The following is a 288,358-nucleotide window of genomic DNA, read 5'->3' as shown; positions in this document are numbered from 1 at the left end:
TAAACAAGCAATGTTTTCAATAGTTTGGACAATATAATAAAGAGACATTAATTTTAAAACCTTTTGATGTGTCAGGTTAATAATCTGTTCCTTGTTAGCACAGAGATGCTTCAGGGGGTGTGTTAGTAAGCTATTGATTTATTTTCTTCAGGTTGTCAAAAGCATTGCCATTCTGGCCTCTTGTCTCCCACCTCAGGTGTGCTCCCATAGTGTACTACAGCAGCCAGCCACTTTAGGGCTGGAAGCAGGCTGGCTTCGTACGACACTGCGTGGGACTTTGAAGGTGATCCTTCACAGAACGCTGTTAAAGGAAACCAGCTACCGAATGTCTGGAGGAAATGTGGGTCAGTCAAAGATTATACCATCCTATCAAGCAAATCAGGTGGGTCAGTAATCACACTTTCCTCTTCAAGACGAAAGGATATTTGTCTTGTTTTCTTTCTTAATTTTTTTTTAAATACTAAAGTATAAAGGAAAAGTATCTGCCGTCCAGTAGAATGACAGTAAGTTGTCCAACTGAAACAGGGCTGAGAGGAAGGAGGGCAGGCTTGGAAAGCTTTCTTCCAGTACAGGGCATAAAATTAACACAGCAAGCAAATTATGTCACTTCTATGCAAATTCAAATCTAAAGCAGCCAGGTCATATACACAAAATCTTGATCTTGATAACTAATTCCTGTTACAACAGTATTGCTGTAAGGAGGTTCTACCATGGTCAGTTGAGGCAGAAAGGTGCACAAGAGTACGCTGTTGCTTTGGCTGGAGAGTACATCTCCTGCAACAGTACCAAATATTGCACGGTTTCAAGATGGCACTGTTCTGCAGTTTCTCATGCCTCTTCTAAAATAAAATCTGCATTTACATGACTAGGAACAGAAAGGATTCTAAAAAAAAAATATCCCTTCACCAACTACTACAGGGTGGAGGAATCCCAAAGCAACTCATTCTCCTTTCTTTTATCCACTCCTGAGCTACTAAGTACTGCAATGATGTTTATCTAATAACTCCATTCTCCTTGAGGCATATTTTCTATTAATAGTAATTAAGTATGACTTATAATTTGTCTTGAATTCTCCTTACTAGTACAGCACTTGAACTGATTATGTACTCCCACTATTAGAATAAAAAATGATGTGACTGCATTCTTAATAACAGCTGCATATAAGTGTGTGCATAAAAATATCATATCTTCTGAAAGTGAGAGGTGTTTCTACCCACAGTGAGGTGGATGAATGTTCATCAATTGCAGAATAAGCGGATGAAGAGGCTCCTGACATTCTCTTTAACAAGATAGAATGTCTCCTGACATTGACTTGCATGATTTGGAATACTCAAATTATTCTTAGTGTATTTATATATTGTGGTAACTCAGAGAACAATGATCGGTTTGGTACTTAATTGGGGATTTTTGCTGTAATAAACATGTAATAAAGCAGACCCTGATTTGAAGAGTTTACAATATATACAGAAAAGACAGAAATCATTATTGTGTAGAGTCCCAGATGTGATACTTTTGACAGAATCAGGAAACAAATTTAAATACCCTCAATCTTGGTTTAGTGCATGTACTGTAATGTTCTATATCTTACTGAAAACTGGGTCCAGATTGTTATACCTGTATGTGGACTGTGGTTGAAAACTGTATGTTAGCTCTTCACTACTTCGAATGTTTGAGCAAATCCTCCTATCGGGTAGGTGAGTGCTATCCTTTGCCGCTTTAAAATAGGAATTCAGGTTTTGCGGAATACACAGAAGTAGGTTGGAAAATTCCAGTTAACAGAAGAGCAGGTGGACTTTATCCCTCTGCAAGATGTATTACTTTGCAGTTGTACAGCACTTAAGAGTTCCTTGTATGGTTATTGCTAGTCTATCAGTAATTATAAAACATGCCACAGAGGAGGAAACATGAATTTTCATTTTTGTTCTGTCTTGACTCATCTGACCTTGGAAAGTTGCACTGAGGTCTTTAAAAGCAGTTTGTAATTTTGAATGTCTTATGTCAGCTAAGTTGTACATACAACCTTAAATGAAATTAATGAGAGTTAGAATTTTCTGGTGCATCTGGTGCTGAATGTCATATTGAGCTGGTGACCCTGCCATCTTTGTTTTCTCATCAATTTAAAAAAAAATCAAACCAAACCAAAAAACCCCCAACACATCTGCATTCACCTCACAGGAATGATGTAAAATCAAGTAGTCTACCTTGAAAAGTCTTCTGAAAAATCTATTATTAAAAATAATTACTGTTGTAAAAAAGGACAACTGCTCTAATTTTAAGCATTCTGTAAAGATACATATTAGGAAAAAGTGTCAGGCAATTTGGAACTAAATCTTTCAAGTTTTACATTTGTAAAGCCCCTTGTTTCCAAAATAGATACTAATTTGCATTCCTACATCTGATTTATAGACACAGTCAATGCTATATTTACAAAGGGCATTGCTTATTCTCATTCATTGCAGCTACAGGTGTGGTAGTGGTTGAAGAAAACTCTCAATATTTGGATATGCTGAATGAGGTGAGGGGTGAACAATACAAGCCTGTTTGAATACCAATAGGTATAGTATTCTCATGGGGAGAGAATTCAGTGATGTTGAGCCCACCCAGCAAATTAAATAAAGAACATGAATTTGCATAAAACTGTCTTGAACAGATGTTCATCAACACACTGCAGGCGTAGCTTTTTTTAATCAATAAGTATAGTACAAACATTAGTTTATTGGCTTGGGGGAGGGGGGGACGTAACTCCATACCAAGACTTACACCCACTAAAAAGGTAGAGACAGAAAAATCAGAGAACACTTCTTTTTCTTTTGAAACAAGCGACCAGTAGAATCTGGACTGCAACAAACAAAATTACATTTTATTTTGTTAAAGTAAATAGATAATTCATAACTGAAAATGAACTAGTAATACTACTTATAACTGCACCATCTGGTGCTACCTGTCATTACAATATGTTCAAATTACTATTATATTTAATACATGTATAATCTTGCATGGAACATTGTATTCTCATTGATAGTCTCATCTTAAAAAAGGTTTAACAGAAATGCAGGCTTTCAGAATTACATAACAAAAGCTATGTCAGGTGGAGAAAGAAACAGAAAGACTAGAGCCTATTACAAGAGAGATCATAATTACTTAAAAATAATTCAATAGCATGCAGAATTTAGGTTTGAAAACTTCCACAATTTTCTCTTGTGCCACTGGAAACAAGATGGTGATCTATACAGCCAGCTTCCTCCAACTCATACGGAGTTCTTATGCTCTAGGTAAATGAGTGAACAGGACTTGACATTGCTGAAGTCTTTGGAAAATCCCTCTTAAATATACAGTGAAAGTGGCCTATGTTACGTTAGAATTTATTGATGAATATACAAAATAATTTTTTTTTCTTCTAACTCTTGAAAAATTTATCAGTTAAATCTCAGAACTGCTGAATAGAACTAGCAGATAGGTGCTCACCTTAGTCTTTGCACCTCTTTACTAACAATAGTGGTACCTAATGTTTTAATAAGGCCACAAAGTGAATTTTTTTCTGCAAGATATGTTTATATATGAGTTTCCATAATTATCTTCTCAAGTTAACAAGCACCTCTGACAATTTTTTATATTTAGCAAAATGAGTGAAGCCCCCTGAGCTCTGTGAACATTGTTTTCTGTTAATTAAAGTAGGACTTTCATACCAGATTTTAGCTTTCAGTAGGCAACTGCAAATTTTGCACAGCTTGCAAGGAAGTAATGAGATGGAAATATAAGACCAACAAGCCTAAAGCAGGAACACTATTCTCTTTACAGAACTGTGTAAAGTGTAGTAACCTGAGTTGCTTAGAATCCTTGGGAATTGCTTGAGAATTATTTTCCCAGATAGTTTTTGTTTTTTGTTGGTTTGATTTGGAAATTTTGAATACAGGCTGCTTTCCTTAGAAATACTGGATTTTGTACCCTCTTTGTCTCATTCCACATGGCAAAACAATACTGCCAAGAGGGTCTCCACAGTTAGTTTAGGATTCCCATACAGCTCATTGCCTGCTCCATTCCTGCAATGGTGGGGAAAGTCACCCTTCAGAAGCATTATGTGAGATGGTAAAGTATGAAGTAATTCTGCAATGCTATTGATCCTCAGATCAGACTTTTATGAACTTGGCCTGTTTGGTTTTGGTGGTTTTGTTTGGGGTTTTTTTTCATGTTGTGTGTGTGATGATGCTCACATCCTCCCTCCATTTCCTGCCCCCCAACCCACTACTCAAGTAAGACTTCAGGAATTAATGTGAAAATACTGCATTTTCACTGTCCTTGTGTCCTCAAATTGGGAACGAAATGTCCCATGTTTAATTTCTGCTTAAAGACGTAGAATTAGAAGATGAAGGCTGAAGAAAATTGATTTTCTGCCACTTTGTTAGCACAATGGAGACATTTTAGGTGTACCTAAACAGAAGCAGGAAAAATGTGTGTCCAGTTAAGTTTTGCAATTCAAGTGGATTGATTATAAATATGCTTATATTTAGAAAGTATCCCATCACATAAAGGCTATAGCAATTTAACAGGTTTAGAAAGGAAAAGAAACACATGATATTTTTAAGAAATTAGACAGGCTTACTTGCTAGAACTGGTTTTGGTTAGTGATGAACTGCAGGGTTAAGCTGTCACAGTACTCATAACTAGAATAATAAGTTCAACTTAAAAAGTGCTGATAAACTGTAGACACAGAAGTGCTTTCTCTAGAATGACAATTACACATAAAGTATCAAGCAGTTTGGTTAAGAAATGTGCAAAATGTATGCCAAGTAGACCAAAATAAGGTATAAAAGATATGTTTAAGGAAATGTTTCCTTAGACCTTCCTCAAAGTGACCTTTGCAGCCAGTAAGTTACCCAAGGCTCTTTCTGAAGAAAGACATTTTGCTTTTAGCAATAGAAAATGACAATTCCATTTTGAAATTTCTCTAAATATTTCCAGTGAGAATATACTGGTCGTAAAGAGACCAAGTAAAGTTAATGAGTGTTATTTAGACCCAATTTATCTCAGTCTAATCTGATGGCTAACTGGGAGCTCAACAAGACTGAAAATCAGGTGATATCTTAGTGCTGAACTTTGACTCACTGGTGTTTCATGATGGACTTGAATACACTTTTATATCTTGCATTATATATATAACATACAATCACAGTAGTAGAACTAGATAGCCTTGGTATATTTAAAATTTACAAATACATTTCTGACAATCTTGCAACCAATCAGTTATTTTTTACAGTAAATATGTATTAAAATTTTTGCTCTTTGTTGAAAAGTACTCTTTTTTCTACCAGCTCTCTTCTCCTCAACCTGTTCATCACAGATTAGTCTACACTTTTTATATACACAGTATTTAGATAAACAGTATTGGAGAGTTTAAATACAATTGTTAATCCAGCTGTAGCATGATGAGGCATATTTGCCTGTGCAACTGTTCTGACTGGAACATCTCCTTAAATACTATATTTTCTGCTTAATTACTTTGTTATGAGGTTAATTAATCTGTGTATTTGCCTGGCACACACAGTACAGAAAACAACTCTAGCATCATTTTATTACTTAAGTGCACCAACTCTTATTGACCTGAAAGACTGTCTGGGTTCCAGCAAACAACTGACATTTTAGTCAATAAACCATGCATGATGGGTGCTTAATTGTGTACACTGAAACAACAGATAAAGAGTGTGTCTATAAGGTAAATAAAAGTTCTATAAATTACAGGGACATCATAAGCATTTTAATCAAGACATTTAAAAATGAAAAGGTAGAAATGAACTCTTGAAGAAACTGTTGTAGGAAAGTATCTTTAAGCCATTTGTACTGTATTGCAAGACAAAGTGACAACATCCACCTGATCTGAGACATGTACAAGGTTATGTAATAGTGAATGTACTATAAATGTCAGTATTTGGAGCTGATCACTAAGTGACTTTCACAGATTTCTCGTTTTCTGTAATAGATATGCATTCAATTGGCACTTGTTTATAATCTTGGGATTTATAAGTGGCCTCTTCCTATTTTATGAAATCTTGAAATATCTTTACCTACTATCTTCTTTTAAGTTGTCTATCTCCTATTTAGAACTTGCTATGAGATTGAGTAAAGGTAAGAGCTGAAACCCTGTGAAAACTGGGGGTGTACGGTGCTAAGGGAGAAAGTTCATTGGCAGTATCACAGGTACCATATGATAGAGTTTCTAGTAGCAGATAATGCGTGTTTTAACAGTTAATATAGTGACAGAGATTAAATAAATGATGCAGCGCTTTTTTTTTCTATACTGTATGTGCCATAAAAAGTTAAGGACTCACCTCACTCTCCCAGGGAAAATAGCACTGTATTTAAATAATACCAAAGAGGTAAATTCTCTTTTCCAAAGGTGTGCAGTCTAAGGTGGACATAAACCACTGTTTATGTGTTTTATGTCCTATTGTACTATTAAAACCATGTTAATAACCTTGGATGCAAATTGTAATTGCATTAGTAGTAAGATGATAAAAGGCCTGTTTAAGATCTCAAAGTAATTGTTGTTAATTTAGCTTATGCCCGTATTATGTACCATCATGCTTTTGCAAAAACATGTGTCCATAGTACTTACAGTAAATTAATGGTTTGACTGAATTGTGTGCCCAAAAAGGACCGTAGGATTTAGGCCCAGGGTGATCACTTGCCTGCCCTTAGCTACATGGATGGCATTATATTCTTGAATACTTTCTACCTTTAGAATAGCTGTCAGGAGGTATGCTAGTCTTCCAGCCTCCTCATGGGAATGCATTTATGAAAGTGCTTTGTAACAAGAGTATACTGCTCCTAAAATGAACACAGCATATTGGATGAAAAAAGTAATACACTCCCAAATTATTTTGTTTTAGAAAAATAAAAGGCACAATAAAACTACTTAGTGCACCTTGTTTCACTATTTGTAGAGCTGGTTCAGCAGTAATAAATATGTATTCATGAATAATATATTCAGCAGTTGACAAAAATGTCATAAAGTAGTGATTTGTATTTCTCAGCCACGTGTAGAAAGACTTTTTAATGTGAAAAAATAGGTAAAGTAATTGTATAGAGCAAGTTTAGGTTTTTGGCATTATGAAAGAAAATAGCCTTGATATTTTGGAAGAAAATTCTGTGAGTGCTCTTTGAAATAATGAGAACAAGATTGTGGGAACCACACTTCACAGAAATGAGAAAGAAATACAGAGACTTACTGCCACGGGCTTGAGTGGATGGTAGTGGGTGATGGCTACAGTCTTGTCATAAAAGCCAGCAATATCTCCTACAACTCAATGAGTTACAAGTGGAGTTTGCTATTCTTTTTATCATTTCTATTTGTATGAACCAGAAAAACAAAAAATAACCAACTACTGTGATCTTCAGCAACCAAAGAATCTGTGAACCAGCTCGTTTCCCAGGACTGGGACTTTCCTGGACACCTTCTAAGAACAAACTTTTCGGCAGACTCAGCAAGATAATTTGACGACTGAAATAGTCGAGGCTGTTTCTTTCACAGCTGTGCGAGAGATGCAGAGCCCTGCCCCTCTTGTCCCAGCTAGCAGCAGCTCATCACCTATAATGGAGCATCCTGGGAGTGTCTGGAACAGAAGACCTTTGGTTGTGTAAGTCAGGCTATAACCATTCTCTGAAATTAGGTCGTAATTCCCTACTGTTGTGCATGAATATCTGCCCTGCTTCTTTTTATCCTTGGACCAACCAGATTACATTGCTGGCACGTTCATGGTATTTTGTTCACTCAGTCTGTCCCCTTCCTGAAAGTCTCCTGACAGTCTCGATTGTATTTTGTATCTGTATCTTGGGCAGTATCTGGTATGGCTGCCATGGTCCTCTAAGTGTACACTCTTCTTTTGGAGACCACGTGCATTTTTGCATTGTAGTTGGTGCACTAAGTCTGGTATGTGGGGACTGTATTTAATGTTGAGAGTGCTGTTAATTTTCTTTGTTTCTTCTTCAAACGTACAGAGGGAACTGTTGCATTCTCACAAGTGAGAGTGAAAACATCTCCTCCCAAAGTAAAGGAGTTCCTACCCTCTGAAGTTCTCATAATAAAAGGCGTGTCATCTAAGGGATAGTATTCTGGAGTTGTGTCCTGCAGTTTAACACTAATTCCACTGTGAACTGATCTTTGTACAATTAGGAAAGAAGTAACTTCCTTGAATGTCACTTCTTTTACTTTCCCAACTCTTTTCCATCTGGGATACATTATAGACAACTAAATTCTGATGAATTTCTGTTGAGACTATTTTTCAATGGAAAATTGGTTTCTTCAACAAACAACACTAGAGAATGTTTGGGGTTTGGGTTTTTTTTCAGTGGAAAATCATCCACCTTCTTTAGGGAAGGTGCGGTGGGGATGGGGATACAGTTTAGACCCAAGCCTAAAACATTTTAGCGAGAAGGATTAAAATGTAGAAAAAAGGTAATTTGGAAGACTAATGTTCTGATTCTAATAAAACCGCAAAATAACTTATATGAATGTTCTGGTTTGATCTGTGATGATCAAAATCTCACAGGGAGGGAAGGCAGGATCATTTTTCTGTCCAGTTTTCTACACTTAAGCTTCCTAGTACAAGAATCACTTTGCTATGAGTCTGATCCATAGCCTTCTTCTACTGGAGAATCCATCCAGCAGCCTTTGTGCAGTCCCTTCATACAGATGTAAACTGAGCCTTGGCATGGGACACACTGTACTTCACAGAAATAAAAACTTTACTCAGAATTTCTCCTAGACAGAAAAACCTGCTTTCCATCCAAAAAGTTCTTCTATTAATAATAGCCTAAGTGGGGATGACACATCAGTGATGTCACTACTGGTGGCTATATATTGATCTAACCTATCAAGTTTTTAGCTATCTAGAAATGTATGCAGAACTGACAGAGGAAAACCATTCCCTGACAATTTCTGAGGAAATTTTCTACTGTCTCTAGAGTGAAACTTTTTTTTCCCCTGAAAACAGTGTAAAGCTGTTGTTCTGCTTACCAACGTTGTTGGTGCTAATTTTCATGTGCCATTTTGGCTTTCATGAACATGTCAGCTAAAGTACATTTAGCAGCAAGTGTTTGGATTGCACCCAAGTCCAAGTATTACTCAATTTTTGCTGATCTGAAGGAACCAGAAGGCCCACTGTCCTTCAACATCATAAAAAAAAAATTGCTCTTTGATCCGTATTTTCTCTTAATCATGCCAACACCTTTACCATCTCTTCAGCCTTTAAGGCAATGTTAGTAGTGTGGCCAATAAGGAATATGGCCCAAATGGTGAATGTGGGTCTTAATTTGTCTGTTATTGTCAGTGTGCCTTCTCAGAGACCATTACAAATGACATTTATTTGAATAATCTTAATGGCCAAACTGTCCCTTGCAGAAATATGTAAGCAACAAAATCCAGTTTTGCCTTCTCCTTTTAGTACTAAAATCAGAACAGTTTCCAATTACTTTTTTCAATTTAGTGTCTCCAGGAATTATTTTTTCCTTGTGAGGGTGTCATGGGAGATGTTTTGAGATTGCTGCACCTTTAAATGGAGCTTGTAGAAAGAAAAAGTGTTAGTTTGCACATCAGTGACCTGAATATTTTCTGGTGATTTCAGAACATTAAGGTGCTCACTTATAAAAGTCATGATTCCTTGATCAGTCCCCAATGAAACGATACCTTGTGAGTGATGAATAAATTACTTTCCAATCTTAAAATAAAGGTAGGATGTTGGAGTCATGTGGATCTTAACTTCTAGTACAGCTGGAATTAGAGTTTTAAACTCGCTTAGCTTTGTTTGCTGCTTATTGGTCCTTAATAGCGCACATTTACCCAGTGGTTTTAATTTATTTCAAGCACACAATAATACTCCTGTGACTGCTCTGTAAAGAGCTCCTGTGACTGCTCTGTGAAGAGCTGTTAATGAACAGATCTCAAACATAGAAAGTGATTTTCTGATACAGAATTTTTGTACGCCTGCAGAATAGCAATACAAATAGGTACACTGTATATAGAGCTTCTTATAAAGACATCAGTGGTCTTTCTGGCTTCGAAGTTCTTGCACCCCTGAGGGTTTTGTCCCTTATTCACTGTTATAATCTCCTCATGTTGCCTTCACAGGGCGCATAAAGCATGGTTTGGTTTTTGTTTTCATTCTTTTAAAAAAGTATTATAATAGCCATTCCTAAATATAACATTTAAGGATACATTTGCCTTAATTCATGTAATTACTGAAAGTTGTAGACACTCTACTTTTCTTTAGCTGGTCTTTTTAAGGCATCTCAATATATGGTAAATGGATTTATGTAATTTTTTGTGATAGTTGGTCCATATTGAATCTAAGTAATATAGTACTATTACAACTGAGCTATCACATAGGCTTAAAACCTGGTATTTAAAACATCTTCTTAAATATGGCACCAGTCTCAGTTATTTCCTTTCACTTTGGACTTATTCAATTCTGTTTCAGTAGAATTACTCCACTTCTATGGTGTTGGAAGTAACATCAGAATAGAGCCCTTAAAGTAGTAAGGGCAAAACTTACTGATTTGTCATACTGACTTAAAAATCTACCTGAAAACTCCTCTAGTTACTATTAAAAGCATGAAGTCTGACTCCAGCTGTCAGACATGTTCACTGACTTCTGTCAGCAAAGGCTCTGTCTGCCTTATCAGAAAAGGACATTTCTGGGGGGAGACAGATGTATAAATGTCCAAAGCATTTCAAATCCAAGACTAGACAGGTGATGTGCTTGTTATGTCTTAAATTGGGAAGTAATAATTTGAAAACAGGAATACTATGGTTTCTGCACTGTGTTTTGAACTATTTGAGAGACCATATTCAGTGTTATTAAGGCCTGTGACTGATTCAGCAGTTTACTCCTTAAAACAAAACCTGCCTAGAAATGTAACTAAAAAAAGTAAGATTCAGAAAAATCCAAAAGTAACATTAAATGTACTGATTCTCCATGCTAGGTCTGCATTTTACAGGTATGAAGATGAGGGAATTTCTTGCCCTCAGTCCATGTTTTGAGCCCTGGCTGCCATTAGTGGAATCCGTTTCAATCATGAAAGACACCATATACCAATCACATAGTGCTCTGCTCATAAGCTTTTGTTCACATTGAGAGATTTAATGCCATTTTTTTCTTTTCTTTGCTTTACTGTTGTAATAATGTTTTCTTTTTTCTGTTTTGAATTAAATTACTTAACAAAAGAAATGGTGCTCTTGGCAGCATGTAGTACAGGAATCAATTCAGTAGATCATAAGTAATTCAGAGGCTGCACTCTGAGTTTCTCGTGTATATATTCATAATATTAAAATGACTCTTTATCAATACTTATTCAGCTACTCCTTCAGGGCTGTGTAGCTGATCTGGTGTAACTCAGTAACACCTTACAAACTTTAGTTATTCAGATAGTTTACTGCTCGGTTCTAAAAGGCCCCTGTCCAAGTAGATTCATTTAGTTCACAAAAATCTGTAAGAAAACAAGTGAGAAGGCTGAAAGGGTGTGTCAAAATAAAGTGTGCTTGGGTAAAACCTAAAACTGATGAAGCTTAAAAAAAACCCCTTATTTTTAATTTTGAATAATTTGAGTTGCAAGCAGGTATTTCATACTGAGCAATTAATGTTGGTTTTTATGTGGAGACTGGATCAGAAAGGAAATATAAGCTTTTACTCATCTAAAATGGGGGGGGGGGGGGGGGGGGAAGAAGTATACCAAGTTTTAGCCCATAAGGAATGTATAACTTACTAAAACTTGAGAGTGCACATTGAATACATTTATTGACCCAAACCCACCTTTTTGTTCATACAAAGCTTTTTAAAATAAGTTCAATCCAGTGAAAGTCAAATCTTTAGATAAACTAGTCTATTTCTGATCATTTCTAGTCTGTCTCACCATCACAATCCAATCTTTACCACAGACTCATCTATGGAGCTAACAATTCTTTAATATAATTTCCTGATGAGATTGCAAATGTTATGCATTGACTTAAATAATAGTTGAGTCGGATCACTTGGTAGACACAAAGAGGATGAAAGCAAACAATAAAGCATAGTTTGAGCTTTAGTATTTGTCTTTTACTATGATTTGTTTCACATGCAGATAGAACCTGTGATGACTTTGGTGAAAACCCACTTTTAAATCTCACTTTTAAAGCCCCCATCTCCCACTGGGAACACCATGTCTCCATGGAGTTTAAATCAGCACACTGAGTTTAAAGACCTTAGAAAAGTCAGCTTCTAACATTTGCTGTTTCCAAAGTCAGCTTCCAACAGTTGATATTTCCTAACTTAAACCAAAGCAAAGCTGGCATTGTTATAGTAATTAAGTTTTTTTAATGTACAGGAATAGCAGACATAAGTATTCTAGTAAAGAGTTTTAAATTGTTTGTTTTAATTTAAAACTAAATAATACTTATTTCTATCTGCTCTATGAAAGCATTATTATAAAGAAAGCAGGTGTGATGTGGGGAGAAAAATCTTTGCAGTATTGCTTGAATATGTAACCATCTATGGCCTAAAGAAGGCTTACTTGCTCCTTGAGGCATGTAAAGAATTTAGTATCTTAGAATTATTAGAGATTACTCTTATTTATGCAGTAAAAAATAGTCTAGTCATAATTGAGGTCACATCATGCTTTCATGAACTAATGATCTCTTCATTAACGACCCAAATGTGTTGCAAAGTGATTTAGCAAAAATCCATGTTACATGGTTTATGAAGTTCTGCAATGACTTGTGTTGTCTTACTTTTATATAACTACATTAAATACACAAGTAAGGGTTTTTTTCCTCATGTGTGTTTGAGAGATCACACATATTTTGGTTTTGGACAGCATTAAGAATAGTTTGGTTTGTTGGTTTGTTGGTTGTTTTTTTTTTAAAGGACTCTTAAGATGCATGGAATTCTGTTTCCTACTTTACAATTGTGTGGATGCTTTTGGTTTCTTTGGATTACTTCATTTCTCTTGGGCAAACTTTGTTTTAAGACTTGCATCTCAGAAAGCGCGGCTGAGTCTCATTCATGTTCTGTCACTAACTTCTGCTTCCAATATACTTTGCTGACACTCAATTGCTATCACTTGCATCAAACTGCTGTCTGGAAATGAACTGTGGATCTTTATTCTTTGTACACAAGCACCACTCCAGCCGTGGCTGACTGATGATTTTCTTGAAGTAGAGATGCAGAACAGAACAGTTTACTCCCCAAGTCTCTACCCATTCTGCCTGTGGATAAGGACTTTTTTCTTCACAGGTTTCTCCACAAAGCCAGGTGACAGACAACATTTATGTGGAGAGTTGAAAGGCTTTGATTGCTTACTGATTAGAGGAAAATCCTGCAAGAATGACTTCTGTAAAGAAGGCAGATGAGGAATGATGCTCTTGTCATGAACTGGAAGACGAACAAGAATGTAATGAATTAAGCAATGATGAAGTCACCTCTGAATTTTGCTTGCATGTGTACAAGAGAAAGGCCTTGCGTCAGTAACATGACAGGATGCATCAAAATATCAAAACACTGGACAGCGCGCTATATCAAAAGAGTGGAGGACTTTGATCTTCACATTTCTGGGGTTTATTCAACTCTTGCTTTAGCTTCTGGTGAGAACTATTCTTTGAACACAGTAGCAGATGATCTCAGGGCTGATCTAGTGTGCCATCGCATAGTTTCTGTATCTTAAAACTGTTCAATTTTTATTTGGTTTAGAAATTATGAAAAAACAATGTAGGGGGAGTAGAAAAACCCAGATCAATAATAATAAAGACTAATATGTAATTGAGGTCTCTATTGTACTTTGAGATAATTCTGTAATTGTGTTCTTAGTTCTATTTCTTGCACCTCTGATCAAGCAGAACACGCTAAAGATGAATTTAAGCTACACTCTGTCCCTTTGAGGGGTTTGTGGGCTAAAACCAGAGCATCCTTTCTACTGGAATACACAGAAAGTTAGGTCAGTGTTGAATAATGTATTACCAGAGTACGATAGCTCAAGGTAACTGCCTGTCTTCTCCCCCACAGTATCCTGTTTTGCATGTACAAATTCTCATTTTACAGCAACTTTAGCTCCTACTCTTCCTATTGCATTACAGTCAGAAATACTGGAAGAAACCCATATCCCCTAATTTCCTTTAAATTTGTATTAAGTAGAGAAATATTTATATTTTCTACAGAGATACATATGTATATATGCATACATAAATATATACATATAAAGGAACCTTTTCTATTTATCTGTTCTTTTTACTGTATTGTTTGTTTGGTTAGTGTTTGACCGTAACCAGGATTGTTAAGAACTGATGTTAATTGTAAGTAATTACATTTATCCTAAGATATAACTTACCATTATTAACATTATTATTGATTACACCTGTGTCTCTACAAAGCAGATAATAGGAAAAAATACATATTCCCTTCCTACCATTCAAACAGATGTGGAGAACCAACCCTTATCTTCTCTACAAGAAAAGCTCCTTTAAAAAAAGATAAGCAGTCTTTGTGGTCATGTTGAAATACGCTGCTGAATACCAAGAGCTGCTAAGTAAATTTTTAAGGTGCTGATATAGCTTCCTAATCACTATTTTATACATGGAAATACTACACTCCAAGGAAATAGTGACTATTTAGTAACTCTCTGCATCTGCTATAAAATGCATGTTTAGATTTCTTTTAAACAAAGATCAGATACAAAATTTAGCTTCTTCAGTGTTGTTTACCCATAGCTTTTAAACATTTTCATTTTGTGCATAAACCAATTTTAAAGTACTCTGAAAACTACAGATATTAACATACTCAAAATAGAAAATTAGTCAGTGAAGCAAGAATGAGCCTAGTTATACTGAAAAACAACCTCTGGATCCCTACAGCACAATTTTTTTTGCAAAATAAGATGTATTTACAAATTATAAAATACTTGCCCAGTGTTCATATTTTAATTTGAAAAAAATAGTATATAAAAGCTGAAAATGGGAAAAATTGTCACAATTTTAGTTTCAAAGCAAAATGAAGAAAGAATTCAGTGCACTTACAAATACATCCAAGTGTGCCAGCCTGCATCCAGTCAGGAAAAGCAAACTGCAAACATGACATTTCTGTGCAAACAATAGTTATTACTGACTTGAATCTACTTAAATTGTCCCCATCTAAGCACTTCAGAGTTAAAGAACAGAGAGTTCAATCCAGCTACCACACTAGTAAAAGCTATATACTCCTCTTGAAATAGGAGGAAAACAACTGCACGTAGGTCATCACATAGTTAAAACTGTTATAGTGCCAATAAAGCAGCTGACAACTTGCTGGAGTCAATTAGTTAGTCCCTAAATGTTTTCTCAGAGTGACTAAGATGGTTTTTTAGACAAAGCAAAAGACCCTGAATTTCCTGAATCAATGCAGCATTTAATGTTTCTGTTAAAACTAATTTCATTTTAATGTAGTAAAAGTAATTTCAAGATAGGTGTCCTTAATTTTTATTTGGCTGCATCTAAAACTTCTTTGTGTGCTTTTGATTCCCACCCATGTCCATTACACCTGCAACAAAGCTGGCTTAGGTTTGATTTGATTAGGCATATCTTTTCTAATTACATTCTTAAGAAGGATGATGGAGATGAAGAATGTATATACAATAGTTTAAATAATAGATGACCATGAAATATGAGAAAGAAATCCTGTGACTGTTTCTGTTGAGAGTGACAAATAAATTAAAATATTACTTTTAAACTCTGAATATGCTGACAGTACTTTGTCTCTGGAAAAAAGTTCTAGGGAGTTTGCTATGGGCAGCTCAGTAGAATCAGCTTGTTCCCTAACTATCAAGACTTGCTTTCAGGAAGTTCCTAGAGCTGGAAGTTTGCATTTAGCTTGATGGGGAGCTGCAGCTTTCTGTCTATTCATCTTTAGACCTTAAAAACACCCTGACATCTCAGTCCCGCATTTCTAGATCCTGCCAAGAAATCGCTTATTATTAGTCTGGTTGTACTTCCATGGTCATTCTCAACAGACAAAGTTACACTATCATAACTAACTAGCTAAAGTACATTAACAATAGTTTCTATTTCCTTTTTTCTTATATCTTGTTCTTTATAAATGTTATCTCAAAAGAGATGAAAATGAAATTAAAGAAAATCAGAATTCATCACATCTTTTCTACGAAAGGGTTATGAAAATATGATGGGATTGTGGCTCCCTTTCACAGGATTTCTTAACATTATTTTGGGTCAATTTCAAGTGCTGCAAATCAGTGCAGCTCCTAACCTTGCAGTGAAAGCATGACAAGTTATACCAGTTCAGAATCAGGCTTATTTTAGCAATCCTTATTGTATTTTAAAAAAATAATCCTGTTATTGATGTTTTATATCAATGTAAACATTCAGTTATTTATAACAGAATTAGAACAAATGCACATTCTTTTCTTTGACAATTGAACAAAATAATTTAACAAGAACTTTTATAGTAGAGTCAATGTAAGAAATCTTAACAAAAGTATTGTTAGAACCTTGTGCAATTTCTATCTTTTTGATTTCTCCAGAGTTTGTTTCCAGGTGATGTCCAATATAAATATTTCCTGTTTTAAAATTGAGAGCACCTGTGGATAGACAAATCCTGTGAAGTCCCTTCAGCCCTACATGACCTTCAGTGATTTCTTTGAAACCTTGAGCTGCTCTTCAGTTGGACTGATGGGCATTTCGAAGATGCATTGCAGTAGGTTCAAAAAACTGGAAGAAAAGTTTAGACAGAAGTTTAAGCTATGTGTTGTTATGAAGTTAACCAACAAAATCATCTGATTTCTAACTTTCTCAGCAGACTTAAATAGAACTGTATCACAAGGGAGAACCCTCTTAGAATTTGATGTTCATTACCTGGATCATCAAAGCTCAACTGTAAGTGTGTATGGTAATGACTGTTTTCTCCTGAACTTTATTTTTCCAGTGTTTAAACTTGTACATGATGTAACAATAATATGCACTGCAAACTTTATGAATATTAGCATACTGAAGTTAAATACTTTTCCAGTTCTTCTTTCTTTCTCTGTTTTTGTTTCTTCCCACTTGACATCATTAGCATCTCATCTTCTCCTTCAACCTGTTATGTAACTCTTTTTCTGCCATCATACTATGTTCTCTGTGTCCAAATAATATCCACGACTCAGCACATTTAATACATTCAGTGACTTTGTACCTTTCTCTGCTCCCAGACATAAAAGCTGGCCTCTGCTTGTTTTTCTGCTGTTTATCATCAAAACTTTAACATCATATCCTTCTTTAGTTTGATTCACTCCATCATTCTGTGTTTCATTACATTAAAAACTGTAATACAACATTACATATAAAAATTTAAGACAGGTTACTTTACTAAGAAGATGCGATAACAGCATATTATTGTGAATGATATGGCAAAGGAGGACTTGTATTCTTCTCATTATAAGGGCACTCTTCACATTCTAAATCAAGCAAATTTTAAAATAAACTAAGCATGCAATTCACCTACCAAGGTCACTGTCATAAATTGGTATTCAGCTCAAGGACTTAGCAAGATTTAAAAACAAAAACAAAGCCAAAGAATGCTGTATGACAAAATATAAAGCTGGAACAACTTTTTTTCATTCATCAGATAGGTTTGTTCTTCTTTCAAGAATTTGTCTATTTGGCTAATCTAGACAAATGTGTCTTGTTTGTTACTGTATAGAGCTTTTTGTGGATGGCCAATATTACTGTACTCTACAGAGTAACACACACCATAGAAACATTCCTGTTTCATTTTGCATGTGTAAATCACAGGGATGTCACATCTTCAAACCTTCCATCTAAATTAATTACAAACTGACCTTACGTAGTGAGGGAGTAACTCCTCTTACAAGTAACTTTAATGATCTTTTTTTCATATTATAAATGGCACAGTGATATTGCTTTAGTTAAGCATCTGTCAGCATTACAGTTATAAAACCTTTTGAGAGAAAGTAGGGCTTATCATACAAGTATCAGCATTTTCTGTGGTCTAAAAACTGGCGTCTGTTATTTCAACTGGGAGTTCCTTCATATACATATGTTCAAGTACTTCATTTTTTCTACTTTTATGTTGTCCTTTGGTTATATTAGGTTCTAACAACATGCTGTCTAGCAAAATGCAGGCGGAGAACTATATTAGCTTCCTTTCTATACTTTTACTAATACAACTGTTGTCCTGCAACACTACTGCTACTGCACAATGCAAACCAGTTTACATTGAAATATCTTTTATGTTTTGGGTTGCATGGTGGATGACTGCTACTGAATAAGAATGTTTTCCCACTTGTTCCAATGAATAATAGAACTATTTATTTAAATAGTAAGGCCAGAAGATAACTTTATCCCCATCCATGTATAAAAAGCATTCAATTGAAGCACTTAATTTCATACTGGATTTTTTTTTTTTCATTTTTTCATTCAGAGAATGCTGCTATTTTGCTTTAAAATGTAACAAAGATTAATTTTACAATGAAAGTTTGCTACTAAATTTCCTGGTTTGCTGAGCTGGACTTGATTCATTATATATAGAAGTACAAATACAGAGTTCAGTCTAAGATGTTTTTCCTATCTGCCCAATCCTGGCTTCTCTGAAAAATAATATTCAAATATTTAAAGGCATACACTTTATTAGAAACACCTTCTTCATTATACAAATTTCCAAATCCTAAAAATTCTGTGTAAGTAACATACTCTGAATTTACATGTATAGTAAGAGAAAGGGTGATTAACCTGAAGTCTTCCAAAAAGAAAATGATTAAATGGAGGGGGAAGAAAAAGGTACTCCAAGGAGCACTTTGAAAAGTACTCAAGCCTCAAGATTCTTATAAATATTATCAGATACAATCCACAAGAATGACTTCCTCATTCCTGTAACATATGGCCCATTACTTAAGCCATAAGAAAACTGCTTAGTAGTGCACAGAAATACTACCGAATAGCTTAGGAGAGAGCTCCTCATTGCATGCAACTCTGTGTCAGTCTAGTTGATACTCTGAATCCAGAACATGAAATAAAAAACAATTCTTGCACTTCCTTCAAGGTCAAAGGATGGGTCTGGCCAGAAAATAGTAAGTAATATGAGTTGAAAATTACCTTTGATTCCAGTGCTAATAGCCTGCTTTTACAAACAGATTCATGAAATGCTTCCTGATTTATTCTGTATGCACTGTCCAAAGACAGGAGGTGGCTGTTCAGTTTAGGAGTCTCCACAACGACAGACTTTGGTGAACGATGTTCTGTACTCCAAACTACACTAATCAAAATCCTAGAAAGCTGCACTACATGAACTTGTACACAGGAAATTTGGTTATTTCAGTGAACTGATTAGATTTTTTTTTTCCATTTTGTTTTTCAAACAAAAGCCAAATGAACTCAAAGAAGTAACTCAAAAAAGAAAAGCTAATATACCTGAAATACTGCATAAAATACACTTTCTAAATGAAATTAAATTTCTTAACTGAATAATACTGTATCAATATTTAATCTTTTGGGCTTGAGCCTGTGATTGAGTTGAACTGGCCTTGAAGCACGCCATGCTTTTTCACCTAACTTTTGTATATCCTCTGCTTGAATGGAAAGGCTTACATATATTTAAAACATTCTTAAAGCAAAACCAATGCTGGTTTTCCTTGAAAGTAACAACTGGTAAAGTGACAACATATTGAATTAGAAACCTAGCAATGTATATCACAGTCATTATTAGTTACAACCGAGTACACAAACGGGAAAATGTAATTTATGAAGAAAAGCCTGATCAACACATTACATAATTGTTTACATTCTTCACAATTCAAAACACCCCGGCTGTCCATACAGTTCTGTTTTCTGAATCTTGCTGCTGGATTTCTGTCATTTTATAAGGCTACCACAGAACATAATTTCTGAGTTTGTAAGCATGCTTATGAGCTTGCAGAAGTGGCATTTTAAAAAGTTTGCACTATGTTCTAGACTTCAGAAGTATTTTAAAAGCCTAGTTCTATTATAACTATTAATATACAAGGTTCAGTGTAAATATTTCATCACTACCAAGGGAAATGGCAACTATGTTTCAAACATCACTAGATCCAAAATGTGAATGGTTCAATGAAATCACTGGAGTTACGGCAAGCTACACAAGCGGAGGAACTGGCCTCTAAACAGAAGCTGTAATATTTATCCGTGAGTTTTTTTGATACTTCCCTCCTCTGATTGAGATAAGTAATTTGCACACATAGTCAATATTTTAATAGCAGGATCAGTAACTCTGGCACAAATGCTAAATTTAGCACTGGGCAGATTTTGAGTGGCCAGGAGTTAGCAGCTGTGACCTCTTGAGAGAGACATCTGCAGGAACATTTGTAAGAGGTAGTGCCTCCTATCTTCCTGCCCTCCTGCTTTTGTATAAGCTGCTTGGCAGCACACTCCATCTTTGAGAGACAGCATTTTCCAGATCATATGAGTAGCAAAAATCAGCAAAATTAGAGGCTAGTAGCCTCTGCTTCAAGCGGAGGCAAGATGCCACCAATCAGCTGATCAGCACTGTCTTGTTACTTTGAACTGCAACATCTCTTGGCTGTCCATGAGATTTCCCTTGGCCTGCTTTACCTCTCATCTAGGAAATAAAGGTACAATCTGCTCACCACTCACACCAGATTGCCAGCCTCTGTTTTTATTGATGTAGGGACTTTGTGCATTCAGTACTATCTAAATACCATCATTATCTCTCTAGCTGTCCTAAATAAAGCTAAATGTACCAATCATATTGACTGCAATGTACAGTGAGATTCAAAAACTCTATGGCAACGAGGCAAATGAATGTATTTTTTACCAAGGAAATGGGACACCATTAGCTGTATTTAGGCAAAAGGGAAAAATTAGAGAATTAAAGCATTGAAGACTTAAAGTTTAATGACTAATCACTGCCTGATTATTCTAGACAGGCTCAATTTGCAGGGCACATATCTCTTCTGGACCTCATGGATATCTAAAGACATGATCACTCTCTGCTCGATTCAAACAAACTTAAGCAAAGAATTTAGCAGCTTGATCTGCATAAAACAGTTCAGCTATATGAAGAAACAGGAAAAATCAGCGTTAAAATTTATAGAAACAGGGACTCCTGATTCACAAACTGTATACTGCAGTTCTCCGTTCTTCACAATATGGATAAATGTTTAGAATGAATAACAAACTTTTCTGGGGAGACTGTTATCTTATTATCTCACTGGGCAAACCTTAGGAGATATTAAAGTTCTTATCTCCTTCACTGTGTTGCTTCAACAGATAATTCTACCATTCTGTACTGAAGACAGGAAGATTAAGAAATGGAAGATTTAAGATTAGCTTGTTTGCTGAGAATGGCGTCATACGCTGTCTTACACAATGTGTTCTGCTCAGTGCAACATGGCATAGAGATAAGTGTTTACATTTCTCCTCTTCAAATAGCCTTTTTGCATTGTACTGAGTGCTGCTACTACTGGAAGCCACAGCTGATTTTTTAGAGAAATCTATTATCAGTAACTTTCCTCAGAAAGGACTGATTAACTGCAGTTACAAGAGTAAATGAACAACTAAAATAATATTAATCAAGTAAGCACATTACATATTGTGAGCAAGTATTCAGAAATTCTACTACTCACTTCCATTGTGTCTTTTGAAAGATAAATGACCCAGTATACGAGGTTGAATCCTGCAAATGCCACTGGAAAGAGGATCCTAGAATACTGGTCTATTTTACTTGTGCCTCCAATGGGAGGTGGTGGTGGTGGGGCTGGTGGAGGAACAGACAGTGGTTGACACTGGGATGCACTATTTGATATTATGCTGGCTTCAGGAGACAGATCTGCCTGAGATGTTATGGTGTTTACTCGCTTCTTCAGGTTACAGTTGGAGTCAGAATGCTGGGGAAGAAAAAAGAAAAAAAAGGAAAAAAAGGGTGATTTTTGGATACAGAGTCTTAGGTTTTTGATCATTAAGCTTCTCTCCACCTTTTTACTCAACTTTCTGATTTTATTGCTGCTTCTCTGCTATAGAGCCACCTAAGGAAATCACAAAAATAATGCAAATATACAGAGGTACATTTGTGTCCTAAAGCTTTGCTATAAAAACATAAAAGAATATTGCTTTCCATATTTTTAACATGGTAACAAAAAGAAGCTGTAAGAGAGAAAGAAAAAGAAAAGATGGAGCTAGAAGGAAAAGAAGGTAATGGTGTATCTAAATTGCAATATATTGGGATGGCTGAAGTTTATGTAGCTATGAATCAAGTTTAAACAAAGTAGGACATATGGGCTGGCTCAAGTGCAGTCTTCACTGTGTGATCCCATTGATGAATTCTAGTAAACACACACTGAATACAGTCAAGCTGTCATGCTGTTATTAGTCCCCAAACTAGCTCCTGATGAACTAGAAAACTGCTGCACAAACGGAAATGGACTAACTTTACAGGTGCTGAAGACATGAGTGCTAAATTGTCCTGTAGTTTTTTCTAGGATGAGATTTCATTTTCATATATATCTCATTATTTCCACAGCAGTTTCATGCATACCACTGAAGACAAAAACTCATCCTAACTGTAATGGGACTATTTTAATTTTCATTTATAGTAAAATGAAACCAAAATTTTTTGTGCAATATTCATAGCCAGCTCCAATTATTCTTCAGAAACCTCTATGAAAACTCCTAAAAATTTAGCCAGACCTCAGAAACATTTAGAGTTCACCCCTTAGGTGCTAGGCTGACATGTATATTCATTATGTACACCTATTTTATTTGTGGCCAAGTTGACATTATTTTTACTATCACAAGAGTAGAATGGATTTCTTCCTTGCAGAAATGGCATAGGAACAGGATCTACCACACACTCTAAGCCTGCTCTAACGGATATCAGTTACCCACTTTCACAGTAGTATCGAATGGGAGGAAATTTTCAAAAACCTTGCTGCTACTGCCACAGCCCAGGACTATCATTAGTAATGTGGATGAATGGTAGCAGCCATTAGATTCATCTGATGGCTGAGAAAATACAGAAGAATGCCTACAGTGTCAAGTTGGTTTTTATTGTCTTGATATGAAGTACTCAAGTTCTCTGTTAATAGGGAACAACAGCAATACCTTAGACTCTAAAAAGCAATGCTAACTTAACAACATTTTAGCTTCACTACTTAACAACACTTTAGCTTCCACTTTGCCATCTATGCATTAAATGATTAGTATCATGTTTTGAATGGATATTAAATGGCATTCATGTTCTGCAGCTGTGCCTACCTGGAACACAGATGTTTGCTTTTGTATTTTCCAGTAACACAGCAAGCAACAGACAGATCCAAATGGAGGACTATCTACTGGTGTGTCACAGAAACAGTGTCATCCGTGTCCACTTGCACTAGTCATAATAATAATTCCACTCTATAAACAGACTGACTGACAGAGCCTGGGCTGCTGCTTTCATTCAAGTTGCTATTCCATTCTGCTTGTATGCCCTGCTTTGAACTGAACTGTAGAAGTCATAAGGTAGCTTGGTTTTCACTTTACTTCAAGATAGTTTGACCTTTTGTGGAGAATGAGTGGTTCCTAAAAATATAAGTGCTAAGGTGAATCTTAGGGCTTTTTATCTATAATATGTTATCAGGTGGGTCAAATTCTGCTCTGGATCATTCAAGCATGAATCAGGAGTTATTGTACTGAGGTGATGGAGTTAATAGTAGGCAGAACAGATGTAGCATATGGTCTGCTGATGATGTTCAGTACTGAACATATTTGGAATGTAGAGGTAGTAAAATCATTGTGATCATCTGAATAGGCACTTGAAAAAGTGTAATGCTTGTCATTATTTTATTTATAATATTTATTAAATCTCATTCCTATAGAAGGAGGATTGCTATAGGAGAAGGATTATCTCGATGTGATTTCATCTCAAGTTGGAGACAGGAAGATCTGGAGTCAGTGTTAGTGCACTCCCTCAGAGCTTGGGGAGCGCACTAACTAACTTTGGGGCCAGTTTAGGTCCATTTCTATCAATGAAGTGATATTAGTAACTTCTCATTACCTAAAATAGCCCATTCCAATATTCAGGAAGGACCAGTGAATTTTACTGTCTTAGTAAAGCCAGTTTTTGTCATGCTCTTCACCTGCTGAGGAGATGGTTTAGAGTTAATATAAGTCATTAAGAAAGTCCCTGAATAGTTCTTTACACTGTCTTCAACACCCTCGTGTGCCAATCCAGCAAGTCAGGCTTGAGACTATTTTCTTGTATACTAACCAGGATATGGAATTCTAAGTCCAAATTTATCTCAGATGTGTAACAAAGATGTTTCTCAGTGTGGTAGCTGACTGTAGACCAGACTTGCTGCCCCAGAACCACAACTCCTATTTTTCATTGAAATTCATTGTTAAACCAAGAGGAGGAGGCAGTGAGAGAAAAACCATATAGTTTCTTATTACAGTTGAGTTCTGAACAGCAAGCACAATAATTTGTGTTCTATATTTAGATTTAACTTTTGACAAAGATTACCTACAATGACATCATGAAACTTTAGCAAAACACAGAGAGAAAACAGGAATGAATAGCCTATTTTGCATAGTTCATACAGCCAATCACTCAAATAGTAAGGACTGTTTTACAAGCAGCAAGAGCAACAAGAAGCCTGAGGCATGGCACGCTGTCATAATGAAATAAGGTATTTTGTTAAGTTATTGAATCCTGATTCAGAGGAGTACTCTTGCACTCATGTGGAATGTTAGTCCCATCAGGCAATTAAACTTGTCACTGTGTATGACTAAACAGTGTCACAGAACAGATTGCAAGATCACTGTTTAATGTGAGATGTAATAAAACTGGACTAGACAAAGACTGGTATGTACACGGGCTAGTAAGGTATAGTCCGGCTTCTGTTAAGCTGTTGCAGCTCAGCTATCTGATCCCCTAGAAAGCTCCCAAAGCAGTCTTGTCTTGTCTATAAAGGTGCTGCTCTCTCACAACTCTCATCAATATCACCAGAATTTGCTTATGCTCAGAATATCTCAGGAGACTCTCAGCAAATTGCTTGGCTTCCAGATTTTAAAAAATACAGCATATATAACCTTGGAGTAAACGGAGTTCTTTCTCCGCTGTCTCTGATTTTTATATGGATGCTAACTGTGATTTATGAATGTGCTTTGTTCTTATGTTTCATTTCCTCAAGAGATTTCTGTAATTCGTACTTGTAAAATTCTCCACTGTTCTCTGTTCCTTTGTACTGCAAATACATATTCTCACTATCAGTTTAGTTAATGACCTAGCAGTAACATGAGTATCTCATGTATGCACTCAGATACTGGCTAACTTTAAACAAATGAATATCTGTCTGTCCTTACTTATCTCTCTTTTACTCACTTATGTCTCTTTTTCCTGCGGGCGATGCAGTAAAAAGAGGTTCGTGAGAATTAACTCTGAAAGTTTAGACAAAAAAATGCGTAATTCCTCTTTTTCTTTATAATTTATTGGATTAAGGATATTGAACTTTGCTGACATCACAAAACGCACACAAAAAAATAAACAGAAACAAAAAACCACCTAGGACCAAAGCTCAATGTCTGTACAAGGCAGAATACTAAATTAAATATATAACATTGTTTTTTCCTGCCCATCTCATTAGTAGGTACAGTTTGAGTAATTTCAACCATTCGTGTTATATACACATAAAATCACATACTAGTGACTTAGCTCCCAAAGAGGGAGCTAAGCATTGTTTAGCCCCTACATTCAACAGAGTGATCTGTAAAAACCCTGCTTAGCTACTGAACAATCTATATGCAGCATCGTGCAGCAGGAAAGTTCAACACATTATGTAAGAGCTCCTTTTGGGCATGCAGTAAGGTACCTCAATCTTTACAGTCCCGTGCAGTTTATGTATCCATCTCATGCCAAAGATTCATTAAAACCTATAATTTAGACATGTCTTTGCCTATCTCATCTGTGGGATCTGATTCAAAAAATGTGTATTGCAAACATCTATAAACAGTGTTCTGCATAATTAAAAGCTGAATATAGTTTAAAGTCATTAATAGTCCTAGCTTTAGGCATCTCTTGAGGAATTCTAAGTTTCCTTTCCTAGAAATATTATGAGGAATAGCATGCAAATGTGTTTTCTTTGTTCTTTACCCTAGTAAAAAGGTTAAATCACGTTAAATTACTCACTTGGAGCATACGAAAGCCATGTTCAAATTCTTTCTTAACCTTCAGGGATTGAAATTCACCTCTCTCATCATCAGGTGAAGGTGGTTAGGGGGAGAGGCTGTTACCTTATTACTTCAAAGCTGTTTTACTTTGCATGGAAAATCTAAAAAGCCATTAGAGGCAGAAAGCATAACTTTGAAAAATATACCATGCCCCTTGTATTAAAATTGCTGTCATATAAAACAGGAAGCACTAAGGAGAGCAGAGACTGGAACCCTAGTCATTCACTTTTCAATGTGAATGTACTGTGGTACAGTCTCTTCCTAACATTTATATGTAGCGTATCAGAAAAATCATATAATTAGCACAGAGCCTCTGTCAAAATATATGCTTGGTAAACAGATTTAAAAGTTCAAAGTCACATGTGGCTCTGAAATTTATCATTGTCAATCCAGAGCAATCCCTGTCTCTACACTTACTTTTGCTGGATTTCTGCAGCATACAGAAACTACTTTGGGTGTCTAAATGAGACAGAATTACACAAACAGCAATAGAGGGGCTTGTTTGGGTTTTTTTTCTATAATTTAGCTTACTTTATTTTGTCCTCACTGTCCCCCTGCAAAAAAGGTACTGAGATTAAACTTCAATGTTGAACTAAAAATTGTCTAGATCCAATTCATCTTGATTTTTTCCTATTTTGGTGTATGATATCAGCTATTTCTAAACCTTCCTTACTGCCCTGCATTGACTTTGTCAATCAGACAAATATTTAACTCGGGCAGAACCAAATAATCAGCATCTACTTTTCTTGTTGGGCTGACAAAAAGTCAATATAATTGAAAGTTGTTGTTTGTTTTTAATAGTCTACTTGATAATCTGCAATCGTGGAGGAGCAGGAAGGTCTCCCTAATTCGATTGAAAGTGCCATGTTCTCAGGCAAGACTTTAATGCATGTAGCTCTTTCTAGGATGATCTCATAAAGGGTTTTTGATAATCCAAATAGAAGTGCTCTCCTTTCAGTTACACTAGGATGCTCATTAAACATACTCAATATATTCTGACATAATTATAGAAAACTAAAACCTGTATACCGACATGACATACGGCTGCTCTGCAGTTGGGCATGGTTGTTAAAGAGAATCCTTTTCTGCCCAAGCCATGTTATTTTGAAACACAGGGACAAGGCTGTTTGTAGGGAGAAGGAAGCTCTCCCAGCAGTGTTTCACTGCTCTGTGCTGTTTCTGTTAAAACAACGGGTCTTCTAGACCATAACTGTAATCAAGCTACCACCCTGTAACAATCTTTTGTCTTTTACATATAGTGTCTCACATGGAAAGGATGTATTTTTATCCATGGTGTGTACTCCCTGACCATCTCACAGAGTGTTACTTCAAATGCTGCACTCTAGACAGTATCACCAATTCCCCTTCCCCTGCAACTTCCATTATTGGGATATTCCTGGATAAAGGAAGCCATAATGATGAAACAATATGATTGATATAGAAAATACACATTTGAAATGGATTAAAAAGCTAAATGCCATAATGTTTTTTATATGTATGTATATATATAATGTTTGGTTTTGACATGCTAGAACAAGCTTGGTCACCACATGAATAAAAACAGGTTTCTTTTAGGGTCCAGATGACCACTCAGCTTGTTGTCATCATATTTTGGAGTGGAACACCCATCGTTTTGTATTTCACACAGGGATTGCCTGCAGCTGACAAAGACAGCAAGCCAAATTCTGCTCTCAGTCAACTGAGGTAAATAGAGTGACTTTCCTGGAACCTGAACAGGCATGCTGGGCTGTCATCAGTTAACTGAGCACATAGTCGGACCATTGTCTCTCTTACAGAAAACAGTGTAGTCCAATGACTTGAGCAGAGTTTCTCCTACTTCCATTAGTACGGTAGAGCAGAATTTGGTCTTCTGCCATCTTTCTTTTCTGGGTATACAGGTTTTTCAGCTACAGTATAAAAACCCATGAGAAAAAGTTTTGTTCATTTGAATAAAGCAAGATTTTAAATAACATTAACTAGATTGAAGGGGGAAGAAGGCTTTCTGATCGTATTTTGGATTGTTGATTTTTTTTTCAGGAAATATAGTTAATTTGGAATTAAAAAACCTGAATATATTCTATAAATATGTTTATCTTGACATGTTTCGGCCCTCATTCAAGCATCAAAAGCTTCTAACTGGCTGTTTTGTAACTCCTTTGAATTTTCATTTATACCAAAACTGTCTCCCTTATGCAAAGCAGGAGAATAGGTCTCCTGGCATACAGAAAGTACTAGTTCAGACAGCCTAAGACTATTCCCACCATAATGTTCTGTAGCCACTCTTCAGCCAATTTAAAATAATCCATTATTAAAAATATATAGTCTATGTTGTTACTCTTAATGTTGCTACTGGTAGCACAGTTTCATTGGCAGTTGTACAGCCATGAAAATTTTCAAGTACATCTCACTTTTTCACTTTTGTTTTTACAAATGGACTCCCCAAAACTGAGTAAACCTTTATAATCTTAAGAAATTTTCTCAATGTAAAAATACCATCTGACTTGGATAAATGTAGAAGACAGTAAGCATTTTTGACACACTGTTCGCTACTCTTCATCCTTTCATATAGCTAAAATACTGACAACTTTTGTGCACTTAAAAATCACAAATAAAAATACTAGCATTACAAGTGGATGAAAAACTTTAATATCCTATCTAAAAGATCAAAAAGAAATTAAAAAAACCCCACATATTAGAAAAGACAAGGTACCAAAGTGCAGGGTACGAGAGAAGGGAAAGATGTTAATTATTTTTTTTTTAAATCAAATAACATAGTTAAAAAAACATTTTATAATGTATGACATGGATTCTAATAGATTTTTTTTTCCTAGTGAATTAGAAAGCAACATTTTAAGAAAAGAGGTGGAGTAAATAAGGAGAAAAGACAAAAAGAAGAGCGGGAGAGGTAAGATAAAATACTCAAAGGGTAAAGGATATGAATTGGGCATTGTAACAACCAAAAAAAAAGAAAAATCTGGAAGGTAAAGTGATGGAATAATTTAGAGGCAAATAAATGGAACAAGTTGGGAGTATGGGGTAACAAAGAGGAAATCAGGACCTCAGAAACAGTTCCTAAATTTACATTAGGAAAGAAACTAAGTATTATGCTGTGTGCCTTATTTAAACATAATTGCCCTGAGACTGGTAATGTAGCTATAGAAGTACAAAACTCAGTAGAGGATGATAATCCTGTGGAAACGGTCATATACTCATGCAATAAGCCTGTGCTAACTATACTGTTAGCATTCAAATTAGGTAGTTCAGGTCTGTTTCAGCTGAAATTGTATCACTGACTGCAGTACATCCATCTATGTGACAACATACAAACGTTCTTTCCCCCTTACCTTCACCACACAAAAAAAGAAAGAAAAGGAAAAAAAAAAAAAAGCTTCTTAAAATCTGTTATCCTATAATAACTCCTTTTTCCCAGCATGCCTTTCTGGAATGGGACCTTGTAAGTCCAATAGTTAATTCTTCTAGAAGCCATTTTGACTACACCATCTTTACTTCAATGGTAAGTACCCTTCATTTTTATGGTATCATTGATTTTGCTTTTTCTATTACTGCAGAGGTGCAGTCTCATAGAGAACTGGTCCTAGAAAGGTGCTGGACTTACAGGGCTTGAAAACTACTGTCTTGGATAACATGAGTTTTGAGCAAGATCAGGACTGTAGAATTCTGTGGACACTGTGAGCTGTTTTAGAGACTGAGTTTATCTTGGGACCTTGGTGTTACAGGGTTTACTACTCTTCTAAATCTGTATGTTGTTAGCTAGTAAATCATTTCTTGAGGAAATGGTTGCAGTGTGCTTCCTAGATGTTTATTTTATTCCTAGATGCTTATTTTTTGCTTGCTTTTACTTGGAAAAGCTAACAAGTAAGTATTTACAAAATGAGGAAGGTATGTCTTCAGTTTGGCTCTGTGCTTGTTTGTGGCCGAAGCCCTTGGAAGTCTTTTAATTTATTTTTCTTTTATTAATTTGTTCAACAGCAATTTTGTGGTTTGTGTTTAGCTTGGTCTGCAATGATCATGACCATGTAAATCTCACCCACAAGTACTGGAGGAGCCACAATCATCAGGAGTATGTTCTAGGATATCTGGGCATATGCAGAGGGTTATTTTTTGAAACAGTTGTCTTCTAGAGATTGGGGAGGGGAGGGAAGTGGTGACGGTGGCTTTGTAGCACCTGCTGTGAATTCACTAGCAGTAGCACATGCAAAGTAGACCAAACTGTTTTCATATCACTCAGTGGGGACTTCAATGAAAAAAAAGTAGCTTTTCTTTTTCCCCCTTTGAAACCTCCCTATGATTAACTCAAACTTGAATAAGGAAGTGTGTGTAGGGAAGATCAGAGCTATTGTTCCTCTTCATTATGTAGCAGCTATCAATATTTTCCTCATGCTCCATAAAGCCAAGTGATCTCTTTAGCTTTTTTTCTGATAGCTTGCCCTCAAAAAGAAGACAACAAAAGAATAACAACGAAGCTTTAGTACATTTTAAAGTTCCTTCAGTCTTAACAATATTTTCTTATTTTACACTATTTTACTGTTGCAATGTTCTGCTCATTCAGTCCAGAGTACTTCTCAAATATCATGACGTTGGGGGCGGGGGGGGAAGTATGTCCTAAATATTGGCAAGCACATATTCTCTTTTCCTCTCATTGTTTTTTGTAAGGTTTAAATATAATTATAAAAGTTTACTAGTTAAAATAAATGTAGGCAAGAACATTGCAAATATTGCCAAAATTAAATCAACCTTTCTGCTGTGACTTCAAAATCAGTGCAAGATTCTGCAAACATTTGGTTCCAAGCTCCTTTTAAATTTTTTGGATGGACTTTCTTTTGTATTTTCATTACATAACTGTGGTTCAAAAAACAAACAAAAACTCTGTGGATCTGAGTTAAAATGTATAAAGGTTTGTTCCTTTTTCATTTATATATTTAGTGAAAATAAAATGCATTTATTTTATTATAACTTACAATGTCTTCAGGTTTTTTCAATATTAATAAAATTGTAAGCAAAACACAATGTGGCTTACAAGCACAATGCTTCCCAGTTGAAGTGAAGAACATTTGTTGATTAGCTCCAAGAGGACCAGTAGCAAGATGCTGTCGAGCTTTTATTTCGCTATTATATGGAATTTATCAATTAGGATTTTGAATGTACCTAATGTTGTAACTTTAACTGCTGTTTATAAGCAAATGTGAAAAATTACTATATGGTGGGTAAGGTGTGGCCCTGATATTCAATAGCTCTTAGGTTGACTTCCTAATTCAACTACAGAGTCAAAAGTTTTGCAGAAGGTCATTCAAATGCTGTTATTCCTCTCAGAATGGGAAATGTGGTGGTAGTAAAACTGATTTTGAAAACAGGAGGGCTATAGTGATAAATATATTAACATATGTTGTGAGACAGCATTCATTACTTAGCCCAAGATGCAAGGAATAATATTTACAAGCAATTCTGACATACTTTTTTTGATACTGGAAAGCCTTCCTATCTTTTGCATGTAGTAAAATTTATCCTTAATCTTTACATTTATGTTTTTTTCCCCAAGCTTCCACCAACACAGATTTTTATGAAAGTAACAGATGTGAAGTTTATGTAAAGGCTAATTCCTCTTCTTCCAGATGACCCACTTATGGTATGTACCAGTGTACTACAGTGATCCCATCATCATCTGGCCAATGCACATGTTCATTCCATTGTACAGTGTCCTACAGATCCTGCAAACTTACTGAGAGAACCCCAGCTGCCTGACCACGCTGCCTACAGCATTGCTCAAGAGAAGTACTATGGGTAACAGTCTAATGGCTTTCCTTAAATATCTTACCAAATAAACACCTCTCTAGTAAATCATATCTGAATTTAAATATGAATAAATGAAGTCTTTTCATTTTCTGAAATAAGAACAATGTCTTTGATAAACAGACATGACCTGGTTACATAATCTGTTTCAGGTTAAGATCACTTTAATATTGTTTTGCATTCGCTAGTTCAGCTGCCTCTTCCTATATGATACTTATTATCAGAAAAGCAAGCAATTACCGAGACAATCTCGTCCTCTGCCGGTACAGTTGCTGCTGATAGTGCTGCTGCCAGTGCTGCTGCCCTGGCTGCCTTCCTCATTGCTCTCTGAGTCTGAAGATTGGTAAAGTAGTTGACAGCTGCAAACTCAATAAGTGCAGAGAAGACAAAAGCAAAGCACACAGCTATGAACCAATCCATGGCGGTAGCATAGGACACCTTGGGCAAAGAATGGCGTGCGCTGATGCTTAAAGTGGTCATTGTTAGAACTGTAGTGATTCCTTGAAAATAAAGAGAAAGAAAATGGGGGCATTAGAACTTTGCTTCAACCCTGCTACTCTTAAATTCATATATATTAAAAAAAACTCACCTCCTTTTTGGTTTTAGCTGTCATCCTACGTACCAGCTAACCAACAAGACTGCTCAGTATTTTGTATTCTTAAATAATTCACGCATACTGGCTTCAGTAACTAAAGGCTCTGAACAAAACTCCTTAATACATTGAACACACTGAAGGTTAAGATTACTACATACTACATGGTGCAGCTGCTTAGAATTGTGATAAATATGGGTGTAACACAATGCAGGCTCAAACTATGAAAGACGCTTTACTTGAGGGGTTAGTAAGTGGAATGTTTGGCAGAAATCCAGATTAACACACTGTCATTTCTCAACAGCGATCCTCTCTTTCTCCTGTTGTTGCACAAGACAGATCATGACTTACAGAACCCTCACTGAATCAAATTCTGCATTAAAATCAGCGGTAGGCTACGATCCAAATATTTCAAGTAATAAGAGTTTGGTCCTCTCTGGTGTTGTCTTTAATCACTGGATACATTAAGATTCACTAACTGTATCTTAATTTGAAAGTGCCCATAGTTACAAATATGGAAGGACAGAAAAGCTACTTCTCTAGAGCTGCTCATCTATTTTCACACAACAAATCTGGTCGTGTAGCTCACGGGCACCATAGTGTTTTTTACATCAATTCATGAATTTATTCTTTCTGTTTTGGAGTGTACAGCATTAATAATGTAGGAAATATACTTACTTCCCACTGCTGCCCGATACAAGCAAAGACTGCAAGAACGAACTCATTCATTAACATATAAGCCTCTGTGACTCACGTTTACTTATAATTATGCCTGCTAGAATGTGAAAACTGCAGGTATTTAAAGACAGTAAGGTGGAGAATACCTTCTTCTGCTCTTTTCTGCAGTTGGGAAAGGGTAGGTGGGAAAGTAAAAGATGTTATAATGTCATGTTGTGATGATGAATCAATATGCTCTGAATGATGCTCAGTGGAAAGGATGCAGTGTCATTGCATACTGCAGCATCAAGACAGGGTGACTTGGTTATTTTCAGATTTTTTTTGCAACTCTTTCACATGATGTAGCTTGCCAGCTGTCTGAGGTTAACTACGTCCCAATGTCATTATTTAACATGTTTTAATGAAATGCAAATAGGAAATGGTATAAAACTATGTAGGATCTCTACTTCTCCCAAATCTGCCAGATTCATTTTATAATATGAATACAAGTAGGCTGAGATATATTTCAATTTCAAAGGTCCAGAATGAACTTTTCAATATGATGTGTATTAGATTAGAATCTGTCCATGTGCTAGTTAGTAATAAAAATGATATATTCTGTGTCTGAATAAAAACTTACTGCAGCAGGAATTTAAACTTAGGAATAGGACTCCTATTCTATTACAGATACAGATAAGACTTCTCTCAATGTGGAGTGAATATTGATGAAATGCTCTGCAATGTGGAAAACTACTTTATCAAACTGAATGCCAAATTACAGTTGGTAAACTGTGTAACTGATGATTGTTTACCCTTGTCTTTCCACTTTGAACACTTCTTGGTAAGTTTTGAAGAATCTGTAACATAATACAAATACTGAAATATATTATCTTTTCTTATTAAAAATGAAACAACAAAAAAACCCAAGCACCCTTCCTTATCTGAGACTTTATAATAAAGTTTAATGACTAGATATTAATTTAAAATTCCCAGGGTGACCTGCTGGGAAGGTAGAAGCTGACTACTATCTTTCTGCAAAATAACAGATGAACTTTTTGCCGGGAATAAAATAGACTAGATAAAAGCACATAAAAATGTGAAATAATAGCCATTGCTATATGGATACAGAGCATACGTAAAATTAGGCCTCTGATAACCATGTTTCTTATTCTAAGTAATTTCAGATAATGCCATGCTTCATAAAACTTCACATTTATATATATATATGCATAGTGATGTACATAACGCACATAAAATAAGGAATTTCATACTAGCAATCTGCTGTTCTTTCCAATGACACAATTATAAAGAATGCAGAAGTGCCTCTTCACGTATTTCTGTCTCCCATTTTTCACTTGCACCTCTGTAAAGAGTAGGTGCTTATGACCATTAATTTTATCTTTGCAAATTTTCAGAGTATTTATTGTAATATTACCTGCAAATGATAACTGGCATCTATTTTGGAGGTAAACAGAGTTGCTAAATGAATTTGTTCTGAGAAACTGGTTTGGGCATACCATTGTTATTCTTCTACTATTAATTTCTCTTCTCTCAAACTTACAGTTTGGAAACTTAGAAGTAAAACTGAAAAATTATAATTAAATTATTGCAATATGATGCAGAAAGGAGACTTACTTCTCCATTTTAAACCTTCTCCATTTTAAACCTTTTCTTTTTTAGTAGGGCCTGGAAGTCTTTTATGTTATAAGGAATTTGCCCTCTTTTCCTTAGATGACAGTATTCAGAACCCATGGGATTTTGAATTAGTAAGGACTATAAATTCAGACTGTGCCTGGGAGAAATAAGAACAGAGTAAGGATTGAAATATTCTTTTAAAATGCCAACATGTCTGATTTTCCACAATACTGAGAAAGATGATTATTTTACTATTTTTATAAAATATTTTCTGTTTCTAATTCTGTATGACATTTAAGAGTTGTTATTCCAGGGTTTGGGGTGTCTGTGTAATTATTACTGAATCAGCTAAAGACTTACTCGCACATTACTTCAAGCATATAGAACTGAATTCCACTGCCCACTACATAGCAAATAAGTCTTACTCAAAATGTCGAGGATGTAACTGTATAGTCCAGAGATGCAATATAAAGCCAAATCAGGTAGCATCATATTTGGTGTACAGACCTCTTATATATATTATATCCTTCAATTGCAATAAACATCCCTGAAAATCTATTGCCTCATACTTTAATATTTTTAAGCACTTAAAAGAAATCCCCATTGCCAGAAAATAATACTTTTAAGTGCTTAATGATGCCAAACTGCATCCCAAATCCCAATGGGGATTTCAAGAACAAAAGTGTTGATCTTCCTTCAGAGGCACATGAGGAAGCTGTATTCACTTAGCATTCCTGAAAGTTTGTAATGCTTTTATGAAAACCACTCCATGCAGGTAGGAAATGCCAATTGACTGAAATCAAATTATACAAATTCTGTAGCCTGCTAACTACAATTACAGACTCATTTTGAGTTATGAGACTTGCATCATTTATGCTTAGGGAACATATAGCTGCCTTTTTGCTAGTGAAGACAAGTCTCACAAAGGGAATGTTCTGTATAGAAATACTGGGTTAAGAGAAAACACGGCTGCAAAACGGATATGTATGGGCAATGGATTCATGAAGTTTTTGACAAGTTTTATTATTTTTCCTTAGTATTTTAATGATTGTTTTTCTAGAAACAATTCAGTCAGTGAAAGTTTACCCCTTAACGAGTGCAGTTACAGAGCTTATCAATATTGAAGTGGGAGGTGTGTGTCAAATTTAATAGCAAAGCACGCACTAAAAATTAAGGAGACAAAACTCACAGCTTTGGGAGCATTAATTCAAAGCACTGGAAAGAAAAAAGAGTCCTGCTGTGCAATATGGACACACCTTTCACATTACAACTCCAACCTGTTCTAGTGACAGGATTCATCTCATCTAACTCTATCCATCTAAAGTCCTTGCTAGCTGTTTAGATACCTTTGTAGACTAGGGGAAGAGAGCACTTCAGAATGAGTGCTAGATGAGGTACCTTATGTCAGAGATTAATTCCATCCCATGTGATTTTTTTCTTTTAAAGCTTTAACTCAGATTAGTTTCACAAGACAATAAATCAATAGAAAAATTCCTCTTTAAAAAATGGAGAGGTTGACATTTACTCTGAAATTGTCCCTTCCTGCATATGAAAAAATAATGAGGGGAAGAAAAACGTCACAAACAAGTCTGGCTAACCAAACATTCTAAGTAAAGAATTTTGACCCTTGTGAGAGGATTGAATATTATTTGGTTTAATTTTAGTATTTACTTTTGTTCACTGAAACCTACTAGCTGTCTTTTCCAGTCCCCACTGGATTACAGTAGCTGTTTGATACAGTGGATTCAATACAGTGAATGAAGTGAATGATAAAAGAACAAAACATGAATACCAGCCACGGTTCTTGCTGGAACAGATTCTTTGTTGATCCAAAACACAACTTGAGACAGGACTACAGTCATGATGCATGGAATGTATGTCTGAATGACATAGTAGCCTATTTTCCTTTGAAGATGGAAATAGAGCAGCTGAAGTGAATATTCGCCTAAAACAAACAAGTAATAAAGTAATGAATGAATGGTATATGTGATGCTGAGCTGTTCAAAGACCTTAATGCAGCATACCAAAAACTGTTCTGGCTGGAACAGACTCCTTGTTAATCCAGAAAGACACCTGAGAAAGAATGACTGTCATAATGCATGGAGTATATATCTGTATCATGAAGTAGCCCATCTTCCTTTGCAAGTGGAAATAAACGGTCATGATTACATATTCACCTGTTAAGAGACAAGTATGTCAGCACATTTTGGCAACATATGAGTAAACATTATTGGCTTAAATCCAACATACTATGTTCTGAGGAAAGCACTTAACAGGCCTCCTAGTGCATAATAAAAATAAGCTGATTAAAAAAAGGTAAAGTGACCACATGGAAACGGAGGAGAATAATATTCCTTTCATATATTGCTTTTAGTGGGGCAGGGAGACAGGGGGAATTCTTAAGAATTGCACGAAAAATTGTATGCTTGAAGGGACTGTATTGAAAAGCTATCTTCTAAGAGACAACGGTTGGATTATTTCCAAGGACTTTAGTTTTTAAAATGGCAAAAGATAATTAAACTAATTTGGTTCTATATGAAAAAAACATACAATTTATTTTCAAGATATGTTTTATAACGTCAATAGTTTCTACACGGCTACATCTTACCTGTGTTAGATTTAATTGTTTCACTAGATACAGTTTGTCCTATGAGGTCATACTGGAGGAGACTGGAAGATTCCTGTGGTACTTCTACTGAATGCAGGGGTCCTTTTTTCCACGTGTAAATTATTTCACTTTTTGGATAAGCATCTGAGTTACAGAGGGAAAAAATACTACTATTAATTATGTAATAATATTAACTATGTATAAGCAATTGAAAAAATAAGTAGCATGATCCATTTTGTGGCTCAAATACCCATAGAAACATGCATCCTGCTCCAGCAAGTTCCTAACCTCATTAATGACAAAATGCAAAAAAATCAACAAGAGAATGGTTGAGGTGGGACCTGATAGGCACTAACTTTTGTTTCTTAATTTGCTATAAAACACATACATTGATTACCACAGACCAATTAAATGTTTTCAAAATTGACTACCACAGATTGACTAAATATTTGCAAAACTAGAAGTAATATAGTAAATGTACCACAGCTTTTATGACTTGTTGAAGGACGCACTTTGACTACTAGATGTGAAAGAATAATAAACAATAAAATATGCTCCAACAGTCACTCTTCAGCAAATAAATCCATGTTCTTATGAATGGTCTGAGTCTCAGCAGAGAAAGTAAGATTCTAGTATAAAAAATATAATAAAAAATTTCAGCTATGTCATTAAGTAGTATCCTAGGATCCCAATTCTGATCTCACATACATGTAGACCAAATGTACTACTATAAAAAACTGAAAGATACAGAAAAACTTACAGCTTCCAAACTTCAATGGACAAGCATGTCCATCCATAGGGAAGTTCACCAACCGCATAGGACAATCAGCATTAATGGTTAGTCTAGAATACATTATAGTAGATGACAATGAAAAAAAATGATATATGCAGGAATACTGCTGAAAGAATCACAAATAAAGGTCAACAAAAAGCAGAATAGGTTCTCACCTCATTGTGTAAAGAATAGTTCCATTCTGCATAATTCTGAAAAGTTTGTTAGGAGTTGTCATATTATGAGCAATTGATTTTTTTCCATTTCTAAAAAATGTGTCTGGTGTCCAAATTTTACTGACCATTAAATTGTTCAATTTCAAAATTTCAGTTGGCCCACTAAACTTCAACCTCTCATCAGTCCATGTCTGCCGAAAGAAGACATCCATTGTGTATTCCTATGGAAAATAAATACGTGGTTGACTTAAGTGCGGGAGCCAGCAGTCCCAAGTTACTGCATATACAGTAACTCCACGAAAGAACCTAACACACGTCAGTGGCATTTCATTTACTGCTTAAACACTTAATCCTATTACCATTAAGTAGTTACTAAAAAAAAAAAAGAGTCTATGAAAACATATCCTATTTTCCTATTATTTAAAGAGTAGTTACAAATTAATCAGTGAACATATAATTTGATATGAGTAAGGAAAAAAAAAACCTCATTGTCCTCTCAGAGATAATAAATTAATTCAAAGTGATTGAGGTCTAGGAAATACAAATGTCTAATTTAGTATCCTTTCAAACTGCAAAATCAAACTATCAATGTTTAATTGCCAGGAACAAAAAGACATGCTCAGTGCCTCTTCGGCAGCTTACTTTGGATATTCACAAAGAAAGGACTGATGTGAGTGAGTCACATCACAGTAGGATTATGGTGTCAAGTCAATATTAATCTAAATTATTTTTGTTGAAGATTCTTTGTAATATTCTCGCAAGACTTCAGAAAGGAGTTCTCTACAGAAGTTGCTTAGGAAATGGAACTAACCCTTGGCCAGAGGCAAATTTTGTAAGAAGGCAAGGTTATACATTCTCTTAGATTGACTGATGCAGAAAGGTGGAAAAACTTTTGGTTGTAACTTGGGGCCCAGAGCTCCTTGTCTGCAAACTGGGCTGCAGGGTCAGGTGAGCAGGTATTGGAGGAAGTGTACAAGGGCAAAAATCGCAATCAAAGTAAATTTCCAGAATGAGAACGGAAATACCATCCTGACTCCGATGGCATAACGTTTTCCTGGGGCTGCTGCTGTTATTGACAGAGTTCACCCAAGCCTGCAGCTACCTGAATTTGGGGGCACTCTGCATGGCAAGGGGCGGCTGTCTCAGAAATGGCATCATTCCCCCGCAGCTGCTCATGAGGTTATCTTCTACTCGCAGCCTTCCTGCAAATGTGTGTTGGGCCACAGGTGCTTACAGTCTTGTCACCGAGGTTAAAGAGGCTCCCGTGACCATCCATGCCCCCACCCGAGGCTAGCAGGCCTGGGCCACCAGTTGCCCAGGCTGGCTCTGCTGGGAAAATAGCTATATGCGGCTGCAGCCAAAACTGCTCTGCGGGGCCCTAGAGATTGTCAAGAAGATTAAGCCTCATAATCTGCTTTAATGACGATCGACTCGGATGTCACCGTAATGAATCCGGGAAATGGAGAGCAGGGGTGGCAAGCGGGGCCCTTACCATCTCCACGTCGGACACCGGCCCAAAGCTGGTCACGTAGATGTCCGTTTTGACTTCGGTCACAGCGCCTGCGGGACACGGAGACGAGCTGGGAGCGGTGCGGGGAAACTTCCCTCCTTCGCCGCCTCCCTCCGGCCGGGTCCGGGACGGGGCCCTCCCCCTCCCGCGCCCGCCCGGGCCACCCCCTCCACCGGCAGCCGGAGAGCTCGCCCGCCCGCACCGAGCCGCGTCCCCTCCGGCTCCCCGAGAGACGGGAGTTTACCTCCAAAGCCCGGTCGGAGCCTGTTGTCGTAGCCGTCCAACAGCTTGTCGAGGGTCCGAGTGATGTTTTCCGAGTAGCGGTCCGCCCCGTCGCCCTGGCCCCCCAGCGCCCGCGCTGCGCTGCGAGGAGAGGCCAGGCCCGCCGTCAGCCCCCTCGCCGCAGCCCTCCCGCCAAACCCGCGCCTGTCGAGGACCCGGCCCCAGGGGAGAACGGGGGAGGGCAGCGGGCCCGGGCCCCCTCGCCTGCTCCTCCGGGCTGCGGCCGGGCTGGAGGGCGCCTCCGGGGGCCGGGCGGGAGCTCACTCACCTCACGGCGACGCACACCCAGGCGATGAGCAGAGCCATGCCTCGGCTGCGCGCGGGGACGCGCGGGTGCCCTCAGACCCGTCACCTGGAGCAAGTGTGGGCGCTCATCGCTCCGTCCCCGCCTGGCCGGGGGCTCCGCCGGGTGAGGCTGTCGGAGGGCCCGGCCGGCTCGCCGCCCTTCCCCGTGGCCCTCGGCCGCCCGCTGCCCGGGCTGGGGCGGTGGGGGGTGCCTGTGGCCGTGTGTGCCCTTGGCATTCGCCACCGCCGCTCAGCCGCGTCTGCCCGCTCCAGGGCGGGAATTAGGGTTTGAAGGGACGGTGCGCGGTCGGAGAGCAGTGACAATAATCGAATAAGGCATTAGCGGAGATTAAAAGGAAGAAATCCACGGCTAGTTTTGGCATGGAATTAGCAGGGACCTGTTAGGAAATCTGGAAAAGCACTGGCATCTTGCTGATAGAGATTATGTTAGAAATGGCCTCAGCTCTTACTATGTTTATGGTTCACAGGGAGATTATTATGCAGCTTCTGCATCATTAGAACTTTGAACAAAACCCCAAAACCCTACAGTTTCCAATTTACTGGGGTTTTTTTGACCTTTCTCAACAGATTTCCTCATGATCAATCCTTCCTAACTGTACAAAGGGCTTGAATATCTAAACATACTCATATATGAACATTGAACAGTAAAAGTTGGTTCTGGTTCAGGTTTGGGGATTTATTTTTTTTTTCAATACTAAACTGTTTTGGAGGGTTACATACACAGATTTCACTCGGACTTTAAACCAGGGCATTACTAGAACTTTTGTTAAATTTGAGCTCCTTTAAACCACTGGGATTGTATGTTTTACTAATTTTGTCCTGATAAGTACTGAATGGATCATTACTGTCCCCTCCTTCAGTAAGTGTGTTAATGTAGTCAGCCCTAATGGAAAATAAGTTAAGGCTGCTCCAGCTATTTCTGTGACCTTATTACTTCTTATAAAGCCAATGAATGATGTAGCACCTGCATCACTTAGCTACACTGTAAACAAAGCAATCAGGTCCGTTTTCTTTCTTCATCATAATACACAGGAACAAACAACTAGACCAAAGCAAATTAACTGTTTTCATAAAATTTTGTTGCATAAACCACATTTGCATTACCAGCTTCTAAGCAAATATATTTAATTATCAAGGAATGGAAAGTAAGTATTTGCATGAAACTAGGAGAACAATGTATTTATTCAGCAGTAAGACTAGATGAAGTCCAACACTGGGGTTCTGTGCTCAAGTTTTGTGTTTAAGAGAAACTGTGCTCTACGAAACCCAGAGAACATAAGAATTTGCTTAAAAATACAGGCTATCCTCTGTCATCGAGTCCCTTTCCTTGTTGTCGTGGGCAGTAGTGTCATATAATCCACATAGGTGGGCTGGTTGCACGCAGCCAGAGCTCTGGCTCTGCCTTTGAACAGTTGTCAACCCAAATTTCTATGAATATACCTAAGATGTGATCTCTGTGAATTTGTCATGAGCTAGTACAGCTCAGTGGTTTTGTTGATACTCAGATCCATTGATCTGCATGAATTTATTCACAGACAATACCACTGCATCTGTGAAAACTCAAAGGCTTATACCAACTACTAGGTAGAAAAAGGAAAAATCAGCAAATCGGAACCTTCTGGGGGTTATGTTCTTCTATCTGGTCCTGATTTAAAACCTACCAGTTTGGAACTTCACCCCATTTTTCAAATACGTTTGATCTTACTGAGACATTTGAGGCCTTTGTGTGCAACACTCTGCACAGAACATTAAAACTGCATTTAGCACATAAACACCACTAATACCCATTTTTGCAAATATGCTTTCGTTAATATTAAATATGTAAACACATTTTAAAATCTTTTTCTTTTTCTGGCTCCGTTGGATGACTTTATTCACTGCTAAGAGATCTATGTTCTGTGGCCTACCTCATGTCTCCTCTTGGAATAATGTCCTTTTCCTTTTTGAATGAAAGGAAAAAGAAGTCTTGGCAAAATATTAGCAAGACTATTCTAATTTAATTCACAAAATGTGCAAGAGGAGCAAACTTTTTAAAATTAAGCACATGCCTTGTCCAATCAGCATCCCCTAGTTTAATTACACACACCCAATTTGTCTTCTTTTAACAGGTTTGTTTCAGCAGCTTCTTTTAATATGCATCTCCTGGGCATTAAAAACCCAGTCCTACATTGGGCCACCAAACAGTCCTTATTTCCTTTATTTCACTTTGCTTTGTTGTGAATTAGACAAGAACACATTTTCTGTTAATCATATAATTTACAACTGCCTTTTGTTCAATAGCACCCTGTTCCAAATTAGACTCCTATTGCGTAAAAAGACATTTTGTCTCATTCACTAAGAGCTGACTAGGATGTGAGTCAGAGAAATGGAATATTTGGTTTTTTTCCCTGGAAATTGGGGGAGATTAATACATGTACTTTTTGGACCAGGTTGGACCTACAGCGCAGCAGCTGTTCTGGGACATCTGTGATGGTCTTATAGATAAAGCATCTATGTAAGTGCAGGGTCTAAGAAATTTGGGGTTAGATATATGCCTATCCATGGAAGCCTACTTCGTAACTTATTTAGACTGAAAAATAGGTGCTTTGTGGAGAAAACAAAGAAAACAGAGAACAGAAACACTATGAATTTAAATGTTTTAGGAGTTCGCTGTGGTCTCTTTATCTTTTTTACTTAAGGTAAGGCGAGCTAAAGGGACGATTCAGACAGATAAACAATCCAGTATTTGCCTTCAAAATAAAAATATAGATCATGACACTTGCCTCAAACAGGACTGTTGTGTTGAATCCCAGCCAATAGCTAAGTGAGGTCTAGCAGTGGCCTGTTCAGTTATCCAAGCTTAGTATTGCTACTGTAAGGAGTGTAGCGCACCTCTCCATGCCAGCTTGCTCTGCTGAAAAGGATAATTTACAGGAGTAAAACAGTAAATTATCATTTACGTTGCATAAATTCTGTGCTACACAGCTATTCCCTTTTCAGTCCCTGAGCTAGCTTTCGTACTGCTACGCAGCGCTGGGCTTTGCTCTGTTGTTATACTACTGTTGAAATTAATTAATGAATGCTGTAAATAAAGGAATGCAAATTGCAAGTTGGGACCTGAATGTGAGTCCAAGTGCAGTGAATCAATGAGAGTTTAAAGCAGATCTAGCTGACTGTAATATGTGTATTGAAGAAGCTAGAGGAAAGCATAGATCTGCATCGGCTTGAACACTCTCTGGACTCTCTTAGTTGTCTATTATTATCTCACTTCTGAGTTGAGCCTAGCAATTCTTGCATGCCAGCATGGATCTCTGATGGCAAGGCAGATAACTTGAGCAAGTGGACTGCAGTGTTTGAATGAGTCATACAATTTCAGTCTGGGATTTCCCTGCAGGAAAATGACAGGATAATATTCTTTGTAAGGAATTCGCAGAGAAGAGTCAGAGGCAGGAAAAAAAAAGTCTCAAAGCCATTCAAAATATTCCAGCCTGCCTTCTAAAATGCTGAAAACAATCTTTGCATGGTAAAGGCAGTAGAAGAGTCTTTACTGTCTATTGCAGAGCTAGATGGTTGCATGAGCTGAAATAGGCTTTGGGTAGATTTTTTAATCCAATCTTGAACTTTCAGTTAATGTTTTCTTTTTTTGGATTTGGAATTTTCAATAATGAAACATATATTCCCTTTCTCAGCAGTTTTCAAATTCTTTGCACCAAGAAGTTATGTACTCTTGTGTTTGTTTTCTAATTATGAAGAGAAATGCTCACAGTGTCAAATGCACAAATTCCTTTATTAGAGAAGATCAAACCACCAGCAAATTTTAATGAGACTGTGGCTATCAAGCCAGCTTGAGAATAAACATAGCTGAGAAATTTATTTGGAAATCATAATTTTATAAGTGATCTGAGAAAGCTTTAAAAAGGAACAGCGATCACGGAGACAAGAGAAGTTTTTTAGGAGACAGAGCTCTCGTGAGAATAATGAAAATGTTTATCTTATAAAAGGCTTGTCAGCAACATATGCTTCAGGCATTTAAGCAAACAAACTATTTGGAAATTTGTTGAGAAAGTGGCATGAACTGGACAACAGCTTGGAAGACATGAATGGCACATTGAGAAGTGTGGTGGCAAGATTACACTTTCCAGCTGCTAATTTTGTCACCTTGCAGGATGTCATTAGCACTGTGAATGAAAGATGATATTTCTGATTCATTTGGGAATACTATTACTGAAAATTAGATGAGTTTTGCAACAGCTGAAAACTCCGTGAGAAATGTGTTTGTTTTCTTCTTGAAACTGAGGAATTTTGAAATGAAAATAGATAAGTTTCTGTGGCAACTAGCAAGTTAAAATATGACAGATTTGGCACAAAAGCTACAAGACTGCAGTTAAGTCTCTGGTATTTGCAATTAATCTGATACGTGCTAGCTGTTCAGCCCCTGACAGAGATGTGTTGTCCCACTCTCCATTTCTTTTTCCTCAGCGTCTATGTACTAGATAAGATGAAATAAACTTCTATGATGTGGATATGATTACTAGATTAATTGAAGATATAGGGAAAATTTCTTTTAAAAGTACCCTTACTTTGTGGAAAAAACATGGATTTCAAGCTTTTGGGGGTTTTTTTACTAGCTCTATTTATTTCCCAGGGAAGAAATTAATTTTGTAGATAATATACAGTGGAGATATAGGTAAAATAGTTTCATCCTTGTACAATTCTGTCTAAATGAGTTACATACCGGATTGCTATTCCTTCATGGTCATCTTCCTGTCAAAGGACAGTGTTTACTCTGTTTACCCTTTCAGTATATTTCCTCTGCCTTCAAAAATCTTCAGGGAGAATGTATTCACATATTGCTACCTGTGCTGCTCACCCCATCCTGCCACTGGTAATATTGAGTGTGGATGAGTCATTAGTGCACAGATTGCCTTGTTGGTACCTTGCAACACGGGGAGCTGGCACAGGATGGAGCAGCTCTCAGAACTGAGGGAGCACACTCTGGTAAAGGTGCCTTTGTCTTACTCATTATTGTCCTGTACAAAGCTCGACCACAGTGAAAAACTGTTTTCTAATTGATACGTACAAATTTGAGTTATGCACCTGCAAACACATATACAAACATACATTCTTATTTTTACATATTAAATGCTTAACTATTTGAGCCTGTATGCATAGGAGATTGAACTTTAGTTTCCTTTTATATCCAGGAAAATCAAAGGTCCAAACAGACAGAAACCATAACATATCATTCCAAATCTCAGGTTGATTCTTAGACATTATTCAATATGCAGTCTAGCATAAACACTTCAGTAAAGGAAGGGAGCTTGCTTTTGGCAAATCTACTGGGCAGCAAATTAAACAAATTCTTCATTAAACATTTTTGAAGGATATGGGACAGACTGCTGTTCAGTTAGTGTTTGTTCCAGCTACCATGCAGGTATATATAAATGACATTTCAAAGTACAGGTGGAACTGGCTGTGTAGTATTTAAATGGATACAAGTACTGTGTGGTTTCTTGGTTTTTTAGAGATTTCTATCAGTCATAATAATGATTAAAGCTTTCTGGGAAATGTGAAGCTATGGAAGCCGATGGCTCTCTCTAGATGCCTCATACATGTGCCATCTACAGATAACCTAAACCAAACCGAAGCCCATAGGCTCCTTCTCTGCTGTATAGAGGTGGAACACTACAAAACAGACATGGTAGGAACCACATAAGGGTAAGCAGTGTAGTTCTCCCTTGCCTCCGTTTTTGAAAGACCTTTTGTTGGCATTTTTGCCATCTGCCAACTAGCTGCCTTTCCGTATCGACTGAGAAGAGGGCTCTTAGTTAATGGGAGCAACTGTTTCCTATTCTCCGTTGCAGAGGGAAAGGAATCGGGGAGCGATAGCAATGCTGTTTAACAGTCTGTGTCATCCTGGGCTTCTACATGTTTCAGTCACCTTTTTTTAAGCACCATCACCAACAGTAGAGCTGATGGCTGAGTGACCATTCTGAAGGGAATAAGGGAAGGAATGCTTTACTTTTTGAAACCTTGCTGGTTCTCCAGATGATCTCATCTATGTAGTCAGGTTCCCAATTTTTTTATGCTATTTCAGTAGTGTGTGTTCAGAAGACAGCCCTGTTTTAAAAGAGGATGTTCTGTAGAGTACCTCAGAGATACTATATGGAAAGCAAAAATCTGATTCACTAGGTTATGTTAACTGTACTTGGTGTTAATCATCCATTATTATTTCAATATAGGTAATCTTTACAGAGCCATTCACAACTAAAGAATGAAGCTTAGTGTTAATTTATGAGGAAGAGAATAGTATCCTTTGTCTCAGGACAGGTGGTTATAGTAGGGAAAAGCAGGTTCTACTGTATATTCTCTATTTTTCTGAATTTTACATAAACTTTGCCGTCTTGACTGCATTGGCAAGTGTCCCAGTCCTAATCTAGAAGTACTCTGTATGTGACTGTCAACTCAGCACACATTGGTCCTATGATTGTTTGGGGGTGTTTCCAGCACAGGTGTAAGGTGCAAGCTCCAGGTGAGAAGGAAGCCCTTCTTCAGCAGCAGCACCTGGGGCAGGAGGCTCTGGCAACTGCAGGTTCACTGCACCTGAATTGGTGTGAAGCTTAGTGAATTCAGCAGTCTTAACTAATAGTCATCCCTGTCATTATATAACAGTAATAATGGTGGTGATTCTGTTTTTACAGTGAACAGGAACTGTTTGACAAGAGAGGTATGGTGTCTAGCCTGACATCATTCTCCACATTTCAAGAATCAGTGAACACAGATTCTTAAGTCTCAAGATTTCTGCTTTTTCACAGGTTAGTCCTTTTCTATATTGTCTAGAGAGAATGCTAATCCTAAATGCACAGTGAAAAAAAGCCCAGTAAGTCTGTGCTGGCCTTCTATTAGTTGTGTGGTGGTAGATAAATGGGTTGCTATTCAGTCACGTAGATGGTAAACTATCAAGGACTTACAGACAGAGCATAGTCACATTATTGTTGTCTTTGATATAAAGCTGCCTGGGTAAAAATATGCAAGACTGCACAAAATACAAAGACAAGTGATTCAAGAGATTGTAATATGCTGGTTAATATTCTCTCCTTGAGCATATTTCCTTAGGAGTACACATTTAGAAATGAACCTAAAGGAACAAACCTACTTTTCAGGTGTGTATTTAATGAATCTGTTACCTAATGAGGTATATTTTATTGTAGGGATTTAGGATTAATTTTAATTTGTTTTCACATAATTTTTAGATAAAGGTAATTTTCTTATAAATTTACTTCTCAGATGTGGCTATTTCTACACTTGATTTTTCTTCCAAAAGTACGATTAAAAACCTTCAACTCAATTTAGACCTGAAGGAAGGTGAAATAATGAACTTCCTATTTAATCTTTCAGGGGGTTTGTTTGTTTGCTTTTACACAAGAGTGAAATACAACAAAAGGGGGAGAGGGAGCTTGTTTGCCTCCTACTCAGTCACCTAAACCCTGTATTGCCTGCATGACTTCTTATGTGTCTAGAGAATCCATATTTTTCTCTCAGAATCCTAGAGTTCACTGTTTTTTGGGGTGTATGTTAGCTAACAAACTAATGTAGAAGTGTTAATTTATTGCAGTAGCTCTGAATAGGATGAATACATGATAGATCCAGAATGCTTTAAATATATATTTTATTACACTGAACACATTAATATTTCACTCTGGAGTAACTGTGGAATACACTGATAACCAGTATTATCCCCTCTAGCTCACGCTCCTTGGCTGTGATCAGCGACTGGATTTATGTCATTTCCCTGTAGATACTCACCTAAGCACTTTAGTAAAATTAATTCACCTATATTTGTCTCTGTTTTATATATTCTCTCAGAAAGTTATAGAATTGAAATACGTAATTTAAATACACGAGTTCCAAAGTCATGCTCTTGTATCTTTGTACATTTAAGAAGGTGCTGTTAGTTGCCTGCTCAGGTAAACAGAAAGCAGACACCTCATGTAAATTGTTTGGCAGTCACAAGTTAAACCATCTTTTAAATATTGCAAACTACAGAACACCATTTATAAGAACTCTGTTAAGATAAATATATGAAGTGAAAATTTTTAATTGTCCCTTTTAGTGCTGCAAATAATTTTAATGTATTTATAGCAGTCAGTCTTTCCCGTCCTTCCCCACTCCCTCCCAGGAAAAAAAAAGAGGGGAGGGGGGGAGAAGGAAGATTTCTCAAATTGTTACTTGTGGATTATTTGGTAATCCTTGAAGGTTTCTCCTTATTTTCCTTTGTTTCACAATATTGAAATTTCTTTTACCTCCCATGTTGGAGATTACTGTATGTTTGCATAAAACACCCCTTCTGACATGTGAATCTTTCCCTCTTGTTGACTGCTTAGACAGAGTTAAGCCGGTTAAGTGTTCCTTAATTAGATTAATTCTCAACTGTTGCTTGAAGTTATTAAGAAAGATTATATGGTTGCATTATGGAAACCAGTAAGATGTATGTTTAATGCTCTGTATTAGTAAAAATAATAAGAAAAATGTTTCATTCTCAACTTTGCCAACATATTAAGAAAAATACAAATTACAGTTATGACAGATTTCACCTGTGGAGCTGGCAGCTTCTGCTCTCCCTCAACCTTTGATTCACCTAACCTGCATATTAATCATAATAGTATTGAAAAGTACTTGTTATTTTACATCAATCTTATATTGGAGCATCATCAAAGTTACAGTATTGTAAAAGATTAACCTTCCAAACGTCTTGAAAAATGTAGTCTGTCTTTGTAAATCTCCTTCTGAGGTATTTTATACTCAAATATTTTGTGTACTTGGTGCAGACGCTTCAGACTATCAAATGAATGCACCAAACTATTAATTGCTCCTACTGCAAAAATCTATATGCCCTTTCTTGCAGTTAAATCACTATATGTTTACATCCAAGGTGCTGCATTTATTTCTTTTCTAACAAATGCTGTTAGGCCTCTTAGAGAACACAAAATTTTTAGTTACTTTGCCGTATGCTTCTGTAATGGTTGTCTCTAAATGCCTTACTACAAACAGGAGCTAGCTAGCTCAGTCCGTTGACACATGTATTTGAAGGCTTCAAATGAAGCCTAATATAATACAGTTTTAGGACACAAATTTATATCTGTTTTTTGCACTCTCTCCTAGTATAAAAAGTAAGCATTATTTACATGTAAATATTTTTAAAAAACACAACCAAAACAACAGCATGAGCTGGGGGAAAAAAAAAAAAAACAAACACCACACCACAACAGAAATGTGTAAATTTTTTTCAATAAATATAGTAAGTAACCTCTTCCGATGAAATCCTGAATAAGAAGATAATTTAAAGATGCAGGTTTATTTAAAAAAATTAATGCAGAATTATTTATATAGAAAATTACGTGACTCAAAAAGATTATTAGCTTGCTCATGTATTTGCTAAATATTTAATCTAAAATAATTTATGATGCATTTCACAGAAAAGCCATATAGCTATTAATATTTTAATCATTTGCTATTTAACACTCTCACAAGAATTTTTAATCATCTGCCCCTCTTTTGCAACAGCATTCAAAATTGCAATTTATTGCAGATTTGTTTCTATCTTCAAAGATTTATGGTACTGCATATACTATTCTTTACTAGTATTTTTACAGTATACACAATCATACTTCTCAGATGAGCGTCTTGGAATCAGTAATTTGTCACTGGTTATAAAATACAGAAACACTAATTAGAATAAGTGCTTTCTAGATATTTATAGCCTTTACTAGAAAGGGGATCTGGCAGGGGCTGAAATGAAAGACACAGAGAGAGAGAAAATAGGGAAATTGTTTGCTTCAAATACTTGCCAGATGTTCTTTGACATGATATATGGTGAAAGAATGAAATATATTCTAGAATATTTCTATTATAATATAATACTCAGAGGCTTCTCAAGTTGCTAACGCTTCTATCTTAATGAAAAATTGTTCCTTTCAGTCTTGAAATAGAAAGATATGTAAATAAACACAGTGTGAAGAGCTGGATTAAAGTGAATATTTGATAGTTCTTCATATATAGATGATGTTCCAAACAAATACTCCAGCCCTGTTCATATTACTTGGTGAACGCTCCCATTTTCTATTATAATCATCAGAACTCTTGTAAATAAAGAAACATGGACAAGGATTATGAAATCTGATCCTAAACATTGGTTCTTATGTATAGACTTACAGAGGGAGAGACATAATACAGAATTCTTGTTTTTGCTGAACATGAAGAGATGGCAGTGAACTCTTCTATGCAGAAAAGCTCTAGACCTGAGGTACAGTGACTGAAAGAGTTGGCTTGCTGCTTTGAGCCTTGGAGAAAGAAAGTCTTAAGTCAGCAGTTGCATTATGTCACAAACAGACAAATTTAACAGGTATGTCTACTTGCAACAACAACAGAAAAAAAAACATGTGCTTTTTATCCAAAGGCTGCACAGTGTTAATTTGTACAGGGAGTGGCTGTAGCATAAGCATGGACATTGTATTTGCCAATCAAGTGAGGCTGTAGATTAGCAGATTTATTAGAATGCTTGCTACAGTTTCATGGGACGGTGCCTGTCTGTTCCCCGTACATTCAACTCCTTCCACCTCACATTGGTAATTTACTTTCCTTAGCCTCATTAAAATTTAATAGTGAAATAACTTATTAACTTAAATCCATCTGAAAGTATATAATTGGTTCACCTAAAAGGTTTCCATTTCCTCCACTATTTTGGCAGCTTTATGTTTATTAGTTCTTATATATAGTAAGTAATATCTTTATATATATCCACAGAAATATGTATTCTTAATCAGCTCTGCCATCTCTTCATATATGTGTTAATACATGTAATGTATGAGACAAAATAGTTTAGGCAGTGGACAAAAAACATTATGTTACAGGACAACTGGAGGAAAAATAACAGTTTAATGGCAGCTATTTTTATCCTCTTTATCCTATTTCCCAATATAATTATTTCTGGATCAGTGTCCTCCTTTCTGCATGCAGGCTTCTGTGAATACACTAGTTTTTTTTTTCCTGTGCTGTAATTTGCTGTAATTTTGTTTTTCCCAATTTTTATAGCTACCCTTTCTCCATTCCTCACAAAAGCATTCATACCATTTTAAAAAAAATCTTGCTTAATGCTTATATTATTTTGTAAGCACATTAGTTCCATTTAGACATGTCAGTCCTTTCTGACAGTATTGGTACTTCTAACTGAATCTTAAACATGATTTCTCTATGCAAACATTACAGTTGTAGATAATAAGGTGCAGATGCTATTCCTCTCAGTTTAATCAGTGTGTTGGGTCATAGTGGCCTTAAGGTCCTAACAAATTAAGCTTTCTAAAGTCTGAGTGCTTGAGTATATGGGAAGAAGGATACTGACTCCCTTTGAAATGCCCTGAGATCAATGATGAAACTGATGATCAGTGGATGAAAACTGTTGCATATAATTTCTGAACTGATGAGACTGTAATATTGTGTTTGCTATGTGACATATATGGGAGCTAGATTGGATAAAGAACAGCTTCTGCCCAATATATTTTCAACAGAGAAGGCAATTCTGCTATTTCTACAATGTATTACTGTGCTTATTTTTTGTGTAATTGTTACCCAGAGTTTAAGTGAATAGATTTCTGTCACCAAACTCTAATTTTTTTCCCAGTAGCCTTTGCTTTAAAAATAGCATTCGAAAAATGCTACAGCAGTAATTTTAGATTATCTGACTTAACTTTTGCCAGCTTTCTTTGTGTCCAATGAGTTCTGTACACATTTATATGCCAGCCAAACGCAGTGGCTCTCTGAAGGCTCATCATTTTATATCTTTGAAGCCTCAGCTACTTCTGGTTTATCTTAGCTACCCCAAAATCCTAAATTATTAGTAGTGTCCTTACTCATGTGTACTATTCTAATGATATGTTTAAGATCACATAAATGCAAGAATACTGATACATGAGAGAGAACAAGCATATATAAACCTTGCCTCATGAGAAGACTACAGCTTACAAGAAGATGGGATAGTCTCATAAAGGCCCAGTTCTTATTAACATTTGTTTCTGTGTACAACTTTCTATAAAAGTCCACACTTGTGATGAAGGACAAATTATAGTAATAACCAGATGGAAAAATTCTGACAATAATAGAATTTCATATTGAAATCTGTTTGTCAAAATAAATATGCTGAGGGAAGTCTTTAAGTTTTGTCTCAGCTGCAGAGAACTTCGTGATTCTTCCTACGAGGAATGTCTGTAGGGTTCTGGAGTTTTTCTGACCCAGGTCCTCAGCAGTCACACTGTCTGTTAAATAGAGGAGCACGATCTAAGCCTTTGGGCTTCTGTCCTTCCAACAGCAGCTCTGGAGAGGGTGGCCACTTGCCATGTCTTATTATCTGGGCTTCGGTTATCCACAGATCAGGAAAGCCCTCTTGGAAGCCTGCAATAAAGTGGAAGTTTTGCAGAGAACGTTTCTATATTTTGCTGTCCATCATAAATTCAAATGTCAAAATCCATTGCAAAAAACCTTTGCCTTTTCCTAGTCAAGGGTAATGATGATACTGCCTTCCTCATCCTTCCTTTCTCTTATGTGTTTGTTTTACTAATGTAGATTATTTAGCTTGCAGAAGTCTGTTGATAATCTTAGTTTCTACAGTACCTAGTACAGTTGGATCTTGTGGTGTTACTGCATGACAGCCTTTACTGACGGGGTAACAGTTATCTACTGAAGCTTTGAAAATTATTGATCACATACCTCATGGGAATTGCCAGCTTTCCTCAATGATGTATTTCTTTAAATCAATGGCAGTTTTAACAGCTAAATTCCAGTCAAAAAATCTTTCTGTGGGAGTATTGCTGAATGTCTGTCAGTTTCAGCAACCAAAGACTACCAAGTAATTCCTGTTATCGTTGTCTGACAAGTAGCATTTTATCAACAGACAAAAATACTAGTTGTAAAATATCTGTGAGTAAGATATCTTCAGACCTTGGTCCTCTTTCTTCTGATTATTTCCAATTATGTCCTAAAAAATTTAAAAAATACTAAGTCACTTTACTTTTTCCTTTTGCTAATATCATGATATTTATACCTTTTGGTATATCTGAGATAAGAAAAGGAGCAATGTACTTTCATGAAATCATAAAATAATTTAAGTTGGAAGGGACCTCTGGAGATCATCTGTTCTAGCACCCTGCTCAGAGATTGGATCCAGCTCCAAAGTCAAATCAATTTGCTTAAATTTAAATCCACATCAGTTTTGAGTGTTTACAAGGATGGAGTTTCACAGCCTTTCTGGGTAGTCTGTTCCAATATTTGAACTATTTTCCTGTGAGATTTTATTACTGTATCTAGCTGGAATTCCCATTCTTGCAGTTTGTATCTGTTTTCTTCATGTTAGTATATTAATACTGTTTACCAGAAGTAAAGAAACAAATGAAATCTTCTTAATGTATAACACAAAATGTATCTAGAAGTGGAAGTGTGTGATTTGAATTCAGTCTTCCTGTACTGCGTCAAAGATTAGTCCTGTCATCAGTGAAACTCTTATTATGAAAGAGTACTTACTAAGTGAAACTTAACCTTCCTTCTCACCTGCTCCGATCTACCTCGTGCATATTGCTGCTGCCAGTCTGCCCAAGTTAGCTGAAATGACAGAAAGTAATACAAATACATAATCAGCATTTGACACTGTTTGTGAACAACAGGAAATAATAATAGTCTATGTCAGAGTATAACAGAGAATGTGAAATTGTAGATAAAAATGGGAAAGGAGGGGAATGGGGTGTAATAATGACAGAGTAGCAATAAGCCTTCTTTAGCCCACAGTGCTCTATCACAACGCAATTTCAAAAGTACTCCTATTGAATGTACTCGGAGTACCTGAGGGAGAGAAAGTATTCTTAGAAACAGCATTAATAAAAGAAAACCCTGATCTTGGTAGGTTTTGCAATGGTTTTGACAAATGGAGATACTTAACAAAACAATGAAAGTTCAACAAAATTTGAACAGAAGTTGATTGCTATGCATCAGTTTCATTTGTTTTCCTATCCCCATCTACTGGGAGGAGGCTATATTACACAGTTGCTTGCAACAACATGTGTGGTTACCTAGACTTTAAGACTACTTTAGCACTCAGCTAAATTTTTGTTATGCATCATATTAAATGACTGCAATAACCAATTAAAATAACATGCATAAGAATCAGATTTTTTTTTTCTTGAAAATATTGTTAGTAATCCTATTTTCAGATTCCTCTGCCCTATAATTCATAGGCATAAGGTTTTGGAGAGTAGCGATAGAAATGAAATATATTGATGATGAGTATTAAGGCATCAATTCTTATTCATTTGGGTTTTGTTCATAGCACTAATTAATTGCATAGGTAGTAATATGCACCTATTAAAGCATTTACAAAAATAGTTCATTGTAATAGCAGTCTGCAAAGTTTAACAGTTCAGTTATGACTACAGCAGCAGATCTTGTGGAATTCCGCTGGTAAATTTTCTAAAAGTAGAGGCATTAGTGCTTTAAAATTGCCTTAATAAAATGTGTATTATTTTTCATACCCTTCTCAAAGTTACTTTACCTTTTATGGCCATTATGTATTTCCACAGCTGTGGAAATTTTGGTCATATCTCTCATTTCTTTATCCACAATGTGCTAAAATCCTTTTTTGTAAGTAAAGAAAGTAGGGTTTGACATCTTTAGCTCATTGGACCAATTGAGATTTACATGACTATTCTGCATGGTTACTGCTGGTCACATGTTCTGGAGGCACTAGAAATTCCTAGCAGGGCAGCTGCTGCTCTTGAAGTTTTCTTTTTCATGGTACACCAGAAGCCCAATTTCACTAAGTGTAGTGTATTATTCAAGAAAAATATCTTTACACCCAGCCTTTACTCTGTGCCATATTTTACTAAAATATTTTTATCTGAGCAGAAACTATGTATACAGATGTTCAGTCAACTGAGTGTGAATCCAGCCAGTTATTTGACTCAACTCTTGCTTGAGCTTCCCAGCTTATTTTTGCTTTTATCTGAACATGGTTACATGAGTAACTTTTGCTCATTATGAGGCCTGATCCTGATATTTATTTTTTAAAATTGGAGTAGTCTGAAAATGTTACTACTTATTTTAAGAGAATGATCAGTCTACTATTTATGTGTTTTCTTCTATCTGAACTATGATCAAACTGAAGTTTTGATGTGCATTCAATATATACAAACTTGTTAATTTTGATCCAAATTCAGTAACAATAATATAAAGATGGTTATGATATGTAGAAAATTATATTGGTCTCTAATTGCCTTGTGCTGAATTCTGCAGTTTATTTTTATTTCAACAATCAAGAAGGATGGATGTTATATAACCAACTGAAATGCAGATTGTCTTAATGTATAATTGTTTCTTGACATACTTGGCAATAAAGCCTTGGTTTCAAGGCCAGAAAACTTCATGTGCATCAAAATTGTGTTTAGAATTCTATTGTATTTCAAGAATTCATGCCAAATATTACAACTTATCTTAGCTGGCCCTAGCCAGATACAAAAATCTGGCTACATATGGAAGGGCTATGAAGTCTGCAGATATTGCTCTCTGAAGTATGGAATACATTTTCCTAAGGAAAGGAAATCCATGCCTTTTAAATTTAGAATTACGTATCTACTGACTGAGCAGGAGGCTTAAAATGAGGCTTTCCTTTGAAAGGACAATGACATAAGGTATGACGGATTATTTTTTTCTATATGAAAGAAATCACCTATAAGCAATAAGACAAGAGGTAATGGCCTCAAATTGTGCCAGGGAAAGTTTAGACTAGATACTAGGAAGCATTTCTTTACAGAAGGGGTTGTTAGGCGTTAGAATGGGCTGCCCAGGGGGGTGGTGGAGTCCCCATCCCTGGAGGGGTTTAGGAGTCGGGTTGACCCAGCGCTGAGGGATATGGTGTAGGTGGGAACTGTTAATGTTAGGTTAATGGCTGGACTGGATGATCTTCAAGGTATTTTCCAACCTAGATAATTCTGTGATTCTGATTCTATGTTAGAGATTCTCACTTATGCAAATATAGAAGACAACAAAAGATTAAAATGACCAACCAGTATTCAAAAAGCAACTATTCATAGTATAATACACAATAACTGGTCTTCAACAGCTGAGAAATATATGATTGAAGTATAAAAGCTTTTCTAGAACTGTGGGTTTTGTTCAGGAATTCATTAATGAAGGACAGCTCATACCTTCTTTAATGCAAAGCATGAAATGTGTTTTGAAGTCTAGTTATTATCTCTGTTATATAATTTATATTTTATTTGCAAAATTTATGATAACCCTCTTGAGATCTGACCCCTGTCAAATCAGCAAGGTATGAAAGGATAACGCCTGTGTAGTACTCCTGTTCTCAGAGGTACTTTTTATAGATTGATTTTTAGTTTTGCAGAGTGTAATTCATGCATGTTATGTTGAAAGTCGTACTTGAAATTGTCGACGGCTTGAAATTCTGAGTCAGTCAACAGCAGCATCTATGCACGTAACTGAGTTGTATACACTGAGGAAAGTAATTGAATTTTAGTAGATACCTGTCTTTATGGAGAAGTCTCAAAACAGAATCTGAATAAAAATCTGTTGTATATTCCCCATTTCTAGGAGCTATTCGGTGTATACGACAGGTATGGGCAATTTTCTCCCTCTCGGCAAAACTTGCCCCATCTAAACCTGAAACTGTGTAATTCCTAAAATCCTGTAATGTCATTCAGCACGCAAATTCTCAATTCTGTGATTACCTTGCTAGCAACATTTAAATAATGAAACAAAAATGGTTTTAGTAAGCTTTTCTGATCTGTCCATTTCTTCTAAATCTTATTACCATCCCTAATTTTTCCAATAAGAAATGGGTCTTTAAAATTTTTCCAGGATCATAGCACGAATAAATCATCCAATTTAATGAAACATTAAACACAGAGCTTAAATGCGGTTCAGTAAAACCATTAGCTGATCTACACTAGAGAGATGAAATGATAATGATTTAACTTGGCATCTGTGGACTCCTTTTAGGAACTACCTTGTCTTTTTCAGTACAACTCTACCAAAAGAACTGGGGTGGTGATGTTTGTTTGGTTTGTTTTCCCCTAATCTTTCCGGTTATTCAGATTATGATTAGGGCATAAAATGCCTACATTTCTTGAATAATGCCAGTGATGACTGAGGAAGAAAATCAGATATTTTTGAATAGATCTGATAGTGCATGAAACTATGATTAAAACTAAAAGAAGGTTACAGGTGGACTGAAATAAAAATGTATGACCTTTTTGGTATATATTTAATAGTTGTTTTCTACAGTTACACCTATGTAACATGCGTACTTTGGTCCCTATAAAGACAGTTATTTCTTTCAGAACACTGATATTTATGCTCAATACAGGTGAATGAGCATACTTGTATGTATTCAAGTTAACTGATTTTTCTCAGCTTCAGTATCTCAGGCTTAGTGTATTTTCTTGCTTCTCGCAAGTGATAAATTAGTCAGCTTTGTCAGAACATAGTGTTTAGGTACTGAAATTTCATTCTTGAGGGAAATGAGAAAGCTTTTAACTTCTAAAACTGTGTTAATGGGACAAAAGGAGACTTGAAAATTCAGATTAGCTTTTCCTTATTTAAAGAACACCTCCATTACTTGAAAATGGTTATAATTCAGGAGCCTTTGCAACATAAGCAAATTCTCCTAACAAATCTCTTCCTCATTCCTAAAACAATGACTAGACCACCTATGAGAGAACTCATTAGGGTAAGATAGCAAGTATTGTATGTTAGCATTGCTTTTCTTTTGGAACTCAGTAATATAATCACCAGAATTATCAAAATTGTCTCCTGCTTTGAAATGTCCAAACTGAAAGCTAAAATGGTCTGTTTTTTTTAGAGAACATGCAGTCACTTTCAGAAAAGTGTTCTAGCTTGACTCAGTATCTTCAGAAACTCAGTCATAATGTGAAGATGTTGAAGCAAACCGTTTCAAGAGGTCAGTGTACACAAGTTCAGCACTCCTGAATTTTTCAAACAATGGGTGCAAGGTTTGAAAATCTGTCTACAGCTTTTCTGTGGTTATAAGCAAACTTATAAACTATTATGAAATACTTATCAAGTAATGAATCCTTTAATATATCTTATTCAAGAGAAAGCAGGAAGCTGGCAAGAGGTTTTAAGCAAGGTTTTGGATTTTGCATTTTAGAAAAGGTAATTGGCAAGCCAAAATCCAAATAAGAGACTATAATTCTGCTTAATAAATAAGGAATTACATAGGATCTGATATGTGACCTGATTCTCACTTTTTCTTTAGAGTAACTGCAGAGGGTGGTAAGGTAAATACATATTGTTTACTGTTATATAGAAAGTTTAATCCCAAATTCTTGAGGGGAGGGAAGGAGAAAGGAGGGAGAGAAGAAGAAATCCAGATAGGTAGTGGAGAATTTTCTTTAATTTTTTTTGTTTTTAAATGCCATGTATTTTTAAACTAAGAATTTAGTCTCCAAAGAAAAGAAGGATTTCTATAATGCATCACAAAGAAATTAATTACTGAAAAATTATAAGTTTAGGCTTATAGAAAATTTCCTCCATTTCTCAATGTTCTCATTTCCAACAGAGTGTAGTAGAGGAACTCACTTGCAAACTTATTAGCACAGTAATTCAAGTAACTTCCCAGGAAATAAGGTTATTAGGAAGTTCAGTAGCTTATGGCCTGATTTGAAGCCTGTTGAAATGTTTCCCTTTTGAGAATATGGATCAACCCTTAATATATCTTATGGAAGTCAATTCCCCAAATTCCCATTTTCTTTTACTGCAAACAAGCTTAAAGCCTTCTGCTTTGTTCCCAGACAAAACAAAACAGCTTTGTTGAGCTTAAGTACCTAGTGAAATGGGAATTTAAGTAAATATTGTACATAAACTTATTTATCAATGTGATAAATATCCAGGGTTTTTGCCCTCCAGATTGCATACATAGTGCTACTACATTAAAGGAACTAAAACCCATTAGAATATTTTACATGTAAGATGTGCTGTCCTGAACACAGGAGTCTTTCACTCTGAAATCTAGAACACTTTGAGTGCTTTCAGGTTTCAAAATTATTTTAATTAATACATGTTTCTAAATGTTTAAGGGTATTTGGATGTGGAAATTAAAATTAAATATCACCCATCTCTTAGATGCCAGTTAACTGTTTATTCACATTAAGTGCTACCACATACTTTGGCCTAAGAGAAGAAAATATTTTTTCTTGTTTAAGATTTTTTACCCCAATTAAAATTGCTATACATCTGCTAACATGGGATAAGTTCCATAAATCGTAACTCAACGAAAAACTACCCTTACAGTAATTAAACTGTAATTCTCAACTCTATCATTTTACGAAGGTTTTGTTTGAGATTCCAGTTTGATTCTTCTGATCATTACAAACCTCTAAACCTGTTGCTTAGAAAAAATGAGGTAATGCTTCCCCTACTGGTTTATTTTCTTACTTTAGTAATAGGAAAGGTTAAGCTACAGATTTTTTGTGCATGTAGTTATCCTGCCATTATACTTATGATTTGAATGTTTTTTTTAAAAAAACCCAACAACCTGAAGTTCCAGGGTTCCAGGAGTACAATTCCAATCCTTGTATCAATCAGATGGATTGCTGACGCATTATCATCCTTCCCTTCCCCAGATTGTGGTAGCTTGAAAGTGTCCAATTCCAAGTGTTACTTTTCTCCCTGGCATGAGCAGAATAGAGCACACTTGTAAGTTGCTAAAGGTGCGACGTTACTACAAAGCTCATTAATGGGCTTAAGATGAGCATTACGCAGATTTACTAAATTCTCGCTGCAATTATGTCATCACAAGAGTATTTGAGGTAAATAACAAGACTGTTTATCAGTAGACAGGGTCATGGAATGTGAGTATGTGGAGACTTCTCCAGTGCTCTGGTGCATAATAGGTTGTTGTTTTAAGATCTTTTATTTGAAACATTCTCATGACTCACATTTTTACAGCAAATATCTTTTTCTTGATATTGGGAAAGTTTGATAGCAGAGATTCACCTATGACAGCAAAACTTAATCAGATTTGGTTTTATAAACTGTAATAGAATCACCACTTCCTGGCAGTATTTTTTTGTTGGAATTACTTAATTTAGGCACTGTGCAAAACCTGCAGACACTTCCTTAGATCTATATAGTCATTCTTTTCTCAGATGATGGCCAGCAACTCACTTGGAAGCAGAAATTCCATTCGTTGCTGCCAGAAGTATCTATGGTTGAGAAAGATGAGTGGAAAAACCTGGGCTTTTTGGATGAATGTGTAGGACCAGAACTTAACTTTGAATGGTTAACACTTTCTTCTGGAGTTTCAGAGAGTGTTAGAAATGACTCTCCACCTTTCTCCAAGCAAGAATAAGAAAACCCTTGGAAGGGAAAGCGATAAATTATAACTAGGGTACCTGAAGGGTATGCATTTTAGAATCTGCTTTTATAAAACTAAAACATCTTTTAAAAAAGATTTTTTTAAAAAATTAAAAATACACCTGACTGAGTTTTGAACAGTTTTCTGCTGCCTTTTGCTCTTGTCTTTAACTCCCTATAGCAAATTTGATCTCTTTTATCAAAACTTGATGGGCAGGTGACTTTGAAAAGTAGTAAGCTTGTTAATCACAACTCATTGCTAAGTGGTTATTTTATCTATCTTGCAAGTAGTCCTTTCTCTGGGTAACACACTTGATTCTTTTTTACACCATTTTAGTATGAAGTGTTGACTCTGGGTGACCACAGGCTGATGCTGCTTTAGCAGCATTTGCCCTAGCTTTAGATCTGAAGCTCTCAAACAAGTTTTTGGTGGCTGGAGACAGAAAGTCCCAGTGTAATTGGCCACAGCTGAGTCATGTAACACAAGGTGGAGGGTACTGTTAATAGGGAAAATAAAGTCTCTTCTGTTGCATCAAATTTGCCTGATAGGAGCATGTGTCCTTACATGTTTCCCATTTTACAGTATAATTTTCTGATTTGAAGGAGACTTTGAAGTGGGAAGTAAAGAGAGGAGTGATGGGTATCTAGCTCTTGTAGCAGGGAGGGAGGAGTGCCAAAGCCATTCTCCTTGCACATGTCCTATCAGCAAGTCAGAGCTCCCAGGGCAGAGCCTGACAAGAAAGATGCCTTAATACATATTTTTCTCTCAAGAAAACATGTCCAATATAACAAAACAGCTTATTAGATTGTAAATTGAATCTGAATTAAGAAATCGGAAGTAAACTGTCCTCTCAGATATGTGTTATGATAGTCTCACCTCTTCCATTTATTTTTTTTTTCTTTTCCCCTGGGGACATCACTTGGTGTTACATGATCACAGGAAAGTGATGATGAAATGAATGTAATCAAATAATTGTGAAAGATATTTTATTTTGTAAGTAGTGAAACTAAAGGAAGACTTCATTTTGTACAATGTAGGCTATATATTCAAAATTTGAAAAGATTCTGGGTTTGAATTTGAGAGACTTCAATGGAATATGACTTCTAGGTTACAAGACACTGTACTTTTTAGTTACTTCAAACAGTGTTTCCAGACGACCCGTTGCTTCTTAACATCTCAAAGCTGGTGTGATTGCTAGACAAAAAGAAAAGATCTATAACAACTAGGCACATTGTCCAGCAATGCTGAAGACCAAAAGATGGGTTTACTAAGGGAAGATCTATTTAGGTTCTTTGACGATACAGTCATATGTTTAACAGAATTATTTAAAGGCAATTTAGACAGCAGTATGTACTTCCCACTGAATTTCACTTAGTCACTTCTGTAAATCCCATATGTATCTTCTACATCTTTAGGCACTTTAAATATCTGGCCCAAAGACAGTTGTATAGCTGAAATCTGTTAAAACTATGGGCAGACTTCTGTTTTCCACTACTGGAGGAGAATCACATTTTTCAGGCTAGTCCTCATAATAAGAGTTTCAACCTTGGAGAGTGTTGTTCAATGGGGATATTAAAATTGTTTGTAACATTTGGTCAGTGTGACCTGTTAGAAACATCTGTATATATTACTTTTCACTAACATGATTAATTTTGTAAGAAATGAAACCACAACTGCAGTAGTTTCATCAGCTTTCCTTTTTCTCCTTTCTTCCTCTCATTCAGAAATTAAACTATGAGACATTCCTGGCTGAATACCAATTCTAATATTTTGTAAAATTAACAAATCATAAATCAAAGTAAGTGTAGCTGTTTGTAGGAACAGAATTTTGTTAATTTTTAAAGTAACAAGCTCCTAGAGAATAGGAGACATAAATTATAGGGCTTGGTGGTGTTGTTTGGTTTGTTTTTTTTAAATATATATACTAAGCTTTTCTACTTTTTTAAGCTTATACAGTAGTATGGACCAGGGAATAGTAAAGCCCCCACTGCCAAAGTTTCAATTCTAAAACAAGTATCCGAATCCTTTGATGGGTTTATTTAACAGATGACTCATATCACCAACACAATGGGAAATATATCTTCATATACAACTGTCTGTTATGATTCCATGCCAGAGTACAGAAGGGGAGAATGTACAGTTTTTCTAGTCTCAGTTGGTATTACCATTTGTTTTTCTTGATATTATCTGACTGAATGCATGGAAGAGGGTTCCAAATGCATCATATAATATGTTAAATCTGTGCACAAAATATGCATGGCTTCATAATAAATATAAGTCTTCACTCTAAAAAAGGTAGATATGACTGAAGAATAAGATTAGTGAGAGTGCTAATATGGTCTCAGGCCAATACTATTATTCTTTTTTTAAACACCTATTGTAATGAATCAATTCATATAAAGACCAGAAGCTTATAGCCTACAAAAACATATTCATTCTTTAATGTTGAGTTTTCAGACTAGAGAATTTTTTCGTTATTAATTAAGGGTGTCTGAATGACTTTCATATAAAACACAGAACATTTCTGCAACATTATCCATGGCTTGTTGGTACTTGCATTTTAGTAAGGAAATGCTGTTTGCAAGGTTATTAATGAAAAGGTAGGAAAGAAATTTGCAAAGAAGTGAGTATGTCCGGTGCTTCCGACTTGCATGCTTCCCAGTAGGTTTTAGGATAATCTACACAGGAAGTGAAAGAAATATCAGGTAACTTGAGTGATGTAGCTGAATTAACTGAAAGGTGTAAAGGGTGAACACATAAAATAGCACTTACCAGTTTATAAGTGAGCCGGTGGCATTTTTTTTGCATACAAATATATAAAACAATTAAAAGGTGATTAAATAGTTGTGACTTGCAAAAAGATTTTATTAGAAGGGAATAACAATACATTGAACACTTGCACAAAAAAATTGAGTTTAAATGGTATGAGTTGCAAACAAAAGTATGGAGGAGATTCTAATGAGAGAAATAGCTTACACATGAGATAGTGAGGGGCCTTATTAACTCTGTAAACTGCTATTGGATTCTTATGCCCCTAAGAGGTTCTTTTTGTTTTGTTTCTTCCTCTGCTATAATTTCTAACATGAATTGAATGACCTTTTACTGGGTTACCAAATGATTCTGTGGCACTATGAAACATTCTGGAGATCATTATTAATAAGATGACACTCAACTCTACAGTAACTTTTTTTTCTAACCCAGATCTTACAGCTTTGCTGCACTTGTGTTAGCTAATTATTAGAAGACTGTGGATAAAAGTAAAAAAGCTGTAACTTATTGAGACTAAAATAGGCCTTTCTCTCCCCTATGTGCCCTTATAGAGATACATTTAAATGAAAACCTAAATGACAAATGGTTAAGAAAAAAATTAAAGCAGCATACAGCAAGTTTGCACCCTCTTTGTTAGAGGAGATTGCAGTATGTTTCAGGTTTGACATCTTCATAGACCTAAATGGTTTGGCATCTTTGGTACCCAGGGGTTCCTTCTGATATGCAAGATGAAATGTGAGAACTGCAATGGTTTTCAGAGCAAAAGACTTGTCCTATCCTTTGCAATCTACAGCACAACTATATATTATCCTAAATCTACAAGAATGAGCCGCTGTACTCTTATGATCAGTGGTGATTCGACCAGATGCAAAGGAGCTCTGGACTGGCCTGTCAGAGGACACTATTGATCATAGCAACTGTCTATCTGCTAATCTCAGTGATTAATGACTTGAGAGGACTGTCTGAAACTGGTTGGTTTATTTTGGTAGTCTACCAAGAATGATAAATAAAACTCAGCGTTGAAAGAAACTGATTGCAAGAATAGTATTTCTAGGAGGGTTACATTCTGTGCTCATAGTACGAAGCACAGTATTTCTAATGTGCTTATTTTACAGACTTGAAAAAGAATTTGACTTATCCTGCATCAGAATATATATATAAGAGTTGACATTTTCATAAGGCTGTTGCTGATTGCATGGAAGCAACACACTCCATTCTAGCTAATATAATCTATTTTGGTAACAGACATTTGGGTCAATCTGTTCTCATACAAATTCTTAATAAACACACACTTCCCCCCTCATGCAGTCTGAATAGATGGGAAAATATAAAGTAAATGGGCAAGCTAGAAGAATTGCATCTTTACATTTCCAAGAAATGTTGTTATTGTTTACTACTATATAGTATGAGGACTATAAAAATAAATCTTACTTTTTATTGTATTCTATGAAGTTTCAGGGTACAATTTCAAAACTGTATTTTCTGAGTCAAAGAATAAAAGCTGGTATTTCTGCAGACAGATGGCTAAGCATGTAGTTATCCTGTCTGCATGTGCAAACAAAGGTTATTGCAGTCTCATTGCCTGCACCTTGCTTTCAAAATTTGGCCTTCATTTTATTTACAGAGCTGTTTATTAAATAATGTATGAAGTTGATTCCCCTGTGCCTCTTTTTCAGAAGGGTTGTAGAATATAAATGAATTAGGGTTATGTTCTGAAACCATTTTATCTTACAGCAAGATTTAATACGAAGTACATGTAATTAAAATTAGAACTTGATTGCCAACTTCTGATCTCCTCTAATGCTTATATATTTGGTTATCTTAGAGTGCTAGTGTTAAATTTCTCAATAATTGAAAAGTATTATTGCATTTAAAAATATTTAGCAGCTACTGCACAGTTGTTAAATTTAATAACCTAACCAGTTTGACTAAAATAATTAAAAATCATTTGAGTCTGTAGTACATTTCAAACCACTCAGACCAATCTGTGAGCTTGAAGAGTCAGTTTCACAAGCATCACCAAACAGCTTGTGTCATTCAGCCCTTTATAAAATAAAAGATAATTAAATGCCTTCATGAGGATTTGTCTTCGTGAACAAGAAATATTCCTTTCTAACCACCAAAGAATTGCCCTGTAAGATATGATAATCAAAGGGCAGAGAGAAATAGTTCCAGTGACTGGAGTCTGTTGTGTGTGTTGATATTGGTTTGGGTTCTTCAGGGTGGGGTTTTTTTTGTTGTTGTTGTTGTTTCTTGGGTGTGAGGGGTTTTTTGGTTGGTTGTTTTTTTTTGTAGAAGGCAGCCTCATAGACAAAGCAGCTTTTTCCTGATGCAGAAAGCATTCCTCTTTTCTGGAGATCAAAGATTCCGTTTTTGATGAATTCACAAGAAAAACCAAGCCTCGGGATCATATTAGATTCTGGGAAATCTGAGGTGTATCCACTATGTGGCTTTGTACTAAGAAACATGACTGTCAATCTCTGATCAGGAAAACTTCAAAATTAGAGAAACTGTGTCAAGATGCCGCTCAAGAAAACCTTCCTGTATCAGAGCCTATTATCAGGTTACAAGCACTTTATTCTTATTATTAACCATTGAAAAAGGTCCTAATATATGTATGCACAATGCCCAGTGCTATTGTCATAGAACCTGTGTATTGATAAATCCCAATTTTAAGTCTTTAACTAATAGAAATTCAGTTTGGGTCTCGGAGATTCATTTTGCGAGGATCATGATTTTCTTATATATTTTAATTAAAAGAAACTAGGACCTGAAATTCTAGTGTCAGCATGAAGGAAAAAACAATAACCAAACAAACCAAACAAACAAAACCCCAAAACAAACAAAAAAACCCAACATTTTTTTTCCTCTGCATGTTTTGCTTTGAATGACAGGACAGCATGAGAGAAGAGAGGGGAGGGAGAGCTTTTCTGATGAGTAATTTGATGACTCCTCCTTTACCCTGAAGTACTATTGATCTTTTTTGCTTGGGGTGGGGTTTTTTTTTGGCTGACAACTTAAAGTTCTAGCATAAATCTATGTAAGAATCTGTTTTATACTGCACCATGACAAAGGCAGTTCACTTCTGCATGGATCACTGACAAAGAAATATCAATTTAATAAAGTATTTACAGGGACAAAACAGAGAAGGTGTCCTAATTGTGATAATGAGCTGCCACTCTCATTTTCCATGGTTCACCAGTGAAGGGAGGGATCCATACTCTAGCTTATGAGAAGCAGAGCTTCAAGAAGGCTCTGTAGCCCTTCTGAGTCACTGAAGACAGAAGTGCTTCATCACTGCCTTTTAATGCTGCTTTGTTTTTTGCTACTGGTTTTGTCAATACTGATTTAGTTTTTGTAGCATTTTATAATATACAATCCAAAGTACTGAAAAAAGTGGAAATGCGGCAGCGTTTTTTGTGCATTTTTTCCACTGCGTGCAGTCCATGTCGGTATCTTTGTTGGTTACCTTGGAAACTATCATAGGGTGAAATTTGATTGGCTGCGTTCTCCAATTGATTATTAAAGTCGTGGGCAGTTTCAAGTGGCAGACTTCTCATAGGTTGTGCAAAGTAAGTAGCACTGAATGATTCACAATTTAAGATTCTTTTATTTTGAAGTAAGCCACATGAAGTATGTCTCTAATGCCTTGAAAGTTTGATTGGAATGAGTAATGGGTAGAAAATTTAATCTTTTTTGAAGCTATAGTGTTTTTTAGGTTTTCTTTTTTCTCCCCATAGACATTTCTAACTCTTCATTTTCTGTCTAGAGCTATTCCTTGATTTTTTTTTTTTTTTTTTTTTTTTTCTGGTGATATCTGCTATGGGACATGTTTCTGGCAGTAAGAGGGAGGAACAAAAAAACCCCAAAAACCCCAAACAAAAAAAGCCCCCAAACAATCCCAAAACCACATACTGAAAACAGGACAGATCTTTGTAAGAAACTATTTACTGTCACAAAATATATTCTTAGATTTTACATCATCAGAGGAATAGGAGCAATTGACATCCTTTGATCTGCTTATATTCTTCCCCTTTCTTATGTCTTAAGAATTTATGTCAAAATTATTTAATAGCCTGTCCTGCTCACATTGCTGACTTCATGAATACTGATAGGCTACAGAGTGATGCATTCAGTATCCTTGACTGTGCTTTGCTTACATTTTTTTTCAACAGTATAGGAACACATTTTTTATTTTCGACCAAAAATTCACTGGTGACTAAGGCCTGCCTTATGTCAAATTGTCTCAGGGACTTTTGAAAAGACAAATTGTATGGCATAAAGCAAAAAACATTGTCTCAAGGAATTCTGTAGAAAATCATGGATTATAATGTAGTTCCCCTACACTTTAGTGTTGTCTTCAGTATCTAATGTTACTTGATCATCACTGTCAAAAAACTTGAATATCTGATCCTAGGGAACAGTTTGTATCCCATTGTAAACAGCTAATGTCCCAGACTACTCTAGGATGCTTATATGATTACATTAGGAGGAAAGAATGAGTGTAAAGTAAGATTAGTATACCATTTAGAGATATACTTACCATCTTTATTTTTCAGCTGCTACTTTCTTAGGAGTAGCATTTCATTTTCATTCTTGAACTACTCCAATACTTTTCTTCATAATTGTGGTCATTTTTTTCAATTCAGAAAATAATGTACAGAGAAAGTACATCTTCATCTCTATATTCAACCCTGATAGTAATTAATAGCAATGGAACAGGTGGCCCAAGGAGGCTTTTCAGTCTCCACCTTTATAAGTTTTCAAGACCTGACTGGATAAAGCCCTGAGTGATCCTCTCTGACATCACAGCTGACCCAGCTTTTAGCAGGAGATTGGGCTAAATGACCACTGAGGTCTCTTCCAGCCTGAATTATCCTATGCTATGAACCAGCTCTACAATAACTGTCTTATTTCCAGGTAGTGTTTATCTGGCTGTAGCTCTTAGCTATTGGTTTCCACTACTCCTTGTCCTGTTAAAGAACTCTTGTACTTAGTGCTTCTCTCATTGTGAGTGAATACTTAAATACTTCAAGCCAGCTACTTCTCAGTCTATTTCAAGGCAAGCAGCTAATCAGACACTTAATTTGACTACCCTGTAAGTCATTTGCTCCACTTCACCCTGGACAGGATCAGGCAAAAGTATTGAAACTTTTTTATAATGCATATATTGAAGCTGAATGCAGAATTCCCCTTTCGGAGTTTTCAGTGGTGCCTGCAGAAGTCACCTATTCCTTCCTGTTTCAAGTTGGTTAAAAGTATTCTGAGCAAAGTTATGAATCAGAAATATTCTGATCAAATCATTTTCTATTCTTTTTATTATTATTATTTTGTGAAAAAGTGATCTGAAGCAAACTCCTGTCTTATTTCTTACAAGTTTGCTCACCAGTTGGACAGTCGGATGTTAAGCATAGACAGCCAGACACAGATATCTGCAGGGCTGCTCCAATTTCTCTGCTCCACTGTAGCTATGTCACTCATTGTTTCAAAACAGGAAACCCCAGGAATTCAAGGGCTAACCCTCCAGAGCAATCCGCTACCTTTTTCTGCATGGATGGAGTACAATACCGAATTGTACTCATTTTTGATGTCCCGCAAAAATTAAGTTTATTACATATAGGCAATTACCTTCATCAACCAAATTTGTAATTTTTGAAAGAATAAAATCAAGCTTTTTGTCTAGACCAATTGTCTCTAAAATCATGTAGCCGGGAATTAAGTATTTTTTTATACTTTAATTTGTCAGACTCTTGCAGCAGCTTTCTGTTATTTTGCCAAGAACTGAAGTCAGGCATCTGGCCTGTGGTTACCTGATTCATCCCTCTTGGCATTTTTAGGATGGGCACAACATTGGCTCTCTTCTAATCTTCTGGAGTTTCTCCAGTTTTCCATGATTTATTAGAAAATTAACACTAGTGGACAAGATATTTCCTCTGTTCTTCTCCTTTAGTACTCTTTGGGGTTTTCTGTTTGTTTGTGATTTTGTTTTTTTCTTCTAGGCTTTCTGATTTTTATAATGTTATCCTTGGTAAGCTTTCCTTAGCATCCTTCCTAATAATTCATTGCCAATACATTCTTTTGTCATCTTCCTCTGCAACAACTTATCCTGGGTTTTAGGTTTTGTATTAGGTTGGGGTTTTTTTTATATAAAACATTACAGGTTTTGTATTTTTTATTGTATCCCTAATTATTATGCTATGAGTTATATAATTTGGTATTTTATATATACTACATCTATTTTTTTTTTCTCCTTTATATGGGGTTCCTCCTTTTCACAAAATCACACTAAATTATTTAGAACAGCACGCTAAGGCTGATTTTGCCTGGGAGGAAAAAACCTCTCCAAAATTTATACCAAATTAAAAATGACAGAATTGACTTAATCTTAGCAGTCCAACTGTCTGGGAGAGGATCCTATATTCAATCTGAGACAGAATGGATTGAAATAGCTATATTTCTTATTGAAACATGAAGAACATAACTTATTAAAGGTTTTCTGTGTCACTAATCCTAAAATCAAAGTTGAAAAATAAGAATATGCTTAAATATCTTAAGGTTTGCTGGACTAAAGACACTATCTCTATTGTATCTGATCAATTTTCCATACTTCATAACTTTTAACTTATATGACTTACTATCTCCTTTGCTTTTTTTTATTAATCCAATTTCCACCTTCACCTGATCACTGAAATGAAATTGTGTCTTTCTAGTACTATCATGAATTTGGAACTTTTAATATTCGGCAAGTTTTTCTTGCAGGACAATGGATTTCTTATTTTGAGGGAAAGAGACTCTTCTTAAGCACTGAAGATGGGGAGTGCTGGCCGTTTGTTCACGTTTGCTCAGGATGATTAGTCTCTAAATGACAACCAAAGTCCAGAATAGCATCAATTGCAGTGTTTTCTGTGTTTTGAAAACTTAATAACATTTTATTACTCTGGTTGTATGAGATCATTGACCAGTCTTCCATAACGAAGTTCTCCTAAAATGCTTGCTGAGCCCATACACTCCAGATGTGTGTTGAAGAAATGGTTCTTCCTGTTCTGTAGGCTGATCCAGGGATGAGCCTTCCTGGGCTCCTTAGAGCATGAAATATGCATTTATAACTATGATTTTGAGGTTCTTGGACCTCTGAAACAAGTTATGAATTTCCATCTGCTTACTAATTTAAATTAATTATAATCAGTGATTTCAATTCCAGTAACTACCAGCATCAATAATATCAATTATATATATATTTGTGAGACTTTCCAACTTATCTTTCATGCTAGCCGGTCTTCATCGTGGACATATAAACAAATTAAATGTTATTTCTCTTGTTATTTATATTTGATACCTTAGTATCTCAGTTACTGTTATGTTACATAATACTTTATGGATGATTTTCTAGCTCTCTATTCAGAAATTAGCCTCTTTATAAAGATTCAGACTGCTCCATTCAGTCTTTCCTTCTCGTGGAAACTTTATTCAATATTATACAAATTAATAGCATTAGCATTATACCAACCATCCAACAAATGGTTTCCTTCAATTGTAAGAGCTATAAAAGTACTATTTGCACTGACCACCACCACTCTTAAGATCTGCTTGGGAATAGTCTTCTTATTTGTTAAATTTACCAAACGGAACAAATATTTAATTTTCCTTGGTTTGCCAAGTAAAATCTTTGTTTTCTAAATCTCTAATTTGACGAAGTCCTGATGCTTGTGGAGAATTCCCTAATGGTATCTCAAAGACCTGGAATGTTGCTTAGTACTTTCTCCGACGGATATTTAAATGTTTAAAGTCAGATTCTGACACAGAGTAGCACCCTCAGGTATCATTAGTTTGACAGGAAATCCTGACATACTGCATTATGGCAGGAACTGCAGCTGGCTGGTTCACTTGTATGGAGCTATTTCATTTATTCCGTTTCCTGGACAGTCTCTAGACTTGCCTTCTCCACTGGTTCTTGCTCTCCTGCTTCAGCTTTTCTTCATAAAATTATGTTCCTATTGTTCTCTGTTTCTAAGGTTTTGTGGTGCCACCAACTGTGCCCCTGTTGCAGATAGGACTGGGCATACCCTAGTTGAACTGCCTGATCTATATATTCTGTGGCAACTCACTTGAGGCCAATTTGTAAAGATGTTTAGGCTCTTAACTCATTTTGAAATCAATGGGATTCGGACGTCAGGAAGTTTTTTTTTTAAAAAAACAGTTATATGCCTAAACAGTTAAAAACACTTTTCCTTTGTTTCAGTACCTTATTCACACCTCAAAGATTTACTTGTGAAGGTTAAGCACTAGAGATTTGTGAGGCACTGAAACATATACCCCAGATAAAAATCTGCAGTGCCATGCAGCTCTCAAACAGCATGCTTGTTTACCAAGTGATTCCACAGGATATTAGTTGCTGCTTGTAGTAACAAGTCACTATGGCTATATGTGAAGCAGTGAGGATGCAACAATACTTAATAGATAGTGTTTTGAATATACAGTTGTCTCCTGTACCATCTCACCAGTTTGCAAAAATGAGCTGATTTAGGAATGTTGCTAACTGGCAGGTTATACCTGACTTCAGTTGTCATGTCCCCATTAAATCTGTTGTAAAATTCTCAGCCTGATCATACTTGCATCAGTTCATATTTGCATCCCAGGAAACATCACTGTGACGAACTGGTAGATACAGAGCAGCTGTAACAGCTGGTGGTGGTTACAAAAAACAAACAACAACAAAAACCCAAAACAAAAAACCACTGTTGAACCAATGAACGTCTATCCGTGTTTTGATTGTGTTTAGACTGCTTACAGGCAAAATTCAATGAAACTAAATCTTTGCCTGACTGGATTTACATAAGAAAGGGCAGGGTTGCTTCTTGTAGTCCAAACTTGATGATAGGCATTATTAGAATGCAAATATATGGTGACTGGCTTCATATAGCAATATTTTTTCCAAGAGGAAATAGGTGAATCAAATAAGAAATACCATGTCTTTTCTATGGGGATTGTGAGGTGAAGCACAGTTTTATCTACCTTTTACCTGAAATTAGACAAGTTCATTTACTGTGTTGTACTAACTAAAATATATTTCAGATACTGAAATAGTTCAGTAGCTGCTTGCTACTCATTTCTTACCTTTCTGTTAAGTAAGCCACTCTGAAGCCTGCTTTCCGATAATTGTATCTGTGCTATATATATTGTTCTGCACAGTGTGTTATATTTGCACTTCAAGAAAAATGCAGCCCGCTAGACTTTCTAGAAGTAGCTTTTTGTTTGGTACTGTTTTGTCTAATTACTATTATTCATGCTGCCAGGCAAGCAATATTGGTCAGGCTGTTGTGTGTGGTTCTTCCTTTTTGTTTGTTGTTGGTTTGTGGCTTTTTATTTCCTTGAAAACACACACGCTTGATTGCTAGATTGATGTTCAGAAGAATATTTGATTCAAATTGTATAAATACTTCTTGAATATATTATTAAAATCTATTAAAATAAATGCAGAAACTTGCTAATAGAAGAGACAAAAGATACCTGCCTCCTCCCCCTTTTCTTTCCAAAGTTAGACTAGTAATAATCTACAGTGGCTTAAAATTCATAGAACTACATGTGCTTAAGAAATGTCATTAGATATTTTAATTTGAAACTCATAACTTAGAGTAATGAGCAGGCATTGTTTTGTAGGAAGAAGGAAGGCTACACAATTCAAACTTCTCTAAGTTCTTATGGCTGTTCTGACTGAAATTGGTCTGATGCTGGGTGCTGAGGTCTGCCTTGAGGATGTCTCTGCTGAGTCGGGCATGGTCAAGCAGTACACTGAGGGAATTCAGAATCTTCCTTCAGTGCATGTTCCTGGAGCTCACTGAAAGATCCCATCTGCAGATACTGTATCATACCTTGGTCTTTTACTGCCCTTTAGGAAGGAGGCAACACAATAGTGTGGATAGGTAATGACCAGTTATTCAAATTTTAATTTCTTGCCCCCTTTATAAGTTTAACGAAATTTACTGCCAAAAGGTCTCTTGTTTGCCTGCCAAATCTTCTATCTCATCTGGCTAATATAGGTTTTTCTAAAGCAAAAGCTAACTTGGCCATCTAGATTTGACACACTGACTTTTTGCTGGGGTCAGCTGAAGACAAGAAATTCAGAGCAAGTACTTCAGAATTTTATTAAGTTTGGGTTTTGTGGTATGCCTATTGTTTTAATGTGGAAATGGTTATAACTTTGCTACTGTGTTGAAGAATAGTTAATGTCTTCTTTAAACTGAACCCAACATTAACCCTATTTGGAATTTCAGATTATCACTACTCTTGAATCTGTTCATTCCCCTAAGCATTGGATAGTCTTTGTCACAAAAAAAAAATATTGAAGTGCAGAGTTCCAATGGAAGATGGAATTGTTCACTTTTTTTTTGGTCTTTTGTTTAATAAGAAACTGTTAGTATATTTAACCTTGGATGCTGGAGATTAAGCCTGATATACTGAATTGTTGAAATATCCTCAAAGAATTTAACCAAAACAATACTAATTTAAATTTGAAGATGTCAGTTAACACAACTATAGTGCTCATTCTACGATAGACTATAGCACAAAGATGATAATGGGCAGATGAGCCACTGCTTTTTTCGACTGGCTCACTCGGCAATCATAGGAGACTTCCCACTTCAGATTGCTTTTCCAATGCCCTAACAAGGCAGATTACCTAATGTTATAGTTCTACTTTAGGATCAGGAGAAGAAACAGAGATAAAAATAGGTATGCAGATGGAAACTGCTTCACTTTTCCATATGCTAATAGCAAACTACTAGGCCTCTTAATCATCCCTTTCATTAGTGGCTGCATTTTCAAAATGGTCTCAAAAGGATCTTTAAATGTGAATAGCCAGAAAGAGATCTGCACAGATAAAATTGCGCAAAAATTTTGAGGAAGAAAAAATGAGATGCGAAGTGTTAATGTTGTCATGGAATAACTGGAAGGCAATTTTGAGTGTCTTTAGATACCAATCTCTTTGAACAGTGTAATGGGAAATCTTTTACGGTGTTGTCTATTCTTAAAGGTGATAACTTTCTTAAAATGAGAATTTTTGTTACTTAAGAAATTTTGAGTATTGAAGAAGGGACCTGTCTTAAGGCCAGGGACCCACTAATGTCAAAACCAGCAAGTTAAAACAGTGTTGGTAATATAAAATGTGATCTTAGCATATCAGTGAATATATGTGACAAAAATAAATGTGATGCATCTTCAGACCCTGAGTATAGGTGGAGAGTTATTGAAAGGAGTGTAATACTCAGCAGATTTATCTGTATAGGTACATTAAAAGTCTCAGATTCAAATATCCAACTGTGTGTTTTTCTGAACAGAAAGCTATTCCTCAAAGATGGAAAAAAAATTTAAAATAACTCTCCAGCAACACACTATATTGTTGATGCTATCAGTGGTCACTGCATAGTTTGTTATTATACATTATTTTAGAACAACTAAAGCCTTGTTTGTTTAGAATTTAAGTCAAGATAAACAAAATCTGTTGCATATTATGTGAGGTGTTATGAATATACAATAAGACAGCTCCATTTATCTGTGATTTATAACATGGTTGAATTTCTTAAAATGGACATGATGAATTTCTCAGACTTATTATGGCAGGAATCACTGTCAAGATTTAGCTGAAATTTTCCTTAGAGTCCCTTTACTGTAACATGCAATGTCTTAGCTTTTGATTTACTTTGCAAAAAGATTTATACTGAGCCTTCTAAACACTAAAATCTTCTTAACATAGATCCCATCTTTTCTACATTGTATGTGATGGGTTTTGATGGATTCTGTTGAACACAGTGAAAATAAATTGTATCTACCCAGCGAATATTCACTAGTACCCTGATTTATCTATCTTATTTGCAGATGGACTTTTCTGCTCATATTTTGAAACAGCCATTTGTAAAAAGGTTCTGTATTAAAAATGAATTGTTTCATATTGTAAAAAATATTTATTATATCACATAATACACAGTCGTATGAGTGTGTCTATTTCCAAGTCTGTCTCTTGTATAATACAGAACATTTATACACGCTCTTTTTTTTTCTTTATTATTTCTGCCCATTGGACTCAATGAAACTTTGTCAATTTATAGACCTGGTTTTAAGAGTACTTTTCAGAACAGTTAGTAATTAAGATGTTACTGACAGCAAAAGTTCAGATAAAACAGAACAAAGTATTCTGGGATTCATGGCTGGGCAGAGCAATACTAAGCACTAGAACATTTTATTTTCTCCAAATCCAAGCAGTTCTTAGGAGATCCACGGGCTGCGTAGTTAGAAAATCAGGTTCTCCGAGTTGTTGGGAAAAGCATTCCTACTCATTTTAAGTTTAGGAAGCTAATAGACAACACACAAACTGAAATTTGTGTTTCTAAAGCCCACAGTAAAGATATTCAGAACTTGCAGATGTGTATCTATTTCAAAGAAAGCTATTCCAAGTACTGAAACAAATCACTGGTTTCCAATCAACTGATACCTCTTCAGTTATCAAAGAGTTTCTAATAGTGATTGCTAATGTTTCAACCCTTGAATTTCTAATCTCAGTTAGCACCTGTAGATGCTTATTTATTGCTAATTTTACCTTTATCCAACCTTACTTCACCTCAGTTCATCTTTTTTTTTTTATAACACCCCCCCCTTTAAAATGTGTTATTTATATAAAATTCAAACTATTTTCTCCCCATCCTCTACCTCCCCATCTCCTCTTCATTAATAGTTCCTTATTCTGTGGCTATTTGGAGGGCCTTTAAAAGTCTCTTTTTAGGAACAAAGTTTTCTATGCAATTTGTTGCACAACTTTATATAAACAGCATTGAAGACTTACACTGTAGATATCAGGTTTAGCATATGATTTAAAATCTGTAACTTACCAGCAGCTTATTAATTATTTGAACTCTTTAGCGTTCCTCTAGCCTTATACAAAACAAAGGGCAATATATTACAGTTTTCTTGAAAAATCACTACTTTTTTTTTTAAATCCACATTTAGGCTAACCTCAAAACAGTTTATGGTTTCCCTGAATTTATATCATGCTCTCCTTAAAGTTATAACTCTTGTCTATAGTACATCCAAATAAATACTGCTAATAAGTTTCATGCATCATGGAGTATCTGTCGAGGTTTTCAAGCTTTGGCTTTCAGAACCCTGTTGAGGCCATAGCTTGGAAAGGAATGGGTCATTAGATGGAATTACTTCAGAAAGTAATGGACAGCACTGCAATTTTGAAAGCATACATCTGTTGCCAGAATTCACTGGTCACTTCTGTAAAGGTGTTTTTTGTTGCTTTTTGGTTTGGGGTGGTTTGGTTTTTTTTGATTTTGTGGTTTTGGGTTTTTTTGGGTTTGGTGTCTTTTTTTGGTTTTTTTAGGCAAAGCCTATCCTTTAGGAATTAAATGTTTTTAATGTATCAGAATCAATTTGCCAAGAATTATCAAGTTGTCTTGTGAGTATAGTGACACGGAGGAACATATTTAGAAGGCATATGGTAGAGAAAGCAGGGTGTGCTGCACCCTGGGAGATCTCTTCCTATTTTCCTGCAGCACTTCACTGACTAGAGCACATGCATATGGGGCTGTCTTGAATGTGTATTAATTGAATAAGAGACCATTTCCTAATGATGAATTCTATGCTCATTTCATTTCTTTCTTGTTTACAAAAATAACACCCTTGAACAGTCAGTATATAAAAACTGCTGGTTTCCACTAAGAGAATTAAATAACATGCCTTTATTATTCATGAATCAGTTGTTTTGTGCATAACATACAACTTTCAGCCGAAGCAAAGCAAAAAAAAAAAGTGTATAAAATATTATACATGATATAGGTATATGTTCTCTCTATATGCATATATATATAGAAAACATAATTAATATACGACATAACATAATATATGTGTACATCTTATCTTCTTTCTCAACTGCCTGATGTCTTGTTCTCAAGCACATTGACACTTGCAGTCAAGGGCAGAATGCATCTTTTTACAGGGTCTCCTACCCTGCAGTTACAAGACTAAGCTAACTTTTAGGCTAACGTGTATTTCAAACACCAGCAGTAAGCTGCAGCATCACAGAGCTCAGTGTGGCCTGCAAGTGCTTTGAGAAGCTTGACTAATTAGTGCATGCTGAGTTTCATGCTGCTATAGCTGAGCTCCTGATACCTGGGCTAAATATAGTTCCACAGGAAGCCCCTCCAAAGATACAGTAGTGTAGATGTGTTTTTTGAAAGGTACAAATTCAGAGGCAATGCACTACTTCAGTCTTTCTCGAAGGATCAAAACAGGGCTTCAGTGGGATAGGTGTAACAGACATTTTTGTAGCCCACTCTAAACATTTTATTTTCCCTATTACTCAACAGAAATCTGTCCTGAATTATACAGCATGAGGAAAAGTAAGCCATGGACTGACTCCAAAGCTAGCAGGAACTAAAACCAGCATGAGTACTCTGCATATTGCATCTAGACATGAGTGACCCAAACCAATGGTTTTATCATATGTATTCTATTTGTAACTTGCAACAGTAGTCTATACACTTTAACGGTCAACAACAGAACTTAAACGGAAGGTGTGAAACCACATGAGGCAACTAATTTGGAGGTCTTACCCTATGATCATATATGAATTGCAGTCCAGAATTCATAGCAGGAAAGAAGGCAATAGCTATTTCCATTTCTACTTTTGACTAGCTATTTATTCTTGAGAAGGTCTCAGCCTTTCTCATATGCTTCATCTGACTGATGGGGATACTTTGAAGTGGTAACATATATTATTTTTTATTTATTTTACTAATCTTGGCATGAGATTTTTACTATAATTTTAACATACCTATGAGACCATATATGTCTCAGTTCAGACTTAACCTGAAAGAACATTCTTATTCTTTGAGCAGTTCTACAGATATTAGCTATCAGTTTTCCAAAGAACTCTGAGAAGTTAGAGAAATACAGGTCTTTCAAAACCTAGTCTGGTGTATACACATCATGAAGGTATTAACTGAGTTTCATAGATTGTCTGATAGTGCTTGTACCGCATTTGTCAGTTCTTTCAAAACTCTTTGATAAAGTCATGTAATTATTCTAACAATTTGATTTCTCCTCTTATTTTATCCACTGTTTTTACACCTTTTGATATCTGTGTCTTTGGGAATGCCTCAAAAGCTGCTTTCTACCTCACTTCTGTATATAGGTATCTCTTATTCACTATGCCTAAAGAATTAAGCAAAAAAGATTGTCTTATTGCAAGATCTCTGGGGGTATTGACATCCCACATGCATTCTGCTAAGCTTCTCAAGTTTGTTTTTTACTGTATTTTGTTCTTTTTTTGGCAGTCATATTGGAACTGCAACCTCCTAGCCAGCCATTGTTTAGAAACTTACTTGCTGCTGTAATTTGAGTTCCATTCAGAAAAAGTAGCTTTGAAGGGCTACAAACTTTATACTTAAACCTGTACCTGCCCTGTTCACTTCATTTTTGTTGTTTTGGTATACAAGAGTTTTCAGATCTCTCCCCTGAGTGTCTGACAGGATGGTGTCCAGGCTGCTTTCCATGGATTTTATTTTTCTTTTTTTTTTTTACTTCATAGTCTTTCAAACTGCTGTAGTCTGCTCATTTAAAGAGAATCTGGCTCCTGAATTTCAGTGTCACAAACTACCACTTAGTTTGATCTCACAAAACATGCTAAATTTAATTATATTATGTTTTTTCTTTAACAGTTCAATCCTACTTATTTATAGGAATTATTTCAGAAAGTTACTTAAGGCAAAGTCAAGAATAGCCTATGCTCTTGTATGCTTCAGAATGAGCTGTTTCACGATGAAATTGTTTATTACTTTCAAAATTGTCTTTCCAATTTATGTTGTGATGTGACATCCAACTCATTTATATTTGGTATGATAATTGTCCTACCAGACTTTGTTACAGATTGTCCTAATCTCTCTGAAGATCATCACTCTGAACTGTAAGAGTATTCTACAATCTGGATCATGCTGTAGTGTGGACCTATCTAGATTCTGACATATGACCTACATATACAACATTGTTTACTTAAAAATATCTCTAAATTGGCCCAGGAAAGACCAACTTAGAATAAGAGTTATCTCTCAGGTGCACAGAACCATATGTTTCATGTACCAGTCCTGTGCCCATCTAGCAGAGGAAAGACAAGGCAGTAGTGTTGGGGTGGGGAGGACAGACATGACACACTTCTTGTGTCACACTGATACTGAATCGCATGTTCAGTGCCGTGTGAAAAGACGATATAAATTGATGTGACCTTCAAAATATTGTAGTGCTGGATTGGATGTATATAGTCATCAACAGAGTCATTATCATCAGGGCAATGAAAAGAGATGCAGGTAGCATTAATAAACAACCTTTGACTTGTAATTTGTATTTTTCTTTTCAGGATACATGGTGTAGGCACGTCCAACTGTATATACAATGTAAACACACTGCATATTCCCAAATGTTTATACAGACCCTGATTTCATACCTAGACATGTTTATGTATTTGTGTCTTTTGTCACTGGCTGAAAATATTTATCTTGTCATGTTTCACAAGTACAAAATTTCTCCCAGACCCTGTGAAACTTACCTTAAATCTTCTCATGTTTGCAGATTGTGTTATTTATTTATTTATAGTACTAATGCATTTATTTCAAAAGGATTTATTATTCTATTCACCATTTTTCTGTTCTGATATAGGCTGTAGGAATGAGAACTTTAAAATCCTTTTCTTAAAAGAAAGGCAGGGTTACTAATGAGGATATTCAAAACAATGACACTAGAGTGCTTGCATTCCTTGCAAGGGATAAGCTCGTTGTTGCAAATAAATTTATTATGAGAATGTTTGAAGGTGATGAAATAGGAGAAGGAAATGGAAAGTGGTAGTTTATTTTTTTTCCTCAAAACAAAGTCTGAAGTGAAGGAATGGTGAAAGAATCACTTTGATTGTAGAGGCAGTATAAATTAGAATCATAATGAACCTTCACATTGTAATAACCTTAAGAAAAAAGAGGTTATTCATGCAGAATTATATGTGGCAGTAATGGACAAATCTCCTGTGCATATGGCATGTTCCCTTGTGGGGTTATGGACTCATACAATGTTGTCAGAAAACTGATGGGTTCAGGAAAAAAAATTGCAAGTGAATGACAGCAACATCCATCAGCCTTGCCCTGAAAAGATAAGAACTTTTATCCATAGCCTCAACAATAAGTTGTGACAGTGTCAACTATATCTTTTACTTAATGTAAAATGTCATAATAGGATCTAATGCTGGGAAGAAGCTGGTCAAACTCAAACAAAAAAAAAAAATTTACATGGGACTTAAACTTCAAGAAACTGGAGAAGAGTGTTCAGCTTTTATTTTCTTGACATGTGCAAATGACCCTAGATTGTCTTATGATGATACAAATTATCTATATTTATAGAGTGTAACTGGAGAAATTAAAAGATATTTGAAATACAGGACCAGCTCTTTTTGAACTTCAGCTCTGAGGCATGATGGATATACAAGTTATTCATGTATAGAGTTAGGATTATCAAGCTTGTTTGTGGAAGTTACATAAAGCATACTGAATTTTTCTTAGTGAGCTGAACAGCTGGGTGTAATCAAAGTTAAGTTAAATACATAAATAAAGATGCATAATTATTTTAGTATACAGAGAAGGTCCTACTTTAAACTCTACTTTTGGGGGGTTTTTTGTAATGATAGAAAACTTGTAGAGTTACTCCTGATTTACAGTGGCATGAGATGTCCAAAATTGCCACTTTAAGACACAAAATGCAGAGCAGTACTTTCAGTCTGCTGTGTAACATCAAATATGGGTATTAACTCAGCTACTTTTTTCACCTGTGAGAATAAATTTACAAAGTTAATACCATGATTAGTATTACTACCCAGAGCTGCTGTTCTGTTTCCAGTGACAAACTCTTGGTCTGACTGGTTAATTCACAATTCTTCAAAGCAGCTCTGAAGGCAGTTTTATTGCACTGTTTAAGATTTCACTAAACTGTCCATGTCTGGAATAGTGATCAATAATATTAGTTGTTAAAGTGACCTTATGTTAGCATATGGGGGATAAATACGATATGTCCCTGGACATTAGGGAGGAGGTCACCCAAATCAAATTCAGAATGGCAATTCAGACCCTCTCTGAGCTCCCCCTACCACTGCTTGAGGACTGAGCGTATCTGTACCAGACTTTGACCTCTCTACAATAAGACACATCCTCTATTTTGGAAGCTCTGGCTTCAAAAAATATAAGAACCCGAGGACGTTTTCATTTCCATCTATTACTTCATTAGCTAAAAATTTCAAAGTATTTCTTTCTAATTTCCCTGGAACTGTGGTACAGACCATATGGGTAAGAAGTTATTGGATAATCATGACTCTTGGGCACTCTTCCAGTTTTCTACCATTTAGTGCTTTGTAAGATGGGCCTTGATGTTGATGTTCCTGAGCTGAATGTGGATTTTGCCATTAATTTCAGAAGGAATTGGCTCGGGTGCTTAGCCAGTGTGTGCTTCATCTACCTCATTTTCGAAACTGGCATAATAGTATTGTAGAAACTTATTTATTTGCATGAATGAGATCTCTTCCAGATCATAGCTGTTTGTAAACTACCAACTATGAGCACAAAATGGGGTGGGAGAAGAGAATGAAAGATAACTATCCACAGAAACATGGAGGTATTTTAGAGAGAACCTTGGATACAGAGTGGTAAATAGTGACAGCATTACTAAGTCTTGTTCTGTAGATAGCTTCCTGAGAGGGATCATTCCACAGTTAGTTTTGTTGTTGGTTTGGGTGGGGTTTTTTTGGTTTTGTTTTTCCTTTCTGTCCTGGCATTCTGAATTGTTTTCCCAGGATTATAATAATTTCCTCTAGGACTGATTTGTAACACCTATGTACTCCATATCAAGTAAATTTTATTTTCCATTTTCAAATTCCACTTTAGCGGTTCATTCACTTACCTGGTCTTACCTATTTTGCACTGCTTTAGATGTGCTTTGAGGCATACATACCCATAAAGTGTAAGTTGCTTCTTCAAGTGCTCTCTGTGATAAGCAGAAACAGTGTTTTTGCATTTGCTGGATGAGTGCCTTGCCATCTTGACTGGCCTTCGGTCCATTTCCATGGTATACCATTTAAGTAATAATACCCTTTCTGTAGAGGATAATGCAGCTCTATAAAAACACTCTCAAGTCAGCAAAACTAGCCTGTTCAGACTTAGTAATTGCTGCTGAACAGAAACATCTGTGTGTGAAATTTCTACCTTCTAGCATCTGTAAATAGAGGCAGATCACCTGCAAAGCAAGTATGGATTCCATGAGACTTTCGGCCTGTGTGCACAAAGTTAGAAAGCATCTGTCAGGGTCAAAATGTGTTACAAAAACATGTATTTATGCTTAACTGCAGCACTGAGGGACTTATCCTCCCCACTAGGACTAGTTGAGGTTTTAGGATAGTAAGGAAAGAATAGGAATATTGACACAAGCACATTTGGGGTGGGGAAGCAAGAAGGTGAAAGACAATAAGGAGCACTGTGTGTGTTCTCCATTTGTTCTCCAAGAAGGCTTGAAGTAATCACGCTATATGTTTGCAGAAAGCAGTTTCATCTCCCCTTCTAGCACACCAGTAAAAGGCCAGCTGTAATCTGTTTTACAGTAAGATACAAACTTGTATTCTCCTCGTTCTTACTGAAAAAAGTCTGCCTTGAAGAGCAGTTAGAGTATTGCTTATATCCATTGATAGCACTTCTCCCTGAACTCTTTCTATTACTAAGTTTTTAACCTGAATGATTCTTTATCAGAACATATAAGGAGCTTGTCTGAGTGAGAATGTACATTGCATATAATTTTGGTATCTTTTTAAATAAGCATGTCAAATATTTTGCATTATTAAAATAGAACCCATTGATTATGCTTTGGCTGTTGTACACCGCTCACAGTTTGTTTCTTTGGGTTTTGTTTACTTTTATTAAGATATTTTTCATGTGAAAAATATATTTTACAACTAGAAATGGCAAGTTGGATGAAAAGTATCCTGTGAAGTTTCCTTATTTACAGGAAAAATAAATTTTAAGTCTCAAAATATTTCATCTGGATCAAAGTATGTTTGATAGTTGGTATCACAGAGGTCAGGAGTCTCAGTGATCACTTTTCAGTAATCTCCCTTTGTCTAGAGACCAAAGAATTGATGTAGGAACTGTTTTGATTTCTGAAATAGACAGACTGTTTCACATTTTACATGTTAGCTTAAATGAGCAGTAATTGGGGTTTTTTTGAGTCCCTCTTAAATGGCTCTTCTCTCTTCATAATTCACTGTGCCATGGCATAACACTTGCCTCCACTGTTCTTCCTTCTCTCCCCCTTCACTACTTGTTCATATGCCTTGTTAATTTATTCATTCCACTCTGTCTTAGTTCCTCCTTTTTTCCCACTGTTCCCTCACCTGGTCAAGTTGGTGGTAATAATGAGGAGGAGTTTTCTGAAGTAGTGAGGTCCTTCCAGTTAAGAGAAGTCCAGTTAAAACTAGGTAGTTTTCCATTTTACTCTTAAAACTTGCATACCATTACACCAGGACCCAGAACTGATGTTTGAAGCCAAACGGTTTTAAAAAGAAAACAATTCTCACTTTTCATCAAAAGCTTCCAACCTAGCAGTTTTAGAACCCTCAGAGATTGTTATAGCAGTATTTTGGAATGTATTACTCAATACAAAAAATTTAGGAAACCAACTCTCTGTCCAAGAGAGCTTAGAAAGGAAGACCAAATCCTGCAATCAATTGATGCAGACAAATGCCACTCCATTAATTTAATAACAGGTTTCTGCAATCTGCTTTCAGGGCTGAATCTTACACAAACAGCATGGAGGAGATTTAGACAAAGGGTGACATAATCTTGTTGTGCATTTTATGCTGTCTTTTTTAAAGTGTTTTACCATCCTTACCCTATGTGATCACTCCTGGTGCCCTGCCCTGACTTCCTATCAAAGGATGTGTATACTGTAGATATTTCCTAGCTATGTAAGTGCTAATGTAGCTAAAATTGAGGAATTCAAAAATTGCTGTCTATATAGCTGTTAAACTAATTTATTCCACCACTTTGAAGGAAATAGGGCTTTTTGTGGTGCTTTCATGATTTGATAAGAGGACTGTAGATTTCATTCCATCATAATTCTAGGTGCCAGACATTTTGTATTTCACTCCAGTCCCCATTGAGCTGCTAACAATTGTCTGCAATCAAAGCACTTGTGGATGTCTCACACAACCTTTTACTTCTTTTTTTTTTTTTTTTAATCTGTAATTCAATTTCAGTTTAAAATACTCTCCTCCATATACATCTGAGATCTGTTGATCCCAAGCTACACAAAAGATTTTTGTTAAAAGATATAGCAGGTCTTTGACTCATAAAGTACCGCCTAGGTCATGATCTGGGGTAAGTTCTTATCTATAGTGTCTTTAACCCCATGGAGATGCCATGCAGTGAGTCACAGAATGAACAAATAGGAGCTCCAGCAAATGTCCTACATAGGATGTAAACAAATACAAGACTATTGCTTGCCCCTCTCATCTGCTCTTCTCTTGCAATTAAGTGAAATTCATGACGTATCAAGTGATACTTGTTTCCTAAGCAACTTATCAGACTCAGTTTCTCTACAATACTGATAACTTCATATTTTTAAGGTCCAAGAGCAGTATAATTGACAGGTCATACATTATTGCTTTTGTTGATAGATTTACCACTTTGGATTCCTTTAGATATACAGTAGTTGAAGCTAATGCGAACTTGTAAATTCCAGAAGATTGTCACTATGCAAAAGTGAATTCCATTGCCCATGAGAAGCAGAATCAAGGTATACCTGCATGGATAATTTTTTCTGTGTGATGTAATGAGTATCTTCATGCTGACAGGCTCATTGCTAATGGGATGGTGTGTGGTGCATAGACTGTGACATGCTGGATCTGGAGACCTGAAATGACAAATGAAACCAAGATAAAGTATATTGAAACTTTTTTTCAGGAAATCTCTACTAGGGTTGACTGTATTTTGGTTTATTTTACATGAATTTATAGCTTTACAGGAGTTAGAAATGGAAATCATGTATCAAAATAAATTATTACTAACATTTTTCTGTAAATTAGGGAATAAAATCTTACCTGATACATGGAAACAACTCTCATCTGAGTGTTTCTGACTCTACTGCATCTTACCCAAATGCTCAAAAACTCAGGAAACATCACTTTCATAGAACTGCATTCATTCCAGCCTGTTGAGGTGCAGTGAAAGAATTTTTTTTTTTAATGGGATTTTGCCATTGTTACTCTCATTACTGGTGATACAGGGCTATTGTTCTTGGGCTAGCATAAATCAGCATCTCTTCTGTCTCTGACTTGAGTTACTGGATCACTTGAGAACCTATCTTGAAATTCTTACTCCATCTGAAAGCTTATTTTTTATAATCTATACATTTACAGCAAACCCTTTGAAAACCACTTTAGAGCAGTTCTCAGTACGTGGCCTGGGATATTGCTTGTGGTGACAGAAATATACTGCTACGGTCAAGGGTTGACAAGACAAGCAAAGTATGATGTTGCTTATAGTCCATTTCTTTCATAGTGTCACACACTGGTCACCAAGGATTGTGGGCCATTAATTTAGAGTTCAATTTTAGGGGGAATTCTTTTGCACTCCTTGAACTTGAAAGCTAAGAATCAAAATAATCTGCAATTGGCATTTAAAATATAACTATCTCTGCTGGGTTCTCTGCAAGATTAGAGTACTTGTAACCTAATTGAGATATTTTTAGAGCTAGAAGTATCATATCCAGCTGGGAACCAGGTTGTTTCCCCATTGTAAGACACCCAAAATCTTAGCTAGCAATCCTTAAACATGTTACATGAACAGTTCTGCATCTTGCCAATACTGATGTTCACACCAGTTATTTCCTCTCCTTTTCAATCAAACACACAGACACAAGTGAGAAAAAGAGGGGAACAATTTCTTTGACAAGTTGCTTAAAATAAATGGGAGATTTTGAAGGTGCTGAGAAAATCTGAATGACAGAGATAGACTAAAAGAACCCTGTGGTCAGACTAAAAGTGGTACTGTCAAAAGTGCTGAGCAAAGCATGAAACCATTTGCAAAAGGAACAGTATTGTATGACTTTGTACTCTATGTCAATATATAATGATGATACCCCTATGACATAGACTTGTTTGGGCACACAGGGCCTGGAATGGTAGCAAGCATTACTGGTATAGACCCATTTAGGCAGTAGTGCATTTAGAGCTAGCAAGAATAATGAGTTATGCAGATCATCCCAAGCATGGCTCAACAGAGCCTTTACGCTTCAAAAACAACAAGCATATACATTAATTTTCCATGCATAATGCACCATGATATCCATATTTATTGATTTTGTTTGAGATATGTTCCATTCCTTTTTGCTGGAATAGCCACGCTGAGAGCACGTTTCACTACACGTGGCACAGTGGTACTCTGGGCCCAGAACGGGTGTTCCCTGATTATTAGTGCATACACCAGCTCGGAGAACAAATGCTAGATATATTGACATAGCTTGCATTCTTTGGGTGTACTATTCTAACAGTCCCATGGAAATAGAGTACTTTTCTGCCCCTGATTTTATGTTGATATGTAAATCAAAAATTCCTGTCAGTCTAGCACTGAATATTGCCAGCCTTCAGCCTCAGGTTCTTGTTGATATCTGTTTTATATTCAGACACGGTGAATGAAACCTTTCTGTGGTGTAATGGTAATTAAAAGCAGAGACTCAGAAACAGCTCGGAAATCGGGAGTGTCAGATGTAGTCCCGAGTTAGTGCTTGCAGGTGAGTTTCACAGTGCAGGATTAAAGTGTTTTACCTTGACACCACCTATTCTTATCACATGATTGGAGAAGAAAGAAAAAGTGCATATTATACATCTAAAGTAAAATGATTCACTGCACAGAGTATCCACCATCTTCCTTTCAGGGCTATATTTCAAGAGGTTTGGCAGTGAAGCAGACTAGCTGTGTGAGAACAGAAACCTCCACTGGTGAACAGGGAGAGTGGCTCTGTAACATCAGCCATGGAGCAGAAAGCTGAAAAATTGGGGTTTTTTTTTGTCGTTTTAACGAATGCTTAAATGTTCTTTAACTTAGTTGTTTGAGGTTTTTTCTTTTGAATACATAAATGAGACATTTTGTATTTATCACACACACAAAATATTGTCTGTTTCATCTGTAAAAGTGTATTTTCTCCCTCTGTGTAATTCCAAGTGTTACAAATGGGAGAAGGTGGTGAAGACATATATGTCTTGGTGAATTCCCCCCAGCCCCCCAGAGGGATGTCTTTTTTTCTTTTTTTTTCCTGGAGCAAAAAACAAGCAGACACTTACTTGATCCCAAAGGCACAATGTGGTGTTTTAAGGCGCTGACGGGGGGGCGACAGGGGACACGATGGAAATGCTGCCCGTGTGCTGCCTTGGAGGACGGTGCGGCGGAGGGGGGCCCGCTCCCCGCTCCCCGGCGGCAGGACGCGGCCCCTGGGGGGGCGGGGGGGCCCCCCCGAGGCTCCGCTTCAGCCGCAGGTGGATGCTGCGGGGCTCGTCGCGGGGCTTCCCCGCTCTTTAGCGCGCCAGCCAAGGTAGCTGCCGGTCCGTATTAAATGGCTGCCTGCTTTTCGGGGCTGCCGGCTGTTTTACGGGTTTGCTGGGCACCTTTTTAGCAGCCCTGCCGTCCCCCGGGGGCAGCGCCCCCCTCTCCCCCAGGTGAGGCTGCATCCCACCGCCCCCCTGGCCGCCCCCACCTCAGCCCTTCCTCCCGCGCCCTTCGCGGGGAGCCGCCGGCTCCGCACCGCTCCCGGGCCAGGGTGCGTCTGCGTGCGGGATCGGGGCCGGGCACTCCCGGGGCAGCCCCGGCCCCGGCGTCAGAGGCGGCGACCGCCGCTTTCCGCGGAGTGCGGGCGGCGGTGGCCCGACGCGGGGCAGGGCAGGCAGCTCCGGGCGCCTCAGCCCTTGCGTGCGGGACCGAGCAGTGCGGGGAGCTCTGTGCAACACCCTCACCCTTGTCCCTCCCCCCACCCCCCGGGTTTTTTTCTTTTTTTTTTTTTCCTCCCCTCCTCCCCTCCTCCTGCAGCGACTTAAATATTTCTTTTGTTAATTGACGCCCCGAGTGTTCCCAGTCCCTTCCCCGCGCAGCCCGGGCCGGCCGAGGACGTGTGCCCGCCCAGATCCGCCCGGCGAAGCAGCACCGATCCGCGGGGCCGAGCGGGTATGTGCGTGAGGAGGAGGAGGAGGAGGTGGAGGTGGTGTAAAAGGAGCTACGAGCACAAAGCAGATTTGCGAGGAATAATTTAACTCCGGTGTTTGTTGTTTTTCAGGGGTTCGTGGTTTTTTTCCTTCTCTCTCTCCTTTCTCTTTTTTTCTGCTCAGGATTTAAATGTCATTCAAAGCATCCCCAAATCAGCTTTCCGCTCGTCTCCGGTTTCTTCCGAGGCATTAATTGGATCACACGCTGCGTTTGAAGAGCTTGGGTGTTTTACCCACGAAGGTAAGTGGGCTTATGAACCTGTACCGGGTCTGGGATGATCACTAAAAGCTTCACTGCCTTTCAGGGTGGTGTTTTTCTTCCCTTCCCTCCCCCCCCCCCCGCCCTCTCCCAGCCCTGTGGCCGGGCTTAGCTCTACCTGAGGAACTTGCATCCCTGGGTTAAACATCGGTCGATATATGGAAAATGCGCCGGCGGGCCCGGGGGGCGGGGGGGGAGGGGGGAAGCGGGGCCCTGGGGGGGCTCCGCACCCGCCCCTCCAGCGCCAGCAAATGCCCCGTGGGAGCCGGCGGCGGCAACCGGCGACCCCCTCAGTCCCCAGTGCCTCTGCCCCTGGAACAGCGCCTGGCAGCACAGTAAGGAAGGAAACAGCCTAAACCCCTCTTACAAGAAACTATTCGTCATCATTTTTTTTCTTCCTTTTTTTTTTTTTTTTTTTTCGTGAGAAATACTGTAGGCGCCCATCTCCCCTCCTCCCCCACCGCCCGCCCCCGTTTCAAGCGCCGGCTCCTTTGCCCGCACCTCGCCTCGCTTCAGGCGGTGCTTTCCAGGGACCACAAAGTTAAACTGCCCCCTTCCCCCCCCCACCTGCCCCTCGCACCACACATACGCTGTGCATTCCTCTTTTTAACCTATTCCCCCTCTGTCTAATCCGAGTCCGTCCAGCCCCCGCCCCCCCCCCTTTAAACTAGGTTGCAAAGCCGTTGTACCCTGCAACTCCTAAAACTTCTCTCCTTGCTCTGATTTATATTCTATACTAACAAAAAGGACAACAAAAATACTTGATCCTCCTGTGCATGACTTTTTTAAAAGAAAATAATGCATTTCCTTCTTCCCCTTTAATTTTTTTTTTTTTTTTTTTTTTTGGCAAGGAAATTTGCTCCATCTCCAGCAGCAACCACTGCTCCTTTTGATGTTGTGGTACGCCGTGCGCATGCGCTTCACATTAGAATTACTGCACTGGCCAGAATAAGTTGGATCTCTTCTTCTCTTCACTGAAACCCTAAATCATATCAAAAGCTAAAGGGATGCTGAGAGTCCGGAAAAAGGGTTACTTTGGGATTTGGTCATTCCCTTTAATAATAGCCGTGGTGTGTGCACAGAGGTGAGTGATGAAGGTATCTCTTTTGCTTTACTTTGAATTGCACTGCATGCTGCTGCTTGAGAGGAATGCACAGCTTGGGTCTGAGAAGAAATAATACAGTATTATTCTTTTTTTTTCTTTAGTGTCAATGACCCTAGTAATATGTCACTGGTAAAAGAGACCGTGGATAGACTGCTGAAGGGCTATGACATTCGCTTGAGGCCAGATTTTGGAGGTAATTTGACTGCTTTTGAATAAGAGAGATTACGGGCTGTGTACCTTCGGTGTGTGTGGTTTTTAAACGTGTTGAGGGTGCTGTTGCTTTGGGCTGTGTGTGTGTGTTGCCATTTTCTCAAGCTGATCCAAAGTTAAGCCCATTATCACTCAATTTTCTTAGCACAGGATGCTCTTAATGCGATCACTTAAATCTCTTGCATATTCGGTCCCTCATTTTCTGCGTGTGCTGATAGTTTATTAACCTGTAATTAAACCCTTGTTTAACTGGTTTCATCGAGATGCAAATCTCTCAAGTTTACCTAACGTTTGCTCCTCTCAGCCTAATGTGCCTGTGATCACAGTTACTATTTTTGAGTACAAGATGTGCTGTTAACTGATACAAAAATGTCATTTAACCCCCCGCGTGTTCCTACTTCGAACTAGTTTGCCTATTTCGGACGCGTTCGCTGGGGGTGTCCCCTTGCCCCCCCCTCTCCGGGGCTCACTGCCCGCCGTCCCCTGGGCTGCCCCTGCCCCCAGAGCGCAGGGCGGAGGGGGGCGGGCCGGGGCGCGGCCGCGGAGGCCGGCGCTGGAGCCGCGCTTCGCGGCCCGGGGGGGTGGGGGAGCCCCCAGCCCCCGGCTGGCCGCCAGCCGCTGCCCGGCCCGGTCTGCCCGGGTGCGCGCCCGCGGCGGAGCGCGCAGAGCCGCGCTGTGCACACGCGTGTTACATAAACCCCGCTCCAGCTGGCGGGGGGCGCGCGGGGGGAGGCCGCGCGGAGGCGCGTTGCCCGCGGCCCGGCGGGAGGGAGCCCGCGCTGCTGGCTGTGGGGACGGTGGGGGCCCGGGCTGCGGGGACGACTTTTTGCCTTCCTCCTCGCTTCCCGGTTCTGTTTAAACGTCGTTTCGTTCCTACGCGGTCCGAGTCCCGCTAACTCCGGTAAGAACGAGTTAAGTTCTCGGCGATCACAGTGCGGACCGTCTCGTTGGTTTGCAGGTCCCCCAGTGGCTGTCGGCATGAACATAGACATCGCCAGTATAGACATGGTCTCGGAAGTCAACATGGTGAGTGCTCAGGGCTGGGGGCTGGCTGCTCTCTGAGGGGGTGGCTGTCGCCTCCCCCGCCCCTGCCAAGGCGGAGCGGTGCCCGCGGGCGTGCGGGGACCCGGCAGGGCCGGGGCGCCGGCGGGGCGGAGCGCGCCGCCTCCGCGAGGGTCGGCTGGGGGCGGGCGGGTGGTGGTGGGGGGGTGTCGAGTTTACGCCCCGCGCGGAGGAGGTGGGAGCCCCGGGGCGGCAGCGGGGCCGCCGCGCTGCTGCCCGCGGCCGCGCTCCCGAGGCGCTGCCCGCCTTGCCGCGAGCAACGGCGCCCCCTGCCGGCCGCGCGCCCGCACGGCACCCCCGCCGCCGCCTGGCCGCGCTGCCGCTCCGCGGGGCGCCGCGCGCAGGGGCCGCTCCCGCGCAGCCGGCCCGCGCCAAGCCCCGCCTGCGGCTCCTCCGCGGCTCCGCTCCTCGGGGCCGCGGGGAAGCGGAGCGGAGGTTTTAAGGGCAAGCCTGGTTTTACGCCCTTCTCGGTTTAATTTTTGATTGTGATATTAAAAAAAAAAAAATAATTTGCCGTTTTGCCTTAGCGGTCCACTTTCGATTGGGGGGGGGGGGGAAAGGGCGGTTTTTACTTCTGTGGGCACCCAAAGCTTACCAAGTTTTATTTTGTAGCTCAACACTATTCTGGATGGTTGTGACTGAGTCGATGTTACAAGTTTAATTCTTCAAGATGTTTGTCTCTCTCCTCTAAATAGTTTGAACTGGGTGTGCTCAGATGCTGAACTTGTTCATAGCGTAATAACACCTTGTGTTTTGCTTTCACTACCTGGGAGACTAACAAAGTGTGGAGAAAATGGGAGAAGTCTCAGATTCATACTGTAGAAGAAGCTGTTCATGGTTTAGACTAAACTGTTCAAACATTTACTGTTCTTATTCGGAAATGTTTGGGGTCAAGTTTTGAAGTTTTTAACTTACATCTGGTTAAGGACACAGAATTTGGCCTAATACTCTTAGAGTTTTATACAGAAAGGACAAAATAAAGACACTGAAACATGCTAGCAGCACCTGATACAAAATAAATGTGATTTTGTGAAATATTTGTTACTAGTGATAGAAGTTTATTGTTTGAAGAAAGCTTTCCATTATTCTTGAAGAATTTGTAAGGAAACATCTTTCTAAATACAATTGTGATGCATTTGAAAGTATTTTGAGTGTTACCTGTTGTGTTAATATCATTCTACTACTGAAATATTTTGTTTAATTTCTCAGTGGCACGTTTGGGTTCTCAGACATGTTGCATTGAATGAATTGGCAAACATTTGTTCTCAGATTGGATGCATTATGGGATGTACAGGAGTTTTCCCCTAATGTAAAATATAACCCTTGGCCTAATTTGAGGATGACATTACTGGGGGTTGTACTGTGAGACTGGGAGGTCTTGGTGACGGAGAGCTTGGTGCTGTTTTTTTTCAAGATACCAGGAAAACTGAATAGTTTCACCTTGAGCAACATTACTTGTGAAATATTTCCAAGCGTCTAAAATGGGCTTCCAAACTTTGTTTCACTAAAATTGTAATTTAGTATGCTACCTTCAGGAGCTTTAAGTTCAAAGAAGGAAAATTGCATTATATTTTAAAGCACTTGTTTTTCATTAAAAGAACTATGGCTAGGAGAGGTATGCACATACAGAGTTATTTCTTATACCACCATGACCAGTGTGGGAATGATGAGGGTTTTCCTGATGGAACTGCCATCTACTAGGTCAGTGCTATATCCTCGCATGCCTTCAAAACTGGAAGGTAGTGCCAAATGTTTTCTTTTCTTGTGAAAAGATTGTGAAGATTCTTGTGAATCTTCTTTTCTTTGTTTCTTTCAATGATCTCTAGAAGCTTGGTCTCCCATTAAAGCTGATAGCATATCAGAATACTGTGATCTGACACAGACTAACTATAAAACTGAGTATGACTTTTAGGATTGTGTAGTCAGTTTATTGTGTTTCTATAATGAAATGTTCGATCTTTGTGAGAAAAGTTTTTTCAGACTGATCTGCAGAACTCTGGGGGGGGAGTGTGTGTGGAATGTATGGGCAATTTTGTCCCACATGTTTACCTAATGCCTTTAAGCTCTGGACTTATTTTACTCTAGGAAGCTACCTATTTCTTAAAACCAGGCATTCATTTTATGTGATTTTTTTTTTTTTTCACTTACAGTTTCAGAAGAGATTTCAAACTAAGATGCTTAGCTGCAAAATGTAACAGTTCTTTTTACGATGATCTGTATAACATAACAAGTACTGATGTATCCTGGTAGGCCTGAAGTAAACGAGAAGAGAGACATGCAAGGAGACAACAAAATACTTAGTATACAAGGCCTTGACTTTTTCCTTGCAAAGCCATCAGAATTTGGGGTAGAAACCAGGAGGAGTACTATTGAGTGTTAGCTGATGCAAAGCCTTCTGAGATAATGAGAGACACAGAAAGAATCTTGTGGATTCATGGGCCTATTTTTCTGAGCCATGGGCTTGATGTTGCTTTGCCAGTAGTCATGGCAAACACCACCGACTTGAGATAAAGGCAAATCATTGCCTGGGGTCATGTATGAACACTAACGGGATCAAAGTTTTGCCTTGGGAGGAGGGCTAAATAATCATAGTTACTTAGCCTGAGATCATTTCTGTTAATTCCAATGTTAACTTACCTTGAAGTTATCGTACTTGCGTTTCCCTTCCAGTCTCGACACATTCCATCTACCATATACATTTGTGCTGCGCTGCAAGCAGGTTTGTCTCCGGTGTCATGAAGTAAATCATAAAGTTTTCCCTTTGTTGAACAGGAGAATTTAGAGTTGCTGTTATAGAAGGTAAATGTGTAAAAAGATGCTTAAGAATATTATTGTTGACTTTGAATTCTTAAAGAGGTGATAAATACTTCACATCATAACAAACTTACAGTGTAAGAGGCTTTACAGCTGCCTTCCAAATATTTCTTGTATGCAACAGAGCTGAAACTGTGAGCTGTTTAACCTTTTGTAGTAAGAAACTTGAACTGGCATATATCTTAGTTTTCAAAAATGGTTTCTAAGTACTGGTACTTGTGAACATAATTCTTTCCAGCTCTGGGGAATGCACAGGAAAAAAGTGAGAGCTTCAGGCATATGTGGTTGTTGACAAGTGTCATAACTACTTCGACTCGTTTTTTTTTTTTTTTATTTTGCAAAGAAGAAAACCACATCAGGTAATGATTTTATGCAGTATACTAATGATAGTGACTAATTCCACTGACCTCTCTGGACCAGGTCATCCAGTATTGTTGAGTGTATGCTTTATGCTAGTCACGCTGTAGACTTCTTAAGGTTTGTCTTATTCAGGTAATAATGGAAAGCAAACACAAAGAGGTGTGAAAGCTACTAAAATAGTTTTTCTAGCCTAATGAATTTGATCTTATGTAAGATTAGCTATGTTGAAGTGATTCTAATTCAACGTTCTCAAGGTAGTTTCCAGGTGTTTCTTACTGTACATGAATTTTCTTCTTATCTTCCTTTTCCTTAATACTAACCAATCATTGTAAAAATAATATCTCCAGAGAGCTTAATAGACTCTTTCCTTTTCTCTCTCTTTTTTTTTTATTTAAAATAACCAGTGCTAGCTGGGATGTCACATTTCCACATTTTCACCTCCTTAGTTAATTATTTGAGTAGACCCCTTAACAACACAGCAATTAGTGGCTGTGTCTAGCAGTCTTAGGACTGTTCTCCATTCTAATTTTCTCCCCTTTCCTCCCAACAGTTCCCTCATAAACTGTTTTGAAAGATTGGTACAGGTTCATTAAGAAGTACAGAAATATTTTTTTTTCCCTTGACACCACTGAAGATTGTGCATAACATGTTGTGCATTTGATCTGTCTAGATAAGATGAGGATTTCTATGGATAATGTCAGTCACGTGGTGGTTTTCAATGTCTTGGCTTATTCCCCATTAAATAGGTCAACATTTATTTTTTTTTTTTTTCCTTCCTTGGTCTGTGGCTATTCTGGGATTCTAGTACAGGATGTCTTGAAAAGAGAGAGAAATGTTCCATGAATATATTTTTTTTTTACCCAGGAAATATACACTTTTTGAGGTAATGGGTTGTATATTTAATTAAATACAAGTATTCGTGCTGTGGGTCATTGGGGGTCTGCAGAGAGGAATCTGAAGTTTATTTAATTTAAAGTATTTGCTTGCTTATCATTGTACAGATTCTGGCAGGTGGAGTACATGGAGTTAAATAGATACAATAGATTGGTTTGTTTTAGTGGGAGCCATTAGGGTTGATTGAGTGCATAATCCTCCCATCAAGTGGGAGTTGCAGAAACAAAGGAGCTGTTATCATCTATCAGGAAAAGGTTTACTTATTAGTGTATGCCAAGTTTTACACAACACAACCTAGTAACTTCAAAGCTCTAAAAAGAAAAATAAGGTTTTTTTAATATTTCACTTTTATGTTTGAGATATGCCAAAGTTACATAAAATAGTAAGTATAATACTCATAGATCAGAATATTCTCATTCTAAAAAAGTACAGGCACAGCTGTGATTTGCTGATAGACCTCTGATCTTCAGTTGCTTTTGATAATAGAGACCCACTACTGGTTTTCTTAAAATCTCTTATGTTTTCTTGAGATATTTTCAGTAGGGGCTCAAGAGACATAGGTTTAGATTATGAAAACAACGGGAACTGTGCGGCTACCTCTTAAGTAGCAGCAATTATTTTTATGTGTGAAAAGGGAAGAGATGGCTTGTGATATAAAAAGAAATGGGGGTTCGGCAGTAAGGAAATAGGGTGGAGCTGTTCCAAACCAGAGAACACAGGGGAGAAGTCCTAGTAAAGAAAAATGAAGATCGTAAAATGGGAAAAAGTGTCCTTATATACACTGGTACAGAAGGAGATGAGGAAAATGGTTTCTGTTGGCAATATCTTCTTTTGTTGATCCATTCTAGTTGTACATGATCCATAGAGAGAATAAAGAGAGGACAGGACTGAAAATGCATTGAAAATGAAATATTAGAAATATTGGAAAGGTGTTGCTTCCCTAATCCTAAATACTTCCTGCTGCTAGAGACTGTTGGTTTTATTATTTCCCCTGTGTCATAGATGCATATGCTTCTTCACACAAAATTGCATTTCTCAGCAGTTTGATTTTGGCTCTCACCAAATTATTGTGCTTGTACACTACTGACTCATACTGAAGTGTCTACAGACACTCCTGTGAATGCAGAACAGGTGATGGATATCTTAGAAGTGAGAACTTTATTTTACTGAAAACCCTGTTTTACCTGTTCCTTCAGTTATTGTCTGGGATAGCATCACAAGACCTTTATTTTCAAACTGGAGTAAATTACATTGGTATAGGTTTCCATTTCTTGTTACTGCATGCCTCTAATTCAGGTGTTTTTCTTTCTTACCTTTAAGGTATGTAAAACTTTTAAAAAGAGATCCCATGTTCAAGTGAAATATTTATTCTTGGGCACCTAAGCGAGTATTCCTATTGGTACTCAACATGTGGATTGATGTTTTCGTGTTGGTTTGTTAGAATATATGTAGCCACAGTATGAAATTATTCCTTTAGAACATGTATGCAGGAGTGTAGTGAGTTTGTAACTACATTTATAAGCTAGTTCAGAAACAATAATGTATTATGTATATTATCTATATTACGTATATCTAGAAGCATGACATAATTCTTGTTTCTTTTTAAGGTCAACGTAGATGGTTAATTGGATTGCACTTTTGGGGTGCTACTACGCTGCAAAGCTTTAATCAGTAGAAAATCTTCTTGTTCCGTTGTTGGTGATTTTTCAAAGTGATCACTCCCTTCGGCAGACCAGGGGGTAGTTGTCAGTAATTTAAAGAGATTGCTTTGGAGGTGATTTGTACAACTGAATTGATAATTATTGCCTTCTTGTTTTTAGAAAGCCTTGACCTATAAATATTTAAGTAATTTGGCTCCTGCCATAGAAGAAAAGATATATTTATCTTCAGTATGTTTTATGGGCAGTGTCTTGGTGCTAAAGCGTGGGAATGAACATGAAGTGTGCTTTGTTAGCTCCTACTGTAGGTTGCTTTATTTCATAACTTCTCTATTGAAAATCACATAAAATCTTTATAGATGAGCCATGTATTAGAATGAAAGATTTTTATGTTGTGCTCTACAAACTTATTACCATTTTAAGCTGTTCCAGTGGTCGTATTTGTGCTTCTTGGTGACTCTAAAGTCTGTCAGTGCACCGTGACTAAATCCTTATTATTCCTCCCTCCCTTTTTTTATCCTCGTACCCCGGGCAGCCCTCTGCAAGGTTTATAGTAGAGCCTTTAGTGTACAACCATGTTGAAGTACAGTCTTGTATAGTAATAATTCTTTTATTTTTCTAGAAATAATCCAGATTCCTTGTAGGCTTTTAATGGTTAATGCTGTAGGTCTCTGCAAGTGCTTGTATGAATTAGGTAAGCAAGATTTAGTCCCTTCATTTCAAAGAAGGGTGCTCGTCCATGAGGTAATTTTTGAAATGTCTCTTTTAACTAATGGAAGATAGCATCGTGTTTGTCTTTTTAGAGTTAAGAACTTTAGAAATATTCAAACGTCTTGAGTTATTAATACTGAAAAATTGGCTACTATGGGTAAATGCAATCTGTAATTTAAAAATAAATGAATGTGCATAATTACATTAAAATTGTAGGCATGCTGTGGGCTGGCAAAAAGATAAACAGGACAGAAGCAGCCTTTGTGCTTTATTGTAATTACTCTTACTATGCTTCTACAGGGATTCCCACCCTGCTCACATTTCTTGACAGCATTGCTATATAAAATGGACATATAATGGCTAGTATAACACAAGCCTTATAGGAAAAGTGATATAGTGGGCATATTTACAGTTATAGTTTTACTTGTCTGAAGGCCAGGTTGTGAAGTAGCAGTGCTCTTTTTTGCCTACGAAGATCTTTGCATGCAAATAGTCTGGCTAGTTAGCTAATCAATGCAAAGATTCTCCCAGACTTGGGATCACATCTACTGCATATGTCCTTTTTCTATGAGTTTTGCAACTAAGTATATAATTACTTCCCAATCAAAACTAAAATTTCTGTTGTCAATACAAAAAGACGTTTAACATTCAGGAAGTTGATATCTATGCAACTGAATATAGAATTTGTAGATCGTATTTAATGTAGGTTATCACAGGCCAGACAAAGCATTTAGATGTGTGAGCTCTTCCCATGTCCCCAGACTTCAAGAACAAGGGGACTGTGCTATTGCTCTCTATCTTGAGCTGCTTTTTGCGTATCTCCATCAAGGTTAAAATTATATTAATTTTTATTCTGTAAATACTGACAGAGGGATTCATTTGTTAGTTTTCAGGTAACAAGAATTTAACTACGTGGAAAAAAGCAATCTTTTGAAAGATGCATTTGACGTTTCAGGTGTGTGCTGTTGTAGTAGATACAGCAGTTCAGAGTATTTCCACTGATTTTTCCTACAGACAAACCACTGATTCATTGTGATTGTGCTGAAACAAATTTTGAACAAGTAGAAGAAAAAAATTACAGGAAGTTTGGCCTTGGACAGGGGTAGTATATTAAATTGCCCTAATGAATGCATATTAAAAAAATCCAGCTGCTTGAAGTGGAAAGTCCTAGTTCCAGTGCCCGCTCTTTGGACTGTTTCTTCTTTCTTTTCTTCTTTAATGAATAGGCATTTCCATTACCTAAGCAACTCTGTGAAAACGGATTACAACTCAGAACTTTCCTTCACAGTTGAGTGTCTTGACTGCTGCTCTTGAATGTCTCCTTCCTGTGGTCATGAGTTTTGAATTCTTTGCTGCATAGTAGCCTGGGTGCGGTGAACCTCTATTCTTAGTTAGCTTGTTAGCCTATGGTGGTTGTGTGTGGAAGTATTCAGATTGCAGAGGACCAGGAATTAGAGGTCTTTCATGTCATGAATTAACCTACCAAAGGCTTCAAACCATCCTTTACCTTCTCCTTCGTTGCTGGAAATGTTTTTGAATTACAGTAGCCATGACTTGCTATTGTTAGGCATGACTTAAGCATACTAGTTTTATCTACTTTTTCATGAGATTTAAATACTGCAAACCTGTCTGACTAGGCTTAAGTAGGAACAACGTGCCTGCTCACGTGGAAAAACCCTATCCTGAATAGAAGTGCGGTACAGATCTTCAGGAATCAGGGAACTAGATAGTCAAAATGGCAGAAACTTTTGAATGTAACCTTTTCCAGAGGTGAGTCATCGCAGACAGTTTTCTCAAAAAGTTATTTTGGAATGACATAGGGTGAAGGGCCCTAATGTGCAAAATGCCTTAAATGTTGGGTTTTTTTTAGATACAACCCTTTGAAAAAATACAGGCAGAAAGCTTAGAGTTAGGTAAAGGTCATGCTAAACTCATTTGAGATGAGAAGAAGGTCTTCCAGAAAAGTTTGTGCGTTTTCACGTATTTGGAATATCTGAGAACTGTGACTCTTGTGATTTAGATTTTTGGAAGTGTTTCTCATTCAACTTCTTCCATGGTATACGGCTGTGAAGTACGCAGAAGTTCCTGTTGCTTTCAAGGAATTGAAGGCATTTTTTCCTCAGTGAGAACTACCTATTAAAACATGTAATAATTAAGTATCTGAATAAGATACTGAAGCCTTTTGAAAACCTATTTTCTGCCATGGATGCAGAGCCCTTTTAAAAATCTGATCCTAATTTGTATTGTAGATTAATTATTTTTTTTAAAATGGAAGTTTAAATTGGGTTTTAATACTTGGAACAGAGATCCTTTCTGCTCAACTGAGTAAAATTAGTGTTCAAACTTATTTGTTCTCTGTATAGGCCTTTAAAAAGGTATTTTGCAAAAAACGTTATGCACTATTGCATCCATTTAGCAGAAGTAGTGAAATATTGTTAATTCCTTATGGTCCGCAAGGGTAAATATGTGTTGTTATTTGCATAACAGTTATTACTCAATAGTCCAGAAGTCGTTATGGTCCACTGTGTTATCCATATTTGTTTCTTTTATAAAGTGTATTTTTGAGTTAAAAGACCCTGCAGATCCAAAGGAGTTGTAAAGCATAGTGGAATTTTTTTTTTCCTCTTTCATGGACTGCTGACCCAATAGGCTCTGTTGGCTCCCTCAGGGGTGTCAGAATAACAATCCATGTTTGACAAGATGTGTGCTGAAGGAGCCAGAAATTTAAAAAAAAAAAAAAAAAAAAAAGTAGTTTGAAGGTCCAGTAGACTGAGTTTCTAAATTAAATAATTTAGGAGTGTAACTCTTTTATTAATCCTTATTATGAAATGATTTATTCTTCTAGATACCATACAGGGAAGAAGCAAATAAGATTGAACAAATAATGCATATCATATTTACAAATGAAAAGCAGTGTTTTGCAACTAATTGCGTTGTTTCACTAATCATGTAAGTCCAGAAATGACCGAAGAAGCCTTTTAATCAGTCTGAAATCTTCCTAAAATTTATGTGAATGCTCCATCTCTTATACTGTCTTGTTGCTCTTTTTCACTGATGTTTTGTGATGCAAGATGCTTTTAGGAATTCCATCCCTAATAGAATTAGAGATTTAATGTTGGTATCTTGTAACATGTGTCACCTTAGGTTGCTCAGGATAAAATGCTTAACAACCTAAGCAGATAGAAAAGTTACCTTTCAAAATTAATTTCTTTTTTCAATTCTGAAAGAAGCCTTTTCAAAGGTGTAGGAATATTTACCGAGATAAGCATAGGTGAGACCTTTCATATCAAGTTTCAGTCAAAAATATATTATTACAGCTGATGTATAAGTCCCTGAAAAATAGATTTGTAATGGAAATACCAGGAGACCCTTAACTATAATCATTCTTGTTAGTGTAAATGCCTGGAAATGAATACAGTTTTCATTGATCTACTATTACGTGACACAAGTGACCAGTTACAGAGAAATCCATAATAATTCTAGTTAACTGGCTGCATTCAAAAATGCAGTTAAAAGTACCCACCCATGTGCATAGGCTTTGCAGAATGCTTTTGTGAGCTCAAGTCCCACATGAAACTTGTTTTGAAGTCTTAAAATGTCTAGATCTGATGCTGATTTTTCCACTGAGGCTATTTCTGCCCTGTTTTTACAGAAGATTTGTGGGTACTTAAAGACTTAAAGTGCAATACAAGATGGCTCCTATAAGGTCTCGGGCATCAAGTGTGAATGGGGACAGTAGTCTCCAAAACTGTTGCTGTGCAGTAGGTGCTCTTTTGAAAGGAAGGGATGTATTTGGTAGTTTTTATTGGCCAGAAAGTTCTAAGACCTTGCTGCCAGCTTTGTTTTAAGGTTATTTAAAAGCTGACGGGTCCAGTCATAGAAAGAGTGTGCTTTTTTTACTCTTAGTCTTGAGTTTGTACCATGACCAAATGCATTGGTGAGGCAGCATTAGGAGGCTCATGTGGTTCCTACTAGGGCCAAACCGCCTGTTAATAAAATGGAAGGCATCAGCTTACCTCAGTATCTTTCTGGCATCCTTTTTCACTTTGAGTTAAATGAATAAAAATGAACCTTGTTGTTCTGGATCATAAAATCATCTTGAGTAAGGTAGATGGTAATGCAAAGTCTTAAGTGTAGAATTTAATTTTGATTAACTTCTGAATTGAATTGGCTTCTTGAGAACACCATGTATGAACTTTAGATATGGCATCTGATATTTTAGACATCTATACCACAATAATATGCTGACTAGATAACAGTTAAAGCATGAAGGCAGCAATTATTTAGTAAAGATTCAGAATGAGAGATTTCAGTCAAAATTGCTGCTCTTGTATACGGAAAGGTTTTGGTTTAATCAGTTTTATTGGGAAACAATTTTTTTTGTAAGGAAGTATTTAATATTTTATGTAACTTAAATTATCTTGAGTTAAACTTTTTGAAAACAAAGAATGTGCCTACATGTTTTCTCATTAAATAATTGATACCAAAGAACGTTTCAAATGAAGCATGTAGTACTGGTGGCAGGTAAAACTATTGTTCATTTTTCTTTTGTAATTTTAAATAGTTTGTATTTATTCCTTTAAATATCAATTAGCAAATTATATTGGAAACCCCACCTTTTTTTTTTAAACTGGCTATCATATTATAGTTCAATAATACAACCTTTTTGTCTTTGTAGGTGTTAGGAACCAAAGTATTATTTATCTGGAGATATTAGTATTTCCACTTTTCTCAGGTTCTGTCTAATAGGATGCCACAGCTCTTGAGGATTTTTTTTTGCCTTTTTTGTCCAGACTCTGCTGTGCCTTTGTTGATGAATGACATAGAACCACCGTTCTTACATCACCACCTTAGGAGTGAATCCCTGTATGCTTCTGGCTGTTTGTAACTCAGTAGTAAAATTGCTGTTTGGCTTTTGAAAATTGTTTCTCAGAGTTCTGTGCTTGAGGAACATTGGCTGTCAAAAGTAACGTGTCACTGTGTGGTTTGGCTGGTGTGGACTCTGTGTGTACCTCTGCCACTTTGAAATTTACTATTCCAAGCTGCAGGATGTAATAGGCAAAGTAATGTGTTGAAACCACAGCATCGAGATTCAGGTCAAATATTAGTAAAAAATTTTAGTAGTACAAATACTGGAGGGCTGGAATTGATGATTTATCTTACTCTTAAAGAACCACTATGATTTCATTGGAGAGGTTATAGGTCTAGTTGATCCTACCTTGGGAGAAAAGGAAGGAGTGAGAAATGCAGAGCAGGAGTTCTACATCATAAACACATTACTTAATTACAGTTAGCATTCTAAACAAAGATTTTTGTTTGTTTATTTTGAATGATATCTTAAATGGGAAAGAACTGTGTTTGGGTAGCCTTAATTATGAAATAAAGGGGTAAGCCAATATCTGTGTTTCATTAGTTAATGGGGAACTGAATATTAAATAGATTTTTATAGATTAGTGCTATTAATCCACTGTTAATACATAAATTAATGCTGTTTCATAGCTCAGATGATAAATGACAGACTGCTTACTCAAGCTTGAAGTCAGACTGTTTTCCACAAATTGGAAAATAATTCTGTATATCTGATGGGCAAATCAGGAAAATAGTGTGGTAATGTATCAACAGAATAGCCAAATTGAATTATATCTGTATGACTCAGATTTTTACCTTAAATTTTGACTTTTTTTTTTCCTCACTCTTTCTGCCTCAAAAATGTATCCCTTAACCTTCCCTTCCTTTTTTTTATTATCCTTAAGATAAGGAAAAGTATAGTTGAGCTTAAGTAAAGATAGCCGTAAAAAAACCAAACCAACAGACATGCTCTGTAAGAGAAGAATGTATAGCAAGATGACATTTCTTTAATTGCTGGTTTTTATTTCCTTAGACCTGGTTAGAAAGGAGGTGACAAGAGGGAAAGCTTGGTTTGGGAAGGTAGAAAGGCAAAATCTTGAATAAGAGGACCTGGGAGGAAGAAACACACATGGAAGTAGGTTTGGTCCTATAGTATAGCAGCGTAGAGTTTTATGCTAGGTTATGAAAACAAACTTTGGTTTACATTTCTGAATGTTGTGATATTCAGGTATTCAAGCTGTACGAAAGCAGTAAGAACAAAAGTAATTTCAGCAATTAAGTGGCAGTATTTACATGTATTAAATTGTTTGATTTAGTTATGGTGGTACATATGGTCATACGGTAATGTATCATGAGCAATTATTTTGCACAGCTTAAACATTTTTTGCATTTATGAACCTAGAAGGACCCAAGTCTTTTAAGTTTTTATGTGCCGTATCATCAGTGTAACGGTGTTTATCTGTGTTTCTGTGTGATTGTATTATATTGCCAGATATGGACTAGGAATAATTTTTTTTGACCATAGAGAGCCCATAATGTCACCTGAAATCGGAGAGACAGTAAACTTGCTCCTAAAAGTGATTCTTATATTTTCTTTCAGATTATAGTTTAACCGACTTTCTTCTTAATTTTATTTTTTTTTTTTTTAAACTAATGAGGGATGAATGTTGTTTCAGTCTAGTACCTTTACCAGACACTGTGGTCAGTGCATTAGGGAAGACCGCATAAATTTAGGAATTTGTGTATGTTATTAATGTGTAAACTATACATTACAATTTCAGGCTTACTTTTGATATGTTTTCGGAACCTCTAGCACATATATTTCCATCATATGCCTGTGCTACAGTCAAGTGATTCTGGTGCTTATTGAGCAGATATCATGAATATGGTGGTTACATTGTTAACTACCTACAGATTTTACCAGTCATCTATGCAAGAATACTCATTTCTGAGAAACTTTTTGAAATACACATGTGCTGTGGTGACTTGGAAACATCACTTCATGGCTCCTTATTTTTATGAAATAATAAAGTGACTTTAAACCTCAGTGGTCCTAGTTGGAGTGTCCCATGGGTTGAATTCACTGAGATCAAAAATGTAAGGGTAGCTTTGTTTTTGTTGAAGTTAATATTTATATTGTGTATGTTTTTTCTGGGGAAGGAGGCTTCCTGCCTTGAAATGTATGGTTTTTATGTTGATTAGTATTTGTGGCTGGAGTTTTTGGGATTGATCATTATTCCATTTACAAACATGCTGACGTGGAGTTTTTGGTGTTTTGTTGTTGTTTGTGGTTTGTGGTGTGGTTTTTTGGTTTGGTTTTGTGTTTTGGGGGTTTGTTGTTTTTTTAATGCTAGTGTCAGTGTAAGCAATTGTCTGAGGTATGTTCTATGGCTAGCACTGGGTGCATTGAGACTAATAGTCGGGAGGGGGGAGGGGTGTGTGTAACTTTTTTTTTGATCAATCAGTTTAAGGAGAGGGACAGTCTAAGGTGAGGCTTTTTTGGTGAAATTGGCAGTTCGATTTCAATGAATGAATGGGTCTTGTCAGCTATTGAGGACAGAAGGGCTTCTTTGCCACTGTTGCAGTTAATTGCAGTCCCTAAGTGGTGGCTTTCACAGTGGTGTGTTGAAGGCAGTCTTGTTTCTGGAATCTTCTTACATCTCGTTTACTTATGATTCAGAAGAATGTTAATTTAAACTGTCTCTGAGTTACTACTGATCTTCAGGTTTTAGTGCAATATATATGTATTTTAATAGAGGCACCCATTTCTAGATTTTTGAGTTACTCATGTATTCTTCAATAATCAATTGAGAATATATTCTTTATGGAGTCTTGAAATGTATTTATGAAACTTTAATTTCAGAACAGGAAGTTAGAACATAATGTATGTGAGACTTCATGTTGAAATCTGAGTGGAATTGAATAGAGTTACTCAGCATCCAGACAAATTTTTGATAGATACTGGAATCTGATACCTCATTTGCAAATACATACGTGCACAGTGTTCCAAAGAGCTTGAAATATTATATAAACAATGGCTACTTATATTTGAGATCCTGCATTTTGATATATTTAGATGCTAAACCTTAGCATATAGGAACATACAGTAAGTGATAAAGTGAGAGCGTGTCCAAAGTAACCATGGAAGATGCTTCAGCCTACATGCTATGGCTCTGAAAGCCCATGTTCTTAAGTTTATTTAGGATCACTAGTATTTGGTAAGCATAACACAACCTCAGTTCTACCAACAGAATAGAATCCTAGGTGAAGTCATAACCAAATATTTACAAGATGCACTCTGTAAAATCTGAGATTGTAGAGAAAATGAGGTATAATTGTTGTGAATTAACAGCAGGCAACTTATCAGACTTGTGAAAGAAAGTAAATTATATGAAACAGTTTAAGCCACAAATAAACAGAAATTGTAATCACAAACCTTGAAAGTCTTTGTAGTGTAAATTGATTCAGATATTTGTAAGATACCTTTAAAATGCAAGGCTAACCTTAGTTTTAAATGTTTTGTGCTGCTGGGGAGAGAAATAAATTACTCAAATTGACTTGCAAAGAGAGATGGTTGGTCTGTCTTTGTTTAGTTTTGAAGAAACACAATACTATAGAAAAAAGCATTCAAACATGGAGGAAAAAAATGTTCTGTAAAAGATCATTGACTTGCATGAAGTCATTGACAAAGAGTCATGGAAAAAGATCCCAATGCCTGTGAAAGACAGGCAGAAGGTTTAAACTACTGAGAGTATTGTGGAAGGTCAAGGATCTTTTTTAAGGCTCAGTGAAATCTTTCGATGAGTCATTTATAAATGTTTGATTAAAGGTATAACAAATTAGTATTTTGTGGCTTTTTTTTCCCCCTTTTTTTGTCACTCAATACATCACAGAAGCACAGTAGGAAAGTAGAGAAAAAATTCTGAGGCACCACATTTGTGTGGTTTCCATCAATCACCCCCTTCTGTCACATGCCGGTGAACTCCTTTTTTCTACTGTTGGGTATTTCCAAGATACTGCTCATGCAGAAAGAAGCGGGGAGGCAAATTTTGATTGTTGTCTGTGAAGGCATTCTGCCTTCCTGCTGTGCAAGAAGTAGGATTTAGGGGCTGAATTGGCATGTTCAAGGAAGCTCTGTCAGATAATTAGCTGGACAAGGACTGATTTTTTTTTTTTTTTTTTTTAAATTTACTTATTTATCTATTTTAACTACCAGACAACTTTGACTACCCTGTAATAAGCCGTGAACTGGTAAATCTTGGGGTCGCTGTTCATCAGTGTAGCAGGTCACTTAACAGGGAGTATTATTTTTGCTATTACTCACTGAGCCTGTGGGTTAGAATTGTTGAAAGTGTTTTTGAATGCAGCTTTCCATCTGATTTTTAAGATCAGTGTCTTCCGGGGGAAGGATATAAGCCTATTATCAGGGCAGATTTTCACATACATTTATCTTTTGTGCTAAAAGCTGAACCTACTTTGCAGAAGTTGGTTATAATCAGGACCTTTTCTGTACTCGTTCTCCAAATAAAGTCCATGGTTATTAGATCTGTGGGTCTTTTACTGCTAATATTAAGCTTTCCTTTTGAGGAGGATTCTCACTCAGGAATCCTAAGGTGCGTGAGGAACAGCAAATTGCACTGTTCTGTGCATAAGGTCTGTGAGAAGGATAATATTAAAATTAATACAGGATGAATACAGTAAGAAGCTTTTAATTATGTTTGTTCTGAATGTTGATAAATCAATGTGTCTTCAAAACTCAAATAGAGAAGTGTGTATATCTATCTGTATATATTTGTAGGCTGGAGGAACTTGTGTCATTCTGAAGATCTAGAAGAGAATGCCAGTGTATATGGCTATGTGACCAGCTTCTTTGGTAAAGATGGATATATAGTATGTCATTTTGTAACAGGAGAAACCACATGCTGTTACTTCTGTTGTTTGGGCTGCATAAGCAGAATATGTCCTTGAATTTTCCTTCACCTTCCTTTTTTAAGTAAGAGGTAAGTGAAAACTTAACTGAGAAAGATAGATGAAGGTGGGTTATGGACAGGGTGTGGTAAATCAGCATTTCTGTATTTTAATACAGTCTTGTTTGATATAGGTCTTGTGAATCTTTAAAGCGAAAAATACACAGTTCTGTTTTAAATACACCACTTCTTACTCAACTTTCATCTTACGTTAAAGCACCCTTAATAGCATCATCAGTCTGCTCTTCAATTGTCAGTAATATCAAATCTATGAAACATAGTTGGTTTTGAATTTGAAACATTGATTTGCTTTGTAATGTCCACTGTATAACTGAGGGCTTATTTAAATTTCTCTTAAAAAAGTACTTCTGAGATTTAATTTTAATTTCTATATGCTACTCTTCCAGTGTGCCCTTGTTTTGCATGAAGAGACGTGACATTTGCTTGAGAGTTGTGGCCCTATTTTTTTTTTTCTTCCCTTGTGCAATAGTCCAGTTGTAAGCTTCCCTACCCTTGACTGTTTTCAGATGCTACTTTATTCTTTTACTGTAGGATAGTAAACCATAACATAATTTGTTCCTTCCCAGTCTCTAGTTTAGGTTGGGTCCACATTATTGCAGGCTGGGAGCCCATTCTGCATTTTGAAAGCAACTCTTTTTTTTCTTACTGATTATAGAACGAATTTAGGGAGGGCTAGTCTCCTGGGATAAAGTCAGCCCTTGTGACTTTTATGCCCTTCATGAATTTTCCTGTCACATTTTTTACTTGCTGTTTGACCACAACAATGTTGGATAATACAGGCACACAAATAGTGCACATATGAAAGCTGAAATACATTCATGGACTTCTTTGTATTGAATACCAGCTGAAGTGCAAACCTTTCCTCATTATAGCTCATCTATTTCTCCACTGTTTCATCTTACTGTTTGTTGTTCATTGATTTCTGTCAGTTTGACCTGACTCTGCAGTGCTTGTCTCTCTTCCTTCCCCTTGTGTGTATATGTAACTGTTCCCATTCGTTCAGTTCCCTGGGTCTGTTATGTTTATTTTGCCTAATACAGTAAAATGGTTCAACATCAACGGCTCATCAAGTGTAAGCATATTTACAAACAAAAAATGTGAAGGTGAATTTGTAGTGTGTAAATGTCTGACCATTGGCCTTAATCTAGCTGGCACTGCTGTTATATCATGACACTGACTGTAGCAGTAATGGCAACCTGAGTGCTTACCAAGATGGAAAAAGAAATTCTGCATGTTCCATTCTCACATGTTCATTTGCTGAGGGCGTATATCCTCTAAGACATAAGCATATGCTAGAAGTTAAGCTCATAAGGGGTTTGCTGAACAGTGTCCTTTCGATCATCCTGGTTTCAGTCTGCAAAATTGAATATAGCTTGGAGGTGGGGAAGTTTTCCACTGTAACTAATGGTAATGTCATAAACAGGATTATGTCTTGAGTTGTAAGTGGCAGATTAGACAACCATCAAGAGAGAAAATCTGTTTTCCAGGAAATATTCTCAGTGAGAAAGAACCTTAGGAAAGAAAGATAAAATGTCATATATAGGCAGAATTGTTTATATGCAGAATATTTTTCCCAAATTTCCCTTGAGGCATCAGCTGTTCTCTGAACATCCAAGAAGTTAGTTGTGCTTCTGATCAGCTTCCCACACATTCTCACCCACACCACTTTGCTGTGTCATCTTAATGTCATTTTTAAATACTAACAAAAGAAGCATTTTGTTTATAACGTAGAAATAAAAATCTTGAGAAGGTAAAGAATGTCTTTTGTATGTTATTTTAGCAGATCAAAGCTGACTCATGAGTAGCAAATATGAAATAAAGTAATTAATGTATTTAAAATCCACAATTCCTGAATTAAGGATTTAAGAAGTACTTTGATTATAGTTATCAGATTTCATAGACTTTTTTTCATATGATTTTTCTTATTTTTAGAAAGTTTACCTTGCTGCAAAGTATTACATTTAGAATATATAACAGTATAGCAATTTGTAAAACCAGATGTAACTGGTGCTTTAAATAATTGAGCATGCTAAATTGAACAGCGGCCAGGTGCACTGAAGGCCAACTAGGAAGATGGAAAGCAACCTTTCTGAGGGGGGAAGAAAAAAAAAAGTGATGGTATAATTTACTTGGCATGGGAAGTTTTAGTCAATTCTTGCCATTTACTGCCTTTGTGGTGGCCTGATATAGGAAGTTCGTAGAAAAAACAGAAATATGTTACCTCCACCATTGCAGGCAAGCACTCATGCAAGTTATCATTTGCACCAAAACAAAAAATTTTCAAGATTACTGAATTTACACCATGTAGTCTCTTGGAACTGCAAGGTGAAAAAATTGCTCCTTCAGAGGTCAGTGAAGCTTGAACTGGTTTCTTCCGGGGAAAAGGGAGAAAGGTGTTTGATTTGGGGATGAGAGCTTGATCTTGGTGGCACAACGTAACAGATGTCTTAAAAGAAAAAAAAAAAATGTTCCAGTTGTACATGGAAATCACCGGTAGTATATGAATAGCAATGGGAGAAAAATTATTTGTATTAACTATATCCCGTGTTATCAGTAGAACAAGTGCTCTATCGCATCTCATGTACATTTCTAGGCCAAAATCAGTCTAGTTTTTTATTTGCTATTTGTTATTATTCTGGCTAAACAAAATACTTCATTTTTTTGTTGGCTATTGGGAAACTTGATTTGGATTTTGATTGAACTGGGGTGGTTTTGAGATATTTGAAGTGAAATCCTCCATGACTAGACAAAAAGAATGCTTAAATTTGAATTAAGATTTAATTCAATTCATGTAGAAGTTGACTTCAGCTTTTAATTTTTGCTTAACAGTATCATGAGTTTCTTCACACATGGCATAGTAATAGCTTCCAAATTGTGGGGTATATAGTGCTACAGTTGCAGTTTATGTTGCAGTAGCAGCTACCAGCCCTTGTAATGACCCTGTTGTAATAAGGACAAAGATCTTGTGCTTGAAGGAGATGAATTGCAATTTTTGTCTCAGTGGTAAGCAACAGTCTAGCTCCCCTGCTATCTGAAAGACTCCCCAAAAGATTAATTTAAAAATGTGTATAAAAGCTTCTGCAAAAAGCAAGACAGAAACACTGTGTAGCTGTCACTAAATGCAGCGTTTTATGACAGACTCTACTTCTGAAGTTCACTGATGAGGAAAGTGTTTCCAGGACCAGTAGTATTGTAGTGCAAACTCGCAAACTATCCACTGTAGAAACATCTACCACTAGAGGGGCCAAGTTTTATCACACTTGGATTGTGTTTCTGTATTTAAAAGCAAACAAACAAAACCAAGAAGAATAAGTCCAGAAAATTTTCCACTTATTTTCCAGTAACCTATGGCTTGCAAAAGTAAAATAGCTCGAGTTGCTACATTTTATGGGCAGAGTTTTATTGGGGTGTGTTACGTATTTTGGTTTTTTTCTCTCTGCTTGTGTAGTTATACCCCTGATACCAAGAACCTGAGACTTAATGAACTCATGTAAAAAGCAATGGTGTAATAGATGGTTAAGGCTTTGATTAATCCCTTTATCTGAAGACCTCAAAGGTCATTCTTTATGAACTTGAGCGGGCTGTTAAACATTGGAACTCTCTCTTGAGTTAGACCAATGTTACAGTAATTTGTTGTTACCCAGTTACAAATGCATCCATTTCAAATCTGGCATAGTAAATACCAGTTGACCATCTACAGCTGGCTGAGGTGGGAGAGGGCAGTGGCTTGGCTTTTTCTTTCCTTTCATTTTACCCTTACATCTACTTAAAAGAAAGAATTGGGGAGAGAATGAAGCTAAGTAATTACTTTAACTGTGAATGGGCATTAACTATATTGTCTGTTGCCTTTGATAAGCAATTGTTGCTTATCATTATCTTAACATATGATAAAAACTTTAAAAATATTGGAAAGACATGGGTTTCAGGAGGGCCTCTCAATCCTACTAAACTCTTACCAATCCTATTTTACGGACAGCTGAATTAGTTTCTTTGTTAGGCTTTTAGCAACATGACTATGTTAAGCATCTGATAGTAGTAAGCTTATGTGAGAGCAGACTTTTCTCTGTGTTCCACTATCCCTTGTGCCTGGGCTCCCAAGATGCTACTTATATATCTTTTAAGTGATGTGGAACAACGGTGCTGTTCAGTGTATCACCTCTGACACAGTGTTTTACACAAGTGGCTACGTTATAAATGAGACTTCAATTTTGTGGTTGCATACCATGATTACTGACTTTAGAAAATTTTCCCTTCCTTCAACACCTGAGTTACAAGAACTGACAATAAATATTTTTCTTCTAAAAACATTGATGGCTAAATCACAGCTGGAATTTACATAGATCTTTATTCATGAAGGTAAGAGCAGTTGCCATATTGCTTCCGTCTCAAATTAAGTCCTCACCAGCAGAAAAGAATTGCTACATAGGGCTGTTCTCTGTCATGTTTTCTAAATATAACTCAACAGCGGTCTGGTTTCTGGAGCCATCTGCATTAGTATGTCTAGAGAAAATAAAATACCATATTAGTCATTTATTTTATAAGCGAGCATAACTTGGCAAAAAAGAAAATAATTCTTCATAAGGAAATGCCCTTTTAAGCAAAGACATAGTTCTTAATGTGCTTAATGTGGTACAGCATAGAGGTTTTATGAGACTAATGATTGTGCTTGTTTCCTGTTCATAGGCACCGAACTGTAGAGGCACTTTTTTAAGACCTGGTTTTGAGACAGTAGTAATTATTCACCTTCTTCTAAGATTTTTCACTTCCTGTGTTTTCAGCCTAAAGCATTGTCTAATAGGGAAAGGTAGTGACTTCTCTAAAGGTGAACCAGAGTAGCAGAAGGGAAGGAAGTTTAAAATGAACAGGTGGAACTCAGGTAAGCCAATTTTTCCAGTATATCAGCAGTATCAGTTTTCTATAACTATTGTCTTTATGAAAATACTCTTTTAAAGTGACACAGGCAAAATAAAATAACCGGCATTTGATCTTCTCTGTAATGTTGCTAATTCTTTTCTTTATACTCATATTTTTTCTGTCCTTTCTTTGATTTTGTTGCCTTTGTGTGTTTTGCTTGTAGTGATAAATTGTAATCAAACCTTTCTCGTTGTTCAGACCTGTAAAGAAATTCACAGAAGGGCAACCATTTAAAAGCAGCATTCCTTGAGTTACCATCACTAAGATTTTATAGGCATACTATTAAGTATTCCTCTCCTACTAGAAAAGGTTATGCTGTCATTACATTGCAAATCAAAACTGTGGGCTGCAGTTCTGCCAGGAATCCTTCTGCCTGACAGTGCCACACTAAATCCCCAGTGTGATCTCTTTGACTGCTCCTCAATGCATTGCTGCTATTACTCTGCATTCCTTTATATTTGTGTGGTGTTTTTTCTGTTTGAGTATTGGGCCCATCTTATGTATACTCTTTCTTTTCTGAATTAAGGTGTGGCAATAGCAGCAGTTGACTTCACGGTTAAGCATTGGGAGGAAGCTTTGTTGTTGTTGCTTTTCTTGTTTCTTTTTTTTTTTTTTTTTTTAAACCCAAGTATTTTTCTGGAGGTAACTGTAGTATTTATAATGATGGGAAACATTTCCTTAGGAGCCTGTTCTTTATAGTAAATAATGCTACAGTAGAGGCACTTTGACTTATGAAAGCTCCAGACTGTTAATGCCTTCCCCTTCAGGCTTCTGTTGGCACTTAGCAGCTTTCTCTGGAGGCTGCGCAGTCTGGCTGCATATGCCCCTTTTTTGATTAAAATTTAAGACTTTGTTTCAGATGTCAAATTGACAGCTCAAACAGTCTTCAGACAGTACCTAAGACTTTTAGCTCTATGTTTATCCACAAACTTTGACTTGTTGATTATTTAAAAAAATTTGAAATAACTCCTGCAGTGACTGCCTTTGAAATTTACTAGTGACATCCATACAGTGGTAATTAAGCTAGAACTTTTGTATATTTGGAAGTAACCACTCTAAAGTATCATTGAGTACCAACTCCAGGTAAGTGCTGCCTTTTCCATTTATGATACTTCTAATGCATGCATTTCTATCTATTCTGTGTAGATAAAGTTTGATACCATTTTTATCAAATAGACACTGTTTATGCGATCAGTTTTCCTCTTGAATCTTTATAAACTTTCCTTAAGAAGGATGTCAGTGTGTGGCCTAGAGAAGAAGGAAATATGGCTAGAATACAGCATGCAATCCTCTGGGCTGACAAAACAATTTGTGAAGGGTGATTTTACTGCATCATGTATTGGAGCATCTCAGCACTGTCATGGGGTTTCTCTCAGTTCTGTAAAAAAAAAAAAAAACCAACCCTTGAATATAGGAGCTGAACCCCAGTTTTCCTTTAGCCATATTCCTGCTGTCTATCCTGTGTAATTTGAATGGCATATTAGATAAATGGTCTAGTTAACTTTAAATGTCTAATTATGAGCTTCTGTCCTGGCTCTAGGCTGTCTGTAGCACAGTGGGAATCAGTAGCATAACACTTGTTAACTAAAAAGTAGTGACAATAGCACTTACATTAGAGGCTAGGTCTAGTCCGTGTTCACAGAAGAGGGGATGATGTATTAATTACTATTAATACATAATGATTAGTTAACAGCTTTTCCAGCTACTGTTAACCCATTTTTCTTAACACCTTTTTTTAACTTTTTTTCCTTAACACTTCCCAAACCTTTATTACTAAACAAAAACAGTGAAACAAAAAAATGTAGGATAAGAACATTAAGACAGACTACGAAAAACACTTCTGTATTCCTGTGACTGTGCAGTGCTTTGAGAAGTTAAATGGAGTACCCATTCATACTGCCTGTAAGAAAGCAAATTCAGCAGCAATGAATGTGAGAACATCTGGAGTACAAGCCAAGTATCTAGGTCAACAAATGATGGTTAAGTTGTTGCTTTAAAAATGGTACAAGTTAAGGATAGTGGTTGAGCCTTAGTTCTGCAGGATTATCTTAAAGTCGTACTTTTTTGTTGCTGTTCAGCAATTTAATTTATCTTTCAAGTTGCTGGGAGAACGTAATTTTCAGCTTCAGCAGCTTTCCACATGCCACTATCCTATGGCTAAGGTAATTTTATTAATCTTGTTATTAATGTACACCAGAAAGTATGATCACAAACAAACTCTGTCACATGGGAGCAACATGTCTTGAGAGACACTTGCAATAAAGGATAATGTGCCTTTGATGTCTGAATGCTATTTCTCCAGAGAAGAGAGTTTTTTATTTAAATTTTCATAAAGCTCTGAATATGAGTTGTTTAAATCCTTTATACCTGTAACTTACAGACTTTTTCTTCAGTGCAGTCGGGGGTTATTCTCATGCTAGTACAGGGCAAGTCAGAGCGGTCTAGAAGATATGTATGTGTCTTTGATGGAGTACTTTATTATATGTGTAAGTGTATTAGGTTGTATAAAAAGAGAAATGGTGAAGTGAATGAGGGAATTCAGTTGAGTAATAATGGACATGTAAAAGTAATGTGATAAACATGATAGCAATATTCTATAGTTGTACAGTTTAGGCAAATGCCAAGTTATTTTTAGGAGGCAGTCTAAGAGTTAATGTACTTTCAAAAATTGAAGTGAGCATGGGTAAAATTAATGTAGTTGCCTGCAGTAGAATCTTATCTGCTTTTCTATAAGTTTATTGAAAAGTGCATTGCTATTATCTTAGTCTTATCCCTCAAATAGAAAATATAGCTGTGCTTTTAAAGTAATTCCAGTTCGGATTTTAGGGCACTTTAATCATATATACACACCGTAAGTAGGCCTTTAGAGTCACTACATTCTGATGGGGAAAGAATATGTGCAGGAACATAGATAAGAAAATCGGAACCACAAAACATTACTTAGAGGCGTGCACTATAGCTGACCTCACACTGAGAAGTACCTTACTTTCTGTAAAATCCTATTTATGTGTGTAGGCTTTTTTTCAGAAGAACATTGTATCAAATTCTGATTTCAAGGTATAGCATGTAGGCCTTATTCCTGTCTTACACATTAATAATCTATAGTATTCTCACTGAGCTAAGGAATGTATTTCTTTGAATGTTTTCTAGCCAACTGATTATCTTCATTGACCTGGGGTGTAAGAAAGATTACATGGCTGTGTATGTCCATATGAACACATTTTAATATGTAGAAAGCAATGCAGGAAATAAGTCAGCAGGGGAGCTGTACTCCACCTAACAAAAAAAGATAGTTCATTCTTTAAGCAGTCATGAATTATTAGAAAGAAGCCTCTTGAAAAACTTTCTGTTATTTTTTGTGCCAGTAAATAAGGAAAAAAACAAAGATCTAAAATGAAAATAGAACAAACTAAAGTTAGTAACCAGCTAATCACATGCTCATTGTTTAGGGCAATGTGCAGCTGACAAGTGGTGTGATGACAGACAGCAGACAATTTCCATTAATAGTCCACACAAGGTTGAAATTAAAGGAAATATTATTTGGCTTCTGTATTGTGGAAACCTCAGTATAACACATATAACATAATCTCCAGAAAAGTTCTTGCACTCCAGGCCTCTTCTGGCTCTTTAGAATTGTCAAATAATTCCATCTTTGTACTCCTGATGATAGTGTCATTCTCACTGGGAACTGACTTGGTTTTGTCAATCTGTGCTTTAAACCCCATGTTTTTTCAGGGACCTTATGGCATGTGCTGGAGATGGTGGGAATCAGGCTTCCCAGGAACTGCTTCCCACCTCTCAGGACTGAACTGCAGGTTGAGAGTAAAGAGGAAAGACAGAAGCATGTAGTATGTTAAAATGCTTCACCTGGAAAGCTCAATTTTTGGGCATGCAATTCAAACTAGTGTTTGCAATGCAATTAGAAATCACTATCATTTAAAAGGACCTCAATTATATGAAAAGGGGAGATTCAAGAAAGCTTCAGTATCTCAATAATTGCCTTTTGGATTTAAGGCCTTTTGGACTTTTTTTTTTTTTAAATATCCACTGTATAATTGAAGTGGCTCATACGAGAACAGCAGGCTCTTGGTAATGGACCGTTCCTGTAGACCACAGCTGCATGCCATAATCCGCTTCTCAGCTTCAGTGTTGACTGGTTCCATTTCATAAATAGTCCTCAGGACAGAAAATCTTGTATTTATTTCCAAACTTCATTTTCATAATAACAAAAATATTTTTCAAGAAATAAGAATGAAAACAGATGAGTCCAAAAACTATGAAATACTTAATTTAGAGCAGCAGCCATTATCTTTTATGTCAATCGTCAGTGTTACTTAGCTGATGTTTAGTAGTCAGAAAAGTGCTTTGTTTCTTAATTCTGCTTTTACTCTTTATGACAGTAAGTGTACCAAGAGCTAAAGAAGTGAATGAAATTGAACAAAATAAACTAGAATTAGTAACATAATTTTCTTGCTGTGAGCAATGTATAACTGATTCATGATGTGATGAGTGAGAGTAAGGAGACAGATTTCAGTTTTCAGTTTGCCATCCATTTGTTCTAGATATTAATAATTGGTCTTACTGACCACACCAACTGTGTTACCTTTCTGTCCTCACGTTTTATTTTACTTGGATATTTTGGGGATGAGGATTTTTTTCAGTGGAGCTCTTCCCTGTTTGGGAAATTCTACCTTTTCCTCTCTGGCCATGTTTTGTTTATAAGATGGGAGGTATATAGGAGGGATGAAGTCTATTTTGGTAGAGTATGAAGAATATGTAATTTGGGTATACTCTAAAGCAAGGTTCTGGTTCTCCATTTGTTCTTCTTTACCCGCTTAGTCAACCTTTCTGAAAAACAAAGAATTGGCTTTTTGCTTTAAGCTTCTGATTTAGGCTTTTCCAGCTCATTTGCCTTTGCTACCCCACCATTCTGTATGGGCCTGTTACCTGATGACTGCTTTCTCTTATTTGCAGGTGCTTCTGTTTACTTTCCTGCATTTTTCCTGTTTTTTACTCATGAGTCCTCACACCTTTGCATGGATAGATTGTTAAGGATTTTCTGAGGGGAAATGATTTCCTGTTGTGTTTTCATGATCATGTGTGTGTTAAAATTTGCAAGGTTCTTCTCGGAAGCAGATGAGTATGTAGAATGAGTAGGTATCTGTGTGTCAGAACCAGAAGTGTGTTATTCTCTTGTCTACCTGCCATGTTCTGAACCTGGTTGCATAAACTGCATGTTCAGACAAAGGACAAAGTGTTGATTTTAAGATGTAAAATATATCTACTTTCTACTGAGGGAGACTGATTTCTGGAGCATTCTGTTGTGTACATAATTGTGTGCATTCCTGTCTGAGGTGTACTACATTAAGTAGAAAGTCATCTGGCCGGTTCTGAAAAGTGCGGAATGGCACTGAGGAAGTTGGTTTAAAGAATAATTGGAATGAAGAAGTTAGACATGTTTTAGAAGATATGTAGGTACTTAACCAAGGACTACAACATGAGAGAGAGGACAAACAGGAGGCATCTGGAGAGTCAGCCAGAACTGATGATTTTGTTCAATAGAGAAAGCCAACTGTAGGGGGTAAGACCAGTATATCTGTTTGAGATGAAAGTGTGAAGATGCAGCTTTGGCAACTCTGAACAGCTGAACTGTGTAGTCTTCAGCTGAGTTTTTTTGAGGCAGAGACCATTCTTTTGTTCTACTTTTGACCAGTGCCAAACCTATTGGGGCTTTAGTTACCAGAGCTTTTGAGTGCTAACCATAGGCAATAACATTTGTGCAGTTACTGCCGTTAGGCTTAATCTGAAGCAGGTGGTCTTCAGGAAGAGGCATGACTGTATAACTGTATGGATAAAGCAGTTAATTACAGGCAGATTTATTTTCAGGGCTATCGTTATGTATTACAATTTAACTTGTAACATTAAGGTGTTTAAAGCTGCACAGAAATATTTAAGTACAGTCATTAGTAATAGCAGCAGGGATGCAAAGATGCATTAGGTTACTAGAAGCTAGGAGGTAACGAGTTCAAGTCACCTTTCTGTAAGATTCCCAGTGACTATGTGGAAATCAGTGGGTCTGTACAGAGAGGCACTTCAGGAGGTAGGAAACAAAAGAAGATAAATTGAACAAGGAAAAAAAGACATTTGGAGTATTCTGGTAAAGGGATGAAGAGTTAGTATGGAGGAACGAATAGTAATTTTTCCAGAGTTCCTGAAGTAGGGGAAGAATACAACTATGTCAAATTCATGTTAAAAGATTTGGCACTTGAGTGATGTAACCCAAGTGAAATCCGTGATGGGTGATTTATGCAAGCTTATTTACCATTTGTTTTCACTTTCTTAATGTCTGTGATAGTTTTATATTTCATAATAGGTTTTTTGGATGTGTGGAAGTAGGGGTTTTTTCTGCCTAGCCCAAAGCTGGGTAGTCTGGCAGTGTTAGCTCTGGTCTTTCCATATTTGCTGAGAAAGGAATGCATTTTTGTGCAACTATTTGCATTCTTCTCACTGTGTATTCTTTCTTCTCTCGTGTCAGATCTTCAGGTTGACGTAAGTTGCTGCTTGTCTGGAGGAACATTTAGGTTACGAATTTTAGAGGAATCAATATGCTTCTTCCATGCTTTTGGAGGTATTAAGATGCATTCAATAGCAATGGTTACCCAATTTTTTGCCTCAGTTGCAATAAAGATGCTTTTTTCTTTTTACCTTTTACTTCCCTTCTTTCTTCATCACCCTCCTTCTTCACACAATCAACAGAGTGAGAAACTCGTAATGACCTTTACCTGAACCCCTGAGAAGGCTCTATGGTAGGAATAATTACAGTTGGGAAGATCTGTTTTATTCCATTCAGAGTTTTGTTTGTTTTTAAAGCAGAGTAGTTTATATAATAAATGCCATTAGATGGCTTATGGGAGGCCTTGCTCATAAGGCAGAAAAAGACTCAGGAAGACAAATGTCCCTTGTCAAGCCAAAGCAACAACCATTAGCCACACAAGAATGATCAAGATACAGAAGTTTGGACCTCAGGAGCTACTTCAGCACCATTTTGACAGGGTTTGGGATTTTGTTTGTTTGTTTTTTAAATTAGTCGTATGCTGGGCACTTTGACTCATTTCAGAGCACATTTACAGTTAGGTTAACTAGGGTAAGAATTGGGTGAGTCCTTGAGCTTCAAGGCAGTATCTGTGTTAGCAGATACCTGGTTTTGGAAGGGACAAAAGCATGTTCAGAGATTTGCATCTTCCTGCAAGGCTTCCATTAGAAGAAAGCATTAACTGAAATACTGTTACTTTAATAGGTAAAAGAATTTTTGACCACTGTTTTTTTATAAATACTTGAAGTACACTTGTCTCAAAAAATTAGTTGTGTGCATTGCTCTAGATATAATTGATTTTCAAAGATAGCTTTTGAGGATGTTTCATAAAATGTGAGAGTAATTTCTGTATTACTGGGGACACAAGAGAGCACTTCTCTATTCACCTGCATAGATTCTCAGTGGCCACATTATCATGTGTATGCTACACACTAATTTCATACCTAACGTGAAGCAGGAAGAATCTGAATAGTCTTTTGCACTCAGAAAAACACATCTGTGTCATAGTGGGAGTTTTGGGGGAATGATAAGAAATGATCAAAACAAAAGAGGGAAATATCTGTGGTTTCAGAGCAGTTTTAGCAGAGGGAAGACATCTGAATTGATGGTACCTCAACTTGTCTGTGTTAAGGGTCTATTCTTGTTCATTATCCTGCTCTATTTTACACTTGTAAGTTCGTTGGCATTGAGTTTAAGATTAAATGACCCTATTTATGACTACATAAATATGGCCACCAATTTTCATTTTAAGTGTCCTTCTCTGGCTTTTTTTTCCCTTTGGTATATGGCAATGCTCAAGTTTATACATTCGGCATTTATGGTAATACCTCATTAATATATATCACCATGTTTTAAAATTAAACACTTGACATTGACTTTGCACCTTTCTTGACTATTAAATACTGTTAATATTGTGGGATTTCTTTCTGTAATATACCGGTAGTATCACTTAAACATTTCTGCAGCAATGACGGGTTTTAAGTTGTTCTTATCATAAGTGCTTTGGACTTTTTAAAATGTGTGAGACAGAAAACTGAAAAAAAGGTGTTGCATTCCAGTTTTGGAAAAATTAGGAAGTTCTGTTCTCATCATTGCTCTCTTTTCATCAGAAGAAATACGTGTAAGAAAATAATTCTGGAAAGCTTTGCCTTAGCTGCAGTCATGCAAGTAGTAACATTAAGATAGGTTTCTGAACAAAAGAATTTTCTTCTCTTTCAGTAGTATTCATGTATTTAATATCAGCAAAGGTTTCTGCCTGTTTTGGTGTTATATGCACAATGAATTTTTGAAAAAAGAGAGAGACAGGCAGACCTGCGTAGTTTATTATTATGCATAGTTTATGATCTGAACCATCTGAAATGGTTCTGTAAGAACCCTGGCAGGGTGCTTTGTTCTGTAACAACCTTATCAATTGATGATGGCCAACTGGGATGACCTGATGGTGAGAATGAAAAATTAGAAAGCAGTAGAATCATCAGGGCAAAGGGGTATAATTAAAAACGCTTCTTTTTCCCTGCTTTCTCCCCTGTTCTTACAGTTCAGTACAATAAAAATCTCTGTAAGACAGCTGTTTAGTTTGTTTAATTCCTTCTGGTTTATTCCATTAATATCCAAATGTCAAAAATACTAAGGTCACAGAACCTACCAGGATGGTAGGCAGGTTTAAAAAATCAGTGCCATTACATGTAGGCTGTGGATACCTCTGTACTGTACCAAGTATGTTTCTATTTACAGTAGGATCATGATATACCCTGATTAAAGGAAACTGTTATTATCTTGATTAAAGCAACATAAGTTTTTAGACAGCAAATTAAATTATGATAAAATATGTTTTCTGCACATTTGATTTTTTTAACATAATTCTTCTGGTTGTGAAAAGCATAGTGATGTGTTGGGGTTATTGCTGCTGTGTACCTTGTAGTGCGAAATGAAAAAAGAGCCGTATTATTCAGTGTTCATTGTAAAAAGCATGTCAGAAGATTTCAAATCAAATATTTGAATAATGGTTATGGCTTAAGATGAACATGTTACTCATGGTTATATAGAACATGGCTCTGCTAAATACTGAGGAACCAAAAAGAGCAGATATCCTTAAAATGTAACTTTTAAATTAATTATTGTCTTGTCCTGTGATGATTATTAGAAGTGTCTGCAAGTTGCTGGTCAGACATGGTTTTTTAGGAGTGTCATTTGCCTTGTAGTTGGCTAAGGTTTTATTGTGTCCACAAATTACCACATTTTTTTTAATTTAGTCATGAGAATGTGGATCGATTATAGATACGCAGTTCTCTCACTGCAAGTGTGATGTCTTCAGAAAATTATTACAGGACTGTTTCTGTTACAGCACAGAAATTTATTGCAGGACTGTTACACCTTTGGTCTGTGTGTGAGTTGTCTGTGGTTTGGGGTTGTTCTGGGATGTTTTTGTTAGAGCAGGATCTGAAGCTTCTGATCGAGGATGTTAGGGCTATGCAGGATAGCCCTAATCTGTTATGAATAAATATTACTAATGACTTACAAACTGATTCATAAAATGTCTTGCTTGCACCATGTGCAAAATTTAATGCAGAAGTGGAAATTGTTACCTTTTTGTAAGGTCGTTTAGATTTCACAAAGCTGAAAAGATAATTTTGCACTTCCTTAGCATCTATTAAGCTCTGACATTAGTAATGCAGTATTTATCTGAAGATAATCAGGTCAACTTTTTATGAGGCAGGCAGAAAATACCAAGAAAAATTGCACATAGCATTCTGGAAACAAAAAAAGGTAGACAGCCAATGGTTTTGCAATTAAAAAAAGATGTTACCAGCTGTTTTATAGATTGGTCACTGGGGCTCTAATGTGGGATAATTAACTCTACCTTACATAAGGTAAATTATGCTTTCACTCTTTGGGTGCTGCTAATGAAAGGCCCTTTAGGAAAAACCTAGAATGAACTGTAGGATCAATTTTTAAGTCTGTCTGGTGCTGTTTACTTTAGCTACCACATTACCTTATGCCACAGGGAGTATAAGGAAGCAAATAACAATCCTTTATTTAGACATACATAAGCACAAACATGCAGCACATGCAATTTGAGTCTACCTCCACAGCATTAATGGTTTCTTAGTGTCTGCTGAGATAAGTTTAAGAATCTATGGATCTCTGGTCAAATTGTAGTAATTTTGGCATGTCTAGGTCTTCTAATAATATACTTAGACACTTCCCCCAGCAGGAAAATATAGCTTAATTTACGGAATGTCTTTAGTAGCTTGTTCCTGATTACAACAGAAGAACTTAACTAGGGTTTAGCGTGCAAATAGCTGGACGATCACTAGACCATCAAACAAGGAAGGGAGACTGCATAAAGAGAGAGGAGGGTAAAAATGCCCTGGGCCTAGCCTGACCTTCTAGATGAAAAATGAAAGAAAAATTAAAAGGGTCAAGGCTATATGCTTTGGAGTTCCTTGAGAGGACCATTTTAAGCTTTTATGTCAAGTTGACTTTACATGCGTATGGTTTCCTGGTCTGAACTGTATGGGTGCTGGTGACATAAGTTACTTCTGAATTACTGACTTATGTGGATGGTTTTACTTGTGACAGAACCAGTGTTTTTATTGTGAAAACTCCCTGAGAAGTTACTCATAATTCAGATACAAATTGAAAGAAGGAATAATGCAATAGAGTTCTGTGAGATACAATAAAGTTTGAAGATTCTAAAAGGAACCATGTAAGCTATATAGTAACATCTAGTTTTAAACATGAAATCTATGACAGATAATTAGAGGTAGGTGGATGACAATTATACTAAGCAAAATAAAATATTGGAAACAAGTTTATAAAAACCAAGACTTTTCATAAAGTTTTTACTGTAGAGCTCCTCCATTAGTTGCTGAAATGAACATGATTATAATTAGAGCAGTCTCGTTTCTCCTTCCAGTGATTATATGTGTGTTTTGCTGTGGATATGCCTGTGTTTCACGCTCCCAAATTTCAAGATATTTTTAGTAGTTAACATGTGAAATGGATCTTTTGTTCTGCCTTTGTTGTTCGCAAGTGCCTGCTGTCTGAGTTACAGGCAAGTTTAATTTTTTACTATATTCAGCTAGACCCCAGGGGAATCCTTGCCTTAATTAGTAAATTGCTTTTCAGTTATGTTTTCCCGTAAGCTAATCATGGTTGAGTTTGTGTTGCACTGAGGTGCTTATCCACTCTGTCAAGTTGTGTTAGGGAAACCGCCTGTGAAGGAAGGAAACCAGCCAGTGTGTAGTACGTTCATAAATCCGGAGATGCTTATTCAGCACTGAAATACCAGGCTACAGACTGACACACAGAAAGCTTCAGATTCTTTAGCTTGCATCTCCTGATACTGGAAACTCTGAAAAGCCTCGGCCACAGCTGCATCATCAGTGTGCAAGCCATCATGTGTTTCAGGAGAGATGCTGTTGTCCCCTCACTTGTGGGCTGTGAACCAGCCGGTAGCACACAGCACACCTTCTTCACTAGCAGTCATTTGTGCAACAAAGAGTCAAGTTACCACTGTTGTTGCTGAGGATCTTAGCCCATCTGGCTCTGGACTCCCTGATGGGTTTCCATTTTAATATGAAGAGTCTTTGCACTGCCTTCAAATGTTGTGTGAGCACTTCTTTCTTCAACAGCATTATCCAACACTTAGGGACAACTTCCTTGCTTCTTTATACATTTTGGGATGGCTGTTGCTGAGCCAGCACTTTGACTGCAGTAGCTCTATCCACTGGTGTTGTATGGTCTTAGTAAGAGCACTTGCCAACAAGCCTTGCCATCATAGTTCTCGCTTCCTTTACACTAGACAGCCCTACAGGCCATTCCAAAATCTCCATCCACCTAAAGAAAATGGAAAATGTGTGAAGATACAACCAGTCCACAGACATGTTAAACCTTGCTCGAATCAGCTTTTCCATCAGGTGAAGGATTGCACAGCCTTTTCAAGGAATTGCTGTTCATCTCAGTGCACAAATTCGGAAAACAAACGTTGTTAAGGTAGTTTTAAAGTTGAGTCATGCTTCTGAGACTTTGAATGAATCTCAGAGTAAAGTTATTACTGCTTTGAGACCACCACTGTGCAGGAGTGGTGCATGAACAATGAGTCAAAGGAAGAAAGCTGTCTACTTTCTTTAGATACTTGAAATCTTTGAAATATGATGCCCACATGCCTTCCATGCCCTCTTTCTTGGCATACAGCATACCTCATTCTGAAGGTTGAAAGGAGACCAACCCTTCATGCTGCTGGTATAGAACACATCCAAGTTTTTACATGCTAGTGAACGGTTGCAAACCCAACTAGAAAGGTGCACCTCTCCTTTAAGGTAAATATTTCTCCCTCTCTGGTCGTAAATATTTCACCTTTATTCTGGTCATTCTGCTAAGCTGTACTGTAAGGTGGGGCAAGTCTTAGTTTCTCTATCTACAAAATGGCCATAAAAATATGTATCTAATGTTATTTGAGACTTGGCTGAGGTTTATATGCTTGGATTAAAGGTTGCAAATGCTGCAGGGTTCTGTAGGGGGTCAGTTCAAATGCTGCAAGTTCAGAGCAGCAGCGTGTTGGAGCAACAGTTGCTCTGTCACAATAGCAGGTATCAGATCAAATGATTGAATCAACATACCCTATTCAGTATAATAGAAATGTCATTTATAGTAGAATATTATCATAGGGTTAATGTCCCTTGCTTTGCAAAAAAATGGCTCAGCTGTGCCTTGGCATTTAAGAGCAGCAGGAGACCATTATCCTCTAACAATGCACTATTTCATTGACATTATCTCTTAAATAACACAGTATTACAGAAGGAAATTGTCTAGGCATGTTTCCTTCTACACAGAAAACAAAATGTAAATGTAAAGTTTATGTTAGTTCATGCAGCTAATTTCTGTTGGTCTTCTTCGTCTTCGCTTCATTGAGATAGGATTGTGAGCAGGGACAGTTCTCGAGGTGTTTTATTGATAGGGAACATTTAAGATTTTCTTAGGTTTGAACAAAATGAAGAAGGGCAATCTTTTTTTTTTTTTTTTTTGAAAATGCTTTAAGGGGGTGAAACTTAAAACTTTAATTAGAAAACCACACAAGCTAACCTTCAACTTCTTTGGCAGACACGATATGTGGTTGGTTGGTTTTGTTGGCCTCTTTTTGTTGGTGTGTTTTCGGGGTGTTTTTTGGACTTCAGCCTTGGTAACAGCAGCCAGGCTTTTGGCAGAGGTGTCATTCCTCACTACACAAGGTTCTGGATTCTGCCATATGTTGTATGGTACCAGCATGCCACTTTCTGCAGTAATTTTTTGGGCTATTTGTCTCTATCTTTCACCAAAGTCAAAGTAGTCAGCGCAAAATCATCTACTAGACTGTAAAAAAGAAAAAGTAAGTCAGGGAATAAATTGCTCAGCCTGTTCCATGGCAGAAACTGTATTTGTATCTGGAGATCTCTGTAGCATGACCTATATCCTCAAAAGCCAAAAGTTGTGTTCTTTTATTCCTGTATCTGCCTCATTGCCATTTTGCTTCCCTGAATTTGTAAATATGTGGTTTGCTTTTCTGGAACTGATATTGTTGATGTCCTGTTACTTTCATATTTTGTCCAAATGTGGGGTGTCTTCAGCTAGTTGCAGATAACTTTGGTTGGCATAAGAAAATAACATCTTTAAGGAATAGGCATGCAGAACACCAGATGTTAAGTCTGCAATACAGCCACTAAAATCCATGTGTGAAAGGCTGGAAGCAGTCTGCTTAAAGGGAGGTTCCAAAGTGATTTCTGAAAGCTTAGTTATGTTGGCGTTTAAGCTTGTTGATCATGTATAACAACAGCACCTATTCCTTTCAGAGTGGTCTTTTACTAAGTTTTATGTATGATATAGGGTCCTTTTTCATAAGACATGTAACCTTTTTACAAGGTGTTTTAACTGAAATTTTGAAACTTGCAGTTAGGTTGCTTCAGATCGTTGCTATACTCCAGACTTTCTGTTCTATGCTGTAGTCTGGACTTTTTCTCAGTTTTCTCACACTAATTTTACATAAATGGTGTGGGATATTGTAGGCTGGGTTAGGATTACCTGTTCAGTTGTATGGGGCTTTGAGCAACCTGTTCTAGTGGAAGGTGTCCCTGCCATGGCAGGGGTTGGAACTAGGTGATCTTTAAGGTCCCTTCCAACCCAAACCATTCTATGACTCTATGATTCAGTTGGAGTAAGATGTAGTGATTGAAATCCCGTTTTATGGGAAGAAAGAAAAAAGAACAAGAGATTATGTAGGCAAATGGATCACTGCAAGAACAAATAAAAATCAAAATTAGTGAACAACTAATTAAAATGAATATGTAGAAGCATCCAAACATCAGTGTATTTGGAGGAATTGCTTAATATCCTTGAACCCCTCTAGGCAGAAAAATAAACTGAGTCATGGTTTGATTTCCCTAGATACTAAAAGCTATCTGTTACAGTTGCTTTGTCACAAGAAAATTTCAGCAACTTTGATTTGACATATGTGCTTCACTTAAATACTTTCAATAACGTTATTCTTGATCTAGAACAGTAGATAGAAAATGCTGTCTTGCAGAACCAGAAATTCATAAAATCAGGATACTTTTACAGACAAGTAATTTGCTGTTAGATATGTATATCTCAAGGTTTCTTTTACACATTTGAAAGAGCTTTCTGGCTCTATATCAAAAGCTGTGCAGTTAATATTGCATTATTTTTAACTTACTGAGCCCTTGAGTCTACCTATTGTGAAATTGTGGTAGGTTATGATATATATAGACTATGCTGTTGCTATTATCTTTGATATGAAATGCCTGTTGCTTGCATTAAACAAAAAAGGACTGAAGTATTATTGTACACTAATACAGACCATCAATGGAAAAGAGGGGAGAACTTTTCAGGGTTTTCCTTAGGGTTGTTACTGGTAGAGGTGTTTTCCCAGAGGTTAGGTCCTATATTCTTAAGATGATTGTATGCAATAGAGGCAGAGTAAAAGATTGGAAAAAATTTTAAGCAGCTGACAGGTGAACCTAAGTGCTGTAATTAGCATGTTGGAGTAGGTGTACACTAATGTGGAACAAGACCTGAATCAAAGCTCCTCTGCTCAGATAGACCCTCTGTCTGTTTGGCTGCAGTATCTTGTAAACTTGTATTGGGTATTCTCTAAGAGATCTTAAAATATCTGTGGTAAAAATATCAATGCTGCGTCTCTGATGGCCATATTAACAACTAAACAGATGGACACTTTATAAATACTTAAGCTAAGAATAATCCTGTAAACTATAACCCTGTCTGGAAGACAGATAAGTGAATTGGAGAAATCCAAGGGAATCAAAGTCAACATACCTCTTTCTTTGAAATGCCAGATGAGATGAATTCTCAAAACACTGTCAAGGGCTGTGGGGTACCTTTATGGGAAGAAAGAATGGTACATTTAGATGGTTTGAGAATATAAACTGAAAGGCTGTATTAACCACAAAAAATAGGTCTAAGATGCTTGGGTTGACCAGGTGGGCGTGAAGCAAATTATATCAGTGTTTCAAAATGTTGAATGAAGATGGAGAAAAAGTATCTAAGAACAAGTCAAAAGTAAAAAATATTTGTCATCTCTTTTTGTCAATCAATTTTCCTTAGGTGTGAAGCTGTCAGTTGTTTCAGTGCTCAGTTTTTATGTGTCAATGAATATATTGCCAGTGCTGTGGGATTTAAGTAGGTATATTTTTCTACAGTTAACACTGTTTGGTGTAAAAGGATGTAAAAAATTGTTAGTCTTTTAAGAAGAAAGAGAATTCTCTTCTATTACCATTTCTAAATGTGAATAGTTCTTCTACATAACCTGTCTCATAACAGTGTATTCTAACAGGAAGGAAATAATGTTCTTATGCCAGTGTATTTTCTTCAATTTGAGAATAAAATGAGAAAGTTCTTTGAGCAAAATAAGACCACTGTTATCACTTGTGCAGGTTAATACAGCTTCATGTCATGGCATGAAATTTCAATAAAACAGAGGGAAATATTAAGGTACTTCAAAAAATTGTTAAAAATTACAAAATTACAAATTATTCTTGGCATTCTCTCTTCTAGTTTTTAACCGAAAGTGCAACTTGAGTGGCTTGCTATTTTGAAGCAAAATGGTGACAGACATTATCATTTTGTCATTTATATTCTGTCTCCAAACAATACTGAAGAGCAAATTGGTCCTATTGTATTATCAGTAATCGATTTAAATGGCCAGTGTGGAAGAGGAGGATCAGTATGCAGGCTGCCTTTACAGATCTTTTAAAATACTTATTAACAGTTAATAGAGGTTAGGGACTAATTTACTCGAATTCTCAGCAAACTCTTCTGTATGTGACATGATTAACATATTTAAGAAATACCTATGAATAGTAATATATGGCAATGAGTGATTCAGAATGTGACCTAGAAGAGGATGTGCTGTGAAGAGACGGTAACACTTAGCTGTATATTTTAAACCAAAGGTTTCATAGAAGAATTAAGATGTGCTTTACAGCATTATTAGCTCCAGGTATAATTTGAATTTTATCTCCAAATTAACATAGTGTATGTATGTGCATTTGCATGCACACAACTCTAGCACAAGTTAAATGATACCTTAAACTCCAGTTGTCTGCTATGTGAAAAGATTTGGGTTAAAGCATGAATACTGTTGACACTAGAATGGAAGGGCAGCTATCATCTGCTGCTGAAAGACCACAGCAAACAGGTGAAGTCTTGTTCTGCACCACCTGCTCCTACTACAGCAAGGCTGGCTTCTGCACTGCATGGAAATAATGTGTGCTGATGTTACAGTGAAGAGAACCCTTCTCTGCATAATGGAAGTGCTGGCCTATTTACTATGAACAAAAACCACTGGAGTATCATCTGTAAGGTAGCTGCATTTTTTTATGACATGACATTAGGAAAACAATGAAAAGACATTAATCTCAGTATTTTTAATTATTCCTGATAGGTTAAATATTTCGCTCTATATGAAAATGTTCACTTAATATATTTCAAGTCATATGCAACAGTGTAAGTGTGAGTAAGATCATTGGCTTTCATTTCAGTTTTTCTCTAGAACTAGATGGAGACTTTAAAAAAACCTTCTCTAAGGGTTGCTTACAACCAAGTGAGGTAACTTCTCCACCAATCTCCTGCACTTACATCCCACTTATCCCGTCCCACGTTCTGTTGAGCTGACTTCAGGAAGTGCGTTATCATTTTGTGACAGTATAAAGTACCCTGAAAACTACAAATTAATTGAATTCTTGTGATCTATGACATTTCTGATAGCTTTCTACCTGAAGAATTCAGGGCACTAAGACACAAGTCACTGAAGTTCAGGAGAAGGGAACAAGTTTTGTCCCTTTTCTTCTTTCTTATTTCCTTTTCTCTTTTTGATTAGGGGTCTCAATTCAGATAATTCTCTGCTGGTTGTGACAGACACATTATGTGATGGCACATTGTCCTAAGAAGAACATTTTTCCATAGACATTTGTTCCATAAGTAATTTTAACTAATGTCAAATACTTATGAATCATCCTCTTATCACTTACAAAAAAGAACTTTTAGTCTTCCATCTGCTTCTCCTTAATTTTCAGCTTTATTACACATGCAATTACAATTTTCCTCTTCTAAATAATTCACTACACAGTTCATTTCACACAGAAGGTAAATGAATAAAAATTTGTTTTCTTTAGCATTACCCTGTCTGTTTTCTATGCATGGCTGGCAGCCAGCAATATTAGATTTCAACATCCAATTTTTTAAATGTGTGAGTTTTAGTGTTAATAATAGATAATATGTATGGGTATTGTGTAAATTATCCATTGGTTGGAATCTTGAGTCCTCTTTTGCCTGATTTTACCCCTTCATTTCATTGTCCTTTTCTAAGCAGAATAGCTAATTATACTGAACTAAGAGGAATGTAAAAAGTTGCTGTTGTGCTACAAGTAAGCACGAACTAATGAATACACTGAGGTTTCCTTATGTAGAGGGTTCCTGTGAGAATGCATTGTTCTTGAACACAGGAGTTGTAAAATATAAATTCTCCCCCCACATCTGACACTGATGAGAGTGCAAAGAAGTTTTCTCACAAAATCCAAACTGTAACACCTGAAAGAGGTTATGAAGGTATGCAGAAGTTATCAGCAGGTAACTTCTTATACAGTGGTTGATTTAAGGTTCTTTCACATGGTTTGAAACATCTGACATATATTGATGGGGGGGAAGAACTTCTTCAAAGGGCTGCTCAGATTTCTGTTGGCATGCAGAGGGATAGTTTCTGAACGATGAGGGAGGAGTCATGTCCTCATTTTAAAATTACTGTTGATGGACAATCTACCAGAACATATAGAGCACCCTATAAGACTGCATAACAGATGAAAAATTTGTTCTAACAGATTAGATCTAAGTCATTGAGTTGGCAGTTGATGTATTGCCATGTTCCAAAGCAAAGAAAATCCATATATTGTAGTACTAAAGTGTCATGGTGTCCTTAAGAAATATACTTAGTAATTTAGTACTTCTGTCTGTTATGTTGTAACTTCATTGGGGTAGAAGAGGAGGGTAAAACTTAACTAAATCAATGTGATGTGAGCATAGAAGTTGAGGTCTATGGTATGGAGTTGTACATTTCTGATTAAGTCATCCAAATAGTTCTTTACAGTTACGCATCTTGATACAGCAGAGTGCAGAGAGCATATTGAGAAGTTTATGGCAGTGCTGTGGTTTTGTTTATTTGTAACACCCTTGTGTTCCTTTGACTCATATTAGAGGAATCACATGTAAGGATTTAGGATGAACTTATGCTAGGGGAAAAAAAAGATAGTTACTGTTTATTTAACTGTTTAATGGTTAAATTTTTTACACAGTATGACAGCAATGTAAATAAAATGCAAGTGAAATAAAGTTACTAGAAATGGAATAGAGTACATAGAGGTTTTCCTGCACCCAGATCTAGAAAAATAAGGATCTCAATAGAATCTCAGAATCAAATAGAATCTTAAGAAGAATCCATTTATAAATGCTTGCCTGTATCACCAGTCAGGGAAGCTCAGGATTGTGACTGTCTGCATTAACAGACAAAATTTTTAAAATTACTCAGTTTTTTTCAAAGCCCTATACTCAAGTTTGGCCATGATTTCACTGGGTACATGATTAGCAGACAGACCTATGTGAAATTTTGTGCCTAAAATCTCTGTGCCTTCATGAAAATGCAAAAATGAATTGTTTTTGCCTGTGAATTTACCTGTTTGTTGTTTGGTTTGTTGGGGTTTTTTTAAGACCCTTCTCAGTATTGATTTGGTAAAGTGCTTAAAGCATCTTTGAAGGCACTGAAGGATATGCTTAGTTTTAAGCACTTAACACTTTCCTCAGGAGAGGTGCTTTCATGAAGTATTGAGTATGTATTTCCCTTCTGTTTGTGCAAACTTTGCTATAATTCATTTTAGTGGTTTTTTTCTATTTCATCTAAAGAGTCTTTAATTCTCACAGGTTCTGAGAGCATCTTCAGTTGTAAATTTTCCTTGCTGAATAGCTCAAATAAGCAGATACTAAGATTCATATTTCAGTGAGTTCCTAAATAAGTGTGTTTGAGAGTGCATGCAGCATAACTATAATTTGTTAATTATGAACTGCTGTAGATAATCACATTATGTTGTAGGCCAGCTAAGGTCTAGCTTGACTTTTTGAACACTGCAGAGATGAGGAGATAATTTAAGAAGAGTATTTAATTGTAATACTTGGTGACATTAATATTTGGTGACATTAATAGCAACTTGTCTAACACAAGAAATTAAGCAACTAATTTAGGTTGTACTTGTCTCAAATTGTTGGTAGAACAGCCCAGGTTGGAAGGGACCTTGAAAGGTCAAACATTCTTGCCTCCATTTCCTGTTCTTTCCCCTGCACCCCTGCTGAAAAAAAACCTCAAAATTTTGCAGCAGTTTTGTAGATAAGATCTTGAGTTAGAATATGAGTCTCTGTGCCTGGACTATCAGTGCAATTACAATATACTCCAAGAATCCCTAATATACTGTAGTAAAGGGGAGCAGAGCTTTGGTACAGGTAGTAAAGCAGTATTATATCAAGTAACAAAACAAAAAGCAAACAATAAAGAATTAGTATTAAGGGTTATAAATCAAAACTTCAAACCAATTTTTATGCAAGTCGTAAGTGACAATAAATAAGCCACTTCGAGTAAAATCCATAAAGACATTTCCAGGAAGAGCGTCTAAGTCATGGTTTTGAAATGCTGTTTGAAATTAATGGTTACTGTTTGTTTTTTTGGCAAACTTTTGTTTAACATATTAACATTGATTTAACTACTGGGATAGTAATGCCATGAGGCAATATAAATGTCTTATAATTTATAATAGCAAGATCTATTGAGTAGGATTTTCAAAATCCTCTGCATGCTTATAGTTCTAAATTGGTGTTTGAAAACATTTGGTATATTCCCATAATATATTTTAGATTTTAAGTCAAAGCAAAAAAGTTATTTAGTCCATGCTAATGATTTTTAGTCGTGCTGATGTGAGACACATCTATCTATCCTCTATCTGTACTTTAATTGATTCTTAGACATTCAGAGAGAAGGAATATTGTTATGAGAAGGTAACACCAGTACTTTTCACTAGCATAACAGCATCTGTTAAGATTTACAACCTTTAACTAATATACTGTAGATATTATTTATTATAATGATTTTAGATACAGTGATTCTCCCAGGAAAGCACTATAAACAAGAGAGAGAACTGCATGTAGAATCCCTTTATACAAGTCTCATTTTCCAATGCAACTTTCAGCTACATTTATACCTTAAATTTAAATAATCTAAGGTATGGCACTTTTGTTTCAAAAGAATTGTATTGCTAGTATCTCCTCAGTAATAGGACAGTGCATATGGGGTACTACTCAGGAATTTACTTTTTTTTTTTCTTTGTTTTAATTCCTTTTTTTTTTTTGGTAATTATTTCATAGCAAAGAAAGTATCAAGCTTCTTAGTGGTTGGTTATGGACCAGCTGGAAATAATAATATTTAAAAAAAAAAAAGCCTAACTGTAATGGAATGCAGGGCTCCTTTTCAGTAGTGCTGGTATCAAATGCTGTTCTGTTGCATTTCCTTAGAAATATGAATCTGAGTGCTTTCTCATTTTCACTGTGACTTTCTGGAAAAGATGATGATCAGAATTCAAGAATAGAGCGTTGATAAGCAGAGCCCTATAGTAACAAATTTGTAGGCTGTAAGTAATACTGAGGGTTTTGTGCTTACTTTCTTTCTTGCTTTCTTAATGGGAGGGAGGAAAATTGGGAAGAGAATGAGATTACTGACACTTCAGTGAAATACCATTTTTGATAAGTGCAATACTTGAGATTTCACTTTTTCAAATTGAACAAAACTATTCTTAAAGGGAAAATTTTAGCAAACTTCTTTAGCATTTGGACATGATTGAGAATGCATCTCAAAGAGTTTCTTTAAAAAAAAATCCTAAATTTTAACTAGTGTGTAGCAATATAAGAATATGTTGTAAAGCATTTCCGTCACTCTTGAGGGAGAAACAATGCTGTTATTTTAAAAGAATAGATGTGTCATAAATTGAGCCAGTGAACTGATGTATAAATGCATTTCATGCATGAATTAACCAGCTACTAACTAGTAGATTTCAAATCAATGTGTTCTGCTTGCTGACTAACATGTAGTGTGCTCAAGCAGAAATACTGTATAAAGCACATGAGGTTGTGGCTAGAAATATATGAACTACTTGAGATTTTGCTTGTCTAACACCTGCTAAAGCCATGTGCTTACTGCAATGGCTTAAAGTCTAATAATTTGAGAGAAAAAACAAAACACATCAGCTAATGTCTTTTTTGAACCTTCTAAGACTAAAATATTAAACAAAATCTCTATTTTGAAGGTACAAAATGACTTCAGAAATCCAGCATTACAAATTCATCAGGATTGAACAAGCTGCCAGGAGACTGGTCATTATTTTTAGGACAATCTCAGTGGAGTCAAGACAGAACTTTTTAATTATTTTTGTGTATGTGTGTGTGTGAATTGTTCAAAATGGCTAATCTTAGTAATGTGTCTACATTCAAATATATATGTATGCACTTAGTATGTGTTACAGAACTGTATAAGTGTATGGATACAGTATAACTGTATGGAATTCAATATGCATTATGGAACTGTAATTTGTACAGTGCAATGGCAGTTTATTTGGCAGGGCAGAACCATGAACATACATATGAGCTTTAGTGAGTGACAGCCAGTTATGGGTTTTTCTTACCTGGTTTTAAATTTTGAAAAGGGACAGGCAGACACAAACTCACGTTACAGAGGAAGTTGTTTTTATTGTGGAAATACAAGCATTTGGCTGAAAAAAATACACTTTTTTTTTTCTTTAGATTTGGTGCATTTTGGGGAAAATACCTATTTTCTTGATGAAGGTATTTGGTGTGTTTTTAATTGCAAAGTATCCTGTGGATCGGTCTGTGATAACATTCATAGAAACTGCTATGTGGAGGCAGATTCGTGGTACTTTCCATGACAACCTTGAGGAACTTTTTAAGAATTAGTTTCAAATCACCACTTCTCATTTGTCTTCAGTATTCCAGCAATAGAACTGCAAAATATGTTTGACATCTACTGAGTATGGGAGGGAAAGTTCCTAACAGCTTTTTCATAAACTTAGGGCTTGAAACTCTTTTGCCAAGTGGTCTGGTGAGTGAAAACATGTTTAGTGTAAGTTTTGAAGGACATTTGATGATTTCTGCTCCTGCAAATATAGTGTTTGTTTCTGTTCCCTGAATTGGTTTGTATTAGATTTCTGAAAGAGTTCTTAATGTAAAAATTGAGAGGGCTTAAGTGGGAATGTGTCCTTGAGACATTTTTTTCTAGCAGAGCACTTTCACTTGATCAATTTTGTTTTCCAAATATATAAAGATGTGAGAATAATGGAATTCCGCATGTCTTAAAAAAGGAAGCAACTGCATAGATTTCTGTTACCTCTGCAAAATGGCTACTGCTCTTGCCAGCTCTGGATTAGTGTGCCTTCAGGGGTGAATAAAAAAGCAAAGCTCTGCTCTCAGTTACTTCTGACATATTCATAGAGTTCACGATTTCCTAGGCATTTTGTCTCCCAGGAATTTCAGTAACTATTAAGTGACTGAAGTAGCGAGAAGACAGAAAAGATTGCATCCAGACTGCCAGTCTGGACGCCCAGATGGAAGGAATAATGTAAAACCAGGAGTCCCAGCAAGCTGTGTAAACGCCTTCCAATAAGAGTATTTAGAGGGACCTGCTGTATAAGTTTAAAGTTTGCTCTTTGCAAGATCTGAAAATTGCTTAAAAACTATCCAAACTCTTTCAGAAGAGAGTCTGCCAAATCATATACATTCAAAGTACAATTATAATGAAACTGCTTAATTAAAAATGGATTTTTTTTTTCTGAATAATTTCCTGCTACACTTATATCTGAATTTGTGAGAAAGGGTAAAAGTCTGCGACCAGTAATACTTTTACCATTTCCACAACAAGCAGGCTGACTGAAAAAGATGTATGGTATCCTTATTTTGTTAACATACACTGGATTTGTATTAATGCCAAGTAAGAAACCCTTTTCATGTCATTTCCATTAACCATTTACCTTTCATGCCTTGAAAAAAGGCAGGCTTCTGTCTTGTTCTTGATGTTTCCAGCTGCCACAGCAGTTACTTCCATTTGGTCACTGAAGTACAAGCCTGAGTTCAGCTCTGGCAGAAATAGTGGACCACAAAGGAGGAGACAAATTTTGAAGGTTGATGAGATGAGACATTTAGTCCAATAGGAGGCAGACAAATCATTCAGTAATGAACGATGCTGGATCCTTTTTTTTTTTTTTTTGATTCTTGAAGTATGTTTCTGAGAATTGATAGTTACAAGTGTAATGACATTAAACTAATAGGTCTGGATGACATGATAGCTTCAGTTTGACAAAGTACAATCAGGATTGTTTACAAAGTAACTATTAACTGTTGTGGAAAATGGAAATGAATTATTGAAATGCATAGAAAGTTCTCTGGCACAGATGGGAAGCCATGAAGGTTAACATTAAAAGAGAGGGAGTACAAAAAAAAAGTTTTTCGAAATATATCTACTGTATAGGAACAGGGAATAGTTTAATGAGAAGTTGGTGACAATTGAAGAGTACAGGAAATATTGAATATATGTGTTCAAAAACTTAATGGTAAATGAATCCTGTTGATTTCTAAGTGGCTCAAGTGGTTGTGAGACTAAACGGTGGAGGGAATTACTGAGCAAATGACACAAAAAGACTGGAATAATAATACACTAAACAGAATAAATAGAAGCAGTAGTGTGCAACGGCTCTAAAAATCGGACAACAGTGATTTTAAATCAAACTGAAATTAAATTGCGGTCATCGTTAGATTAGGGTGGCTATCCTTTTTTTTTCTGTTTTGAAGTGTAGGGAGTTTCTTTCTAAATGAAGTGTCATTTTTATTGTTATTAAAATGTTGTTCTAATCTATATAGAAAGAATGTCAGATGTCCATTTTTGAAGGTCTTCAAGAGCAGGTTGGATAAAGCCTTGAGCAGCTTGGTCTGACCTCACAGCTGATCTTTCTTTGGGCAGTAGGTTGGACTAGAGACTTAAGGTCTCTTCTAGCCTGAGTTTTCCTGTGATCCTATGAAAATACTAATACAGCATTGTCCCTGCAAGTATTTCCAATATTAATTTCCTGTTGATTTCTTGTAGATAAAATATGCAGATCAGTTGTGGAAAACTAGGGGTATTTTGTTGTTGTGGGCATTGCAGCTGTTCTTTGCTATAAAGTTTTCTGTATCTGTCAAGGAAAATACACCTTTAATTCAGGCACTAAGAATGGTAATTCTTCCCTGTGAGATATTTCAATAGGCTTTGGCTTTGCTGAACCATGAACAATTAAAAGTATAATTAATGCAGGTACGATAAATGTTAAAGATGCAATATTTTTCCACCTGAATTTTTTTTTCAGATTTTTCTCCCTAAAACATAACAAAATTAATTTCTTTTTCATCTGAATACATCACTTAACTCTCTTGGAAGTGTCTCTACTAAGTGTGTTCTTTTCACTGAAGTGTTGGGCTGTCATGCAAATTGGACTTTTGGTTTCCACAGGCTTGTCATCACTATGAAAGAAATTATATGTACTTATTTAAAATTGTCCTTTTACTTCAGTGCTGGCAGTTCTCTGCATGCCTGACATTTTTGTGAGAGAAGCAGCCTGTCACATCTTGGGTTACGGGCAGGAGAGCGTTTAAAATACGGGAAAAGGCCTACATGATGTGGCGCTATTTCTTTTTTTTCATCTTCACACTGTTCACTGTTCAAACCCCATGAAATCTGTACATAAAGTCGCAGGATTCAAGAGATTATTGGCCAAGGAAGGCAGCTAAATCAAGGTGTTTGGTCTATTCCCACAAGATTTATATGTAAACAGGGAAGAAACACATTAGTCTGAAGTGCAGTGTGTAGCCTCTGGTGTATTAGACCATGATATATAAATGCTTATAGGAATGTATCTGTGGGAGATTTGTACTCTCCAGAGTACATTGCTTCTTTCAAGACATCAGTTTGTTGCTAACAGATTAATGAACCATTTTAGAGAACTTCTTGGAATCAGCAAGCCAGAGAGATGAAGTGTTGCAGGATCTGTGGTGGCATTGTTTAACAGAAGTGAACTGCTGCTGGTGCCTGGTATGCGAGTGGAGAATGGTATTAAAAATAACTGGCAGGTTACAGTTGCCTAGAACCATTTCGATTTGTGTTTTCAAAGTGGGTGCATTTGATAAAAGCAAGGGAAGTATTTGGGGTTTCCACCTAACATATTTTCTTTTTTTATTGGAAAAAAAAAAAAATACCAAGAAAAACAACGTAGAAATCTAGCATGATTAGTAGTAATGTGTGAGAAAATGCATACATAGAGGCAGAGGGAGAAGGACTCTGAGTGCATTTAGAAGAAAAATAGAGCTAAAATAAGATCAGGGTATATCATGCACATACCTGGCTCTTTTTCCCCTGTAAATTTCTGTGAAGTATCAACAACTCTTGGAGACTATAATAAGCTAATGAAATCAGTTGGTCTAACTTTATTTCAGTCACATGGTACATGATTAAAGGAAGTGTTATGTATCCTCTTTTATTATAATTCTGAGACGAACTCTAAATCTTGGAGGAAATGTTTTGGGTTTTTTAATAAAACTTTTCCTCAGACTTACTTTCTTGCTCTCACTGTCTCTCTTACATCAGTATTCTCTGTGAGATTGTTGTTTAATGAGTGTAAAAATTGCTTTGTGGCCTGATCATAAAATTTCAATTCATTATTAAATATATCCTTGATGATTTAAAGTGTTACAGATATAATTGTAACTGCCTTGACAAAACTGTGTAATAACTGAATCTGTATCTTGCAAAAGGATGTTCCAAGTCAGAACAGAAAATGCGACAGTTTCCAGTGTCAAGAAGCACTAAAGAAAGCAATCATTTAATGAACTAATGAGTTATCTATATTAGATTCAGACCTTTTGTTTAGGGCAACATCTAGAAAAGTGCCCTGATTTTGTCCACTTTCCCAGTGCTAACATAACAGGGTTTTCTTGACTGTTGACTACGTACAATTTAAGTTAAATTTTGAAAAAATGAAATGATTGCCCAGCTTGATTAATAATATCACTGTGATGCCTCCTAAAATCTGTCTGCCTGATTACTTTAGTCTGAGCTTCTCAGCCCTCTCTTTACTTTGTTGTCTTTAAAATGGAGGTGATGTTTAGTAATTGCATAATGCTGAGACTGCTGAAATATTGCCTTAGTATTATTAATAGTCATACTTACTCCATCATTTTGTAAGAACTGTTATACTTACAGTAAGGCTATCTGAGATGTTGTCTTTGGCCCTCTCAGTCAAAGGGCATTTTCACATGGGTTAATAAGATTTGATTTATCTTGATCTCACAGATATTATATCACAAGCAAAGCAAAAATTAATAGTGTTCTCACCTGTGAAAGAATTCGTAGGAGAAAAATCTTGAAGGACAGAAAATTTATCTGAAAGCCACCTGAATTGTTTTTGCATTCTGTGATATAGAGGGAATACAACATAGATTTGACAAAGGATAGCAGTAATGCCAGAACAGAACAGCAGAATAGAAAAAATGACTTGAGCACATTTAGGAAAATGAAGAATATACATATATATGCTTTCTTTAGCGTGTTGTGGAAGTTGTCTTGCAGAAACCTCCATTGCTAACTGAGGAGGCAGCTAGCTTTTTACCTGAAAGGAAACACTAGCAAAATAATCTGCTCAGTAAAACAAACTAAATACAGCAAAGTAAATTCCTTTGCCTATAAAAATGCTCCAATAAAATATTCATATAGTAGTTTTCTTTTTCAAGCAGTGCATCCTCAGGCAGCCCAATAAAATGGGATCACAGAAGGGACATTTTTGTTAGAATACTGCATTTCTGAACAGCACTAAGTGTACAAATTCTGTCTGAAGCTCAGATAATCAAATTTTTGACAGCTATTTCTCTTCCTAATATTAAAATTAAATTTATACTTTTTCATGGAGATAACCTTGTGGCTTGTTTTAGTATTTCTGAAAAGGGCATTCTGTCGTCACTAATAATGTAGTGATTGGAGTGTTGCTATTGATGTATTCAATAGTTTTGTAAGCTTTAGAGTGTTCCTGTGACTTCATCACTCGAAACAGCTCAGAGGTTCACTGTATCATCCTAAAACGTAAACATGCTACCATTTATTTGCAAGACTGAAGCAGCAGAAGTGACTGCTTAGTGAGATAAACTGGGAATTTGCTTGTGGTTTAGTTTGGACTCTTGGGAATTACTGGTATAGTAACATTTGGAAGTTTAGTACTGAGAATGCTCTGCTTACACACTTCAGATTTTAATTTTTGAGGTTGAAGTATTTTGAATCGCTGATAATTGTTAGTAGTTCAGAGAAAATGAACACTCTGGTGTGTAAGGTTAAGTGAGGTGATACAGGACTTCTTAAAATGTCAGCAGGCTATATGTTAAAGGGAAGAACTGTAACCATGAGGGTTTAACAGGTTTTGTAGTGGGCAGCCAAATTTGCTATCAGCCTCATGTTTTGGCAAACTGTGAAGGATGTAAATAAACAACCTTTTCTAGTAGTAGAATCTCAGTTATAAAATCTCAGTAATAAAGTCTCAGTTTCTATTGGACCAAAGCCTGCAGTTGGGAATTTAGAGATTATTATACATCCTTTTAGATGCAAAAAGGCAGACAGAGCTAATAACAGGCATATTAATGGTACTTTTGTCGTTGGAGTCTCCTTGCCTTGGTGGACTGACATCTTCTTGGTCGAAAGAAGTAAGGCTATATTTAAAAATAAATAAATGAATAAATTCTGGGAATGTTTATTCATTTCAATATTCTCCTTGAAAAATATTGCAAAATACTTTAAAAATAAGTATTGTATGCTTTAAATGAACACCTACTCGTTTTATTACTAATTTTGTAAGCTGTTCAGAAGTTAATTACAGTGATATGGAGCAGCATTGACTTGACAATTCTTTCAGTTTCTAAATGTATTCTTAAGGCTTTGTTTATATGTTAGCAACTCAGGAAACTGTAAAGCATCAGGAAAAAGAGCACTTATCCAGGTGTTATGCCAGTTTAGTTCTGCACCTAAGCACAACCTGAATTCTCATGTTTCAGTCAGATTTAATCTCAATATCATTTACTATCTTCTTATCCTGGAAATTTTTTTTTTCCCCCCTCATTAAAAGTATCAGTGAGACACACAGGTTTCTAGTAGCTGTTTCTGGTTTTCTACTTTTGCATCTCTTCTGCAAAACAATAGCTTAGACCACCTTCTGCTCTCATCAGACTTTCCAGTTGGATCTCCAGTTTTGCTTAATCACCAGTTTATTTCCACTCTATTTAAAAAGTTATGATTTTTTTGTTGTTGTTTAGTATTTTCAATAATACTTTTTACTTTTACTTTTGTAGTACTCTTAATAATAGGCTACAGTAAGGGAAAGCATCGTGATAAAAGCATTATAAATATGATTTCTGTTGTAGGTATTTACCTTTCTGAAGATCTGTAGGATTGTACAATTGCATAGGAAATGATCTGTGAACTCAGAAGTATTCTCCCTTCTCTGGGAAATGACTTGTGATACACGAGTAAAGAAAATTTGAAATTCAAATGTAAATAAACTTTTTTGATATTTTTTGTAGCTTAAAATATTCTACTTCAGAGACATGACTAAATAATAATAGCACATAATTTTGTCTAAGGCAGAAAAATAGTGTTTACATAACTTTTCTATAAAGTGAGTATAATTTGAATTTATTCATATTACTTTGAATTTGCATTGTTCGTCTGAGAATCCAGCAACGCTGTATAAGGAGAACTAGACCCTTTCAAAAGAGAAAAATCTGAAGATACCAAGATACGTGACTCTCTTAAGCAAGTAGATTACAGTTTTCAGTTGAAGTTCCCTTTAATCAGTCTTCCTCTTATTATCAAGAGACAGCAATTCAGAGAGCTAAAAGACATATATGGCAGATGCTTTTTGATTGGAATGACATGCAGATTGCTGGCTTGGTAAAAGTGCAGTATCATGGTTCAGTCTGGGTGACTTGTCAGAAATTAAAATCAATTGACATTACAGGAAACATAACAGCCATATCTGCTTTATTTCATTTCAGTGCATGAAATATAATGACACTGCATCACAGTGCAATATATAAATCACCGTGTAGAAACAGTATAAATATTGGCTACTGTCAGTAGTGCTAAGGAGACACAAATTCATGATCTTGTCGCTGAAATGGTAAGCAGTCTCTTACAACAGATTTCATATAATCAGTGGTAAGAAGTTTTATGTCTAGGAGTCAAGCACTGCTGACAGTTGTTTGGCTTTCATACACAAGTCTCTTGCGTGATTCAGTAATACTGTGGTTTTCTGAGAACTGTTCTAGGAGATAATCAGCCCATATTTGCTTATTTGTTCAGCTGAGAAATGAGAATTGCTGATGAATAATTCTGCGATAGTTGCTGCAGAATAAATGTTAAGTTTGCTTGTTGGGAGCTTTTCCTTTTTGGAAAGATCTTAGACTTTAGATCATACAATTCGTGTCAAGAAAAACTACCTGGTAAGTTTTAGGAGACACAGTTAACCAGAAGTGTGTTGTGGACTTGAGGCCAGCCTGAGATAGTGGGACTCAATAGAGAGAGAGAGATCAACTTGAATTCTGTGTAAGGTTCTTGATGTTATTGTCATTTTTTTTAAGATTTACAGAATGTGAAAAATAATTTATTTTGGCATTTCTTTGGTATCACCCATTCTTCGACAGTTTGTTCTACTTTTATGTAAGCCACTTAGTGGTGTCTCCAGTGTTAACAGAGCAGACTTTTTATGTTAATTTTCTTGACATAAGTGTGAGATAGTTAATTATAAATTGAACATGTTGTAGTGGTTGATTTTAAATTAAATGAGGATTGAAAGGATTTCAATCAGCACTCAGGGAAAGACATTGCTTTTGAAATAAATCTACTGAATCTCCTTTGTTTTGGATTGTTTTATATACCATTCAAGTAGTGAAACATGTTGTGTGCTTCCCGCAGTAGAAACTGCACACATCAGTGGAAACTTTGTTTAGAGTCTGAGGAGGGTGTAGAATTAACATTTGCTCCTTTCTTCTTAAGTATATAATAGCTTTTGATATATTAAAATACATTTTGCAGTGTAGATGTATACTTCTAGTAAATTACTTAATGGCACTTTTAAATATGTCATCAACAGACAGCTTTTTATATGTACGTGGTAAATAAAGAGCATTCAGGCAAAATCTTCAGCTTCAAGCATTTTTGGAAGCTTTAAAAATGCCAAACTTGAAAATGTAGTATTTTTGCAAGTTAGGACTAACCAGGAAAATGATGAGAAGTGGACTTAAGCCAAACTACAAATAAGTTCTCCATTCATTACTGATGAGTAGAGACTAATAGCTTCTTCAACTCCATGCTGCTGTGTTGTATTTATAATATACAGTATGTTCCTTTTACTTATTTGTTTTCTTCTCTGAAGTCTCCTGATTTTATTAGTTCCAAAGTGTGTCACTAGCTGTGTTATATCCCTCTTAATAGAAGTGCTGGTATACATTTTTGAGCTTCACTGTGAATCAGTCCTGTTTTGTGTAACGTGGAAGAACGAGCTACATTTTAAATGTTGGTTTTTTCACATTGGGCCTTATCCTCATGCTTTGAAAAAATTTACATCTGGCACAGTCTTTTACATTAGACAGTGCCATTGTAAAATTTCTGAAATTTATTTCTTCTTTTGCCTTGATCCTTTTTTCAATATAAAGAGGACCAGCAATATACATTTCACAGTTACTGGCCCATGGGTGGATTTAGCTAAGACCTGTGTTATAATCTTTTTAAGCTACCAGTAGGCCTAAGCTGGCATTTCTTTTCTGGCTTAAGAAAACTTTTATTTGAGAGTATTAATGAATTGAGAGAATGTAAATAAGAGTGCCAGTGTTCAGAGTTGATGCCTTCCTGTGCAATATCTTCCTTTAGATCTTTGAAGTTGATGGTCATTAACTGACAACTTGGCTGTCTGTAACAATTCTATTTATCTAAATTTAAATTTAAAATTTTCCAACATATATACATTTCCAGCAGCTAAAAGTGTTTGCACGCAACCACTGCACAAAGATAACGTTCAGGGTAAAAGTTACTCGTAAATATGCTAATAGTAATAAAATTGTTTGTTACTTTTTTATTCATCTGACAAAATTTGCATTAAGATTAACTTTGTCTCATATCTGCTGCTCTTCTGTTCATTGTGTGAAATAGAAGAAAACTGGAAGCTGAACTTTAATTGGTGAAGGAAAGAGGACTTTGGGATAGAATAAGTAACCATCCATTTTGTTGCCTAAATTTCTGCATCTGGACAGAGTAAAAAAGTTTATTAACTAGAAATCTGTGTGAACAATGGAATAATAAAGCTATCGAAATGATAATATTTGTGTATTTACAAAAATACAGTATTTGCCTATTTATATTCTAGGTTTTTCTTGTAACTTTATATTAATAAAATTTTGTACAGCATTTCAAGCTTCAAGTGCTCAGGGTAACTGATGAACCTATTTATTGTACATTGTATCTTTGTATGCTGTATTGTAAATAGTCTGTACCTTTGTTGTTTATGTCTGTGTGATGGTATATACAGACATAGTCATCATTTTGGTTTCATATTTCTTTCAACTCATTGTAATTACTGCCTTGTGCTAGGCGTTTAAAACGAAGTCACTCCTGTTTCATCATCGTACTTACTAAGCTTCTAACAATCCCATCCTGTGAATTTATAGGGTGCTAAGGGTTTAATAAAGCAAAACCATCCTTTACTAGCCGTTTCTATTCCTCTTCTTTTGTGTGCCTGTCTTCCTAGAGAGACAAGATATTTGCATGTTTGTTTAGGTATTTATCCTTAGAATAAAGCGGAATTCCCATATTTAAAGTAAGTTTAACAGACTATTTTCTTGTAGTATATTAGCTAGATGAGCATGTTCTTAATCTCAAAGTATAAAGTGTCTTGGGATATTTCTGGGACATTTTGTATCTGCACATCATCTTTTTGAATTACTGTTTTCATTTGGAATTGTGAAAACAGATGCCTCCCTCCTTTTTAAGGAATGAATTGTGGCTTATGTGACAGGTTTTCCTTTTTTTCCTAACTAATCACTTATACTTTGAAATATGTAGCTTGGAACACATTTATTTTTAATAGTAATTTTTTAAACTAAATTTGAAAGGTTGTGAGGGCTTTATAAAAAGTTATTTAAGGTGTTCTGTTTTGACCATCAGAAACTCCAGTCACATCTGAAAACTAGGACCAACAGATGACAAATAATTTTTAGTTGAAACACCAGCTCTCTTTCTGGAACACAGTGTTTGATTCTGAGCTCCAGCCTGGTGACTTGGCTTTTCTTCCAGTATACCAGTGCTCCAAATTTACAGTTTGATGTGATTCATTTTTATGCACTGAACCATGCATGTTTCGTTTTCATCCTCCTCTTCTTATCCTCTTTTACTGAGGTGTAAAGAGGGAAGCATGTTCTATATATATGCTGTATATTAATACATCTAGATTATTCCTTAGAGTAGGAATAAAATGCAACATTCCAGGGATAATAGGGGAGGAATTGCTACAGCTCATCTACTTTACGTTGTGTTGTAGTAGTAGAATGAAGACTAATACATTTTCTTACTGGCAATATATTACTGAACATTTTCTGGTATCTGGTTATGAATCAAATATTGCAGAACAGTGATGAAGCATAACAGTAAAATTCTCCAGATGTAGGTAGAACGTTCTTGAAAGCAGGTTCTCATCCTGATCCTGGGGGGGGTGGGGCGGGGAAGAGATTTCATAGCATTAAAACTGATCAGATTAGAATAGTTACCAGGTAATTATATTTGGTAGTAAAATAAGTGGAAAAACTTACTTGGTATTTACCTACTTGTAACTCTGCAGTTTTGTTAATGTTGTGAGACCCTGCCAAAGCTGAGCAGTGTTCTGTGTACAGGCTGGGTGTATGTGCTTCCATCAGCGACTGCAGCATAGGGCTGAAGGCATAGCAGGTGAAGATTGATTAACCTTTAACCATCACAAATAGGAAGAAGACTGAAGAAGACAGCACTGCAATTCTGGTTTTGTTTTGACAAGGAAGAAATGCCGTAACTATTCTCAACAGAAACATGTATTTCTCCCCACTTCAGTGAAAACTGAAGAGGCATTCTGAAGCTCATGTATGTAGGCTCTTCTGGGGAAAGGTGCATAAAAAATAAGAGCGTTTCCACCATGGAAATACATATCTCTGTAAAAAACAGTTTATACTGATTCATCTGAATGCACACTCTTCTGCAGAAGAGGCAGGGTCAGTTAGTTTCTGGGTGCTGTGTCACTGTTTAGAGAACTCTGCTGGAATAGCCATAGTTGTCACAGGCCCTCCCTAACTCATGATTTAAGGGTGGGCTGTGTACATTTTAAAGTGAAAAATTATACCAACCTAATGTATGTGTAAAAAAAATTTCATTAATAAAGAAGGGGAAAACAGTTTTCTGGATACTCAGACAGTGGTAATAAAAGTTGTATCTGATTTTGATTATCTTCTCAATTTGCCATTGACACTGGCTTAAATTCACGTAACTGGAGGTGCTTCACTGCTGTTTATAGGTTAGGACTGATTGCCCTAGATGCTCTAAAATCAGTGGAGAGAGATATGTCTCCAAGGCTTGAAGTTAAGTAGGATGAATCCCACCTTGCTGCATAGCAGTGGAAGAAATTTAGTGTGACTGTTTTCCCATTCACTGAGAAAGGTAACTTTTCCATGTACCTTTTGTGCGATTTGGTGTTTATCAAGTCCTTGGCTATCGTGTGAAAAGATAATTTCTATAAATGTAAAACTTTTTTTTTTTTTTAAGTAAATGTCAGTGATTTCTGACGGGGGCATTTTTGTAGATTTTTTTTTTTTTGAAAGTTTCTTCTGTTTAACTGCAAAATAAAAAAATTATTTCGTGTTTTGTGCGAAATTCTGTGTAGTGTTCATGTGTCAAATACAATTTTTTTTAAAATGAAAATGCTTGTAAAATACAGCTGTTGCAGATGCTTTTAAAGTATTTCAACAGGAAGAATAATGTTGCTTTGCCAACTGTAATAAAACCAGTTTCAATAGTGGTCTCTCCTTTAAAGTAGCTAATGAGAACTAATACTGCAATTTATGCAATAAAATGTTCATATCTTTCATGCTTTTCTGTGTTGTGAAGTGCTAGAGAATAGTCTGAGAGATGTAGTCACCATAGTTAATTATTTGTTGTAATTTACGTGGGATTTCTTGTTTTCAAGTGCCTCAGACTGAGGCATAGATACAGACTTTCATACTCTAACATGGCTGAATCCTGGGGTTGCTGATAATCACAGCAGCTGTTGTTGATTTTCAGCTGAAAGGACTCTTTTTTTTAAGCTAACAGTTCTCACAGTTTAATGAAGTCCATGTTAAATATGAATTCTAAATCAAAATAGCCTGAGGCCTGATTATGACTTCTGTGGAACAAGCTAAACAAAATATTGGCTTTAGAATATTCTTCCTTTTCGTATTCCTTCAGTATTGTTTTACAGCCCTTGACCCTGTGGACCATGATCAGATATACAGCTCCTTTGTGTATTATTTATGGAGTTTTATTAGTATTCTAATTAATTAATATTCTACCTATGCACCTATGTTATACCTATGTATAACAGGTCTTACCAAATATAATTTTTGTAATTATATTTTTCTCTAAAACATCAAAAGAAAAATATCTCCCAAGTACTGTACATTAGTGGTCTGCATTAAAACAAAGCAAGTCTCATAATACTGCAAATATTTACCCAGATGCTTAATTGTGCTCTCTGAATTGTTCCATTGAAGTAACCAGAGTTACTTCATCTGTAAAATTAAGTAGAAGACTAAGACTCTGTAGAATAGAAACCTCCGAGACTTCCCATTGATTTCAGTGCCCAGGGGAAAGTTAACAGACTTTGAAGAGATTTTAATTTAGAGAAGTGTTTAGGTGGTAACTGCATCTTCAGAGTTACAAGGCCTGATACAGAACTCTATTGAATACAGTGGAGACCATGAGATGAAATTCAGATCTGTAAATGTTCCTGTTTCCTAGAACTCCCAGCCTTGTGAAGTGCTACAGAAATTACAGACTGTTAAGTGTCTACAAATTTGTTTCCATTTTATTTTTAAATATTGAAATGAGAACTCCCAAGTCATTCATAAAATGTAAATATCCCATCTTTTCTGTATTCTCATTTCTTCTATTAAGTATACACAAGATGTTCAGTACTGTAAAAATAAATAAATCTACTTATGAAAATTCTGAACAGAAATGTTTGCCTTTAAGAACAGTTGCAATGAATAAATGTGTATTTGCATTATTATTTTTTTGCGTATGTATGCTGTCTGTTTCAATGCAAACTTTTTTTTTTTTATAATCACAGGACTATACCTTGACAATGTACTTTCAGCAAGCCTGGAGGGATAAGAGGCTGTCATATAATGTAATACCTCTAAACCTTACTCTGGACAACAGAGTAGCTGATCAGCTGTGGGTTCCTGATACCTATTTTCTGAATGACAAGAAGTCATTTGTACATGGTGTCACTGTGAAGAACAGAATGATCCGCTTGCATCCAGATGGTACAGTCCTTTATGGACTCAGGTCAGTATGAACCATTTCTAACTCTTTTATTTTTAGTCTTTTAATCATGGCTTCAAATTAAATCCTATTCTTCGTCTTTTTTGATGCTATTCTTTTTATTGCTGTATTCTATATAACTGATGATATTCCAGAAACAATTTGAACTTCAGTATTCTAAAAATGAGTAAAGATTTTTTTTAAAAACTTTTTTAATATAAACTTTGGAGATAAACTGCCATTTTTAGTACAGTTCAGACATTTCTATTAGGAACAGATAGGACTGTAAATATTATTTTTAATACCATTCTGGATTAAAAGCCAGTTTTAGAACTGCTTCCTCAAAGGAATTGAAGTAAGAAATACAAAACGAGGATTAGAGGGAAAAAGGGAGAATGTATGTGACAGCTGAATTGATAGTTTAACTAAATGATATATTTTAGATTTTTTTTGATTGAATATTAGATTGCTTTGTATGCTACCCAGTTTTCTGATTTTCACTAAAATGAGGTATGACTTGAAATGTTTTTCAGCATTATGTTATTACTGTGTGTGACTGGATGGAGAGTGGTGACTGGAGAAATCAACAGAACTTCACTCTTGAAGTTCTGAAGTTCTGAAAATGGGGGAAAATGTCTGTTTAGCAGTGTTTATAGAAAAAATAATTACTGAGAAAGTGATTTAAATATATTCCTGCTAAAGATGACTGACTTAATACGGTATGAGTAGGTAAAATAGAAAGCAAGCATTGACTAGGTTTAAAAAAAATGCTGCAGAACTTAAATCTAGAATGTCTCATATTTTCATATTGAATATAACATAGGATAATAATTTTGGGGAAGCTAATTCTTATAACTTTTGTTAGTGTATTTCTTCTATTTTCAGTGAGGTTTTTGTCTTCCTATAACTATGATGTCAAGAAGCATGCACTTTTAACTTGGTTGGTTTTTACCCAGCTGTAAAGGAAAGCAACACAGTCTTACATATTTAGTTCTGTCACTTGAACAAACATGACTATGAAGTTCATATCTAATTAACATGATCTATTACAAGTCACTGATCTGGATGCCCTTAGTTTTGTTGTTGCGTTTTAACATGCAGGTGTTTCTGGAAATCTTTACCATGAACTACTTAGATTAATGAAACAGCTCAGCAAATATAACTAATCTTGATATGTATTAATATGTTTCTGTTCAGAGACTTTTGTTTAGAACATGGCTCCCTAAATTGCAACTCAGACATCCTAAGCTGTCCTAGGACTTCAGGCTTAACACTTTTGGTATTTAACTTCAATTTTCAAACCCAAACCTGAAAATTTCCAGGGTGATAAAGTTCAGCCAGTCACTTGTGCCAGGAGGTGCCTTTCCCAGGATAGGCAGGTTCTAGCTCTTCGGTTGAAACCATTCTCCTTGAGATGGAGAGAGACTAGGTCAGTGCTGTCACCACTATGCTGGAGTCAGACTTCAAATACCTCCAGTCTGGATGATCTTTGGACTCTTGCAGTCTGTGCCACATGGTGACTCCCCTCCAGAAAAGGGCGGTGAAAAGTGTGAAAATGTTCACTTAGCAGGTACTTGATGGTTTTGAGACACTCTCCTAATGTGCAAGATGCTGATTTCATCCTTCCTTGTAGAACCTAGAACATCTTCCACTTGGTGGAGAAGATGTGGGCTTTTCCTGACTCCTTAGCTTCCTCTGCGTTTAAGGAATAGCACTGCCTCTTATGGCTGAGAGATTATTTTTCTACTTGAAAAGTAAAAGAAGAAAAATAAAGGGCTGTGATAGCTACTAAAAGAAATAAAATTAACTAGCTACATCTGGTACACAGCAAAAGTATGCCTTCTTGAAGTACGACCACAGTAGGAAAGTGTGTAACTGAATTTAAGAGCAGCAGCATGGCAATTTTTATGAAACATGAGACCATTTTGTTAAAACATGCAAAAATAATATTTTTTTTGGCAGAAACTGAAACAATGTATTTCATTGTTAGATCTGTAACACAGCCCAGATATTCTCTTATGAACTGTAGATAAACATTTTTTATATATAACTAAATGGAATTCATTTTGATTTACAGATTCTGCTCTTTTGTGCTGGTTATTATATTTACCAATTTGTATTGTGTCCATTTGTGTTTTCTGTGTGAGAGCAATTCTAACTTTGGCACTATGGCTGGGAGCAAGTCTGGAGGGTTTTGTTATTGTTTGATGCAACAACAGATATTTGGTTCCTTAAAATGGTGAAACTTTTTATTTACAGTAAAGTGAAATATAAAACAACTACTTAACACACATTTGCATTAATGGAGTGAGAGCAATAAGAGTGTAACAAAGATTTTGGTATAGTTTTCAATTTAAGACTCTGAAATCATCGTTTATTATTATTTTTCAGAATAAATTATGAAATCAATACCATGTTTAATGTTTTCAATAATTCTGACTTTTTGTTGCTACTTGTGACAAATCATTTTCATTCTGTCTGCTTAGCAATCCATAATAATGTCTATTTTTGAAAATGTTGGTAAACAGTAAATAGAGCTCAGAAAAAATTGTTTCATGCAAGAATCAAGTAAAAGAAGGATTTTCTTTCAAAACTTTAAAACCATTAATGAAAAGTACTTTTTCTAAGGTTTTGGGTTTTTTGTTTGTTTGTTTCCCAAAAGAAACAAGGTAATGGCTTAAAAAAATTGGTAACTTTGTCTGAAAATACTTGCATAAAATACTCTGGAGCACTACAAGAATGAGCTTAGTTGAGCTGAATTGGTGTTGGTACTGCTTCACTGTCTTGGGTGAAACCATTCCTCCTTTTCATTGAGCATGTATAGCAAATCATATTTTCTATCATGTGATAAAGTGAAATATTGTATATTTTTTACTTACAGCTGTTTAATGTAATTAGATGAAACATTATTAATGCTTTGATCCTTTATTTCCCAGAATTATTTTTTTCAATACTTGCAATCACAATATGGTATCCAAAATGGTTTTAGAATAATTCTCTATGTTGTTTCTGTTGTAGAACTTGCGTACCGCCCAAAAGAAAGGTGTTTAGAATAATTTTCTTCTATGTCAAGAATTTCAGATCAGGAAGTAATTATCTAGTATTCCAGTATACCTAGCAATCTCATATTTGTGATTATCAATTCTTACATCCCTTTTAAGACTCTGCTTGGTACATTTCAAGTGTTCTCTTTGCCCTGTGAGTGGGTACAAGATGAGCGATGGATGTGAATTCTGCCTTTGTTCCCTTGTTGTGCTGAAATGAATTGTACACTGAGGGCAGTAGCAAGATGACTGTCACCCTGTACTCCCCCTACCCATCGCAAAAGATTGGGGGCTGCATTTGTCTTGGGTCCAGCTGCAACTATGTACCTGAACAGCAAAGAGGGGAAGGACACCCCTTGTTTCTTGGAGAGGCAGCGTTTCCTGGTATAGAGACTATTCAACTTTTGAACAGAAACCTGATAGATGAGGACATGGCAAGAAAAGTTCTAGCTTTTGACCATAGGATATTAATAAAGTCCATCTTGTTTTCTAGTGCAAGAGTGACTAAATAGCCTCTAGTCCTGGGAGGACTGTCAGATTCAAGTTATCAGCTATTATTAGAAATAAACAATTATTATTCTTAATTGCATGGAAATGGGGACCTAGCAATGCCAGTTTAATAATAAAAATCTTTCTTTTCGTCATTGTACCTTATGCTGTACTGAAACCTGTGGGGGAATGGTCCTTGAAGCTCCTTGCTGCATTTAGAAAGGTGCACTTCAGAGTGGATACAGTAGATCGGTCACCATATAGCTCTCCTCCTCTTATATAAATTCACACACACTCTGTCCTGAGTGTTGGAGGAAGCATCACCCTATTTGTTCTTCAAGTGAAAAAAAGAAACTTACATTTAAGGGTTTTTCTCTAGCTTTTGTGACATATGCAGGTTAAAAAAAAGAAAAGATTTTAAGGCACAGTAGGTTTGGATGAAGAATTTTTCTTCAATCTCAGTTATTTGGATAAGTAAGTTTGTTTTAGAGAAATCGTGACTGCATCTGTGTACATGTATGTTTGTAATATATATGAATCAAAGTGTTACACTGGTTAAGAACATGTTGCAAAGGCCATGTTATTATGATTTTGAAAAGAAGCATGTCTATTTCTAGCTTTATCTTTTATTTTCCAGTTTGTAAGATTCTGTCTTCCTGTCCTTGTCAGGATGTAGCCTTCTTCCAAGGAGGACTGCAGAGGCAGTTGCCAAGGGCAAGAAACAAACTTGAATATCAATATAGGTCTGTCATAGTTGGATAATTACCATCAAAACATCTTCTTATATGTCCTAATTATTAATGATCCATGGACAAGTTTTTGTGATGAAATGTAGGTGATCCTCCCTCCTCCTCAGACTCAGCTGAGTAGGTCTCAGAAAGGCTTTTTGGCTAAAATGTGTTTCAAACACTGGGGTGGATGGGGCAAATACACATGTTGGTAGCACAACAGAATTACATGATTGGCCATATTCTGCTTTTGCCTTCACTGGCCCATGTGGCAATCAATGATACGATTCTAATGTTAAGGGTTCAGTTTTACAGCTTTAAATAGCTTTAACTGTCTATTTCATCTAAAATTATTTCAAAGTTAATCTGATTTAAAGTGTCCACAGTAGTGATATATTTTATGTCTGCGTAGTATTAATTTCCACATAGCTTAAAAATGCCTGCTTAATATTAATTTTGACATATAATTCAAAAAAACACTGTACACTGTTACTGTTCTGAAGATCACTATTGCTGCATTAATTTACTTTAGCTTACATCTACTGTGGCATAATCTTACTTTGAGATGCTTCTACTAAACTGAGATTCCTCTAAATATCAGTCTTAAATTTTTACTTTTGCCTCCCCATACATCTATATATAAACATGTATGCATAAGTGTATACACATGCAAACACATATATACGTGTTTCTGTGACTGTTTCATTTACCTTGATTGCTGTAACCAAATTCATTGAACTACAAGTGATCTTATTACCAAAATGGTAATGTATAAATGTAACTGTCCCATTCTTTTATGCCCCTATAATTTGTGTTTTGGATATAGCAAGCGATGATCCCTTAATGTTGTTCGTTCCTTTTGTTTTTCCTAACAGAATGCATACACAATATGCATGTCAGATCTGATTAGATTTAACATTGTGAAGGTAAATTTCAGGAAGGACTAGGAGGCAGTTTTGTAAGCACCTGGCTTATGTTGTCACTGAAAGCAGAGAGAGAGAGAGAAATGGCTAATAATGAATGTAGACATCTAGATGGTAGTTATGATGTCCTCATAGCCTGCCCTGTTCACTGCAACAGGACATTAGTTAAGGGCATAACTGAATTGTGACCAATTTTTTACAGAGGACATGACATACTAGTTACTTCTAGGTTTGGAAGGATTTTTATTTGAGGGATAGCTGCCAGCTATTTATGTGTTGGGAAAATGCTTTTTTTGCATTCCAGTTGCAGTATTTACAAATATGACTGAACTTCCTTTTTTTCATTTAAAAAAATGGTTTATTTCATATTATTTTCATATTCCATCTGGCAAGAAAATGCTTCTTTGATGCCAAGACCAGAACATTCAATAGATGATATACTTAAATCACTAAAGTGGTAGAAAATTGCAACATACAGTCTTAAATGAAGAGTTATTACAGAGCAAATTACTATGGCTTAGTAGTTAAGATGACTTGCAATGGGATATTAGTGATTTGACAACGTATATAGAAAAGTAAACTTAGAGGACCAAGATTCAAATCTAGAATAACAATCAGTTTACAGTAGGTTGAGCAAAGCTTGAATAAGATGCAGCCAGAACTCAGGAAAAGATAAGGCTTTAACTAAACGTCTGTATGTTAAAATACCTGGTTTATATAATACTCATAACAGATACAGTTGCTACGGTAGATAAGATTTGTTGTTTCTTAAATTTGTTTTTATATATAAAAATATACATATAAAAAATTTCCCCTGGCTTTTGACATCAAATCTGTGCTAAAACACAGACAGGAAATTCAACTGTCTTCTGGTTTAGTCTGTGTAATTCTGGGGAAGAATCAGTTCTCTGATTTGCAGCCTGTGGAAGCACTGGAAGTTTTCTGAGTTTTTTTCCAGGGTTGGAATGCAAGATTTGAGAAGAGTGACAAACAGGACCCTTCTGTTTGCCAATTTGGAATTGCTACTTCTTTAAATAACTTTCTCACCTCTTTGCTGGAAGAGGACATTTGAGTGTTGTGTGTCAGAATAAGGAGGAAATGAAGTTTAGAATGCTAGGACTAAGTATACTTGAGGATGTGGCTGAAGACAAAGATATTTCCTGTGGTTTTGCACCATTGACAGGCTGGTTTTAGAGAGATTTACTCTTACATACACTTCTGCTAACAGTCCTCACAAGTGAACTCCGTGACAGTGGTTTGGTCACTGAGGACTGATACTTATATGATGAAGAGTATTGTATACTTCTGTATCTCTTCAGTAGGCTGATTTTATGCTTTGTGTATCTGAAGCTTGTGGGTGTATTTTTGCTGAAAAGTAGAATATACGCAGAGCTTCTGATAGGGGCTAAATCCTGTGAGGTGATGACATTTCCATCCTTTTTAGCCAAAAGAAAACCAAAATTAGGTAGAACAGAGGAGTTTTGTCAGAAATTAAAAACCTGTCTGGTTTGAAAGCTAAACAGTTTTACTTGTCAAGCGTTATTTAATACATTGCTAACTATAAGTTTACAACCCAACCAGCAATAATTCCTAACTATTTGACTGATATAACCCAGTAATCTCCTGTAAATGAGAGAATTTTGTGTATGACGGTCTTGCTTTGTCCTCTCTTTATTTCTTGCTACCAGTATTGAGTCATGTGAATTCAAAATAGTCCTGGATGCTTGGATTTTGTGTTGTCTCAGCTGTGCCTTCTGGTGTCTGCTCACTCAGCTTCAGCTGCTTGGAAATTTTCACTGCTGCAAGTAAAATAGATTCTCCCACACTTTGCTCTATTAAAATAGCCTGGGGCATTTTTGTTGTATTAATAGACTTGTTCAGCAATTTAACTTCTCATATACAGCTTGTTATCTACAACATCTGATGGACAGTTTAAAAAGCAATTGCCTTTCTAAGTGCCTGTAGTTCTCAGAACATACTGTTTGAGAGGTGAATTGTTCATGCCAGACATCCTTCAGTAAATCATATGATCTTTATTTTGCTACTTCTTGCAACCTTTCTTTTTTTCCCCCCCCCCCTCCCCCTATAGGGCTTAGTTTTTGATTAAAATGCTAAGCATAATTTGGAGGTGAATTTCCATTTTTCAGTTTCAGGACCATAAAATAATTTCTGCTAGCTGGAATTAAAATTACATCTTTGGACTGCACATGAAATTTCAAATATCCTCGTAATTTCCAAACTTCCTCCGCAAGAGAGAGACAGATCTGTCCTACCTTTTTGCTACAAAAATATATTTCCAGATGGTGGACAGAAGGTGTTTAAAGACTTTTTAATGCCCTTTCATGCTAAGCAAAAAAAATTCTCAAAAATAGAGCATTTTCATCTTTCTCAATTTGGGGATTTCAGAAAGGATGAAAAGGACCTGGGCTTCTTTTCTGGGGTGGTAGATGTTGTTTTGGACGCTATGTTCCTGATCCTGGTAACTCTCCAGGGGGCAGGTGTTTATGGTTCCTTCACACTGATGTCTCTCTTGGCTCTGCAGCCCTCCGCTCAAACTGGGGCCTTGTATAACCTCAGGGGAGAAAAAGTAATAAACATTATAGTGAGGTACCCTGTAGGGACATAAAAAAGCCCTACAGTGGGGTGCTGTTCTGTCACTCTAGTATATCAGCTTGAGCACCAGCTTCCTCTTTCAATAGCATCTCAAAGTAGTGTTGCCATTCATAAAAAGATGTATAAACATAGTGCATATCTTCATGAGGTTGTTGCAAGTGTCATGCCAGGGGCATCAAATCACCAGTAAAAGCATAATATGAATTTGAGGGCCAAAAATGTACATGTTAAATGCCAATTTGAAAACTGTTAACCATATTAGACATTAGGCCCTTTATTGTCTTCATTCGAGTGATTTTGACCCAGTGGAAAGACAATGTGTCATGCAATGACACAGAACTTTAGATTGAAAATGTTTTCTTGAATGTAAAGTTTCAAGTTTGCTTAAAATAAGAAATTAAACGGTACAATAGCTTTGTGTTGCCCCAGTTAAATAGCTAAAGTTTTCTTAATTTGGGGTATCACTTTTTGTCATTCTTTTTATCTCATGTAGGCATATAACACTAAATCTCTTGATATGACAATAAGGGCATAGACAAGCATTGCGAAGAGTAAGTGAAAAGTAATTTGTTCGGGTAAGACTTGTTTGAACATGAGAATCTCAGTACTGTGAACAGGTGTTTCCATGTTAACTGGGTAATTTTTTTTATGCTAGTGCTCATACTTACAGGTGCAATTACTGAACTTTCAGTTGCCAGCACTTGCCAGAGTTAATGCACAGTCTGACATGCAGTTGTTCAGTTTTGTATGAGAAATGAGGTGAATTGGATTTGTGTGTCCAAATTGTCAAGGCTGTTCAAGTATACATACACACTTGTAAGAACCCTTAAATCTTGCATGCAGGTGTTCAAAGCAGGAACTTTTGAAAACAGGCAGATATAAATGCAAATTAGTAAAAAACTGTTTCAAATTGAAGTAATGTAGCTGTTGTGAAGACTTCAAAAACTTTGAATTACCTATGAAGAATGATGCACAATTATGTAGAATTCTGACTACAAAGCATCATCTGCATTAAGAAGAAATCATTACTACCCCAATCTCATTAGTTGCCAATCCTAGGGTGGGACAAGTCAGATACCAGCTCTTGTCTTGCACAGTGAATATAGATCCAGCATAAGGAAAGGAACTTGAATCCCAACATGTTGCTTAAGTGAATTAATTGTTGTCTTAACCAGAAAAGGTATCAGCTCTCACCCAAGGTATGGGCCAGATTCTGTTTTCCTTACTTATGCAAATAGTTTCATTGAAGGTCCCAAGGAATTCAGCACAGAAATACTACTGCTGTTACTTCTAATGATATATAAACTGAAGACCTGGGCTCTCTCTGTGACATGAAACAAATGATACAGCTCCTCTACCTCAGTTATTCCATTTATTAAATTGGAATACTAAAACCTACCTTCTCACAGGGGTGTTGTGAAGATTAATTAATTAGTTTATAAAGTGCTTTGATCCCATAAAACACTACATAAATGCCAGCCATTATTATGAAGAATTATAAAATGCCAGCCTTCATATGCACCTTGGGATAGCTGTTTTATAGATACAAATCTGTTTCATTCTCCTTAGAATCACATTGTTTCACTCTTCCTGCATAGCAGCCCATTCACAAAATGAGCCAATTTTAGGAAAGATACAATTTTGGGAATAAAGAGGAAATCACTGACTGTCATAAATATCTTTTTCAATTAAGGACTCGTAGATTAAAGATGCATTTTGCTGTAGGATTTGGAAATGGTATCATTTCAGAACACCTCCATCCACAGTAGGAGGGAGGGTAGTTGGATTTTAAATACCTCCCCTATCTGAAAGAAAACAAAGATATCTTTCTACTTCAGTTGCTTTATTAGATCTTAAGTATGGGATGAGTATTCAAGAGGGTCTTTTATTTTATGTGAAGCGGCTGTTAAATTATTAGTATGTGAATAATTAATTCAATTAAGCTTAATAAGGAAAAAGCTTTAAGTCACAGGAATCTTTTCCATTAAAAGCCCTATTATCCAAGATTATTACGTTGCAATGAAGTGAAAAAAAAAAATCTGATTTTTATTGCCTAGCAGACAGACTGTGGTATCTGCTCTATATTAGCAAGAAATCTCAATCAGCTATAGAACCATGTAATAGTTTAAGTTGCTTCAAGGGTACTGCATATTCCAAATACAAATAGAGGTCATCAAACATTTAATCTTGAATTGAAATTTAAATATTAACATAATTTAGAATTGCATCAATCTATCTTATTTCCCTTCTGTAATGTCTTTTATCATATATTTTCAGCTGGTAGTTCCATCCTGACAATGGAAATTTTCATATAGGAAGGACACAGATAGACTCTCAGAATGCTCTGATCAAGGCTCGACTAATGAGATGGATGTTAGATGTGTGTATAACACCTATCTTTAAATACATTATATATGTATTTGATATATAAATATAGTATATGTATATATCTATAAAGTTCTACTTGCACATATTTTTTGTCTAAAATTGGTAAAATCTGAGATGGATGTCATAAGTAGGGTCAGAGAGCTTTATGAGTGAAATTTTAAGGCCTTGCATGTGTAAGAAAAATAAATGTTATGACACTGTGTTTAGAACTAATAATACCTCTTCTATTTCCCCTGTCTCTGTGGGTCACAAATACTCACTTTCTAGTTGTTCTTGTGATTGTACAGATGAAGTTTTTCTTTTACACTTTTATGAACATTACTGTAAGACATTGTTGAATACTATTTCTTAGATGAAAGGAACATTTTTTTTTTCCCTAGCAAATGTTTTATCTGAAGGTGCAAGGACTTGAGCTTATTTTTCATTCCAGCTAAACATCTAGTTCTAGTGATTTGTTTTCCAAAAAGTTTTCCTTTATTTTTGAATGCACTTTCTGTGAAGAGAGTAGCTGATTTGTTCACCCACTGTTTTATCATATTTTGTTATTGAGATTTACAAAATGGTAAAATGGTTTCTCAGAAATAAGAATTGCCTGAACTCCTAAAATCTAAGTATTATTTTTTTAATGGTTTTCCCATATCTTCTGGGTCTATTTTCTATTTCTTTTTTCCTCTGAAAATTTAGATTTCTTATGGCCCTCAATGTGCAAAGCAGCTTAGAAGACCTTTTCTTGGAACAATACTCAGTCTTGCTTAGGAGGAGAGAAACTAGGATAAGTTGCAAGAATTTCTGGGGTTTCTGTGCTTCCAGATAAGTTCTCCAGACTCTGTAAACATCTACAGAAAAGCACTTTTAAGCTGTTCTTATCACTGATCTTTAGGCTATACTGCAGGCGTTTGCATTAGCCACTCAGTGAATAGTTGTTTTTCTCCTCTAAATCACTTGTGTAAGAAAGTAATACTTTTCCCCCCCCAGTGTTTTTTTCCATTCTGAATAGACATCCTGAGAACACTCCCTGCTTCTGCTAGTCTAGAACCATGTAATTTGTGGAGAGAACAGAAAAAGTTTGGAAAACCATTCTTTTAAATTCACTTGAATGTGCCATCTGTATGAGCAGATGGGAAAAATGTCTCAGGGCCAGAAGGAGACTGTGAGATCAAATCACAAGGAAAGAACTACATGCAGACATGTTCCTACTGTCAGAACAAAAAGGACCTTAGTGATTACCTCAGTGACGTGACCCAGTCTGGTCCCTCAGAAATTGCCGTTTCCATAGCAGAAGGTGTTTCACAGGGCTGTAATCGATACCATATAGATCCCCATGGCAGATACTCTGTGGACACTCTCATTTCTGGGCAACTGCCAGAAAAGAAAAAATGTTCAGGTCCCTAAATTATTCTCACATATGAACTGTAAACCCACATTCATCATTTGATGGGGAGGGTTTGCCAGAGTGCATTATGCTCCAGCTTCTGAATTGAGAAATCGTTATGTTTTTTCCATCTTAATACGGTACAATACGTCATTCTTGAGAACACTCTTAAAAAAAATTGCAATAAATGCAGATTAATGAATATGCATGACATCTTTCAACAGGTTACAATTTCTGTTGTTTGATGGCTGTTGCTGACAGTGAATGTCAGTTCACAAATGCTGTGAAAATAGAATCATAGAACTGTTTAGGTTGGAAAATACCTTTAAGATCATCAAGTCCAACCATTACCCTAACACTGCCAAGTCCACCACTAAACCATGTCTCCCAAGTGCCACATCTACATGTCTTTTAAGTACCTCCAGGGATGGCGACTAAACCACTTTCCTGGGCAGCTTGTTCCATGCTCGATGACCCTTTGAAGAATTTTTTCTTAAAGAAATTTTACCTAATATTCAATCTAAGCCTCCCCTGGTGCAACTTGAGGCCATTTCCTCTTGTCCTATCGCTTGTTATGTGGCAGAAGAGACTGACACCCACCTTGCTACAGCCTCCTTTCAGGTAGTTCTAGAGAGCAATAAGGTCTCCCCTGAGCCTTCTTTTCTCCAGGCTAAACAACCCCACTTCCCTCAGTTGCTCCTCATAAGTCTTGTGCTCTAGACCCTTCACCAGCTTGGTTGCCCTTCTTTGGACCTGCTCCAGCACCTCACTGTCTTTCTTGTAGTGAGGGTCCCAAAACTGAACACAGTATTCAAGGTGCAGGCTCACCAAGACCGAGGACAGGGGGACAATCGCTTCACTAGTCCCGCTGGCAACACTTTCTGACAGAAGCTAGGATGCTATTGGCTGCCTTGGCCACCTGGGCACACTGCTGGCTCATATTCCGTTGGCTGTCAACCAACACTCCCCGGTCCTTTTCAGCTGGGCAGCTTTCCAGCCACTCTTCCCCAAGCCTGTAGCGTTGCGTGGGGTTGTTGTGACCACGGTGCAGGACCCAGCACTAAGCCTTGTAGAATCTCATACAGTTGGCCTCAGCCCATCAATTCAGTCTGTTCAGATCCCTCTATAGAGCCTTCCTACCCTCAGGCAGATCAACACTCCTGCCTAACTTGGTGTCATCTGCAAACTCACTGAGGGTGCACTCGATTCCCCTCATCCAGATCACTGGGAAAGATATTAAACAGAACTGGACCAAGTACTGAGCCCTGGGGAACACCAGTTGTGACCGGCCGCCAACTGGATTTAACTCCATTCACCACAACTCTTTGGGCCCGGCCATCCAGCCAGTTTTTCACCCAGCGAAGCGTGTGCCCATCCAAGCCGTGAGCAGCCAGTTTCTCCAGGAGAATGGTGTGGGAAATGGTGTCAAAGGCTTTACTAAAGTCTAGGTAGATGACATCCACAGCCTTTTCCTCATCTGCTAAGTGGGTCATCTTGTCATAGAAGGAGATCAGGTTAGTCAGGCAGGATCTACCTTTCATAAATCCACACTGACTGGGCCTGATCACCTGGTTCTCATGTAAGTGCCACGTGATGGCACTCAAGATGATCTGCTCCATAACCTTCCCCAGCACCAAGGTCAGGCTGACAGGCCTGTAGTTCCCTGGATCCTCCTTCCAGCCTTTCTTGTAGATGGGTGTCACATTTGCTAACCTCCAGTCAACTGGGACCTCCCCAGTTAGCCAGGACTGCTGATAAAATGTTTGAAATTGGCTTGGTTAGCACTTCTGCCAGCTCCCTTAATACCCTTGGGTGGATCCCATCTGGCCACATAGATTTGTGTGTGTCTTAAGTGGTGTAGCAGGTCGCAAACCATTTCCCCTTGGTTTATGGGGGCTTTATTCTGCTCCCTATCCCTGTCTTTCAGCTCAGGGACTGGGTACCCTGAGAACAATTAGTCTTACCATTAAAGACTGAGGCAAAGGAGACATTAAGTACTTCAGCCTTTTCCTCGTCCTTTGTCACTACTATGTTTCCCCCCACATCCAATAAAGGATGGAGATTTTCCTTGGCCCTCCTTTTGTTGTTGATGCATTTATTGAAACATTTTTTATTGTCTTTTACACCAGTAGCAAGATTAAGTTCTAGTTGGGCTTTGGCCCTTTTAGTTTTTTCCCTGCATAACCTTACAACATCTTTGCAGTCCTCCTGAATGGCCTGTTCCTTCTTCCAAAGTTCATAAACTCTCCTTTTTTTCTGGAGTTCCAGCCAAAGCTCTGTTCAGCCAGGCTGGTCTTCTTCCCTACTGGCTTGTCTTTTGGCACATGGGGATGGCCTGCCCCTGCACATTTAAGATTTCCTTCTTGAAGAATGTCCAGCCTTCCTGGACTCCTTTGCCCTGCAGGACAGCCTCTCAAGGCACTCTTGCCAGCCTGTCTCTTAAATGGGCCAAAGTCTGCTGTCTGGCAGTCCAAGGTAGAAGTTCTGCTGACCGCCCCCTCCTTTCTTCTCCATGAATTGAGAACTATCATTTTGTGATCGCTCTGCCCAAGATGTCCTCCAGCCACCACATCACCCACAAGTCCTCTGTTCACAAACAGGTCCAGTGGGATGCCTTCCCTAGTTGTCTCACTCACCAGCTGTGTCAGAAATTTATCTTCCATGCACTCCAGGAACCTCCTGGACTATTTCCTTTCCACTGTATTGTGTTTCCAGTAGACATCTGGTAAATTGAAGTCCCCCACGAGAACAAGGGCTAGTGATTGTAAGACTTCTCCCAGCTGCTTACAGAGTATTTTGCCTGCCTCTTCATCCTCGTTGGGTGGTCTGTGACAGACTCCCACCATCATATCTGCTTTGTTGGCCTTCCCCCTGATTCTTACCCATAAACACTCCAGTCTATCATCATCATTGTCAAGCTCTCGACAGTCCAAACACTCCCTAACATACAGGGCTACCCCACCACTTCTTCTTCCTTGCCTGTCCCTTCTGATGAGTTTATAGCCATCCATTGCAGCACTTCAGTTGTGCTAGTCATCCCACCGTGTTCCTGTGATGGCAACTGTATTATAGTTTTCCTGCTGTACAATGGCTTCCAGCTCCTCCTGTTTGTTGCCCAAACAGTTACAGCTTATATATATGTTTTCATTTACTGACAAGGGTCTCTCTCTTGGGACTGTATTTTAAAACTCACGTTTAAAAATATTTGCTCCAACAATTTATCTTGGAAAGTGAAAGGCATATAAAAGCATATGAACTTTTAATGCAAAAAGTCTCCTACTTTTCCCAAAGCCCTGTGTGGGGTTGTAAAGCCACAGGGGATTATGCAGCTAATGTTTGTTTCCACTTAGAAAATAGAGATAGACCTTAACAACCACTGCAAGTCTAAGTTAGTTTTACTGTAGAAGGTGTTGCATGCCAGTGCTTTGCCCGTTTAAAGTGCTTATGGAAAATTTATTCAGTATATATTGAAAAATGTTATGGTGCATCCTCTTCAGTGTCAGAATGAAACAAAATGAGGGATGAGTAGCTGTTGGGGAAACACTTTGAGATTGCTGTTTCATTTGCATTAACTGAAACTGATGCAGTATGGTTAGGACCAAGTGTTCTAGTGTTTATTTTGCAGGCTTCCCTCTCATGGACCATAACGTTTCTAAGTTAACACTTCAGTGTGTTATTTCTGTCAATCCTGAACCTATCCCCATTTGGAGATCTCTGGGTGAATATCAGAAATGTTGGAGCTAGAAGAAAAGAGTTCTTCATTACAATATTGCCATCCATAAATTCTGTCCCCTTTTTTGTTATATGCTATTTGTGACACTTTTTACAGCAGTTGTTACTGGTGGAAATGCTAGCAAAAATGACTTAAAAATAATTGTTCTTTGTGTAGTTCTTTTTTTTTTAAAAAAAATCTAAAACTAATATATGTGTTGTAGAATAATAGCCATGTACCTTAACAAGGCAATATAGTGAATACTGCATAGGAAGAGACACTCCAACAAAATTTGGAATGCTTCTGCTTATGTGGGAGAGCAAAAAACCATTAATTTACCATGATCGTAAGGCTCCTCACAATTTACTTCATGGATATTTTTACCAAAATATTACAAGTCTCAGGCAACAAAAAACACTTGGAAAGACCTTAGGAATCCCCTGAACTCAGATCATAGAATCATAGAATGGTTTGGGTTGGAAGGGTCCTTGATGATCATCTAGTTCCACCCCCCTTCCACGGGCAGGGACGCTTTCCAGTAGACCAGGTTGCTCACAGCCCCGTCCAACCTGGCCTTGAACACTGCCAGGGAGGGGGCAGCCACAGCTTCTCTGGGCAACCTGTGCCAGTGTCTCACCACCCTCACAGGGAAGAATTTATATCTATCCTCTTTTGGTTTAAAATGGTTACCCCTTGTCCTATCCCTACACTCCCTGATTCAAGAGTCCCTCCCCAACTTTCCTGTATGCCCCCTTTAAGTACTGGAAAGCCTGCAGTAAGCATGACTACAGAATGTTTGTATCTGGTCAGCTGAGGAGGTAAATCATTTTTGGACCTTGCTGATAAGCTCTGTCATTTCAGTGAGATATTATCACCTGTGTTATCATTCTCTCTCTAAAAGATGGCTCATACCTGCTCCAATTGCTTCTGTATGTAAAAAACAGAGATGACAATCGGTGCATAAGATGGGAAACAAGACAAAGGCAAGGAGGCGCATACTGAATATTCATCCCTCTTTCCTTTTATTTTTAATTACACACATTAGAAGCTTATTTCATAATTACATCCCAGACTACATTTTATTCTCAGCTAACAACTGAGAATAAAGCACTGTGCATCTTTAAACATCAGTCTGTGGGCTGTTTCTACAACAAAAGGGTCTCCATAGCACATATAATTCTAAAGTATGAATGCTACATTATTGTTATCCTGAAACGCCTCTGAATATTGTTTCATAGTGTTAGTGTTGCTGGAGAAATGGCATGTATGACAGAGAGGAGATGAGTTTTGTTGCTGTTGGAAATTTAAAGAGGTAATAGAGTAGCCATAAGAAAGATATGCCTTTAGTCGTTTTCATATAACTTTGGTATGCCTTCAAGAAAATACATTCAACAGCTGAAATATTTATCTGAAAAAGAATTGTGTAAAGGCATTGCTGTGTATTAAACAACGCCTCCAAGCAAAATGAGTAGTTTATTTCCTTTTGAAGGTAGAGATACTGAAGATATAGTCAAGCCTAATGACTTTTTCATAGCCTTCTGTGTTCAGCTGTTGATGTAAGATGTTTTTATGTCATAGAGAAAACACAGTATAATTTCAGGGAAATTATTTGCATGTCATTAAGACTGAAGGATACTGATAAAATGTTGGATGGTGGTGTCCAGGAAGGTGATCTTGGTTTGCAGTTATGTATGTCTTTAATAATACAAATAAGTAAAACTTACCCTGGTTCTGAAGGGTCCTGAAGTTCTTTTTAGATACCTATCTGGCAGCATTCAGTTATGATGCTTTAAAAATATTTAGTTAGCTTAAAAAAATGCAACAAACCAAACCAAACACCTGAAAAATCTGAGGAGGCATAAGTACAAGTAACAGTTCTGGAAGAGATGAAAATCCCGTTGTTTGAGTGTATAAAGATCTTTGTACACAAGGCTTAGGAAGAAACCTCTGCCATGCACAGGTGGTTCTGTAGGTTCCCATTGATGCTGCATGTGGGGTCCACTTGGGTAAATCAACAGCAACTGCAGTTTGCTGTTTAAGTCAGGCTTCCTGTCATCATCTGTTTTCCACTCCTCCTTGGGTTTAACTGTACAGACCCAAAGCTTATAATATATTTACATATCATGGCACTCTTTCTTTTGTTATATCAAACACTTGTCGTTAATTATTTCCAAACCCATCTAAAAAATTATGTGTAGGGATACCTCAGCATCTCATACTGTGTTATGTTAATATTTTATTTCCATGAGTATTGAAGGTATTTTTCATGTATTGAAGGAGACAGACTCCCATTCCAACTGTTTATCTGATCAGATCTCGTCTGCTTCACCTCATTTAATTTTCTTTAAGCTTCATCTTTTCATTTTATTTCAATACAGCTTTAATTTCAGTGCAGTCTGTATCTGAGATCTGTGGGATTACTAGGAAAATACACTGTGTCCTGGTCATAGAAATAATGGTAAGACTGAATAAAGGCACTGAGATTGTTAGCAGTGGACATACTACCCCACAGAATTGAACACAAGAAAAAGGGCATGGAGAGTAATACTTTTTTGATGTCAAGAATGAAAGTAAATATTGTTACCTCTGCTATTCATTATAGTTAGTACAGAATCTTATTAGTAATTTGTTCAGAGCAAGGTATAGATACTAGATCAATATAAAGCAATTAGGAAATACATGACTAATCAATGCAATGCCTGAAGTACATAGCTTCAAGAAGGGGAAGATAATTATAAGTTAAGCTTATGAAAGAAAAAAAGCATTGATAAAGCAGTTTTTCTCACTTAGATTTCTTTTTTTATCAAGTTGCATTTGTCAGTGCATTAATTAGCAAAAACAGCTTTTAGTTTTGCTTTTTTAAGTAATGAATCTGTATATTGCATTTTGTCTTATACTAGACTGATGGCCAAGCTGATAAACCTAGAGAATTTGCTGGGCCTGAGCAAATATCTCAGAATATCACTACCATATTCCTGAATTTCCCACCCCTTCAAAATGGAGTGAGAATGTGGCAAACTTAGTATTGTGCCCATGGCAGAAAACCAGAAGTATTTATAGAAATAAGGTATCCTCATACTTTCAGACTTTTAAAATTCCATTTCAGTTGAGAGAAGTGAGCAGAAAATGAGGGTTCATTTGTGTTGATTAGTTTTGACAGGGATGAGCAAGTGAAAAGTTGTATTCCTTGCAGTTATTTGTTTTTCGGCAGTTCTTACCAGCCTGGGAAAACATGGTGTTCAAAGTGCTTTTTAAAAGACATTGTTAGTTCAGGCCTAGTATAACAAATAATCTTTTGTCCTCCATCCTGAACGTGTGGTATCATGTAAGAGAACAGGGTGTCAGCTCTGCATCGGAAGATTCACCTACTTAAAAAGTTTTAGTTAAGCCATTTTGCAGCCAGGAACATGGAAGAGTTTCCATTCAGATAAACAAGTGCCTTTCAGTGTTGGCAAAAAGGGTCAATGTTAGCAAAAACATTCCCCCTCCCCTTCCCTGTTTGAGCATTACTTTTGTATTATTTTCAATATTAAGTAGTAATGAAAATAAACTGTATAGGTAAGTTGAGATCTGTGACTGACAGTGTGAGAGGTTGGCCCCCCCAATTTGTAATTGATCAAATATATTGTTGGCACTGACAAAGTTCTCCAGCTTCCTTGTGTTTGATTTGAAAATGCATTATCCTCTCCCCTTCTGACTTTGCTTAACTATACTATTCTGCCTCATCACTGTGTGCTCATCCACGCTTTCTGTTCAGCAATTTCCTAATGTAAAGTCTGTACAATCTCTAAATCTTTTGGAAAGCCAATTGTGGTTTTGTGGTCAGTTTTTCATTCAATTACAGACCTTGTTTATCTGCTGAGTCATCATTTTCCTCTAAAATTTGTGACGTGCTTTATTTTCTTTTCCTCCTTATTGTAAAAATTGCTTGAATTGGGGGGAAGGGAGGAGGGTTGCCTTAGATTAATAGCATTAGATTGTCAGTTTGTCTTGATGTCATGCTTCTGCTTACTAACTACTACTTCAAAATCCATCGTTTTCATCCAACTCCAGTGGGACCATTTTTAGAGTATTGTTTTGGAGCCACTGTGACAGCTTCAGTAAATGGTGAGTTTTAATTTGTTTGTCTAATGAAGATTAGGATCTTGGCTAATGACTACATAGTCATAAGTGATGATGCTTTTCCCTCCTACTCCCTCGTTGCTTAGAACATATATTAATTGTGCAGATGGTAGTGGTTTAGCTATGTGATAGTTTGCTTTCCATCTCCTCCTCTCATGACATTTACACCATGCAAAGAGGGTGTATTGCCATCTCCTTATTTATGAAGATTTGTGATTCACCACCTGCCTTTTAAATCAAATACTAAGATTATGTCTTGTTGCTAAGAGGCAGAATTTGGATGTGCGCTTTCTTCTTTTAAGCACACCTGTGCCAAGCTTTGCCTGAAACCTTCAAGCAAATCACAGCCAGAAGCACTGAATTTTCATCTTCATTCCTACTGACAACATGTGAAACTTGCAGTGCCTGTTTTATGTGGGTAACTATAAGTCATTCCTTATGCATTCAAAAGATTCAGACTTTTCAGTCTGTAACCTAGCCAAAACTTAAGCCAAGATTTACAGGTATTTAAGTTTCACTGCAAACATTTTTTCAAATTACTAGAATTCAAGTGTGATTTGTATGTGACAGGTGGGAAGTAAATACTCGTACTGCTTTTTTTATTGTTTTGCTTCACATTTATACATTCTTGTGGTTTGCAAGAAACAACAGGAAAAATAATACTTTACGTACAACTAATAAAGACAATTCTTTAAAATTTCTTCTTCTTTCATATCATCTGTCTGTCGTGGCCATCCTACTTGCTAGATTGTCTACTCTTGCTTCTTTCACAGAATAGTATTGCCATTTCTTGTGTTCAAACATTTTCTGGGTTTATTCTTCACAAAAGTCACTGATTTGATATATTTTACTCATAATTTAAAGGCTTGTTTATTTTTAAGTATCACTCCTGGGTTCCTGATCATTATTTGCAAATACTAGGGCAATTGGGTTTGGTCTTCATGCTTTATTTCGCTCTTCATTTGTTTAGGAAAGATCCTGTGTTGCAGGTACAATCAAAGGAAGTTCAGGATTGCTCTTTAAAAGTTACTTTTGCAAACTGAGAGAACAGTATTTTTCCCGTCAATGCGAGTTCTACCTCTGGTGTCTCCTTATCAAGTATATATATTGTCTATGGCAATACGGGGATTAATACCTCTGTACTCGAGGCTGCTTGCAGGGGGAGGGGTCAAGGGGGTAATGAGCCTTCGGGTCACACGGGAGTGATGCTGAGACAGAGGAGTGGCTTTGAGAGCTGTGTTTGGCAAGTATCAAAGTTCTTGAGATACAGAGAGTCAGAAATGTGAATGGAGAAGTGACCTAAAAAGGAGCAGAAGAAACCTGAAAGGAACTTGATTTTCCTACATACAGAGTTGTAGGCTTGCATGCAGTGTGTAGTTTCTGTTACCTAATACAGAAGATGCAAATGTTTTGTGTAATACGTAGTTTGCCCTCTGAGGTGCTGGTATTCTGAATTTAGGAGGTTCTCTGCTATTCCAAGAAGAGAGAAGTTATCAAGATATTGTTAAGGCACTGCAGTCATGATTGAACCAGTTGACTGGAAAATTACTTTGAGTAAATGAAAAGCTGAGACATCCACTGCACCACAAACATACTTCCATGCTTTCAGCATCATAAATTTGAGATTGTTGACTGTTGAAAATTTTGAAAATTCTGGTTATCATCTCAGTGTCTGTATCTTAACTTCTGAAGGCCTGCTTCCTTAGAGCGGTACTGATGTTCATATGATTAGTCTTCTCTTTTGTCAACTTGGAGGAAGATCAGGGGAAAAACATTTAACCTTAAAGTTATTAAACTGCTGATATTTTTTGCTAAATTTCTGGTCTAGGGTGAGAAATGAGACTTACAACCTGTAAGAGAGAGTTTGTAGTCACTAGCTCTAGCTTTAGGTTACATGAACATATATAACACATGACAGTAGTGGTGAATTCTGGTCAGTGCTTGAAATATCTGAAAGTAAGTTTGTGTATGAAATACTGAAGTGTTGTGACAATTAAAAAAACCCAACCAAACAAAAACCAAACAGATGGGTATTTCTCCTCATGCAGCGTTTAACTAGACACTTGGGAATATGTATTTTGAAATAAATATTGTGAAATAAGAATGCTGGGACTGGCTTGTACAGAACTATCTTACCCATTCAAGATATGGCAGAGATAATTTCCATGTACCTTTCCATACTTCTCACTTGAGAAACCTTCTTGCCCATGGAAGGGTGGCTGTTTCATTATACAGCATTTTCTCCTACTGTCCCCATATTGCAGGCAGGGCTGACTTAAAGTCAACATCCCTGCTAAGGACTTAAAGTCAACATCCCTGCTAAGACTTTTCTGTTGAGTTGTTATTTTTAAAAAAATTTCAAGCACATTTCCCGTAACTATTACGCCTCACAGAGCGAGTGGAGCAAACTATTATCCATGTACATTAAGAAAATTAAAAGGTGTTCTTGCCAGGTGGTTGATGGAAACTATCATGTCCTCTTACCATCATTTGGTATCAGCTAAGTATTGACACGTGGACTTTCATAATACGAAAAATAATATTTAAAAAAGATGCTCATTGCTCTTCACAGTGAAGATGCCTCTGATAAACATCAGGTTTGACGTAGGGGAACAAACTCAAACTCGAGTTTTAACATTTCTACTTTATGAATGTGAATCCTAGGAAATATTTGTTTTGCTGCTAGAAATTCCTTCCTCTAAAGTCTATCAAACAGGCTGGTTTTGTGAGAGGTCGTCCACATTTTGCTGAAGGGCTGTGGCTGGCTGGCCATTGCTCCCATGTCTGGGCTCAGGAGTGGGCAAGGAGGACCTGGCAGCCATCAAACTCACTGCCAGTGCCTCTGGGATGGCTCTGGACTGAATGTGCTATGAAAGCAATGCTTTCACCTTGTGGGTTTATGCCAGTGTTTTCAGTCACCTCAAAGCACCTGTGCATTTAATCAAGTAAATGCCTTCCTCATGCTCTGAATTTAATTTACTGAGTTTCAGCATGTGTTTTCCTATTGTTTATGTATAAAAGATTTTTAAGTAAAGCATGGGAGTAATTTTAGAGATTGTTTAAAAAAAAGAAAAATTATGTACTTTTTACAGTAAAATGATCACTTAAAAAAAAATCCCTGAATGCAGGGAATGGCTCCAGGACAGGTCTGACAAATCTCAGAGAAGCATTTATTTTCTCATCAAACATATGTGCTGTGTTCAGAGTAGGACTGATACTTTTCAGCTGAGTCATCATCCGCCTCAATGTGAACTAGTCATAACTTGTTTCTTGGAGAAAAGAAGGTCTCCCATATAGCCAAGGTAACATGAAAAGCAATGGGGGACATGTTTTCTAAGTGAAATTATAAAAGTTCACAGTACAAAGAAATCCTTCATATATAGCCTGTGTATTGATTCAACTTTCACTGCAGCATGAAGTGTTAAAATGCAGTTCTGGATATACAAAATGCTAAAAGTGATACCCACTGTCTGCATAAGTATATGGAAAGCAGAGACCTTATTAAACTCTGGTTAGAATCAGTTGACCTCTTCTGATTCTCTTTGAGACTCAGGTTATACGCTATCTGATAATGGCATTGTGAACAGAATCATCTCAGGCTATTCTGCAGGTCAGAGTCAAGTATCTTCCAAATAAATAATTGATCATAAAGGCAAATAACTTTGACTATAGAAACTGATGGATCTCACTAGCATTAAAATGGAAAAGAAGGGGCATTGGTAAGGTTACTGAAGCTTGTCTTAAATGAATACAAATTTTATTTATTTAAAAACATATTCTGCAGCAAAATACAGTTCCTGCAGTGCGTGGATTAGTGTTCTAGCCCATGAGATCTAGTTACTGAGATATTTCAAAGGTACTATTTCAGAAACATGAAAGGACCAACTGAATATCAAAAAGCAGCCTCTATGCAGCTTTTCTATTTAGATTTCCGATGTTCAGTGTTTTGTATAGCTTATAAAGCTTTCAGTTCTACTTGCCTACACTCTTAAGAGCATGGGTTAACATGGTTTTGGAAACTGGCCAGTGATATATTTGTATGCAGTGGGTATGATGTGCTGACATCAGAGCTGTCAAAAAAAAAAAAATTCAGTCAAATAATATTTATTACTTTTTTCTGGTCATACGATGGTAACTTTTTGCTATAAAAACTAAAACTTAAAAAAACTTCAGATAAGATTATAGATTTGGTTTTAACATAAGAGTTACAGGAATTAGTAAATCAAACAGTGTAAAGAAATTAGATAAAAATCATGGTAAAAAGTAAGATTCTTAGGAATGAAACTGTACTGATCAGTGCTAGGTATTAATTGGGGTCTCATGGCATTAATATTGGTCAGATTTTGTTTTCTGTGTTAAATCTGTAAATTGACTTGGAATCAGTGGGTTTTGATATGGATGTTCATTTGTGAACTTGATTGAGTTGCTCTAAATGTTTCATAGGTATTTTTATTTTCCTCTTTTTAAATTATGCTTTCATACACTTTGAGACCCACTGTGTATAGCAAGATAGGTACTTCCAAGAAGTACTTAAAAATAGGGTTCCCATTTTCCTTTGTCTTTGGGTTGAATTTGAGTCCTGAAAGATGTGGTTTTGAAAATATCAAATCACAGTGCTTACGAGGGGCAGGAGGGGAAGCAGGATTCTCATTATAGGTGTAATTTTATTTGTTTGTTTATTTTTAAAACCTTGTACACAACCTCTGGAGATGCTGGTCAGGTGAGGATACTCAAACATGCTTTCAATTAGCATTGCCTGCATTGACGTTGTAGATACAAGATTAATGGTAGTATGGACAGGCTCAACCTCACTGAAATAGAGTATCACTTTACATTTTGTTTTACCAGTGGCACTGATATATGCATTTCTGGACCCTGCAAAATCTGTCATGGACTTCACAATCTATCACATGGACTTCACCCCCCACCTTATTGCCACAGGGGGGTGAAGCAAATAATGGTCGCTCACTAAAATGAAAAGTGAAATGATACGTTAGTGTCAATGTGCTTATCTAGCCAATGATAGTGTTAATATGTTAGCATAGTAGGCGTAAAGTCTGAGGGCAGTACTTCAGATGCTTTGGAGCTTTAAGATCATCGGTGTTATTTGTTTGTATTCTCCCTTTATTGACAGTTGATATTACAGTGATATTTGAAAGGATGTCAGTAGGGTAGAATTACGTATTTGGATATGTCTCTTACAGTTCCCTAAATACCAGAGCAAAGCTGAAATGTTTATTTGGAAAGAAGAGATATTGATCTTATAACAATAGTCAATTACAAGGCTATTTCATTTCTTGTACTGCATGATTATAGTAGATTTAATCAACTTGTTCAGTAGTAGTACAAAAAGGGGCAGTTTCTCATTTTTTTTGCTGGTTGCATTGTGTTAAGCTTAGAAGAAGCATGAGGGGAGAGGGAAGGTGGGGACAACAGAGATTTTAGCTACATCAACATGAAGGCCTTTCTGATGTGCTTAGCCACTGCCTGTGCTTTCAGCTCTCATCAGAAATAATTTATCTTTTTTTATTTTGTACAGCTGTTTGATAGTGGCTGACCTCTCTTAGGTAGAGAACGAGAGAGGTATCTGTTACCAGAGGTAAGGGGATCCAATTTGCAAGAGTACTTCAAGGCATGCAGAGCACATTACAGCTGCAGTAGGTGAGGTAACTGTGCTGCACTGGGTGGAATTAGTCAGGATGAGCTCCCTTGTGGCACAGGAGAGCTGTGGCTCTTATTTTGGGGGATCACTCAGCATGCTCTGTTTTCTGAATCTGAGTATCTGGTGAATGGCCATTTGTTTTTTAGACCTATTCAGGGAGAATGGAATGGGAGAACATCTTCTTTGTCGTCAGTAAAAGAAGGAAAAAAAAAAAACCAGCATTGTTTAAGACTTGGTCATAGATAGAGGCAGCCTGGAGTAATGTTATCTGGAAAGTTTACATAAATGGGGCAATAGAAATAGCTTGGACAATAGTGGTTACTCAAAGGCACCAGTGTTAGCACACAGTGTTGTGGTTGCAGATCTGCTCAGAGGAGGATTTTTTTCCCATACCCATTCTCCTACCACCCATGGTTGTTTGTACCAGTCACTTTGACATGCTACTGAAAAAGTTTCTGATGCATTTTGTCAGGGTTGTCTATAGACAGAAAGTAGAAATGAAGAGAAGGTGATAAAATACTTCATTTCTAGCACTGGTGAAGTTATGTTAAAACAGAGTGGAGAGTAAAGAAATTATATGTCTATGAGCTTTTTTTGCTAGAATTAGAAAGGTATATAGTAAATTGTTTAATGTGGGGAAAGAAAGCATAGAAAGTAAATGGTCTAATTGAAATCCTACAGTCACATAAGCAGTGCAACTATTCTTGCATTCCAGTCTGCGTGGATGAAAATTTCTAATCGTAATTGAATTAATAAGTAATAACCTGTGTCTATTATTCTACTGTGCTTTACACAGTTTGCCTTCATTCTGACTGCTAACTGTCTCCCTGTTTGATTGGTTTTAAAGTGTGACTTCTGCTTTTGGACAGGGAGAGTTCATTTTACTTTTGTCTCAGAATTTTGTGAGGGTTAGAATTTTATGGGTTACTGCTTTGTTGTAAAGGTTCTTGAAAGAAATAATAATTTCAGGTCTGCGTTGGAGGGTTTTTACGGACTTTTTTCCACCCCTTTGGATCTGAGAGTAATTCTGCTTATGAAGAATCCACTTAAATTTATTATTTCTATTGACATTTCCCTGTGGAAAATGAGCTGCCGCCTTCTGACTCAGAAAAGCCAGAGGCACAGCAGCTTTGGGCTCTTATCTTACTACTTCTGTAAGAATTACTAAATAAGCTGCAATCATAAAACTAAATATGCCTTTTCTACTGAAGATTGTTTTGACTTTCACATTAATTTTTAACTTGAGTAGAACTTCCTTTCTCCAGAATGGTGAAAATACCTTCCACTCAGATGTCTCCCTGAATAGGCAAGTAATTAGTAATATTCTTGGTGGTGTTTTGTAAGAAGAAGGGATTTTGCAGGAGTAACTCTGTCGCAATAAGTATAGATTAAGAAAGTAGCGAAGAAGTGAATGAAGTTCTGTGTGAACTCAGCATCCAGAGCACAAGTTCCTCACTAACAGCAGAAGGTGCAGGAGCTGCAGGTTGTATAAACACCGCTGGCATCTACCTTGAGGGTGGTTTCCACGAGGAGCTTCCAACAGTTGCTGGAGGTCAACTGCTGAAGACATTTCAGTGGTGGGTAGGAGAGGGCTCCACGCTGTTTTGTAAGACCAACATGGTTTAACATTCAGCCACAGGATGCAGAGGGAAACAAGACAGTGTTCTTCCAAAGATGAGTGTTGCACTATAGGATGGTAGTGCTACTGTACTTGTTTCTCTCTTAAGGCATAAAAAGGTAGCCTGTGGGCAGAGTTCATACAATTTTACCTATGATTATCTGTACTTCCTTATTTCTATGTTTTTAGTGGCAGTATTATCTGCACCATTTGTGCATTGAAGCAGTGCATGTTTTGTGGAGAAAGTACTCCCTTTCTTCCCTAGCTCTTCAATTATTTAATTAAACATTGTATCTTTATCATCCTGCAATAAAAAATGTTAATGTAGTGTATGTTCACAGTCCAGCATATTCACTAGAACTAAGCACCAGTTATTTTAGGCACTGAGAATTGATTAAATTGACACCAAATCCTTGTGTCTTCTTAGAAAGTTCTAGCTCTCTTCCATAGTTTGAGTCTGTATTAAATGTAATATTGGAATTGTAAGTTAGCTAGTTTTAAAGAGAATGCAATAAATTTTAGTCTTCTTATACTCAGGTACATCAAGTTGAATTACTAGAACATGCAACATGTCTTGGATTGTAGCAATACCAATTTTTAAGAGAAAGAAGCTGAAATAAGGCACTTTTTATTTCAGTGCTGTCATTATCTGAGTGAAATAGACATGCAGTTTTCACAACCAGAGTAAGGGACATGTTTTGCAAAATTTTTGAAAGTAAAACTTTCAGTTTTCCAGTGGTGGTCATAAAGCAAAAGGAGTATGAACTCTCTAACTGGAGGAGATGTACTAGCTCTTTATACCAAAGTTGGTTGTCACATACTGAGTCACTCAGCCATCGTGCTCATATTGTTTCATTGTTCTGTAAGTCCTTTAGTATTTTAGCATTCTCCCATTTATTTATTTTTATTTCTTTTGAAGGGAGAAGTGAACTCTGAAAGACAAGGATACATTTCCCAGTGATAAAATATTAAAATTATGAAGTGCTCCTCTGAGCTCTTCTGCCATAACTGCTACATTGTGTCATATGGGTGTTATCTTCTAGAAGAGCAGATACTACTTCAGAGAGAGGGTTGAATAACTTCAGTCTAAAGCTGAGGTTATTGTACTGGAAGATTTTGCTGCAGAGTGATGTGTGCTTTTTGCAGGGATTTAAATTATGAACATGATGTTGTGGCTGAGTTTTGGACTCAGTGACAGGATAGTAGGCAATGCTATCTAATTTAAAGAACAATTTAGAGAACTATACGTGGAATGATATAGCAGAAAATTGGGCATCACTGCATGGAAATCTGCAGGAAAATTCTGATTCTTCTGAGTCAAAATTCCTTTACCATGAAGTAATGGCTAAATTCTCCAGTTTTCCATTACTTCTTTCCAGTTGGCATGCAGATGGCACAACAGTCTATCCTTCAGCAGAGCAATGCAGAGCTTCTTCCCAAGAAAGATCTAGGGGCATATATATTTTAGTTTCCTCTTATAAATCTTGTCTGTTTCTTTTACCAGCAATATAAACAACAACAAAACTTAATGAGGTTGAGTATGTGTTCTGACTTGACTCCCTGTGTTTTATCAGCTACAAAATTTTTTTCCTATCTTGTATTAGATTTTGTAAATGCTTTAGCATCATATCCTTCTTATCCTTAATTTGTTTTATGGTTGTGCCTTCTAGCTTTAATGAATACACTTAGTGCTTTCAGAGAGTACCTAACTATTCAAGGATTGCACACAACAGAAACAAGGGGAAAATATCTACATGTCATCAGACAGTGACTCCCAAATGGAGTAAGAAAAATGAGCTAAGTTGGAATTTAGGTTGGAATACGAGAAATGGCTTCAGGTTCTGGGTAGCCTGAGCATATTGTTTAATCTCAAACTGAGACATCAACATCAATAAAACAATTGCTGTTTTTTTCCTACAAAACTACATGGAGAAACTGTCTATGTAGTTTACAGTTGAAAGATTATAGCAGTCAGTAGCTGAATGTTCAGATTTAATGATGGACTTGCAGAAATGTCACTATTGTTTATCCTTTGCTAAAGCCAACTTTTAACCTATGATCATAGAAGGAAAGCTGATCTTTTATGTGAATAAGCAGAACGAGGAAAAATTCCGTGAAGTCTATAAATAGCAATAAATCTATTTTAATTTAAAAGTAGATCTGTTAGTATGTCTAACAACCTTGACGCATATGTCTAAATCCAATATTATTGTTCAGGAGAGACATTTATCACATTACAGTTTTGTTCCTAGATTTCCACGTATTTGAAATTGGTTCTGCTGGCTGCTGCTGCCACTGATGCTTCCAACTGTCACGCAGCAGGACTGTTTCCAGGAAGCAGAAGTGAACAGTGGGTTTAGCTGGAGTACATGTTTTCAGTAACTAATTCAGAGAGTTTGTGACTCCCAGTCAGTGTGTGCAGAGGATTCATATGAAGCCCATGATAGAGATGCAGGCTGTTACAGAGCATGGTATCCTTTCAAGCTCTTTGGATTGCTCCTGATATAGTTAATGGGGAGTCATAGTCTGCCTTCAGATATGCAAATCTGAAGCAGAATCTCGCATCACTTTCAACAGGATGTATGTGCATACATTTAAAGAAGGAATTAGTCTTTGCATTTTCCTGGGCTTCAGCTCTGTCTTTGACTCTATAGGATCACAGTCTGTCAGTGCTAGAGTTAAGAGAGTGTTATATAGTTCTCATACTACCACTCTACTCAGAGGACCTATCTGAAATTGTCACCTTATTGCTCATCATTTCTGTTGTGTCTATAATCCTGTAATTACAGGTCAGGGCTGCTTCCTTCCAGGGCAGAGATAAGCTTCTGTTGCTGCTTATTCCTCATAGCTTTGCAGAGCCACTGCAGCTCCAAGAGGGAATGGGATTCTGTCCATCTCTCTGTATCATTATCATTACTTTCCTGTCTTTCAGTGTTGTTTTTCCATCACTGGTGATGTCAGAACTGTTTAAGTTGCTGTTTTGAATATCAGATTCCACTTGTCAGAAGAGCAAAATCTAAGGGATTTTGAAAAACTGTCCCCTACATAGCACTGACAAAATAAGAACTATTAGCACTGCTGGAATAGGATTATTTTCTGCATCACTTTAAGTTTGAAAGTGTTATCAAAAAGTTCTTTATGGCCTTCAACTTTGGCCTGTGAAAGGAGCAGTGCCAATTTTTTGGCTCTTACTTGAATCATAGAACCTCCCCAAAGGTTTGGAGACAAGGGCAGATTTTCAGCTTTCTCAGAAATAATAGTTTATCTGAATTATTGACAGCAAACTTTCTTTCCCTGCAAGTTAGTTGTGCTGCAGGTTTCTTTGCGCTGTAGCTATGCTTGTTTTGACACATGAAATTTTCCTTTGGTCTACTTCATAATACTTTATTTAGTCAGTTTAGTGCTTCAGGGTTGGGTTTTTTAGTGTGCTCCACGATCAGCCTACATTCAAAATATAGATCATAAAAGAGGAAGCTGAAGGCTGGTTTGCATTGTTAGGAGTTAGAAATTAAATATTACAAGGTTTCTCTTTCTTTAACGGGAGATGAAAAGATTAGTGTATGAGACAGTTCTGTAATGTGTTTCATTTCATATGGTGTTTCTCTGAGAGCACTGTTATTCTGTTACCGTCCCTAATGACTGTAATGCGTTGAGTCACAGCGTTGTTTTTTAAAATCTTTCACTTTTTCATTATTTGTTCTCAAGGTTACATTATGCAAAATACAGTGTTATATTTTGTGCGCTAGTCCAGGCTGTATTTTTAGGTCTTTTATGAAAATTGAAACAGCTCTGTTCTGGAGAAGAGACTTTTTGCCTGTTTCAAGCATTCCTAACTGCTATAATGAACTGCTGTTTCTTCTTCTGTCTGAAAAGCTATAGGTCTTGGCTTTAAAAGTATTCTAAGCTGGTAACTCTTGCATGCTCTTGTACTGGTAATTTGGTTTAGCTATTCATAAATTGCAAACCACTAAGAATTGTCAAAAGGTAGTTTTGTTGTTTAAATAATTTGAAGATGAAAGAGAACTTTTTCTATTTTACAGTAAATGTGAAAAAAGTCAGGGTAAAAATATGAGGGAGGTACAAATATGAGGAAAGGACAGACTTATTTCAACGTATTTGCATTATGGATAAGAATGAACAAGTGAGTTAAATACATTATTCAAAACTGCTGTTTTGACTTGATTAAAACTCTGCTCTACCAATCATTTTCAATATGTGCCACTTTTTTTTCTTTAACTTCTGATGAGGTAAGGCAGTGTGTCTTTTAATGATTTGTAATGTTCCCTGCAGAGCTCTTACCCTAGGTGGCTGTACTCTTTGTCCTCTTCTGTGGCATTTGTTGCACCCAAAAATCCTACTGAAGATATGTCAGAATTGTGTGTGCTCAGCTCCACCATCAGTATGAACAGACATTTTTGCTGAGGGTGGCAAAGGTGTGGTTTGGTCTCTGTGCTGAAGCCCCTGGTCTGGTAGACTCTGGTAGGAAAAATGTGTTTAGTGCAGAGAAGGGTGTTAGAAAACTTAGTAGTCAACCAGGTTGGTATTTACCACAACTCTTTTGTGCACTTAAACCTTGTTTGTAAATCTGTGTTCCTGCCTTTTCCTCTGTGAACTACTGAAATTTTAAAATTTGTGACTATAATATACACAAAAATATGAAAATACTGAGGGTATTAAACAAAAAAACCCAACAAAGTTCCCCACCAAAATAAAAAAACACAAACAAACAGAAAACATGAGCTGTAATTTTTTTTTTTTGGTATCATTCCATCCTTCCTGAAATTTTCCCCAAAATAATCAATCTTACATTCATATTGGAACAGGGCAATTTGATTTTCCTCTAAATTTTAAAATAAGGAATCAAGTATAAACTGTTAAGAGGGTTTGGTTTTTTTTTTTTTATCAATATATGCTACTGATTGTTCTATTTGCACTTGCTATCAGCAAATATATACTCCTCAGCAGTTTGGTTTTGTTAAAAGCTAGAAGACTACCATTGAGAGGAGCCAAAGGATTCCTTTCCCCTGCTTTTGTCCACTCCAGGAAGCTTTCTTCTGAAACATCTGCAGTGACCCACACTGATTGAAAACAATATATTTTCAAAAGCAATTCTGTGAGTAGTCATGTAGTGATTGAAGAAAGAACTTAGTGACAAAAGGTGTTCCTTTTCTCTGAGAGCCCAATATATATGAATGGTCAAAATGTAAAATTAAGGGATCTTGTCTAGATTGACAAGAAGGAGGTAGGACTTACTAAGTGTTTACAGGACTAACTTGCCCCTACTTTTGTTCTCTTTTCTTTGAAGAAAATTACAGGGATTTTTTCTTCTGGAAATGACAATAAAGCATTGTTAGATAAGACAGTAAGAATAATAATGAAAGATTGTGTAACTTCAGCATTTCTTAAGTTCCTTGCAGAAGGGATTGCGGGAGTCAGTTTTGAGTGAATTTTGAGCCTCTCTCAGGCAATTGTAGTTTTCTGCTTCTAATGAACTCTTATTAGGTATTTAAGGAGAAAAAATGAGGTCCATCAAATGAAAGAGTTCTCTGTCTTGTAGTCAGATTGAAGGATGTAAAAGAAGTTTGAACAGTCTAAGTATCTACTATGAAAGGCCAGTAACCCTCATACTGGGCGATACAATTTTGAGAAGAAAACTGTTGGTCACCCAGTCTCTCATGAATACTGTGGAAGGATGTAGCTGGTGATCCTGTTGGGTCATGCAGTGTCTGCATGTGCTGTAGGCACTCCATCTATCCACTTGGCTCCTATTTTGGAGGCACACCCACATCATCTTGGATTTTATCATCTGAGCTAAATCATTTGGTCAGCCTTCAGCCTGAAGAAAGCTTGTACAGTTAGCTGCTGTGCAATGCTCTCATTTTTCTACTGGTGTGGAAGCAGATTCCCCAGATGCAGTTGGCCAGTCAGCTGTACTTAACACACAGGAGAAAATCCTTTTCTCTGAGGAGTCTGTATAAATCACCAGGCTCTAGCAGCTGTAGGAGAAGGGCTCTTATCAGGTAGAGGGGAAGAGAAGAAAGGCTAGAAACCTCTCAGCTTATACACTAAATCCACACCTGGCCCTATGTGGAGTGTGTGCAGGACATACTATTTTGACTGTTGGCAGATTCCAAATTGTAATATTCATTAATTACTACAGAATTATAAAGCATGGTCTCTTGGAGGTGGGAGGGAGGGGGGGGGGCAATAAATTAAGAATTGATTTTTGTCTACACATTAAGAAGACTTGATGGGAACACAGTTAATTAAATGCTGCTGAAAATTGTGCCTTGGTTCATTTTCAGCTCAGGGTCATATTTCTCCATGAGGTTTATCAGCAAAAGATTTATTAACGGTACAGACATTTCTCTCAACATCTAAAAGGCACATTTGGCAAAAGTTAATGTTAGTAGGTTTGGTGAAATCTGGATGCACAAATATGGTCTAAATGTTTTGTGAAAATGGTCCTGAAAATGTTTGCTTTCTAATGTGAAGATAAACTAATACTTCATTTACAAAGCACTATTGAACAGAAGAAAGAAGAATTAAATTTCATGAAGGGATTAGGGTATTAACCTAGGATATGAACTACGTATCTTTCTCTGTTCCTCGTTAGATTTCCTCTGCCACCCTTCTTTCAGCTTTTCCTTTGTGGCTTGAAGTCCTCCACTGTAAAATGAAAGAAATACTGCTATCCTAATTCATGCTTCATTTTGTCAGGATAAATTCGTTGATAATAATTAAAGCTTACAGTACTGTGATAGTCGTGTGTAAAGGGGAAGCTCTCTGTTCACCCACCAGACTGGCATAACCTTCTTAGAACAGTATTAGTTACAAGTAAGCAGCAGACACAGTATTTCAGTAAAAATAGGCAAGAGCGTCAGTTATGTAGAGGTGTTTATTCTTCTTTCAGCTATGTGCGATCAAGGAAAGATTGGAACAAGACACGTTAACAAGCTCTTCTGTTTCCTTCCTAGAATTACAACAACAGCTGCTTGTATGATGGACCTACGGAGATATCCGCTGGATGAGCAGAACTGCACACTGGAGATTGAGAGCTGTAAGTACTTCTGCAAATCCTACTTATTCTGTGGTCAACTGCTCCAGAGTTTTTATTTCTGTATTTTTGTCTTTTTTTTTAATTTTCTTTTTTAACATGCTACTAACCTAGTTGTCTTTCCGCCTGATGACATTTAGATCCTTGTAAACACATGCAAAACACATGCTTTCCAGATGGATTAGTAATTTGTGGCACAAGGATTAGCAAAAGTTATTCTGTGTTTTGATGGACAATTTACAGCTTTAAAAGTCTCAGTCAAATGCCTTGTTGGAGTTCATGTGAGGAGCGCGAGGATTATTATCAGTCCTTTATCCTCCTTTACTGCTGAACTGTGTGGCAGCTTGTTTCCATTTATAAATGACGGCAAGACGTTAGAATTGTCCTTGAAACAGGTGTTTTGTGGGATTTTTTCCAACCCCAGTGCTGTATGTAGTTAAACGCATGCAATGCAGTCTGTTATATATATTGAATTTAATAGTTGGTGTCTCTATCAAACTTTTTAGGTAGATAAAAGTGGAATAAAATTTCAAATCTGTTTTCACTGAAATATCTTTAGGAAATCTAAGTACATCAGAGAAAAAAATTCGTGATCACTTTTATAAAGACAATATTGTAAGCATGCATTATTTGGCGCTCTAATTAAGATCATATGAGCACCTTCAAGATGTGTTTTGTTTTTCAGAAGAACCGTAGGTAATTCAGCTGGGGTGTATCATTAAGTTGAATGTGGCAAGCAAAATGGAAATTAATAGCATGTTTTAAAATAAAGTAAACAAAAGCATGTGTATTTTAAAGTAACTTCTGTATTATAAAAGATTATGTGGGATTTCTGTGTGCATTGAAGTACAAAATGACAGTAACTTGTGCTACAGGCTGGTGAGAACTTCGTACAGCTGAACTTCTTTCTCCCATTCTAGAAAGCATTTAAGAATATGCTTTAAATTGTTGTCGAGGCTTCATTCATTTTAGTGTAATTTAAAGATATGCCAAAATTCTTTCCTGCATTAAACTTGTGACACTGCTGTCTGAAATAATTTACACACGTAAAATAAGCAAAATGCGTCTTTTATTCACCCCTTCTGTGTGCTGAAATACACATGCAGCAAATGTGATGAGGGACTTCGCTCTTTTGAGAATGGGTCAAATCTTGATGTTTTCTCTTCTTTAGCAGTTCATAATAAAACTTCTATTAATGATATTTGATTCAAAAATCTCATACCTGCAGCCTTTTACCAATATAGTAGGCTGATTTTAATGTGCAAGAAAACTACTGGCATAACTGCATTTGGGTTTACAGAGATTTTTACTGAGAATGTGGCTTGTTCTGCCAGTGTCTTTTAATTGTTGTTGTCGCAAGGAACTGGAATTTATCTTTTGTCAAATTGTGCGTGTAAGGTGGAAAGCTAGAGAGTCAGAGGACATCCTTTCTCTCTATTTACAGCATTGTTTAAACAGTCAACAAAGTCTTGCCATCTCTCTGCATTGCTGAGATGCCTGAATCTTCTTGGGATTCACAAACTAGATATCCCCTGCCTGTCATGCTTGCAGGACCCACTCTGGGAAATATTCCCAGGAAATACCTCCCAGGTCAGTCCTTTTGCAAAACTGAAAATTATGTCCCTTCTTTTCAATGAGAGCACTTGTTCTCGTTCAGACTTAGAATGTGGGACATCTAGGTTGAAATTTCCCTCTTGTCTGATTTAGCATAGAAGTTTGAAGCCAGACCAGTTATCTTTCAAGAAACAATCCTGGAAAACGGGGTATTGAGCTCTCAAAATTGTTGTTCTGCTTGGTATGATGCTCATTGTATCATAGAAAGGGTAGGAGTTCAATTTACCATAGCAGTTAGGATGCTTGTGGGAGAGCTCCTTTCTGGATCTATTAACTCTGTTGCAGCATCAGAAAAGTAAAGTGGATTTAAATCAGGATACTGTATGTAGCTAGCCTGTCTTCATTGCAGTAACAAAGGCCATTAAAGAACGTGGGTAGAAGCAATACTTTAACTGTGTTTTGAAACACTTTCATGCTGCTTTAGAAAATTATTGCTCTTTATATATGTCATTCTGCTCAGGTAAAAACCTGAGTCTGTCTAATATTTATGAATCCTTTCAGACAAAAATGCTGGTAGGTAGAGAGGTAGAGTGAATAAGATTGAAAGTGACTTTCTGAGTCATTCAGTGCAGGTACTCAAGTCATAATCGCTTCATTAAACTGGTTAAGCTACATGCTGAAAGTAGCTGGGTTTCTTGCCCTACTGATCCTGTTGGATGTCTGTTTTACCACTGCTCTCTTATGAAGGTTAGAAATTCTCTAAATTCTACCCCAAGTGTTTTCATGGCTATGAAGGCATGAAATTATACCCACTGCTTGTGTCAACAATTTTTATTTTTTTAGTTCATTATCTTCCCCAGTCCTTCTGGGACCTTCATAACACATTTAAAGAAAGCTGACATAGTTTCTCATAGGCTTCATTTTATGAAACCGGATATTCCTGTCTCTTTTACCTTTCTCATACAAGAATATGTTAAGAGAAATGCAGAACTAGCTAGTTCTTCACTAGGGGTAACTAGTAGCATAAACAGAATCCCAGATGAAATCTCTATTCACTTTTTCAAAGAGCCACCTTTGCCTTTCTTCACAACTGCATAACTTTCACAGATGATAATCTTTCCAGAAACAGTACAGTAAGGTCTTTCCCATCCTCACTCATTTTCCAGCAGTGGGTTCTAAGCTTTGACAGAATTTTTTTTGCATAGTATGAAGAACGCATGACTTGGCATTTCATAACACTGTTCACATAAATCAATGTTCTTAATATTGCTACAGTCCTCAAGGTTATCCAATTCTTGCTATATTTTGTTCTGATCATCCTTTGTCTTAACAGTGCCTGCAGATTTATTTCATTAGAAATTTCATTAACACACAAATACTAAAGAATATTAATGCCAAGAAGGAAGAGCTTTCCTTATAATCATTCTCTGTACTGAGCATGATCTATTCTTTCAGTGCAGTACAATTTCCTACACACCTTCATACATCTTTACTAATTGTCTGTTCTTAGGTAGTCCTATATAAAAAGTTTGAATAAAGTCCAGGTTAAATACACGTTGTTTAAAAAAGGAGTTATTGTCTAGCCAGATCCTTTGGGTTAAGTCATGATAAATTTTTATCCCATTTCCATACATGTTAATGTCTCTAATGTCTTCTATTCTTTCTCTGCTTCCTCCTTCCTTTCCCCGCCTCATCCTGTTACTGATGCCAGAGTTGACTGGCTTCTTCGCTGCCTGGGTTACTTTTTTCATGTATCATTGTGTTTACTGAAATATCAAATTTTTGTTACTCTAGATTTTCTTAAATCTAGATTAATTTGCAAATTAGAAGTTATGGTGGAAAAGGATTGTATGTAAAATATAAAAAATGAAATGGGGTAGTTGGTATAATCTATTAAGATACAAGAGACAGCATTTTTCCTATTTCAGTTTAAGGTAGTATTAGTGAGATTAGATTAGAAGTGTAAGAGAGGACTATTCCCCATTAATTCAAAGAGTATCAGTTTTGAGAGCTGAAATTCTGTTTTTTCATATATAGCTAGTTACATCTCTGTGATCATTTTTTGCTTTGCCCATCCTTAAAAGGCAGAAACGTGTTGAATGTTTGGTTTTACTATGATTCTTCTAAACCTGTAGGCCTTCTTTTCCAAGGGGGTCTAATCTGAGCTATTCTACTTCCCCCTTTCTTTTGTTATTTCCCAACACACTGAATAGCAGGGTTGTAATACCAGAGGGAAATAAATTTTCCTGTGTATTCATTTCTTAGTTTCCCAACTTTCAGGCAACAGAGAGCTTTTTCCTTTTTAGTTGAATATTGGCTTGACTTGCTAAAATACCTCTCCTTTCTGTTCCCTACCTCTGCTACTGCAGTATGCATTGCTGAGTTTCTGATGATGCTCTAGAATAATTTTGTTTCTCTGCTGTTTCCTGCCTCTCTGGAGTTGTAACTGTTGAAAGGAATGTCTTAGCTAATCAACCATAAGACTAGTGGGGGCTCAGAGGCAAAGAGAAGTACAAGGGAATTTGAAGAATATTTCATATTCATATAAACAAATAAAATATCATATTGCACATCCTGTAGCATAACAGAAAAATGATTGTGATTCTTTTGAATATTTTTTAATGTAATTGTTCAAGATTCGTCTGGTACATTTGGAGCTTTGTCCATTTCAGTTATGTGGTGCCACATAAAGACAAAAATTTACTTCTGTTCCTTCTTATCTGGTTTCATAATGTGTTTGGCGTTGCTATATTTATGTTAGACTGAAATATAATTCAGAAACTGCCTGCCTTATGACAGTGGGTTGCTTTTTTTTTTTTTTCCATTTCTTTGTTGCTGTGGAACAAACAAGAACGCAGAATTTCTCCTTAGAAAGAAGCATATTCTCAGAAACATTTTCCATAGTGTATTAAAGATGTGGCATTAAAAAAAGTGCATGAAAGCCCTGCTGTCCTAAACCTTAGCAAACACGGAGATTGCCACTTAGATGTACTGACCAGGGAAAAAGGGCAGAGTCAGAACAGCATGCACAGACGGGAAGGACTGCTTTGCTGATGAATGAGAAATAATTGTTTTCAGGACGTTTCATTTATATAACAGTCTGGGGTGTTTGGATCAGAAATCATTAGAGTTTTTTTTCTGTTTCATGACAAAAAGGCCACAGAAGCACACTAAGTTAAGTTAAAAACTTCCATTTGATAACAGAATCTAGAAAAAGCCAGAAAGAGCAGAGGTTAAAGAATATCGTTCCTCCCAGTGGCAGTGCAGCCCAGTATCAAACACTGTCTAATCAGATCATCTGAAAGCTCATCAACAAGAGAAACAGAAGTCATCTTTGTGTGCTCAAGGTGACTTTACAAGTACATTTAAGGCACTGAAAAGAAATCAAAGATGCCTTTTGCTGAGGCATCGAGTACTTTGCAGATGGCTGCTCTGGCCATCGATCAAAGCTATAATCAGGTCACACACAACAAATGGTAGAACTCCAGGAGCCGACCAGGCAAGGCTTTTCTGGGTTAGAGGCCAATGTGCTTGATACCAGGCGAAAGGCTACCGATCCCCAGGGAGTGGGGTGTTCAGCAAAAGAGGATACCATGGGAGCATGTCACTTCCAACAATTACACAGTAAGTGGAAAGCTAAATATGTGACTTTTGAGCCACTGAAGGTTAGAATCTTAATAGTGGTTCATTTTCTTTTAATTATTTTTTTTTCCATTTATCAAGTATAGCATGCGTCCTGTCCCCTTTGTCCCTTCAGCTAAGTCTGTCTTGCATAGTGGCCTTAGTACAGGGAGGATATTCCTACATCAGTAGAAGTTGACCTTACCAAAGTGCCCCTTTTTCTTCCTTGTTCATCATCTATATGTTTGGATGTCTTAATTCAGATTCTGTGACAATTCAATCTGCACAGCCCTTTGTGGGGGGAAGAGACATAGACTGGTTAGCAAACAGTGATGAGTTCCACCTCTTTACCCCCATTTCAGCAACATCAGCTAATAGTGTGGCTTCCTTGGGACAGGTACTTTGTTCTTTATTTGTCCTTAGTAATTTTGTCTCAAGTACGTCGAGAAGAGGTATAATTTCAGTGGCATAATGCACACTGGCAATGAACAGGAAATCCTTGACTCCTCTTCAGTGTGTAGATAGGATGATTCAGTAAGAGCTAAAAATAACCGCAACAGCAGATGATTCTTTTGGCTAGTCTGAAGAGGGGACAGAAATTTAGACTAACCATCAGCACACATGGTCAGGGCGGGTTGTGTACAAGTGAACCAGTGTTTGTAAGGTTTTGTTAACATACCCACCCCAAAAACCAACTGGGTACTTTGGTCAGGCTTCAGACTGGAACTCAAGTAACATCCAAGATATATTACCCTATGCATAGGCAAGAAGGAAGTATATTTCTTGTTTTCTTTATATCTCAGTGCATCTTTGCAACACTCTCATAACACAAACAAGCTTCCTAATGCTTTGAAGCAACCTGGAGTTAACTTTAAAAGGGAATCCAAAATACTAATATCCAATATCTGCTTATCAGCACCGGACAGTATAGGCAGTGGAGATTTCCAGAAGGAAATTCATAGCTTGAAGCTAATTTTTTTAATCATTCTACAGTTGAATATGGAGAATATATAGAATCATAAAGATACAGAGACAAAATACAAAATGCACATGGTTTTAAAACTTCTGAAGCATTTTGCCTTTTATATCCAGTCTGAGCTAGAGTACATTTGTCCTTACTGCACATAACCCTGCCTTTTATCAAGGGATTATTGGAAAAAAACAAAGGGGCACAGTTCAAAGAGTCCATATTTAGAAAGCGCCAGATTCATTTGCTAAATGTTTGGGGAAGAACTAAATGTCCGTGAAGGCATCTCTGATGCTGTAGAAAGATGCCCTCTGAGAGAAAAGAATATATTTCTAACAAATACTCTGAGAATCTTACATGCAATAAATTATGTGGAAATGTGGAGAGCTGATTGGTTGGCACTTTACAGTCCTGTTTGCAGAAGGTGTGCATTTTACAAGGTAAATACTAACTTTTTTTTTTTTACTAAACTGAGTAATAGGGTCTGTTACAACTTCTCATACTTGAGGCAAATGTTTTTCTGTAGGTGTAGTATTCTTTTCAAACACCTTGTAACTGGTGATTTCTTCAAGAAGTATTTCAAAGTGCTATTGAAAAGGGCATCTATGATGCTGTTACATATCTTAGTCTATGTAGTGTGTGATCTGATATTATAGTTGATTTTTATTATTTTCTGTGGAGTGCTAATATTTTTATTAGAAGTTTGATGTACTTAAAATGGTTTAAAGCCTTGATTCAGTCAGTAGGCAATTCAGGCAGAATCTCTGGTGTATATTGAGTCTATCAGTAATATTCATTGTTCTGCCAAGTTCTATTTTGGTTTAGGCACAAAAGCAATTGCTTTTAGTTGAGCAGTATCTTGCTCACCTATGATTTTTCACTTGCTGCCTGGTGCTTCTAAGTGTTGGACCCAATCATTATTATCTCTAGAATCACAGTTGCAACTACTCAGAAATCCCAAAGAGGGCAGAAAAAGTACGATCAGTGCTGGCATGTGTTGTCATCCTGCCAACAAGAAGTTGCATTACATCAGAGGCTGTACTTCCTGATAATGAGTAGCCATTGTTTTGAAGTTGGCAATACAGCAATCTTCTGATTGCTGGGTTAAGGTGGCAGTACTTCTTGAGTTTGGCCTAATGACACATAAATTTGTCATAATTTTTTGTATCACTGTGACAGCTGTAGGTTATGTTACAGCTTTTATGGACTCATGTGAGGCTTATTTGCATTGGATTCATAATAGCTAACATACTTGACTTTGCAGCGGGATGTGAGAATAATCCTTTCCCGTTTTTAACCAACAAAAGCATTATTGTCATACAGTGTTTTACTGCCCTGTAATGCGTGCCTTACTTGGATTGCAGAGTTTAGTGCTAAATGAAGGTTTATTTGGGACTTAGTGAAATGATTTAAATAGCAAAGTGCTATTTGTAAATAATGCACTTACTCCAACCTCTGTCAAAAAAAACTTGTATGTGGCAGTTGTCTCACTTGCAGATAGAAATGGTAATGTGTAATTGCTACGTTATGTTTTTGTGGAAGAGTGAAATGTTTCAGCATTCATATGTAGTGCTAAAACCATTTCCAGTTTTCAAGCTATTTTTTCTTTGGATGTGTCCAATTCATGATGAACTGAGAATATCTGTCAGGCTTTCTGTGAGGAGCAAACTTCAAAAATATTTTAGTCTATGCTTTTTTAAAAAAACAGACAATCTACATTTTTGGACAGGAGTTTTATTCAACTAAGTTCATATCTCATTACAAAACTAAAACACTTTGTGGTAAACTCATAGTTACTGCAATTTATCTAACTTACTGTTCATACTAGGAAACCTTGAATGCGGAAAGTTTTATATAAATAAATAAATAATCCCTGGTGGTTTCTTTCCCCATTCCCATTGAGTTGTCATTTTACTTCATTCACACATTTAGAGAAATGTTCCTTCACTTTGCGATTCCTGTACACTATGCATTTCAGAGGAGAAAAAGCTAGAATTGTTTCTTCTTTGAGGAGAGAAGACCATCCTTTCATCTCTCACGGAAAACAAAATTACTAGGTGAAATTACTGTGCCCCCATGTTAGGTCTCAAGTTGTGTTTTGAAGGCAAGTCAAAATGAGAGGAGGGGTTTAAAACAAAACAAAAAACTTCTAAAGGTTAGGTTCTTCTTTTAAAAATAATTTTTTTTTACAGCATTGTAAGTGATGGAAGTGGCTCTGAAAGCTAGTAATAGCTAATCCTCCATAGTATCATTTTACTTAAGTAATCAATTATCTTTTTCAAAATGAAATAAATTCTTCAATGTGGTGTAGCTTTTATGAAATAGTATTATTTATCAGATGCTGGAATCACTTGACCTCAGGTCTTATGCTTTAGAAGGCAACTGAGAATGTGATTATCTCATAGTGATCACATACCTGTGAAAAGAATTGAAATACGTTTCTACAGTCGTTTTATTTGCTAAGATAGTTTGTGTTGGTTTTTTTTTCCCAGCATCTCTCTCACCATTTTACAGGAAATAAATATACGTTTCTACAGTCGTTTTATTTGCTAAGATAGTTTGTGTTGGTTTTTTTTTCCCAGCATCTCTCTCACCATTTTACAGGAAATAAATATAAATTCATTTTCATTGTGAGAAATCAAAATATACTCCATTGATTCACTTTTACCTATTGATCAAATGATATTCAGTTCCTGACACCTTTTGGAGACAAAGAAGCAAAGAGTAGTCAGTTGAGAAACAAATGAAGGTGTAGCTGATGGCCAAAACCCCTTTGTCTGATGGTTCTCCCCCAAAGAAATAGTTTCAAAATGTTGATCCTTTTATCTCAAAAAATAGTTTATTAAGTATTTATCCCTAATTTTAAGGACCGAGACAAACATTTGTCTGGATACCTTAGATTTTGGAATTTAAATAATAAGCAGTACTATATGTGGCTTCCAGTACTCTTTTACTCATCAGGATGTTTCAGCAATGAGAAGTATTTTTCTTGGGTAACTGTAATTGTCCTTCATTTATCAAATTAGTTTACATATGTTTAAAATCAGTTGTTTGTTATCAGTCTGATCTGTATTAGCACTTGGCCACTGCTGACAGCAATTCAAATAGTTATGCTGATGCTGATTCACTTCAGTGGGGGAAGGACTTTTGAGTCATCATAAAACTGCATTCAGATGAAATTTGACAAGCAGTTTTGGCCTGTTTACAAAACAACAGCAAACAAAACACTAACAACTCATACCCTACACTGGGAAACAGTATCCCTTCTTTCCCCACTGAAAGCAGTCAGAGATGTTGCAATGCTCATTCAGGTTACTCCTCTGTTTGAAGAGAATTGAATTTGCTGCTTCAGGGACAAGCCAAATGACCAGACTTGCAGTGTGCTCTGTATTGGGTCACTTTCCATTGATAGTGTTCTATTTGGCCTAAGTTTCTAGAATAGGAATTGGGACTTCATCTCTCAAATGTGAGCTTAACCCTCCTCAGTGGCTCCTATTAAAGAGAAGAAATATCTGTAGTCTCCAGCAGGGTTGGGGTGGTTTTGGGGGTGTTTTTGTTTTGTTTTTCCCAAACTCTGAATTTCCTTTACTTTTCTTACTGGTGCTCAAATGCAAAATATTTCATTTTTGGTCACTGAAAAGGAAAACAATTTCATTGTTTTTGTTTCAGCAAATAGAAGCCAGGGTGAATAAGATCTTTTGATTATGTCACTGAATTTGAGTGGAAGAAGGGTTGACTTTTCAAGTATACAAGCCTGGGAAACATTATTTTACTTTGGTGGAACAACAGAGAAGAAATTGAACTAGCAGAAGCGTTGGCAAAGTTAAACATCGCAACCTTTTCATTCTTTTGATCAGTATATTTCACCTTTCTAATGATGAGAGCTTTGTGAAACAAAGTCAGTTTTGTTCACTTGCTCATGTTATTTGGTACTGGTAGCTCAGACTGTTCAAATTCCACCTGTGTCTAGAAAATAAAAGCTACTTTCTGTTACTGAATGCAGTACCATTTTCCTATGTCTTAAATCTATATATTAAGTTCAGAGTTAGTATTGCTTACCATAGTAGTAGTTCATTTAAAAAGAATTCAGTCATAGTATTATGCAACTTTTGGCAGTGCTAGGAGAATTAGTTGTCATCTTCTATCAGTCTAATGCTACTATAATTGATGTGAGAAAGTGTGATTGCAGATTTGCTAAGGCATTGCATTGGTGTGCAAGTCATGAAAGGAATACGACACAAGGAAATTATTCTAGATTTAGAAATATTCCTGTTACATATGCCACTCATAGTATTCAATATGTATTTGACACAGTCTCCAAAATTATTTGGATGGAAATTCAAGAGAGTTGTATCTTTTATGTATGAAAAAATCTCTTAGATAAACTTTCTCATGATGTGCATCTGTTCTGAGTCAAAATTAAACGCAAATAATACTGTTGTTATTCTCAGATGCCCTCAAAAATATGTTTTGTGAAAGAACATTTATAAAGGAAGGGATATCTAAGTAGTTGAAAGAAACCATAGCTATCATAGTCTCAATCATTTATGTTGTATTTATAAAAAAGTTGGGGACATTTTGCTTTTTTTTCTTACATTATAATTTAGGTGTATTGTTTTCAATGTTGCTTTTTGTGTGGGGAAAGAGAAGTCACTATGTAGATTATTAATATGTGCTTATATTTCAAGACATACTTCAAGAATAATTCAGGATGGAAGGGACCTCAGGAGGTCTCTAGTCTAACCTACTGAAAACATGGTCAGCTCTGGGGTCAGACCAAGTCACTCAGGGCTTTGTCCAGTCTGGTCTTGAAAACTTCCAAGAATGGAGAGTGCAAAACCTCTCTAGGCAACCTGTTCCCGTGCCTGACCCTCCTAACAGTGAAGAATTTTCATTGCAATTGTGGAAAGGGGCCACGTTGTCTATCTGTTTTATCCTGTCCTGGCATGCTGCATCTGCCTCAGAAATAAGTATTTACCACTACTAATCTGAAATAGAATGTAAGTGCTGTGCAACCTGTACTGTAAAAAAGTAAGTCATATAAATGAATGACACTATCATGAGAACGCTCTGAATAAATATATTGTACAAGTAGCCCCATAATTTGACAAAGGCATCTTTGAGTTAATGAGTTCAACTATATAGTTTTCCTTCTATTTATGATCTTCTGGTGTGATGTAATCTGATCTATATCTCTTGATTGTTACACAGATACTATTCCCACTATATAGATTGAAATATCTCTGTATACCTTGTCATTCTCAATCTCTTGTTAAGTTTTCAAAACTCTCAGAATAAGGATTCTTTTCATCTGAATAATGATCTAAGAATTTTCATTGCAATGTAACATGTTTCTTGTTACACACATCTAAAAGAATTCTTTGCATTCAGTAACTGCACAATGTATAAGTTATCTTTCTTGTGTATGGAGCACAGATATGAATAGTCAGCTTTACAGGTATATATTGGAAATACATTTGGTTAGGTTACAGCTCTGAAAATTGTGGTATGTCACATTTCTATTCTTCAGCTGCAGGGCAATACACTGCTTACATTTGCTATCATACAAGCTTCTCATCTAGTGATTGATGTGTTACTGTAGCCATACTTTGAGATGTTACCTCAGCCTAAGCAATAATCTCACATAACAACAGGGTGACATAACAGAAAAAACAAGGAATTGATGGAAGTCAGTATTCAGCCATATGTCTAAGAACATACCTTTCCGCTTTGAAATTATGTGTACAGGTACTGTGCTCTAGAGAAGACTATGTAATATTGGAAATAACAACTTGTAACAGTAGTATTTTACAGTTATGAATGGAATCAACTACTGTGCTGAACCCAGGTTCTTTATTGATGTGAGAAAGAGATTATCCAAGTATGTGATGGTTTTTGCATAACCTCATACAACAATTTTCTGGTAAAATCACTGCTTTTATCCTCTTGTCTGAAACAGTTAATTGACAATCAACATGTATTAGAAGTGAGCATGTGTTCAATAGCAGACACAGCTTTGTGCAAGGCAAAGACCTGTTGTGGACTGCTATGAGATCTAGTTTCATAAAAGCAGAGCAGGTGCCTGCATCTTACTGTGTGTGAGCTCATCTGTACATATCAGGGCATCTTCAAGAAAACGGGAATTTCTTTTTTCTGGAATGGTCAAGTGTCTTTAGCAGCTTACTATTGGAAGACTGATCTGTACCAAAATGTTACACAGGCAACCCGAGTGATACTGAAATACTGGTAAGTTAAGTTTTTGCTTGTTAATTTTGCTTTTATTCCTTTGGGGTTTTGTGTCTGGACCTTTATAACCTGTTACCTGACACATGTTCTATCAGTGTTTTGGGGAAATTCTGGAAAGGGGCAGAGAACACAGCAGTAGATTCTTTTTACCTATGGTCCCTCTCTATCTCCTTTTCTTTGCATACCCAAAATGAGTAATAGAAACAGTAACATTGGTGACTCCTATTCTGTCAGAATTATTTTCCTAGGGATGGTATCCATGCCAAGGAACTTCTTCATTCTTCACATACAGCTAATGTGAATGTGCAGTGGAGCAGATGAGCATCAAAGCGCTGCAAGTGCAATACATTTATGCTGTAAGTAGCTTATGTTGCTGTAGCATACTTGGTGTTGGTCATGCTGTATACATGTACTAACTAGAGTTTGATTTTCCTTTCAGGATCCAAGGACAATTTTCTGCAAGTCCAGAAAGATCACAGTCTTATTAGGTAAATGCATGATACTTTTCTCCTGCAAAACCTACCAAAGTTCCTATCAAAAGTTTGTTCACTTGCTGGCCAAGAAGAACTAGCTTTTGCTAATTTCTGTTTTTCTTCATTTATGGAAAGATGGGAGTAAAGAAGTGGAGTTTACACTTTGCTATGAGCGCAGAAAAACCTATACCTCGCTGTGTCCAAACTTGCATTGTATCCTATAATGTGCTAGATACAGCATAGCCTTCTCTTTTTCTTTTACAATGACTCTTCATATGTTGCTGGTAATACTGTGGAATTGATCGTATGGGTGTGTGAAACTTACTTTCATTATAAAATTACAAGGTTTTTGCTAAATATGTTAGCTTTCTGAAAGAAATAAAAGTGTTTTTAACTGTTGTATCTGTGTGTTTCATTATGAGTATAAAGGAATTCTGAACACAGTAAAACATGGGAAACTTCTGAAGTCTGCTGAGACAAGATGACTGCAAGATTGGAATCCTTGGCAGCTGATTTTTCTATTTTTACATAGAAAAAATACAAAAAATTAAGTATAAAAAATTGTTATATAAAATATATATCTTTCAAAAAAATCTTTATTTTGGATGGGAGATCTTGAAAGTGATGTAAATATAAGTAGCATTTGTACTGTGCACATTCCTGTCAATTTGGTTTACTGAATGATGCATGTACAGACGGTGACTTTTTTTTTGAAGATAAATCTTTTTGCAGCTGAACAGTGGGCTGCTATTTGCACATATTTACCTATGTACTAGCTCATATTTGGCCTTGAAACTGTACTCAGAGACACTTTGTTCTGTGACTGGATGCCAACTTGCTTTTGATTTTAAGGAATTAAAAAAAAGATACTTGATAAATAAGGTCATTATGCCTGTTACATATGGTATGGTCATAATTTTACCAAATATCAAATTGTAAATACATTGATGTAATTACTATTTAAGGATGATTTTCATAGTTTTAATGGCCAAATATGAACAGGCATCTTAACACGTTTTCATACTTTAAAGTATCTTAAAATTGCTTGCTTTTACAGGGAGCTCTCTAGTCTGAATCAAACTTGAGCTTTGGCCTTCTGGCAATGTTCAAAAGTACTTTGGGATATTCTGAAATGATAAATAAATGATATATCACCAACTGATTTCAGTGACAGCAAGATTAGAGAGCTACTCAAATTCTCTGAAAGGTCCAGTCAATGAATAAAAAGTATTCCCTGAAGCATTTTTTTTTAAAAATACTCCAGTACTGGTTCTGTTTTAAACTCTGTTGTATGATACAGAGAGAGATCTTGCTAAATAGTCTATAAATAACAATGAATTCAAGATTTTTAGCTTCATCTAAATAATATTTTAACAACTTAATAAAAAAGATTAGTGACTGTACCTGTGCTATTGTACAAAAAAAAGCCTGTAGATGTTCTTTAAGTTAATCTCTTGAATCATTGTCATAGCACTTATATTTAGAGGAAAAATTAACTATGTACAGTAACTATGTAGAGTCCTGAAATGTGTTGTGGTTTCATCAGCACAAATGAATAGGAATAGTTATTTAACTTGCACCACTCCCTACAGAAGCACATGAGAACAGCAGCATTCATTTTGTCTTTTTTACAGCTGACACTCAGCTGTAAAACCAAGTTTGTGTCACAGGCTAATTCTGAAGGTGAAATACTGTTGTGGGGGGTGGCATGTGTGGTTCTGAGAATTACTCATTTCCAAGGTGGAGTACGGAGACAAGGTACCTATCAGACACAGTCTTTGAAACATAAAACTCATTTGGCATTTTGTCTTGGAAGCAAAAGAAATCAGCTGTAATATCTCTCTTGGTCAGTATGCTTAAGGAAAACCAAGTCAGCCCAGTATTAAATGTCTAGAGACATATTCTCTCTTGAGACAAACTAGAGAAGAGCTGGGCACATGATACTGGTGTATGTTTTTTCATGGACTTTGGCATGGTAAAAGCAATAATTTAATCTGAATATTCTCAGTTAGTTTGAGAGTATGCTTATGAGATTAGGAAAATGTAGCAACTCTCATTGTACAGCAGTGCTCAAGGATCTCATGAGGGGTTATTTGTATTTCTCTTAAATAACTCCAGTGTAGTAATTTTCTCAAATCTGGTTGTGAACATAGAGCAGAATTATTATCTGGTTTACTACCTTTAGCATGAAGTGATCTTAGTCTTGCATTCGGGTAAGATTTGATGACAACAGTAGGAAATGTTACTCCTGACAAGGAGAAACGTGCTGGAATTTATCATCATGTTCCTTCTTTTTGAGACACAGTACTAGTTTCAGTAGCCTACATGTGTCATTCTGTCTTCTTTAAGGGAAAATGCCTGCTGTTTTAGCTTTCTGTGCTGTTAGTGGTCGGGTAGAACCAACCGTGGTCTTACTTTTGCTCACTCTTCAGTGCATAAAGTCACTGGTTTACAAGTAGAATGAGTATGAAGATCATGCTGAAAAGCAGGCAGTTAGATATGGTAAAAATTTACTTGGCTAATAAAAAAAAAAGTGTTCTCTTGTATTGCTGTACCTGTGAGATACTATCCAGTAAAACTATATGCTAAGCAGCTTTTCTGTCTCTGCTTTATGAAGAGTACTGCACTTTTTTTCTGGGTATGAAATCTGCTGTTGGAAGAAGAACTTTTGGAAGGGCTGGTGCACTTGTCTGCTGCTTGAGCATAAGCCAGCACCTCCCACAGAGTCAAGCTCTTGTGACCACTTCTGTAAGTTTGTTTCTTCTTGGAATAGAAAAGCATTATCTTGAATTAATACTGTGATATTAACATGGCTGCTCTGGAGATAAGAAGGATCTCAGGTTGTATAGAAACAATGTAATTTTGTGATATCACTTGCTCTTACTGGGAAAATACCATGGTTTTGAATGCAGTGTGTTTTCCTTAAATACAGTGATTTAGGCAACCTAGAGCAGCTGCTTGTTTTGTATGGTATTGTTTTTGAGTTTGGGGTTTTTTTAATCCTTTTTCCCTTCAGGGATTTGGATGATTGTGGAAAGTATTTTAGCCAGAAGGTAGAGCAAAGCTCACTAGGGAGACTCCAGCTGGGACTGAAAATACAGCATTGTTGGTTCCACATGTTCCTGAGTTAACAGGAGACCACTTGACCAGCCAAAAATGAACTCAGTCTGTTAAAAATTAGATAATACCTTGCTATAAGTGCTATTTTAAGGGCCTATCATTCTGTTATGACAAATATATCTCCAAATTTCCTAATTTGCTTCTGAATATTGGCTATTCCATGAGTCTCTGACCTTCGAAGAAGTAAGCTCAGCTATCAGCATGAGTACTATCATCCCTGGTGAGTTATTCAGAATAGATTACAAACTGCCTCCAAAGGAAGGATAAATGTAAGCCTTAAATAATTATGAGGATGATGGGTAGGCAAGCATTTTAGTTAGATCTTTCCTTATCTAAATTGTTTTTCCAATCATGATAAAAATATCAAAGTATGCAGTAAAAATATCTGAGCAAAATATCGGAATCAGTTGCACAGAGGAAGATAATTAGCAGATAGCGTGCATCTGTTCTTGCAGACTCAAAGAAGGGCAGATGAGCTGATGTGGAGCTCTGTGTACTTTAACCTGGGCTATTTTCAGGCCCTTGGTTATCTTAGTATCTGTCCACTGCATTGCAGCTGTCTGCAAAAAGGAGTATCTAACAGTAGTAATTCAGTGTCATTCTACAGTGCATCCTACAGTGTATGTGGAACTTTAAAATTCTGGCTGATGCCTGATCAATATGAACGGAGGGGTTCATGACAGAAAAAGGTAGACTCCTTATCTCTCATTAAAATCTGACCAAATAAATGTTGACTAAAAGCTCTGGCCATTTAAAGACATTTGTATAAAAAGAGGTGTTCTCATCTAAAGACATCATTGTTGCAACTGGAACACATGGTCTGAAAGTGTGTGTACCTCTTCTGAGCTGAATGTTGCTGGTCTCTCATAATACCAGTTATTCTTGATGTGTGGTAATACCTAGAGCCTTTAATAAACGCATTTGTATTCCACATTATTGTATGAGAATGTGAAATATGGGAAAATGTCACTAGTGTACTGAGTTTTACCCGCAGAAGCATTCTGCTGTCATCGGTATGATATAGTGGCTAAATGAGATTTTTACTGTTCAGAGAGGGACTTGTGCAGTCTCTTGATGATGGCTAATGTTAGATGTCAAAGTTGGGAGGTTAGTCTGCCCTGAGCTGCCATCTGGACAAGGCAGGTTTTGGTGCTTTGTTTTGTCCTCAAGAGGGACCTGTCTCCTGTGACTGTCTGAGCAGGCTCCTAACTTTGGCATTAGTGCTTCAGTGTACGTAGCATGAAATCCTTCTTGACTGACATTTCTAAATTGATCAACATAGCCACATTTGACAATACAGCATTACGATTAAGGGAAGAAACGCAAAAATAAATACTAATTTGTAAAACTGTGTTGTCTGTTTTTCAGAATAAATGTAACAATTTAGTTAAACGCATTTAAATATAATTTAACTTCTCTTTATTTGTAACTTTGTTTTTGATGAGGAAATTACTGGGTGTTATTTACTGGGTGTCTGCAGCTCAGTTACATACTGTTGTGTTTTAAGTTGTTTAAGCTACTGTAAAAAGACCTTGGGATGTGTGTGATCAGATATCTCAGAAATTTCTGTTTTGCAAGGATAGATATGCTGTCTTATGAAAGTATGATTGTGCTCCTATAAATCTTCCTAATGGTTGAATATTTCAGCTATAGGACAGGGTTATTGTTCATTCCTCATCCATTTTTTACCTATCTGTATGCTCTGTATGACTTCTCTGAAAATTGATGATAGTAAAGAATGGGGAAAAAAGTCCTGTCGGTTTGGGGATGTTTTAAGAAAGAGAAGGTGGCCTATTGGAGTTGATGGCTTACACAGTATTCCCCTTTTGGAACATGAAGAAAAGCTAGCATCTTCCTGAAGACTAGCCCAGCCAGTTCACATGTTATGTATGCTTGATGTTGATGATGTGAATTTTCAGGTTGTTAAAAACAAATATAAGAAAGTAATTTATATATAATTTTTTTCAATCTGAATTAAAAATACAAGTTTTCTGTTTTCTTTTGGGGATATTTGGGGAAGAAAAGGGTCATGAGGCAGGCTGTGTGAACAAGAGGAGAGCCCTATGTCAGCAGCACTCATGTCATAATTTGTTTATAACAAGGAGGAATTTCACTCTGTCAGTTTTTGTCATATACTTAATGCTTCATTGCCGTGCTCTTTACACACAGAAGATGCTTTTTAGGATCTTAATGCAGATTACGGAGTTTCCCTGCTTCAGGGGCCTGCATGAGTTTCCCCTCTGCTCTAGCTGTTGTTTTTTTCCCCTGGTCCCAAGTTTACATTTTAAATTCAGTTTTCATTTTCACTCTTTTCACATGGTCAGTCTTAATTCTTCCATCTCTTCTGTTAAACTATTTTCGGAGTACCAGCCTTAGAACCTCAGATTTTTCAAGAGTATCCATTCTTATTAATCTTCAGTCTACAAATGAGGGGGAACATCTGTCTTGACCACTGTTTTTTCTTATATAAAAGAAGGCTGGGGTTACCACAGACCAGTGAAAAAAGTCTCACATGTATCTGTAAAATTTCACCCATTCTTAAAGCATCTGTTGTTGTTTTTTTTTTTTTTAAAGCTCCACAAAGTCCACATTCTTGTGAACTCACAGCCCAACAGTTTGGTAATAAAGCCCACAATGTCAGGATGGTAGCCTAGCACCAGTTTAGCAGCTGTTATCCATCGACTGTAAACCAAATTGATTACTCACATGGTCCCATGTTATTTCTAGATATGCTGAGTACTTAAATTCCTTGTGACCTGTGTCATAACTCCAGACACGTTAAATGTCCTCTGAAGTATGTCCATACATTTGACCAAACCTGAAACATTTTCTTGGAGGTTTTCCTAAAAGGATTCCTACCTATAGAAAATTGGCAAGTGGCCTTTTTGGTCATAAAAGGAATTCTAGACTGTTTGGATTTTTGATTGTCCTGTCTTTTCTACCTTGTTTTCTGTCACCATTTTCCTTTGTAGGAGTAAATGCATACATGTGCTTCTCCCTGTATATCTATTAAGAGGATTAATAATGCATGCCTCACTCAGAAAAGGTATTTGTAGGTTTTTCCTTACTGCCTTTAACAGTATGTCCTGCTCAGTGGCACTGGCACAAATGTTAGGAGTTAATGCAGTCTGCGTGTCTACCCTGCCACATTATGGGGAGTGTCATCTGTTTTACTACTGACAGTTTGGTGCTGAACCTGTGATTATTTGTTTTCTGAGTTCCTGTGTTGGAATCATCAACAAGGGATTGCTCTCCTTATTCCAAACCTTCTTTAATAAAACATGCACCAGAGTATTTGTAAATCTGGCAGCACAGTGAGACCTTGCACCCTCTGCTGCCAACTGAGGAGCCCTCGAGGCTGCTGCCAGCACAATGGCACCATTAGAGTCACAGTCTCCAGAGAAAAATCATCTCTAGGCAGTCACAGTAAGAGTTGGAAATGTTAATGATTTTAAATGAGCAACAGAATTATTTGCCCAATTATTATTTTTAAAACTCTAGTCTGAAAAGCTGGCCAGCTGTATATATCTTCCTCCTGCCACAGTGCAAATATTTCCTATTTGTGTGACTGTCTTTTCATTTTGAACCTAACACCCCTTTTTGTGAGTGGATCCCATGTGGTGGTGTCTGGACCATTTCTGAACAGCAGAGTAGTTTGCTGGAGGCAGTAGATGTCCTATATTTTTACATTAATAAGGTTCCTGATGTTGTCTTGAATGACATTCTTGTAAACAAGGTGGGGAAACACAGATTAGATAAAACCACATTTGGAAAATAACAGAATGAACATGATTATTGAGTTTACTGGAAGGAAACAATTTTGAATCAAGTCCATCTTCAGTGTTTTCATTTAATGATCTGAAAATTACAAAACTTGCCTAAACATTTGAGTAGCTTGAAAGGATAGAGTTAGGTTTTAAAGGTTCTCATCTAGCTAGAGAGGTGGTCTGAAAAAATGAAATTCTGAATTTTACACCTAAGAATGGCACCTCAGAACTGGGAAATAACTAGGTAGATGGCAGTCCATGGTAGGGGTGTGGGAAAATAAATATACAAAATAAAAAGCCAACCCTGGGGAGATACCATGGATTGCAATGTGACACTGATTCCTTATCAGCCTGTTGTGACAATGGTAAGGTTGACATCAGGATCTATAAATGGAAGTGCTATTTGTAAAATCAGTAATTTTTCTGTTCATTCCATAGTGGCGAGCACTCGGTGGTCAGGCTATGTCCTTCCAAGGACTGCAGCTCAAGGAAGATTTGTGTCAATTAGAGAATACCTAAGGGATATCAATGAAGTTAATCCAAGATCTGGAAAACATGATTTATGAGAAAGATTGAATGGGGTTTGTTCTGGTAAAGAGGAATCTAAGGAAGAGATGGGCTAAGTCTTCTAATATACAAAATGTACTGCAAAGAGGAAGAGGATAATCTGTTCTCTATGATGGTTAGTACAAGAAGTAAAGAGCTTAAATTGCAGCAGTGAAAGTTCAAAGTGAAGATGGCGGGGGTGAGAAAGAATAATGATAACTATAGTGAGATGAGGGAGAGACTGTGGCTCTTTCACCCACTGTAGCCCACCCACAGGAGGACTTTCAAGACAAGTAAGAAACCCCACTTTGACAGGAATTGTGGAGATACAGTTGCCCTTAACCTTGCGGATAAATAGTTTTTGCATGAATGGCAGATGGATATACCAGCATGAAATTATCATTGTATAAATAGTTGATTAAAAATCAAAAGTAAGCCTTGACAAACAGTTCAAGAAGTTGACATGTCTTACTCAAGGACTGTATTTGCATTTCCCTCCTACCAGTTTGAAGCCGAGCTAGAATAAGTATCTCTGAGTGTAACCTGTATCATTGCCCTTTCCTCTCCCTTTCCCTCCCCCCCTCCTTTCCCTTTTCAGATTTCAAGAGAGTAAAAGTTGTTTTGCTTTATTTTCTAGTAGAAGGTCATCTACACTTTCTGCATGTGGTGGGGTATACTTCCTCTTGAGATGCATACAGGGATCAGTAAACAACAAGTATATTGCTGTTCCTATTGGGTGGTATTTAAGTATGCATAAAGGAGACATCTTTGGGTATTGGAGCTGCAGAACAGGTTGAGCTTTACAGCCTTTGACTTTGTAAATTTGTGTTGGGTCTTCCTCCAGAATAGCCCTGGGAAGTAGGTATCATGTCTCAATTATCTTGTGTGTGTAATTTCTGTGCTATGAAAATAGCTTAAAAGAGAATGAATGAAAAGAGAAACTAGTGGTTTTGGTTGGGTTTTTTTCTGAGGGAGAAATTACTACCTGCAGACATGATCTGGCTTCAGTACTCTGTGTGTTTTATTTATTGTTTCTGTTACTTATGACAGTGAAAGAAAAAACCCATTAAAACATGTGATGTTATAATCCAGGAAGCGTGGAATTGTTGGAAAGCTGTTGTTTAATGTCCTCTGGAGCTAACACTGATATTGCTGGTTTTGAGCAAGTTCAGTTTGTCAGTATTCCTGGCTTTTGGGAGTTCATGAAATTGGCAATGTGCTGGGTTGCTGTTTAGGAGCTAATATATTTCTGTTAATGCTGTTTTGCTCCCAATGTTTTGCTCTGGAAATTAGTTTTTTTCCCTTTAATGTTCTTTCAGTTCTTAATAGGCATCATTCTTTTGGGAGTCAGGTAATAGTTATAGCTGGCCCTAATATCCCAAAGGAGACTAGCGTGAAGAAGAAATGGTGATGTTGTGGTTCCACTTCTCTTTGCAGAATGGACTCAGCAAGGGAGGGAATGCCATGCTGCATCGTTTAAAGATGCCATATTGCAGCAATTATTTCCAGGATTTTTCAGATTAACATGTAGGGATGAAACAGAAATCTAGTTTTGGATTCTTCATGCCATGTGGTTTCTCATTATCCATTGTTTCAAATCTGGGACTCATCTTTCTTAACCTAAGATTTTCCAAGAAAAAATTTCAACTTTCAAGAAGAAGGCAGAATAATACTATTTCTTCAAACATGGATATGCCAGGGACCTCCTCTGCCAGTGCACTTGCATAAGGTGTGATCTATGATCTATGCCCAGAAAGTGGAAAGAGGTTGTCCATTTTCTGTCTTTAAACATCATCATTTTATTTCTCTCTGCTATGTGTTGTACTCTGTCCTGCTCCTTAGTCTTTCCTGTGATTAACCTTAGCAGATTTCTTTTATGACAGGGAAAGGTAGTAGTGGCATGTTTAAACAGTAAGTTTCATATTTTTAACATGTTCTATCTAAACAGATTGTGATAAAAGTAGCAAAACATGGAAACAAAGTCGCACGTGTATAAAATAAAGTACTATTCAGCTTAGTACTTTTAACACAATATGCAGTATCAGTGCAAAATATTTTTCTAGCTAAAAGATGTAAATCAAAGAGCAACACATACTGTTTTGTAATGTATGCTCATGCTTGGCAAAAATAGTGGCAGAAAGCATGTCAAACGATGGTGCTTAGAGTATTAAAGTTTTAACAAAATGTCAGAGAAAAGTGGAAACTGATTAATCCACAGAAATCTGTCATAAAGATTGCATTGTAAGGTCGTTTCAGCATGAATTCTAGTGACATATGGGAGCTTTAAATATAATCTAATGATATATCTCTATCAGTGAGATGTTTATGTAACATGATTGCAACAGAGATATCTTTTTTAGTTAATTTATTAGGATAATAAAAGTTCCAGTCTTTTTAGAACAATGCAAAGAACAAGTTTTACTCCAAAGCAATCAGTGCTGGAATCAAAACTTCCTTTTTCTTGTATACATTTATGAAAACAGAAGGAGAACATGCTGAAGACTGGCAACGTGCTGTATGGAAATCTGTGTTGCTGCTGTCTTCTGTTATCATGGTTTGCTGCTCTGGGTATTAGCACGTGTAGCCCAGCAAAGAGACATGATAGAAATACAATATAAAACCATGAAATTGACTTGCCAAAGTGGGAGACAAAACTTCATTCAAAGGAAACTCTGAGGGAAAGAATTTCATATAGGAGTAATCAAGTGAAGGTCTTTTCCAGTGGAACTGGAATTTAAAAAGCTCTTTATGATGCTGAAGAAAAATCCTAAACTATTTCAGTGTGTTGCAATTTATAAACTAGGGGTTTGATTACTGTGCTGCTTGGTTTTATCGAAATGCTATTACTTGGAAAAAATGTTTAGGTCACAGTGAGTTTCTAGTATCAGTCCTAAGTGTAAATATTTCTCTGTGGTACGGAAGATTGTTGAATTCAGCTATTTTTTTGATGAACGTGATTTGTAATGTGACAAGCTGTAACGTATCATTAATGCCTCATAAAAGTGTATCTTAATGCTTGCCCATGAGTATATGCCTTTGTATATTTGAATCCTAAAGCCATGATAATTTATTCAAAATGAGAATACTTTTGGGTTAGGTATAATCATGATTTGAAGGACTGTACTTCTTCAGTCATGTTCTTGTATTGCAGGAAAAAAACCCTCTTTTATGTTATAAGTATTTATATCTCTAGATTGTCTCAGAGAAAATTTCTTAGTTCCAAATTCCATCTTTAGAATGATGATGGGTCATCTGGGCTAAAGGACCTAATACAATAACACTGGAAGTGCAAGGCATGCACTTTCCCCTTGATAGTTTTTTAATTTCCAGGCTATCTGAACACAGGCCATCACTCAACACTGTTTCTTCTGTGTTGAGCAGAGCCTTTACAGCTTGCTCCTGTGTGGTTTATAGATTAAAAGCCAACCTGGTGACATCGTGCCATACTAGTAGTATGTCTACCATCTTGTAGACGAAATTGGTGACTAAATGCTAATTGATATGTGAGTACCATTGTTACAAGGAAAAGGAGCAGGAAATGTCAAATATTTCAGATATGTTAACCCACTTCAAAGTAGTGCACACTGATACCAGCTCCTGGAGACTGTGCCTGATGAAAGTTTCCATTTAATGAGTGCTGCTGTAAGGTGTGAGAGAAGATGCATTTCTTTGTATGGATCATGTCACTAATTTTAGTTACTAGGTTGGCAAAAATCTTGTACCTCTCAAAGGAAACTCATTTACGAAAGTTTTGTCTCAGTAAGGGTGAGCATCTGGGGTGGGATAGCACCAGACTGGGAAACAGATTTCTGATTCTACATTTACTACTAATTTGGTCATTTCTGTGACCTCTAGTGGCATCTCTCTGTGATATATTTTCTTTTTCTACTATATTAATATTTCTCTGGCTAACAAACCACTGTGTAAGAGTTAAAGCTGTTGTAATCTAGAATGATTTGGTTGTTAGTAGTATAGAATATTAGGAAGAAGCTGTTCATACTAAGAGAGGTATAAGTGAAATATAATGTAGCTTCTAATAGAAAATTGTACTACTGTGGAGTAGGTACTGAAGTCCATTGTATTTTCAGGTTATCAGCAATAATTGCTATCAGCATTATGCCCTTTACATCTAATTACCTCTTTGTATAAAACTGTTTTTGTAAAGCTTTGTCTGTTCTTCCACATAATGTTTTATGATTCAGACATCTAATGATTCCCCAAGAGAAAGAACACTGTATACAGATTGGCCCCATTAGTGCAAATCACATAATAAGATAATGCTATAGTCTCTTACACATTAATTTTCTAATGATTGTTTATTGCCTTTCTTACAGATTCCAAGCAGAGATTGATAGCATTAGGCAGTATATGAGTACACTAATCTGATTTGTCTCTCCCTGAAGATCACTAGCTATATGCTGTCTGTCCTGCTTGAACACAGTAAGGGATTGCATTATATTTTTGATACATTTACATAAAAAATATTTTTTGTATCCTATCAGTATTCACATATAGCATTAAAAAAGAAGAATTTGATATTATTTATCTGTGTATTTTCAAGGAAAATAAATTATTTCAGGTAATTGAGATTTTCAGTATCAACAAGATTTGAAAAATAGATCAGGTATCTTGAAATCCAGGGGTTTAAATGCACTTCACCTGATTGCATTCATGTAACATATGCATGAATTCCTGATTTGGTCGTCTTTCTCTATTTCTTTGACTACTTTTTTTTTTTTTTTTCTTCTCTTACAAAACAGAGAAATACCTTGAATACCAGTTAAGAAAGTGTAATATTCAGAAACACTTAAGCCAGCCTCCTTCTATCTGAAATGGTTCAAGTGGTGCATTTTAGTTTTTACTGTAGGGGAGGTTGACATTGACTAAAACTAAACGCTTTGAACATTGAGGACATTTGCACATAAGAATGTGAGTGCAGTGGGGAGAAAAAATGCTTTTGTGTCACAACCAATCTTCAATGAGGACACAGAATTTTATGTTTTTTCTTTTAAAACTGTAGAGAATCAAGTATGAGAATAAATGTTCGTCACAGGAAACAGACATTCCTTTGTAGAACTTTAAAAAAAGCCACCAAAAAAAACCCCAAAACAGAGACCAGAATAAGCCCTGCTGCACATGTTATTAATAGCAGCAGAGCTCAAGGAGACATGAGGATCTAGAATATTTCAGTGAGGAGGAACCCTCAGGTCAGATTTTTCAGCAAAACTTGAGCAACAAGGTCATGCTGGTTTCGATGCTGCAATTATTTTGTCATCTTTACAAGCCAGGGCTTTCATCTGGTTTGTAGGATAGGTTTGAGAGCTGTTTGTTGGGGCTTTGGTTTTTTGTTTGGGTGGGTTTTTTTATTTTCCTTCTCCTGTAGTGTAAACTCTGACAGCAAAGGTTAGAGGTCAGAACAATTCAGGACTAAAGGTATAGAGGAGGTAAGATACTGTATGATGTTTTCTGTTCGATACTGGGTTACAGATTTAAATGATGAGATTATGCTATTATCTACATTTTTACTGAGTAAAATATAAAATTAATGTGGAATGTGTGAAGCATATTTACTTGAGATCACTGATACTTAAGTATTTGATTTCAGAGAGAGGCTAAATTTGATATAGCTGGCTTCTTCACTGTGTGAAAGCCACAGATGTTAAGAGTCACAAGAGTAAAGCCAAAAGGAATAGAGTCAATCCATTTCTTTATTGCTTAAATCTGATAGTTTTGTAAGTACGTGATGGATAAAGCCAAAGTTGTGCAAGCATATTCTTTGCACATTTTTTAATTTTCTTACAGCTGCTTTGCCCCATTTCAGTGATAAACCTTTTATTATTAAGGGAATTTGTTACTAGGAGGAAGAAGGAACAATATGTGAAAAAATAACTTGTTAAAGTGACTTCTCAGCATTGCATATTCATCGAAGCTGTCTAAATGCCAATGTGGTGGAACTCCTCCAATCTTCAGTAACAGCCAATCCAGTTTAGTGGTGGTTACTTCTAGACAGAAAAGAAACAGTTGGAATTAGTACTTTTTTCTTTTATAATTGAGTTAGTGGTTTTTTCCAAGCACATCATTAGGATGGAGTGGGGAGAGCTGAGTGTGGGGGACTGTTGATTTCTCAGTGATTGCAAATTCTTTAATGTACTCCTAGAGTTCATTATATGTCTTAAGAAAATAAGAGGAATTTGTAAATATTCAATGGGAAAAAACTGTATATATATAAGTTGAAATCCTTTAAATTGGTCTTTGTTAAAGATATGCAGAGTATATATATCTACATATATGTATACAAACTAACATGAGGTAGCATTTTTGTTTCTTCTAAAGCATCAGTTGCCTATTTAAAGTATTAGGCAAATGGTATCTGTACTAATACACAAATCTAGTTTTTAGTTATGAAAGGTAAAGTACAGAAAATCAATGGAAAAGGTGGAATGGCTGCTTACAGATTGTTTTATCATTTTGCATTTGTCATTACATGCAATTAAAAGCATAAAAGGTTCACTCTCAGGTAGCATCAACACCAGCCATCTTCAACAAAGACAGAAAGCATGTAAGAAAGACATAATTTATTAAAATAAGAAAGATGAACTAGAGAAGAGAGAGTTTTCCAGAAATTTTCATTTTATATTCATTGAACTTAGATGAAAGTTAGAATAAGTATGCTCTTACCTTTCCCCTTGAAGTTACTTCTCACTTAAAAATATATATATACTGTATGTTTCTCTCTGATTATGCCTCTATCAATCTGTTTATATGTGTCAATCATTACACAGCAAAATGTATAAATGATTTCATGTGATTGAGTCCCAGACAAAGCACCAGAAGCATGTTTCTTCCATGTACCTACATATGTTCCGAGTTACATTAACTCCCAGAACAAGAATGGTGTGTTGCACACACTAGAATTTCTCATATCTGTTACCAGTAGTAATCATAGAATGGTTTGGGCTGGAAAGGACCTTGAAGATCATGTAGTTCCACCCCCCTGCCGTGGGCAGGGACACCTTCCACTAGACCAGGTTGCTCACAGCCCCGTCCAACCTGGCCTTGAACACTGCCAGGGAGGGGGCAGCCACAGCTTCTCTGGGCAACCTGTGCCAGTGTCTCGCCACCCTCACAGGGAAGAATTTCTTCCTTGTATCTAATCTAAATCTACACTCTTTCTGTTTAAAGCCATTACCCCTCGCCCTATCCCTACACCCCTGATGACGAGTCCCTCCCCACCTTTCCTGTAGCCCCTGGAAGGCCGCTCTAAGGTCTCCCTGAAGCCTTCTCTTCTGCAGACTGAACAACCCCAACTCTCCCAGCCTGTCCTCATAAGGGAGGTGCTCCAACCCCCTGATAATTTCTGTGGTAATCTTAGTCTTGTTTTACTATCATAGCACTTGTGACCCAGGTGGCTACAGAGTGGGAGCTCAATGAAAAGGACAGCAATAGTGATCAGCATAACATAGACTTAAATCTTCTGTTGTGGGAGCCAAGGCAATAACGGAAAGTGGAGTTTCAAGCCTATACCGTAATTCTTTATTCATTGTGTCTTTTGTCAGACAGATTTGGAGCAAACTTGGACTCAAAACTGCAACTGCAATAGACAAATGGAAAAAAAGTCTGGAGAAGAGCTTTTCAGAAGAAGGACTGCCAGTGCTAGATACTTGTCTTTACTCAAAACCTGACTGCTACACTCATTCTTCCTTCACTGCTTGTATATTTTAGGTGGAAAATACACTCTTACTCTGACTGATGGAAAGTGTAAAGGTTTCAGGATGGAAGCATTGTCCTAAGGACTGTGCTTCACAGATTATACCCTGCAGAGCTTTTGAGATACTGTCTCAGACAGGACCTGTTTTTCAGAAGTTCCTTAGCAATCAAGCTTTTAGAACTGAAACTCCCTTTAAGGTATCCTAAGTCATATTTTAGTCTCTTAAAAGTGTTGATTCCTACATAGTGCAGAGATTTAAAAGCAGTGATATTGTGGGAAGAATTGAAATACCTGTTTTTATAGATGCAGGTTATAATTGATGCTAGGTGCACACACAGGAATTGAGTCATTTCTTTAATCAACAGCTCACAGCCACTTTACAGTGGATAATTAATGTCACTTGCTGACTGAGAGCTGAGCTAGACTAGCCAAATGCTCTAGGTGAGAAGCGGGTTGGGAAGAAAATCCACAGTGCACAAACAAGTAGCGTTCACACAGCGCACATCATGCCCTGGAGACTTTCTTGCCAGTGTAAAAGCAACTTTACAAAAGCAAACATGTTTACAAAATAAATTGGGTTTGTTAAAGCTGTATGTATTTAATAAACCCACTACAGAAAATTTAGTAATTTCTATTGTTTCGATGATTTTGTGAGATGGACTTCCAAAACATTCTTGTTTTCACTCAAGATCATCTGTACCACTGATCGCTTGTATTCCAGCCAAATTAGATATGTTACTCTAAACATTTTCCCCTATTATTGCTTGGTTCTTCATGGTTTTTCTCCCCTCTGCAAGAAGCTATTGCATTATTTCTCCCTGTTTATGCCACCAGGAAAAGCAGTTAAGAAAATTATTATTAGTGTCATATTGTAGACAGTAGGGCAAAGATAGGCCATAGACAGGCTTGTCTGTAGTCATTCCTACTCCACTTTGACACTTTATCCACATTTTCTCATTAAAATGTCAGACCATAATGCATTTTACATAAATTATTTATATAAGGCAAAACCAGATAGTTTGACGTCTTCAATATCCTTTTGTTTGCTAGAAGAATATAAAGCGCCCTCAAGTCTTCTTAGTGCACTGAATAATTATGAAACTTTTTTCTACAGATGTTCACTGAATTTTCACTGCCATAATTAACGTATGGGACTTTGTACATTTCAGCTGAAGGATTGACTACCTCTACCCTTCCTCATGATACACAGCATGACCATCCCCTTCTATTTCAACAGCACTATTTTATGCAGTGAGAACATTTTAGTTAAAACAGCAGGTTATCTAATACCAGATATTTCTCCCTTTCCACTTTTCAAAAAAAGAGAGTTTAGTAATCTGGCTAGTAATCTTAGTAATCATGTTCAACCATACACAGCTGAACTGGTCACATAAGTTCTCAATTCTTTTTTTCACCTTTCAGTATATATATATTTTTTTTATATTAAAGCCTTAAATTGTAGCAGTTGACTTGGGGAATCAGTAATATATAGATTTATTTCACAGTTTCCCAAATCGTGAGATTTTATTTCTCTTTCAATAAAAGTAATTGTAAGAAATACAAAGCATACACCTTCATTTTATGATGAAAAGTTATATTTTCAATATTGAATTAAAAAGGCTGAGTGAGAATTAAAGTAATGGTGTTCCATACTTCTGTTGTTCAAAGGACAGCCTTGAGGCAAAGATGAACATTTTTTAAACACTCCTTGCATTTCCACTTAGAAAGACATTGCCAGAATTTCTAAGTGAGGTTTTCAAAATTATTTTCTCTCTCATTATTTATGTAATTATCAAAGCTCAAAGCTTTAATCTTGATGCTTTATTTGTCCTGCACTGCAGCTACATGTGGATTTACTAACGGTAGGGTTCATTAATGCTGGGTTTCTGATATCTATTCCTTCCTTTCATCATTAATAGGATAGGATTTTAACTCATAAGTATAATGCTGATGGATGTAATGAATGGCTTAATAAGTGACTTCGTCTTTTCATCAGTGAGGTAGACCAGTGACTTGCTGTTAATGCTAATGAAGTTGCCAGTGAATCTAGAGAAAAAACATTAATTGCAATCATTTTAGTAGAATTGAATTTGGATTTTAATTCACCACACTGCTAACTGTAACAACTTACCAGATATAGAAAATACTCTTATTAGACTTTGCAAGATATCAATCACTTCTAGAACTGTGAATGAAGGGTCTGTTTCCATGGATGTTTTGCATACATATCAAAGTAAATACCAACTTTCTCCTAAGCAAGTAAAAAATACCAAAATAATATTACAGAAAATGATGATGATTCAGTTCGTTATTTGTTTCAGTTCATTGTTAAGATTTCTACTGTTGGGAACACTTAAAAAAAAGTGATCCGTATTTCAGGAGGTGTTCTAATACCTTTAAGTAAATCAGTGTTCTCATTGCCACTGTGGGCATCCAAAAGATAAATAGTGGGATTTAAGAAAATCTCAGATCAAGTCAACTTTAGAAATAACGGTGGATCTGAGTCATCTTGGTTCTGCATATGTTGCTGAGAAGGTGCTCTTGACCATCCTCTCAGATGGGTCATTACAGTTGTATCACAATGAGAAAGTCAGTTGCATTCACTGATCATCTTCCTGCCTGTTTGACCTTTTTTCTGCCGAAGGGAACAAGACCTCAGGACAGTTCACACCACCTCCTTGCCCACTTGCCATGTGTGTAGGCACAATCCTTGTATCTCTGTGGCCACTCACAACAGCCTATGGGAAGCATTGTAGGTCTTCACAAAGGGTAGGTAAAAGATGCTGATAAGTGGGATTTAAACTGTGTGCAGAAATACTGTTAACAATAAGCATATTTCAGTGTTCCAATGGTATTGATTGGGTTGCATTACGATTTTGGAATGAGTCAGAGGCTTCTGTAAGCAGCGCTGGTAACTGAGAAAGCAGTGCTTCTCTCAGTCGAAGGGAAACCAGGATCTAAATGCGACTAGAGGAGCTGTCTAGTAAAAGTAACTTCACTTATTACCCAGACGTTTGTTACTACATATTCCTTGTCACTTTACACTTCTGAACAGGTGTTAGCCACAGTCTCTTGGCAAAATTGTATCTTTGCTAATTAAATTCTGCCCTGCTAAATTCCCCCTGAAATTTTAATTGGATTTTGTATTCCTCACTGTATGCCATAAATTGTTGTGTAAGTCTGCTTTGTGCTATTAAATAGCTTCATTTAATTGGTAGCTGACATTCTCCTTATCCGTTAATACAGTGTCTTCTAATTTGTAAAGTGATTTAAAATTTATTACTGCTGGTAGCTACAATCCACAAAATCTTCATCAGGCAGAATTTATTCCCGGTTTCCCCTAGTCTGGTGGGTTTATTTGGCTAAAACTGCGTTAGAGAATTGTCTCAAGGGAATGCACAGGTAGAACTGTAAAGTGTTTTCTTCTTCAAAAAAACTCACAACCCAACTTCATCCATGCTGAGAACAGATTTAAAAAGAGAGTATAGTATAAAGACAGATTGTAAAATGAACTAAGCAGAGACACTGTTCTCATAAGGCAGACATATTTTGGAAGTATGCTACCAAAAATTGTTTTTCTCTATGCTTTAGACCATTCACAAGTTAGCACTTCATAACACACTGTGGATTAATTTGCACATACCTTAAATATATACTTGAACTGGATTTAGGTAATAATAAGCCATAACACTTTATAGCCTACCAAAGTGAAGTTAAGGCAGACAGGTTGAAAGCAAAATTGTTTCCCTTGGGTTTTTCCTAATATGCTTCTAATTAATTTTCCTTTTTAAGAAGGGCCTTTCTTTGTTGCATTGCTTCTTTTCTTTTTTCTTTTCCAAATTTGGTTTGATTTTTGCCTTCCTGTAATTTAAGTGCTAAAATACTTCTAGTCTTTGTAAAATGGAATTATTTTTCCATTGATAATGTCATTTTTCATATGATTGAGTTTCTAGTGCTGTCTAGTGTTGCCATGATGGTAAAAGCAACTGAAAACAAGTACTCAGTGTTAGCCTGACTTCCCCAATCACCTTTCTGGGCTGAAGAACATCTATTGGCAGATCCTCAACAGGTATAAACCCTCATGACTCTATTGACAATCAGCACCATCTGAGCATCTGCCACTGTATGACTAACTTTTTTCAGAAAAAAAATTCTTAATGCAGTTTCTGAGTTACTGATGACTCTGAAATACTGACATATGATAACTCTGCAGAACACAGATGATGTAAGTGCGACTTCTGATATGTCTGCTTATGGTAAAACAGTACACACTTAAAAGCTTATTCTCAACAAAGTCAGTGAAAATTCTTCTTCAGAGAAGGTATCATTCCTGATATGCAGTTCCGATATAAGTCCTCAGCAATTTTGCCATTATCATGTACCACAAATATGACAGTTCGGAGAGCTCTTTTATTTTTTTTTTCCTGATACTCATTGTTATTTATATGGGATCTTTCATGATATATTTGATATTCAAGTTATTTAGAGAATGTAGCTAGGTGTATGTTTGTATGCATAGTTTTATGCATTAGACCATGTATTCATGGTGGTTAAACATTTCAAAATCTGGATATTTAAAAAGAAATACAGCATATTTTTACATATGTTTTCAGAAAAAAGATCTCCGTGTCTTTTTTCCTGTATTCTGCTGTTTTTTAATGGATTGCTTGCTAGTTTGACAGTAGACTCTTTAAATGTTGGTATTATGTTAATTCCATATCTAGACTTTATTTCAAGTGTGCTGATGATCCTACAGAAAATGATAACAATATAGTCCTATTTTCCTTATTTAATGATGCATCAAATAGTTATAACGAACAAGGTCATGAATACATTTGGGTTAGTGAAGAGAACAACAGTTTTATCAGTGCAACATAGATTTCTATTTTATTTATTCTAATTAAGCTGGCAGGCTGCCTTCTGTGTATACAATTTCACCCAAAACCAAGCAACCAAACAAAAAAACTTGGAAGGAAAGTTAACGGTTAAAGTACTGTCCACTTAGAATTTAGTATTATTGGGCCCTTTTCCCCCACTTGTCATAGTAAGTGTTCTACAGATACTGATCTATTTTATAATTATAGTTCTGACATGGAAAGGTTTTTTTATCACTGATCTCCAGCTATATGTGCAGTAAGACTGCAGGGAGAATTTGCAGCGTACCCAAGGAGGTGCAGAGGTTGAGTATGTAGCTTAAAGCTCAGTGGTGCATCCTCTTGTGAGAGATACTCCTTGCCATCCTGCTCCTGGGCTTCTGCTGTTTACTGTGCTTGTGACCACAGGAATGTGGATACTTTGTTTTTTCTGGGATTGAGGATGACCCTCTCCTTTATGTTCACATGCATTTATGTTTATGGCACTTATTAGTCTAGTGTTTACTCTTGTTAATGGCCAGACAGTTCCATCAAAATGAAGAGTCTAGCCTCTGTGGTCCTCCAGTAAGAGCTGTTTCACTTCAGTCCTTTTAGTTTTATTTTTGTATGTATCTTTACTGACAGTTGTTTAACAGCGCTGCATTGTTACAAGTTTGCAGACCTGGATGGTTTTTGGTTTCCTTGAAGAAACTTTCCTTTGACTTGGCAACATTTTTTGTTTCAATAACACTTAGTACTTTACAAAGCAAGAATGAGACTCAGTCTGTGTTTATATATGAGTGCTTGGTACAGGAAAGCTAATAAAGTATTTTTTAGCCACTTCACCACTATACACACAAGTTGGATGTAATTACAGACCTTGTGCCCAGGAAAACATTGGGTTTGTGGCCTTTCCACTCATCTAACAGCTCCATGAGATGTTCCAAGTCAAAGTGGCTGTTAAAAGCCACTTGGGACAGTTCAGCTCTTCAGTGTTCCCACTTATGACAAAATGACATGATAAAACTCTGAGATCAGTATCTTCAACTCAGTGCCTTCCAAAGATACATGTTTTGTATTCCCATTTATTCTTTGTCTCATAAGAGGCCTTTCATTCTAAGCTTTAGACAAATACTTACCTTATACAGTAGTAATAATAAAATATTTCCTAATAAATACTACAGCATATATGTACTTGTAACATAAACAGACTGCAGCAGTAATTCAAATATTATACTAAGTTGGGAGCACCACAGATAGGCAAATGGCTTAATAAACATGTTGACAAGGTGGTTGTTAGATACCTGCGGCACTGGTGTGCTCCTGAGCCATGACAGCCTCCTGGAGACCGAGGATGCTACAGAGCAGGGGAGGAATCCAATTTTCATGTTTACAGTAACAGAGCTCACTGTACTTTCAGCTTATTGCTTCTACACAGAAGCAATGTGTTCCCTGCAAATGATAATTTTCTGATTCATGAATCCCACAGACACATACAGGATAACACTTTCCAAAGGAAGGACAAAGTTAGAAAATAGGAATATAAATGTAGATACTGACACCTGTGATGCAAATAAGCCTTGTGTTGTAAGGATATGCTAGGGATGTCACTGTACAAGGAAGAAAGCATTTTAAATAGGGAACACATAGGCACAGGAAGCACAGGTATGGAATACTGTAGGCTCATGTGAAAACATTGTCAAATTGCTTGATTTTTTTTTTTTAGTAGTTTGGAACAGAATTTGAGTCATAATTCCTTCAAGAATGAAACTGTGCAGTTGTGTCAGAAAAATACAGTGATTATGAAGTACTAAGAATAGCATTTTCCATTGCTGCACTGTGTATTATACGTTATTGTATTATTCATGTGTTTTTCTCTTTAGTTTTTTTGAAAAAGGGTATTTATTTCAAAGGCACGAGAGAGGTGCAGTCCACATGGGACTCTCAGCATAAAGATTAGTGCTTTAACTTTTGTATTTGAGGCTGATTCCCTTTTATGTATGTTAAAATACTGTACTGGATTCTTTTTAATGAACATTTACATGCAGATATCTTGCTTTTCCAGCCCAAGAGACAACCTTATGTAATACATATTTGCATATTGACACAGTTATGATACTAGAGCTAGAGGAAAACAGAATAAAAGTCAACAGAGTGCGCTAAAATCTACTTGCACGGAAAAGCTCCTTTAAGGGTTGGCATTATCTTGTCTCAGTCACATCTACTTCAAGAAATAGGCATAGCCTTGAGTTGCTACTCAGAAGTGAATGTTAGAAAAGTTATAAACAATTTTGTTAACTTAAAAACTTCTGAAATGTGAAATGCGGTGATGAAGTCTTGGTATGATACCTGGGAACGTCGATGCAAACCAGAGGTGAATGCAGGATGCCACATAGAAGAGGATATTACCTATAGAGCAGGATTTACCATGGCTTCCTGGTACATAAAAGCCAAAATGTTAAACTGGACTAGAGTAAGTGAACTCTTCTAGTGAGGAAAATGTGAAAGGAGGTTGCTTCTGTCAATGATTTCACAGACATTTAATGGCGTCTTTGGGGGTCTTCAGGATTACAGTCTTCTGTGCCAGTTAAATGCAGAGAGCTGAAGTAGAATTCTTCCTCCTTCTTTGGCTTTGTCCCATCTCCTGTTAAAACACTTCCACTTCCTGCCACCTTGTGCATATCCATCCACAACCATTAGCATCTTGTTACCCGCCAAATAACTTTTCTTTGTATATGATTTGTACAACCTGGAGGGGGTTGGGTGTTAAAAGAATTAATTCTCGCCTCTTTCAGCATCCTAGGAAGGTATTTGGGATACTGCCAGCAAACCTGTGCTGCCTTTTCTGATATAGGTGTGACAACAGAGTTTGCTACAGAAAAGTCCTCTGTGCCTTGAGGCACACAACTCCCACTGAAATATTTTGGGAAGGCAGCAATGTGGTTTCTGATACGAACCAGGCTATGTGAAGGACGTTTAGGAATGTTACAGGTCTATTGCAATTTTTAGGAAATACTGATGTAGTTCTGTCAATATCAGGGTCTATAATTAACATTCCTATAAACTTCATTCACATGGTACTGTATAAATAATTCTCCTCAACAAAGCTACAGGTAATTATCCTTGAAAAAGCTTTTAGAAGACAGAGGACTTATCCAGATAGGAATCTGTATTAAGAAAAAGTTCCCAAATTATATATAAATTACTTTAGGAAGAGTATTCATTATAACTTACTCATTACTAAAAGAAAATAAATTTTTGCAAGCTTAGTTAAGTGTCCAAAACCAACCTTAATTCTACATGTGTGAAAACATGGGTTTTTTTAATGTTCTGATGATGTCTAGCTTTCATCAATAACAGGTTTTAGCATATTGTGTTGGACAGTCAACGAGAGCAGTGTTCCTATTCTTTCATAACCATATCTTTACTTAAAAGTAGAAGTGGATTAGATACTAAGATGTTCTGAATACCGCAGGTAAGGACAGAATAATATTCCAGAACATTGCCTCACACTGTGTTGCAAGCTAACGTATCGTAATGGATAAATATTTTTCTAAATTGAACAAATGGCACAGGCATCAGACAGCAACGTTTTCTTCTACAAATTACATTTTTCTCCTTCTGGCCTTGGATTTTTAATACAGCTACGGAATAATTAAGCAGAGTGGAATATTAATGCAGTTTTATAAATAATGTTAAGGTTGCCAGATGTTGTTCATTTTTCCTCTCTCTTTTTTTAGCATTCAAAATGTAGGCTGATAGTGGGTTGTGGGGAACTTAGATATGTAAGACCAAATGTTGTAAGGTATTAAAAACTGAGCTTATGTAGATGATGCTTTACTGATTTCATTTGTTTGGATATACCCCTCACTTCTATTTCCAGTTTTGAAAAGACCAACTCTTAAATCCAGATAAAAGGGCAAAAGTCCAACATACATAATCTTTCAATGAAGTCTTCTCTTAAGTAAGACAACTGGGAAATTTATCTACCTGTTAGAAAACAATATTCAATGTCTGAGCCCCTTCATCTTTTCCAGAGCATATATATTTGTTTTGGACATCAATTTTCCTTTGTATATATTTCAAGTTAATATGGCCAAATGAGATAAAAGTGTAAGGATCAGCTCAAAACATGAGGATGAGTACAGATTGCAATGATTAAATCAATGGTAGGGTGCAAATGTAAGTATTTGTTTTCCACACATGGTCTTTGTTCTTAATAAAAGGTGGGAGGATAAAATAATTTGTCATTTACACCCACTCAGTGTGGATGTACATTTTACTATAAAAGTTCTGTTCCTGGAAACATGGCCTATTCAAGAGTAAAAGACAGTTGCTAATAATTGTTTTCAAACATCAGAAACAGTCTTCAGTTTTATGCAAAAAGTTGGGGTTTAGGGCATTTTCATCAATCTTCAAAACTATCTTCAAAACTATCTGCTGAGAAATTCAGTATATATTTGCATCAAAGTACAAAAAATTGTTCCCTCTGCACCCAAGTTGGATCTTTAATATTATGCAAAAGGATAACTACTTTCAAACTGAATCATTACTTATACATATCCCTCATTTAAAAACACATGAGATTTCATAGTTGATCCTTTGATTGATGAGACTACCAATGCAAAATCTACTCCATTTTTAGCTATTTTGCAAGTATGGCATTATTAATACAGGTATTTCCTCAAATCTGCAAGTTAGATACCGCAGAATTAATTTGCGCAGGTACACGCAAGCATGGCATAAGAAACTTGCCGAGTGAAGACTAAGCAGAGGCTGAAAGAGGCTGATTAGTTTCAAGATACTGGCAGGTCTTCAAAATTGCTTTGGTTGAGGAAATGTGCTGTCAACAGAACAAGACGACCAGGGTAATAGTATAGGACCAGAATTATGGTATTTGCTCCTTCAGGTATTTGTGTCTTCCTCTCACTCATTCCAAACACCCCTGACTTCTCATGGATGATATTGCTCTCACTATGTTCAGATTATCCAATTGTGCTAAAAAATGTACCATAGATCTTTTAAAAGATCTATAAACTTGATTTTTTTTTTTATACTATGCATGTTTAATTATTCAGTCCCTTAGGAAATAAGTTAATAGAACACTGCACAAATCCGCTGGAAGTATCACAGTCAAACAGAGCTCTTGTCCACCTGTTTATTTATGGATTTTATATAGTCAATTAATATTTAAGAGATGCATGACTCATTAACTGAATTTTGTTCAGGTGAAAGTTTTTAGCTCTGTATATTAAATATGTGCACATAATTATCATCCTTTTTACACCGGAGGTTTGTGGGTATGGTAGAAGGTTCAAGTAGACCTTGAGTAGTCTCTTGGCATTCTGAGTTAGTCCTTCAATGTGTATACCACAGTTAAGCTTCCTCAGAGGTGTTCTTGGTTTCTTATTAAGGTTAAATCTTGTGAGCTGGGTGAAACAAACGACGTTTTTCTGTAAGCAATTTTTGATGCCAAAGCCTGATTTTGAAGATATTTATTCTTTTTATTTGACTTGATTTCATTGACTTAAGTGTGGAAGAAAATAGTTATGGATGATGCAGTAACATTTTCTTTAAGTCTTGAAACATAGTAAATACTATTTTCATTTTGTAGATTAATCTGAAAAAATACCCATTCCCTGCGTATACCTGATTGCACTTGTCTTTTCAAAATGGATATTTTCACTTGAGTTCTGTTCATTTTGTGATTTAATGGCATTGAAATAGATCACTTTAGAATTGATGTATTCATTTTTATCATATTTACATCAGCTGCAGTTCACATTTAAATAGCAATTTGTTATTTCTGCCTAAATGTGCTTTCCTCAGCAATGATTGATATCATCCTCACAGTTGTATATTGCAATTTCCTACTGCGTCTTTGAAGATCTACTCTTATGAGAAGTGAAAGTAAATTTCTTGGTTCTTCTGTATAGCTGATAATCATATTGAGCTTCAAGAAGATAGACCATTATCCTGGGCTTCTTAATATTCAGCTTCCCAGTATTCTACCATAGTCTACTTTTAATTACAAATTAAACTAGCTTTTTTTTCCCCTGCTCATTAAGAAGTCTTACATATAAGACAGATTTGTTTAATATAATTACTTGTGTGTTCAGGAACTCTTTTTTTTATGTGATATGTTTAACAGAGAATTAATAAACTTTACTGCAGAATTGCTATGTATATTAATCTGCTTTTTGAAATTTAAAGATTGAGGCATTTTTTCTTTACAATTTTACTATTAGTGTGAGAAATAGTAGGTTTAGTGCTGTCTTTATATTGGCAGCAGTCGCCACCCATGTTTTCTTCACATAACATTTTCTTAATGTCATCCATGCTACACTAAAATCCCCTTCAAAGATGATCCAGACTTAATCAATGCCCAAAACCAACATATCGTCAACCTTATTCTCAGAAGAGGTCCTCTGCTAAATGAAGTAAGTGGATTAGATAACATAAACTGTGGCAGAACTATGAGATAGGATGTTTCTAGGTACTGTATAAAATGTGTATGGTTATCTAACATTATTTGTTTGCCTACAGAAATCAGACATGTAATTTCAATAGTGATGGAAATCCCTGAGCTGCAGATATTTAAATAAAAATGACCAGATATATTATACATTATTGTGTTCTGGGATATACTTAATACATAAACATAGCACTTCATCTGCAGGAAACACCAAGCACAAATGAATGATGGAGATCAGAAGAAGGTGAAGGAGCATTCTTGCATGTGATTTCTGAATTCACACAGATCTGGGGAAGATCTGTACTCCAAGCTACACAGAAAGTGCCAGTGTGTAGCACTGCAGAGACTAGTACTGGATGACGTGGTGCCCAGTTGTTGATGGAGTCTCAGAAAGAATATGGTTCTGATGTGGCATCTGCTTTCGGCTAATTAGGCATTGTTAGCTTCATATCACCGGGCTCCACTGTGGTGCATATACTGTTGTGCATATATTCCACTGTGGTGCATATACTCTGTTGTGTAGAGGAAGACTTGCAGGATCTCCATGGTGTTGAATAACTTTTTAGATCATTCATACTGGTGGGAGTAACTGAGCTTATGGGAGCAGAAAGATTGCAAGAAATTGCCAAGTTCTAGGAGGTAGAAGGTTTTTGAATATTATTGCCCTGTCACAGTTCTTCTCCCTATCTGTTTCTGATCTCTCTTTTCCTAGAAGTATTGTAACAGTGGAAATTCACTTATGAAAGCATTTTGCAGCAAGTGTCCTAGAGTACAAATGGTTTTCATTGAAATCATTAGGAAAAAACCCAGCAATGACACTTAATGGGTTGTGCCAAAGACACCTATTCCATAAGTTACCACTACCAGGCTTACCGTAAGCAAGAACCATGAAAATGAAACTTGGTTCTGCTAATGCAGTGAAAAGTCTACTCTGAACCCTGGAATCAATTTGTAATTTCACTTGTCCATCAAAACACCTTTTCTTAATAGCTGTATACTGTCCTACAGTAAATATGGAGTCACATTTTCTTCTTCCCTTCTTTTCTCCCTACCCCACTCTCTCCAGTAAGGAGCCATTGGTACAACTTGAAGATGATTGTTTTTTGAGAATGTTACCAATTTAATCTAAAAATCAATTGAGTTTCACTGTAGTCAGAAAATTGTACGTCCTCTTTTGTATCTAGATCTGCAAAGCATTAGGGGAAAAAGTCTTTGAAGTGAAATGTAAAACGAATTTTAATGTTTTATGCAGAAAAACAGAACTTTGGGGGAGTGAGAAAGAGGAGAGAGAAACAAGTACAATGTGCTTTTTCCAGTTTCTCTGATGCCAGATGTGTTCAGCAGCACACAAACTCTGACTTTTCTTCTCCCCTTCATATTATTCCACTGATTTCAGTGTGTGGTGACTTGTATTCTCCTCAACTTTGAAGATCTCTGCAAATTCAAAGAAACACTTCTAACTTACTCTTTGTGGCTGTGTTTTTGAACTAAGTGGATACTGAAGAATGATGCAGTGAACCAAGTTTTAGTGTTCTGAAAGGTTTTGGAATTTCAAAGTATGCTTTGCATGTTGCTTAAGATTTTATAAGTAATTTTGCTCTTCACTCCGTGCAAACGCAAAACTGCTGAAGAAATCCCTGAAAAAGGTGTTCTGTGATCTGTTATATAAACAGGATTAACCATTTAATATTTCCATATAGCATTCATCTCATGGTACAGGGCCTGTAGGTGTCAACCTTCTCAATTAGTCTGATAGCCTATGGCCTGCATTTAAATAAATTAATGTCTTAAGACTGTCGGCTAAGAATATTTTGTATATTCTTAATAAAAACATTCAGTCTGGTATAGATATCATGCATCAGGTCTCTCCGTTTTATTTTGAGAAGCTACTATATTGTGAATGGATAGGCAAAGAAAATCCAGTCGATAGCAGCAGAGATATGAGAGATTAGGTAGCTTGGTACACTCATTCTCTACCTATGAGTCCATGGATTTTTGTATATTCTAAAGTAATTTTGTGATTTCTTTTCAATAATACCATGTGTATAATGCAACTGTGTTATTCTCCAAAATGTATATGCTATTCTTCTTTTAAATTGTTGCTTTATAATAGTATTTAATTCCAGAACCTGCTGTAAACCGAGTTCTTATTTGTTTTGTATTGGTGAGCAAAAGACAAGTACCTCAGGTGATCAGAAAGATTGCATAATGTTAGCTTTCACTGAGCCTTCACACCTGCTGAGCAAAAATGTTGTTGAAGTGGCCAAATTGTGCTTCATTGTACCTCCATGTTGACAACATCCAGAGTTGCTGATAGAAGATGTAACTAGAGGGACGCTCTTTTGGATAAGCTTAAACAGATGGGGTTAGGATTAAGGCAGTTCCCAACAGGATCCTATTGTCTCACTGTTAATGCTGAAGTACTTCTTGGCTTGGGCATGATGCTGAATGTATGCATGTATTGCCCAATGCTGTTCCAGCTGTGCTCAGACAATTTGCTGATGGTTTGGAGCAGAGGAAGGTTTATGCACAGCCTCAGAATCCTCTCTGTGTTTTGTCCACATTTTCACTGTTATGCATGGTTATGTCATTATTTTTGTTCCACAAATCAACAAATGTCTTATCTTTAGTCTCCAGGTGCTACCATAGTGTTAGTAATACGGACTACTTGAATTCCTACACAGTGTGCACACTGTGGATGTGGATGTGTATCTACGTATCAATCTGAAACATAGCCCAGCTGTCATGTACAAACAAAGGCATTGTGAGGCAGTGAATCCTACTGATAAATCCTGGTTTTTAGAAAAGTTGTCGTCTTTTTTCTATTGTGTAGTGTTTCTGATAACTGTCTTTTGTCTAAATACTCTCATGCTCAGCCAGTAATGCTACAGCTTTCATTTTAAGTTGTTCATATTTAAAGAATTCCCAAATTTTCACTTCTCTTAAATAGACTGGTAGAAAATAGGTGGTTTTGTAGTTTCTGCATGAAGAGGCTTTTATTTTATGTTCTACTGGTTGTTTGTTTTTCTTCTACAGTGCTTCATCATCTGTCATTCCTTGAAGTACAGACAGTGATAAACTCCCTGTCCATGTTAATGGGAGCCTGCTTTGCTTCTCTCAGGATTGGTGCCATATTACCAGGACAATGTATTGATTTGGTTGACTGCCGATGTGTGATGCGTGACAGAAATGAGAAATTGAACTTTCTGAATGTGAAGTAAATCGTGCTGATGATGATATATAAATGATTTAGGAAAAAGTAATCAATCAGATTCTCTGTGCTGGTAGCAGTGCTACATACAATTTTATATATAGTAAAACAACAGTTCTTTTACAATCTAAATAGTGTTCTGTGCTAAACTCAGATTCTTGCAAAAATGACTTGCAGTATTTTTGGGTTTAGTATGCTTTACTTTTTACAGTACTGACATGTGATCTGATAATTTAGAAATATTGAGCTGACATTAATTCTGACTTTATCCTGTCAAGAGACACAGATGATTCTTTCTAGACTGCTTATTACTATATTAAATTGGTTGGTCTTTAAATAATTTTAACTTGTAAGTTCAGTTGTTTTGAGTCCCAAATACCTGCAGATGGAGTTTATTATAGCCACAGGTAATTGGAATTTAATAACTGTAAAACATCCCCTAGAGACATGAATAGGCCCATTCTTGTTTCTGGCAGATGTTTTGCAGATATTAGACTTATATCCAATTATCTTTGGGTACTTTAGCAGTACAAATAGCATTCATGTGCCAATGACTATGATATTCTTTTCTCTCCTTCTCCATGTTATGAAATGAATGGGATAATTTATCCTTCTTGGAAGGAGAGAGAATTATGTCAATGAATGCTTGAAGAGACTTCCTGAAATTCTTCTTATTGATACCTACTAACAAGTCTTGTCATTCAGTGTCAAAGTTTCAGCTTAGCAGTTCCCCAGCGTAAGTACCTTAAGCATCAGGGAGTTCTGCACAGTCTCTCCAGAGCAGCCCAGAGCTGCCTATTTTGGAATCTTTGGTTTGAACTTTTGGGTGAGATTTTCAAAGGAGTTCAGGTCTCCTCAAGAAGTAGTTGTCAATATTTGCTTAGTATTAAGGCTGTGAGAATACAGGGAGAAGCTTAACCACATCTTCCTGGTAGAGAGGGAACACTGGAGCATTTGGCGGTCTGCTGGAACATAAATCCTACATGAACCCTGGTATGATTAGGTGGTTCAAGGCCAAACCATGTATAGGCAGGTCTAAAAAAGTAAAATAAAGAGCCATTTGGGCTTTTTATAAACATATTTTCTCTTACATAAAAAAAGTGGTTTTTTTCTTGCTGTAACTAACGTTAGCATTTATTTTGCCAGAAAGAAGAATAAAAGATTTATTAGCGATGAAGTTTAACAGTTAAATTGCCTCAAAATTAAATAAATTACCTTGATTAATCCCTCCGAGTTCAGTAAATGGTATTAGAATCTGGAACTTGCTGTTGAAGAGCAGTGTAGATTTGAGATAGAATATCAGCAAAACTCATCAATATCACAAAATAAGAGCGAGCCCTCACAACAAAGTGTGTGATATTATTTTTTTAAACTCTAAGGATGTTCTTTTATATTTTTCATAACATATACTTGCTTTTACATCTCAAGATCAGCCAATTTATTGATTTTTCTTCATTTTTTTTTAGATTTTATTTTATTATTCTCTCCGAAAGCCTAGAGTAAGACTTGACAAATATGAAGTGGTGATAGGCACGGAAACATAAGTAAGCTGTCTGCCTTTTTTCTGATGATAGACTTGTGACCACAAAAGTAAAGGATACCATGACAACCTGATGATTTTCAGGTCTGCAGAATCTGCACATATTCCTCATCCCATGTAACATTTGGAAAAATGACCAAAGAACTTGCTGCACTGAATGAAGGATTTGTGCTTCACAAATGTGTTTCCTTCAAATGTCTTACTGAAGTGGGCCTGTCTTGCTATGAACACAATCATTAATGACCTCCATCCATGTACCATTGATCTTCCTGGAAAAGTGCGTTTTAAAGCAAATGAAGCAGATCTAGTGGTACTTAAAATTTAGTGTCCTGCAGAGAGCAGAAACAACTTGTCAACAGCCAGTGCCCCAACACTAACAGTAATTTCCCATCCTGTCAAACAACTCCTTCTTCACTGAGAGAAGGTACACCAATAGGTGTAATGGTCGGATGTACATCCCAGAAAGGGCAGGGAGCCTTCTTTCCTTGCAGTATTTGAGAACACGACAGCAGCTTTTGCTATTAACGGATACAAGTGGTAAGTAACAATTTGCAAAAACAAAGTCCATTTACTGGAATACAGCTTTTACAGGTATCCACTGGAAAACTAGAGGATGCGGCCAGACAGAATGAGACATTCACCCACGAACCAGAGAAGATGAGGAGAGTTACCAAGGTGTTGCATTAATAGTGTCAGAGCCAGAACCTGCTACAGACTTTTACCACAAGAAGTAATGAACATTAAAAAGCTAAATTAAAGATTACAATATATTGTCAAAGGTTTTCAAGTTGTGTTTTCAAGGATTCCTCATTTCTTAAAATGTTCAATAGTTAGAAGTGCCTCAGTATTTCAGGTCATTTTGGAAGGAAAAAAACTTTTCAAGTATTGTGTTCTTCCATTGTGTACCTTTTGCTGTCTTTATACTGTGGAGGAGATAGAACAAGGTTAATTGAAGAAATGAGAGGTAGGGAGGGAGGCTCTCATATAATTAGGCAGTCTCAGAAAATCATAATTAAGCAGCAAAATACATTATTTTCTCATGAGAACAAAACAATTCCAATCTTCTGGGTAAGTCTGTAATTTGACTCTTTTAAAATAATTTAACTGATACTATAGAACAATTCAAAATCAGTTCTAACAAGAGTCTTGGCTGAACTAAGGATGCCTTGCTTAGCTATTGGAAATCGTTGTGCTGAAGCTATTCTTATCTTTAAATATGGCATCTCTTGGTCAACATGCAACAATTTTGTGCTGTAAATTTCATCTGAGACAATTCTGTGTGGGGCGCTAAAGGTTTTCCTATGCAAAGATGCAGTAAACGAAAAGCAAAGTTCAGTCAATCACATGTTGATCTTCGTGAGACAACTTTAAAGCTAATGAGTTCTGATGATTAAAAATGCAGATTTGAACGTACTTTGTTGTATCGCAAAGTGTGTAAGAAGCATCAGTATGATTGTGGAGTCACAGATAATGCTTGTTTGATTACAGAGGATAGGCCTTCTGCTGACAGCAGTAATTTTGGCTCCTTTTCAGACCTCAAATGTTTTAGACTCTGAACAAGTAACATACAATAAATGCAAAGATTATGATATCTATGAGATTCTTTTGATGGCACTGTCCAAACAGAGGATGGAAGCTAAATATTACAGGAAGTTATTAGTCCAAATTGCATTCAGTTATTCCTTTGATGATTCTCTTGGTGAAACAAGAGAAAGTATGAGGGGAAGCAAATCAGTGACCATTGATGTAAGCTATTTGTTGTTTGAATTTAAACTCTGTTTCTTAAGAAGTTCTGGATATGTCAAAAGCATATCATGTTCCACGTTGTAGAGCTTCTCCTCCTGTAACTGTTGAAGCTTATTTAGAAGATACAAGCCTCTTTTTGTTTTGGTTGATGTCATCAGCTACAGTTAGTGAACCTTTGGGTAGATGAAAAGATTAAGAAAGAACTTATTTCACAAAATTTTTAAAAATTATTCTCTCATCAGTTTTGCTGTCAATGTCAGCAACTTTGAAAGCAGAGCGAGTTCTATCTTGAATTCTTGATGTTGATGAGCTGTTCAAAATCTGTCCTGTATGAATGAGATAACTCTGATTCCTGAAATGAGTTTTCCATTTTCTGCCCTCAAACTACTTTAGATTTGCTGCTAGCCTCATGAAAAAGAGAACAAAAAAGTCACATATACAAAAAAATGGACTTGCTATCAATATGCTATAAAAATGTAACTACCAAAATACTTTGAAACTTGCTGTATGTTGGATAGGATTTTATGGTTGTTTCAGTGCTTTTACAGATTACTGGATTCATATCTTCAAACTCGCTTGCCTTCTGCTACTGCTGTACACCTGGATTATACTTAAATTATCAAAAATTTATGATGCGTGGAAACAGTTTGTTTCTAGGTTATCACAAAATGCATAATCCACATTATTCCTTGAAATTAAGGGCTATTTGAGCACTCTAAAATCGTGTTTAGTATAAAATTTTGTCCTTTGTCTGTGGGTGAGAACTTAAAATCAGGGTCATATATATATAATTTTATTATATCAGTTTCCCATAAGGTCATAGTTGTTACTCTATCTTTGAGTTGTTCTTTCGATTTTCAACAACAAAACCCTTTAAAAGGCTGCAAACCTTCATGAATGTCTTATTTCCTGGTTTTGTAGTAGATTTATTTCTGATGTCTACTGATCAGTTTTTAATACCAATTCTGGAGTATGCAAGTTAGCTCAGCTGCCATTTGGTAAACCCAGATTCATATTTCATGCATATGTTTCATGACTGTATGAACATGTGTCTCTTCTGCATTTTTTTGTGGGTGGTAGGATATTTTTGTTTGGTTTTTTTGTGGGTGTTTTTTTGCCATCCAGAGCGATGGATGGCTATTGCATCTGCTACAGCTGCTTCTTACAAGGGCCTCACTGAACATGGCTGTCTTATTGCATTCAAGCCATTTTCAGAAAAAGAATTATGCTGGGTTTGCAAGTAAAATCTAAATGGGTTTGAACTAGAGTTTGTACTTTTCATCCATAGTCAGATTATAAACTACATAGCATACGAAGAAAATGCCATGAGATAACTGTATGCCTAACTTCTCTTTTACCCACATTACTCTCTTTGTCCTCTCCTATGCTGATCATGTTGCACAAGACAGAAGAGCATCTCTTCCAGGCATCTCTTGGTGACCTGGTCATGTTTCTGTTACCGGTGCTGATGTTTCAGCCCAGGGACTGAAATTACAGCAGACCCACACTGTTTTATCCAGCCTTGGGATAAGAAGTTACCTTAAGTTGAATGTACAGTTACTATCTATATATGGGGTGTGTGTAGTCTTAATTTGTTTTTAAAGGTTTGCTTTATTAATATATTGATATATCTTTAAAAAAACCAAAGATTAAAATACACCTAGGATTACCATTTGAAATTATATTTGGAATGACCTGTGCCTGTCTGTATGTTTATATCTATTATGTTACTAACAGTTTAGTTTTAGAAATATTTTTGAAGTCATTTTCTAAGTTAATTCTCTGGACTGTTCTCCATGATTTCAGAAGAGATGTGTATCTTAACTGTTTACTCCTGTTTTTTATAGATGGCTATACAACAGATGACATTGAATTTTACTGGCGTGGGGGTGATAATGCAGTCACAGGAGTGACAAAGATCGAACTGCCACAGTTCTCCATTGTAGACTACAAGCTTATCACCAAGAATGTTGTTTTCTCTACAGGTTTGTGGAGGGGAAGCTAAAAGGGGAATTCACTGGGAAGACTTTTAGAAATGGGTTAGTTCTTAGCACGCAGCTCAGGATCTGAGCAAAAATTTTTAAAACAGGAATAAATTAGAGCAGCAACTGTAAATTTTGAAAGCAGTTTTTATTACAGCTTTCATAGTGTATAAGGCATCACTCATTAACATATGAAGAGGATACAGTAGTAAATGTTAAGGCTCAGTCAAATAAGCTGTATGTTCTGTTTTCCTGTGAAAACTGATTAAGCCACTTATACACCTCAGCGCCCTAAATCCAACAAGAAGTAACCCAGCCTGTAGAAAATTTAGGAGCCTTTCTCTCGCTATTTCTAGATATTCCTTTTGCCAAGCTGTAAATGTATTAGACTAATTATTTTGTCTTCACTGTAAAACCTTTAAATTCCTTGTTCCACAGGATTTATAGTTTAGCTTATGCTAGCAAGCATATGACTTTCTGAAGGCTGAAAAGATGCGTCATGAGGAGGAGTAGAAAACAAGTTTGGATTTCATAAAAAACAGAACAAGAAACGACTAGAACATTTAAATGACAGATCGTTCAATAGAGACAAGAGTTGGGTTGGGCTATTACTATGCGATGTTCTCTACCTCCTTGAGAAAGCTGCTAGGTGTGGTAAAAAAAAAAAAATCTTCAAAACTCACTTTCTAGATATGGATAAAATCATCTTTGGAGAGAGTATAGAAGGACTGTGCATCCCAAATTATTCAAGCAGAAATGGGACTTGAATAGTGATCTCTAGTCACCCATTTCAACAAGTGTTTCATACATCGAAATGTTTCTGGTTTCCAGTGACAAAAGGCGAGCGTCTTACCGCTTGGAGAGAAGGTTAGAATAAGGGTTATGCTGAAGTAGGCATATCACAGCTTGTCAGGAAGAAGCATTTCTATGCTTTGATGCTCTGAAAGGTATTTTGGCTGTTGATTGTTGAATATTATGATTACCAGCGTATATGCACCTAGAGCATCCTTGTACTTTGGAATAAAAGATTATTTAATCCTAGTTCTTGCTAGAAATTCTGCAGCTGATTATCCTGGATCTTTCAACTCTGTGTGTACAGTATGTTGCATGAAACAATAAAACCGAAATGACAGAAAAATGTTTTCAGGCTTTATACAAGAAAATTATGGCCATACCAAATACTCTCTTTTAGGTGCCTACCCAAGGCTGTCTCTCAGCTTTAAACTTAAGAGAAACATTGGTTACTTCATTCTGCAGACCTACATGCCTTCTATTCTGATCACTATCCTGTCCTGGGTTTCCTTCTGGATTAATTATGATGCTTCAGCTGCAAGAGTTGCTTTAGGTAGGCATTTTTACACATCTTATACAGTGTGCATTAGCTGAATGCCTTTTCTTGCTTCTGGCTTAGTGGATAGTGCATGATTTGAAAAATAAATCTGTTAGATCTTTTTATGTCTGGCTTGTTAAGCTTTGTATTATTTGAATCAGCATATAAATCATTACAATTTAAATAAAAATTAAAGTGATTTCATGTCTGAATTAGCTAACTGTATAATCATTGTAACCAGAGTTAGCCTAATTGTCTCAACATTTTCTGTTGGTTTACTGCTTGTTTTTTCTCCAAGAGAGTGTATTTAGTTTGCTTTTGCCCATGGCAGTCCAGAATACACATTCAACACTGTTATGGATTATAAATTGCTTTTCCTTTCAGGTATGAATTCAATAAAGTTTTACCAGGGTTGTGTAGCTAACTTCTCCTTAAATTGAGGGCTTTTTTCCTTAATGTTACCTTACATTCTAAAAGCAAAACCATTTCCCTAATTAATCTCTAGAGTACTCTTATATCACTAATCCCACGTGTGTTTGTTTATACTGTGCCCCTCGTCAGAGGATCCAAGCATGTTACAAAAATAAATATAAGTATCTATTGCCAGATTTTGTATAAATCAGACCGATTCCTGCCACTACAGCTCTCGTAGAGATAAAATAAATAAATCACCATAAAAGATACAGTTGAAAATCTGACATTTTAACTTTATAGAACACTGAGTTTTACCAGGCCTTTCTGTGTAGCATTTTCCCATAATTCAAGACTGCAGACATCCTGAAAATTATGGAGGAAGCAAGATAACCGTGACTCTAGGCTGGTAATTTGTAACTGAGACTCATTAGAGAAGGTTACAGCTTATCTGGTAAAAAACATACTCATAGAATTCAACTACTGTTTGTTTGATTGAACATGATTTATTACACGTGTAATTTTCTTTGCTGTACAAAAAATTAAAGACAAAGATAAGGAATATAGACAGAGATTTTCCACCAGGAAAAAAATGTAGACTTCTTCGCTCTAGCACTTGAATATTATGAGCCATTATGCTAGGAAATGAAAATTAATTCAATCAATAGACTTGTCAATTCTTTTTTCCAGGAATCACAACTGTGCTTACAATGACAACAATTAACACCCATCTTCGAGAGACTCTTCCCAAAATTCCATATGTGAAAGCCATTGACATGTACCTTATGGGATGTTTTGTCTTCGTTTTCATGGCTCTGCTGGAGTATGCATTGGTCAACTACATCTTCTTTGGCAGGGGACCTCAGCGTCAAAAGAAAGCAGCAGAAAAAGCTGCCAGTGCCAACAATGAGAAATTGCGAATGGATGTCAATAAGGTAAATTGAAATGGGGATGTATTTTTAGCATTGCCCCAGAAAGACAGACTTTCACTTCTGCCAGACAGAGCTTTAAAACGTAATTTCTTGTAGAAAATGAGTGGAGTGGGATTATTATGATCTTGTTTTAGCTCTGCAGAGCAGTGTACTTAGCCACCTCAGCAATGAATGCTGCCCTCTAGCCTGGAAAACTGAATGACTCTTTTCTAAAGCATAAACTCAGTGAAGCTTTACTGTGAGATGTTTTCTCAGTCAGGATGTAGAGTTAAACATGTCTAATCTGTTTCCAAAGGAAGAAATCCAAAATGATGGCTATAGCTGATATTCTAGTAAGAGCTGTATGGAACGTTGGAAATAAAACCTAAATTTAACCTGCTTTCATAAATCTTTCAGATGACCCGGATAAGAAATATTTGCCTCAGAAGTGTTTAAAGCTTGAAAAGTTTGCATATTTTCAACATATAATGGCACAGGATACTGTTGACTAAATGAGAAACTGCTCAGAAATAAAGCATCAACTTGCTGTGCACTTAATTTTGAATCTAAAAATGGTTCCCTGGGGATGGAGAATTGAGGCAGAAAATACATTTGCCAAGATACACACTTTTGGAAAAAGTATCCATTATGCCTAATGAAAATGGAGCACTTATCATAAAGCACTTGTCATTTTTCACTTTGACCATTTTGGATGAGTTTCACACAGTGGCAAATCTGGGCTGAATGCTAAAATGTACTCAGTGTGAAATGTATAAACTTTCACAGACATGCAAAATTGGAAAGTTAAATAAAGTTAAATTTATTTTTTCTTTGGCACAGGAACCTTTTGGAATTTGTAATTCAGCATGATACTCCAACGGAAAAAAATAAATTGGAATTTAAAAAAGAAATCATCTAAATCAGAAAAAACCCCTAGTGATTATTTGTGAAGTGGAAACATAAGTTTCATACAGCTCTAGTGGAATTTCTCACGTTTGTTCAGAACTTCTGCACTACCATAGTGTGCCTGCAGACAGAAGAACATCTTGTTCTGTATTTGCTGGAACAACAAAAATCCACCACATGTCAATAACATAAAACAGTTAGTTTTATAGGTTATAGTTTATAGTCTTTTAAAATGGAGGATTATATTGTCATGGCTCAGATTTCACCTGTTCATTAATTTATTTTTTTCTTTTTAACTTGAGAGAAATGTGTTTTAATGAATGAAGGCAAATGTATAATAATGAGATTAATTTTGATGTCATAGTACCATAGATCATCTTTTACCATTGTAAAGTTCATGAAGACACTGTAAAATCTTTTTCTTTCTACTGGTGATTTTTCAGCAATTTGAAAAATCTGCAAGCTTTTATTTAATTTATGAAGTTTATTTTTTTAAAAATCAGTTTCCCCTTAAACAATCAAAGTTATTAACTAAGAAATCTTGTAGGTAATTTTATGAGAGTAGATCTGCATTGACCTGAAGTCTTTCCTCTAACATCAATGGAAATTTCAGGTCCATACGTGTCATAGTGTCACCACTAGCTGAGGTGTATTTTTGTATAATGTCTCACTTGTGATATTTTCTATATACTTATACAATAGATATTTCAGCCATGTAACAGAATAGCCAAGTGGCAAACCAGTGGCAAACTGCTAATCATGAACTAGAATTTGAAAGCACTAACTAGTGTACTAATCCAATCCAGTAAACAGAGTAAATTAATTCCAGTAACTGTTGCAGAAATTCACCAGCCTACAGGATTATCACAGTATACTGGGAACAACTTTACATTATTTATATTTTTCTATACTGAGCCTTTTGCTTAATATAGCAGGCCAGCGTGGTTCATAGTGTATGGCAGTTGTGCTCTGGTAGCCAGATACACTCTGATCTGATTATCAGGTTTGCAATCCCTTAAGCAATTGATAGAGAGTCAAATAGGAGAGGATCAGAAAAGAGAAGTGATCAGAGAACGTTGTCCTGCTGCGCGTAGACTGCTCTGGGGAGTAGGAAAGGAGCTGACAGCTGTTCTTGCTGTCTGACCAGCAGCGAGAAAACAGATTCATATTTAATGGACGTGAATATTTTATGTATGAAAGGGGGCCAAATATCATATAATTATTTTCATGTACAAGAACCAGAAATGGTCCTGAACTGCTGAATTTGGTTCAGATGCAGGTTTTTGTAAAAACCCATTTTAGAAATGGGATCAAACAAACACTCCATCTTCAGTTAGGATCCGACATTGACGGACTAATTTTACAAAGTATGAGTGTTCTTTTCTGATATTACTAGATTTCTCTTGTATCACTATATGGAATATTATGAATTTATCAGAAATGGGTACTATGTGAGAAAAGATTAATGCCATGTGTAATAAACCTCAAAACACGAGGGTGAAAATGTCTATACAGCTGTGTTACTGCATTTAGTATAGACATTGTAAAAAAAGGTGGATAAACAGTTATTGGAACTGCTGCTTGTAGTGCAGCATCTTTGTTTATATATTATAGACCAGCAAATCTGTAATGGATTTCTTCAGATTCCAACAGCATTTTTTGGTAACACCTCTTACAACTTTTTGAATAAAAAGCAGTGAATAGATTAGTCCTTCCATCCACAACTACTTGCAGAATCAAAGTAGAAGTTAATACATACTCCCTGTTCTCTGGTATGGAGAGATTCCAGGGCAGGCACAGACATTGATAGTCTCTCTATTTTTCTCTGTTACTCAGAATATACTAGAGAGCCTACAAAACAGTACAGAAACACAACAGAAGCTCTTCTTCCATGACTGTGGTATCTGCTGAATCCATTGTAAACCCTTGGAGATTTTGGTGACTCAGGAGGAGAACGTCCTGTTTTTTCCATTTGAGCGAACACCATCAGGCTGGCTGCAGAGCTTCCCCTGGGCTATTCCAGATGAAACTGTGGCCAAATCTTTCTTTAAATTTCATACTGTATGCATGTCATATGCCCAGTATGGTGGTTTTCGTTTTGGTTTGGGTTTTTTTTGAATCATAGAATCATAGAATAGTTTGGGTTGCAAGGGACCCTTAAAGGTCATCTAGCTCCAACCCCCTGCAGTGAGCAGGGACGTCTTCAACTAGATCAGGTTGCTCAGAGCCCCATCCAACCTGGCCTTGAATGTTTCAGGGGTGGGGTGTCTACCAGCAATCTGAGCAACCTGTTCCAGTGTTTCACCACTCTCATCATAAAAAATTTCATACTTCTATCTAGTCTGAATCATCACAGAAGATTGTAACTTCATATACTCCCTTTTTCAAAGGGAGTAATAATCTAATATATTTCAAAGATTGTTGGCCCTGTTTGGGGTAAGGGAAAGGAAGAGAAGGGTTTGGGCCTATATCTTGATTTGCTTCTTGAATTGTGAAACCTGAGTAATAAAATCATGAAGAAATTTAAAGAACATAAAACTCAAGGAAGATTCAGACTCAGTTAGCAGCAGATACACTATCACAGACTTGTTAAATCGTATTGGACATGCTTAATTTTCTTTACAGTGACTTCAGGTTAAAATGGCTGTGTGTATGATTGTTCCACTCTTGAAGTTTCTCAAGCTTCATTCAGCAGTTTATTCCTTTAGTCTAACTCATTGTTAACTTTGTCAAGGCTAATTGTTCTCTCTGTAGATGGTCGCATTGCTGCTTACAGGTAAATCACTGGCTTTGTTTTTACTCTAGACACCATTCATTTATTGGAGATAGCGTTCACATAATTTCCTCACCTTGCTTTTCAAGCCTATTGTCTTATGTTAATTTCTTCAAATACCTTTATTCCTTTATTATCTTTATAGTCTCAAGTTTTTGAATCTCTTCTGTTCTGAATAGCATAGTACTGCTATAGGTAAACTGGGAGTGTTGTATTTCTGCTTGAAGACCTAATACATGTCGTAAAGTCTGGTACATATACTCTAACCTGTTGTTACGCCATTTTATTCAGTGGATTTTTCTATTTCAAATAGGAATGTTGACAGTCATCAACATCCTTCTGATCCTTTGTGGGCATATTTCATACTATCTTTCTTCAGGCTCAAGGCACTAATCTAATATATTGGCTGTGCTTTTCCAGATGATTAACAGACATGTTAAAAAGTAGGGCCAAATTCTAACCTCTGGCTTCACAATATTGTTCAGCTGATTGTCTTCCTATGGGTATTTATACATATATCTGGGACATATAATCTGTTCAGTTTTAAGATAATATGTCAAAGACTTTAATGAAAGATGTAACTTTCATCTGTTAATTCTGTAATTACATAAAAATGGTCTGGAAGTATTTGGTCTAGAAGCCTCTATGAGGCATTTTTTTCTTCTAATGGTTATTTTTTGGGATAGAAGGGGGCAGGGGGAGGGAAACAAGCTACTGGGATATAACCCTTCAAGTTTTCTCCTTTATGAAGCCTGGCTTTGTCTTCAAGGAGATGATTAGCCTAACCAGGATCTCTGTAGAGCCTGGTACAACTGCAAATAATTTCTGATGTAGACCCCCAGCCATTTTAATATACTTAATTTCTGTTAAGGCAGTTCAAATAATGTGCTTCTTGGTGCTTTCTTGGTACTGATTTATTCCCCATAGGTTTCTTCCAGAATCCAGTAGCAAAGGTATTTTTGATTAATTTTTAAATTTTCCCTTACATTGTTAGACTCAGTAATTTTACCTTGAATGTTTCCATCTTGGAAGTGTGGCTTAGATGGGCTTGCTGACACTGATCACTGTGATGTGTCTGATGCATCTTCTAGTCTTTGTGTTGTTCAGGATTTGTGGTCTGATTGCCTCCCAAGCTCTGTATTTTCAGTATATTTTCCTGCATTACTAAATTCCCAGTCAACCTGCTGCTTATGCTGTTGTTACATCTTTTGGATTCTATTGCTTTTTTTTCCACAGTTGCTTGTGTAACTCATTTGATTCAGACTACAACATGCATTAATTGACTTCTTTGGAGGTGTAAGTAAGGTGAAAATGCTTTTCAATATCAATGATATCTGTGTATTTGTTATTCTGGATAGATCAGAAAACTCCGTTACAGCTATGTGGTAATTTAATGGAAACCAGAACTGTCACTGTAAAGACCATGTTAAAAGTACTGGGCTGAATGAAAGGCTGATTCTTCTTCCTCTGTAAAGAAGTGCTTCTTGCATCTTGCCATCTGTACATTTGACAAGGGGTGATAATAATGGAAAAGCAGCTGTATGCCATCCTCTTCTAAAGCAACAGAGACTGCAAGTGTGTCAGGCAGCAGAGATGATACTCGCTGTGAGTATTGATATCGCTTCCTACATCAAGGCTCTTGTTAAAAGAAGGGCTACAGATCCATCCCTTGATGGACCACCTTTGTCAGTCTTTTCTTAGACATCAGTATGGTTTCCTTACCAGGATATTAGCTAGAAACAGGATGTGATACTTGCATTTTGTCAACCCAGATACCAATGGTACATCTTGCTGCATCTTGCCTTTCATTTCTAGTCTATCTTTCTAATGCTTACATGCATGTTATTCAGGTAGTCTTTAAATTATTTCTAAATTATTTTAATTTTTTTCTTTATAGTTAGTTCATCTAGGTTTAGAACAGTTTATTACTGCAAATTAACATTTCTTATATAAAATTTGTTTGTTATATTCTTTCAAAGTAATCTGATTTGCCACTTCACAGAAGTGGCATTATGTTGTGCATAATGTACATACATCACTGAATGTGGTTTTAGAATGTATATAGTTGCAGTAATGATTGAAGCCTAGATGTTTCCAACCTAGCTTAAAGCACAGAGGTGCTGTAAGTGTACAGGCTATATACCTGAAGTACATGATAACATAAGTCACATAAATAAAACTACCTCTGATTTTGCAATCATGCTGTTGTTCCTGTGAACATTAATAAAGCAATTTCCCTCTGGAAAAGAGAGGGAAAATGTCAGCATATTACACAACATTTCATACAATTGTTTATACAGATTTATTCAGTCACTTTTTTTAAATAAATGTGAGCTGACATTGCTAACCTCTGTATGTTTATATAAGGGTTTTTCTCTGAACACAAAGACTTTTTTTAAATATACTGAGTGTATTTTTAAAACAATGAGTAATTCTTTACTCAGTAGTCTTTGTGTTACGTAAGGCATTCAGTCAACATGCCTGAAAGTCACAGTGCATTGCTGTTACACAGTGCCAAGTAACAAACAAGTGAAAGTGTCAGACTAATGACGTTTTTGTATCAGAAATTTGGATACCAAGTAGAAAACACATAATTTTAATATGATAATGAGATTAAACAACATATTAATAGATTTGAATCACAATAGAAATATTCACTTGAAGAATGAATAGCGATCTAAGAAGGTTTGAACAAATATAGGTATCTTTGCAATTCATTGCCCTCCTGACACACTGTTGTTATATCCAAATTAGCACACAGTTGCTACAGGAGATGGGATGGCAAGGAAAGAACAGATGGAAGCTTAACCTGCCCTCAGCTGCACTTAACTTGGTAACTTTCTTCCCCTTCAAGTTGTCTCAGATGCTGAGTTTTTCCCGTACAACTTTTTGACCAAGGAAAAGAGTCTGACCGAGTTTTACCAGAAAAGTTGAATAGGTCTCTTCAGATCTTTCATTTTCAGAAGACTCCACTGCATTGTCAGAGTTTTAAGACAAACAAGACCACGCAATTACCTATTTCACAACCGATTGCACCTAATTATTTCACCTATGCATCTGGACAAGCTGAGGATGGACAGTTTCTGGCCATTGTATGGTCTAGCAAGGAAATGGGGCTCTCACAGCATCCTCCTCCTCTAGGTGCCCATTTTCAGAATCACTGGCTTATGTATGTGTGCTGTTTGAACACAAAGACTGAACACTTTTTGTTTCATTGTGTCAGCAATGCCATCCGTCATAGTAGCACACTTGGAAATGGCACAGAGTCAGCTCAGGTATTGCTTTGCTACCTGCCATTTCCCACGACATCTTCCAAAATTCTTTTCACCACTTTACTAGTGAATAAGTGGAAGAGCCTGTGCATTTTTTTCACTGTCATATCCATAGATGTCTCTTTTGAAAAACAGGGGTGGAATTAGATGGAGTGTGTTAACTTGGGCCAAGGTGAATCCTTTGATAGATACATGTGGCCCTTTGCAGGCCCACTTGTGATAGCTTTCAGCACACTGCAAACAGACAAGGTGTAAAGGTGCATTAACAGGGCTACAGGCCTGTGATAATACACCTTGCTTCAAAGCAACGCTCATTAGCTTAGGCTTGGCTAATGCCTTTATTTCCCCTCTGATTTACTGCTGGTTTGCCTCTGGCCTTTTCAGTTCACAGCAATATTTGTTCATTTCTATCTGAAGAAATCATGTCATGCACCTCTAGTGAGGAAGAATTATTGCAGAGGTACCTAAAACCAGTCAGTATTTATTACATACATAGAACTGCACCTTATTCCCTATGCAGTAGAGATACTTCCAGTATAAAACATGAGTAAACATGTAAAACATGTTCACACAAGATGTAAAAGCTTTTGGAAAAAAGAGGAATTTTAAACTGGCTATGTGAACAGACTCAATAAACTGAACAGGACATTAAAACACTAAGGCAACATGAAGCTCTTAAAATTTCAGTCTAAAATCTCAAATCCTCACTTCTTTATATCGCTGGAACTAATGCTGCCACTGTCCAGATTTCAGTGAAAGCACTCATGCTTTTTCTTTCCCCTCCAAGGAGAGTTTTTCTTTTGTTTGCTGTACAGGTAAAGCTGCACATGGACTGATTCTTGATCCAGGGTCAGGAGGCATTCCTTACACAGAAGTATATTGAAGGACATGTAATAAAAGTAGGCATGGATTATAAAAGCTCAGCCTTTCTTCTAAATTTACATTCATGCATTATCAAGGAGCAACTTGCATATGAAACAATCAGCAATGCACAAAGTGCTTGGCCAGCCTCTTCATGTCTTCTTGAAACCAGAGGTTTGATAGGAGTAAATTTGAGGAAGTTCCAACTTTAGCCCAGAGCACTTTGCAGAAGCCATCAGAAGGTGATTTATTTCCACAATCCGTAGTGGTATTCCACATGACATCTGAATAAAGGTCAAGTCAACTGCGTGAGGTTTTCTTTTTGCAGCCGCGCTCCTTCAAATGCCATGTTTAATTCATGTAAAACCAGTGCGTTGTTTAAAGCACATTATCCCTTTTGCTTTTGTAGTGCATCTACAAAACTGCTATCCACCTGTGACCCTAAATTAAATACACTTTTGGTTGCAAAAAAAAAAATCTATTCATGCAGTTTATATCATTATTTCAAATTGTGGGGAAATAAGGCACAAAAAAGGCAAATGATGTAAAGTGAGGTAGAAGAAATGTATGTAGCTGCAGTCCAGAAGGCATGTCTGGCTAGTGAATTTGGTGAGTTGATTTCCCAAAGCAGATCAGCTCTAAAGAGTTTGCCAAGCTTTAATTGAATGGCCATGAGTCAGCCGATTTCTATCCAAAAAATAAGTTGTAACTGTAAATGTTATGTGCTAGGGGATATAACCTAGCTGTGCTCATGAATCTTGAGATCACTGGATTGTGTACACTGGGGTGGCACTAAGTGGTATAAATATTATTATAATGTAGATGGCTGTTTGTCAACCCCTTTGTTTTATTTATAGTGTCTATAATGATCATGTTTGGTTTCTTTTTGCAGATAGCAATGAATTGTCATATCTAATTTAGGGGAAATTATTTCAGGTGATCCAAAATCTGTTTATAAAATCAGAACGATAGTATCCCAAACTGTTAAGAAGGAGGATGCATATTTCAAAACCCTCTTTTATAGTTTTTACCCATCTTTAGTCTATTGGTAACTATTAATTATGCTTTACCTTTGTTGTCATTTGCTCTGTAAGATTACCTAGACTGAAGCAAGTTAATACTTTGAACACTATTAAAAACCCTCAAAATTGCTGTGTTAGAACACATTCTAAAGACTTTTTCCCAATATTTCAAAAATATTTTTTTCATCAAAATCTTTTTTTTTTCTTTTTCCCACCAGTGGAAACATTATAATTCCCAGGAGAGACATGGTGCAGTCACTCTGCAGCATGCCACAGAGACTGCTAGTCTTGCATGAAGATAAAGATAGAGCAAGGTTAATGAGCAGAAAAGCCCAAACAACCTAGGAATGACATATCTAGCAGTTTTCGTAACAAAATATTACTGATGTAGCATATGAACTGAGCATCCATTCAGACATGTAGAAATTGTATACTTTCTTATATATATTTTTTTAAAATGATGTTAGGGTTTGTATTGCATACATGTATGTTCAATTTAATGAAAGTCATGCTGGACTGTGAAGACCTATGTTTTATCGGTAAGTTCACTTGGTTACTCATTCTTTTGGATACTAGCTGGTTCCCCAGAATTCCACATACGGAGAAAGATAGATACCAGGAGTTAGTTTCTCACAGAACCTAGGAGAAAGGTTAGGAGGTCGGTACGATTATGCCTACATTTAAGTATGTGTGTGTGTATATACAAACATACATGTATATATATATGAATATATCTTTCTTACTCGTTAGATACTACTTTTAAGAATCCTTTTGTAATGATATAAAGTTATATTAAAACATAGAAGCCTAAATCTTATTTACTCTTATGTCTCCATTCCTCTTTTTAGAAGTGGGAGAGACTTGAAATTAGTTTTCTTCCCCCCACAAAACGCTTGTTGAGCCTTCTCCCTAAACTTAATGGATCTTAAAGCTACATACAAAAAGCCCTGTGTGCCTGTCCTTACTCATGTCCTCAAAATGAACTCAACTTTCTGGTAATTTAGTTGTCAGAAACGTAATGCTTTTGGGCTCGCCTGAAGGATGCAACAGTAAAGGTCACACAGCCTAAATCAGCATGATTATTTTCATGTAATGTCTTGTTTGGGCCACTTTCTGTCCGTGTATTTTTGAGTATTCAAAGGTTCCTGCAGGTAACTGGAAATGAGGGTCTTCAGAAGTAGTAGATTTTAATTTACATTTTGCTAGGTGGAATTCTGAGGTTTTATACTTTCAAGCTACAGCAGTTTTGGGTAGGAAAACTTAAGTTTCAATTGTTGCGTGGAAGGTCTTTTGTTTATTAAAATACATGATAATATAGCTGAAGGAGAAGATCTAAAAACCATGTAGGTACCATCTGAAGAGGGCTAGCTGTTGTGGGGGATGATTCTTCAGCTTTTCTTTCTTCTTCCTTTCTGTGTTGTGAGGCATATACAGTATATAACAACTTTCAAATTAAAAATAAGGCTATATTTGGCCTCATTAGCTCATTAATAGCTTTCTCAGTTGTGAGTAGATTACCCTTCCCAAAATGCGTCTTATGAAACTTTTATAACATTGAACAGAATTGTATTTTACATAAACGCCTACCACGTTTGCATGTTAGTAAACTATTTTTTTCTCATCTCCATAAAATTATGTCAAGAACAAACTGCACGCTATTGCCAGAAAAAAAACAGTCTTTTTTCCTTCATTATAAATGTGTTCTAAAATTCTCCTACTATCCATATATTTATATTTTATATGTGTGTGTATATATATATATTGCTATAAAACTATAATAACTTTAATCAAACTCAAGTTTGGTTTAAATTTACAAGCACAGAAGGCCACCAAAATGTCAGGAAGGAAACTATAATACAATTTTTATTTTCTCTAGAATTAATGCATACACAAAACCAATTTAAGTATAATAAAAAATTTGAAATTATACATAATACTGGTATGTGTTCTGCATACACAGAAATTTACTTAGAAACAAATCTGAAATGACTAACCATGTCTTGGCAGCAAATTTTCTTCATTCTTGTCACTCATTTTTAAATGAGTGACAAAATGTTAGACTCTCCCCAAAACAGCAGACTATCAGTGTATGAGTAAATCATGCAGGAATGTTCTAATTCAGTCAGCAAGTTCAGATTTTCTGTTTATTTTAAAGCAGAATGCTTTTCATTTTAATATTGTCAGGACTAGTCCTCTGATCCTTGCAGTATCTAGAACTGTGAAACTGGCAGTATCTCAGGCTTCTAAATCAGCACTGAACATGATCATAAGAAGTACATTTCTAGATCTTTTTTAATTTGGAAATCTGTTGCCAAAAGTTAGAAATTCATCTTTATTTTCTTTATAATGAAAACTTGCCAGTGATTTTTACATAGAAAAATCTCAAGAGTTTTCTTTCCATTTTTTTGTTGAATTAATTACAATTTCTCTTCAGTATTTTATCTGGCCTTTGTCCCAGAGTTTTTCCTTGGACCTCGTGCTGCCTCTGGCCGTGTTAATCTTTGGGCTGGGCCCATGAATTACGTTGTTCGTCTTCCCCAAAATCACGAGCCTAGGTTTGTTGACAAGTGAGTATATCATGGTCAGATAGATTAAATGCTGGTAGACTGCCATACAGTCCGCCCACTCTCATGACAAGTCTGTACTGTATAGCTCTTTGCATGTTGCATTTGACTTCAAACAAGAAAAATAACATCTATGTATTTTACAGAAGTCTGTTCTAGAGGAGCAACTTTATCAGCCTTGTTTTTACTGTCTAGTTCATATATCAAAACCATAACTATATCCAAATCATACCTTAGAAATTTTGCCTGTTGTGATGATAGTCAAATGTTCCATGTGTTTTTCATGAAGCTTTCTTATATAAGTAATTTTGCAGTGTTTCAGTAGTAGATTTTTGGTGCTAGGTGTAGCTGTTAAAGTAGATTTTGTAAGACAACGTAATAACAGCTTATAGGCATAGCAGAAGTTTGATGAAATTTTGGTCTTATTTATCACAGATGGAAGAGAGCACCTTTTAGGATGTGGGTTCTCGCTGATGTGTTATTCATTTCTATTATCTGCAAGAGATTTAAATGTATACATGTAAACGGGATGATATTGTAACAAATACATAACAAATACTGCATCAGACCAGTATTAGTAAGATTCGGGGCTGCCTAACACCTTGTTTCTTGGCAAAATGGTAGAATTTAGAGCTGCTGTTAATTGGTACCCCAGAAGACTTCTATTCCAAATTACCTGCCTTGGCTTCCTCCTACATGTCTCAGTAGTAGAAAATTGTAACTGAAATTTTAAAAATGCCAGTTCTACTTACATTGCTTCTTTTATGTTTATTTTCAGTCAAAGATAGATTATTTTTTCCCATTTTAGTATTTAAAAAATGTGCCTTGTAAAAATAAATGCTTTCAGGAAGTTCAGATAGATTAATTTTTAAATTTTTCAACTTCCCTCCTAGAGAAGATTTTGACACTTATCTTTAACATAGAAGAGGTTTCTTCTTTCATGGAAGTGTTTCATTTTTAAGATAGAACCACTTACAAAGAATTGTTTTGATCTTAGTGATGACTTTTGCAATCGTTGTAGAAAAAAAAGACGTCTGTACTTGAAATTTCTAGAAGGGAAGGTAACTACCTTTAAATATCATCAATATGAAGCTTATTTAGATATGAAGACTTCTCAGTTAGAATTCTCCTTAACTATTATTTAGCTCCACCATTATGATATGTCCTTGCAGGTTAAAAAAAAAAGTGTTTCCTCCTTAAGTGTACATGCATTATTTGTGGTTTTGGATTGAGAGTGAAAGTGTCATTCACAGGAAATCACTTGAAAACTTGACTAACCTTAATACTTATTTAAATCTCATTAATGTTTCTGCTTAAGTAAAGTTACAAGCTCATTTCCTGAATCAGATACCTGTTTAATGTTTATGGTCAACTATATTTGCTGCACTGGAATGGAAATTGCATGTACAACATCAAGGCCTTATGTAATTTGTTCCTTCCACTTTACTAGAGATTGCATTGGACTAAATTATCTTGGCCAAAAGCGAAATGGAGGAAGATGTTTCTCTACAGAATCATAGCGTGCTCTCTATTTTTCTTTCTTGGTTGGCTAAGGCAATTTATCCCCCTTTACTCCAAAAACCCCAGGGTTGTTTTTACAATATTTTAGAAGATGTCGGTGTAAGATTCAAGCTGAGGACAGGACACCAGTAAGCCATTTCCCCATTTTTTCCTATTCTGTGCCATAATTCAAACAGCAGTCCTGATTTTGCCTATTTCACTTGTTGGCTTTTGGTTTAGAGCATTGGATTCTGTGCAGCAGTTTGAGCAAGTTCGTATTTCATGATTTTTATTGAAATGTCATGAAGCCAAAGATACTTTAGCCTCTTTCATTTTATGTGAGTACTTATTCTGCAATGTCTTAAGTATGGAATCTTGTAAGTAATGGATGCCGAAAGAAAGCAAATGTTTTCAACCATTCATCCAGAATCCTACAATACTTATGACTAAGTTACTGATGTGTTACTAAAGATAATGATCAAGAAAACACATGTATCAGAGGGTAAAACTGGGTGCCGAGAAATCAAATTGCAAGTACTTAGAGCACTGTTAAAGCTCTGTGTCCAGATCTTGCATTTTCTCTCACTTTCTTTTTTTTTAAATTCTTACAGGTCTCTTGGTTTTTTTGCATAGATTTTTAGGCTTTAAAAAGCTCGAGAACATAAAGAAAATCCTGATATAATTTGCAGAGTTTCTCTGGATTTTCTGACCTGAAACCAAATAAAGGAACCTGAAATTATAAGTCAACCTTATTTTACTGTCCTCTAACTGCATGCTTTACAGCCTGACCCAAATCTTAGGTGTATAACAGAATCCAAGCCAATGCATGCTAATGTGGTTTCATAAACAGTTACTGCAATGCTGTCAATAAATTCGATTTTGTACAGACAATGAAAACGCAATGTTTGTTACGTTACCTTGTGTAGTCAGTATAGTCCCCAGAGATCAGTGGTTCCTAATCAATAAGTCAGACCTTGCTGATGAGATGGGAGATCCTTATTATTGTAAAATGCACTTCATACTTTCACCTATTCTTGCCAGAGCTACTGTGACTAGTCAGGAATGGGATGTTACTGGTTTTCCAAGCAAAGCTCACCTGCTAAGAGTTGGGAAACTATGCTATAGATAGTACTAAGGTCTTTATCTCTAACAAATTAAATTATATGTCTAGTCATGTCAAGTTGGTCTTCATTGTGAAAGGAGTCTTTATTTGTGTCTTCAGTTCTTAAGAATGTCAGCTCACAGGACCTATAAATGCTGAAACCTAATCTCAGGTGTTAATCTTTGTAATAGACTGGGTACTTCTGTTCTCCCTTCATGGTTGAGCTCACCATATTTTGCTTTTGGCTAATGGCCCTGCTTAACAAAAGGATATTTAGTTCAAATTTACAACTGTTTTGTTTCACAAGGTTTTTCCATCAGAAATTCCAAACCTACTGTCTTATTTTATCCATGGCTTTTCTGCCATAAAATGAGCCGTCAGTACATGCCTGTAATGAAAGGTTATAGATGAAAATGAACAGTATATGAGGAATGAAAGCTCAATATTATATCTTTTCAATTCATCAATATAGATTTCCCTTGTACTATAAAGCTGTGTTTAGCATAACAGTAGAGCATAATCACTAAGATGCTGGTTTACTTGATGTTAATAGTTTCAGAGATCTGGTCATCCTTGGAGGATTCCTAATGTACGTATGTGTGTATGTATGTGTGTGGGAGTATAATTTCTTTGTATTTTACAGTTGCTAATTTATTAGTATAAGAGGAATTCCTCAAGAAAGCCATCATTTTGGAGTTTCTAGGTAGCAGGAAGAATATATAATGGTAACATTTCTGCACTTTCCTCTGTATTCCCTTTGTTTGAGGCCATCAAAAAGGTCATGGCCTCTTCCAGGGCTCCAGAGTCAGCTTTTCTTCCAGTTGACCTGGACCTATAAGTGAATATCATTTGCATCATATATTTTGTCATCCATCTTTAAGATTGATTTATAAAAAACTCATCCTCTTGCATGGTTGCTGAGCTCTGGTCATTTCTCCTCCACTTCTGCTTTCACCTTTTATTTCCATGGTACTTGCTGCTGCTGCTTCTTCATCTTCATCCTCCCTTCCTTTCTTGTCCCTGGGAATTATCTCCATTAAGTTTGAACTCTCCTGTTCACCATAAAGAGTCTAGTTCTATGGTTGAACAATCTTTCAGCACCAAGAGATCTTTTTAACCTTCTTCCACCTCCTTTTGAAACCACTTTTACACTTACTTTTCCCCCAGAATAATTTTAACAATTGTTTTCATATCATCATATCTTCCTTGGTCAAGTGACCAGTTGGAAAAAATACATTTACATCACAATGTTATGTTACCTCGAGGAGCAGAGCAAGGCAGTAATAGCACCTCTGAAGCCAGAATATACTTTTGTTAATTGTTGGCTTAGAGGTCCCTATATCTTTTAACTAGTTGTCCTGTTATTACCCTAGAGTGCTTTAATTTTAAATGAAAGATAATAGCTGCCTTATCTCTAAGGAAACTGGTCTTGATTTTATTAACTTACAGGACAGAAGAATAATTGGCACATATCATTGTCCAGAAATGTATTCAACAAAGGTATCTTTCATTGTTTTCTAATGTTTTTATCCTCAGAGACTTAAAAATTCAGGTCCTGACCACTTACGGTCATTAAAGATCCCATGGCACTTTTTTATACTGTGGTCATCTCAACACCAAGCATCTGGCCAAATATCAATTTATGTAACTGTTCTGCTTACCTAACATTCCCCACCACCACTCACCCACCCCATAGTTTCAATTGGCTACAGCATTCTCCATTTCCTTGACTAAAATATAGTATATTGTTCTGCACTCTCAGTCACCACATTTTGCCTTAGAGGTGATTGCACTTCACTGGGATGTGAAGTGGTTCTTCTTTCTAATGCTTGTAAAGCGCTTTGGGATCCTTTTGAATGGGCGGTGCTGTGTGCAATAAATGTAATTCATGATCATTCTATCTCAGGCTTCACTTAGTTACAAAAGCATGTTTTATTTAGAGTTGGGCGAACCTACTTGGTGAAAATAACACTCCCAGCTCTCTCTAATCTGACAAGAAGCCTTTTGTCAAAGGTTGAAAAGATAGGTTAATTTATTTCTGAATTTTTGTTGTTGTTGTTGGTTGTTTCTTTTATTTTCACATTTATTTGTACTTCTGGATTGAAACTTAGGGAGTTCTTCAGATTGGGAATTCAAAATACCATGAAAAATGCAGTTCTTGTTATGGTCAATCCAATGTTCCACATGCAGGAGAGTCAAATTAGTGTTTGAGAAGCACCTGAACTTTGCAGTGCTTTCTTGGCTATTCTAACACTTGAAGGTTCGCCCATCACTAATTTTTACTGTATTTTGCATTATTTCTTCTGAAGAATTCTTGGAATATTGAAAAATGCTGTGCTCCAGCTCTGATATCAGTCTGATATATGCAGAAGACACTTTGCCTTAGAAGATAGTTTAGAATATTGCTAAATATTTTTTCTGCCCAGCATCACTAATCTTACTAACTACTGCCAAGATTACCAGATATCTGCAGCAGTTTGCTGTGTTAAGAAATTTACTGAAATGAGAACAGAAGTAACAAAAGAATCCATGCAAAAAGTTAACTGAAGGAGTGATATCATGTCGCTAAAACATGTCTGAATCTAACTCTAGTAGACTAAAAACTTTTCTTGCATTTGTGTTGCATAGAAAGTATACGAGTATGTAAAGAGCACTCAAATTTCTAATATCATTGCAGATCAAAAGGATAAAATGCTTAAAGTAGATTCATTCTAAGAAGATTTAAGATGTGTACAAATCTGTTGGCACTAAAATCTTTCCAAAGATAGTATATTAGAATGCACAAAGTTGAGGTGAAAATAACCCAGGCTCTGTGCTAAGGGGTAAAATTAGCGTTGCATTAGTGGATGTTACGTCAAACTTTCCCCTGATGTCATTGGAACTAAAATGTCTATTCTTTTCTTAAGGCTATGTGAAACTATGGAAAGTGTATTTTCCAAATGGCTTTGCACCCTTCTTGTAAGATACTTCCCCTATTTGTTTTTAGACATTCTTGGGATCAATGAATGCCAAGTGTCCATAATTACTTTTATTTTCAGGATACTGAAAGTCTTATTATTGTCTGAGCTCTTGTAACAAAAATGACAGCAAATTTTGTTCTAACCAAAAAATCACATAAGAATTTTCTAAATAACTGAACTCATTATAAGAAAATGTTTGAAAGCTCTTTTGAGAAGTTTCCAAGATCTATTTGAAATATGCTTCTTTTATAAAATAAGCTCTTTTGCATGTTAGTTTTTGTTTGTATTACAATAGCAGACTACTCTTTTTGCCTTAGTTTTGTCTAATGCAGTTGAGAACTGATTTGATTGCCTTCCTGACTAGAACACAGTGTTTCCTCACCATGCTCAGTATCATGCTACAGAATTCTTAAAGGAATTTTTCTTGAGTTCCAGCTCAACTTTCCCATTTTTTCAGTGCTTCTCAAAAAAGATTGATTTCCCTATCACACTAGAAAATTCAAAGATTTGATATGACTTTGATGGAAAGCAAGCAAAAATAGATGATTTTGGCTACTCACCTTGAGTCATTTAGTCTAAACCTAAAATATAATGAAACTAGAGGGGTGCAAACTCACATAGATTGGAAAAAAAAAAAAAAAAAGAGGGAAATCTGGCATCTCAGCGATGCCAGTTCTTATGCATCGCTTGAACAGATGTAATCACTCAAATGGCAGTGTTTCAGTAGGTCCAAAGTACTTTTGTGAGTATCCGACTTCCCAGTTCATAATGTGCAGTGGATGCTACTAAAAAGCAACTGTTTTCAACCCAGTTCTCTCACCATGCCATGTGAAATAGTACATAAGGGGTTTTTTAATAATGGCAAATACAGTGCTATATTGTGTAGTGCGGTGAGGTACCTGGTGCTGACTGCTGGCTTCTAAATATTGCAGAATACACTAAAGCCATATTATTGTTTAGAAATCCACAAAAGTCACAGTTTGTGCACTTTCATTAATAATCATAGTGTATATTATGTACATGATAAATGAATAATGTGGCTGAGTTATTCTTAAAGGTGCTCTGGGGCAGTTTCATCTCTTATTTGGCCTGGGGTATATCTGCACTACATAGCATCACTAAGTCAGTGTACTTAATTAGCTGCTCATTAGCTATTATTGCTTTTAATTATACTCTGTAATCACGCAATTCAATGTGTATACTTACAGGGAAGGCTGAGGAGAATTAGAACCTCCTACATAACATTATATTTGTTTTCTATAAATGGATTATTTTGAAGTTCTTCTACCGTACTTCGTATCTACTCCAGATTGCCTAGGAGTAGAATTTAGTTCCTCATCTTTGGAATCCTCTTGATTGTTTCTAAGAGGTTTCTTTACAACATTGCATTAATAATTTTTTTCACTGAACTGCCTTTTAAAAAAATATAGTAGCTAAACCTACCCATTGAAACAACTGTTCAATGTACATTTGATGTGATTACACTCTGTATGTTTTTCCTTGCTTGAAATTGCAGATCTCCGCTATTCCAGCATTCAGGTCTCCACAGCATGCACTGTATTTATGAAATTCATTAGCACTGGGGAATGGAGTTTTCACATATGTATTCATTAGACTATATTGGTGCCTTTCCCTAAGTAACCAGCAGTCCTGTTTGGAATATAGAGACTGACAATTTGCATTCTCTTGTGCAGTGCTCTGGGCCTTGTTTTCTAGAGGCAGGAGACCTTGTGAATACCTGAAGTTACAGTCAAAGCAGAAGGTTTCATTTGAAAGAAGAAAACCCAAAACAAAGCAGACCCTTTTCCATTTGATTTCCGTCCAAAACGCCCAAAAAGTTAAATGTTTGCCCCAGATATCCTTCCCAGTGGCAGAATCCCACTTTCAGGAGCTGAGCATGTGATCCATTTACAGGTGTTGCTTCTGCTCACTGAACATGGAGTCTAGGGAAATACCATTTATTCCATTACTATAATGGCCTTATTGCTCCTTGAGTTCACAAATAAATGACAATAAATATAGTCATGGCTATGCTTAAAGTCTTTCAGACAGGCTGCCGTCCAGTGAATTAGTGATGTTAGATCTAGCCCTTGTCAGCATGGCTTCAGTTTGCAACTGATTGGGCTTCCTTTCTCTCCTGTTAAATCTACTTTCTTATTTTTTACAGATGGATCCACACGAAAATATTTTGTTGAGCACACTTGAAATTAAAAATGAGATGGCGGCCTCCGAGGCTGTGATGGGGCTTGGGGACCCTAGAAGCACTATGCTGGCCTATGACACTTCAAGCATCCAGTACCGGAAAGCTGGCTTACCCAGACACAGCTTTGGTCGCAACGCCCTGGAGCGACACGTGGCACAGAAGAAAAGTAGGCTACGGAGACGTGCATCTCAACTGAAAATTACCATTCCTGACTTGACTGATGTAAATGCCATAGATCGATGGTCGCGCATATTCTTCCCTGTTGTTTTTTCCTTCTTCAATATTGTCTATTGGCTTTACTATGTGAACTAAGACACAAAGCCACACAGGAAGCAAGAACTGGATTTCTCTTCAAAGCGGTTGTACAGCCAAAAGTGGGACTTAGAAAAATTCTATTCAGGACAAAAAGTTATTTTAAAACACCTTAGTTGCTGGCCCACTCTATGGTCTGTTTTTATAACATTTTGGTTGTATCTGCTAAATCATAAATATGTTAAGTTGCAGTATTGACATATCCCCTTACCAAAATACAAGTGCATTTTGAGTGTGAAGGCAAATTGGATTTTGACAATCACTTCTGTCTCATTGTCTCTCACTCTCTCTTGTTTTTTTCCTTTTTTTTTTTTTTTTTTTTTAAATGGCCATTTGAGTTCAGTGATACAAATTACAGAGCGGCATTTGAGAAAAAAGTTCTAGTTTCAGCAGCAGTACATACCATTTCCAGGGAAACTGCATACCCAAGACATGCATCTACACTTAAGAGAGTGTACTAAGTTGTTATCATGCTCATGAAACATATACATTTTACCTTTTAAATGTGTAAACTTGAAAACAAGTAGTGCCTATCATCTTTCCAAGATGATGATGGTCAGAGGTTTCCCAACCATATTCAGGTATTTTCTGTTATTTTTTGAAAGAACTAAACCTTTGACTGATAATATTAGGGTTGGGTGTTTGCACAGAAGCTGAAGCAAAAAGCACTAGTTTTGTTGGGATTTTAAAGAGAGAACATATGCTCACAGTCACAGTGACTGTAGTTGTGATCAACAAAGGAATGTAGCAATGGTGTAAAAATGCATCAACTCTGAATGGGTAGATATGCTGCTGTTTTGTGTTGGGGAAAGGAAATCATCTGTCCAAAGTGCCAAACTGGGCTGGACAAATACTAGTTCTCTAGGTGGCTGAAGGAAACCAATGGTGCCCTGCCTTTCTAGGGTAGACAGAACTAGAGAGCAATTATAAAATATAGGGCCAAGGAGTTGGAAGGCTACATATTTGTAAAGTGTGTGTGTGTATGTGTATGGAGATATATATATATATACACACAAATATATATATATATACTGTGCAAATGAATGTTGTCAGTTACAGTACATACCTTAGTCTGAAATACTCATGTGGAATTGCGTGATTTCTTCCAAGTTTGCAGTCTTTCCAGTGTTACGCTTGCCACTTGTTACGCTTAACACCTTACATCCAGTTTGATTGAAGGTATCGTACCTCTTTCAACAGTAAAGATCTGAGCGTATGTCTTTTAGTACAAAACATACTAACGGGGTATTTTCTCAGTCTGGATTAGGCAATACCATTTCACTTTTTATTTTGTTTTCCTAATGCCGTGTTTTAAAGGGAAAAATTTGGTAACCATTACTTTAAGAGTTTAATCACACTCTTGAATGTTTCCTGCTTTAGGGTGATTTCCATTGAAAAACTAGCAAATTTCAGTTTTGCTTTATGAAACTTTTTAAAATAAATGGGTTTTTTTCATTCCATAGAGCTTTACTCTTATAGGCAAAATAAAATAGACAAACAATAGTATTTTACAGGCAAAGTAGAGTTTACCATTTAGTCCATTGTGAAACCTTTTTCTGTAATGAAAAAAATTCTCAAGAGCTATATAAAAAGTATAAATTCCTGATGGCTTTTACTAAATCAGATCCCCAATATTGTTTGACACAAAATATTTCATGAAGCAGAAGCCGCAGCTGTTGTATCTATGCTACCTCTTGTCTGTGTACAAATTTCTGAAAGAAGCTAGAATTCAAGTATGATCCAAATAATAAAGGAATTTTTTCAGGCAGATACTTCTTCCCCCATTTAAGTATTCCTTTGGCAATACTTTAAGATAGTTCTTGAGAATATTTTTCATAAAATATTTTATTTTAATTTTTTGTTCTATCTTTAAAGGAGTAATTTTCTTAGAAGTATCTGTTGGGTTTTTTCCCCCATTTGACAGTGAAATGACGGTGATAGGAGGAAAACAGTTCTGGGAACTAACAGGCCAATTTTATGACTTTGTTTTGAGCATATCAAATGCTTATTTCTGCTTCAAATGGGAGAGAATAGTTTTGAGCCTGAAATGGGATTTGCCAAGGCATACACACCACCTGTTGCTTTCAGGGGAGTTGTGTGTACGTTCACGTACTGCCTCCAGGTTCAGACTCTGCAATATGTAGACACAGGCTTTCATCATGCAATTAACTTCCGAAGTCAAAATGTTGGTTTTTGTTCACATAGTTAGTTTCTGAATGCATTTCATGCATAACGCAATAATCTTTGTAGAGGCATTTGGAATTTCAACTGATAGGTATGAATCATGTTGGAATTTTTTCCCAATTCTAAGAAAACTTTCCCACTTCAAAATTCAGTATTTCTCTTCCAACTCTGTTCTTTAAAAATGGTATTAATTATCATAAATAAAAGCAGTCTTATAGTATTCTTCTGTACAAGCTTTTCTTTCATTTCACAAATTGCTGCCAAGTCCTTTTTTATTCCACAGAAATGTAGTGTGAATACAGAGAGCTCACAGCCCATTTGTGGTTGATACACATCAAATATAAAACCTTACAGAGAATATGTTGACTCTCTGCATCAGTTTACTGCATCAGCTATTATGAAAACCACAGAGATTGAATCCTAGAACTGCACATTAATTTATCTGAAGTTACAGTACAAGCCATAATACTCTCTGATGTCACTATTCAGAGGGTGAAAGAAAATGTTTGGTTTCTGCTCAGGTGTCACTAGGAAAGATAAATTATCTGGGGGAAGGGGCACTTTTGCTTTTACTATGTTCTTCTGGCTATTAATGTGATGTATAAAATTAGTGAAAGAGAAGGATTCTATCATTTTGTACTAAGGCTTAACACTGTGATATAAAAAGATGGGGGTGAGAAAGACTGGCGAGGCACTGTCAAGGGAAAAGTATAACTTGAGCTCAAGGTGAGCGCTTACTCCTCTTCTGAGATACTAGAGTGAAAGTGAGAAATTATGCCAACATACATGAGATGTGGGATTTGCTGTGTGTGCTACCCTCCGGGTAAACTAGAATAATCATTTGCTTTTACTTTAGAATTGACCGAAAATGAATATTCTATATCTTTTTTAATTGTGTTAATTGTTGTTGGTTTCAATAAGCAAAATATCAAAGTTAGTAATTTAGGTAAACCTTGTAATATAATTATAGTTGCACATTTTATTGTTTTATTAGATGTAATAGCCAGCAATTAAGGTGTTTTTCATCTTTGTGAAATTCATGGGCAAATTATGACTATAACATGGCACAGTTTTAATGAAATCTTTGAGATCAATCTGTAAATATGTACTGTACATGACTGCTAGTAAGTATGATACACATTTTCAGAACTGAAAATTCATGCAACATATTTCTGTGTTTGCATAAGGAATGTTATGTTTCTATCCTATCGCAGTTTAATGACTGGGAAGAAAGACTCAAGCAATGACATTGTGACCATTTCTTTTCTCATTCCCAGGGGAGGAAAACAGGAGTCTTAGATAACAGCATGTAGCAGAGTTCTTCAGAGAGTTTTTACATTCTAATAAAAAGGACATAAAATCTGTAAGGTACAAAAGCACAATGCATAGAGAAAATGAGTGGTGGTCTTACACCTGGGGAAAAAATCCTATTTATTTCAGACAAATAAACATTAAAATTAAAGCTCAATTAATTTTCACTATAATTATTAGACTGTGTTCCAATTCTATACTATAACACAGTACTAAACATAAGTGAACGGATGTTAAACATTATCCAACTGTATGTGCATATGGACATATACCTAAATGTCTATATGGACATATGTGTGTATATATACACATACTGAGTATATATATGCACACACATTCATATGTTGGCGTGTTAAAGGAATAAGCTAATAATAGTTTTGTTTCTACCATCAACCAGTGTATGAATATATTTTTGAGAAAAAGTTATTAGTGTATTTAAAAAAAACAACTTACTATACAGGGTAACTGGGCATTTCTATATCAGCAGATCAGTGCTTATAATTCGTATGGAGCATTGCACCGTTCGACATGATGATAGTACTGTACCTCCTAGCATCTGAAATTAGACTAGTCCTCACATTGCTTGCCTATTTCTTCTCTCTCTTTTTATAACAGCGTTGTCCACTAGTAAGTTTTCAAAACCAACAAATTCCTTAGGGAAACAAGAAAAAAAAAGTCAAAAATATTCAATATTTCTAGAAAATAATCTAGGGTGGGATGGCCAGGGTACAATACTATATCAGTAGTGATCATAACATTTTGCTATGTGTACATAGAACATACAGTGTGAGCAACCATAACTTAAGCTGAACGTGTGTAAATATTATCAGATTTCTTAAACATTTTTAACTTCTAATTTGTACTTTATGGTAAGGCAAAAAGCTAATTCTACTTATGGTTTAGGTTAATGTGTCCTAAAATTATGTAAATAATTAAATAAGCTGTAAATGAGCAGTCGATAGATACAGTAATTGTTTAGTGACTTTTTTTTACTAAGTACAATAATTGCAGTGCTCTAGCAGAGTAATTTAAACACCCTTTTGCATAAACAGATTTGGATTCCAGATATAAAAAAAGTACAGAAAGTACTGTGGTGTAAAATAGCCATTGCGGAAATGTTACTGCTAGCACAATCGATCCTTTTGTATGGTTAAAATGTTCAGCCAACAGAAGACAGTAACTTGGCACTCAGTACTCAGATTAGCATAAACAAATAGGGCCTGGTTTTCACTTACAATAAGGCACCTTTATGTTGCTCCAGTGAGTGGAGAGGTGAAGGAATCCAGGGTAAGTGAGAATTCGACTGTTGGTGATTTCATTACAGAAAGCCTGCATATTGCGTCTGTCTGTTTCTGAAATCTGTATCTCTTACGGTATCTAGTAGTAGACTTATATTTTCTTTAAAAAAAAAAAAAAAGGATGTTTGACTGTCGTTAGATAGCGTAGTCCCCCAAAGCCAAAGAATCTTCACCCCAGAAATCGTTTAAAAGGGAAATCTAATAAGTCACTGCTTAACACCAAAGGTAAAGCTTAATAAAATGCACTAGGAACTTTGTCTAAATTTTTAAGAAGCAGATGGAATGTTGATCAAAAATACTGCCCTATTCTACTTTGTAAAAATAGTAATAATTTAAATATCCATTAATATAAAATTGAAATACATCATCTCTACAAGAATATGCAACACTAACATTTCATAAGTATAAAATTATTTTCTTTGTAAGTGCTTTGACAAAAAATGAAACTTAAATGATGAAAAATCTCACCTCTACTTTCATACTAAGGGTTGTATTTTTTTAATGTTTTTCAGACATGAGGTCATCTATTCCAATTTGATAACATTTTGTATGTTTTCACTGTTGCTGTCATTTGACAGATACTCACCAGGCTGTATTGTTCATGGTCTGTCCTGTTACTTTCAGTTGAAGACAAAAAGAACATTTGAAACATGATTAATTCTAACAAGCTGACTATGATTTGACTTATATCACGTTTTTATTTGCATGGGTGTTTAAATGGTTCTGTTAGTACTGTCTTTGCACAGTTCTGATTTCTCTTTTTTTACTTAGTACTATTTACTTCATAATGTAGTAATCATCAGCCTTACTAATGACCTTGTAGCCTTTCTTATATGCACATAATGCACATTTTCCAATGGCTAGAAAATGCAAAATACTAGTGGATATCATTGCATCAGATCTTCATGTCTTTCTCAAAAGGACTGCTAACCTCTGGGATATATGAGGTAGTAAAATGATGATTGTAAATGAGTAGCACATAAGAGATATTTTCTTGAATTTAAAATTATTGCAGCCAGTTTCAGCATGTAAATATATAATAATGTTGGCTAGTGTGTAATTCTTGAACTAAAAAAATATAAATAAAGAAAACCTAAAAGATGTATATGTAATTGTGTTATGTTGGGCAGGCTCTTTTCTCAAAGCTGCAGAAGATTACAGTTCTCATCTCCAGTGAATATCTGTGATTTTGGGTCAGAAAAGGACACCAGAAGTTGGGCCTTGAGGCCCCTGAAGTGTAGGCATATTAAATGCAAAAGGGTAGCTGTAACATGGTGTTAATTTGCCTATGCAGCAGTCAGGGGCAGTTGCGTGTCTGGGGAATATAAGCAATGTACAGTGAGATGCTTAGTGCTAGTCAGTAAGAAATGCTGAGAGGAGGGGAACAGCTGAACATCTCAGAAGTTCAGTAACTCCCTCTCAGAGTCAACTCTTGTGAATCTGTTACTGATGGTAAGTTGCTGGTGTCCTCTTTATAGAAATATGGTAGCAGCTGTTCACGGCGGGATGGTATTTCCTTTTACAGGAAGAGGTCTAAACAGTCTTCAGTATGTCTATGTGGACTTAAGATATGGAAAACCCAGGTTCCATTCCTTCCTCTTCCTACTTAACATCTAACAGGAGAGATTCTGAATGACCAAATTATTGACCCTTTCGGGATGGTGACCTTAGCAGATTTTCCTGTTGGAGTGGTTCGGTTGCACAAAAACCAATTCAAGATTAACAGACGAGGAGGAGAGTGCAGTCAGGCATCGTCATGAGAGGCATCTGTATTGCTGTACTCCATCTGCTGAGTGTTTTGTACAAAACTGTGTTGGCAGTAGCAGGGACCGGAAGCTGAGTTGCTTCTTGTGCTCCCAAGATGTAAAATGTCCACTGATACAGTTCTGTTCTTGCTTCTTTCTATCCTAGTAGATCTTGAACATTAGACTTCAGAAGTGGACTTGTTTGCTCTGATGAGGGAACAGTTCAAGTCTAATAGTTTTTCTTGTTCTATGCCAGCCCAGCTCTAATAAAAGGGAATTCATAGCTGTGTTTCCAAACCTCAAGTGGGGGAGATGACGGGGTATTTATTAGTAGCCTTAGCTGTACATACCTGAAGTTTTTGCCACAACTTGATTCTTTTGATTGATCCAACCAGTGAGAGCAGATGGAGCACCAGAAAAGAGAACAAAGGGCTGTCAGGCAAAAGGTTGTCAAAGGCTCAAACTGCAAAATCCTCATTTTTGTCTAGAAATGCAGACAGCTGTTGGTAATTCCTTTTGAAGTTATCCACCTGGCTACTCTTTGTTCCCAGCCCCACAACAGCACTGTTTTAGTGACTGGTCTGTTCTGTCTCGCTTTTCTGCGGATAAAGAGCACCAGTTCTGCAGAGAAAGAGCAGAGATTGAAGACGGGAAGACCCATGAGTGTTGTGGCGGGTACTAAGGTGAGGCGCTGCTGTTTGCAGGATGCTGGCTCTGTATCAGGAGACATAGAACACAAGAAGTAAAATATTCCAGACTGTTAAGGAAAACTCAAGTATGACTTCATCTCTTCACTGTTTAAAATACATCACATCATCTTCTGAAGCTTCTGAACAGTAGATCCAAGTTCTGAAAAAAGACTAAAATGTCAGCACAGTTACTTTGTTACAAGTATGTGATGTACTGTTGACCCTTATTTTCGGAGATTGTTACAAGCTACAAAGCGAAGTATTTCAACTTTAAAACTGGTTTGTGATTTTAGGGTCTAAAAATATTTATATATACTTATTGGTGAGTGTCATCTCCAAATCAAAATAGAGCAAATTGTCTATCTACCTTTTCATCTGTCTGTATCTATAAATTCATTTAATGTTATCACATCCTAATAGGTGTTATATCAAATCCACTGACACAAAAATAAAACTTAGTGCTGCAGAGTATTTGAATAATTTATTCTCTTTCTTCTATTCTGAGCTTTAACACTTACTTCATGACTTGTGTAACATGGCCTCTCCTTCATTTAATTTACTTGACTGCAAATCAGAAATATTAATATTGATTTCTTACTGGTAAATTGTACTGTTGAATATATCTTGATAATCTAAAATTAACATGTCAGACATTATCTAGTATCACAGTTCAGAACTTATAAAAGGAAAATATTTTAAACAACGAAATTATGCATCTGTCAAATATTGAACAGCTGTGAAAGAATCACATAATGGGAACTGGCTTCGAACACATTGTAACTTTGCATATTAAATAAGTGTAACATTAACAACTAGAACAAGTGTGTTCACTAATGCAAATTCTTTGGTTATCAAAATTAATGACCAGCATGACATTATTAATTCGTAATGCTTCTTTTTCTTGAAGGATATTTGGAGTGACTGATCTATTATGATGTTCGTATGAGTCTAGGCAAGCAATAAATTTAAAAAAAAAATAGAGTTATGTACAGAAATGGGGGTTGGGTATTCAGGTAATGTAAATTGCTTATGTAAATGGAGATATACTTGCCTTGACTGAGATTCTGACCCAGGCAGGTGTTTGTGCGTGGGTGGGTTTGTCATTTTTGGTTTTAATTTCAGGGCAAAACTTTTGAATACATCTTATTCTTGGAACAAAAGTATTTTTTCTCTTTTCTGACAGATTGTCAGAGCTGACATACTGCATTCATTTTGGCACTCTAATGGCTAAGGGCATGCTTCCAGCTGAGACCACTTTTTAAGAACTTTCTCTTTTTTAGAAAGAATATAGCCAAGGAAACAAAATCTTCCTGAAGTTTTGGGTCTTGGAGTCACTTACTTAGGTTCCCTTACAAATGCTTTAAAAACTAAATAATGTAAACTGTGCACACTTTCAGTTTCAGTGCTATTTATTTTTCTAGTGGTACTTGAGTACAGATATGTGTATATCTATGGATCTGTATAGTGACACATACACTTCTAAGCTTGGTTGATATGTCTAAAGACTGATGCTTTCTAAGCCCATGTAAAACTGGTCTGTGTCCTTTGGGATCTCCTTGTTAAATGTTTCCAAAGATCTTTTCTGAAGACTCGGACTGCATCATGTCAGTCTTTAAATCTTCAACTTTTTGTTAAAATTTTATGGCATTGATGTTATGAAGGAACTGCAAAGAGAGATCACAGGCAGACACAGGAATACAATGTCATTCAGGTTACATGGAATGAAGTCCTGTCATATGCTCTTTGACAGTAGCAAAAAAGGCAAGATGTGCAGTGATAAACCCACAGCACAGAAGCTAATTTGGTCATAGAAGGATCAGTTCAATTCCATTATTAAGGATCATATTTCCCTTTCCATGTTACGCAAATAAATTGTTTCTTTAGGTGAGAGAACATTGTCAGAGGAATGTAGATAATAAACAGACCAAAACCTACATGTCAGGACAGCAAGATTTGCAGACAAATTGGGATTGTTTTTGCTGTTCTGCTGTATTTTATGTTATAAAAGATTGAGGCTTTTTTATTGTTGTTGTTAGTCAATGTTCAAAAGATGTCTGAACTAGAAATATGTGCCAAACAGGAAAAAAAAAAAAAAAAATCATTGGAAAGAAAAAGGGGAGGGGAAAAAAAAAAAACAACCAAAACCAGCTTGGGGAAATCCAGCTAATACCCTCCCAAACTCCCAAGCAGCACCAAAGTGTAATCTGCATTGCCTAATTTGTTTTCACCCATTCATAACATACTTTAAAATTAGAAGGGTTTAAGAATGTAGGAAGGACAAATTTCTTCTTCCCCCTTGTGTTTTCTTACACAAGTTTGGAAACTTAGCATGAAGACCTTGGCTAATTCCAGTGAATCATACAAGCCTTAATTGGTTTTGGAAGGGTCTCCAGATCTCTCTAAGGAAGGTTAAGCATTATTTATTTGCCCTCATTACTACCCAAAGTGATGTGATTACTGAACAGGTTTGACATTAAAACTAATTAAGGATGAGAGAAAGAAAAAAAAAAAACTTTTATATGAGATCCAAACAAAAATTTAACAAAAAAAATGGAAAGAACAGGCAGATGAAAAGAAAAGGATGTTTTGTCATTCATGATGTAAGATTTTAAAGTAAATACAAGCTGCTTTTCTGGCATAGCATGTTTCTCTGTCTTTTAACTGCAGCCTAGCCATCCATCACCTGGTTTTCCTGTTTCAGATTGCTTACAGGAAAGTCATATGAGGTACTATCTCCTGGTGTTGATGAAAGGAAAGGATGTCCAGCATACGTCTATACTTCTTCCCCAGGTGTGCATTTTACATCTGACAATGCTTGAAAACAAATACCAAATTCTGCTCCCTTTACTCTGGTGAGCAGCCTCGAGCCCAAAGGATTTCACAAGGTGTTAAGCACCTTGTTGAAAAATAAGCATTTCCATTTACTGCGCACACCCTGAAAAATGTTTGAGTGGTTAAAACAATTGGAGGAGGGGAGGGAAGATCCTTCTCCATTAATAAGTGAGATAACAAGACAAATCTGTTGGGCTGTAAATACAAACATTTTGCCTAGATTTTGCAAGCACTCATGCATATTGCTGAACTGGAAACTACACTGTATGCAAAATCTGTACAGTACTGAGAACAGAGTTGGCTTTGCTTATTTGTGCCAGAATTAAAGTGAATTATTTATTTCTAATTAAATAGAGTGATATAGACATTGGAAAATATAAAAAGTCATTTTGTAATGCCCCTGCACCATTCTTCTTTAGCAGGGAAGAGATGCAGAATGCCTCTTACTAGTTTCTGTGTTTGAGATCCATCTCTGAAAGAGGATGAGAATTGTGTGCCAGTAATTGTCTAACTTAAAAGCACATGGTAAGCGTGTCTTTGTCAGTAATTCATAATGCATAAAATAATAGAGTTTTGATCTTGTTTCATTAACAAAATGTCTAAATTTAACCTTTCCGCATACCTCTTCGTTTTTTGAAGACACAAAATTATTTTCTTTTAGGCAATTTATATCCCCATAAATAATTGGACTGCTCAGTTGTGACTGCATGGACAAAACACAGTGTTCTTTTTACAATAAGATGAGTCTAGTTCTATCAAAATTATGTATGGAATAATATATGCATTGTGGGTATTTACTCATTAAAACGTGGTATTTGTTTTATGTGGATATTTTATACTATTGTAAACTCTTGCAATATATTTGGATTTAAATTTGTATAAAATAATTAAAGAAATTTTTAAAAAAAACAAAATTGTATTTTTCATAGTGCGAAAGGGATGTTTTCATGTTAGTACATTATTTAACACTTGTTTTTTTCAACACTATTTTTATATCCTAGTGGAAATGGTTTTCTTTTCTGGGAGATTTCATTCTTCCTTTCAACTAAAATATTTTTCATTTTTCATGTCAAATGTTGGGGGTTGAGTTAAAAATTTGTTTAATTTTTTTTTCATCAAGATGTCTGGAAAGATAAAATCTAAACGCATCAGCTCAGCAGTCGGCTTACCTCTGAAATACTTAGATTTGGCATGATGAGGAATCAGGATACAGAAAAAGACAAGAATAGCAATGATTTGACATCTTTTTAGACTTTCAAAGTTTGCATGCTTTGATGATCATACTTTTAAAGTTTCTGATTTCTGATTGATTTAGCTGGTATTTCATTTAAAAGCTTAAAATTCATACTTGAGATATGCTGAAGATATAGCTATGAGACCTGGTAAAGTGAGACTACGAGGTTCCTGTGTGGTGATGTCTCTGCAGACTTGGCCTCCTCAACTCTGCTTGCTACATGCAACAGGTAGGATCCATGAATATGCATGTCTGTGAAACAATCAATTGCTTTGCACTATGTTTGTTGCATTCAGGTCAGTTTACTTTGAGGAATTCAATTAAGATTACCATAGTTCTTGCATATTGTGAATTTAGAAGGATGCTTTGGGGTTTCTAAATACATTTGTCAGATAATAAGCCTGCTGTCAGATGGGGATTTGCCTCAGGTTTGCACCATGTGGCATCCCTCTTCTTCTCTCCTTGGAGAGAGAAGTGCCCCGCTGCTGTCCCCAAATGGTTGGGTGTTACGTGACAGAGTGAAGGTAGCAAACTCCCTGTAGTCACACACTGAGGACGTGGCGCTGCCTAGGTCACTGATACCCGCTAACAATTTGCAACAGTATGGTCCTACAAGATTTACTGTGGCCCTTTACCTCTCAACTATTGTTAAATTAGATGTTAAGTATCACATTGATAGTATTGTAATACCTGTGCCTTAATTATATCATTAACTGAAAACATCATGTAACTGGACATCTTTTCTGCTGTTATTTTGAAGGACCAAGTGACAGAACAGGAGAATGTTAAACTTTCTCTTCAGAGGTCCAAGCTAATAACGTCTTTTATAGTTTCTCAGGTCATCAAAGGTCTGTAAGAAGTTAAGGTCTATAAATTAAGTTTATGGGCCTTAAATAACAATTTTTTCATTAATTGTAGAGTGTGTAGATCCCTGCACTGAGTGGATATGCTAAATACACCTGTGTTTTGGAAATGAGCACCTTTAATCTTCTTATCATTTCTCATATTTCTGTGCACGTTGTTAGGTATCAGTCCTCGGTAGCTATGAACAGAGCAAACAGACACCCACAGTCTACCTGCGAGGACTGTGTGAAATAATGAAGTAACAGATATGTCAAAAATAAAGAGTGCCTTTGTAGACAGCTGGTGCCTAATTAATTTGCAGCAAAGCTGAGGAAGACAGTGTCTATGGCCCTGCAGGTATTGCTGGATTTTGTTACTGCACCAATTACGATAAAGCATTGCCAGCACAACAAACAGTAAGGCATTTGCTGTGCACTTGGAGGAAAGGGTTGCTAGTTATTAGTCAACTGAAGAAGTGTACTGTGATCCTTTGTTTTCTTTCTTTTAATTTCTTCCTCTCTGATAGACAAAGAAGGAGGGCTTCCATTTCGGCATTTTTTTTACCAACCAACCAACCTCCCCATTGTTTCTATCTGATCTCAGATAAGTTAGATCTTCAACAGGACATTCCTATAAGACAAATAGACCAACATGCCTTATTTCATTGGAACCAGCTCCTTTTCTGACTGCTACAGTTTATTATGGTTAGTCCATTATAAATTGCATGGTGTCTCCAGGGACCTGTTCTGTACTTGAAATATCACAAGACTGCTGTCACGCATAATGCTGCAGAGAGCTGCTAAATTTATATCCACTAAAAATGTGCTTTACGTTGCAGTGACCCACTTTAACTTTGATGCATAAATGGCTTGCTTTTCTTTTTCTTTTAAGTATCATCTGTTATTTTCTGTTTGTCCACAGTTTTAACTTGCTCAGAAAAGGCCCTTGGAAAATCTGTTATTTGTGCTTGGTGTATAGTGTGATTATCATTACTTTATAAAACTTGGACATACTTCCAAATTCCTCTAGAGACAAAGCATGCAAAGGGCAATTTTGTCTGCCAGCCTATGTAAATTCTATCAGACTACATAAACAGACAACAGTAGCAAATTGGCTCCTCGAGCTTTTGGTTTCTTTTGCTCCTAAGCAGTTTGCACAGCAAGTAGAGAGAAAAGACTGTGAAGCATTAGTTACCCTAACATATAGATAATGGCAGTTTACTTGCATAGTTTCAAAATGTGCCCTATGAGATTTTTTCGGGTTTTGGTGAGAATAAGAAATTCCAGCCTGTTTTTATAAAATTTTAAAAACAAAGCATAACTCTGATTCTGTGTTAAAGTTTCACCTTCTTAGAGGGGAGAAAGAGCAGACTTAGGCTTAAAATGGTTTCAGGATACTATATACTATAAACCATTATCTACAAGAAGTACATCCACAGGAATTCTGCCATAAATCTTTAGTGTATAGTAAGAAAAATATATGGCAAGGCCATTATGCTACTAATTGATAATGGCTTCCTGACGTGGTTAAATAGCTGATAGTATATTCCACTGCATAGACATTTATAAGTGAACATAGGGAAGAAGAGAGGCAAGTAAAAATGGAAAAGATTTCTGTTTTGATTTTTTTTCTAAATCATCTTAAGATGGTAAAAAATGGTCACCAGTAGTTATGCTCCTTTCAGGCAAGAAACATCTCTTTCGTCATAGGTAATTCTAGACAATCTAGGCAGTTGGACTAGATGATTGTTGTAGGTCGCTTCCAACTGAAATCCTCTCCTCTCCTCTCCTCTCCTCTCCTCTCCTCTCCTCTCCTCTCCTCTCCTCTCCTCTCCTCTCCTCTCCTCTCCTCTCCTCTCCTCTCCTCTCCTCTCCTCTCCTCTCCTCTCCTCTCCTCTCCTCTCCTCTCCTCTCCTCTCCTCTCCTCTCCTCTCCTCTCCTCTCCCCTCCCCTCCCCTCCCCTCCCCTCCCCTCCCCTCCCCTCCCCTCCCCTCGCCTCCCCTCGCCTCTCCCTCGCCTCTCTTTTCCTGAGAAAATGGCATGTCATCCATTGATCCTGAAAACTGTGGAGCTGAAGTGATGTGCAGTGATAATGGACTCTTCTGGACCATAAGTTCAATTTCCACTCTTGGACAAGCAGAGATGGTTGATGAAAGTATGTCCTCTTCCTTCAGATGTCTCGGCACCACATATTATATTTAGCTGAATGTCGGAATGGAATTATGTCACAGTGATGGCCATTTCAACAGTAAATATCAAGCTGTTCCATCTCCTACCCTTTCTTCTTCCTCTGGAGTCCTTAAACAATTCTCTCTCTCTAGAACAGAAGAGGACTGGGGAGTTACTTAAGAAACCCAAGGGAAGGACTCTTCACTGTCTCTGAATGCTCCTTCTCTTTCACCATTCAAAAGAGTGCAGAGGTGAATCTCAAATGTCTTAACGTCTTCATTTAAAATTTCAGACTCAGAATGGTTATCCTGATCTTTTTACAATATTGTGTGTCCAGCCCCCTTATTTTTTGAACAGACTTATGTTATGTGTATCTGTTACCAGCAATGCACAGAAAGAGTTGCATTCCAATTGAACTTAAAACACATTTTCAAAATATAAGGGCTAAATAAGGTTTGCTCATTTGAAGACTTGAAGAGGTAATAAAATGCATACTAAACCGTATTCTGTAGCAAATACTTTCCTTAATTTCCTTAACAAATACTTAAGCAATTTATTAAACATATCTTTCTGTGTTTGCATAAAAAAAACCCCTGTTTATATGCAGGTGTTAGCAACTTTCTTTTGGCTTTAGAGTGTTGCACTGAGAAGTTATACACAAATGAGACTCAAAATGTACAATATAAATATCACCATTTCAAATGAAGTTAGTGAAAATTTCAAGAGTCTGGGGCAAAATGTTTTGAGGATTTAAAATCTGAGCTATTCCTTGCAGGCTGTGTGAAATCTGGGAGCTAAGAAACTCCTCTTGATCAGTTGGACATCAGGAAAGTTCATGTATAACCTGAAGGCTTATAAATAATAAAAAAGGGTTTTTTAAGCTGATTTTAATGAAGAACCAGAGCTTTCCTGGGTTAGCTTTTGAATGGAAAAAGGTTAATGTAGACTGTAATTACTGATCTGTGAAGACAACTGGAAATGTAATACCATTTTGCTTCCTTGTTTGGGCTACTCCTGGGTAGGAAAATAGCTTAGCAATTTAATGAAGATCCTTGTCAGACTCAGAAGCACAAGCATTTCTTGGCTAGATCTGATGATTACGTAGGAGGTACTTAAAATAATCCAGAAAAATGCTAAAAAGGGCTATTTTCAGCCTTCGTAAGTATCAATACAGTAAAAGGGGATAAGAATATGAAACTTGGGTTTAGCAGGATGCTTTTGCTGTGAGTAATAGTTTTCTACCATTAAAAAGCATCAGCTTTGCAGAAGAGGGCCTAGGAGACCTTGGGGACAACCAGCTGACTGCAGGTCTGTAATGTGTCTTAGCAGCAGTGAGGTCAACTGTGCACTGGGCAGTATTAGCAAGACTATAACCAGCACCTAAAGGGGAAAGTCTCTTTTGACATATGATGGCTATGTTTAAATAATACACAATGGTCAAAAAGTTGTCTTTAAAAAAAAAGTGATCTGTTCATAGACTATTGCTCCAAAGGCAAATTGTTCATTTTGCCTCATTTCTCTTTTTCATTTCATTGATAATAGTGCAACTGGGATTACTTCGAGCGCAATACAAGCAACATCACTAAGTTCATTGTTCATGTAAGTACTTCCCAAAATTATGGGTATGTTCTATATTTACAGTGTCACATTACTGTGGTATAATTAGAGGAATAATTAAAAGGGAAAACTTTTCGACCAGACTATCTCTTTACTCATTTTATGGAAATCTAAAATTAATGTGATCTCAGTGTTAAGAAAATGAAGTATCTAGAGCAATTCATATTACTTGAAGCAATAAGTCACATTTAAGGAAAAAATCTGTTTGAGTTCAAGCATTTATTTCCATTACATGAAACCAGAGTCAGATCCTTAGGCACTGTACATTTTCTGGGGGTTTTAGTTTTTAAAATTGAAGATAGCCTTTTTCATACAAGCAACACATTGCCACGTGATTTACCATTGTTTTGGCAGAAGCTGCATGCAAGAATCAATTTTACTTGTTTTGTCAGGCAGCTGCTGTTCCACATCTTAATAGCTGCTGTCTTAACTACCTCTCACGTCCCTTGTCCACCAATATCACACAGTTGTCACTTTTTAACATAGCTAAGGAAGGCTGTACTTCTCCCAGTTTTCATTTTAAATCCAGTGATTTTAGGATAGAAATAAATGGTTTATTTGTATGGTAGCAGCCTCATTTGTGTTTTAGCTGGCTTGCTTAGGACTTCTATACATGTGTCAATAAATGTGTTGATAAATAATGTTACACAAGAAACAGCATAGAATTGTGTTATCTAATCACCATAGCTACTCATAAGGTAAATTTAGATAATGAAGCTTAGGTGTAGGTGGTAAAGAACAGGGAGAAGGAGATAAAGCAGAGAGTTGCTGACTTAGCTCTGTACGTCAATCCTAAAAAGCACTGATAAAATCTGAGGTCTTCACTTGTTGTGAGGCTCCCCTATCCCAGGATCCTCTGAGGTGGAGTCTACAGGTGAGGCTTTAGCCCCCTAAGGAACAGAGTAACTTAACTGTATAACCTTCTTGGGTTCGAAGTAGAGGCAGCTCAGGGCACAGGGAGATGACCCCTGCAGGAGCCATCATGGGGCACTGACCTAAAGCTGGAGCTGCAGCAGCTGCAGAGTCCTGACTGTGAGCTTGGGTAAATCAGTCAAATTTCTTAGCTGCTTTGCCAAAGGTGTTTGGAGGCTATCTGGAACCGGCACTGCTGCACCATCAACAGCATCACTGCCCTGTGCAAGTGTGATGCTCACAAAAGCCATCTCACTGGAGGGTTGCTTTCTTGTTGGATATACCAGTCAGGCTTTGGTGCTTGCAGGTGAGTTCGGTTTGGTAGAATCATGGTGGACAGAGCATTAGCTGTATAGCTATAGGACTATGAGAAACTTGAAAGAGGGACATACAAGTACTTAACTACCTCTAGGACTAGGACTAGATGAAGGTTTCTGTGTTCTCTGTGAGACTGTGATCTCCTACATTATGAAAAACCTGCTCAAACATTCAGCGCTGGACTTGAAAGAATCCTTTCACTATGGATACTGTTAGATCCTGACGGTGTTTAAATCCACATAGAGTCTTAAATTATTTGTCCAAGTTACCAGCTGAAGATTTCCATTTTGGATACGCTGTAGGTCTGGCCTACATAAGGCCATCTAATGCAGTATTCTACCTCTGGTAGGTGCCACGAGCAGGTGTCAGGGGGAAAGTACAAGAGAGCAATTGTAGAGTGGTTTTTGCTAGCTTCTGCTGAGTTGTGGCTCAAGAATTCATTGAATCAGAGATGGTATCCTGTGCTTAAATTGGTGTATGTACTTTTTGAATCTATATAAACTTCTGAATCTATGCCATGCATTAGCAATAATCTGCACAGTTTAGTTTGTGTGAATATATTTCTCCTTTTGGCTTGAAATTGGCGCCTAGGCATTTTGTTAAAACAATGAATGTTGCTGTTAAGCTTTTCCATAGCACTCATAATTTTATAGATCTCTATTGTATCTCCCTTTCATCTCTCTCTTTACCTAACTTGGCTAATGATGCCACTGAAGTTTTAAAATACGAGAGGAAAGATCACTGACTCTGCTGTACCTTCAGTATTCATTTGTGTTAGAAGTGTTAACAGAACTATCGTAAACACTTTCAGTTATAGTAGTGCTCTCTAATAGGTTTATTATTTAGGAAGCTGAAAACAAAAAGCAAATAACCTAATGGTAGACATAATATTTAGCAGGAGCCTCATTTGTGTTAGCTTTAAAGTATTTGCTTTAGAAAGTGATTTGATAATATGTGATGGTCTGAGGCACCATTCATATGAAATACAAATACACACTGAAGAGAAGGTAGAAATGGCTAGATGACTAAGTGCAGGGTGTGCTATGCCAACTGGGGTGCGAACTTTTACTCCTCAAGGGAGAAACCATTTTGTTTGGAATGCTTTCAGCTAATTTATTATGCCTATTTTTTGAAAACCTGCCTCCTACAGGTGCCACCAGTTCAGTTCCATTTCAGTTAGCAACAGTAGAAAAACTAGTTAGTTTTACTTACTAGTAATTATGGGGTTTATGATAGTGGATAGAAGAGTGGATGAAAAATACAAGGGAAAGGGTCAGAATGATAGCAACTACACTTTCCCAGCCTTAAACTTACCCATGAGGGAGATAAAACACACCCTAAGTGGGAAGGAAACCGAAGGAAATCAAAGGGCGAGAGAGTAGGGACAACATAAAAATTCATTTTACTGGACAGACTTGAGAGAAGAAACTGTGGTGTGGTGGTGAGGGGCAAGTGTCAAAAGAGGTGAGGTCATGGGCTGAAGATAATGAAAGTCTTATTAAAACTCTGTGGATGTTTCCTTGGAAGGTCTCTGCTTTACCACTGTAATGTTTGCTCCCACTGCCCAGTGGTTTTTTTCTGGACTTTCCCTGTTACTTTTCTTAATGCCTTAAAGGTGCCACCGGTGGCTCCTTGGCTAAGGTTTAGAAGGATGTTTGGAAATGCAAGGTCTTGGTTTGGCCCAAATGGTCCAGTGTGCTCCTCTGCAAATTGTTCCTTGCCTGTAGCTGATTATTCTTGAGCTCTCTGCTGCCATAGGGAAGGGATTAGCTAGTGTTTAGACAAATTGCTTGCATGTTTATCCTACTTTGGAGAAAACCTGTACTCCATGGGACTGTGTTTGGGTTTTTTCTATGAGAATGTGACTCCTCTGGGCCATAGGAAAAGTCTTTAGAAATGGTAGGGAGGGCTGACTGACAAATGGCAGCTGTGCTAAAATTGCAGGGGTTTGACATTTGTTCTTTATTCTGCACTGAAAAAAATTAAGACCGTGCAAATTAGGTTTGTGAAAACATCAGCGAGAGCAACAATTGAATAGCTGCTGGGAGCCTGTTGTTGTTCTTCATTGTTGTTCAAGATGTTGTTCTTCCTGATGCCTTAACGTCATGGGCAACCCTTCATTAATTTGATGACATTTAAAGAAGTATGGGAAGTGGCACAGAATAGCAATATCCCAGCGATTAGGACATCAAGCAAAGGTGCAAGAGAGGTGGATAGTTGTCCCTGTTCAGTGTAAGTCTTTGCTCTGACTAGAAGTCCCAACTATTCCAGCATAGTTTTGCTATAAATAACTCTTCTTAAATACATGTCTCTCTGAAAAAATGCTTCAGAGGATCTAAGTCTATTAAAAATGTTTCTTTTGAAAATTTATCACTGTATTCTAATATTGAAAAGCAATATAGCTCTCTGTGAATGCTTCGGAACACTTCACAGACAGGCACTGAACATTTCAACAGAAAGAGAAAATTCTGTAACGAAACCTTATTGGAAATGGGTTTTATCACACTGTACCTCATCTCAAAGAAATGCAGCATCTCTTGCACACTGGGGTAACATAAATTAATACCTTGATTTGTGGCATGTTAAAAGATAAATGGTAGTTTATTATTCATTCCATGTTTAAAGAACTCCTCCCTCAGATTTATGGCAAACATATTTTTTAAAAATCACAGAAATCCTGATGTGCCTGCAAACGAATGTTTGGAAGACAAGAATAATTATCTCAATTCAATTCCATGGGCTGTAGTCATAACTGAATCCTCTGAGAAATTAAATATACAAACACTGACTTTTAAAAAGCTAGATGGATTTGCTTGAATCAAGCCAGCAATATGCAAGAAGCAGCAATATTTATCTATTTAAAAGCAGAGTGACAGAGAGAAAATCTGATCCTATGAGATAATACAAGAGTGATTTTTTTTTTTTTAAATCGAGCTTCTGTTTTTTCCAAATTTTTGTTGTCTACAGCATTTCTACTAAGTCATCTCACTCTGTCTAGATGGACACCTCTTGAAGTAAGATGTTACTCAGTGTGCTGTGAGAAAATCAGAATGAAATTGGCAGTTTCTCATTTAGCTGATATTTGGAGACAGGGAAAGTTAAATGTCAATGTATAGAGACTTTAAAGATACAATCTTGATTTGGTTCATCTTCTATGAATTTTTGCAGTCTAGAGGACATAAATTTTTCATTTTCATTTAAATACCAGAATGAAAGACATGAGGGACTATATACAGAAGGTATGATGAAATACTACTCTAAACTTAGATTTTCAAATCACTGCAAGTTGACATATGCAATCACTTCAGTACCAGTCAGTACAAGGCATGATTATTACATGGGTATATAGCTGTTGTCACCTCATTTCATAACCCATGATGTATGATGTTATAGTGGCTCTCACACAATGACCCCATGGGACAATGGCTCAGCAAAATGTAGAACCCTGATTTTGTAGTAACCCACAAATCTTTGTTATGTGAGTTAGGAATTGATAATGTGAAATATTGTTTTAGATGGTGCTAACTGAAAAAGGCCACATGCAAGTGCAAGACTAACATCCTATGACACTGGATGCTTATTTTCACATGTGTTTAACATTGGCCTTAATTTTTTTTGATCATGACTTCAGTGATGAAATATTCAATAACTTCTAGACACAGAAGTAAGTTTTAAATGCTTAAGAAAGTCCATGCCTTATATTAATTGATATATTCATTCATTGTTGTATTACTAAAGAATATATAATTATTCTAGAAGATGCAAATGTATAGATTAAATCACAGTGATCAATTTTCACAAATAAACATGATGGAGTCTGACTGCAGTATTTAAATTCAAGCTAAGGTGGTGCTGACAGGAGAGGGATGAAGGCTATTACATGTACATTTCTGGAATATTCAACTTAACCCTTGCAAACTTCTTCTAAAAAATAAATAAATAGATCAGAATATCACAGTTACCCCTATTCCCTTTGCGGTTTGTTTTGGGTTTTTTTTACATATATGTAACTTCCTGCTTTTTCATCAAAGAATACTTTGGTAGCAGTAATTATACACCAGAAGACCTACAACTTCACATTCAAGGCTAGAGCTTTCATGGCATCAGTATTTGAATAATGTTGATCCTAATGGCTACTTGGTGCTTTTGGATAGAGTAACTAAACTTCACAGGGAGAGAAAGGAGTACTGCCAGAACATTTTGAGTGCTATCTCAGCAATATGGAAGACTTGGCATTTCCCACTGTCATTTTTCTTTCTCGAAGTACCATAAACATATGCTGAAGAAGTATTTCAACTACCTGGGAATAGTAGCACAATATACTATCAGCTCAACTCCTCTGGACATTCTTGTTTATTTTTCTAAATTAAGACACAATACTTAATGAGAAACTAGTGCTGACCCACACAGTCATCACAGAAAGAGATATATCCTTTCCATCGCAGCTCTATTGCATCCCCCATCATCTCTTTTCTAGTAATCAGAATAGGAGTAATCCTCCTGCCCTCTCCCCCTAGCCACATATTATACTGTAGGTATCATACAAACTGCTGTATTCCCAGAGAACAAACTTTAAAGTCTAGTCTTCCATTTTCAGATTTCTTAATTTGTCCCTGTATTTAATGCAGGAAACGGCACCAGGAAAGGGATGACTATATTATTGCAGTTTAGCACCAATGTTTCCATTGACTCAATAAGTTACTGAATTCCTGGAAGAGATGTGGTTTACATATATCCTCCACCATTTGGAGTGTGGGTGGAAGGCATGCTTGAACTAAAGGTGTTAAAATGGCATTACTAATGGTTTTGGATGATGCTTCTCCTGTGAGAACAAAATTACTTCAGCCGGTTAATTATTTTGACTGCAAAAAAGTAACAAAAGGACTTACTACTGTCCTTGAAAAGGCACATCCATATATTTATACAGACACACATAAAAAGAATAGTTCATTACAGTGAGAACAGGTGTGATTTAAATTATTTCTCTAGTATGCTTATTTATTTTTCCATGCTTGCTTAAAGGAACACTCAGTCCTAAGTTAGTTAATACCAATGGGAGCAGGAGCAAGGTCCTGCTGCATCCTCTCTGCCATCCTAATAACTTCTATCTGTGTAAAAAGAAACCTCGTTTGCACACACATTTAAAGGCTGTTGAGTCTGCTTTGCCTTACAAGAATAGTTCACAGAACACATAATCTATCAGTAATTCTCAGTGCTTCCTTTTCCCTCTTTCTCCCTATTAGTTAATTTGGCCTGCTGGAATGACACATTAATGATTCTGATAGAAGGCCCAGAAAAAGCAAAACTGGGGCGGGGGAGGGGGGAAAGGCTAACACTCACTGAAGCACTCCTTCCATTTGTTTGATATAAAATTTGGATTTCTTTTATGTTGTCCATGAACAATAACTATGCTGAGCTGCCTGCATGGCCCTATTGTCAGAATGAAATTGGAGGTCCAGGTAAGCAAAAGGAAACCAAGGTTTGCATTCTATGCAAAAAGCTCAAATATTTCTGAAAAGAAAGATCAATGTGCTTTTAGCAATGATGAAACTGTCACTGATTTAGCAGCAGTATCTCCTGGTGTCACATCTTCTTGGAGCCATGTTTCTGGAGCAGTCTGTGAAAGGACTCTATGGCTTATAATCTCTTCTTTTTATAATTATTTTCTTTAGAAATTATTTTTAAAATACTAATGAGTTATTTTTAACAGCTGTTTTCTGAAGCTGAATTCTAAAGCATTGTGTGGATTCAGCAACAAATGCCCTGACAAACTGGAACAGAGAAGAGAAAATACCAGTGACAGCCAACTTTCTGTACCAGGCTCAGTGGCAGTACTCTAGAGCCACACAAGCACATATCTCCAACCTCATGCTTATGATTCAAGGCACAGTTATGGACCTATATCAGCAATTTCTCCTCCAAACAATGTTAAAAACAACTTTCAGATATATTTTCAATTATGTTACTTTTCATTTAGACATGTTTGAAACTCCAGTAACAACAAATCTTTTGCTCCTTCTCTCCTTTTTCCTTCAGGTTGGTTTTCTTGTTACTGTTTTTTGTTTTTCTTTTTCTGTCTTCACACCATATTGAAGGTTTGCATGTTTCAGAGCCAGAGAGAAATTGATATTGAGACGTGCTGAGAATGCATTGTAGTTACTAAGGAAGTGGTTTCCCAAGCAACAGTAACCACATGAAATTTGACAGAATTTCTTCCTCCGTAACTGTATCATGTTTGCAGCTTTGGAGGAGGCAGAGTGTGGGTAGCATAAGTGATTTTCTCATTGTTAACCTTACTTTTTGAAGCAGATACGGTGATATTTTTGTCCTTGTTAAAGAAAGAGTTAACTTCAGTTACAGCTGAATGCTTGTTTGTGTGTGTGTGTGTTGTGGGTTGTTTATTTTTTTATTTTCCTGCTAGCAGACAGATTGTGGATGTGCCAGATAGTCCTGCAGCATGTGGGCAGATGCTAGAGGCAACATTCTCAGCTGTTACACACTCAGTGATGATATTTACCATTCAAGAAGGCCATTCCAGCACCTTGGTTTTCTCCAGCAAACTGGATGAGACAGTTGCCAGCTTGATGATGTCAAAAAATGTAGGCAATGTGCACGTGTTCAATAACAGCGGTGGGATGTGAACCAAGGGAAATAGAGGGGCAGAAGTCCTAACCCCTCTACGGTGGGGCAAGCAAAATGACCATGTCAGCTAGGCCTCAGTCAAATAAGACAGTAACATAGTTCTTCTATTTTCATCAAGAAATGACAGTAACACAGTAAATATAGCTCTCTGGAGATTAATTTACTTAATCCTTGTTCCTAGAAGGAAATAGAAAAGAACAGGTTCTACAACTTAACAAGGAATGCAATTTAGTATATTAACAGAAAATATGAATAATTTCTACCTGATATTTGTTAAGTGGCAGGACACTGCAAAGGCACTGTTATGAAGGGCTCAATCCTGCATGACAAAGAAACAGAGGACTTGTTCTTCAGTTGAGTTTTAGAGACTAAGAAAATCTAAATTTCTTTCAATAATTTGTCTTAAATTCAGCAGTGTCTCGTTATATTCACTCCACATGCACGGTGAAATCTAAAAAAGAAAGTGTGATGGTATTTACATGAGCAGAATCCTGAAGGAAGGTGTGTATTTGAAGTAGGAGGTATATTACTGTAATACTTATTTAGGTTCATGTTGTGTTAGTTCCCTTACATCTTTTCTGAAAACAGATTTCTGCTTTGACTAGGATAAAAAGATTTTTTTTAAACTGTTTTTTCTTAACTATCACTTATCATCTGGATTGCAGGTCACCATGGATAATGAAACATTTGAGCTCCAAAAGCTTTTAAAGCATATGAAGAAACTATTAAGTATATTATGAAACTGTTGAGCATCATGGATCTGAGCCAGCTTTGTGCATACCCAGCCGTAATGTACCTACCTTTTGCCCATAATTGTAAGTCTCCAAGCAGACACCGGAGTGAAGGGGCAAGGGGATAGTTGGGCTTTATTGCCTCTGGATCTGTACCAGCCCCGTCAGGTACAATATGGCCCATAAAAAGCCTTATTCTTTTCTGTCATTCATTTGTTTCTACCTTCCTGCACTACTTCACACAAAGAACTGCCTTTCTAACCCATCTCTCAACCCCTCTTCAAGTTTCCAAACATACCTCTTTAGGTAAGTATCATGTTCTTTTCAGAGAAAGCTACCTCTATCCAAGCAAGCCTCTCACTTTACCAAGAAGTATGCAGTGAACGCAGACCTGATAAGGTTGTACATTCAGTTTCCAGTTGTGAAAGCATGTAAAAAATCTTTTCAGATTTAGTGGATGAAATGTTTGAGATCTAGTATTGTTTATTTAAAAGGTTGGGATTCACTCATAGTATGGTGTTATGTGTGGGATAATACCCCTGCCCCTGTGGACTGAACATCAAAGAACACTACAGTGCCAAGACCTGGAATATAGTATTTTCTCCATGAAAAATCAAGTGATAGAGGTCTGAGCCTGCTGCTGTAACTGGAGTGAATTAAAGCTCTTCCTTCCAGAAAATGAGGAGCTCCTCTTTCTCCTCACCTCCTGGAATGGCAGTACTATCTCACTGCCTGAGATGTAAGCTGGTAGACAGAGTCTAATGTCTGTGGCAATGAGAAGAAGTTAAAGAAAATGGACCAGAAAGCTCCAGATCTGCAGCTAGAAAAGTTTCTTATGAGCTAAATATAAAAAGGTTGTAACTGTCTTTTAGGATATTTTCTTCCAGATGTGAATATATACCTATAGATTACAAAGATTTGTCAGAGGCCGGATGTGAAGGTTGATTTAAAATTTATAAATCAGAGAGCTTTTAAAACTGGCACTCAAGAATTATTTATCTCACCAACCTGCCTGTTCAATCTTCTAGCTATCACTTTACCTTCTCCTTCCCCCTTGACTCTGTCCTTTTATACACCACTCATTTGCCTCTTTGTATGAGATGATTTATCACCTGCTCTTCCTATTCTTATCTATCAGTAGACAATTTGCCTCTTACTTCTCTTTATTCAGCATCATTCACACTCCTTTAACTCCACAAATTATGATCTACATTCCTTACTCCTCACTGTCCCTTTCTCCCTCCCTGCAAGATTCATGCTACAAATACACTTTAGGCATTTCTTCCAAATCTCTTCTTCACTTCCACCAATTTGACCTACAATCAAATTTATTCAATATTTTTCCTTCTTTCCTTCCTAGTTATAACCGTTTATTTTTTCATGGAAATGAAATATCACTCAGGTCACATGGTTTAGACTGCTCACCCTAAATGCCTGATGTTGAACTAGTATTTTTATGAACTACCTAATGCAGTGCCAAAACCTGCTGATTTGAGTGCATTATGGGAACAGGTGGTCCAGGCATAATCAGCAGTGGGAAGCCTTTAACTAGGTATTAAAAAATGGACACTTGGCTGGAGGACAAAACCTGAACAGAAGGGCAGAATTAATTTTAACCCTCTTCTTTTTCAAAATCTTCCCTTCCCCTTAAAGATAAGCACCTTTTGCATTTGATACATTACAAGAATGTTGATTTAGTTACTGTTTTGCTTAGAATAGGGAAACTGCTCTCTCCTGGGAATGATAAATGTAAACATACATACAGAATCAAATGTGGTGGTAAAACGCCACAGATTCAAGTGGCAACCTGCAGTGAAAGACTGACAGATTTGCTTTAAAGTAATTCATGTTTTCTTTTTTGCTTTTGTTATTTAATGGGACTTCATTTATAACATTAGCTCATAATTTAATCTGTTTGATTTCCTTCCAGATGATTCTTTTAATAAAAAAAAAAAAAAAAGAAGAAAAAAGAAGAAAAACCTCAGCAACAAATAACCCTACATTTTCTAGTAATTTCAGGGCTCACTACAACTTGACATGGGTAATAGGCCTTTTGCATACACTGTTTGTGGTAGAGTGTAAGTGTTCGATCAGTTTGTACAGGTGCGGTGCAGCCCATGGACAAAGGACTCATCTGGGAAGGAGAGAGGAGAGAAGATAATGCTGTGCAGGACACCCTGACTGTCATACTGTGGATCATCGATTCTAGTAATGAGGAAGGTGGAGATGGCATCTTACTTTAGAGAAACAGAACATGCTCTGCTTTCTAGACATTTTACAAGGCAAACTGGGAGAGGATGCTGCAGTGGCGGTGACTACAGAGTTTCTGCCAGCAGGAATACACAACCAAGACCCCAAGGTGAGGGAGGGACATTGCCAGGGACCAGCAAAGGGACCCTGTGAAGTTCATTCAGCCCTCAAAGTCACTGAACAGTAGAGGAAAGGAGCTGCCCTATGAGGACACAGGGAACAGGGCACATTGGCTCTCTCAAAGTCAGTCGCACCCAGCTAACCACAAGGCATCATTATTTCAAGAATTGTTCTATTGTTTAAGAATTGGTTTATTGTTTTCTAATAAAACCTGCCTTCAGAGACTGGAATTCAGGGTAGGGCATATATTTATTTCAAGGAAATGTGGGGCAGACCTACTGTAAGGCTCTGGGTATCTCAAGCTCATGCCATAGGCTGTTTGATATTTTATGTTGGTTTTTTTTTACCCCCTCCATCTGCAGCCAGTGTTTAGGAGGATATTGAAATAGATTGTGCTCTGCCCAGCAGTTCCCTAGATTTTGTTGTAACAATCAAAACATCAAACCAGAAAGCAGTGATAGCCAAAAACTGGAACATGTGGCTCTTTGCATTTTCTAGACCATGAATCCATTCCATCACATCTTCAACCTTTTCCTGCACCATTCTGTCACCTCTTGAACTTAATCTGAGACAGGTGAACACTTCTGACACCGTGTCCAGTAGCCTTCCTACATGTTTTTAGAAATATCATATATGTTGCTGATACATCACAGGTTTGCTGAGATCTGTGAAATCTAAATCTGTAAATTCACCCTAAACCGTCTGTCATCCCAAATTGCTTGATTCCCTCTATGGCCAGGAGTTGTAAGGAGTTACATGCACAGTTTGGTACCTAATTTCTCCACCTCACAATTCATTAATCATGATTGTTGGCATCCAGGAAGAAACAGGAATGCACAACCAGAGTAAGACAGAATTGTTGCAGCACTGATTTAAATGAGACTTAAGTGCTGTGGGAAAGAGTTTTCATATCAGTAGTGTAGAAACACCAGTAAATTCTCTTTTGCCCAAGAGATGATTGTCTAGACATTCTGAAGGGATGTATTACATTTAAAGTTGGGAAGAGGGAGACAATAGTCCTGTTGCAGAGTTAAAACCTGTACTTTGAAGTAATTTTCAGGTTGATGAATTTCAGCATCTCTTTGTGTGGTCAACTTTGAATATGAGTGAGACTTTTAGAAGAGAGCAGCTATCTACAAATACTTCTGTGTCCTTATCAAGACTTTGGTCAGTGAAAACAACATCCAGGCAGGTCTTTTTGCGTAAGTTTTGTAATATGGTTCTGAGTTCTCTGTAAACATCCTGAAAATGTTTTAACTAGCTGAAATTGATACCTCTCGAATTAGGAAATTCAGATACTCCCTTCCCAGGGAGCCTTCTCCAGTAAGTGGCAGTTAGTAGAAACTTTATAATTTTGGGTTACAGTATTTGCAGAAATGTTTTGCAGTGACAGGCATTAACCAGAAGATTGTCTTTGGGGACAGGATAGCAGAAAATAATTTAATGGGTTTTCTGCATGTTCATACCATTAACCATTTTCTTGCTTATTAAAATTCCACAGTATTTCTTCAGTAGTAATGTAATAGATCTAGTTTTGCTTTTCAGTGAATGTCTTAGGTGTGTTTCAATGTTTTTCCTGATAGTTAGAGGTGTAGTTGACTACTGATGAAGATTTTTGTGGCCATGGATATGGTTCATTACTGGAGTTGGGCCTTGGGCTTATGATTTGTTCAGCCTGCACCAGCAGCCAGAATAGTTGAAACTGTATCAAACTGCACATTTGCCAAAATGCCATACAGCTGTATGCGTGTTGACCTGAATTATTACATCCATCTGCTTCTTTTATTTCATATTGGATTTAAACATTAACATTGTTTGCTGAATGCCATTATTTCAGAAAAGCCTAAATTCCACCAGCCCACTTTTCAATGACTCCCTCCTCCCTAGCTGGAAACACTATCTTTCATCCAAGCCATTAAGTCAATTTTGCTTTTAAATGATGAGCTACTGAAAGGAGACTGCTGATAACGTCTTTACACATTAAAAACCTTACTTGTTGAAGCTACGGTGGAATAATAAAACTATAATAATTCATACATAATCTATGACATTTATATTATTTCATTGCATCTGAAAAAAAAAATCTTATGAACACATTCAGAGATTTCAGGGTTTAAAAGTAGAATTTGTCACTGAAGCCAGAAAGAAAAAACGCTAAGGTTGTTTGTTTTTTTTTAATGCAATAACAAATGTTATGTGTTTTCTCATAGAAAATATGAATTTCCTGTTTCTCCTGGAATAACGTTTCAGTATGGTCAGTTACCAGAGTCTTCACTTTATCATCTCAGATGAGAAAAAAAAAATCATTCTGGTATGTTTGAATCCTGTTGAGGTACAGCGAGACAGCTCCTGTAGACTGTATTTGCACTGAAGTCAGTAGGCTAATTTGATTTATATAATATAGTTTTAAAAGTATACTGGGAGAAAATGTCTCCATTTTTACATTAATTTCTTCATTTTCTCTTCATGAGCAGTCTCTTTAAACTGTAGAGGTGGGAACAAATAACAGAAGAACATTTGAAATGTCACTATTTCTGCATATATTTTATAACAGTAGCCAGACTTAGGAGCTTTCAAACCCAAATCTCTGGGCAGCTAACAACTTTTCATGTTTCCTGTAAAGACTTGTCCAAAATTTGCCTCTAGAATCTTTTGGGAAGCACACCATTATGGCATTTTCATAATATGCAAATACTTTCTGTTTACTTATTTTCCTCTTATTTTACATAAAGCCAGGAAGCTGAAGAGTGTTGCTCTTCCATAGGTATATACAAATCCTTTACTCAGATCTGCAGGGTACAGGGTATCCTTGATACCTTGTGGAGAAAAGTACAGTTCTGAAAAAAACTGTTTTGCCTATTTTAGCTCCTTTTGTCGTAGTCACACTAACATATTGTCAAAGCTTTTCTATGATAAACAACTAGTGACAATCTTCTGCTCTTGGACTACCTATGAACAGCCTGTCATTTTTTACAGATGTATCTGTTCACATTTACTTTGTGCATATTGTGTGTCTACAATAAATGTTAGCCTGCAACAAATTATGGCCATGAAATGTTTTCTGCAAATGTTTCTTCAGGCATTATCATATGCTTTCTGCCATGAGTTTGCTGCCTGTATTAACAGGACCATAGTGGAGGTTGCAAGACAAATGGCAGATATGTGTTTGGTTTCCAAGCACAAATATTTCATCATTCTGTAAATATGTCAGTGGGAGAAAAGGGAAAACACCCCCTTCCCCGCTCCACCGTTTCTGGGGGGGAAGTGGTGGTGGTAATACTTGCAAGAGGTGTCTAAATCAGCTTGTATTTCAAAAAAATTATGTGGATTTGGAACACTTTGAACCATGTACTGGTGGAGACCAGTGGTCCTGAGGGCCATATTGAATCTTGTCTAAAATACAACTCTCAGACCATGTGTAGTGTAAAAGTTGAGGCCTTAGCACCAAATGTTTTGTTCTACTGGTCTTTTACTATTGTTTTAAATTACTCATTAATGTGAATACAATGAATCTTTCAAATGACTATTTAAGTTGGCTAAATTTAGTCACCCCTTTTAGCAAGGGTTTTTTTTTGTAAATTTCCAGTTTATCTCACTGAAGAGACACAGCTATATTATGAAAATGTATTTGAGGTGGTTTTACCAAAATAATAGCAAAAATTACACTAAATTTGTTTTAAAATTACATAAGACAAATGATACTGTAGAATTCATGGCTTGAAAATCTAAAAAGGTTAACCTAAATTGTATAGGACTGCTTTTCTCTTTTTTTCCTTTCTGTTCTGTTCTTTTTTCCAAGAAAAGAAAGACTCTCCTGCCATGCCCTGTGACATATAATTTACTATAATCAAACTTTTGTTGAGTTTGCTGCTAGGACAAATACTGAGAATATTGAATGGCACTCAATAATGATGGGATAGGAGAGAGAAGTAGGTATGTTTGTAAGGGCTGGAGAAAGAGTCTACATGTATGAAATGTACGAGAGGTGGGAGTTATAGAAAATACTGAGATGAAAAGAAAGAATGTGGAGGTGCTTAAGAAGTATTGAAAAAGAAAAATAGTTTTACTGATCTGTGAAAACAGGAAGGAGGATGAAGGAAAATCCCTTATATAATGTTTCTCTTAGTTTGCTCGAGCCACATTTATTGTAAGGTTAGAAGACAATTATAAAAGATCTTTTTTATCCATGCATTAAAGGTAAAGGCTTGTCACCACATTCACTTACATCTTACTTCAAGCAAAATAATTTCCCAGTTGCTTTTCTTTCAACAGTTAGAACCGTTTGGCTATTCAACAGCATTTTGACACACTTTGCTAGCAAAACCTTTGTTCCACTACATGTTTTGTCTCAATTGCTCCTTTATAGACAGTTACAGCTTAATTTTAAAATAATGTTGTTTCTAAATCCAAGGAGCGTTTAGAGTCACAGCTGTTTTCCTTCTTTCACTTCCTGATCTTCTCTTGATTCTATTACATCCAAATGGAATCTATAATGTAAAAATGCCTTTTGCTGTATTTGAGGGGTGGCTCTGCTTTCAAGTAGTGCTAAGTCATGTTCTTTAAATGGTATTAGCTTGTTAATTCCACATGTTTTCTTTGTGACAAATTAATCCACTTCAAAGTACATTCATTCAAGAATTGTTCAAACAATAATTTATGAATGGAGCTTTTATCTTGAGGATCCAAGAAATAATACAGACACCTTCTGGCAACAGCAACTGCTTTACTGCATAATTTCTCAGAAAAATTATTCCTGAAGTTTAAATGATAAGCTTAACTTTAGGATCAGCCATTTGGCATTGAAATTTTATATCAGTATTTTTACTCGCAATTTTCTACCAACTGATCTTCTATCTAGTTCCTAATGTATCTAAGGATTGATAGGCACATTAGTTAACTTTGGTTTCCATTTAATATATTTTCTAGGACATTTGCCTACATTTCATCCTTATGCTAACTCTGAACTGTCTGCATTATATTTCATACTTATGTTACTTAGTGCCTCTCACAATAATGAAGATACAGGATCTTCCAGAACAAGCAGTTATGATTACTGTGTTTATTACTCATATTTTAAAATGAGAAAAATTGCTACAGCTATTGGAAACACAGTTAGTTAAGATGCATTTCATTAAAGCAATGAGAATTGATAGAGGAATAAAAACAATTCCCAGGAAAAACTGTTTCCAGTAAGTCTTTAAATAATAAACCACTTTCTTCATAGACTTCCATTTCTTTCATCTTGTATGAATAAGTCTTCCCTCTCAGAAAAAGCACATAATCTGTTTTTGAGGTATTCAGTGCTGGCTGAAAGATCATGAATTTTCATTGGCTGAGATTTGAGGTTTATTTCTGTTTAACAGAAACTCACATTTCAAAGTTACTGTAAGTAACTGATAAATTCGGGCACCAGTTGAGCTACATCTGGTAAAGGATGTAGAAAAGGAAGACAACAGTGTCCTTAAGGTATTAACATGCTCATTCCATGTGCAAGCCGGATATTCTCTGTGTTACCACTTCTTACTGGATCTTGTATTGCTTCCTATTTTTAAGGTGAAACGAAGAAGAAACCTGATCAGGATTTCAACTAATATCCAAAACTAAATTCAAGATTTAGAAACAATTACAAATCCAGTGGTAAAATTCAGGTTAATAACTGAACTCATGTATCAATGATTTCTTAGAGAGGCACAGACCTGGGACTTTGATTCAGAATTGTCTTTCTGAAGAGTTACTTTTTGAAAAATAAATGGCCAAATCTTGGGGCTCTTACTCAGCTTTGGCTTATGCCTGGATACTGAACTGTAAGAAAGGAAGTAAATGACTTATAGTACTATCAAATACTTGAAGGTTTAAGTATAACAAGGTTTTGAAGTGATTTCTGCAATATAAATTGCACAATGAGAATGAATTATGTTTTAGAGACTGTCATGTAGTAATGCACATTCATATCCTTTGCAAAACCATCTGTACTGATTGCAATATCCATTATAGACATTCCAAATCTCTCTGATTTTCTGATCTTTCTCAGAATACTGAGACTAATCTTTGACTCTGTACATACAGTTTCAGAATCCTATCTCTTTTTATTTTTTTCCATTCATGATTCTATCAATTTCTGAATTGTGTTTCTTTACTTCCACAGATTTTTCCCAGTAAATGTTTTTATTTTCTTACGTTATTTTTAGTATTTACCTTTGAACGCTAAAAAAAAGAATAATTTTCTTCCACATCTGTTGAATTGTTCTTGCTTTTTATTTCTTTTTTCCATACTGAATTTCATTCTTGACAAAAATTCTAAGTACAGAATTTCATAATTTTGTTGCATTAATAGGATCCCAATAGGACAGTGAATTGTGGAAACTGGTTCTGCAAAAGGCAGAATTTTGAAGGAAATACTGCTACTCAGCCTTGCTCCTCCTGCATTACCTTCTGAACTCTATTGAAAAAAAAAATTAAAAAATGTGCATTAGATTGAACAAGTGCATGTATGGTCACACCAGTGCAATTTTGTCACCCACTATTTTGTGTTACTTAATTTTCAGTACTAATATGAAGGGTTAATTACGAATTGTTAGTATAGCTGGAACTTGTGTGTTTCCAAGTGGAGAGCACACAGGTATTAGCACATAAATTCACACATACAGCTTTAGAAAGATTTTCTCAAATCTCTGTCATTTCTTTGTTTCCTGCTGTGCCCAGTTACTATCCCCATTCTTCAGACTCTAGTCAATCTTCAGAAATCATCCGTCTTTCTATTTGTATGAGCAATTTATTACAACACTCCATTCCCATTTCTTATCTTCAATTCTAAAGCACTTTGAGATTCTTTGTATGAAAAACCTAAGATAAAGCTAAATTAAACAAAAACTGAATTCAGCTGAATCTGACTAGCCTAACAACTTTTAAACTTGACAAGAGAAGATAGCAAGTTGAAGTGATATATTAGACAGGAAGACACTGTCCAACCACTATTTCACCTTTTGTCCAAAGTCTTCAAGGGAGAACAGATCATCGAGATTTTCCTGGATTATCTTTGATTTGCTGCTGATATTATTGCTGCTACTAAAACCTCAGAAAGAGCTTTTGGCAGTTATCATAATGTTCACCTGGAGACTCAGGAGGATCTGTAGAGCACTAAGATCTCACTTAAACTGACAATAAAGGAAAAAATTACTGAAGTGAACATGGAGTTAGAATGTTTTGTAGAGAAAAATGACACTATTTAAATCTAAAGGGAAAAAATGGATTTAGAAAGAGGGAAATTTAGGCCCAGTTTATTTACACTGATTGATAGTTATCCTATTTATGACTGTACATTGAACTGAGAGATTAATCCTGATAGATACTATACAAACATAGTTTATTTTCTGAAGTTGAATAGCCTGCATTTAAATACGGCATGGAACTTGTCCTCCATATTCAGACTTTATTAAACACAGCATGACCAAGTAAATTCATCAATTATGAATATTTCCTTTTAGGAGCCTGTGACTATACCTGATCAAAAAGGCTCAAGACCTTTTCAAATCAAACAGTATTTTTTTGCTCTACAGAAAGGAAGATGATCTGAAAGGACTAAAATTGGTGAGGATACTAGTAGAGTGCATTCTCCCACACAGAAGGAGATTAAGGACAACTTCTCTCAGCCCTGTGAACTCCCCACTCCCCTCCTGCTCTGTCTCATCACTACCCGATTACCACAAATTCAAAAGTTTTACTCTCTTGGGATGTCTTACCTTTATGAAGAGAAAACTTTGTCAACCATGCTGGCCGTAACAGAACTAATAATTTATTGCATCTGCATGTACAGAAAGGTCCTTTTTCAGTGTGAAGGCTTTATCTTTGTCATTGGCTTACTCTTTTTTACTTTCTCACAAATAGCTTTCTCTGACTTAGTTCTGGAATTCTAGATAGTTTCTGCCAAGCAGAAAACCCAAGAGTTATGTGCTATTTATAATAAATCGGTATATCACACATAGTTCCTAAAGAAAATTAAGCAAAGGCCACATCTTCAAATGTGTGATCTCACATCTTGCAGACATATTACACCAATTTACAGCCATTAATGTCTTATCTGCTCTTCTTGTTATTTGTAAATTAGGCTAAACTGATTTGATTATGATTTGGTGTTTTTTTTTTTTTTATAAAGAGTGTTTTAAGGCACAGGGATTGACTTCAAATATTAACATTAGACTTAACTGATTCTTGACATTACATTTACATTTGACAATAGGAATTAATACAAATTATGCTAATAAATGACAGTACCTCCTTTGACATTTATGTATGACTTGGCATGAAAGTCCATTTTTGTAGTTGCTTTTATATATTGACTTCAAAATCATGTGAAACCTTTGGCATATGCATCTGTATTTTTATCTGTTTATACATCTTAAGGAGATTACTTTTCATGATTTATGAAATGTTTTGTCATAAAGCGGTCATTTAATTCTTGTCTTTTAATTGTGACGGACCATTATTGCTGCTGATTTACAACATATTATACTCTTACAAGCAAATTTAATCACAGGAGCTCTATTTCCCTCTAATCTTAGAATATTGG

General features: G+C 36.5%; 2 protein-coding genes across 9 annotated transcripts; one reads left to right on the top strand and one right to left on the bottom strand.

Moving 5' to 3' along the window:
- Window positions 1–11,760: 11,760 nt before the first annotated feature.
- On the bottom strand, window positions 11,761–40,786 carry GABRA6 (gamma-aminobutyric acid type A receptor subunit alpha6). 3 transcript variants are annotated; one of them, XM_074838987.1, is made up of 10 exons: window positions 40,509–40,786; window positions 40,203–40,321; window positions 39,941–40,008; window positions 38,449–38,669; window positions 38,261–38,343; window positions 37,501–37,644; window positions 36,917–37,069; window positions 32,249–32,508; window positions 21,622–21,882; window positions 11,761–16,714 (listed from the first exon to the last, which is right to left on the bottom strand). In XM_074838987.1, the coding sequence occupies exons 1-10, from the start codon at window positions 40,544–40,546 to the stop codon at window positions 16,664–16,666; spliced, it is 1,398 nt and encodes a 465-aa protein (XP_074695088.1). In that variant the 5' UTR covers window positions 40,547–40,786; the 3' UTR covers window positions 11,761–16,663. The 3 variants fall into 3 exon arrangements, with proteins under 3 accessions (XP_074695088.1, XP_074695089.1, XP_074695090.1); XM_074838988.1 differs by lacking the exon at window positions 36,917–37,069 and adding an exon at window positions 36,685–36,837; XM_074838989.1 differs by lacking the exon at window positions 36,917–37,069.
- Window positions 40,787–88,865: 48,079 nt separating this feature from the next.
- GABRB2 (gamma-aminobutyric acid type A receptor subunit beta2) lies at window positions 88,866–258,796 on the top strand. 6 transcript variants are annotated; one of them, XM_074838522.1, is made up of 12 exons: window positions 88,866–89,008; window positions 89,170–89,287; window positions 90,157–90,389; window positions 90,512–90,603; window positions 91,579–91,646; window positions 149,038–149,258; window positions 182,883–182,965; window positions 230,637–230,774; window positions 231,964–232,116; window positions 233,203–233,447; window positions 248,873–248,923; window positions 252,551–258,796. In XM_074838522.1, the coding sequence occupies exons 3-12, from the start codon at window positions 90,313–90,315 to the stop codon at window positions 252,896–252,898; spliced, it is 1,476 nt and encodes a 491-aa protein (XP_074694623.1). In that variant the 5' UTR covers window positions 88,866–89,008; window positions 89,170–89,287; window positions 90,157–90,312; the 3' UTR covers window positions 252,899–258,796. The 6 variants fall into 6 exon arrangements, with proteins under 6 accessions (XP_074694623.1, XP_074694622.1, XP_074694625.1 ...); XM_074838521.1 differs by having other exon boundaries at window positions 89,118–89,287; XM_074838524.1 differs by lacking the exon at window positions 248,873–248,923 and having other exon boundaries at window positions 88,867–89,008; window positions 89,118–89,287.
- Window positions 258,797–288,358: the final 29,562 nt, after the last annotated feature.

The sequence above is a fragment of the Strix aluco genome, chromosome 13 (genome assembly GCF_031877795.1).
Source record: "Strix aluco isolate bStrAlu1 chromosome 13, bStrAlu1.hap1, whole genome shotgun sequence".
Classification (NCBI taxonomy): Eukaryota; Metazoa; Chordata; class Aves; order Strigiformes; family Strigidae; genus Strix; species Strix aluco.
The sequence above is the reverse complement of the archived record's forward strand: the minus strand, read 5'-3'. Positions and strand labels throughout refer to the sequence as shown.

Excerpts from the sequence above, each read along its gene's own strand:
- GABRA6 (XM_074838987.1), bottom strand. The coding sequence starts at position 40,546 with ATGGCTCTGCTCATCGCCTGGGTGTGCGTCGCCGTGAG. Across the intron at positions 40,322-40,508 it reads TGGGTGTGCGTCGCCGTGAG|CGCAGCGCGGGCGCTGGGGG; the intron begins GTGAGTGAGCTC and ends CTCTCCTCGCAG. Across the intron at positions 40,009-40,202 it reads GCTCCGACCGGGCTTTGGAG|GCGCTGTGACCGAAGTCAAA; the intron begins GTAAACTCCCGT and ends CGTGTCCCGCAG.
- GABRB2 (XM_074838522.1), top strand. The coding sequence starts at position 90,313 with ATGCTGAGAGTCCGGAAAAAGGGTTACTTTGGGATTTGGTCATTCCCT. Across the intron at positions 230,775-231,963 it reads GAATGTTGTTTTCTCTACAG|GTGCCTACCCAAGGCTGTCT; the intron begins GTTTGTGGAGGG and ends ACTCTCTTTTAG. Across the intron at positions 248,924-252,550 it reads CAGAAATGTATTCAACAAAG|ATGGATCCACACGAAAATAT; the intron begins GTATCTTTCATT and ends TATTTTTTACAG.